General features: G+C 38.9%; 6 protein-coding genes across 8 annotated transcripts in view; 4 read left to right on the forward strand and 2 right to left on the reverse strand.

Moving 5' to 3' along the window:
• Positions 1-7,383, forward strand: part of LOC121951913 (potassium voltage-gated channel subfamily B member 2-like) — a 29,024-nt gene extending 21,641 nt beyond the window's left edge. Inside the window, exon 2 of the mRNA XM_042498406.1 lies at positions 5,362-7,383. Coding sequence (XP_042354340.1) covers positions 5,362-7,383 — 2,022 coding nt within the window. The remainder of the gene's footprint in view (positions 1-5,361) is intronic.
• A 15,812-nt stretch (positions 7,384-23,195) lies between these two features.
• LOC121951786 (E3 ubiquitin-protein ligase RNF31) lies at positions 23,196-61,324 on the forward strand. The gene is made up of 23 exons (XM_042498254.1): positions 23,196-23,393; positions 25,244-25,390; positions 26,791-26,946; positions 27,273-27,329; positions 28,872-29,070; positions 31,313-31,490; positions 36,290-36,423; positions 36,950-37,122; positions 38,894-39,127; positions 39,214-39,399; positions 39,930-40,097; positions 40,823-41,008; positions 42,069-42,275; positions 42,607-42,780; positions 44,266-44,364; positions 45,314-45,403; positions 48,088-48,202; positions 49,226-49,338; positions 49,928-50,038; positions 50,972-51,020; positions 56,897-56,993; positions 59,776-59,941; positions 61,166-61,324. Exons 1-23 carry the CDS (start codon positions 23,196-23,198, stop codon positions 61,214-61,216), a joined length of 3,288 nt encoding a protein of 1,095 aa, XP_042354188.1. The 3' UTR covers positions 61,217-61,324.
• An 8,219-nt stretch (positions 61,325-69,543) lies between these two features.
• xkr4 (XK related 4) lies at positions 69,544-91,873 on the forward strand. The gene is made up of 4 exons (XM_042498203.1): positions 69,544-70,238; positions 86,889-87,088; positions 88,812-89,166; positions 91,027-91,873. Exons 1-4 carry the CDS (start codon positions 69,544-69,546, stop codon positions 91,625-91,627), a joined length of 1,851 nt encoding a protein of 616 aa, XP_042354137.1. The 3' UTR covers positions 91,628-91,873.
• Positions 91,874-108,409: 16,536 nt separating this feature from the next.
• Positions 108,410-121,722, reverse strand: tmem68 (transmembrane protein 68). Of its 3 annotated transcripts, XM_042498550.1 has the most exons (9): positions 121,608-121,722; positions 120,246-120,391; positions 118,511-118,684; positions 117,112-117,211; positions 115,203-115,370; positions 113,266-113,459; positions 112,214-112,274; positions 111,867-112,006; positions 110,936-111,130 (listed from the first exon to the last, which is right to left on the reverse strand). In XM_042498550.1, exons 2-9 carry the CDS (start codon positions 120,303-120,305, stop codon positions 111,026-111,028), a joined length of 1,002 nt encoding a protein of 333 aa, XP_042354484.1. In that variant the 5' UTR covers positions 120,306-120,391; positions 121,608-121,722; the 3' UTR covers positions 110,936-111,025. The 3 variants fall into 3 exon arrangements, with proteins under 3 accessions (XP_042354485.1, XP_042354484.1, XP_042354486.1); XM_042498551.1 differs by lacking the exon at positions 111,867-112,006 and having other exon boundaries at positions 108,410-111,130; XM_042498552.1 differs by lacking the exon at positions 120,246-120,391.
• Positions 121,723-122,904: 1,182 nt separating this feature from the next.
• tgs1 (trimethylguanosine synthase 1) lies at positions 122,905-146,477 on the forward strand. The gene is made up of 15 exons (XM_042497883.1): positions 122,905-123,128; positions 123,278-123,345; positions 125,918-126,039; positions 126,142-126,226; positions 127,362-127,436; positions 128,167-128,700; positions 130,356-130,482; positions 131,913-131,999; positions 133,186-133,342; positions 134,410-134,773; positions 135,260-135,421; positions 137,512-137,658; positions 143,232-143,448; positions 144,705-144,783; positions 146,064-146,477. Exons 1-15 carry the CDS (start codon positions 123,016-123,018, stop codon positions 146,166-146,168), a joined length of 2,442 nt encoding a protein of 813 aa, XP_042353817.1. The 5' UTR covers positions 122,905-123,015; the 3' UTR covers positions 146,169-146,477.
• An 18,280-nt stretch (positions 146,478-164,757) lies between these two features.
• Positions 164,758-230,560, reverse strand: LOC121951857 (2-lysophosphatidate phosphatase PLPPR4-like). The gene is made up of 10 exons (XM_042498343.1): positions 230,116-230,560; positions 209,263-209,448; positions 200,377-200,506; positions 199,966-200,161; positions 198,934-198,997; positions 178,463-178,598; positions 177,812-178,040; positions 170,366-170,984; positions 169,643-169,799; positions 164,758-166,085 (listed from the first exon to the last, which is right to left on the reverse strand). Exons 1-10 carry the CDS (start codon positions 230,197-230,199, stop codon positions 165,127-165,129), a joined length of 2,760 nt encoding a protein of 919 aa, XP_042354277.1. The 5' UTR covers positions 230,200-230,560; the 3' UTR covers positions 164,758-165,126.
• Positions 230,561-236,156: the final 5,596 nt, after the last annotated feature.

Raw genomic sequence — 236,156 nt, forward strand, 5'->3', positions numbered from 1 at the left:
CTTTTGCAATGCAATGTCAGAAAAAAAACAATTCATGAAAGTTCTACTTCCTATACTATAACAGGTTTTCCTGTTATAGTATAGGAAGTAGAATTTTCATTGATTATTTTTAGCTTTTGCAATGCAATGTCAGAAAAAAAACAATTCATGAAAATTCTACTTCCTATACTATAACAGGTTTTCCTGTGAAATTACACTAAACTACTGGCAGCTGTAGTTGCCAGCATCCTGCTGTTATTTTACAGTGTTACCACTGTAAATCCCTTCAACACTATATAACTGTTAAATTTATTACAGTATTCTACAGTAGGATTTGAGGTTTAAAGTGTAATATTGACCCAAAAAAAGAATCAAGATTTCCGGTATTATACTGTATTTCGGGAAAACTGTGTAGAAATTGGCTGTATTTTTACAGCAATTGTCACTGTAACAAATTTTCCCATGAGATTACTGTAAACTACTGGAAGCTGTAGTTGTTTACTGTCATTTTACAGTGTTACTACTGTAAAGTACTTCAAATGTATATTGCCACAGAGGTTTAAAGTGTAATATTGGTTCTAGAAAGTATCAAGATTTACAGTGTTTTACTGTTTTTTACAGCATTATGTAATATTGTATTATTTTGTGAAAAACAGAGTACGCTTGTTTCCTCCGGTTCAGAATGTAAAACATCTGTAAGCACTCAGTGGGACAAGCTGACTAAATTTGCAAGTGTCTGTTGAAATTCCTGATACAATCACTCTCGGCTGTAATCAACCCACCGTGCAGGTTTTCATAATGACGTACCATCAGCAGAGATGTACCAGCCCAGAGCAGCCTCTCTTCATTAGAAACAGCATCCCTCTCTGCTTCCTGTCACTCATTATCAGTTTTTTTCACATTTACTTTTTTTCCCAACTTTTTTTTATTTCTTTTTTTTTATTTTGGTATTGAGCTTTTCTTTGGGGTGTCCCACTATTGCTTGATTCTTTCTATTGGGAGAGGAAAGAATGAGTAAACACTTCTAACCTCTCTCTATCCTTTCTATAGATAGCAACTCAATCCTATTACAATTATCTTGAAATGTCCTAGCAAGGGCTGCAGAGAGAAGACTCACAGTGCACATGCTCCAACTGCCTCACTCGACTATAGGACATCCAAGTTTTTTTGAAAAGAAGTATGATGGAGGGGGGTTGAATCACATTTCGAGGTGAGACATGCTGTGACAAGTCAGGCTACTGTAGCATTAAATCAGTCAGGAGCAGGACTGAGCAGAGACTGAGGGCGCAAACTGTCTCAAAGGCTCACAAATCACCCGTGAAGTTAAATGTATGTAGAGGCAAAAACTATAACTCACCATGTTCACATTTTACTCAGTGATTTGTAAAATATTCATGTTTGAATGTCTGCTGGCCCTGTTGACCAATTCCGCTAGTGCATTGTGGGGAAAAGGCTGTTTGAGTTGTTGTCACACAAAAAAGCAGGAGAAGGAAATACTGAAGCCTCATACAAAAGACCAACATTTGTAAATTGTATTTTAAAGACCTATTTCTTTCAAAAACATGGGGAAAGGCCAATAAGCAACTCAGTGAGAAATGTTCCACAAATTGCAATAAATTAATTGAGAAATCCTGAAAATTGTTTGTAAAAAAAAAAAAAAAAGCTAGTGGAAAATGTCTGAGGAAAAAAGAAAAAAGCTATGGAAAAACTATATTTGTAATTACCATAAATACATATTTAAAATAATGTCACAAAATAATTATATTTTTAATGCACTTTTACCAGGTCATATTTATTTATTATCTTTGTTTTGTTTTTCTTTTTTATTTACTTATTTTTTTTATCCCACAAATTTTCGGGTAAATTTCTTGTACTTTTTACTAATTTCTTTCTAAGTTTGGGGTCATTTCTTTCTTCGTTGCTCAAAAACTTCTTCCCATGTTTTTGAAAGAAACCCAAGCCAATTTATTCAGATTTCAAAGGGTTAATAATGCAACAGAGACCAAAAAACAAGATTTTTCAATTTAATTAAAAAAATACTGATTCCTATAAATCCTAAAATGCAGCTTTATATGATCTTTTATTATAACCACCTGGTAAATTCTCTCAGTCGTCAAACTCAACACCTCCAGTTTGTAACAGACTACATGTGTAGTCTCTGTACCCAAGGTGAAAAAACCCAGATGACATCACCACAATATCATCAGGGTCATTTTCTCAAACAGAGCTCCTCCACATACGCATTAAACATTACAAGACTCTTTTCTCAGACTGAGGAGTATGATAACAAAAAAACTAGGGCCATGAAACAGTTATTTTAGTTTTGTGTATTTCATTAGTTTTTTATTTCTTGATTTTCATTTTTACATTTAATTCAGCTTTTATTTTATTTTATTTGTATTTGTTTAAAAAAGTTAAGTCCTGGTTTAATTTCCATTAGTTTCAGTATTAGTTTTAGGTTTTTTTTATTTTTTATTATAATACAGGGAGTATTTGTCAGAGTCAAGATTTAACAAGTTCAAAATCGATATTGCAATACTAACAAAATACGTTCTGTAGGCAGTTGATGCCCAGTCATGTAGACATCCAAGTCTCTCTGTGCTCCAACGCCTCCTTATGTGTGTTAACAAATTTGACCAAATTGACAATGACTGAAACTAAAGACATTTCCTGCATCCTTTTTTTATTACTTAGTTTTTTTAAGTTTAAAAAAGTTGTTTTTTTCTAAAGTCTAATTTTTATTTCAGTTAACTAAAATGTTTTTGTCACCTAGTTTTAGTTTTTAATTTAGTTTTATTTAAAAATCTTGCATTATATTCAAGAAAATCTGATGTTATCACTAGGGTTTTTTTTTAATAATTTACATTTTTTAGTTTGATTAATTCTGTCAGAGGTGAGATTATTAGCACTGTTAACTCTATGTCCAAGTAACAGAGTGCAAACTGTTATCTCCTGTGTTTTTGGATTGATTCAGTTTGCTGGTAAAGCTGACTCAATCCTTGTCAAATTGTTGTTGTTTTTTTAACTGTAGGATTCCCCCGCACTGCCTCAGAATTAGGAGGCTTTGTGAATTACTCTTAGACCAAAAACTTTGGAGTGTTAAAGTTAGGAGAGTTTATTCAAACCTCCAGTTAAGAACTACTTTTAGCCTTAGGATGTTTTGTGAATATGCCCCCTGTTCTTCCAGCATTTATACATCCAGGTCCACTGGATATATAAGCATTTCGCATGAAACACTTAATCTTATGAACTGTCAGTGATAGAGCAAGTGCAGCTTTAGCAAATGAAAATAGTTTTTATGAAAAATCTGCCAGTGGGGTGTAAGGGTTGCAGCCAGCAGGCTCTTCATTAGACTCCATTTATTCTGTTTTGTAATCAGAGGTCACGAGGAGAAGATGGTTAGGGGGCGACTGTCACTACGCATAACGTGACACAGCTTTCACAGATAAATCTTCTTAAGAGCACCGGACAAAATGTGACCTTTGCTTACCTTTCCTCTAGTGCTCCCCTCTGGACAAACTTTGTTTCCACACTGTGAAGGCCCTTAGAAGAGTTAAATGGTCACTGTGTTTTTTTGATGGAGTCCAACATGTCTGTATAGCAGAGGGTAAAGATAACTGGAGCTATTCAGGGCTACTAGCAGGGATTTTGAGTTTCTGTCTAATTTTTGTTGTCAGTTTTAAAAAATGTCTTTAGCTAATTAATGTGTCATGGAAGCAGCCATGAAGGTTGCGTTGGGGAGGGCACCAATTATTCCAGGTCACAAGTCCCTGTCTGAATGATGCATATCATAGTCCCAGGAGACAATGCAACAGAATTAGCATCATACTGCAGCACCTCACCTGGCCTTGCAGGCCTGCAGGAAAACATGACAATAATTAACCCTGCCCATCACTCTGAGTGCTATTTTATTTAAAGTGTGTATGACTTATAATACATAAATCAAACAAGCACTTAGGCCCCCTGACAACTTGGACGAAAAGGTTATTAACTAAATTTTTGAAAATAAAATGTCTATAAAACAAATGCAGTTAAAAATCGAATAATTTCTTAGGTTTTTGTTATTGTGTTATAAAGTTACTGATAACACAAATATATAGTGTGTATTGCAATCTGATGGAGCTAATGTTTCACAAAAATTTTCAAAGGTCCCATTTTGTAAGAAGACAGATTTTCATGTCTTTTTTATTCTAAGGCAGGTGTATAGATGCTATATAAATACCATGAAAGTATGAAAATGCTTAATCCATAAATAAATCCAACACATATTTAGAGACTTTGCCAACAAACAAGCTATCTGAATGCCCATGAAGTTGTGATGTCACAGCTATACTATACAAAGGTAGAAACTGCTGCGCTGCCATTACAGCCATTTCCTGGCTGCAATTATGGTGCAGAGATGCCAGAAGTGCAGATGTTTAAGACCCAGAAACACTGAAAAACCAGAGACGACTGGGCTTTTAGGGTAGGGGAAGCTGAAAGAGACAGCTGCTAAAGCAGTGCATTTCAGACAGAGGTTGAATAAAGGTAAATTTAGGCAAACAGCATGAGAAAATGTTTTTTTATGACCATTAAAGCAAAACCACGTTCTTGCAGAATACCCAAATACAAGTATGAACCTAAAAATTACTAATATGGGACCTGTAAAGGCTACAGCTGAGCTAGCATTGTTGTTAGCAGTGTTGTTAGAGTAGGTGGTTTTACGTCAAAGTGTGGTACTTGGTGCAGACTATTTATATTGTAGAGACCACACATTTGGGTTTACTTTATGAAGATAAAAGAAAAGCACAGCGGCAAATTGGAGGACTTCATGGAAACAGGGTGTGTTTGAGGCTCTCACTGGGCTATTAAGTGTCACTCAAATCCAGCAACACTGATTGAAAGGCTGTAGTTCTTCTCAGCAGGTTTGGGCTTATTGTCATAACATAATTAATATGCTGATGTTTAGATGATAACTGTACACCTAGCATGTTAGCATGCTAATTGATACTCCAATTGTGGCACGAGATGAGAAGTTATGGGATCACCTTGACATTAGCTTTTATTTCACTCTTTGGGTCTTTGGTATGTTTCTACCAAATTTTATCTCAACCATTCAGTAATTGCCATGACATTTTACTTTAGACGAATACTGATGCAAAGTCATTGAGACTAATCCTCTGCAGAACATGATAAAGCATGTTAAGCAGCTGAATCTGAACCAAACTGGTGGACAGACCGGCCATCATTGCTGTCACTAGAGCTATGCAGCCAGGGTGGCTAAAACAATAACAGGACTAACTTGATTTTTTTCTAACCAAGGATGACAAGCTCTATATATGCATGAAACCAAAAATACCTTAAGCTAACACAGTAACCCACAATCTTGTCTTTGTCTTGCAGGTCCTGGCTATGATCTCCATCCTGTTCATTGTCATTTCCACCATCTCGTTGTCCCTAAACACCCTGCCAGAGCTCCAGGTGGTAGATGAATTTGGTCAGTTCAATGACAACCCCAGCCTAGCCCATGTGGAAGCTGTCTGCATCGCCTGGTTCACCATGGAGTACATACTGCGCCTGCTCTCAGCACCCAACAAGTGGAATTTCATCAAAGCCCCACTGAACATCATTGATCTGCTGGCTATCATGCCTTACTATGTGACACTCTGCCTAACTGAGTCAAACAAGAACGTGATGCAGTTCCAGAATGTGCGCCGTGTAGTCCAGATCTTCCGAATTATGAGGATCTTGAGGATCCTGAAGCTAGCAAGACACTCAACAGGACTCCAGTCTTTAGGCTTTACTTTGAGAAGGAGCTATAATGAATTGGGTCTACTGATCCTTTTCTTAGCCATGGGCATTATGATCTTTTCCAGCTTGGTGTTCTTTGCTGAGAAGGACGAGGATGCCACCAAATTCACCAGTATCCCTGCCTCCTTCTGGTGGGCTACCATTACCATGACCACTGTTGGTTACGGAGACATCTACCCACAAACCCTACTGGGCAAGATTGTAGGAGGGCTCTGCTGCATTGCAGGTGTGTTGGTCATTGCCCTTCCCATCCCAATCATTGTGAACAACTTCTCTGAGTTCTACAGAGAGCAGAAGAGGCAGGAGAAGGCCATCAAGAGGAGGGAAGCTCTTGAAAGAGCAAAGCGGAGTGGAAGCATTATTTCCATTAACGTAAAAGATGCTTTTGCACGCAGTATGGAGCTCACAGATGTGTTGGTGGAAAAGAGAGAGGACAGTAAGTGTCCTGTGGACAATCACATGTCCCCCAGCCGCTGGAGCTACCACAAACACTACTCCAATGCAGAGGTGGGTAGCCCAGGCAGATCCCAACATTCTCATTACCAGGAGCTGGCTCAGCTGGGCTCCCCTGACCGAGTCAAGCCTTTGTCTAACAAAACTACCCTTCAAAACCTCAATGCAAAGCGACTAGAAGACACCTACAGCAAGACTGCAACCATCCAGGGGCAGCAGGAAAAAATTCTAGAGGGGCAGATGGAGATGAAAGCACTGACATCAGCTCAAGCCCGACAAACCTCACCTGAAGTAAGCATGGCCAGAAGGTCCTCTAATGTAACCAGTGATTTTTCAGAGGAACGAGGAGAAAGAAGCTCTCTACTCCCCAATGCTGGAGGTATTCAAACTGGTGTCAGGCACCAGCGCATCCCCCCTCCCTTGGATCTAAGCCAGATCAGCACTATGGAGGTGAACAAGGGCCCTGACAGCATTCAGCCAATGGCCATCATTAAAGAGGGTTTGTATGAGTTTGTGTCCAGCCCCAGAGGGAGTGGGACTGGAGATAGGGGTTCGGGGCCACATAGTGTGGAAAGCTTTGGGGTGAAATATGACAGCATCTGCAGCTCCATGCAAGATTATGGTAGCCCTCATAAGAAAAGATCCCTCAAGGTTGACTTGATTGGAACCCAGGATGAGGTGCTTATGGCAGTGATGACACCTGTAGCAACCCCAGCCTCTGCTGGCTCAGCCAAGCTTGCCCAACTACTTTCTGACGACATTGTTTCCAGGTTTTCTCCCTCTACTGGCTCTATAAACCAGGAAGCTAAGTCTCCATTGGCATTGCTGTCTCCGTTGCTGGCCCAGCAATCTGTCAGTCCAAGCAACTCCCAGGGGGGAGGTGAGGGCTCAGCAGCCAGGAGCTTAGAAGGTGAAGGGCAGCTCACAGGCTTAAGCCACCAGGGGAGGAATCACATGGAAAGGTCTGCTGTCGGCTCAGGCAGCAATTCGAGCCCACTGTCGTCAAAAGCCAGCCCGCTCAACTGCACCCAGGAGCTAGTAACTATGGAAGGAGAGGAAGAAGGAGAGGGGAGGGAGGGAGCAGAACTGAGTGGCGAGAAACGAGAAAATCACATTGCTCTGGACAGAAGCGCGACACCTCCCTGTGAAACAAGCATGTGAGCCCACAAGTAGAGAAAAGTTCACAGAAAGGGATGGTTAAGGAAAAGGTCGATGGGATGGATGACGGCAACTTCAGTATTACTGTACCTGGTGTTGGCTGCGCACCTGTTGACAAGGACACAGTGGAAACACACCAGTGCTAACAAAACTATGATAACAGCTATTGCCGTTTTTCTGGAGCAGTAAACTTGTCATTGCCCATAAGACTTTGGGACCCTCTCTTGTTTTGGCTATTACTGCTGTCCAGAAACAGACATCTCAGCAGTGGTGTCACATGGATTTATCACCATGAAAAAGTCAAAAGCAGATGCCTGGAGTCTGAAAACTATCCGAAAGACACTGTCTCCTATTGGTGTCATTGACTCATTCTTTGTAGACCATACTGATAAGCTACAGAGCAAACCAATGACAACTGATGATTTTTTTAGGGCTCAAATATGAGCATAAATGAAGCCTTGTGTGAATGAGAATATTTATGACTATCCTGAGAGAATTTTTGTGTTCAGCTCCACAGGTATAACTGACAGTTTCCTATTGCTTGCTCTTTAGGCCTATTTCTTATAATGGACTTATAACACCAAGGAGAGACAGAAGGTGGAAGGAAGTAATATTTTTTTTACAATTGTCAAAATGTATCTTTTACAAGACTTGAAAGAACAATTATGAGTCTTTATTCTCTATTATGGGTCTTGCTCACTCATCATCTTCCCAGTGTAGGTATTTTGTTATGGTAATTGTATCCAAGATCAAACACAAGCGCATGACACAGGAGAAAAAGCCCCACTCTTATCACTTGATTGGACACAAATGGCTTTGTGCAGTCCAAGAGGACATATGCATCTGCTGTATTCTGATATGTATCCGAGTTTTATGTGTTTATTTTTTTGTTTTAAATTTTTTTCTCTCCTTTTTCTATAACACCTTAAACAGGTTCTTGATGGTGAAAAGGGAATAGAATAGGGATGCAAAGGCTATTGTACTCACTGCTAGACCATTGTTTGAACACACTCCTCAAATGAAAAAATCAAATAAAAAAGATTTTAGTAAACAGCACTATATACTCATAAGGAGACAGGTGAAATGAGCAGATGTATGAAGACAGAAAGGAAAGCGCACAATGACAGTGGGCAAGTTTACTGATCGCTCATGTGTGGGTCATTTCACATTGCCTGCGTCCCAGCTCAGGGGCTTCTCCTTCACTGCCATGCATTTCTATTGTGAATGTGTCATAACAGGACGATGTTGCCTGACCTATTCCAAAGAATTTTCAAATCACGGTGAGAAATGTGAACGTCTTTTCCCATCCTTCACTAAATCATTGACTGGCCACTTGTTTAACAGTATTTAGGCGGCCTTACTTAATTAAGGAACTTGATGAAGAGCACCCAGACCAGTCCAGTCATCAGAGGAAAAGTGTATGTTTCTGCTAACCACAAATACTTTACATTTGCACATTTCATACGTCAATTGGTCTCCTAGGTGTCACCTAGGTGAGACACCTAGGCTGCTGTTAGAGACTAACAAACACCTGTTGTGTTTTTGCAAGTGTTTGCTCTTTTTCTTCCTGCTATCTAAGCCCAGTATACACTGTGCATTTTGGGTTGTCCCAGACCAAAGATGACTATTGTGAAAGAAACATGATATCTTTGGTAGTGGCTCTGAAACCGAGGTCCTATGTCACGCAGTGAGAGAGGTTCAAGGATGGCCATTGTCACAGTCATGTGATCAAAGACAGAAATGTCAAAAATTTGGGACATCCATCGCACTGTGTTGAGACCTACGTCTACTAACCAACCATCAGAAATCCAACATGAAATGATGTAGCCTACTGAAAGGCACAAGACTGCTAATGAATGCTAAATGCTAATAGATACTAATACTTACTTTGAGCTCTTGTTGCAAAATCAGCATGCCATGTTGGCCTCTTTTCTGCAGCCATGACAACATCCACAGTCTCCTCCTCTTCTTTAGACTTTTCCTGATACACATTAATGCCTCTATAGCTAGGGCTCGATTCATGTTTGTTTACATTTTGCTCTTACCACTACAGTGTAGATGGATGATGCACGTAGACAATGATTTGTTCTTGCGTGCTGATGCCGATGAACGTAGGTCGTAGCTTGCGATTCAGTAGGAGATGTCATTGCATAGTCTGCATACATCAAACTTGATGTCGTACCCAAGCTTACTAAGATCCATGTTGCAGAGTGTAGCTGCCCCAAATTTAAAAGGTTGCAAAAATCTCACAGTCTGCTTTAGGCACCAAACATGAGTCTTTTGTAGTGAACTGTTACTGCTTTTCCAATGCAGATAGTGCCAGGTCAAGCATTTTTTTTTGTTTTTTTATTTAACCCAGACATTGCATTGTGCTCCATAACTGGGTATTTTATGTCAAAACATAATATTTTCCTACTCGAAGTGATTTTTGTGCCTAAACCTAACCACGTCAACCGCAGCATCATTGAAGTGTAAAGTTTCAGTGTATCTACTACATAATAATTTACAAATGTAAAATATTCATGGTTTGCAGAAACTTACAAGGACAGTTCTTCTGGCCATTGGGTTGCCCAAACACACTATCTGTTTTAGTCTCTGTGAGACTAGTGTCTTATTAAAGAATGATTCTGGTTTATTACATCTTAGGTTTTGCAGTTTTGACTTTCATTTCTATCACTTACAATAACATGATCAAGTTAACAGACGAGCTCTGGGAACAAGGTGACATCAGTGAAAAAAAGAGTAACAGGTTCGAGAAACATGACCAGTCAAACTTTCAGGCAGGTTGGAAACATACCAATATATTGGTTAAACTTATTTGGAAAAAAACAAAGACAGACTGTAAATATATTACACAAACATCCATCACAGTTTACAGACCCATCACTTTATGTGTTTGGTCCCTGACTATGCTTCAGAAGAGTCTGATTTGATTGAAGGTGCAGGCTGCATCTAACCATTTTGCTAACTTTTTCTAACTACAAACCCTGCATTCACTTCCTTCTCTCACATTTCTTATGAACATATGAGTGCAACACCATGAATGCTTTTGGGGCAAGGTTATTTGAAAGTGTCTTTATCACCATTTATACAATCAGAGGAGTTCTTTGAGAGAGATCAAGGAGGCAGGAAGTCTGTACCCCTGCCTTCCAGTGTGACTGTTCAGACTTTGTTATACAAAAAACTTTCTGACAAGCATACTGAACCCTTTAATGTTTCTGCATGCAGGTAGTTCTCCTGTTCAATAACATAATTTCAGGTGCGTTATGACTAGCTTAGATTATCTGCATGAACCACTGATTTGTTCCCATCTGAGCTTTTCTTGACTTGTTAGACATTGCTGTAGTGATGTCGCCATGCTCCCAGAGCTAAGCAATTAACTTAGTGTGTTATCATGAAGGAGGTGGCCCCTGAACTCAAGTGACGCCACACACAACTGGTACTGCTCTTCCCCGAGCATGTTCATATGCAAAGACTCGGGTAAGATATAACGGAGTGTGTCTGTGTGTCTTGTTTTGCATGGATGCTTATTGCACTGTAAAGGTAGTGTAAGTACGCCCTCTACAGGCATTCATAAGGTACTTGAATGACAGGATGTGATGCCTCTTTAACACTGTGTATATTCTTATTTAATGGATATATTGTATTAGATCAGCTGTGCATTCATTTGAAAGCATGCTGACATGTTCAAACGCACATTTTATTGTGTGCACAGTGAAATACTCTCACACAGTGCAGAGTGACTGTATAGTGATGGGACCAGTCACAATGTGAAACATGAATTCTAACTGTGTTCCCAAGGATACATACTCTTTCTAGATAAAGATGTCCTACTTTTGTTTGCAGTTAAACCTAACTCATTGCATTTTTATAAGAGGAACACAGAGCTGTGTGTTGTTGTTAACATCTCAGTATATTTAAAAAAAAAGTGGGTGCCTTTTCATAAATAGACTATTTATGAGAAGGTGAAAAAAACCTGTACAATATATGGCCAGATTTTTTTGTTTTTGTTTATATATATGTTCTTGTTATCTCTCATTTATCTGTTTAGTGGATATGTTGATATGCAAATCCTCAGGTTCTCATTACAGCTTTGTGTTCTCTAATCAACTCTAGTCAGTCGTCTAGTTTTCATGCAACATAGCTACAGTTTGAACCTCACTGTGCCACAATGTCATTTTTTTCAGGAAATGAACCTTTTTGTGGAAAGCAGTGGCTTCAGTTATGTTAAGTAGACCTCAGCTTGAATCAACTTGGTGCTGCAGAAATACTGCATAATGTATATTTCAACTGCGGCACTGTACTCAATGCACAGTGACATTTGACCACACCAAAGAGAGTTGGCACCCCAGCATGTGGGAAATGATCACAATAGGGACATGTGACAACCAGTCAACATCAGCTTCCATTTAGTAGCTTTAGAGATGCAGTGTGTAATGGACTCCTTTTTATAGATCTTGAAAGTGGAGTGTTGGGAGTAGGCTTGGGTGATATGTAATTTCCTACCTTCATATCTGTTTGAAATTTCACTGGGGTATACGATATAAGTGAGCGGTGCTAAAACCACCACAAAATATTTGGAAAGCTAATATTGTTACACTTATTTTCCTTATGAAAAAGAAATACAACTGTATGCCTTTTGAATTCAACCTATTCTGAATCACGGAAGACTGACTAGGCTTAATTGCCTCATAAAGTCATAATAAAACACACTTCATTCAAACCTGACAGAAATAAAATAAAACTTATCGAAACCGTCTCAGTAACTCTTGCTAGTAATCTAGTTATTAAGTCCACGGTTCCAAAAATGGCCAGCTCCGGTTTAGTCCAAATAAATCCTTAATTAACCAAGTTAGATGTAAAAAACATATCGTTATTCCTCACAGTCTCTCTCTGCCTGCTGGCCGCCGGTGGTTTGCAGTTCTGTTACTTCTCCCTCAACCACTAGGTGTCACTGTGTCTTTCAGCTCAGCTGCACGTTCCACCAGTAGAGGCCAGAGATAGAGTTCTGGCGGTGCGTGCTGTACACTACATGCAATGAGTTCAAAAGAAAGAGGAGCGGCTGTATTTCTGATGCTATTGAAAAAGATACCTTTGGGATTTTTAAATACCCTGGTATACTGTAATACCGCCCAAGCCTGCTGAGGAGCGCTTATTTTTAATTACATTCACACTGTTTCTGGAAGCCAATATACTAAGTCAGGGATGTTTATTAGACATGAATGCTTGTCACAGTGTGATCTCACTGAAAACCCCTTCTTATGATGACAGAATATCCTGACATTGTGAGGCACAGTGCAGCTACAATTGAGAAATGCTATACCATGCGGTCCCTTGTCCATTTATATAACCATAAGAAATAACCAGAAAATACGCTAACAGAATTATTCCACATGGCCATGAATTACTATATACTACAGCCAACGTCTGTATGCGAGGCCCATGTGGGTAGCAAATTGGCCTTAAAATGGGCCCTGTGTGGGATTTTCACTGGTCTGATAACGGCCCTATGCCAATTGCCCACATGGGTTTACCCAAGTGGGTAACCCCTGGTTACCTCTGTCCTTTTTGGAAAGAATGCTTTCTTCCAGAACACTACAGCTCTGCCTGTTTTGTGTTCTACAGATGTGGCTCTGTGGTATTACAAATGTAGTTTGTCACTGCTGCAGATCAGGGACCATATGAACACTACTTTGGCTCTCCTGTGCACAACCTCATCTCATCACGGTCATCTGAAAACTGTCACACAATCACCATTGTATTTGTAATTATTTGGGTTTTGTACAGTTAGATAAATGTACAATCATCCAAACCAGGCTGTGTTAACCTGCTTCTCAATCTCTCCTGCCTGCTCTCCTACTTTATTGTTTCTTTAATGTTCCACTCTTCCACCCTCATCTACTTTGTTGTTTAACTGTAGCCTGTGTGATGATTAGTCAGTTTCATTATTTGTAAGTCAACATAATGATAGTGAATGATAGGGACTTTGATTCAGTTACCAATATGCAAGACAAATAAATGTGTTCATGTGACCCACTCTTTTTTCTGTTTTGTGTAATGTGTGTGTGTGTGTGTGTGTGTGTGTGTGTGTGTAATTTTTCTGTAGCACTATATATATAAATGAGGAACTAAAAAAAATAGCTATAATAAAATTAAATTAAATTATAATATGTCTTTAATTTAAAGTAGGCCAGCAGTCATAACAGATGAAGATATCAGGCTGTGGCTAAGAGGTAGAGCGGGTCGTCCTCTAATCGGAAGGTCAGCAGTTCGATCAGCAGTATCTCTCAGTATCCTTAGGCAAGATACTGAACCGCAAATTGCTCCCGATGCTGCGTCATCGGAGTGTGAGTGTGTTTGAATGATTACTGAGTAGCAGGTGGCACCTTGTACGGTAGCCTCGGCCACCATTGTGTAAATGTGTGTGTGAATGAGTGAACATGTAGTGTTAAGCCCCCCCCACACACACAAATATAAACCAGAGCACTGATTGACATTCTTTAAAGGTCAAAAGAGGTCATAATAATAATAATAATAATAATAATAATAATAATAATAATAATAATGATAATATCAATGAAGTTGAAAAAATTGGACAAAGACAGAAACAAAAGCAAACAAACACAAAGAATTAATCTTCATATCACATCAAGGGGTTAAATAAATTGGAATAAAAAAAATGTTCTAAAAATCTGTTGCTTCTTTTGCTGTTTGTAAGAGCAAGAAAGGAAAGTGTTCAGTTAAAATCAGTCAAGAAAAGATGGAGAGAGGGTTGTTAACCTAAACATTTTTGTATCACTTGTATCATCATAATAACAGAATATATCTTAAAAGGTAAAATAAAGAGTGATATTGCAGATATTGAAAAGATGAGAACTTAAATTAGACTAAAATGCATTGTTATTTTACACTGAAAGAATAAATGGATTAAAATATCATCTGCAAAAATTTTCTGGATAGATTTTATGCAAAATTTTTGAAATGAACTTCTTTGACTATGTTAGGAATACAAAATTTGTGAGCCAAAATACATGTTTTTGCCGGTTAATCATCCAGATAAAATACATGTCATTTAAAAAACAAATATTTATATTTTTTTAAAAACATGACTGCCATAAAACGGACGTTCAGAATGGGTGACGTCAGCTACGCTGCGTCCATGTTTGGCTCGCGCTCGAGGGGAGAGCCCTATGTGTGTTCATGGGGATGACACACTGGACCGTATTCAGTACCGTTTTTTGGTCTCGTCCATCTTCACATCACCGGTACACATATACGTTACAGCTGTACCACTGACCACCTGACATTACCGTTACGTTACCCAGGAGAGCGTCTCGCGCCGCCGCTGCTCGGTGTGAATGAATCCGCGTGCTCACAGAGGACCGTGAAGAGCTGCACCGGGGTTTCACCGTTGTGTCCCTGCAGACCAGAGGTGAGCAACGACACCAGCATTAACCGACCACTGTCACACCGCAGATAGCACCGAAACACACAAACATGGCACCGAGCACAGCTGTGTCAGGTGTCTGTGGGTGTCGGTGTGACGGCTACATGTGGAGTTGTTTAGCTAGCTTACATGTTCACGTTGTTTCAGCAGCACTTTCATCACAGTTTCGACGTGTACCCGTTCACTGCAGTCACTTCTGTAACAAGCCACATCATCACAGAGTGGACTGAGGCAAAATTCATCTGAAATATCAAATAACAAAACTGCATATAAGAACAAAAATGTGCCTTTTCGTTTTAAAGGGGGCCTACACCCATTTTCAAAATGCATACGTTATTGTTATGGTCCAAGATAGTCCAAAAATAGAATTGAACATCTCTCTCAAATCCAAAAACAAGAGTGTTAAAACTTGTGATGTCGCAGGGTACAAGTGTGGAGCTGCTCCACAGACAATGAACTATAAAACATGTTCTAGATGACACTGAGATCAGCCAGGAATGTTCTGTGTATGGGGGAACATTTCTGTTTCAGCTCTGAGAAACACTGCTATAGACTAAAGCTCATCTGGGTATAAAAGAGACAACAAATATTCTGTGGGTCCACAAAATCAGGCTCCCAATCAGTTGGCAGGTTTCCATTAAACTTCAATTGTGCAAATTGAAATTGCGAATATAAAATTAATTAAATTAATTAATTAACGAACTTCATAACTAAATAATAAATAATTAACTAACTTCATGGCAACATAACAATTTTGGGAAAAAAAACCCAAACAATTCTTGCAAAAAAGTTTTCTATCACCGCCCAGAGATCCCTCATATGTGACCACTCCCATGTATAAAGGGGCTTGTCTTTCCATTATGGCTCCATAACACGTCTACGTGGCCTTGGATTGAAAATATTGACGGCTAGTGCGGTGGCTGCAATAGAAATAAAGCTGCTAATGTTTTGAACATCCATCACCATGTTCCTAGGAATGTTATCACCAGAGGAGAAGTGACATAACTCAGTTGGTAACGCGGTCATCTCGCAATTGTGTTTTATGGACATTTCTAAAATATCGCTGAAGATGTGTGCAAATTTCTAATGGAAACACCAGCAGATACAGGAAAGAATCGAGATTCTTACGTGAATCAATTTTTTTCCCCCAGCCCTAAAATTCAACTCTGCTACTGTCTTCTCTCATTGTACCATTGTACTTGGCATTTCAATGAGATGGTCTGCTATCACAAGTTCTCCTGATGTTTTATAAGCTTAATGGAGAGCTGTACTTTCTTGGTCCAGGTATTTGGCATAGAGGAGGGCAGTAGCCTTGTAGGACTGCTGTATGCTGCTTCTGAGGTACCCAGTAAGTGACATTTGTGCCACGGCAGACCCACGCACTGGTGCTGATGGTGTTTGCAAAAGAAGACGCCATCAGCCCAACCCTAGTCAAATTTTTTTATTTATTTTTTAACACTAACAGCAAACAGAAAACAGCAAACAAGACATAAAAACGATGACAAAACAAAGACAAAAACCATTTACATATACTATATATATATATATATATATATATATATATATATATATATATATATATATACTGTATGTATTAACATTTTATACAATGTCTATACATAAACATAAAGGAAACACAGGGAACCAAAAACAACACAGAAGTATCTAACTAAGAATCCATAAATCATACAAAAATTCTTAAGGCTTCACATATTTATAGTCCTTTAAGTACTTTTTGGTTCTTAAGTCCTGCCAATGTCCCAATGTAATGTTCGTTTTCCAGTTTGAATTGTTGAAACCATGTTTTTTTTTCAGTCCATCTGGATTTATGTATGTGGTACTTCCCAAGTAATATGAAGAGGTTAAACAAAAATGTCTCTTTGCATCCAACACTGTGGTCAACATACCAGACAATGTCCTTTATATTCAAGTCCCAGTCGATTTCTTACAAACCAAAAGTTTCGAGCTCAGATTTACAAAATACACACATTTCATCTGTATCTCTGAATCTGGAGAGTACTTTTTTGACTGGATAAATCAATTGTACAATTATAAAGGAAACTTCTCCTATCTTGTTGGTGATACAGTATTTTGTATTTATATTCCATACTAATTTCCAGTTGATACTTTGAACTTTTGCCTCCCAGAAAGCCTTAATAGAAGGAATTGATGTTTCCTGACACAGACTCCTGATATGACAGTAATTGCATTTCTTGTCTGTGAGGGTTAGACCTCCTAGCATTGGTTCAGATGTAAATTGAATGCCTTTATCTAAAGAGTTGCATCCCTCGACCAGTCTCAGGATGCCAGAAGGTATCTCATCAGAGACAACAGCATATTCCTTTGGAGTGACTGGAATTCCATACTTTTTTAAAAATTCTGTGTAATACAGTAAACATCCATCTTTGTCCAGCAATTGTGTCACCATCAAGATACCATACCTCACCCAGCCATCAAAGTATATGGATTTATTCTTGTTTTTGATGTATCTGTTATTCCAAATTAAACATTTGTGGGAAGAGAAGTTGTGTTTGAAAGCTGTCATCCCTGCTAAAAATACTTGTTTATGAATACTAGATAACTGGATGGGAATTTTGTTTATATCAAAATCACATTTCAACAAAAAATCAATACCACCAACACTTTTACAGATCAGAATTGGAATAATATACCATATTTTATTCTTACCTTAGCATATAATTTTTTAACCATTTAACCTTTAGGGTAGTGTTTGAGCTGTTAAAGTCAAATGCATTAAGACCACCATGAGAGTACGGCTTACATAGCACACCCTTTTTAAGGTAGTAAGGTTTGTTTCTCCTAATGAAATTAAGCATCTTAGAGTCAATTTGTTTAATTAAGGCTTGAGGAACATCCAACACCAGGGCTCCATATATGAGCCGTGATAAACCCTTACTTCTTGACAACAAAACTCGACCATTTAATGACAGATCTCTTGAAAGCCAACTATTGCATTTTTTACCCATCTTCTCGATTAGTGGAGCAAAATTTAAAGTGGCTCTCTTCTTGATTTTTGCAAATTTTAATGCCCAGGTATGATAACACATCTTTCACAGGGATCTCACATATCTCAGATGAATCCACGGGTTTGTCTTTTAAAGGGAAGAGGTCACATTTCTTGACATTAATTCTCAAACCTGCTACAGAGGAGAAGACATTAAGACATTCTAAGGCTTTTCTCACTTCACATTTATTCTGTAAAAAGATTTTGGTGTCATCTGCCAGTTGACAGGATTTTAACTCTGTTCCATCTAATTCAATACCTTTGAAATGATCTTTCTTAATATACAATGTCATTGTTTTCATAATTAACAAAAACAAGAAGGGAGCAATTGGATCTCCTTGTTTAATCCCTCTTTCAATGTTGAATGTGGGTGTGGCCCCATGTGGTAATTTAACTGAACTATTACAACCTTCATATAAAGTCTGAACAGCTCGAGTAAAGTAGCCACCAAATCCAGAGAAATCCAGCGTGTTGAACAGGAAGGTATGCTCAACCGTATCAAAGGCCATACAAAAGTCCACAAATAGAATGAAGCTATTATCAGAAATTAAGGCATTATCACCAATTAAGTCTACAATTAGGCAAATGTTATTAGATATATGCCTTCCTTTCATAAAACCTGATTGACAGTCATCAATAATTGTATCAAGGCATAGCTTCAACCTTTGAGTGAATATTAGAGCTAATAATTTAACACCATTATTTATGAAGGTTATTGGTCTTTTCCTGGCTTTGGTAGTAGGGAAATAAGACCATGAGACATGGTTGCAGGCATCCTTCCAAACTCGATTGCCTCCTTGAAGACACCTAAAAGAAATTCTGAGATGTCCTCCTGAAACGCTTTAAAGAATTCACTGGTTAAGCCATCATTACTTTGGGATTTGTTGTATTTTAATTTCGATATGCACAATTTAATTTCTTGTAGTGTTATATTTTGATCACACATCTTTTTGGATTCATCATGTCATTCGTCATATAGATTTTGAATTTTGCCTAATTAATAAGAAAAAGTCTATGTCATCATTGTCACTGTTTTTTTTTATACTGTCGCTCATAGAATTTTGTAACAAAATGCTTGATCTCATTGGGATCTTCTGTAATCTGGCCATTAATATTCAATCTGACCAAGGAGGACATTTCAGCATTTCTTTTTTCCAAATTAAAAAAGTATTTTGTGTCCCTCTTCTAACCATTTTCTCCTTGATCTAACAAAGGCACCTCTTGCCTTCTCTTCATAAATCAGGTCTAACTGTAGGTGCAGCATATTCAAATTATCCTTGTCCTGACTGCACTTATTTTCCTTTCCATATATCACAATAATTTCTGTAATAATATTGTCTTCTTTTATTCGTTTATTTTCTGCAATTTCTTTACCTCTCCGAATAGCCAATTTCCGTATACAATATTTCACTTAATAATTCCTATTGCCCACCATAGGAATTCAGACTTTTAGCTTTGTTCAACAGCCCTTAATAATCAGTCTGGCACTGTTCAGAAACTGTTCCTCTTTTAGGAGCATGTTGTTCAATATCCAGTGACAAAAACTGGGCTTTCTTCCTTGCACTGTATCACTTAAGTTTATTAATGTATAAATTAAATTGTGGTCTGTATGGACTGACGGTTCTATTTTAACATCCAGAACTTGGTTTTCTAGATCTCTAGATATTAGCCAGAAGTCAATCCGTGACTATTTGGACGTATCTTTATGCACCAAGTGAATTGCATTTTGTCTGGATTCCTATGTCTCCATATGTCAAAACAGTTCAGATTTAGGCATAGGTTGTCAAATTCAGCAGTACAATTGGCTCTTGTAGGTCTTGGTGGAATACAATCTAGTACAGGATCTTTTATGGAGTTCCAATCTCCTCCTAAAATTAGCTTTGCATTAGGAAATGTATTTATTAAACTGGATATCTCCTCTTCAAACTCCCGAAACAGTGCTCTATTCTGTGAACTGTTATTTGTAGCAAAAATGTTACCCATGATGAACACAATGTCCCTTTTTTCCAGCACTAAAATTAGCCATCTTCCATAGTCATGTGCTCTGCTTTTCAAAACATTACCACTAAACTGTCCTCTCAAAATTGCAACACCTGCGGATGCCTTGGTTCCGTATGACATCCATATCTTATTACCCCATTGACTCTTCCAGAAATTATAGTCAGATTTTAATGCATGTGTTTCTTGTATAAAGTAAAAATCAGCCTTAAGTCTCTTACAGATTAAAAAAAAAAAAAGATTTTCTTTTTTATATATCTCTGATACCCCGAACATTGATTGAGCACACTGATAAAGGTACTTTTCTTCAAATGAAGAATTAATTAACAAAAATTTTCCACCTTAAAACTAAGGAAAAACATGTACCACAAAGACATATACATGTGTAGGCCTACCTGTCCAAAACGCAACCAAAATACTGCTGTGCCATGCGCTGCCTTGCTTCAAAAGCTTAACTAAATTAACTGTCGGCATGACACCGACCTGCATACCTTCTATGCCCGCACTTCTCTCCTATCAATTAAGGCTTTGGCTCCGACAAAGAAAGCTTTCTTCCCTTTTTTGCGTGCTGCTTCGATCTGAGGCCACAATCTCGAGGCTCCTTGTCCTTAGTTGTCAAGTCTTCTCCAGACCCCAGCTTCCTGGATGCAAGGTCGCTTTTTACCACTTTATACTGCAGTTTAAAGTCTCTCTCTGTCACAGAGATGAGGAAATACAAAGATGTTTGTTTTACCTCAACTTTGTTGCTTCCCTTTCAAAACAAAAACCCTCTGACTGTGTCTCTGTGGACAGAATGCCATCAGTTGCTTATACAATGCATTTTATTTTGAAACATTTACAGGATGGGGTTGTCAGCTGTGCAGTAGCTTGTATAACTTCATAAATAAGTGGAATATGTGCTTATAAATATGAAAATACAGCACTTATATCAGCAGGCAGCGATATGCCTGAAGGCCCAGTTAAGGCTGGTCCATTTTGATGCAGAAAGAATGTACTGGTTATAATTATTTATGTTAGAGAAAAGTTATACTGTTATTCAAATTGCACTAATTTTACTGTAAGATGTTTTGTTGGGCTGCTAGATTTGAGGTTTGTTAATGTAATAAAGAGTAACTGTTTTGTTACTCCTCCTAAAAGTGACTTGAATTTTACATTGTTTTATTTATTTTGCTGTTGGATTGCTAAATGTAGATTGCACTACATTCCTTTTATTTGAGTGGAACAAGCTCTTGCATTAATTTTATTTTGGAGAGACTTCATATCAGACTGTAAAACACAGATTACCAGTTAAGACTGGGCTATTTTTGTTGGGGAATAATGCCCTGCAGTGTATGACAAGTTTAAAATGTTATTTTTGGTAAATTTGTTGTTATATTAATCAAGTAATAAAAAATAATAGTTAGATCAATTAAAAAAAAAATTGATCAATTGATCGATTAAAAAAAATAATGTTAGGTGCAGCTTTATTTATGACCAACTACCTGCAAAACTAAAGGACTATCCATGAGCATTATAGCTGTAACCATAACTATAATGACAACGATGTGTGGATCCACAATGATTAATGATAACGTTCGCAGAGCTCACGCTACGCACTCCACGAAAATGGTTGTGATGAGCTGCTGCTGCTGTACGCGGAGGAGACTGAGGAGAAACAAACAGAAAACAAGAAGGATATAAGTTCACAAAATTCTTAACAGACGACAGCAACAATCAAACACTTTATTACAAGAGCTGTCTGGCGATGGTGAAAGAGGACATCAGTGAAGACAAAACCAACTTCAGAGACCCCATCAGTGCCAGAGAGCATTTGGCTGCATCTCACAGGGAAAAATAATAGGGCATATAGCCGTTAACAGCCGTGATTGAGTGCTTCTACCATGTTAAGGGTTGCTCCTAAATCCTAAATGAAAGAATGAAGCTGCAGTAAAGAAGCTGACATTGTAAGCACTCCTGAAACTTTATTTTAGAAAGTAAAGAAAAATGTCCCTGAAATTGACATTTTAAATTCAGAGGATTTGGATCAGAATTCAAAAAAGTGTTGCCTATAAATCATCATATTAAGGTGATGTTTTTCAAACACTTTGGACTTTTTTTCTTTTTTTTTTTTCTACTTATTTCATCTTCTTCTCCTGATAGCAGTCAGCAGCTCCATCTACTGGTCACAGTCTGCTACAGTCAGGGAAACAAATTAATTATTGATGATTAAATTCACAGGAATAAAAACAGAAAGAAAAACAAACAGTAAAATAGTGCACAGTTTTATACATATTTTTCAACATAAAAACAGACGTTTTGTTGTGGTCCAAATTAGATTTTAGGATCTATGTTGGATGTGAGGTCTGTTAGTATTTCTATTGTTCATAAAATTGCTCCAAAATAGATTGTTTTTAACAAAATAAAGTTTTAGGAGTGCTTACAATATCAGCTTCTTAACTGCAGCTTTTTTCTTTAATTTCGGATTTAGGAACAACCTTTAACATGGTAGATTCACTCAATCACGGCTGTTAACAGCTATATGATCTATTATTGCGTTGCAGATGACACGAAAAAATCATTTTTCCCTGAGACATGCAGCCAAATGCTCTCTGGCACTGATGGGGTCTCTGAAGTTGGATTTGTCTTTACTGATGTCCTCTTTTACCATTGACACAATGCCAGCTAACTGATGCTGATTCAGACCAAAGAATCAATGAAACTTGTCTTCAGAAGATGACAGCTTTCGTAATAGAGTGTTTGATGTCAGTCCTGTCATCTTTGAAGAATTTGGTGAACTCATATCCTTCTAGTGTTTTGTTTGTTTCTCCTCAGTCTCCTCGCAGTGTGCAGCAGCAGCTCATCACAAATATTTTCATAGAGTGTGTAGTGCGAGCTCTGCGCCGCTGTTACAGAACATTACTGTTCATCAGTGTGGATGCTCACGTTGTTATCTCTATAGTTACGGTTAGAGCTAAGACCTACAGTTGTCCTTAGGTGTTGCGGTGTGTGGACACAATAAAGTGGGGGGTTCAGGATATTGGGCCTCATTTGATCTAAAGAGAAAATTTAATCTTTGAACCAACAGTTTGGTTTTATTTTAAGTTTTATTTGAATTTTATTTTCATTTTGTTTTTAGTTATACACAGTGTTCACCAAGATTATGACATTCATAAATGTTTTCTTAAGTGTTCTTAGGTGACGACAGACTATGCGCACTCAAGAGCACATTTATGCACATTTTGAAAATGTTTCTGTATGTATCTTACTGTACATTCATCTGCAAGTGCATGTGAATGCCAAAGACTGACTCTTTCTATGTGTGTGTGTGTGTGTGTGTGTGTGTGTGTGTGTGTGTGTGTGTGTAGAATGCCGTCTCTGTCAGAGCAGCTGCAGGAGGTGCGGAGTCGGGCTGAGGTGTGTCTGTACTCAGGTGGCAGGGTGGTGGAGGTGCGGGTTGGGGTGATGGCTATGGCTAATCTGCCCCTACCACCCTGCTCCAAATACTGCCACATCGCTGCAGAAACCATGGTCATAGAAAACAGCTTTGGCAGCAACAGGAAGGAGGTAAGAGAGAACAAGCGCACATAAAATGACATGTATGAATTATTTGTTTTACAGCCGTTTTGTAGCACCCTATGATTAACCCGTAGGGACTGTTTGGCACATTTCACGCACTTGTCATTCTTCATTTTTTGATAATTTTGGCTGTGTTTATGCATATGGCATATATTTTGACAAGATTGTGTATCTTTGTTTAACCTTGGAATTCCCAGCTTAGCTCTTACAATAAGTAGGAGCTGTGTACTGTGTGACTATTTTGTTTGCTGTGTAAACAAAATTTCTGTTAAGGTAAAAAAAAAAATGCTCCATTGAAACCCAATCAAACTGCAATTTTTGATCCCACAGCCATCACAGCATTAAAACATGCATTGTTTCATTCAGGGCTTTTGCTTTGGAATTTTTCATTTTTACAATTTTCCACCTGATGATGACATTTTTACCATATTTGGCATAGGGAGAAAATATATGTTATTTCCACTAGGTGCACTGTCACAATCAGTGTTGCTGCAAATCATTGACATATCCCAGACTGTCATGGTCATCCAAAAATAAATCTACTTTTCATGTAGTATATTGAAAAAAAAATCTATCTATCTATCTATCGATATATATATAATATATATATATATATATATATATATATATATATATATATATATATATATATATATATATGTATATATGTATATATAAATTCATCTAAAACACAGTGGTGTCATGACAAAAACCGGCATTTAATTCTGAAAAGTAACACATATTTGAAATTTAAGATTAGGGGTTAGGATATTTGTAAAAAAAAAAAAAACTTTAAATAAACTTTGTGTTCAGGCAGGAAAATCAGGCCCTTCTCTGAAGTGTCAGGAGTGTGATGAGGCCCTCTGCAGCATCACAAAGAGGAGCTGCTTTGCAGAATGGCACAGATAATGGGATACACAAACAACTGCAAAAAAAAAAAAAAAAACAGTTGAAAAGTGTGTCCATTTTTTGAACTATAATAATTACAATGTTTATTTTTTCACTCTCTGATTCCCAACACTTGGGAGAAAGGTTTTCTACAACAAAAAACCTTGAACATAATAAAACCTCCATAATTTCATACACACTTTGCTTTCATAACATAATATGCCACTGGCAAAACAGACCGGAGTAGATCCTGAAATTACACCTCCTATATTTTGAATGGGGAATTGATTCTGTATGGAATCGTGACCCCAAGAAGCGAAATTGAATCAAATCATGATATACTGAAAGATTCATACCCCTATTTAGTATATTGAAAATAATTAATTTTTGGTTGTTTTTCTTTAAAAACAAAGTGGCATCATGACAAAAACCTGGCATTTAAAGGGTTAAAATTCAGAAAATGAATGAATATTTGATATTTATGGTGAGGACTGATGTTGGTTAAAAAATGAACTCAGTGAAAGTAGAAAATAATAATATTTTATAATAGGCGTATTCTGTGTGCAGAGTGATAGGAGTGTGTGTAATATTAAAGCAGGCCCTAGAACCAACCTGAAGCGGCAGCATTTGGTGGACTGCAGGTTTTGGCACTTCTGCACTGGCTTTGTTTTTTGGCCTTGGAGGTTGGGGCTTGATTGTATGTTCCTATGCAGGGGCCCTTAAGTAAAAACTGAACTAGAGTCTGACAATATGATTATATCAAATTGGCAAATAAAATTACTTGTGTGTTTTTAATCTTCAACTGGTGAAACTTTGTGTGATCATCTGCTCATTGATAAGTTTGTTTTGACTGTTTTATGAAAAAATATTATATTATTATATTATATAAAAAACTGATGGATAAGGAAAAAAGCTTACAGCTCTACTAATGTTATGTGTTTCCTCCTCAGACCCTTGCATCTCTGCAGCGCTTGTCGACAGCACTGAACATCCTGGAAAAGTATGGCTGTAATCTGACAAATCCCAGCAGGCCAAAGTACTGGAGGACCGTGAAACACAACAACCCGGTGTTCCGAGCCACTGTCGATGCTATTCAGGTAATGCAGAAACATATTGTCAAGGAAAGTAGGGAATCACATGTGCTCTATGAACACATACCAAGAATAAAAGGAACTTTCAACCAAAGGAAGCAATACAAAGAGCTGATAACTGATTAAACTGTTACGCACAAGCCTTCGAAACATACTGATGGCATGTGTAGTCAGTCTACTTATAGCCTGTGTTCATAAGTCCAGAATACTGACTGACCAAAGTGAAAGTAGTTAGCAGAGATATGAGCATGTTCATTTTTCTCACTGACTCCTCCATTTGGCACGGAGCAGTCATTGTAGCCCTTAACATGTCATCTCGAATCTGAACCGGTCCTTCTGTGAACCTGCCTTGCATGTGTTCTGCTCATGTCCCAACCCTCCTTTAGATCTTCCCCAAAACTGTGCTGAAACCTGCTCCAGTCCCATCCTGAATCTTGGGGTGGGCGATGTATTGAATACACTTGAAGTATCATGGCTTGTTCCACGTGCGATATTCAAAATGACTATATGGCGAACATCCAGTATAAATTGTCATGCCGTTTTTATAAGCCACCAATATTTCTTTTCACTCGCTCTCTCCTGCAGCTCTCTTTTTTTGTGACCATGGAGCACTACTAGGATTTGCAAATACCATTACTATATGAACTTAAGAGCTGTGAGTTTGTTTCCAGCTTACAGAGAATAAGTCATCATGGTTAACGGCGCTGCCATAACAGTCTAACTTAATGAGTGGTACTGGCAGTGGTGTGAGCATCTGAGGTGTGTGTTTGTATTTGAGTTCCGATCGCATCTATTTAGTCAGATTTTGTGACCACGGAGCACAAGAGCGACTTGCAGATATGATTAATATCTGAGCTGCAGAGCTGTTAGTTTGTTGTCCGCTCACAGTGAATGAATCGTCACAGTTAAAGGTCCCACGGTATCTGTCTGCTAAAGCTAACATCCAACTGTTGACTGGAAGCTTCAATTCCACAACAAAAACATCAGCACTTCCTGCCTAAGACGAGCCAGGTCCTTCAAAATAAAAGCACCACAGATCCTGCTTTGATTTATCTAAGTAAAACAATACTTTTTGAAATTCCATTATATAATTACTTTATTTAACTTCCTTATAACCTTATTTAATAAATTGTTATTATAACAGTAGTGTATTCAACTGTATTATTTGACAGTTTTATCTGCTATTTATCTTTATTGTAACTGCAGTTGATTCAATGATTTTGTGTTTTTGTTGTTAACATTAGTTTAAAAAACATTTAAAAATATTGAGATATATACTGTGTACATATATATAGCCTTAAAATATCACAATATTATTTTAAAGTCATACTGCCCAACCCTACTTCACACTCAAAAAGTCTGCTGAAAAGCTGAGTTCATGTGCTGTTTGTTCTCTCCCCTCCCAGGGAGGACGCGCAGTGCTCTGTCTCTATGGTTACTCCAATCAGCAGCCAGACGGGCTCAGCTTCCCCGATGATGTCATGGATCCTGATGTGGGCCGAGTTGCAGCTGTAACACTGGAAGTGATGAGCCTGAGGATGGAGCTAGAAATGCTTATAAAGGTGTGTGTGTTGTCTATTTACTGCTTACATGTTATTGATTTTCTCAGGAAAAGTGTTTCTTCTGCATCCTCTGTTTGTAGCAATCGCATGAGAATTCTTAATAAGTTTCAGCTCAGTTAGTCAGTGTCCAGCTGTCTCTTGTATAATGAAGAAAGCATTAAAAACTTTATATTTTGCAGTCATTGTAAAGTTGTTTTAATATCTTTTATGGTGATTGTGTATGTGCTCTGGGTCAAGTATACATCGTTGTACGTGCAGTGTTTTGCACCTTTTGCTTGACTTGAGATAGAAAGCATTACTAAAAACTGTTTTTGGTTTGATTCCAGGAGGCTCATGCCCATCCAGAGTTCTATGAGAGAATCATCCCCACACTAAGACACAAGGTAGAGTTTATCATACCTCCATCATATCATGTTTAACCCCTTGAAACCTAGAGCAACATCATCTTTCTTGTGCTGCATTCAGACGCCTTTCCCAAATATTTAAACCTTTGAACCCTGAGAAGATTGGTTTGAATCGTTTTTAAAATTTGGAAAACATGCATTGAGAAACTTGGCAAAAAGTGTCCTTAAATTCGCAAGAAATTATTACATTTAGAGTTTTTTATTTAATTTTTTAAACGAAAAAGAGAACTTTATTTATATTTATCATGATTACATTAGGGAAGATAACAATTAATTAATGATCAATTAATTGGTCGTTAAGAATTCAATTGAACATGTGTAATTTAGTTATTAGGCTATGAAATGCTGTCAGAATATATATGCAATATGTTGCCGTGAGGTTTGACTGAGGATAAAACACATGTGGTATTGCTTGACATAAGCACAGCTTTTATGGTTTTTTCAAATACCATTACTCAATCTTTAATTTTTACCAATTAATCGATTAAGGAAAGTGATTAATTTGAAATTCAAAATGAGATATTTAAAATTACTTAACAGAATTATAATATTTCTTTAGGTAGACAGTTTCTTTAGGTTATTTCCTTTATGGAAATTACTTATTAATTTTAACTTTATGGAAAATTACTTATTAATCTTAATATTTTTTATTAATTTACTTTCCTGTTTTTTTGCTTTTTTGTTTGTTTGCTTTTTTATGTTTATTTTTGTGTTGATTTTTAAGAAAATTTTCTTTTACTTCTTATTAATGTCTTGCTAATTTTTGGGTCATTTCCTCTTATAAGTTATTAGTTATTAGTCATTATTTTTTACATTTAACCCTTAGGGCGCTTTTTAATGTTATACACACTTGTATTGCTTCACGCACAAAATGCACTTTTCAAAATCAGGCTATAAAAGATATACACCAATATTATTTTCTACTTTCATTAACTTTATTTTTTAACTGTCATCAGTCCCAAACAAAAATATAAAATAAACATTAATATTCAGAAATTAAGCCTTTTAAATGCCTTTGTTGTGATGCCATTATGTTTTTAGATGAAAAAAAAAAATAGAACAAAAAATGAATTATTGTCAATATACTACATGCATAGTATTTTTTTTTCTTTTGATGATCACAGCTTGGGTTATGTCAGTGATTAGCAGCAACATTGATTGTGACAGTGCACCGAGTGGATATAACATGTATTTTCTCCATATGTCAAATATGGTTAAAAAATAATGTAATCAGGTAGAAAATAGTAAAAATGACAAATTCCAAGGCAAAAGCCCATAATGACACACACAAATAATACAGTGCATGTGTTTATGCTTTGATGGTTGTGGGATCAAAAATGGCAGTTTGAATGGGTTTCAATGGTGCATTTTTTTTACCATAACAGTCTGAATGTAACAATATAGTTTTCAAAGTGTGTTTTTAGTCTAATTTTAGGAGCTGAGCTGGAAACTCCAAGATTAAACAAAAAGGGAACAAAAACCTCTTCAGCTGAGCTTTCACCCACTCTTCTCTCCTGTCAGGACGTGGGTCTCAACACTGATGCCGTGGTCTGCCACTTCTCCTCCTCCTCCAACCGTTCAGACGGTCAGACCAAGTCTCTAGCCTTTCCCCTCCACCATCACTCCTCCAGAGACAGCAGTCACAGCCTGTCCCTGTCCACAAATCACCAAATTCTCAGGTCCATTCAGGTCTTTTCCACCTCCTCAAACAAACACCCAGGTGAGAAACAACTGTGTTACTGCATTGACTATAGGGCGGGCTGTTGTCTAAAATAACTCCAATAACAGTTATAATAATGATAATAATACATTTTATTTATATAGCATTTTCTTAACAAAGTTACAAACTGCTTTTCAGAAAAACAACAGATAAAAACAAGGCAGCAAGATAAAATAAAATACAATGCAAACAAAATAGTGATCATATATTAATACTGGAGAATTTTTCAATCCTTCAGTGGCTGTGAAGGGATGATAAAATTTAGCAACAGCAACATATTAAATATTCATAAATGCTTTCCCATAAAAGAAAGTCTCAAGAAGGGATTTAAAAGATGCTAATGATGTAGTGAGTCTGATCTCAGTAGGCAAAGTGTCCCACAGTTTGGGGGCTCTGACAGTGAAGGTCTCCTTTCGCCGCAAGCCAAGAACGTGGAACAACGAGCAGAGCTGCATCCACTGATCTGAGGCAACGCCAGGTACATAGGGAGTCAATAAATCTGTAACGTAATTTGGTGAAAGGTCATGTAGGGCTTTAACAGTGAGCATTCAAATTTTAAAATCAATGTGGTAAGTAACAGGCAATCAGTGTAAATTTTGTTGCACAGGAGTAATGTGTTCAGAAGTTCCAATACCAGTACCCAAAATAATACCGCTACCAAACAAATACTTACCCATAATGTGAATGGAACTCCATCAAATACACTGTGCTTTACTTGACCACACAACACACTGTATAAGTTGTATCTGCTGGAGACATTTCGGAGAACCAGTAATGCTGCACACCCCACACAGTGACAGGACTAACTGTTAGCATCACACAGCCACTTTTACTAAAACGGATATTAATGGGTTTAACAGCAGAGCTGAGCTGTTCATTTCAGCGTCAGTTTTTTGGGACAATTAAATGGCTTGGTGTTGGATGTTAGCTGCAGCTATTGTGTTAGGTTGTGCTAACCAGGGAGACACTAAACTGATGCTTGCCGGGAGAAAAGCGGAACCGAAGAGAGCAGCAACAGAAAGTTTGCTAATCTTGCAGGGGGTCAGGACTGTCCAGGATCAGATCCCCAGTGCAAAAAACATTGACTGCAGGTATTTTGTGGGGATTTCTCTTTTTTTGATAGGACAAATTGTGTGAAAGGGGGCACCCGCTCTACCAGGTGAGCTGCAGGTATCATTTGACTAGAGATGTTTCAATACTATTTATTACTTTGTAACAATTCACCTTAAAAAAAACATGCAAGATAAAAAGGTATGTACGCTACTAAACACTTTCCAGGTGGATCTGTCTTGTGGTAATCAGTTGCTCCAAAAAAAATGTAATAATCAGCAGTATCAGGAAATCTAAACAGAAAATCTCACACTTTTCAACATCAAAATATGTCAGATTAACGAAAGAGAGTCAACTTGTTACTCAAATCATCTTACATTAAATGAATCAAATTAAATCAGGACTGCTGCCAGGCGGTGATAACAGGAAACCATAGCGGAGGTGAGTAAAAATAAATAAACAGACAAAATATAAAAATACTAAACAAACAAAAACAATATGAAGTCCCTGTCCAGCCATGCCCTAATAAATATGATAAACTGAAGAAACTCATAAGTTCAGCATTCATGCCAGTGAATAAAACTTCTCTATCACAGACTGCCTTCGTCTTTAGGCAGACCCAGGCGACCTATACAACTAAGTTATTTTGGTCAATACCTTTAAGGTAGGAAGTACTGATACCCAGACCTAATTCACTACCAGTTTCTCTGTGCAAGACCATTGCACAATACTGTGTCCTGATGAGTCAAGGTGCTGTATATAATTCCCCAGTGGACCAAAAAAAAAAAAAAATTATAATACACATTGGTGTTTTATTACCAATGTGCTGTTCAGCTACTCACCATCCAGCAACACAAAATATATCAGCATCTTACATCCTAATATCAGCATCTTACATCCTGATTGCATGTTTAACAGTGTCTTTTTAATCAGCTTTTTCCACTCATGGAGTTAATAGGATTATAGTTTCTCAAACAAATTGTCTTCAGTAAATGACCTTTTTAAGATGATGATACACGTGGACATTCTGTAGACACTCTGACTTTGTTTATTGTATTTGCACGCTGTATGCTATAATTTCTTCAGTGTGCTAGTATAGTTTTTGATTTTGTGATTATCTAATCTGTGATTTGGTACATATTATAGTGGAAAATCAGTGTGACAGTACAGTAACTTGTTATCTGGGTTTCAGAGAACTGCACTATCTGTGGAATCTTCCGGATCTCTGCCCACTGCCTCACCTGCCTCCAGGGGCTCTGCTCAGAATGTGACAGACTATACCACTCCTACCCAGAGAGGGCCAACCACCGACGGACCGCTGTATCATCATCATCCTTGTCATCATCTTCCCAAAACAGGAGCAGTCACAGGTCAGGCTCCCTGTCACTCACACCGCCTGTCTTTATAAGTCCACGGCCTTTCCTCTGTCCTGTACACGTCCATTAACGTCACAGTTGCTGATTGGCTGGAGTAGTGTTGTGTGACTTGGTTTAAGCCACTTCCCTTGTTTCTTAGAGTCAGGGCTGTGTATGAACACCAGATTTTTTTGCAGCTCATGCACAAAACAGACAGCAGCTGCAAGTACATGCAATCTTTTTCTCAATCTGATTGAAATCAATGTAACTCAAGATTTCGGGTTAGCTGTTTACATGGGATGTCCTCTAATACGATCTGGTGTTTACATGTGCTGACATATGTAAACGGAACAGCTGTGTGACAAGCACAAAAATGAATAAAGTAACTTGACAGGGCTCACAGTGGCCATGAGACACACACCACGACCATAGACTGTATATAAAGATAGACAACACGCCCCCACCTACCCCCACTATGCTGAAGTGAGGTTAAAATATCCCAGATATGAGCGTTGCGATCTTGCGAGGGTGATGCCACTGAGAGCCGGAGTCTGCGCAGTAGCGATATCCGCGGTGGGGGAGTTACCGCCAAAACACCCGTCCGACCTATCATGAGCAGCTCCCTTTAATGCGAGTGCATGGGTTGGCTGTCATGGCTGTTAATCATGGTGGAAAAGCCCCCTTTTGTACAAACCCCAATTCCAAGTTGGAAAATTGTGCAAAACTTAAATAAAAACAGAATGCAATGATTTGCGCACCCTTTTCAACCTATATTCAGTTAAATAAACTACAAAGACAAGATATTTAATGTTCAAATTGATAAACGTTATTGTTTTTTTGCAAATATTCACTCATTTTGAATTTGATGCCTGCAACACATTCCAAAAAAAGCTGGGATAGGGGTAACAAAAGATTGGGAAAGTTGAGGAATGCTCCAAATACACCTGTTTGGAACATTCCACAGGTGACCAGGTTAATTGAAAACAGGTGAGTGTCATGATTGGGTATAAAAGGAGCATCCCCGAAAAGCTCAGTTGTTCACAAGCAAGGATGGGGTGAGGTTCACCGCTTTGTGAACAACTGTGTGAGCAAATTTTCCAACAGTATAAGAACAATGTTTCTCAATTCACAATTGCAAGGAATTTAGGGATTTCATTGTCTACAGTCCACAATATCATTAAAATGCCGCCGGCTTCTCTGGGCCTGAGCTCATCTGAAATGGACTGACGTAAAGTGGAAAAGTGTGCTGTGGTCTGACCAGCCCACATTTCATATTGTCTTTGGAAATCATGGATATCGTGTCCTCTGGGCCAAAGAGGAAAAGGACCATCCAGACTGTTATCAGCGCATATCAAGCTCAAAAACCAGCATCTGTGATGGTATGGGGTTGTGTTGGTGCCCATGGCATGGGTAACTTGCACATCTGTGAAGGCACCATTAATGCTGAAAGGTACATACAGGGTTTAGAAAAACATATGCTGCCATCCAAGCAATGTCTTTTTTGGGGATGTCACTGTTTATTTCAGCAAGACAATGTCAAACCACATTCTGCACGTGTTACAACAGGGCTTCGTAGTAAAAGAGTGTAGGTACTAGACTGGCCTGCCTGCAGTCCAGACCTGTCTCACATTGAAAATGTGTGGCGCATTATGAAGCGCAAAATATGACAACGGAGACCCCGGACTATTGAGCAACTGAAGTCGTACATCAAGCAAGAATGGGAAAGAATTCCACCTACAAAGCTTCAACACTTAGTGTCCTCAGTTCCCAAATGCTTTGCAAAAAAACAATAACGTTTATCAGTTTGAACATTAAGTATCTTGTCTTTATAGTGTATTCAGTTGAATATAGGTTGAAAAGGATTTGCAAATCATTGTATTTTCCTTTTATTTCCGTTTTACACAACGTCCCAACTTCATCGGAATTGGGGTTTGTATAACTGAATAAATCATTTAACCAAACATAAAAACAAACACGTGAACAATCATCAGAGTGATGAGAACTACCTTCAGTGACAGAAGCCATCTTTGGGAAAAATGTATTTGGCGTGTACTTTGAGTTTTTAGTTCAGCCTATGTCCATTCACTAACATGGAGCGGTGGGCTATACTACAGTCAGACACCAGGGGGCGATCCAGATTGAGTAACCTCACTTTGGGGGAGCTGTCATGTTGTCCATCTTTATGTACAGTAGGGCTGGGGCGACGCAGCGACGTAATTGATAACATGAATACGTGGATTCACAAAACGTGTTGAAGCGTCGCACCGTTTTACACAGCGTGCCTAGTGCACTAGAATAAGCAGAGTAATGACAACGGAGGTTCAAAATGCTCAGGCGTCACGTGACTCATGGAAGTTTCGAATGGTTACCGCAAGTGTCTGGCAGGCCATTAGAATACATTATACAGAGAGACAAAACTCAGATTTTCACTAAATAGCAGTCAGTGACCGCATTGATTTACAATATACACAGAGCGCATTGTCTTTAGTTCCATTATTATATTGTTTTTTAAAGTAAAACGTGCTTATATTTGAAGACTAATGTTAACAGCTAGGGTTAGAAGAGACTGATTAATCTCACACTCAGGAGATTCACACATTTCAGCAGCTCAAGAGTCAGAGGCAATAGAAAAAAAGCAACTAAGGGCCAAATAAGGGTTAAATATGATTAAAATTAAAACAATTATTTTGTAAAACATAAAAGATATGAAATATATCCAAAAATATACATAATATATTTATATATATATCTATATATATACATACATATGTCGTACTTTTATGTATAAAAATGTATAATAACATAGTATAAATATGAGTATGGTTATGGTGACATATTTTAGACTTGCCATAGTAAAGGAGTAGGTTGCTGTTTATTGCATCTATCTATCTATCTATCTATCTATCTATATATATATACATATATATTCATTCATTTTCTGAAACCGGCTTGTCCTTGTAAGGGTCGCAGGGGGGCTGGAGCCAATCCCAGCTGTCATCGGGCGGAAGGCGGGGTACACCCTGCACAGGTCGCCAGACTATCGCAGGGCCTACACATATAGACAGACAACCTTTCACACTCACAGTTACACCTAAGGGCAATTTAGAGTCAGATGCCACCGTGCCGCCCCCATATATAAATCAGATAGTCTCCAACATGCTTTGCTGTGCTGCACGGGGACGATCCAGGCATGTAGAGAAAGGCACGCTCACACGCATGAATAAAATGTTATTAAGTAATGCCAGCAGAAGTAGTCTTACACTCACCACAGATTACAACTACAAAGAATATGTTAGGTTATCATTTTCAAAAACTGCATTAAAACATTTTACCCAAACAAGCACACCATTGAGAGGCCTTGTACATGGTTTAATAAAAATAAGAAACAGAAGACAAGGAGCTGGTTTTCAGGATGAGGGTGCTGTCTTAGTGCAGGGAGTCTCCAGGCTCCATTGAATCCTGTTTAGCTCTTTTGCTGAAAGAGGGAGGGAGAAAAGCACAGGAGAGAGGGTCAGACATACCTTTATAGGCCTGGGTGGGAAACCACTTTGGGAGATGAGGCGTGTTTGTTCTCCAACTTCAGTTATGAAACTTTGTTAGTTGTGTTATCATAGTTAATAGCTCACTTGGAAATTAGCTTTCTAAGTTCTAACTTAAGCATTTGTCTATAGTGTTTCATATGATAGGCCTACAAATATTGATCCTTTTTTAATCATTTATCTGACTTTGATCCTTTGTCAGCTTGCCCGTCCCTGTGTCCAAGCTTTTTCCTTTGTTTAAAAAGGTCTAGGCTACTTCATTGTTCTATACAATCACACTACTGTTAATATAAAAGAATGATTTTAATACAAAGTGTAAACCACTGCCTGTGAATGCATGAATTAGTCAGATATGCGCTCCAGAGGAGAGCCTTCATTAGGCTGTGTAATATTGCCTTCTGCTGGATTTATATGTTAATGAACTACATTAAACTAAAGCCTTCTGCATTTTTATATTTATATTTTTTTGTGCCACTTCGAAATAGTTCTTCTAGCACCCAGCGCTCCTATTGTAAGTTACCAATATACAATAACAAGATCACATATATAACAACATAATAAAAAAATATAATACAGTAGTGTAACAGTAGTAATTAAAATAATTCCCCCATTAAGCCTAGTGTGTTTTTTTTTGTCACTTTTTAAATGACTTACCCTGTGATCTCATTCAGGTCTTTCAGCTTCCCTCTACCATCAATGGAAAATTAGCTGAGCTGAAACATAATAAAGATAAATGGAGTCAACAGAATCACAAAGCTAAAAACACTCACCCTTCAATTACATTTCTGTTTACAGTAATGTTTTTTGCATTGTTTATTTGTCTCAAATATGCAATCAATATCAATACTTATGTACCATAAAATAGCCCTCTGCTATCAAGCACCATGTTTTCTTTAAAATGTGAATTACTTTGGGCCAATTTAATCAGATTGAGGGGTTTATATGGATCATGTTTAATCTGTTTTGGCTTTTAAACCCTTTCCAATCAGAATAGTAGGTTTCATGTAAAGGTGCCTGGTAAACACAGAGATATTCACCGAACTTGACAAAAAGTGTGTTTGATCAGATTCCTGACTGCACCTTAACTGAAACATCTCAGCAGGTGAGGCTCAGAGGCTAAATCGTCTTCAGTTCAAAAGCCGATGTGTTCTGAGTCTGCAGCTAAGAGTTAGGAATGAGTGCTAGTATGACTTTTACAAGTGTGTGAACAAAATCACTGTGTAAGGATGTTTATTCATTGATAGCAATATATCAGCCCCTCTCTTCCTGTTTCAGTTCTTCCACCTGGTCTTGCCTCCACTGCACCAAAGTCAACTCAGTCCACAATGTGCTGTGTGAGGAGTGTGAGCGCCCTCGTTTGGAACTGATTGGTTCGAAAGCTGATGACTCTCAGCCAGCCACCATCACCGGTCTGTGTTCTCTCCTGGTGCATCCCACAACTGTAGTGTCCAGTCACTTCTCTTTATTCTACTCCTGTCTAGTTTCCTCAGTGATATAGAAACTACATCATCCCTTCACTTACTACTCCTGCTGCTGTCACACTGGAAAAACTTGTAAGACGTGTTGTATTAAATTAATTCATTATATACTGATTGAAGTATGCACTGTGTTCAGTATATCAGGATGGTTTCAACACTGTTTGTCATTTAAATTGTGAATTTAATGCATGATTTAAATATTTAATGTGTTTTGTTACTGCTTTTATTTTAGGCCCAACTATCAGTATGTGTGTGTATAAGTGGGCTCTTTGGGCCCCTGTTGGGTGTAGGCTCTCGGGTCTTTTCCCGTCACTCTCATGAGTAGAGCTTTTACTGTGAAATATTTATTTTTAGGAAAGGTGAAAATGGCCACCACAGCCATGCTGCTTTAAGATATATAAAAAATGATGTCAATAGAATTTACGGACTGTTGTGTGTGTTCATGTGTTCCTGTCAGAGTGGCAGTGTAAGAGCTGTACCATGGTGAATGCAGCCAGCAGTATTCTGTGTGAAGTGTGTGAAAGACCTCGCTTGGCCACACGACCTCCAGTGACCCCGTCCCACCCACCGATCACCCCGCCCAGGCCACCAGCACCAGTGCTGGGCATGCCTGGTGACCCTGACAGCCAGGTCTGTTAACACGCCAGTCCAATACTGCAGTTTAGTTAAAAAAAAAAAAAGGATCTTAAAACCTAAAAACAGCGGTGCAATAGATCCAGGTTCAGACACTGATTGTTTGAAAAGCATCAAAGGCCTTTATTTTATAGGGCTAGAAACATTAAAAAAAATGCACCTATGTGTATCAGCTTGTGCCTTCTTCAGGGTGCAGTGACACACTGAGACAGAGAGAGCGATTATATTTGTGGTCACCACAGGTGTACACAGGTGAAAGCACACAACATCTATGTCTGGCCTGTAGGGGCATAACACAGAAAACACAACAGTTGCAAAACATAAAAGACAAAAAACAGGCCCTCTCATAGACTGTCAGTCCTTACTCAGACACAGATTTTAAAATGTTGCATTCCCTTCATCCAGAGATTAAAAAGTGAAACTAAAGTGTTCATTCTGCTGGGCCGAAAACTTTACTTTCACTTAAAAACATCTGCAGACAGCTTCTCTCATCCATTGATGTGATCAGATCAGCTGTGAACCAATCAACAGATCCAGTTATCCAAACAGCGAGTGACATTCAGCTGCAGATGAGAAAAAGAACTTGTGGAAAGCTCTGCATGTGTGCTGCATTCGCCAGCCCGCAAAAAAAACGTTAGAGTGAGGACATAGACATGCCTGTGTGTCCATTTTGATCATTTTATCTTGCACCCATGTTTTTACTTCTGTGGATATTCTATAGCATAGCAACCAGACACAATCAAAGCACTTCAGGGCTTCCAACTTGGCATTTTCAGAAGAATATCTGGGATTTTCAGCTGGAAAAAAATGCTTTTGTTGACAAATGGCCCTACGAAAGTAACCCCACAGCCTGTCCAACTAACCAATCGACCAACCAACCAGAGGGTGTCAAATCACTAGTTTCATCACAATGCGATATCACATCGATTCTTTGGACAACAATATGATATTTGTGGATATCACAAAGTTTGCCACAATACTATTTCAATTTGATTCGAGGCCAGCGACTGATATGAGCCAATATTATCTGTTCATTTAACACAGTTACAGAGGAAGCTGCCACCCCTGTCTTAACTTTTGGCCAAAAAATATAAACAACTTGTAAATAAATGGAAATAATGTAAACTGGTCATTCTGTCGAAAAAATCTTTTCATTTTAACTTATACCAGGATTAATTAAGCACTTAACATGTTTTATTTATGCTCTCTCTGACTCACTGCTGGTTTAAGTCACTGCATCTCCTGACAGAACAGTACAGATGATTTTCAGTTTGCATGCATGTCTTTTCAGCCAAATTTTGCTTAGCTAATGTTTCTGTTAGAAGTTGGCAAAATGAGAATCCACAGCAGGGACATGATGTTTCCTGAATATGGCTGTTGTTTACATATGACATGTGCTCTGTCTGTTGACCTGCAGTTTCTCAGAAAACAAAATATTTCCGCACTGATTTCCGAGTTAATAATGTCCTCATCGTCTTTCTTTTGGCTGTTTGCCATCATCTGCCTGACACTGTGTGACGGAAACGCATATTTTCAAATAAAGGTGCACCCGGAAGAGGAAAATAGGGATAGATGTTTTTAACTTTGCATCTATGATACATGATCCTTGCTCATCAAATCGATATATCGATCCAGATCAATGGATCACAACAACCCTACACACACCACAAAAAACATGATCCCCTCCAGGTGTAGATGATTTTGTTTTGACTTTTTTGTACTGAGTAGTTCTCTCCCTCTCTGTGTCTGTCTGTGTCTGTCTCCCCAGTGGGTGTGTCAGTTCTGCACCTATCTGAACTACTCTCCAGCTACAGTGTGTGAGATGTGTGACCTCGCCCGTCCAGAACCTGCACCTCTGCCTGTGAAGCTCCGCCCTCCCTCTCCTGTCAGACGGGTCCCCGCCCTGCCAATCAAACCCAAAGAGCCCGCCCCTGAGGACCTGGACTCCTGGAGGCAGAGGCTGATGAAGGAGGAGGGCCTGAAGCTGATTCAGCTGATCAGAGCAAGTCATCACCTGTCACTGACCTTTGAACAAGACTGCACTCTGTGTTTGTGTTCTAGCATCTCTGTCCTCTCTGTCTGTGTCAGGATGGGGAGAAAAAAGGAGTGAGTCCAGAGGAGGTGTACACGAGCATGAGGGTAGCAGGGGACAGCAGCATCCTGCCGTGCAAGTGGTTGAAGACGGAGCTTCCTCTGCTGTTAGACCAGATCAGGATGCTGGTGGCAACATCTTCCCTTAAGTCTGTCTCTGACAGCACCACAACGCAGCGCATAGTCAGTATGCTTCTCTCAGTACAATGTCTGCTAAATCCCGACAATTGCACCTTTGTGTCTCTCTGACTGTCACTAGGCAGGTTTCCATTAAACCTTAAATTGTGCCAATTGAAATTGTGAATACTAAATATGCCTAATGGAAACATGTCAATTTCATAAAAAAAACTCCTGTTTGTCACAAAAAAGTTTTTACGTTCGCATGTGGTAGTATTTCAAAAGATTTTTCAAAGTCACATGACATTCTGAAAAACATGACTCGATATGTGTGGACGGAAGAAGAGACCGAGGTCTTCTTTACTCTCATACAAGACAAAGAAATGACGGCAATATTAGATTGGCTTTAATAAGTGGCTGCAATAGAAATAAATCTATCAATGTTTTGGAAATCCATTGCCATGCTTCTTGGAATATTATTGCGAAAGGAAAGTCGTGTAACATCGTGAGAGAAGTCGCATAATATCACTCAGTGGAAATGCAGTCATCTCCCAGTTGTGTTTTCTGTTCATTAAAAGGTAATTCTTCTGACACAGAGCAGGTCATGTGGAGGTCCTGCAGAGGATGCTGGGAAAGAGATGGACCCAGCAGAAAGTGAAAGCGTGGTCCAGTTGTCCAGAGCAGAGGCCAAGCAGGCCTGGCTAACAGCAGGGGGCGACACTGAGAGAGCTGCCAGACAAGCTCTGAGGGACAGACTCGCCAAGGTGACAAATACTACCATCCATCCAACAATTCGACTCAAACCATTAAAAAGACAAGGCTTCCCTGGTTACCATGGAGAAGGGTGAAACCTTTTGACAAAGCATAAATTTAAAAAAAAAGGGAACACTGTCTAAGAAGACCACAACTATAACCATTTATGATGGGACATAGATTATTGTGAATGCATGAAAATGATTACACTTGACTGAACACCAACAATGAAACATTATGACAAGGCATACGTTATTATAAATGTATCAATATGTACCTCACTTTACTAAACACATACATTCATAACCTATTATTCTGCATGGACTGTTAATTGTTAATTGTTGATGTGTGTGTAGATGAGTACAGTCATATATAATGCATTATAAGCCCCATCAGTCAACCTCTAGTTTATAACTTGTCAGGAGCATCCACAAGACACTTGACACTTATAATTCATTTTACGTCAAATCTATAATGTTTTATGTCTGTTAATATAGTGTGTCAGTGAGCATTATGTTTGTTTATGAGTGCTGTCATAAAGCATTATGAATGCATTATAATTAGCTGTGAATGCCCTCATGATGCATTATAGATGTGTTCTTCATGGAAAGTGTTACCAAAAAAACTTTGTCTGACTGTTTTAGTCCAGCCACAGTCTTCAAAAGTGTCGAGCACCGACCACAGATCAGCCTTCGGAGTGTACAGATGGTGTTCTTTCTTCCCTCCACCCTCCTAGGTGAAGGAGCTGAGTGCACTGGGATTCAGTGAGGAGGCTCTCTGTCATGATGTTCTGAGGCAGAGTGGCGGGGAGGTGAGAGGGGCCCTAGCCCTGCTGCAGCGACCCCTGCTGGAGCCTTTTCACAAGCGCATTTGGAGTGACAAGCCTGAGCCTCCAGTAGACATCCATCACCCTGACAAACAGGTGAGAGCACGCAGACACTCCAGCCACCGGGTCCGCTCACAGCTCACGGGCCTCAGACATCTGTGTCCTGTTATCAGTCTGCTGTTTGTGAAAGTCGTGAACTCTCTTAAGTTGCTTGTCTTGCCAGTTCATGTTACGGTAATGAAAACAATTTCTCCACGTTAATCCTCTGACAGCAGGATTGACGTCACTTTTTTTGCATTCAGATGCCTTTCACAAGTATAAAACCTTTGAAACCTGAGCAAGTGGTTTGAGTTCTTTTGAAAACATGGGGGGATTGAACAACTTGACAAGAATTTTTTTTTAAATTGCGAGAAATTTGTGGAAATTGTTTTTAGGAAGCCAGAGGAAATTTCCAGAAAACTAATTACAATTACCATAATTACATATTTAATTTATCTTACAGAATTACTGTACTTTTTAAACACTTGAGTTAATTAAAATCAACAGCTACTATGAAAATTCCATCGTGTTGCTCGGGCATGTTGCTGCTGATCATTTAATTCCTGCAGTGCATTTTTTGAATTTACATTAGAGTCTTGTGTCCTTTTGGCTCCCAACAAGGTCCGTCTATCCAGTGCAACAGCTTGATCCAGGATGTTAGGGGTTAACAATGACTCTGCTAAGATGTGCACAGAACAGTCTCTGATTTCCCGTTGCTGAGTGAGCCTCAATCACATCTCATCCACTTTATACTCCTGTGACCAGACATTAGCCAGAAGGAGAGAAACAGCTCTCGGTCTGAAAGAAAGTTAGCTCTGTTGTATGATGCAACGTTTTCAGCAAATGCAACATCAGCTCATCCATGCTTCTGTGTGATGATTGAGTCATCAGCCTAAACATTAATATTGCTCTGCATTTGTTGCATCGGTAAAACTGTTTTTTAACACCTTCACCACAACAACTTTATCATATTTCTTTCAGTGTTTGATGTTCTGTTGCCCTTATAAGATAAATGAATGCAGCTCTAAAGAGTACACTTGCAGGGCAAAACAATAGCCTAGGATTGCTGGTAGGACTTTGTTGTATTCTTCTACATAATTCCTTCTTTCTCTTTCAGCGCATATGTCGGAGGTTACTGGCGGTGTACAATCTTCCCAGCTGGGGTCGCTGTGAGCTGGCACTGTCACTGCTTCTGGAGCACAGCGCCCCTTACTCACTGGAGGACGTAGTGCAGGCTGTTCGAGAGTCCCACGACAGGGAGTTCATCAAGAGAGTGCTGGCTAAAGAGTGCCCCATCTGCCTCTCTGTCTTCCCCCACAGCAAGGTACTGAGACTGCAGCCGCTGCTGTATCCACCTGGTTTTATGCACATTTTCAATTTGTGCATTAAAAAATCTGAGTTGCAAAGCTGAAAATGTGAAAACAATTGGAAATATTTTTAAGTGTCTTTGCTTGGAGGAGGTGAAAAAGTTGATGTATCCATAAAAGATAAATGCAAGTACAATAGAATATCACATTTTCTTTTATTGATTTTTCTGAAAATTTAGTTTGAAAGTGCACGAAATTTAGGTAGAAACGTGACTAGTGAGTGTTCCTAAGAGCTTTGCAGAGCTGAAGCATATCTTAATTCTGCTTTCCCCCTCTCTCCTCTCTCAGATGCAGTCTCTGACATCCTGTCAGTGCTCTGTGTGCTGTGGCTGTTTCCAGCAGCATTTCACCATCGCTGTAAGGGACAAACACATCAGAGACATGGTGTGTCCCGTCTGCTGGGAGCCAGACATCAACGACCCCGAACACCTCAACAGCTACTTCTCCACCCTGGACATCCAGGTAACAAATAAAAGAGAGGAGCAGAGGGAGAAATGATGGAGAACATGAAGACTGCTGCTGCCTGCTCACATCATTATTCAATATGTTCCTGTAACATATGTGATGCCTTAAGTTTCTTAACATAGTGACTACTTCAGGGTTCCTACACATTTTCTTGGATAAAATTTCAAAACTTTTCCATGACTTTTAAAGGACCCATAATAACATTTCAGACACCATTCCCAGTCATATAAGAACAGAGCTGCACAGTATACTCCAAATGTTAGTTATTGTATGTAAAGTAATTGTCTTAATTTAATCTAATCTTATCTAATCTAATCTAATGCTTCTAACTGTATTAGAACTGAGTGTAAACAGGCACAGTCAAACAAGAATTTAGATTATACTAGTTTGGCACTGACTCCAAGCATGAGGTAAATTATTACACAATAAGTGTATTCCTAATGCATATGATTAGAAACTCATTCCAGGATGTAAGTCTGAAAAACAATGCTGCAACATAAGAATGCAGGAATATGCTTTTTAAGCCTTGGAGTGGGACGTGTAAAGTTATTTGCAAAAGATTACTGTGACAAAGTTCATAACTTTTCCAGGCCTGGAAAATTAGATTGAGAAAATTGTGAAGATAACAGCAGCTAGTGATCTATAATCAAACGGTGCTGAGCAAACTCCACCTTCATTGGTTCGTTTTTAGCCCCCAAATATATTTTCAGTGCTTTATGTTGCTGTAAGACAGCACTTACTGATGGGGATTTGAAGCTGGTATTTCAAAAACAGCAGACTGCACTGAGAAAAACATTTATTTAATTCACTGAACAGCGGAGCTGCTGCTCTACAACTGCCTCCATCAGCTGCTGTGGAAGCTAAGGAGGAGACAAGATTCAAATATAGTCAGCACTTAAACTGATATTGATTTTCTTAGGTGGCTAAAATATGTTTTGCTGCAGCCCTTTCCACAGCAGGACATCACTTAGCTTCTGTGCTGGTGTTGTGGGACTGTACTTTATTTATTCAAAGAGGGGATGGCTGGGGTGTGACTTTTTTTTTGAAGATAAATATAAAATACTACCTTTTATGGTTTTATGTCCCTCACCCAAGCCAAAATTAAAAAGTCTCTTCTCAGTGCTTAATTTGTTTTATGCCGGACCCTTTTTCCTATCCCTTCCCCCCTCATAAATAACCAACAGTCCCTATCCGTAAAAATCAAGGGAAGCCAACGCAGCAACTAGGTGCACGCACAGAGTCCAATTAAAGTTTGACTGAGGTGTTTACGACGGAATAACTCTACTTCCAACACATTATCTGAGCGTGTTAGTCTGATATCAAGAAATTCACCTTAGTCTGATTTCAGTTGCACTAACAGGTTTACATGTGTTTTAAAAGCCAAGTTTTAGTTGCACTAACGCAATTAATTGACTTTTTCTAACATCATGTGAAAGTAAAAAGTGATTTCTCTTGTATTTATTATTGAATGATGTTCTTTAGCTGCGAGAGTGTCTGGAGCCAGAAGTCTATGAGCTGTTCCATAAGAAGCTGACAGAGCAGGCTCTCATCAAGGACCCCAAGTTCCTCTGGTGCTGTCATGTGAGTACAACATAAATCACTCCCGAACCCTCAACAAAAAGAAAACGTTTTTTAAGCCACAGCTTAAGAGTGTTTTTTTTCTTGTCAACACAACAACAGCATAAGCAGTGTTCAAACAGTGTGGTTTTTTCTAAGTATTACACTTTTTCAATGTGACATTGTTAAAACAATAGATCTGTTTGCATTGGGGTCAAAGGTAGTGATTAACCCTTGAAGACCGCTTGGCACTTTTTACGTGCTTTCCATTCTTAATTTTTTGGCTGTGTTCATGCATATAGCAGAAATTTTGTTTATTGTGTATTTTTGTTTAATCTGTGAATTTTCAGCCCAGCTCCTACAATAACTCTAAAATACACTGTGGAAACTAGCCTGTTACGTTCAGACTTTTAAGTGCAAGAAAAAAAAAATCACCATTGAAACCTATTCAAACTGACATTTTTGATCCCACAACCATCAATGCATAAAAACATGCATTGTATTATTTCTGGGTGTCATTCTGGGCTTTGGCCTTGGAATTTGGCATTTTTACAATTTTCTACCTGATGATGTAATTTTTACAATATTTGGCATATGGAGAAAATACACGCTATTTCCACTTGGTGCACTCTCACAATCAATGTTGCTGCTAATCACTGACATATTCCAGACTGTCATTATCAAAAAGCAATCTACTTTGAATGAAGTACATTAAAAATAATTCCTTGTGTGTGTGTGTTTAATCTAAAATTACAGTGACAAAATGAGAGTGTTGAAGTAACGTGGTGACAGCACTGCAGATACACTTGGAACTTTTATCATCCCATCTGCGTCTGCTTTCCCCCTTGTCGGTGGATTTTAAAACAGAATCCTCTCTTCTCTTCTCTTCTCTTCTCTTCTCTTCTCTTCTCTTCTCTTCTCTTCTCTTCTCTCCTCTCCTCTCCTCTCCTCTCCTCTCCTCTCCTCTCTGCAGTGTTCATATGGGTTTATCTACGATGGCGATCAGCTTAAAGTCACCTGTTTCCAGTGTCGCAACAGTTTCTGTGCTCAGTGTAAAAGGCCTGTAAGTATTTGTTTCCCTCTTTCTCTCTGTGTTGTGTTAATCTCTCTCTCTTTTTTATTTCGTACTCGCTGTATTTGATTTTTCACAAAACATTGTTTTAGCCCTTTTTATCATCTTTCCTTCCCCTTCAAGTCAATAAAAAATGACCATTTATATATCAGTTCTTCGTTCCGTGTTTCACTGAATTCTCAAAGAAAACTTCTCACCTCTCACATGCCTCTGGAGAAAAGAATCCAAAAATGACCCTTCAGACATGGATATGAGGCATGAGTTCAGCCTTTTGACCACAAATGCGCCACATAATGTGTCTGATCACTGGCTCATCTTTCACCATCACGTTGATGTCTTTATATATGTGACACAGGAGTCTACAGACTTGGACTCGTGTTGTGAAATAGGGACTGTCACCTCCACTTTTACTCCTCTGCTGTGAGACTCGTATCTTTAAGCCAAAAAGCTGAAGCTTGACTTCATTCCCATAAATATTGAAAAATGTGCTGTGTGAAATTTGACCTTTTGGAGCTCAAACTGTCCTGAATAATGAAAAACATACCTAGGGTGTGTGCAACACCTTCAGCTGCAGCTGCTGGCAACACAATAAAAGGAATTTTTACCTTACAGTTAATTAGTCTGTACACATACAAAAGTAGTTAATTTGTTTTGCCTCCTCTCTGATGCACCAGTCATTTATGAATGTGCTTATTCCTGTGTTTCGTTATTTAAAGACATCTTCTTGGTTTTTGTTAAATATTTACGATTTTATCTATATATTTTTCTTTGTCAGTTGTGCTGATTTTTAGAAATAAGCTAGTTTTTCTGCTACCTTTCCTGTTTTAAACAAGACTGTAGAGGGCAGCTGCCTGTTCCATTAGGAATTTGAGATAAAAATATCTAATCCTGTGTTTTTATGTGAATGTTCCAACAGCTCAATGAAAAATTATCTCAAGTGCAAAAAAACTCATTTGCTTTCAGGGTTTTGGATTTAGTTTTTCTTTCCATTGGGCCTGACAAATGTCTGTGTTCCTGCTGATCTGAACTCATCTTTGCACCATTACTAACAGATTATCACCATCAGAGTCTGTTGTTACTTGTCATTCCTCTGTACATTTGTATCCTTTTATTAACCACTTAAAACCTGTATTGACATTACTTTTTGTGCTGCATTCAGACATATTTCACAGGTATGTAAAACAACAAGGCACAAAAACCAATGAACAACTTGGCAAGAAATATTCTTTAGCAGTTGATTGCAGTAGTAGTTGCTAATATGATGGATGGACAGCAGCACACATTATTACTGCACCCCCAGGAAAGCTGCTCAATCATGCAGCAAACTTGTCCGAGTGGAAAAATCCGCTGTGGTCCAAAAAGCATTTTTCCCCAACAGGCCCAAGACACATCCATAAAACTGCTGAAAGGACACCTTGAACTGCAAACAAGATTAATTATAATCCTTTGTATTCTGAATTTTTGATGCATGGTAGTTTTGTATTTGTTAAACTTACCTGGAGCTGAGAAAAATGATTTAAAAATCTGTGATGTCATCACAATGTAAAGTCTATGAGCCAAGTAGGAACTAGGGAACTTGGTGGGGCCAACAAGAGAAACACTCCTGTGGGCCGCATACTGCCAAAGAAAACCAGGAGTCTAAAAACTGTTGTGGCGTAATCACCAGGTGAGCAGCTCCACTGGAATGAATAGGCTCCATCTTGGCAACTAGTATCTAGTTATTTTGTATAAATTTATGATTATTACGCTAAAAAAAAGTTGTTTCATCATAAAAATATGACTGAGCAAAATGTTTAGTTAACTGAATAAGAGGTGAGGTGAGGTTAGTATAGTTCTACAATTCTACACTTTCATTTAGCAGACGCTTTTATCCAAAGCGACGTACAACACAAGCAAGAATTTAGACTTAAGGAAAAAACCCTTAGTAAGTGCAAAAAGTGCTTCAGGTGTGATTGGGCACAGGTATTCCCGCCTAGTGGCAGAGAAAGTGCCCCACACCCCCCCCCCCCTTTTTTTTTTTTTTTTTTAAACCAAAGTAATAACCAGTAGCGATCTCAGCATCTGAGATTCAACAATCTCAGTATCACTACTTACGATGACAGTCAACATACAACATCACACAACTTTGTCAGTGCTAGATAATCATTAGGTGCTGGGTTTTGGCCCTTCTGACTTAATCTACCCCAAAGGGCAAAGCGGAGAAGAGTCAGGTTAAGTGCCTAGGTGTTCTCGGAACAATTGAGTTTTCAATTGTCTCTTAAAAGTAGAAAGGGACTCAGAACGCACAGAGTTTGGAAGTTTGTTCCACCATTTGGGAACAACAGAAGAGAAGAGTCTGGCTAGAGATTTAGAGCCGTGCTGGGCTGGAAGCACCAGGCGTCTTTCGCATGGAGAGCGTAGTGGGCGAGAAGGAGAGTAGACCTGCATCAGGGATTCCAGGTAGGCTGGAGCAGTTCTTGTGATTGTTTTGTAAGCCAAGAGAAGTGCTTTGAATTTGATTCTGGCTGCCACTGGAAGCCAGTGAAGAGAAATTAGCAGCGGGGTGACATGTGCTCTTTTGGGCTGGTTGAAGACCAGACGTGCTGCTGTATTCTGGATCATCTGAATCAGTTATAATAGATATAGTTGAAAATGATTTCCCTTGTTAGTGGGTGTGTTGTGTGTTGTGTGTGCAGTGGGAGTCTCAGCATGCAGGCCTGTCCTGTGAACAGTACCAGTCATGGAAGAGAGAGAATGATCCCGAGTATCAGAGACAGGGCCTGGCTGGGTACCTCCGAGACAATGGCATCAGTAAGCGCGCGTGCACACACACGCATGCACGCACGCACGCACGCACGCACGCACACACACACACACACACACACACATTTTTACAGTATTATTTTCTAGCTGCAATTGAAGGTAGTATGTTCCACTTTATCTCAATATTAATCTGGGTTAAATGAAGACAGCTCTGCTGAATGAGATTCAGTCTCTGTGGACAATGATAATTTGTATATTTTCATATTTTAGGTTTATGTGCAAAAAATCTTTGTTTGTAAAGTGGTTATCTAATAATAGTAGTGGAGTAAAAAGTGAAATGTTTCCCTCTGAGGTGTAGTGGAGTAGATGTAGAAAGTGGTGTGAGATTAAAATACTCAAGTAAAAAAAAAGTGACCATAAAATGTACTTTAGTTCAGTACTTAAGTAAATGTACTTAGCTACATTCCAGTTCTGGACAGCAGAGGGATGGACAGTAACTAAAATTACAGTAACTTGGAACAATGCACCAAGTAAAGAAGTTTTTATTTTGCCCTGAAATTACATAACCAAGTCATAAGAATTCCTCTGAAACATTATCTAAATTTGATTAAATTATATCTGTGCATTTTTTAAAAGTTCATTAAATGTAAAACTTATTTTCCTTGTGTTGGTCAACAATTTGTGGCCTTTGAAAGTGACGTTTTTTTCTTTTCTTAGTAGTGCTTTTTGAAGTTTTCTTTCGCAAAACCTCGCTAGCCCTAGCAAAATAAAAACAAAACCAGGATCGAATAAAAGTAGGAGAAAATATGTACATACATACATTGTCTCTTACATAAGGCCCATTCTTTGTCGTGAGGCAGTTTGCCTTTAATTTGACCTTCCAACAGTCACAGGTGTGAAACACATCAATTCAGTGAATAAATCATTTATGCACACTGTCTGCTTGATTTGTACACTGCTGAAAGATTTAAAAATGTTACTTAATATACTGACACAGCCTCTGTCCTCTGTGTTTTTTCCTCTTCCTCTTTCTCACCATCACATCCTGCCTGTCCTCCTGTCCTCCTGCAGCCTGTCCCAACTGTCGCTTTCAGTATGCGCTGTCTAAAGGAGGCTGCATGCACTTCTGCTGCTCGCAGTGTCGCTACCAGTTCTGCAGTGGCTGTAACAACCCCTTTCACACTGTAAGTCTGACACACACTGTGAGGCGGGGGAAATTTTTACAATCAGTCATTTAGCCCGTACATTAGTAGAAACATATTTCTCATTTTCACAAGTTTTATTTCTGGCAAAGGACAGAATGAAAGATCACGTGGTACATATGTTTAAAAATAAAATACAACTATTCTGAGTTGCATAATTATGATGAATGACTGATGATTGTGTCGTACTCGTTTTAAAAATAACTTAGAATAAATCAAGTCACACAGTGCAAAAATACATGAAGCCCCTAAAGGACTCATTGGAAAGTCATAAAGTGCAAACTAGTACAAATGACTAGATTTAGATTGTTTTTCTTTTTTGTTTAAATTATCTAAGTTCACTTTAAACATTCCTTAACAAAAAAAATCAAATCCTTACCTTGTACCTCCTGGAATGACTGCGGGACCTGACCTACTTAAAGGATTGAATTTCTCACAGTTGGAATGAAAAGTTTTAAACACATGTGGTGTGAACATACCTTAAGGTAACCATGGAGGCTATTAACATTTGTAATACCTGACAGAGTGACAGATGTCTCCTCTTCTCCTGTCCTGTCTGTCCTCCTGTCAGACCTGTGCAGTGGACGAGTGCAGCGTGTCTGGATTACATGCCCATCACCCCAGAGACTGCCTCTTCTATCTGAGAGACTGGGAACCTTCCAGGCTGCAGGGTTTACTGCAGGTACATACACACACACACACACACACACACACACACACACAGATGATTCTTCTGTATGAAAAATACATGCACTGGGAATTCTGCATCCAGGGATTGCAATTTAGTTTTTGATGCTCAGAAAATTCAAGAACACTTGAATGTCTACATAGGGTCCTTGGCCGTATCATTTGCAAACCTTCCTGTAAATTTTGACAGAAAATGTTGAACACTGTTCATATACATTACCTTGTTAAGATACATTTTGCAATGTAGCACATTTGAGCTATTTTGGATTGGGAAATAATAAATACAATATAATGAATGTCCAGTGGGAAAATTATGGCAGCCTTGAGATGCAAAATACAACTCGAAACAAAAAAAACCAAACAAAAGCAAAACAAAACACAGGTAAGAGTGCCAATGAACAGTTTAAAAGACACCAAAACAGATGACACAGCATTTTACAAAATACAACAAACATTTCATGAAACATAAAACACAACAAAAAAGCATGCAAAAATAGAAAATGCAACATTTTAGAAAATACAATATTAAAAACAAAACATTTCACAAAGCACAACAATAAATAAAAACACATTTAACACAACGCAATATAAAATATTAAAAACACATATATATATATATAAATATATATTTCACAAAACACAACAAAACAGTAATTTTAGAAAACACAACATTAAAAAAAGATATTATCAAAGCAGACAACATATTTCTTAAATTTTGGTGTTTCCTGCTCTGTTATAGTTCTATCTGGATCGCTCCTTTTTATGTTTTGTTGAGGTTTTTGGTTTTGTTGTTGTGTTTTTAGCAGTGTTGCTTTCTATGTTGTTTTTTGTCCTATGTTGTTGTGTTTTGCATCTCGGGACCGCCATGAAAAGTGTGTCAAACAGACCAGTGTGAGTTACCAGTGTTGTCCTTTTCTTTGCCTCACAGAATAATGGAGTGGCCTTCAACACTGAGCCTCCTCCTGGGACACAGACAGGTAGGCCAGAGGGCTGTTTTGCAAACCTAGATGTGTGTGTTTGTGAGGTAGACAGAGTTTTTAATGTCGCAGAGGTGGCTTTCTTTAATTCTGACAAGATGACACTTACAACTAACCTGGTCAGTTCAGAGTTTTGGATTGAAATCAGCTTATGGAAATAGTGTCACTGTAACCTTAATCCTTACAAAATCCATTGAACTGATTATGCCAGAACTGTAAGAGTCTCTCTTTGGAGGGAGGTGTTCAGAGACCAAATAGGTTCATTCATTCTTTTTTGATAATATTCTCCCTTAGCCTTAACATCCTCAGCTGAGGTAATAGTCTATACATGCAAACTTGATGAGTAACGCTGCAGTAGTCATGGCACTGAGCAAAGTGGTGCGATTTCAGTTGCACAAACTGTATACATTGTGTCTTGTTTTTGCCTGGAAATGTGCACGCTTTTTGTTGATGATGCAGCAAATCTGAGCAAGAACTGTTTCATTGAGCCTTTGTGACGAAGACAGTCGTGCCTGAAGCCAGCATGTTTTCGAGTTGTCCGTCTGTCCCTTTCTTGTAAATATACCTCAAGAAAGCCCAAAGAGAATTTTTTCAAGTTAGTAACAAAGATCCGCTTGCACTTAACGATGACCTTATTAGAATTTGGTGATCAAAGGTCAAGGTAAGTGTGACCTTTTTATAGTCTCAATTTTGTGAACGCAATATCTCAAGAACCTCTGGAGGGAATTTTTATAAATTTGGCACAAACGTCCACTGAGACTCAACAATGACTGACAAGAACTCGGTGGTCAAAGGTCAAGGTAACTGTGACCTTGTGTTTTTCTCATTCTTGTTAATGTGATATCTCAAGAAGGCCACATAGACTCCAGAATGAAATACGTAATTGGTTGACTCTATAGCAGTTATCAAAACCAACAGTACAAAGTGCTTTACACGTAAAATCACAATAAAACACACTCACAGGAAAAATGTCAAAATACAATACAAAATAAATATATAAAAAAACAACTTGAGTGCAAAGTCAGGGGTAAGGCACAGTATAAAATAATAATCATTCACAGAGACATTGCAGGAATGCCTTTTAATAAGAATAGGTCTTCAAAGGTGATTTAAAAGAAGGTAGTGATGTAGCCAGCTGGAGTTCCTCACGCAGATCATTCCACAAACTCTGACTACCAAATAAAATATACAAAAAATAAATATGAATAAACTTGAACAGACATTCATTTATTGACAAATGTGGAAGATTTAAAATCCCTAAATAAAGAAATGAAATGCAATACATGTTAAGATAACTATTACCTTTTGTGTTTATAGGTTTTGTTTTTGATAAAAAAAACATGTTAATAGACCAATTATTTCACTTTTTGTCTTTAGTATTTCATGATGTAATTTTTCTGTGCCATGACAAAATCAAATCACAACAGAGAAAACAAAGCCAAGTATTGCATGGACCAGTAGAGAGCAGCATAGAACTGCCAATGCTGGACACAGCACCCTGTCATTAGCTTCTGTAAGGAACTGCGTGCCAAAATGAAAAACAAGCAACTGACAGCAATCACAGATTTGGGGCAGAACTATGAGCAGTGCTAATGTGATGACATGAGCTGACGGCAGACATGACAGCTGATATTTTCATATCAGGTGCAGCTTGTATGTATGTTCGTGTTCCAAGGAAATCATAGGCATCCAGTAGCTTATACGCCACTACAAAACACCAGAAAACACAGGGATAAAGAACATGGAAAACATAGAAACACAGGAATAAAACACACACAGTAGTGAAGCGACCCCTAGCACTACCACAGAGAGCTCTCACTGTATTAGATGTGCTACTGGTGGCAGTGGAAATGTTAGGTGGTTAACAGTGCAGGTACTGCATTGATGAAAAATGTAAACAAATACAAATGCAGATTGTGTGTAAGGTTAATATAACCATTGTTTTAGATCCTCAGGTGGGGTCCTTCTGGCCGTTCCAAAGTCGAGGTTTGAAACTAAAGGTGACCGTGTTTTTGCCATCAGGGCCCCTTGGCTTATTTTACCATTTTAATTTATGTTTTATTTATTTTATTTCCTTTTATTTGTGGTTTTATTGCTTCTGTTGTTGGTTTTGGTCTATCTATTTGTATTATTTTATATTGACATTTTACTTCTTGCATCTTGTACTATTTGTCCTCTGCAAGCCTGAACGATGGCCTAAAAAATTTCATCTTGTGGCTCATTTAGACTTTTCAAATGTTTTCAAACTGGATGGCTTAAATCTAGATAGTGAAATGAGTCGTTTCACAGGGATTTTGACGCTAACAAAAAATTATGCACTGATGTACAGACATCTCTCATCAATGAAAAAGTCTTTCTGGGCCCATTGGAATCATGTGATGGACCTTGACAGTGTAATTCCACTTCTGGCCACTATGTAAAATTTGCTTCAGAGCCTAGTGCCCTTCCTGGGTGCTTGACATGAACCCTTTAATGGAGATAATGTTGCAGATGGGGCCTAGTCCTCTCAAAGTCCACATTCATCTCTTTGGTCTTGGAGGTTCTCCAACAGGCCTCTGCACTTGCCCCCCCTGTCCAGATTTGGCATTACCATGCATTTTGGCATCTGCATCTGCGATCTGCGATCTGCAAGTGGTCGGCTGAGAGACATTGCCACTCATAGTTGTGCCTATCATGCATCTCCAGCAGAGTACTTGTGTTCAGATTTTGTTACAGTTCCAGGTACATTTATTGCATCTACACTTCTGCGAGCTGCTCTGTAGCATGTTTGCGACTCATGTTAGTGTTTGTGTGGGTACAGCTGGAGATATCGCTGTCAGCAGTATTCAATAAGTCTCCATCCACTGGGCAAAACAAGGGATGCTCATGCAACACTTAACCTTAACCTAACCAGTTAACCTTTTTAGGTTAAGTTCCATAGCATTAGTGCGCTGTCACCAAAATAACCACCACGTCCTGCATGGATTATGTTGTCGGTTTTTGGAGCGTTTTTTGCATTTATACTACAAAACACATGCGGTCAAATGAAAAAGATTCCATCACATGCGTCTTGGTGGCTGTTTCTACATGTATTCAGTGCTCTCCAGATCTGATCTGATCACCAGAGATGCATATTGATGCAAGGACCAGAGCCATTTAGGAGAGAGTCGTGTCATCTCCGTTCGCTCCATTGACCGTTTTTTTCACAGCAATGATGGAACGTTTCAGAACACATTTTAAAATGGCCATTATTTAAAATATTAAGACCCAAACACATTTTCCTAATATAGAGATATTTCTCCAGACATAATACGAATGCGCATCGGACCCGCGGGACACCACCGCACGCACATGTAACTCTTGGAGTCACTGACACAACACAGGCTTTGTGCCAGCCGTAGTAATGGATATTTTTGAATCATAATTAATAATTTTTACCATTTTACAACGCATCCATAAGCTGTGGACTGTAAAACCTGTAAAGGACGTCTTCTCGTGTCTGCATCATAGACTGTATACACAGTCTATGGTCTGTATTCAAAGAACTGGTTATCAGTGAGCAGCCTGGAGCACTAGTGGCAGTTATTAAACAGTATTGCACGTAGTATTTACTTAAAGTTTAGCTGTGTAATAATACACGGGGCAATGTTATGGGCACCACCTTTTTTTTATATTTTTGTGGGCACAGCACTTTTTGATTCTGTTGTAGAGTAGCAGCTGTTGCTAATAAGCTTAGCTACTATGAGAGGAATGCTCGTGAGCGAGCGCTGTTCACTTCAAGCACTGGGGTCATTTGTGTGAGTGAGCCAGTGAGTCGGAGTCAGTGCTCGGGTACACTCGGCCGCGTTCGGCTGTCATTAATTACTACTACGCATGCTCTATGGGCCAGTAGATCCGGGTATTTTACACTTCTTTAAACCCAGAAAAAGAGTTTTCTCTGCTTCATGCGGAAGCCTCCATGAGTCACGTGACGCCCAAGCATTTTGAACATCCGTTGTCATTACTCTGTTTATTTTAGTGCACTAGCCAGGACTAAACAGGGTGACAGCATCAGACAGCCTCTGCATGTGGCATGACTCAAAGTTGAACTTGCAGCACAGTCCCCTGCAGTGTACCAGTGCTTCTGACCACAGTTTCAGAAGAGTGGTCTCTCAGCCTGACACACTGTGGTCTTTGTGTGAGGTAGTCTGGGAGTCAGGTGAGCAGGTTGGAGTCCACCATCCTAACTGCCAGCTTGTGTCTCAGCATGAGAGACTGGATGGTGTTAAAGGTGCTGGAAATTTAAAAAAAAAAAACGTGATCCTAACAGCACCGTTCCCCTTGTTGGGTGAGGATAAGCACTGTGTAACAGGCAGAGGGCGGCACCTTCCACAGCCACTTCCTCCTGCAGACAGCAGCAGGTGGAGCACACGGTGGACCTGGGGCATGGATCTATTATAAATCTGGATACAGCCGTGGGGGTGGGGCCTCGTTCATTCCTGAGAGCTGCTCAGTGGTGCATGAAGCAGGACCCCAGGAAGTGCGCCACCCTCTGAAGCAAAATTTACATAGTGGCCGTAAGTGGAACTACAGCGTCACGTGATGCACACTGGCCCAGAAAGACTTTTCCCCGTTTGGGAAAGAGACCTCCTTAAATCACTGGATAATTTTTTTTGAGTCATGTTGACTTTTCAGAACACATTTTTTTATAGCCATTATTAAAAACATTAAGTCCTAAAGACGTAAAATATGCTATTTTTCAAAGAAAGATTTGGAATTCGGTATTTCTCCTGAGATAAAATGAACACACATAGGACCCACAGGACTCTTTTGGATTCTGTACATTTAATTTCTCCCAGATAATTTGTATGTATATTTGTGTGTGTGTGTGTAGAGAGAGATAAATATACCATTATCTGATTATCACATAAATATTAAAACCAACAGCGCTGTTATTATACCACCGATTAACTGCTGATGCTAATAAGCTAAGCTACTACGAGAGGAATGCTCGTGAACGAGCGCTGTTCGCTTCAAGCACTCGACTCGGGTAACTTGTGTGAGCGAGCCAGTGAGTCGGAGTCAATGCTCGGGTACACTCGGCCGCGTCGACTGTCGTTAATCACTTCTACGCATGCTCTATGGGCCAGTAGATCCGGGTATTTTACACTGAGCAGCTCTCATAGGAATGAATGAGGCCCTGCCCTCACGACTATATACAGATTTATAATAGATCAATGGCATGAAGCAGAGAAAACTCAATTTTCGGGTTTAGAATAGTGTAAAATACCTGGATCTACTGGCCTATAGAGCATGCAAAGTAGTGATTAACGACAGCCAAACACGGCCGAGTGCAGCCGAGTGTACCCGAGCTCCCTATCTCAAACACACACATATTCAGCAATTCACTTGACCAGCGCATCACTACAGGTAACTTTAAGTAAAAAAAAAATCCAGGAAATACACTGTGTTTGTCTTCTGTCAAGACAAAAGTAACATGTGCATTTCATTGCACCATTTAATTTGAAAAAATAATTATATACAATTCTAATTATCGCCAAAAGATATGGAAACAGTCCCAAAACTGGTAGGTAACATGGCTGTAGACCTGGTCTATCTGAGCTTTTGTTAAACGTTAAGCCTGAACCTTCTACTGGTTTTAATTTTTAACCCTGAAAACAACTCTTAACTACCATTCCCATTGTTCTTCATTCTTATTGAAGTCTAATCAATTAATTGATCTTATCTTGGGACAGAAATCCTAACAGGAAAAACTGTTTCTTGTAAAAATAATTCGTGACATAATGTGCTTTCCAGGGCTTTTGATATTTTTATAAGAGTCTTATACTTTTCTTTTGCTGCAATTCTTCTTTCTCCCTCTGCTTTTTGTCCCTCTTTTGTTACCATCTTGTTCTCAGGTCTGTGTGGGGTGATAGAGCAGAAGGATGAGGGAGGGCAGCAACCAGATTCAGCTTGTGGAGCTCAGACCCAACCTGGACATGCTGGACTCTGCGAGTATGATGGTTTTGTTCAATATTTGCTCTTACAGTCAACCACAGACTGTAAATAAAGATGGATGACATGACAGCCCTCAGAGAGAGGCTATTCAATCTGGATCGCCCCCTGGTGTCTGACTGTAGTGTCCTAAAGCCCGCCCCTCCATTTTAGTGAATGGACATAAGCCAAACTAAACACTCCAACTACAAGCCAAATAAATGTTTCATAAAACAGTTGTCACTGAAGGAAGTTCTCATCACCCTAATTTTTTTTCAAGTGTTTTTATGATAAGTTCAGTATTAATGAGTTATTAAATTATACAAAAGGGGGCTTTTCTGCCATGATTGACAGCTGTGACAGCCAATCCGTGCACTCGCATTCAACTGAGTTGCTCACCATTGGTCATATGGGAGTTTTGGCTGGAACTCCCTCACCGTGGATAGTGCTACTGTGCAGACGCGGGTTCTCAATGACATCACCCTCACATGATGGCAACACCAGTATCCTGGATATTTTAAGCTCACGTCAGCATAGCGGGGGTAAGTGGAGGCGTGTCGTCCATCTTTATATACAGTCTGTGTAGTCAGCCCTCTGTTCATGTAGTGTAACATTAGCTAACTAGCTAACATTGATGTCCAGATATTGTTGTCATAGAAACAAAATGCACTTGAGTGGTTTTTGATGAAGTGCCCTGCCACTGCTTTCCTGCCAAAGGCAAACACCATGTGCACACACACCCTCAGACATTCCTTCTGTTCTGAAGTTAAATTGGTGCAACTGAATAAAGTCAATCACTAGTTTGATGTGAGTCACTTGTGGATGGACTTTAGCTCGAATATAGATACTGATTCACTACTAACAAACTGAGATGAGGCTGGATGTCTTCCTGCATCATGTTCTAAACCAACACAATTCAAAGTAACAGGAGTTTTGTAAAAAAAGAAAAAAGCGACTTCTATCCCATGGTCAGGCAGCAGTTGAGAGACATCTCTGTGAGATTTGGAAACTTGCAACATGCAAGAAGCCACACTGGTCACCCAGCAACTGATCTGTGACTATGTCACAATCTGAGGAGGGGTACATAAGATCCTCATCAGGAGGGAGCTGCAGTCCTTTGTTTCATAAGCTACTGTATGATCTGGTACAGGATGTACCAAGATGAGGAGAAGCAGAAGAAGGTGACTAAAATCTTAACTCAAATCTATAGGGCAGCTGCATCGAGGAGCTTAACAAGAAAAGAATCTCTGTGTGAGGTTTCAAACAGGATGATCCTGATCAGCTCGCCACACAAGCGCAGGATCAGACTGGCACCCTGGAGCAGGTGGAGGCAGAACTGACAAAAGCAAGATCCATACCATAGCTGTGAAAAGAGAAATCAAGTTGAATGGCAAAGGATACAAGTTTAGTGCGAGCATGTCCTATGATGTGTTGCTTCACTAAAAGACAAAAACTTGAGAACATGAACATGAGAATCTACTGGGGATTATAGTTCTTAGCATATTGTTTCTTAATACTGATAAATGGTTAATTTTGTTACACATTTACCACGTCCATGCAAATGAGCAAGCTTTTTTTTAAATAAATACCTTAATGAAAACTTAATAAGCTTCATGCTTCATGTCTTTTCCGCTCCAGAAAGTGTTAAATGTGAAACATTTGAAGTAAATCATCTGCTAAACTTTTTCACTGGAGCAAAAAAGTCATGTTTTATGTTAAAATGAACATTTCGATAAAATTGTCCCTAACCTTTAGTAATTGATGTTGGTTTATGTTGTTTTGTTTTGCTTTGACTTAGCTTATTTTGTAGTGGGTATAAAGTTTTATTCCAAGTGGAACTTAAAAGGTCTTTAAAAGTCTTTCATGTAACTGTAGAAACCTTGCAGGGAGCAACCTTGATCCTAAATGTAGGTGTAAGAATTGTTTTTTATTTTTATTCCGTCCAATCGTCTAGGGGTACGGTCGAGGTAGGAGGGGTTTTTGGGAGTTCAGTTGTAGTGAGTTTCTGTGGTTAAGGCAAAGCTTTCAGATTGGAAGCGCGAGAAAGTGTTGCACTGTAGAATATGCACAATAGCCCTCTTTTTATTGAAATGTTTTGTTGTTGATTCAGTTTAATGTAATGCTTCCATTAATGCATGATGACGTCATCACAAAGCAAACCTGGGTATGACTACATCTTGCAAATTATTGTGACTTATAGAGCTATTGCTAGCAACTTTCATTGGAAAGGAGCAACTTTCACCGGAAAAGAGTTGGCAACACATAAAGACGACTTGGACTTTGTGTCAAAAAAAGTAAAATGTTGTATTTGAATTTAGTTTGCACTGACATCTTGATTTAAACAGGGAGTTATCCATTTTAAGTATGTTTTTTATTTTTAAAAGTATAATTTTATGAAGTTAGCTGACATGTTTGAAAATTTTATAATTTTGAGCTGTTTATTGATGAATTAACACATTTGCTATATTCTCTATTTAGCATTTTCTTAAATATTAGTAACTTTTAGAATTTCATTTGAATTATTAGAGACTTAATAATAATTTGGAGTGTGGCTCAGTTCCTGATGGAACTTTGACAGAATCAAACCTTAAAGCAAGCAATACTGCAGAGCCCGGGAGTGGCCATAAAGAGAAAAGATAATACTATGAAGCCACATTTTACCAATTTGTGCACCAAATTTTAAGCCCTCTTCTTTCACATCACAAAATCTCACTCTGGCTTTTCATCTGTTGCGCCATCAGTTCAGAGCTGTTTCATCCTCTGCTGCGTCATCATGCTCACTTGTTGCTGTCTTGGTATCCAGGAAGCATTACCGGGAGTACCTGGTCAGCCTGATAAACAGCCACTCCATCGACCCCGCCCCCCTCTACAGCTCCAATGAGCTGCTGTTGGCCTGCAGGAGGTATAAGGTGGACGACACCCGCAGGGACGGAGAGGACGGCTTCACCTACTACAGCAAACTTCTCGAGGTTTGTGTGCAAACACACTGATAAATGTGACTTCAGTTAAGTTTTTTAGCCATGCTAGCATCATTGCTAAAGTGCATTTTGTGCACAGAGCGATAGGAGTGTGTGTAATATTAAAGTGGGCCCTAAGCGATATAATGGCTGCACATGGGGCGGCTGTAGAGCAGGTCATCCTCTCATCAGAAGGTCAGTGGTTCGATCCCTGGGCCCTCTGGGCAACATGTCGAAGTATCTTTGAGCAAGATACTGAACTCCAAATTGCTCTACTACTACTGAATTGATCGGTTACTCAGTAGTTACTGAGTAGCAGGTGGCACCTTGTAAGGTGGTGTGTGAATGGGTGAATGTGACATACAGTGTCAAAGTGCTTTGAGTGGTCAAAAAGACTAGAAAAGTACCATACAAGTGCAGTCCATTGACCATTTGCCTCCAATGTCTACAGCGCCACCTCTATTGAAAGTTATGATTTTACAACCTCCTCCACCGTCGCCTGGTTTGTTGCTGTGTGAAACTTAAATCATAAAGGACACATGGAAACATGAAGACAGTGACTTTCATAATGTTTGATATAGATATATTTTCATATATAAAGGGCGTATAAATTAGTCTTAAACCTAATCACATGTTAACCACAGAGTCGTTGAAATTTTAAGTTTCAACGTTGCTGCTACAACATACAAATGTGATATATATGTGGTTTGCAGAAACAAACAATGCCAACATTTTTTGTCCGGTGACTGGATTGTGTCAATAGCTCGTTTTTTGTTCCTACATGGTATTATGTTATTCAGACCAGATGAAACAATACCCTGTTTGTTGCCTAATATCAGACAGAATTATCAACCCATCTCACTCTGTTGCTATCTTCAGTCTGATGCTGCATCGACTCAAAGTGATTCCTGAGGAGGAGGAGGATTTGATTTTGCCTAATCAATAACTTAAGATCAGCATGCACACTGGAACAGGTTTGCATCTCTAGTGCGCAAGCGTACTAATGGGGTGCACCAAGTAGGCAGAGTCTGCACATTTGACAGATGCACTGGATCCTTCACTAAATTTCAGCACTGAGAGCGGCATAAGCGTCACCACGACCGCATGGAATCTTTGCATATATTTTGATATGCTGTGTATCACTGTTTAAATTAATGTGTTCTATACACTTGATTCGATATATACTATATGTCATTTTGGTGCAGTGACACTAACATCCTTTTGTGCTCTCCGCAGAAACTGATGGAAGAAGTACCCCTTGGTGACAAGGTGCCACGCAAGAAATAATCAATCATTGCCTGTTTCCTGCACTGATCATCATATCAACTCAAAACTCAGCTTCAAGAGACCAATTAGCAACAATTTCCTTTAAGTTTTACGTCTGTAGATGTTTACTCGGGCCACTGATGGTGTAAATACACCTCAGAGTCATCGTTGAAGCTCTGCCTGAGTGCTTTTAATGAGTTTCATCTCATCAGTGAGATATTTCATAAAGATAGAGTATCTGTTGTGAATGAGATCTCTGCTGACTATAACAGGTGACAGCAGCTCTGACAAAATATTTAATGGCATAAAAGTTAAACTGATAAAGGAATATGCATTTATTATGTATTTCAGACTTTGCTACTATCTCTCTTCTTAAATGAAGAGACTTTATTTTGAAATGTAATTCCTAAATATGGGTTTGCTGATGGAACAAGGCTGGTCTGTAGATGTCCTCTACTAGGCTTGGGCCGTATATAGTATTTCATATAGTTCTTAACCCTTTGAAACCTGGAGCAAAATTGCTTTTCTTGTGTTGCCTTTAGACCTCTTTCACAAGTATTTAAACCCTGTAGCCATAAGCAAATTGGTGCAATGAAATGTGAGGAAAAAAGGCAATGAGAAACTTGATAAGATATGTTCTGCAAATTGCAAGAATTGAGTAGAATTTGAAAATTATTTTTAAAAAGCTAGGTAAAAATATTGAGGAAAAAAAGCTTGGGAAAAACTTGATATGTTACAGGATTATTATTCATTCTTTAAGCAATTTTTCCAGGTCATTTCCTTGTTTTTGTTTTTTAACTATTTTTTCTTTCTTTCTTTCTTTCTTTTTTCTCTTTTCTTAACTAATTTTCTTTTAATTTTCAGATAATGTTCGTGTGTTTTTTACAAAGTTCTAGCTAATTTGGTGGTCATTTCTTCTTTCGTTGCTCATTGCTCTCTTCCCATGTTTTTGAAAGAAATTAAGCCAACTGGCTCAGGTTTCAAAAGGTTACATTTCACTAGGGTATACAGGATATGGCAGACAGGATATGACAGTATATGTAGGCGAGTTCACTACTTTCTTTACTTACCAAAGCTTTTCAGAATAATAAAAACACAATAGAAACCCACAAAATGTTAACAGAAGGAATATTCTTACAGCTATTTTCCTAGTTTAACAGAGAAATACAACTGTACACTTGAATTTCTTTTGGTCATGGACAACTGAGGCTTAATTGCCTCGTTAAACTCTTCATAAAACCGCTTCATTCAAACTTTACAGAAAAAAAATAAAACTCACCCAAACCATCTCGGTTACTTTTGTTAGTAATCTAGTTAGTAAGTCCACTGTTCCAACAATTACCAGCTACAGTTTGGTCCAAATAAATCCTTAATTCACCAAGTAAGATGTAAAAAAAAAAAAAACATGCTGTTATTTCCCACAGTCTCTCTCTGCCTGCTGGCTGTCGGCTGTTTACAGTCCTGTAACTTCTTCCTCCACCACTAGATGTCACTGTGTCACTGTGCTCAGCTGCCTGTTCCACCAGTAGAGACTGCAGACTGAGGTGTGGTGGTGCATGCTGTGCTCTAGATACATGAGTTTCACAGAAAGAGAACCTGTCTTTATGACAGTTTTGAAAAACACACCTTTGGGGTTTTTAAATACCCTTGTATTACATAATACTCTGATACCGTCCAAGCCTACCCTCTACAGGAGGTTTTCAATCTCAATCTCTCAATTAAAGTTTCATTAAATTGAACAGTAAATCAGACACAAAGTTAAAGTAACAACAGTCATGTCTATTGAACAGAGTCTTCGTGTGCCATTTTCTAGATGCTGGGAGTATAGTTTCATCCACATTAAAACAAGAGAAATCATAGAAACACTACTCAAACCATCTTTGGCAGTCTGGCTGTCATCACGGAGTCTAAAATCAGTGATCCTGATAACTGGGAGTGTATCATGTAGCAGATTAACAACTGGCTCAGTTCACTCTATTTTACTGATTTAGTCTTGAGCACGTTAGCATGAATTAGGCAGAATCCTTAATTACGAGCAACAATCACATGCAGCATCAACAGAAAACAGCAGAGAATTTGATATGAGAAAAATAAGACCCCAGGAATTACACAGCTTCAGGTAAAACACTGACAGAATAATCACACAACTCAGATAAATTAAGGAGCAGTAGTGTATCTGTAATCCAGATATTAGGGCTAAAATTTATTTTGTGTATGTTTTTATGCCCTTATGCTGGCAATAACCATGGCTCGAGGTGTTGTGTTTTTTGGTTGTCCATCCATCTGTCTCATTCTCGTGAACACAGTGTCTCAAGAACATCCTGAGGGAGTTTCTTCAGATTTGGACTCTAGGGTGAACTGATAAGATTTTGGGGGTCAGAGTTTCAGGTCAACAAGACCTTTCAGCCATCTCATTCTCATGAAAGCAATGTCCCAAGAATGCCTTGAGAGAATTTCCTCCAATTTGGTGCAAAAGTTCACGTGAACTCAGCAATGCATTGAATACATTTTGGTGGTCATAGGGCAAGGTCACTGTGAACTGGTCTTTCTCAATCATGAGAACGTGATTTCTCAAGAGCACCTTATACACCGTTATACGTGGCTGCATCCATGTATAAGGGGTTTCTGAGAGGTGATAGTCGACGATTTCACAGAGGAATTGTGGATTAAAAACTTCCGGATGATCCACTCAACTTTTGAAGAGTTATGTGATGCAATAACAGCTCTTGTAGCTCCTGCTACATCATGCCTGAAGGAGCCAGTTCCTACTGACAAGCACATAGCCATAGCATCATGTGACCTAGAAAAGCCAAAAAAAGTTTTTCATTGCAGTTTTGCCAAATACATTTTTGTTTTCTGAATCGCCTGAAATTCCACCTCATGCAAGTGTAGAAACATACTCTCAAACATACTCTCTCAACACATACAACACTCTAACAAGTAATGGAAGCCCATCCTCTGATATCATCATCATGAGAAAAAAAAGTGATCGTACATCTGATCATCTGAAAGGAATCCAGTCATGCAGCATAGGTTACCATAGTGATTTTCCCTAGTTACATAGCTTTGTGATACCAGAAAACCTGCGTTAAGCCCAAAGATAGCTGACTAAGCCACTGATCTCCCTCCATGATATGGGCCCCAGGTCACACCATCAAATTTTGTTTTTACTGCGCATTTGTTATTGCTGTGTTATCATTTATTGTGTGTCAACTGAAATACTATGATTGTGCATGTTTAAACTTGACATGTATTGTAATCTGTTTATAGATATTAACAGTATTATCAGATGATTTGTCTTGCATTAATTGTTGCTGACGGGGCGTTGCAGATGAAGTCCTGCCTTGCAAGGAAGAGTTGCTAAATTTGATTAGGTGCCGTGAATGTGATTAATATGCAGCAGTATGCCCGACTTTGTGAATGTGAACTCTTGTTGAGCAGGTTTATAACTTTCTGGTTTTGTAAAAACCATTGCTTTTATTACCTAAATAGCTGTGTGGTAGAACTGACAGATATGCCAGTGTAAAGTGTAAATCCCAGCTGGAGTGCATGTTGTTGTCTGTATTTATTAACAATAAATGGTTACAATAGAGAGGTGACACTTTTTTGACTGTCATGCATGTTTGACTTGAGTCTAGCATCATTTTTGAGGTCATGATTTGTGGTAGTGTGCTGTATGACTGAGGCCACGTTAAGAAGAGAAAGGTCCTACAAAAAACAGAAAAGTCTCTCCTTTGCGTTTGAAAAAAAATGTGTTCATATGATAACATTGTGAAAACAATCCTTGTGTACACGGATATGTAAAAACAACCAAAAATGCTGTAGTATGCATGCCAGGCCAGTAGTTGATGGTGTAACTTTGCAATGACACCATAGAAGAACACCATGCATATGTGCACTTGTTGTCACAGGATCCGTGTATTGCCAGTTTACACAGGGACGGAAGAGGTGGTATTTTCAGAAGATTACTCTCTGGAACCCGACATCAAAAGTTTGCATTTTCAAACCCCCAAAACGCCTACGTCATGTGAACAAAAGGTCAAACAAAAGTTTAACGTTTCATGCAGGAACTGTTGCCATGTAAACGTCACCTAAATGTTTAATAAAAAAGTCATACCTGTCATCTTCTATCCACCAAAAACTTTGAGTATTGTACCTTTACAAACAAACATAATCCTGACAAATATGTGCTTTGACCTGTGATCTGTGTAGTGTTTCCACCGCACAGTCCTCTTACATGTGGTCGGGGTTGTTGGCACTCACTGCCCTACCTAACTTTCCCAGTATTTCCTCTTCACTGATGAAACAGAGGAATGTCTGCACCTTGTTTATCGTCCATATAAGGTGCTGAAGACTGACATTCTAAGAACAAAAAAGAGCAGGCTGGAGTGTGAGTCTCTTGATGGGTTGTTTAAAATAGCAGGTTTATGGATTGAGTCCTTGTCAGGCAACAGCAAAGGTGTAACGCTGCCGGGGTGCACAGGAATGACACTCCACCACATTTATTTCTCCAAGTAAGGAAATGGAATATGTGCCATATACATATCATCACTAAAGCGTCATTCAAATGAGACAATAAAAACAGATGAACAGAGTAGTGAAAGCAGTCATATTGAAATCGAAGGTGTGTTGATGGATTCATGCCATTAACTCATACATTCAGTAACATTACAAGTATAGAATTGTCCTTAAAAGCTGCTACCAGTTGGCCCAGTCAATTAAATGATTTTTTTTTTCAGTCTATGGAGATTCCCAGGAATCCTAAAACCTGGAAATCAGTTAGCATTTCTGGTTTCCTTGTCTGGGAGTCAGTGGGTTTCTTGAATGTGTTTTTGGTTAGAAGCTTGGTTGACACAAGTTGAATAGACTTTCATGTTTTGTTCTACAGCTTAAAATACGTTATTAAATGCCCCACTGTGAACTTCTTAGCTTTTGTGTCTTTAAAAAGACGGTTGCTAACAAGTTGCCAAATGAAACCACAGAATGTCATCACACCACACACTTCTTTACAACCTCACGGTGGTGGCAATGCAACCGTAGTGTAGTTCGTTTATAGCCTAACATTAGCTTTTTACTTCTGGAGATTACATAGAGGTGTCAGAAATCCTGAAACAGGTGATCATATGTGAAGATTACCTGGATTACCTTTCAAAATAAGACTATGCATGTACATGTACTAAAAATGGAACAAACACAGCTTTCAGTTTACTTTGGATTTGCATTTTAGGTGAAGTTAGGTGATTTTTAACCAGATGCTTAAAGAATACAACCAATGCTTTGTAATGTCGGAGATGGCAGAGGTATGATGACTGTCTGAGGTGGAGTGTTTCATGTTTTATTTTACAAAGAGGAATAGCTTATCATTAGTTAACTGTTAGTACTGCAAAAGGCAAATTCTGGTTCAGTACAGTAAGTGGAGGCCATAATTGGGTATGGTAAGGTTCCATGTAGGAATAAGGTAGGCAGGAAGTGCTATTGACAGTTTTGGGACTTGACTCCAACATCAAGTGGGTCACAGCTGGTATGTCTTTCTTTTTAGTTTATTTCCCACATTGCTGCTGGTGGCACTGTGGTACAAAGGTTGGGACGTCCATCTGGCATATGCCAGAACCGCCTGATGGCTCGTCCAAACCTGGTGTCTGATTTAATGCAGTGGGCTTTGATTTGAGAAGTGATGCTCTCCCTGTGTGTGTGTGTGAGTGGAGTACAGTGCGTAGCTACAGCAACAGTAAAGTGCATGCTGTTAAGGCTGGCGAAGTTAACCCTTTGAAACCTGGAGCGATATTACTTTTCTTATGCTGCTGCTGCTGCTGTGTGTGTGTGTGTGTGTGTGTGTGTGTTGATTTATTTTTCTATTTTACTGATTTTCAAGTAATTTTCTTTAAATGTTAACTAATTTCTTGCTAATTTTTGGGTCATTCTTTTGTTGCTTATTGCTGTGTTGAAACTATGTTGTTTTCCTCCCTGCCTCCCTCTCTATCTCTCTCTTATTTGAAGGACTGTTTAAATGATTTAGATATAAATATCAGGTATTAAGTTGCTTCAAGTATTTCTTTATGTCTTTATTAAGTTATTTATTAAGCTTTATATAAGGTTATTTATTAAGTTTATTAAGAAAATTTGTGGCAGTAAATTATGTGTTACCTTGGTTACTTGCAGCTGTTCCAGCTTCAAAATCATTTGTTAATGTGAAACTATATGATACTAAACATGGACAGCTGTTGTCATTAGGCCATTTCTATCAGTGCAGCCCTGTATTACTGCCAATTCAACACCATGTCCCTTATTGAACTTATATTTTTTTAATAAATAGAGATTTTGCGTGGAAGTCATAAATCCCACCTATGCTGCAGATTCTGCTTCAGTCTGCACGACGAACAATCCATCAGGCATAAATGTCTCATACTGCCATCATTCAATCCATGTTTCTACTTCTGTTAATTAATATGGGAGGTCGTTCATGTGTACATACGCATCCTGATGATTGAGACAGAGACTGACGACATCGATAAGCTGCGATTACATTTCCTCATGCACAAAGCACAGCTGTGAGAAGTGACAGAGAGCTCAGGGCAGCATTGCATCATTCTCTCTGCTGTGAAGCATTCCCTGGTGATAGCTAATCTCATGTCATACAATAAGATTAGTACAGGGGGATAGTAGTTTAATTCCTAAATTATTTGTATTTTTTTTTTAAATCCCATAAAAATATCAAAGATAAAAAAGATTGTGTTAAATGATTTAAAATCAAGTTTAAAAATAAATTTTCAGTCATCACTTGGTGGAGTAGACAGTGTAAAATAGGAATATTTTTAGCTTTGACTTTACTCTTTGAAACCTACAAAAAAATTACTTGAAAATAAGCAACAACAAAAGAAAAAAAGATGTAAAACAAAACAAAGAGAAAAGAAAACTGTCCTTGAAAAGGTGTTATTTTTCTTCTTCTGCAACATAATTTTAAATGTACTATTATAAGAATGATAAATACAGTTTTCTTGAAATTTCCTCTAAAGGGTTAAAAAGTGGTCAGAGCCAGAGTTTGTCATATATATAATGTTTTGTTTTTTTGTTTTTCACTTATTTCCAGGTAATTTTTATTTTTACAACATTTTTACAATTTTTTAATAGAATTTGGGCCATGTCTTGCGAAGTAGCTTGTTGTCTTCCCCCTATGTTCCTGATAGAATTCGAAACAGTTTGCTTAGGTTTCAAAGGGTTAAAATGAGAAGCTGAACGACCTGTTCATTTTTACATGCTACAAGCTTTGGGTCTGGAGTTTTTTTGTAGATTGCGTATGTCCTGGATAGGCTCTCCTTCCCAAAACATTTTTTTTTGTTTTACCTGAGTGCACTGCATACAGGGTGCTATTTTAGACAACAGTATTCATCAAACTCTATGGCAACAGTTTGGGGGAAGGTTTCGAATGTGAGGTGGTCTGTTGTGCTGCACAGTATCACATGATTTCTGTGAATGTCTGATACAAACTGTGCGAGTGTGAAGTTCAAGATCGTGCAGCTGCAGAGAAACAGGAGCTGTCCATGGTTCTGAAACAGGCTGCACTCTGAAGGACTGACGCTGCTTCAGAGCAGGTTTCTGTTTATCCTGCTTCACATGACAGGCTGAATGCTGACAGCTGCACCGACAGGCACATGTGTTTGTCCACCTCAATGGGAGATTTTGACGAGAGCAGTCTTTACTTTGTGCTGTAACATAGCTCAAACGGTGAGCAAACAGCCGAGAGACAGAGACAGTCAGAGAGGGACAGTGTGTGTGTGTGTGTGTGTGTGTGTGTGAGAGAGAGAGAGAGAGAGAGAGAGAGAGAGAGAGAGAGAGAGAGAGAGAGAGAGAGAGAGAGAGGATGATGTCATAGTTTTTAGTCTGTGCCACAGAAGAGGCAGATGGATGCAGGCTTCCTCCTTTTCTTTGGCTACTGTCTCCATCTCGATCTCATCCCCAACATCAGCCTCAGCATCAGGACTCCTCGAGGACAAAGACAGAGAAACCGCACAAGCACAAACCGTGAAGTGTCTGCAGGTGGAGGAAACAAAGCAGAGCGGATGGATGTGAGCGCATCATCAAACCGAGTCCGATAAAGACGTGATATGGACCCAAAGATCGGAATAAGCACCGGCTCACTCCTCTTTTCCGCCTTTATTGTGTATTATGAGCAGGCGGCAGTGTAGGGGAGCTAGTCCTGCCCAGAGAGGAGGAGGAGGAGGAGGAGGAGGAGTAGGAGAGGAGGAGGAGAGACACACAGAAGGGTGTCGACGGAGAGAGGCAGGGGCAGAGGAGAAGAGGAGGGGAGGAAGGGAGTAAAAATAATAGAGTAATATTACAAGCTTCCAATAATGGCGGCTAAATCGGACGGGGTCCTGAAGATGAAGAAGAGCGACGTGGCCTTCACCCCCCTGCAGAACTCGGAGCACTCCGGCTCGGTGCAGGGGCTCCACCCGGGCGCCCAGCCCGACTCTGCGGGCACCGGGGACGGGGACTTCGTCAACGGGGAGTCGCGTTGCTGCGGCGGCGGAGGCTCCAACTCGACGTGCCTTCGGCTGGGCAGGGAGCAGCAGAGGTACACGGTGTGGGACTGCCTGTGGATCGTGGCCGCGGTGGCCGTGTATCTGGCCGATGTGGGCACCGACGTGTGGCTGTCGGTTGACTACTACCTCCGCCGCGACTACTGGTGGTTCGGCCTGACGCTCTTCTTCGTGGTGCTGGGATCCTTCTCCGTGCAGCTCTTCAGCTTCAGATGGTTCGTGCACGACTTCAGCACCGAGGACGGAGCGGAATCCGCCGCCGATTGCTCCCACATGGACGGGAACAAGCTGCTGAGCGGCTCGGCCTCGCACGGAGACGTTACCGCTCAGCACCACCCGGCCACGCCGCAGAGACAGGCGTCGACCGCCAGCAAGAACACCACCACCAACAGCACGGCGAGCACTGCGGTGGGCAGCAGGAGCAGGAAGCGCTCGGCCTACTACTCCTTCTGCGTGTGGTTCGGCCAGTCCCTCATCCACATCCTGCAGCTGGGCCAGATCTGGAGGTAGGACGGAGGCCTTGCTAACAGTGATGGTGTGTGTGTGTGTGTGTGTAAGTGTGTGTGTTTGTTTATATGTGTGGAATAGATGAATGAATGAGAGCTGCTCTGACAGGAGTTGGCACCATGGTGGTCTCTGAGTGCTGCCAGCTCTTACAGTGAGGCTACCAGCTGCCATCTTTAGCATGCTCCTCTCTGCAGGGCCAACACACGATACTGTGCGAGGCTCAGTGCCATGGAAGATGCACAAGCTAAATAGGATGCTTCTTTCCATCTTTGATCAGAAAGGCAGGGAGTTGGCCCTGCTGTCACTCACACCTGCTGGTGTCAGGCAGAGACTCTGCTGATGCTGGAGATTCTTTCTCTTTAGGTACAATGGCAGAGAAGTTCCTGAATAGCTTCTGGGTGGAGTCCTGAATTTGAATGACCCTAAACTGAGGATACACATGGTGACCACAGTGAGCCCTCAGTCTTTTACTATAGCTATGCAGAAACCAAATGTCATGCAGCAGGCAGTTTGGGAAGAATCAAAATTGATGCCTGCATGCAAACTACCATTGATATTGGCCGCACATGCTGCACAGCAGTGGTACTCATCTTACAGCCAAATGTGGCCCAAGACAGGGTCCCGGGTGCCCCCCCCCCCAATTGTTTTCTAATTCAAAACAAAAAAAATAAGTGATTTACATTGGGAATCATCTTTGTACTCTTAGTAAATTCTCAATATATAGTGCCAGTAAAGGATCTCCCACATTACCCAACAGAGGTCTTAGCTAATCCCTTAGTGTCCTAAAACCCTTGAAATGTCCTAAAACAGTCAAAATGTCCTGAAATCCTAGAAACATTCTAAAATCCTTGAGATGTCCTAAAATCTGAGAAACATGCTAAAGTGCTAGAAATGTATATAGTGATGTAAAACAAATACAAAACAAATAACAAACAAACAAAAACAAATGGTAGACTATTTATTAGCAAAGTGTAGCAAAGAAAAATTACTTATTAAGAAACGGTTCCCTGAATTTATAAGATATTGGATTGGATCTTAATTTGTAAGTAGAATCTAACGCCCTAGCTGGTTGAGATGGCGATAATTTCATATATACACATATACATTCATCTGCATTTGTCTCTGAATTAAAAATTACTGTCTGAATTACTTCACAGTGGAAGTTGAACTACAGTGAAGCTACTCTTGTGATGACTCTTGCTTGATTAACTAAAGCCACTTCTGAAAAGTAGCTCAGTCTACTTTGTAAAAAATGCTACATGCCAACAAAAATGCCACACAACTGAGATCAATGCAGAAAGTGTCCACTTACATAATACACCTAATACACCTACATAAATTAAAAAACAACAACAAAATCAAATACCCCACTATCCATGTGAAAGTGCAGGATGGTCAGCTTTTTGGTAATGTCCATCAGTCAGACACCTGCTCTTAGAAACTTGGAGTCATTGGTGGAGTTATTGCACCAAGCACGATTCCTCAGCTAGCTAACGTGCAACAGCTCCTCTGAACATTTCTTAAAAAATGGCAATTATCAATAAACCTCACTATTGTAGTCAAAGGAGGCTCAATCACAGTCAAGACACAATGGTAAAAAAAGACGTACAAAATCATTTTTTTCCTTTTATAGCCCACATCGCTTGTAGTCTCAGTATTAACTAGACAATATATACATATATATATATATATATATATATATATATATATATATATATATATATATATATATATATATATATATATATATATATATATAATAAAGACATTTAACTACTGAAATCACTGTGCAGACATACTAATTTAATTATGTGTTGTTCAGAACTCCTGAGGGTAAAAAAGGGCTGCAACTAACAGATATTAAAATCTTAACTCTACAGATTATTTTCTCATCTTTAACATAAATATAAGAAAATGTCCATGAGGATAAAAGGAATGCTTTACTCCATGCCACACCAGTTTAATCAACTTTTTCATTTATTTATATTAAAAACCATCAGCATCTAAATTATTTAATATAACAAAAATGAATTTTGATATTAAATAACTCTAGATATAATGGTTTTTTTTTTTTATCAAGTGAGAAATGTTTGATGTTTTGTGCTATGACCTTGATATCACAGATTTTCTCTCCCTGTGTAGTTTTTCTGTGTATTTTCTAAGTAATTTTTTTTAAATCGTTGATTGTGAATCGTTTTAAAAAAAAACCCCCCTGAGTGGTTCAGATGGATAACCACACCTGCCACCGCAGAGCTTGTCAGCCTGTTGGTGATCCCAGCAGGATTTAAATGTCTTAAATAAACTTCCTTGGCATGGGGTAAGTGTGCAGGCGTCACCTTTTTCCTCATGTCAGCTGTTTTTTGATAGCCTTGCACCTACGTGATGTGTGTAAAACTACCCTCTGTCAACTCAAAAAATGTCCATCACACAAAATAATCTCACAATCCTGAGTCTAAGCCGTTATATTAAAATGTTTTTTTTTTCCAAAACCAAAAGAGGTGTAATTTACAATCAAAGATGACAAAGGACAGCAGCATATTCTGAGATTGTTGCCAGAAGCCCTCAGGTGACTTTTTATCAACATATTGATAACATATTGACTTCTAATATGTCTACATTTCTTGCTTTTAATATAAAATATTCCAAGTAACACACAGCAGTGGATTGCCAAAACCTCCATATCCCCCAAAATCAGATAACATGAGCTCAGTTGTAGCCCCCTGATACAACCAAAGTGTTACTGTGTGCTGGACCTGTTCCAGGCTGTACACTTACAGTATAGTGGGTCTTGTGGCATGTTCAGTACAGTGTGTACTACTGTGTATAGTTCCTGAAGTGTTGTCTGTTCTTTTTTTGGACTAATTCATGCTGGGGTTAGACTGTAGCAGCAGTGGCGCGTCCAGACTTTTTTTTTTTTTTTCGCAGAGGTGGCCCGCTGCTGCAGACACACGTGTTAGCAGTTTACCCATTTTGTCTCCAATACTCACACCTACTTTAATTAGTAACATTGCAGTGTCTTACATTCCTGTTTGTAGTTTTGTTTAAAAGATAAAGAGACCGAACAATCACAACACAACAGTGACAGCACAGAAATGGAAAATAAAGCTTCCACACTTCAGCAAAGAAATGTCTTCTCCAAAAGTAAACAGCATACATTTAAGTTCCAAAACATTAATATAAATGAGCCTGTCTGAGTGAATTTTTAACAGTTTTATCAGTTTAATTGTAAAAGTAGTAGTAGACTTGACTTTGGCACATTACTGCATCTCAGGATGGAATTCAGTTTACTGGTCAAACAGTTCAGACTGGCTGGGCAGATAGCCAATCATAATAGGGTGGCACCTAGGGTGCCCAATCAGATTTCAGGGTGGCCTGTGCCACCCCAGGCCACTCCCTAGACATGCCCCTGTGCAGCAGCGCTGTGACCAGGAACCGGGATTAACAGATTCAGATTCTGCTTTTTGCCTTCTCAGTGTCTGTGATCCTGCTCAGGTCAGTTTATTACAGAACGTTTCTTTTATTTGTTTGTTTGTTTGTTTGTTGATTAGTTTAAAGCTGTGTTGTCCATCAGTGGTGATTTTTGTGAAAGAAATCTTCAAACAGAGACAGAAATGTGAGATTGTGACACACAGTGAATTTGAGGCTCAAGATTTGTTTACCTTTAACTTTTCAAGACGGTTTGAGCAATAATGTTTGTGATATTTTGTATACGTTAGACGCTCAGTTAGAGTTTGCTACTAACCTAAATTAGTAACCTACGTTACTGTTATCAGAGACATAACAAACAGCTGGCCAGTGTACAGACTGAATAGTGCTGCTGAATCAATCCGTCAGTCAGCTGGCAGGAAATTATTTCCAATGATTAATCATTTAAACTGGTCGTATGCCTCCTTTGCTGCTTTTTTATCACTGTTATTTTATCACTGTTCACTAAATATTTTGTTGGTCAGACAAGAAACAAACTTTGAAGAGGTTTAAATTAAAATAAAATAAAATTATCTGAAAAAAAACAGACAAAAAAATGAATAATAATGTAAAAAACAAACATAAAAACAAAAACAACAATATCAAAAAGGAAAGGACCTGGAAAGGGTGCTCACAAAGTAAGATCAATCTTTAACACTATAGTTTTTCCCTAGCTTTTTTTCTTTTTCCCTAAACATTTCCCCCTATCTTTTCAATAATAATTTTCTAAATCTGCTCATTTTTTGACATTTGTGAAACATTTCTGGCCAAGTTGCTCATTGCCTTTTCCCCCCATGTTTTTTTTAAAGAAATTGCCCCCAATTTGTTCAGGGTTCACAGGTTTAAGTACAAATTCCAGTTCCAATGAAGTTGGGATGTTGTGTAAAATGTAAATAAAAACAGAATACAATGATATGCGAATCCTTTTCAACCTATATTCTATTGAATACACCTCAAAGACAAGATATTTAATGCTCAAACTGATAAACTTTATTGTTTTTTGCAAATATTCACTCATTTTAAATTTGATGCCTGTAACACATTATAAAAAAGCTGGGACAGGGGGCATGTTTACCACTGTGTTACATCACCTTTCCTTTTAACAACACTCAATAAGCGTTTAGGAACTGAGGACACTAAGTGTTGAAGCTTTGTAGGTGGAATTCTTTCCTATTCTTGCTTGATGTACGACTTCAGTTGCTCAACAGTCCGGGGTCTCCGTTGTTGTATTTTGCGTTTCATAATGCGACAGGTCTGGACGGCAGGCAGACCAGTCTAGTACCCGCACTCTTTCACAACAGTAGCACCTGTTGATCCAGGTCTCAAAGGGTTAATGTAGCAGCAAACCACTAGCTGCTGTGTAAAGACTTGGTGGAGTCACAGTGTCCTGTGCAGAGAGTGATGTCACACTGCCTTTGTGTTGTAATCTGAGCTTCTCCGTGGGTTGCCGTGGTAGCCGTGCTATGCTGCATGTCAGTGAAGTGAAATCAGGTTAAGTCTCTTTTATCAAGACACATAGTTTGTGTAGTTAGTTATTATTATTACCATTATAAATATTTTTTTCTTTCTTAATTTATTTATTCTATCTTTATCTTATATTTTATTTATTTATCTATTTCTTTTTTTATTTTAACATTTGATTTTTGGGAGCATTTAATGTAATTGATCCCTTGAGTCATATGGTAGAAGGCTGACCCTTCTTAGTTTATGGGTGGGTTGTTTTTTTTTTTGTGGGTTTTTTTTGTGGTTTTTTGGTTGCTGTATGTACTACAATGTATTCTGAAAACCATAGTATATTTGTTTAATTTGAATATGAGAAAATAAAAATTGCTCGTCATAAGAAAAAGGCTATGCAGCACTTATTGAAATGACTGCACGCAGCACACTGTATCATCTTTAGTATGTATTTCCTAAATAGTGTTTGTGGTCGAGGCAAAGCTGTCGCTACTTCATAGACTGCGAGGGTGGAGTAACAAAAAGAAGAATTGGATTTGTTTTATGTCCATAAAGACAAGTTTAGTGACACATAAAATCATTAAATCATCATCAAATTAATTGATGATTTCAGTGTATTTTAGACTTTAATTAAGAGGCGAGCTGCTTCAGCGAGAATAATCCCAAAATGTAAAGATAGCAGAGCAAAGACTGAGATACCACAGAGCCAAACAAGACACAGCCACATCCAATGGACACACATAGGTTAAATTGACGCTTTGCTTTGTCCCACCCCTGCAACTCAGATTGGCCAATCATAGCATATATAAATTTTCAGCCAGCTCTGTGTCTGTGTGCAGATGAATCGCTCAGTCAGTGGAGTGCCGTTTATGTGCACACACTGCTAGGACACATGCTGCCTTTACGTGCTTTATGGTAATTAGTATATGGGGGGGTTGTTTTTTTTTTTGTGGGTTTTTTTTGTGGTTTTTTGGATGCTGTATGTACTACAATGTATTCTGAAAACCATAGTATATTTGTTTAATTTGAATATGAGAAAATAAAAATTGCTCGTCATAAGAAAAAGGCTATGCAGCACTTATTGAAATGACTGCACGCAGCACACTGTATCATCTTTAGTATGTATTTCCTAAATAGTGTTTGTGGTCGAGGCAAAGCTGTCGCTACTTCATAGACTGCGAGGGTGGAGTAACAAAAAGAAGAATTGGATTTGTTTTATGTCCATAAAGACAAGTTTAGTGACACATAAAATCATTAAATCATCATCAAATTAATTGATGATTTCAGTGTATTTTAGACTTTAATTAAGAGGCGAGCTGCTTCAGCGAGAATAATCCCAAAATGTAAAGATAGCAGAGCAAAGACTGAGATACCACAGAGCCAAACAAGACACAGCCACATCCAATGGACACACATAGGTTAAATTGACGCTTTGCTTTGTCCCACCCCTGCAACTCAGATTGGCCAATCATAGCATATATAAATTTTCAGCCAGCTCTGTGTCTGTGTGCAGATGAATCGCTCAGTCAGTGGAGTGCCGTTTATGTGCACACACTGCTAGGACACATGCTGCCTTCACATGCTCCCTGGAAAAATCAAATTTACCGTATACGAGGTACAAGTGCAATAACGGCCCTCCAAAGTCCAAATTACAAGTGGAATATTGGGAAATTTCGATGATACCTGAGTTGCCGAGTTGTGACATTTGCGTGGAAGCCTAAAAAATATTTTTTCACTTGTTCCTAGTAGCTATCATTTACTTTTAGTAGTTGCATCTATTACCTGTAGCAGGCAAGCAAACTATAATCTGTAAAGCATGCCAGGTGAATATACTAACACTGATAACAACATTATTTTATAACACGAGCCGCTGACTTGACGGCATAAATGCATAAACATGGCGACAATAGTCAATGGCTGGTCAATGATAAGAAACTCTTATTATTATTAACTTATTAAATATCAGTTTTTGATCACATGTAAATTGTAATATGGTATTAATGTCAATTGCTTTCCATGTAGTTTGACTATATTATAGATGAAAATATAATATAATAAAATATAATATATATAAAAAAAACAAAATAAAATATAAAAATATAAATAAAGTGGAAACTATTAGCTAATAGCCTCTTGTTTAAATGTTCTTGGCATCAAATACAGCTCATCTTCTTTGTAACCTCCATGTTATTCCCACTTCATGACCTCAAAGCACATGAACACAGCGAAGTCGGAAGAATAACTTCCTAGCTTGGAAACTACAACCTTCCAACTGCACATGAATGCAACATTAGAGCTGGTTGATAATCATAGGATAATTGTTACAGGCTTTAGTTTCTATCTTCATCTTCTATCTTCATCTTTTCAGCATGTTTTCATTGCTGAGTGAATTTTTCATCACAATTTATCCTCTAAACAGTGAGGAGCTGACTGTGTCTTATTTGTTTACTCAGTTCTGCAGCTCACTTTTATTATCATTATCAAGTAATGTGTGGTTAGCCTGGGAACCAGACGAATCTGCAAGCTCATGTTTTAATTCATATTTGTCAATTGGTCTAGCGATGCCAGGCTATGTATGAGCATGCAGAATGTCAGAAATAACAGAAGCTTCTTATCAGCAGGCCCCAGAGCCACTGTCATGGTTTCACAGTTATTATTCAGTCTGAACAACAACTGTACAGCCGAAAACAACAAAACAAACATCAAACTGACAAAGTCATCAGATATGCAAGATGGTAAAATGATTTTTGTTGGAATAATGCTTACTTAATAAATTTGACATAATAAGGCAAAAGTTTTAGATTTTAATTGCAATAAGACATTATTGTTCTGATGAAACCCCGATGACTGACATTTTGATTAAACAAAACACCTTTGAAATATTGCCTAAGTTTTGCACAAACCTGTAATGGAAACCTGCCTGCTGTTAGGCGCATGCCCTGTGTAAGTGAACGGTCATGTTATATGTGTTTTCAGGCATGTTAGTATAGACGGAGTTAGCCCTGAAACAGTGATTGTGTGTGTGGAGATTTTGATTTTGTAGGGTTTTTGTTTTGAAATGCCATTTTAAAATGAAGATGAACTGTGTGGATCTGGCCTCAGTCATAGATCTTTGTGCTTCATATTTGCGCACCTGTTTTTCAGCTTGTCCATGACATTGAATGCGACACATAAAAAGAACCCCCACACATAAAAAGGCATACTTGTCTGTTGCAGAGCCCCACACACATCTCTGCTCTACTGGCAATGAGAAAGCAGTTTATAGCCCATTTTTGGCAGGTTAACATTAAATTTTGTTAACCTCAGCATTAGACATCCCTATGTCTTTGGACCCTCACAGTGGATATGGAAAAACTCTAAAAACCCTTAAAATGGTAGAAACCTCAAGAATAGCAACTGATGAGGGATCCCTCTTCCAGGGCAGATAGATATGCAACAGATGACCTGTGTACAGAACAAATCAACACATAATAAAATTACAGCAATCAATACGTCAAAATGATAATATGAAGATAAACAGTAGTGGACTGTTGCACAGTCTCGCCACATAATAAAACAATGTGCCAATCAATACATTCCAACCATTATATTGAACGTGCTCATCATCCTTTTCATTAGTTGACATGCAGCATCGTAATGAGCTTTTAATGGACCTGCAGCGCTTCAGTCTGGATCCAGTCAGTCCCTGATGGATTCTCCTCACAGAGATGTCAGAGTGGAGCAGTAATCAGCCTCATTCTGCCTGCTCTATGCAGACTCTACTCTGACTCTATAATCACAAATTAAAGACACTATTAATTGTTGTACAGTGACTCTTGCAACTGATGGTAATGAATGAATAAATCCTTCTTTTCTGTTTGGTATTTTGCGAACGTACAAACCACTAGATTTAGTGACTGTCCTCTGCTTATGTTAATAAGCTTGTTCGGTCTCACTTGTTTTATTTGATAAAACAAACAAAGTCAGTTCAAACAGATCTACAGCCATGCATATCACACAATGTAGATGCAATGAAACAAGGTAGCAGCGTTAATTAATACTATTTTTTCTGTTTGGGCAACAGTATGCAGATACAGCAGTTCCTCATTTCAACTAATACCCCTTTTCCGCCAAAATTAGCGACTGTATGCAGGATTTTTAAAGACAGAATAACCAGCTAAAAATAGGCGATTATTACTTCCTATTGCCAGTAGAGCAGAGCTGCGTACATGGCTCTGCAGCAGACATGTATGGCCTTCTGTTATTTTTGCTGTTGTGTCAAGTTTGACATCACTGACATGCCAGAAAACAGGTTTGTAAACAGAGAAAAGCAGCATGGAGGCCTGTGAAAATGTTACACTGGTTACTTGCTTTATATATATCTTACATATTCAGTCTCTCTTTCAAATTCTGTGCATACTTAATTTGATCAATGTTTTACACTGATGACAGATGGTATTTTGTGGAATGCACATCATTGCATTTTTCCGGCAAAGGTGTTAAAATTAGTGTTGCATTTCCATTGAAGCCGATTGGACCCACAAGTGAATGGCGATTGTAACCTTTCCCATTAACCCAATTTGAAACCTGAAGCAATATCACTTTTCTTGTGCTCCTTTCAGATGCTTCTTTATTATTTATTTTTTTTTAGTATGCAAACTCCTGAACTCTGAACTAATTGGTGCAATTTCTTTCAAAAACATGGGAAAAGGCCAACAAGCAACTTGGTTGGAAATGTTCTATAAATTGCAAGACATTAGTAGATTTGGAAAAATGATTTTAATAAAATCTAGTGGAAAATGTCTTGGGGAAAAATATATTTATAATTATCATTATTCCCTATTTAAAATTATGTCTCAATTCATTGGCATTTTTAAGCTCTTTAATATTATTATGTTTATATCATATATATTATATATATTTATTTTTTATTATTTTTATTATTATTTTTTCACTAATTTTCCAGTAAATTTCTAGTACTTCTTAATAAATTCTTTTAAATTTTTGGGTCATTTCTTTTTTTGTTGCTCATAACCTTCCTCCCATGTTTTTGAAGAAGTCAGGCCAATTTATTCAGGTTTCAAAGGGTTAAGTACAAAAGCCAGATGTCCGCGGGGTTTTTTTTGTGCAGCTGGAAAGGGGCTTCAGATGACTGAAAGTGTTTGAGTCAAGTGACTGGGTGCTATGCGAAAAGTTACTTGTACTTATAATATCAGATTTTCCAGCAAACTCTGCAGCTGCACAGAACTGTTGAGCCTCTTTCAGATCATTGTTTGGTTTTCCAGCTTCAATATTTTGTTATGTCTCAGTGCTCTTATCAACCCCCAGTAGGCAGCCATTTTTAGTAAAAAAAAATCTAGACCAGTCACTGGAACTGTGCACTACCTGCTCAGCAACCAGCAGACAGACACAGTTGAAGACTCGCTGGTAAACAGAGTGGAGCATTTAGCTGCTATTTTCTCTTATTTACACAGCTGTTCTTGACCTACTTTCAACATTTCAATGTGTCCACAAAAAGCAAAAAAATGAATATTGCTATGCTCTCTGTTCATGCTTGTTTCTAATGTCTATACCTAGGGTTTGCACAGAGTTTGGTAAAAGTCTTTGTGTATGTAGCTCCATATACTATATGTGGACTCTTCTGCCGAAAGGGTTTCAGAGCTCTGCTGCAGGACTTTTGTATGTCATCTTCTACATGCTGATGTCAGGGTGTTTTCTTAGCTCAACTGTCTTGTTGTTATGGTTTACTTATAGCGTATATTAACATACTTGTTACTCTTCCTTGTGGTAACTTTATTTTGTGTTTTATTTTGTTGTTTTGGAGTGGCATATATTGATTTTGTATTTTTTTTTGTGTTGTCCATCTGTAACTTTTGTTGCTGCCTATCTTGGCCAGGACACTCTTGAAAAAGCTTAAACAAAGGTTAAACAAAATTAATAAAATAAAAAAAGTAAAGTGACATAATTGTCTCAGTACTTGGTTCAGGCCAAACAAAAGCTGAAGGGGCAGAGAATACTGGACTGCAGATTAATGATAATGTTGCTCTGGATGCTGGACGCATCTGTTTGCTTGTTGTCATGAATGTTGAAATTAGCTATAGAGACCAGAACTGTTTTTGTATCAGGCTGTAAACATCTATAAACAAAGTTTATTTATGCTGTAAAGTTTGGCATTAACATGGGGGTTTATGAGGATTGACTCTGCTTTGGAGTCAGCCTCAAGTGGACATTAGAGGAACTGCAGTCTTTGGCACCTGTGCATTGGCTTCATTTCTCAGCCTTGCTGCTTGTTTGTAGTCAGTCTGGCTGCTTGTGACACTAGCAGGATGTTGTAAGAGTCTCACTGGGATACTCCTGCTGGTCCCTGTTGATTCATTTAGAGGTGTTCTCCTGTTCTTAGGCCGAGTCAAAGGTTTCTTGCAGATAAAGTTCTGCTTTACTGCTTTACTTTCAGTATTTAGATGTTGCCAACAAGTTCTCATCCCAACTCGTCACATGGTGCCGCTCTGTCAGTGACCTTCTGCGTCTACTTATGATGTTTTAGGTGTCATTTTGCATCAGCTGTTTTTACACTCCAGAATGCTGTAACTGTGATGTCAACAAAATGCACATAGTGCGATGATGCAGCACCGTCCTGATGTATGCTGAAAGCATTGACAGAGCAGACATATTTGACAATTTCGGAGTGAGAATGGGCTGATATTGCTGTCAGACATTGCTTCTTTTTTTATACACATCATACTAGAGAGTAGGGGTCGACAAATATTGTTTTTTCAGGACTGATACCAATACTGATTGCTAGTACTTAATCAGACCAATAAAAGATATTTGCAACCGATATGCATTGACAATAAAAATTAACATTTCTGTCAATATTTAGAGTTTGGAATAAAACAAACTCCAACACAAAATGTTGTTTAAATGCCTTTAGCAAATGAAATGTCCAATATCATATACAGCAAGTTACCTGCAACTTTTATTATAAAGTCATATGAAAATTTAAATAAAAAATGAATAATTCAAAATAGCTCCCTGAGGTTTTATAAAGTAAAAGTTCCTCCCATGCTGGCACTTCCTTTGGACTTTCTAATTAATTAATTTCATTGGTGATCATTAAAATAAAATGTCAATACAGATAATTGGCAAGATGCCAAATATCAGCCCCGATAATCAGTCAGGCCGATAATCTATCGATCCCCTACTAGAAAGTACCAAAGTAAGACGTTTTCAGATCCTGCACATATGAGCGCTCATTTCAGTAAAATAAAAAAATAGCAATCACTGTCTCTGCTATGGTTCTAATAAGGAAAAAATATATTTTTCACAGTCTGGTATCAGAATTAATGCATGCACATTCTTGTTTTTATATCATTACAGGACACTCTGCTCCTCCTCCTTCCTCTTCTCGCTCTTCTCTCCTTCTTCTTCTCTTCCTCTCCGGTTGTTTTTTAGAAAGCTTTCCCATGAATCTCTGCTGTTACACAACAGGCCAACTTCCAGTGCTGCAGCCTTTACAGCCGCAGTCTGCACACGTTTGACCGGCACACTGCTGGATTTCACTTCCTGTTTGCAGACACACACTCTCACACACACACACACACACGCGCATACACACACACATAACACACACTGAAACACAAATGCACATTCAAAGGCAAGCAGATGCACACTGATGCACACCTACCTCATTGTGTGTCAACCATGCATGCTAAGATGTAAACACATGTACCCACACACTGACTGCACACATGGCTGTAAAGAGTTTTCCTGCTGCTGTGTTGCTGTTATTCAGAGTGCTGCACACTGAGTGCTGCACACAGTAACCACAGGTAGAGTGTGTTTGTTAAATGAGGCAGACATTTCCACTTTTCATGTGAAACTGAACACACCAACATTGCTGCTGGGTTTAAGCACTGTGTAAGTGTGCTTGTGTGTGTTTGCACCATGTATTTGGGAGTGTGTCCAGTTTTTTGATGTCCATGGCTATTTATATCCTGTGTATATATACCTATAATGCACTATAGGAGTTCCTTTTAACCTTGAAACCATAGCTTTATGACTAGGAAAGAAAGAAATTATATCATCGAAAATTTAAGTGTGCTTTACATGAAATAAAAGAGCAAAACTGTGCAAATCTATACATACACATACATAGATGCACACATAAAACACACACACACACACACACACACACACACACACACATAATATATATATATATATACACACATATACATATACATATCATATATATATATATATATATATATAACCTGCATGGAGCTCATCCAGCCGGTTATTCATATTTTAAACCCATTTAATGGGTCACTTTATCAGTCTGTGGAATGGTGCTCTAAACTCTGAATGCATTTTCAATTTCTGTAGGTATTTAAGTACAGCGTGACTGGGATGTGAAGGATTATTATTTTCCACTAAATGATAGCGTGGTCCACACAGGGCTGAGTATGCTTTAAAACGTTTTGATTAATTCAGCACTGATGTGGTTAATAGCAGATGAGAGTAAATCTCAGAATCATGTTACACTGAGTCCTAAAAGTTAGGACAAAGAAACACTCCTGAGGCTGGTTGACTTTACTGTCAGTAACAGTTCCACCTTATCGTCAGTACAAGCAAAGAAATCTCTGGTCTTACTTTTCACCATCTCTGTAGTCGCATCCAACCACAAAGAAGATCTACTCCCTGTTTACACTGTTATTTCCTGTGGTCAGGATGGTCATATTATATGTGTTTTCAGGCGTGTTAATATAGACAGAGTTAATTCTGAAACAGTGATAAAAATGCTTGTGAGTATGATGGTGTGGATCTGGCCTCAGCTGTAGTAATTTTAGACCTTAGTGCTCCATGATTGCTCACCTATTTTCCAGCTTGTCCATGACATTGAATGTGACACACCAAATAAAATCCCCACACACATAAAAGGCATAATCGTCTGCTGCATAGCCATGTACACAGCTCTGCTCTACTGGCAATTGACTAAATGACTTTGTGTATACTCGCTCAGTAAGTTCTATCAGATCCTGTAGATTATCCTCTGTATGGGACTTTAACATACCATTTCATTGCACTGGTTTTTGGCAATCTGCTTTTTCTGTAAAAGCTATAAATCATGTACTATCATGTCATTGTGCTGTGTACTTGTTCTGACCTGCCAAGGCACTACAGATGTGAATTAGCTCTAAAATGTAATCTGGTATGGTGCATCAAATGCTAACATTTATGTTTTTATTTATGTTACGTTTCGTAGTGGACTTCTAGCTCTAAATATTACACTTTGCGTCTGCTGTTGACGTTCAAGGATGCCACTAATGTGATTTCAACAAATGTTAGTATCAGCAACACAAGTACCTGGTGGGATTACGTTGCATGTGGTTATATTTAGGTAACAAAAGCACATTGCAACAAACACTGCAACATTAACTAACATACATGCGGGCACTGATGGTAAGGATTAGGGGAAGGGGGCACATGGTAAGGTGCAGAAAAAACCCATCACATTCAGATGTGAAGTGAATACCGGACTCCTGCATGAAAGTCCGGTGTTTGTTGGACCAATCCTCTGCCTCTTCCACCCGCCCCATAGGTGTCCTTGTGCTCCTTTTACGTAATTACCAGCAGCATTTCAATCTAGCAAGCGGCATATCATGTGCACATGAGGTTGCATCTGGCAGTGTTCTCAACCGACATTAGCAGGCTATCATACAGCCACAAAAAAGTGACTTTTGGCATTGGGATCTTACGCCAAAATCACTGCAATAGCGGCGATATTTGATGACTTCGGAAGGAGAACGGGCTGGATGTGCATTGAACTCTTCTGTGTCATCTTCTGCCATGATCTTGAACTGTAGTCTGTCGAAGGGGACTACAGTTCAACTACAGCTACATATAAAATTATTTTTGGCTATGTATGCGAGAAATGTGTTACTCAATGTAACAGAGTAGAAGTGCATATACAGCAAATGTACTTATGTAAGAGTAAAAAGCATTCTGCAAAACAATTATACTTAAAACATTTGCTTAAAAATGTACTCGAGTGCATGTAACAGAGTACATATAACGAATCACTATGGACCACTGGATAATGATCTGAACAGCCAGATTTACTAACTCAAACACTAGTTTTGGCAGGAATATGTGCAGTACATGAAAAGTAGCATTGCACTGGTAATACTGGCAGTGATGCTGTTGGCGGTGGCCTTGCTGGGAGGCTGAAGGACTGAAGGACCCGACTTTTCTTTTCAGTCGATGTGAGTGAGGCTGTCAGAACTGGGACACCTTCAGTTATACAGTGTGAATCTATTGTGAGCGGCAGGTTAACAAGTCTGATCTGTATCTGTAGACTTAATACGAAGACCAGCACTAAACATACACACACACACATGCACACATGCGCACATACACACACAGTGAGAAATGTGTCCATCTGTCCATGTGGACACTGCAGCTTTAATGCCCTCAGCCCAGATTTAATTTTCAAATTCTTTATTGATAATGGAACTTCATTTCACGGCCTATTAGCCTGCTGCTAAATGACTGCCATGTGTTGGTGATATTTCACAGATAGTGGCAGAGAGAGAATGGAAATGAATGACAGAGAGAGTAACAGAAAAATGTAGGCCACAGACAGACTGAAAAGTAATAATGAATTCACTTCATTAAACGAGCTCTTGCCTGAGGTCTGGAGACATACACTTGGAGTTGGTTTGCCGGGAGCTGCAGTATGTGTGCTGCTCAGGCAGAGTCCATGTTGCAATCCAGCTGTCTTTAATGAAACTGCGCGGGGAAATATTGTTTTGACAAAAAAAAAAGTCTTTGTGTCCCTGCAAAGAAAAATGATTTTTTTGTCTTCACTCTAAATTTACTTTTACCACTTTTAAATATGTTCTAGACAAAAAGCTAAACTAAAGTTGAGTTCCAGCTGCAAATCAGAATTTAAGAGATATGAGCATGAAGGAAGTTTTTTTTTTTTCGTGCAATGGTTTGGCATTTGCTCTCACTGTTTCCCCCAGCTGTTAACTAAAAATAAGTAAAAGGTTATGTTAAATAAGGTTGAGTTGAGATGAACTAAAGAGCAACTTAGCAGCAGCTGGTATTTTCTATTTTTTTAAATACATTTATTTATTTTGCTGCTCTCCTGTGATTTAACTTCTTATCTTGCTGCAAGATTTTTGAGTGATTACAGGTGCAACTGAGCACACTTTAACAAACAAAACAACAGAAAATGTACCTGAAAAATAATGAAAAAAAAAGATTTTAAAAATGGCCTGGTAAGTGTACAATAAATACATATTTTTCTATAACCTAATTTTAAAAATGTAATTATAATAATTGTGAATATAGTTTTTTCTTTTTCCCTAGATATTTTTCCCTAGCTTTTAAAAAAAATAATTTTCTAAATCCTCTTTATTTATGAAACATTTCCTTGCAAGTTGCTTGTTGGCTTTTTCTCATGTTTTTTAGAAAGAGGAGAAATTGCACAAATTTGTTCAGAGTTGAAGGTTTAAATATTAAGAAATAAAAGGAAAGTGTCTGAAAGCAGCACAAGAAAAGTGATGTTGTTCACGGTTTCAAAGGGTGAAGACTTAGAGACATTTGGTTAACTTTTTGATTATTCTCACTGGGGTATTCCAAGAAGAAAAGAAGGTGAGATTAGAAGTGAGTTGAGCCTGTCTTCCCTCTTGATGTTCATGTTTTGTTATGTGTTGTTGATATTTTCCCTCCATTTTCTCCAGGTATTTTCATACCATCTACCTTGGCGTTCGAAGTCGTCAGAGTGCGGAGACAGAGCGCTGGCGGTACTACTGGAGGATGGTCTATGAGTTTGCAGACGTGAGCATGCTGCATCTACTAGCCACCTTCCTGGAGAGCGCTCCACAACTAGTGCTGCAGCTGTGCATCATCATACAGACACACAAGCTCCAGGCTGTGCAAGGTAACACACACACACACACACATACACAAACACATACATACACGTCTATGACCTGGTGAGGACAGTCACTGATGTAATGCACTCGCTAACATCTCACTGTCATCCTTAACCATCACAAGTCAGGGCCTCACCCCCAGCCCTCACCCTGAAGCCTCTCCAGTGTAGTTTTCATATCTCTTATTCAGATTTGTGATTTTATGTGGTTTTCTGTTTTTGTGTTTTTTTGACATACTATGTAAATATATATATATGTATACACACACTAAACACACTACTGTTTTTATCTGTTTTTGAAAGGCAAACTATACTATGACAGTTACATCCATTTTTGGACGATTTACTATACTATGAAATTTTCATCAATTTTTGAATGACATACAATATTATGACATTTTTATCAAATTTTGGACAACATACTTTACTATGACATTTTTATCAGTTTTTGAACCACATACTATACTATGATGTTTTTATTGATTTTTTAACAACATTCTATACTATGATGTTTTTATTCATTTTTAGACGACATACTTTACTATGACATTTTTATCAGTTTTTGAACCACATACCATATTGACGTTTACAACGATTTTTGAAAGACATACTACACTATGGAGTTTTTATCATTTTTGAACGACATACTATACTATGACATTTTTATCAGTTTTTGGACAACAGACTAGACTATGACGTTTTTATTAATTTTTGGAGGAAATTCTAAAACAGGACGCTTTATCATTTTTTGAAAGAAATACTATACAATGATGTTTTAATGATTTTTTTGAACGACATACAATACTATCACTCTAAAAAAAATATTTAATGACAAACTATACTTTAACGTTTTTATGATTTTCTGAACGGCATACTCAACCATGACATTAATATTATTTTTTGAATAACATACTGTACTATAACTTTTTATCAGTTTTTAATGGCAATACTGTACTTTGACGTTTTTATGTTTTTTTGAATGACACACTGTACTGTCCCATGTTTCAGATTTTTACTATGACATTCTTATCATTTTTTTAATGACATACGACACTGAGACACTTGATTGATGTTTTTTTTAGATGGGATGAGATGGTAAAAGAGTCATGCCCAAAGTCTGGCCCAGGGGGCCATAAATAACCTTGTTCCAAATGGCCCTGGGCTCCTCTTTCAAAATATACCATATAATTAACACAATATTAGTTAATCAAGCAAGCTCACTTTTCATTTATTTTTATCCAATACAATCATACAGTTTGTAGACATGCACCAGATTGGAACTACGCAGGCAAAACTAATGTGTTTTCAGAAACAGAAGCACAATAGACATTCGTTGAATACTGCATGAACATCTAACATGACTTCTCTGAGATATCAGTGTCCTCTTTTCATGCAGCAGCATTATTGTTTTGATTTTTATAAGATGGTTAGAAAATTAATGTGGAGAAGTTGTGAGCCACGGGAAATGTAATCTTGCAACACCATATTTTCTGTAATTTTACGTGCACTACCATACATATGCACTCTGTTATTTGAGCCCTACAATCTAAGTAAAGAAAATGATGTAGTCTGTGTAATAGACGCCAAGATGAAACCTGTATTCATCATCTCATCTGCCTTTGTTTCTGATGGCAAGTATATTTGCCAAAATATATGTGTTTCTTTACTGTCTCCATGATGTAGCATTCAAATTAAACCCACTGGGTCCCTGTGTCTCTGTCTGTTGCAGGTATGACAGCAGCAGCCTCCCTCGTCTCTCTGGCCTGGGCCCTGGCCTCCTACCAGAAGGCCCTGCGAGAGTCTCGCGATGACAAAAAGCCCATCAGCTACCTGGCTGTCATCATCCAGTTCTGCTGGCACTTCTTCACCATCGCAGCGAGGGTCATCACCTTCGCCCTGTTCGCCTCTGTGTTCCAACTCTACTTTGGCATCTTCATTGTCCTGCACTGGTGCATCATGACCTTCTGGATTGTCCACTGTGAGACAGACTTCTGCATCAGCAAGTGGGAGGAGATTGTCTTTGACATGGTGGTAGGCATCATCTACATCTTCTCCTGGTTCAACGTCAAGGAGGGACGGACAAGGTGAGGACGCTCAACTCCAATCAGTGTGATGTAGACCTGAAGAAAAATGGATAAATCTTTAAATCAGTTGAAGGACTTTATTATTCTGTTATTGCTTCATTTTGAAGATTAGTCACATGATGTTCTATCAGCTGCATGGTTCTTTCTAATCTTCTGTGTGTCCCTTTAATAATTAATTCATCATTTTATAATTTTTTTTTTTTTACCTCTCTAAATTTTTTTTTTCGTTTTTTCGGGTCCATGAACACAAGATCAGGTGGAACTTCATGAGTTCTTTTTTTTCCCTCAACAGCTGTTTGAGATGAGTTTAAGAGTTTAAGACCACATTTAGACCAGAACAGCCCTACAAAAAAATGCATTCATGTGATGACATTATGAAAATGATCTTTGTGTAACTGAAAAAGAACATGAAGTGCATGCATGAAACGAGGCCATAACGTTACCGTTCTCACAGGATCCATGCATTGCCAGTTTTCAGGGCGATAGAAGGGGGTGCATTTTCAAAAGATTACACTCTGAAACCTGGTTGCAAAAGTTTGCATTTTCGGGCTCCCATAACGCTGTTGTCATGCGAAAGAAAGGCCAAACTGCAACAAATTTTTAATGTTTCATGCAAGAACTGTTGCCATGTAAATGGCCCCTAAGATGCGATGAGTTTAAGATGCTGGGTGGATAATTGATCTGTCAATCTGATCAGAGCTGATCAGATTGATGGACGAGAGGAGCAGTTGCTGTAGACTTTTATACCCAGTGCAATGAATACTTTCACTGTGTCTGGGGTTTTGCTGCTCCAAGAGTGTGTAGCAATCAATAATCAAACAGTATATAAATATGTATTTCAGTAGAATGGTATTTAATGAACGGTCCAGCTCCAACAACATAAAATACACGGCGGCAGACATTTTAGTCAATTAATTGTGTGATAGACCTACCTAGGAACTGGATTGTAAACTGTAGTCACTCCCACTTTAAATGGGAGAAGAGATGTGCGGTCATTCTGAAGCTTTAACATTTGAACTTTTTGAATGAACAACATGAGATGGTTATTTCTTTTTCACTGTAAAGACATCCACCCAACTGTGTGATACAGAGAACAATGGTGAGTATGAAATTTGCTGTTTGTGACAAAGCATAAAGCACTGATGCACTGGGTTTAACCACTGAAGTGGAGGCATGGAGATACAGAGTATTCAGTTGTTCTCATTCTTAAGATTGAGACGCCAAAAGTCACCTTTTGCATATGTATGAAATGCCACTAGAGGTGTCAGGAGAAAACACAGCCAGACAGAACCCTTTCTGGTGTTCACCTGCTGTTTCTATATAATACACTGCAGGATAGCGTCAGGTTGAAACGAATCCAGTAACAACCTAATGTAAGGAGAGTGAGGGTGCCTATTGGATGGGTGGGTCCAACAACCCTAGACTTCATGCGAACATGTAATCATGCATGGCCTTGCCTAATCCTAACAATCTGTGGCAGCATGTGCGTTTGTTGACGTCATGCCATTGGTTGCCATGTTGTTGTCTTAATATAACCACGTGCATTTGTTATCACAGTAGCGCCATACCGGTACGAAAACAGCAGACCCAGGAGGATACGTAAAACGTAATTTGTAGACACGGAATTCCACTGCAAAGTGGAAATGTGACAAACTGCAAAGCAGCAACACGTAAAGACTTGGGAAAAGAACGTATTGGTGTTACCATCCTCACAGCTCACTGTCAAAATACAAAAGAAGCACTTGCAACCACATGTTTACCCATCCTGCTAATCCTGTTGACATGCTTCATGATTTACTACTTTGCTCACTGACATAGTGTCATTCTATCTGATTTCTTTTGTTTCATGTCTTTGTGCAGGTGTCGACTTTTCATCTATTACCTGGTGATTTTGGTGGAGAACGCTGCTCTCAGTGCACTGTGGTACCTCTACCGGTCTCCTCACACCACTGACGCCTTTGCAGTGCCAGCACTCTGTGTCATCTTTAGCAGTTTCCTCACCGGTGTGGTTTTCATGCTTATGTACTATGCCTTTTTCCATCCCAATGGGCCACGCTTCGGGCGCTCGCCAAGTGGCCAGGGTCTCGACCTGGATGCCACTGCTCAGTTCTCCACACTACCATCTGAAGGTGCCACCAACTCGTTACGTTCCAACCGCGGTGCCACCACAACCCTGGAGCGTGACATGGGAAAGTATTCTGAGCGGGATGGCTGCATGCCAGTTTTTCAGGTCCGACCCACAGTGCCATCCACACCATCGTCTCGTGCTCCGCGCCTCGAGGAGACTGTCATCAAGATCGACCTTTGTAGGAACCGCTACCCAGCCTGGGAGCGCCATGTCCTCGACCGCAGTATACGCAAGGCAATCCTGGCCATAGACTGCTCGCTGACTCCCCCACGGCTGCAGTACAAAGATGATGCTCTGGTGCAAGAGAGGTTGGAATATGAGACCACGTTATAGTTCCACCCTCAGAACCTGTAGAGGGGAGCAGCCATCAGAGGATTATCCTGCTATCACATAAACACTAACAGGGACTGTGGCAATAAGAATTTGTTTCTACCAACATTTTCCATCTGTTGTTTCCCTTGTTCTTTTCCTGTCCCTCAAGCATCAGCATCCACCCAGCAGCGTTCAGCCCTGTTGGTAGTGATTGAAGGAGCAATTTGGCACAAGTGATGTCACCGGATGTGTTTGGGTTCTTGTTTGGATTGTTGCTGTTAGTTTTACTTCTCATCAGGGAAATCCCATCTGGTACAAACTCAATGCAAATCAGCAGAGTGCTTTGATACTCTGCTTAGACCGTACTAATGCACAGTTTGGGTAAGGTTGGAGAACTGAAGGATAAAAGAAGCATATGTCCATGTCCATTCAGACAAGTTTTAAGTCATCAGATATTCCACTTTAGCCTAAATGACACCTGAGTTGCACAGACTCCTTCCTCCAATGTGATAAGGAAAGGGAAGAATCCCTTATTCACCATCAATAGAAACTGTCATATCTGTCTTAATGTGTTGGTGACCCACTGTTTAAAAGTTCTGACGAATAGACCCCATATCAGCCACCACCACTACTTTCACCAACATCCACATGATACCACTCATTGCTCCTGTTCTCTTAGTGCCAAAAAGCTTCCTTGGAAATATCCTCTGGATTCTGAGGAGTTGGAACACCTTAGAGATGGCTGGGAAGTCCAAAAAGTTCTTCTCTGGCCTAGACAATTCCTCTCGGATTATCACGGTCTGCAGTGGAGGAAGGTCAGACAGAAAGTGAACTACATGAAGACAGTGGTCAAAGTAGCATCTATACTCAGTCATTGTGTTTAGTTTGGATAAAGTCAACCAAACCTGGCAGGAAGGAAGGTTTAGCGAGCGAGAAGGAAGGGGTGAAAGCTGGACAGACACAAGCTCACCATCTTTCTCCCATGCGGATAAGTCAAACTCCCACGATGCCAAGAAAAATCTTCCTGGCAGCTCAACTCAACTATTTGCAGTCCAGCCACATCAACCTGGCTGTGCAGTGATACAGATCTTTGCTTGTCTGTGAAGGTGAACATGGAGAAGAAATGCTCCTGACAGCAATGAAAAGGAGACCACGGGAGAGGATGATGCAGGAAACGGAAATGAATCGACGATGGAGAAGAAAGCAGACAAGCAGCCATCTCAGCCAAACTAAACCAACCACCAGGATGTACAGTACTCTGATACAACATGCAGCATTTTTTTACTTTAGAGATGATGTAGAGGGTACTGAAGTCATTGTGAGTCTGTGTTTTTAGTGCTGAGTGTGTATGTGTAGGCAATAGGCGATGTGTGTGTGTGTGTGTCTGTGTGTGTGAGTGTGTGCGTGTTGTTTAAACAAGAGAAGCAGCTCAGGAGGACATGTGCTTGATGCCTGAATCGGCTCTGCGCTATCATCCATCAGTGAAGGCACACCACCACATTTTGACTTGTAAGTCTGCTCTTTCTTTGATAAACACACTTATGAAGAAATTGTTCACTTGTTTCCCAGCAGCTTGTAATGTTGTTAAAACGAGCCACACGACATACGTTAGCATGGTGCTGGTAGCGTCCACTGGCTTTAATGGGAAGAGCTAACAAAGAGATTTTTGGTTATCTGAAGTGCCACTACAAAAGCTTGATATAAAACCACCGTTATACCACATATCATGGTCTGGGAGATCCAGATAATTTCCTTGAGTGACCTCTAATGCAGTACAAAGAGAGATCAAAACACTACAATTACAGGTAGGTTCAAGAAACAAAAATAACATCATTTATTCTAACAGGAATAGTCATTAAAGTTAACATAAGCCGTGCAGACTCAAAGATAGCATAATAGTTCAACCTTGCTAATGGAATGGGGATGGCAGCGTAAATGACATGACACACCTGCCTTTGTCATGTTCATTTTTTTTGCCACTTTGGATTCCTTGGGCCTAATTACACCTGGTATTGACATGTATTTCGGTAATTGCAATTGAAGTGGACAGCCGAGACACATCTCAGTTCATATGTCAAACATGTGTCCCCAGCTGAACATGTGTCCAGATTTATTACTACCTACATCAGTTACGCTATCAGGTCAAAAGGCCTCGCACACCGTTATCATATCCACACTCTCGCTAGCTGCTCTGTAGCATGCTTGCTAGTCACATTAGCGATTATGTCCGTTCAGCTGGAGATATCACTGTCAGCAGAATTCAGCATGTATTCTTCTATGTGGCAAAATGAAGAATGATCACACACTTTGTCCAACTCCACATAAAATGTATAAATTATAGAGCAAACGCAAGGTGTCGTCAAAACAACCACAATGCCCTACTCTGAGGACACAATCCTTATTGGAGATGCAGATTTCCAGTGGAGCCGTTAAATCAACTGCAAATTTCATAATATTTGTTTTCAAGATAGCTTGTGATGGTCAAATTACATATGAGTAGTGGCATTAAAGCAAGGGTCAGGGGGTCGCCAAAGTCGAAGACCCATCCACACCAGGAGTGTTGGACAGATAGAACAGAATAGACTGTCCATCTCAGGCACAACTAACACCAGAGTTAGTACTAGTCACATTATCACACTGTTCCTTAACATTCTGTGTATTTATGAAAACCAAACATGTTCATTGATCTGAATCAGAGAGCAAATAGACAAAATTGAGAGCTGTACCATTTACACTACACTCCCAACCCAAACAGCTTGACTTCAGGGAATGCTGGGAAGTTAGAGGCAATGACATCATCCCATTCTGTAGATTAGCTGTCAAATTGTGTTCAGGAATTTTAGCTCTCTCACTTTGACTATAGAGTCAAGGCAATGATTTTTCAATGGTAACAGTGTGTCTTTTAAAATGGAAATTGTCTGCGCAAAGAAAGTTCCAGGTTGTTTTTGTTTTTATTTCACAAGTGCAATGTCTTTTTTTTTTTTCGAAGGATGACAAGAGGAGAGAAAAGCACAAAATGAGACAATGGGATAATCATGGCATGAGACTGTAAACATTTTCATCTGTAACCAAACCAACCACAGGTGTACTGAGCTGTTCTGACCTCTTATCATTCTGTGTATGAAGTCTGAATTCTGTTGCAGGTCATTACAGATAATGTCCAGAATCTAAGTAAGTTTATCATCTTATTCCTCTGGTTACATATATATATAGCACAAATTAGCATTCATGTGTAGCCCAATATTTACAGACCACAGAGAGAACCAGCTAGATGTTTCCATGACACACTTTTCTGGCAAATATTGGCATATTACAGCTATTATTTGTGGTTTTGTCATTAGATTTCAGTGTAAATGGCTTATGTTTTTATGATGGTTGTGTTACGTTGGTGGTGGCAAATCCAACATGGAATACCTTGTAGAATCTTATATCTTATATTTTTATAAACAGATGCAGTGTGTTGACAGAGATACACTTTAAAGGACCATACCAGCAGGTTTGCATGTTTTAGCCCTGTTACAGTAACTTTGGCCAACATTTTGCAAAGCATGCTGCTTTGTTTTGGTAAATTGAATGTATGTTTTATAGTGTTCCAAGAGGCCATTGTTTTCCTGCATATGCAATAGTATATATCTTCATTAGGGTTAGGGTTAGGGGTTAAGGAGCATGAATATCATCTATACAGGGTTACCACAGAAATTCATGGAAAAGTTATGAAATGAGAAAAACTGTTTTCTAGGCCTGGAAGTGGTTTTCAGTTAACAGAATATTTTGGAAAATTTTGGAATACATATTGTTTCGGCAATGTTTAAAATATGTTCATAAGAATCCCAAAGCCTCAAACCTACGCAAAATCAGTTCCTTGCATTTCTAATTTAAAATCTAGTGCTGAACTGTGTGGTTATTGAAACATCACTATTATCACGCGATACACATAGATCAGTCTGGCATGGCAACATCGTCATCCCTTTTTAGGCAAGAACGGCCTAACTGAAAAAAGAAATGTCTTTCCTGTGTATTTTTTGAATTTTTTTGAATTTTAAAAATAATCCTCATGTACATGGATCCACAAAAACAACCAAAAACACAGTAGTATGCATGCAAGGCCAGTAGTTGGTGGTTTAACTTTATAGTGACACACCATAGAAGAACACCACGAACCTGCGCAAAAAGACATTTTTTTACAGAGTAGTGAGAATAAACAAACAAGAAGACGATGGCGAACGCACGCACGAGAACCGACAGTGTTAATAACCTCAGTAGAGTCAGCAGCACAAACACAGTTCAGTAGTCCGCCATTGTTGTTCCTGTTGTCCTACTCGCACATGGCTATTTGTCTGAAACGTGATGGTCATGCGCAAAGTGCGGCTGTGATGTCACTGTTCTCACAGGATTTGCGCATTTTGCGCCAGTTTACATAGTGCCAAAGGAGTGCCGTTTTCAAAAAAATTACACTTTGGAGCCCGGTTTCAAGTTTGCATTTTCAGGTCCTTAAAACGCGGTTGTCATGTGAAAGAAAGGCCAATCTGCAACCAAAGTTTAGCATTTCATTCAAGAACAGTTGTAAATGACCCCTTTCGGGAAAGAAAGCTTTCACAGGACAGAAACCAGAAAATGTAGAAAAGCTGTCATGTAGCAGGTTAATAAAGGCTTTGACAGTCATATTTAAGGCGCATAAAGTGAATATTCACTGTCAGTGGGGTAATTAAAAATATTATCCAACCAGTATGCTGGGTCATTGATGCACTTGTATGGGGGAAGCTTGAGGCTTTAATTAAGGTATGCTCAGCTTCAGGCAATATTTTAAAATGAATATTAGACATCTATAAAACATTTTACAAAGAAAGAAAATCCTACAAGCTTGTCAAAATTCTAATTAAATTTCAAGTCTTCAAGTCTTTATATTCTATCTAATCTGCAAATGCCTGTAAACATGCATGTAAACTGTGTTACTTCATGTTTCAGACTAATTGGAAACCACTTGAGGCCTGGAACTGTAGCCAAAATACATGAAGAAAAATCTAAAAACGAATAGCCTACATCTGAAAATGGAAATAAAGTATGTATACTGTGAGCTCAAATTTGGAAAACATGGTGGTATGGTTCTTTAAGTTTGTTCAAGTTGTCAGCAGTTTAAAGTTGCCTGTTGTTGTTTTTTTATTATCATGTTTTTAAGTGTCTTACTCTTTTAATTTACAATGTGGCTCATGAATCAGTTTGTATATTGGAGCATGAGTCACAGCTTAAATACAAACTGTTAAGTCTTATTGGTTTGCCTTGTTGCCACCTCACTCTGTGTGTGTGTGTGTGTGTGTGTTCTCATCAGTGTGTATGGTGTTTTGCTGCATTGAGCAGTTTAGAGAGAATATTTCCAGTTTTTTTGACCACAAGTCTTTATACTTTTCTTTTTGTCTTTTACTTCATGTAAATGTTTCTTTACAAGTTTTACAAGTCAAAGTGTGTTCACAGGATTTGGGTAGTACTAGTGAATATGAGTTGTACAAGATGTAGAACGCCTTTCAAAAAAAAAAAGGTACCACAAAAAAAAAAGTTAGGGTTATTTTGTATAGATTCAACTCCTTTCTCGCAAATTCTTTCAACTAAAAAAATTAGGGCAGCCTAGATACTAACTTAACTAAGTTAAAACAAATCCTTTATTTTTACAGTGCTTGACAGAGGTATTTTGACAGGCTAAATGGTCAGCCAATGGCAGGCTTCTATCTACATCCTGAGAGTCAGACAGTCAGGTATATATGAGTTAGTTAATTAGTTGTTTAATTGCCCTTTGAAACCTGGTTTGGTATCAGTTTTATTGTGCTGCATTCAGACACCTTTCACAAGATTAAATCTTTTAATTTAAATTGGTAAGTAAATTGTTTGATTTCTTTTAAAAATGTGAAAAAAAAGGCATGGGCTACTTGGCAAATCAATATATCTGCAAACTGCCAGAAATTATCAAAAGTTAAAAAGACAATGATCTGAAAATGTGCTTTTTAAAAAAAGAGACATGTCCCAAAAACTATATTTCTAATAATTAAAAAATTATATTTCAAAACATGTTTAGATTTTTTTTGCATCTTTAATGTTTATTTGCTCTTCTTTTTTTGGCTTTTTCAGTTAATTTTCCTGTAGGTTTTTTGCTTTTTTGGGGGGGTCATTTCTTGTCTTCAAATTGCACATTGTCTTCTTTTTATGATTTGAAAGAAATCCAATGAATTTGCTCAGGGTTCAAAGGGTTAATTTAGGTGTGATATATGTGCTGCAGATTAAACAGAGCGATTATGAACAGCTCCAGTTCAACACACCGCAGATCTTTCTTTTCTGTTATTGGCCATTTCACCAGCAGAGCTCCGGTTTATCTGCCAACACTGGGTTTGTGATGAATATTTTCAAAGTTAATGCAATAATGTACACTCATTGAACAAAGCATTGTAATAATTCTATCAAACCAGGCAAGATTTCACTCGATCTGTTTGCCAGACAGCTGCTAAAATAATACAAGAATCATCTTGGCCTGTGAGGAAGTCTGACTGAAAGTTTAAAGTAAATTTCTTTTCCTCTCTGTAGCTCACTGTGTGTAGATGCAGCCTTGTGTTACCTGTGAGGGATGCCAGAGCGTTTTATATAAGCTTATTTGCAGTGTTCCCCAAATCCAGTGTAGCCTTTGTTTACTGTTTGTTTAGTTATCACCATCAATCAACTAACACAGATATTCTGATGAACAGTATATGGTGTGTTTCTGATATACGCTGAATATAAAGCTACCTCAGTTTGTTACATGGACAGAATATAATATCCTCCACATTCATTGACAGTACATGTTCTCACTCACACTCAGCTTCTGTCTTTGTGAGGAACTCACACAGAGAAACCAGTTTCCCAAAATGAAACGGAAAATTCCATTAACCCTTTGAAACCTGGATGGACATCAGATTTCTTGTGCTTCTTTCAGATGCCATTAACAACAATTAACCTTTTTTTAAAAATGGGAACAAATTAGTTTGATGTCTTTCAAAAAAAGAAAATGGTGGAAAAAGAAAATCAGCAACTTGAAATCAAATGTGTCGCAGATTCCCAAAATATAGTAAAAAGTGGCCTGGAAATATTATCAAATAACAAGGGAAAATAATTTTATAAACTACATTAATAATTATAATATATATAATATATTATATATAATTTAAAATATGGTTACAAAAAAAAATCTATAATTTATTTATATCAATTATTTTATTTTATTTTATTATTATCATTTAATTGTATCACTTTTTTTAGGCCATTACGTTTTTCTCTTACCTTTTTTGGTTACATGAATTTCATTCATTTTCTTTCTTTCTTTCATTCATAGTCATTTTCTTGTTACATTTTAGTAATTTCTTGCTAATTTTTGGGTCATTTCTTTGTTCAGTTGCAATTTGAAATCAACTTGCTCAGGTTTCAAAGGGTTAACAAATCATATTCAATGCACTCCAAAGCATAACGCTGACACAATGATATTGGAATTGGATGTGAAATGGACTGTTTATTTTCATATTTGCAGACAACGTGCCAAACTGAAATGGCAAACAGTTTTTTGTTTGTTTGTTTTTTACTTGAATTTAAATTAATGTGCTGCTTTTCCAGATGACCATAAAAAGGTCATTTCCATCTTGTGAAATTATCTTAAATAATTCATTCAGTTTTGTTTTGAGAATAACTCTTAAACCTGTGTTTTAATCTGTCATACATCATGCATCTGGCTCTTGGATTCAATGTTTTGTCAGTAAAGGAAAGTGTACAGAAAATGAGGAATTTGCTCTAACTGGAGAATTGTTCAAACAAAAAATGAGGTGCTGTCATAAACAGGGTTAATTATTCTCCATTAATTTTCCACAGGTGCTCAAGTTGTCTTGCATCGAACTGGTGTATCATGAATAGGACGTGACAGACTCCCTCCTTCCCTCTGCTCATAACTCTTAAACGCTGCTTTTTATGTTTTGTTTGCCTTAAGAAATATATATTTCTATATCTGTCTTTTTTCCATCACCTAGGACATTGTTTGAGGCTGTTCTGAAAGCACACTTTGGTTTTCTGGTTAGCCCTTGCTGTGTGTGTGTGTGTGTGTGTGTGTGTGTGTGTGTGTGTGTGTGTGTGTATGTGTGGGGGTCTGAATTTGTGTTCTTTTTACACTATTGAAGAATAACGTGTCAACAGCAGTTACTGTGCTTATACTAGGACTGAGACATTGTCCAACAGAGAGGCTGCACACGCTGAACATGTGTCAGATGGAAAGCTTTGTGTCCAGCTGGAGGAAACATGGCCGACTGCTGATTGGCTTTGGTTGTAAATCAAGGCAGCAGTTGTCATGGCGCTGTAGCTGTCAAGGAGTAAATAGGCAGTGAGGGGAATAACAACACAAAAAAACTTCTTACTGCAGTCCCTTTGTTTCTCAGTCACTGTCAGGGAAACTTTTCAGTCCTCCCTCTCTGCCTCCATTTGTTTCTGTTGTACTTTGTTATCCTGCATTGGTATAAAAAAGCTGTCCGTCAATAAGACCGTCACAGTCATGGTTATTCACAAATTCCTCAACATCTCAATTCATTGTCTTTGGTACTGAAATTCAGATATTATCTGGAGTAACATTAGCAAAATGACAAACACCAGGGACATGATGCAAACATCAGGGATATAATAGTATATAACAGTTACACATAGATCCATATCCAACCAATAATTATCATAATATGTCCTAACTTGTGCCGGGATTCATTTTTTCAATGGCTACTGATGTAAAAGAAAGGAGAGAATTTATTTAAAAAAAAAAAAAAAAAAACACTTCTAGATTTTTCTCATATGTGCAGGGCAGATGTTACATCCAATGCGACTGGATGTGGTTTAGCGGTGGGAAGCAGGTGAGGGATCATGTCTTAATTGCGGCATCTCTACTCATCATTTGGATTGCCCGCACTAAAGAGGTTGAGATCCAGGTTCATGAACAACCCAACAGCCCAAGAAAATGTTAGCATTATATGTTTCTGCAAACTATGGGTACATTTTTATGTTATTATGTAGCAGATCCATTGAAAGTTTACATAAAGGTCATGAACATCTGGTTCTGGGGAGCATGATCCCCACTGGAAATGCAATTATGTCTCACTTGGGGGAAAAAAGAGTTTTTGTGGCACTATGCCTGTTAGAAAAACACTAAGAAACACCCATGTTTGGTCCCTAAAAAGCTGCTGGAAAAACATCAGTGACTCATTGTGGTTGTTGATCTGCAGTGTCTGCAGCTTGGTAACATGCCAGCCACCATCCCCTCCCCCTCTTGATGGCAAATTCAAAGTCAGCTAATACACTATGTCACTTTAGAATGATTTGGTACATGCGATAAGTCTGGAAGTTAGTGAGAGCATCCTGATGACGTGAGCTCAACATTATGATTCTCTCTCTGTATCAGTCTGGACTCTGCCACCCCAAACACTTTCTGTTTGTATGTGACGTGTACCTCATCGACAACAATCCCAATAAGGTCTGCGATACACTGGAGTTGCCAGTATAATGTTGTCATGATTTCTCATTCTGGACGGCTGAACACCAGCTGGCAGCATCCTTGTCGTCTGTCTAAAGCCCTGTGATCTATATGGCTGTGATCCCCAGCTTTTGCAGCCTCTCTTATCTGCTCCATTAGCCAATCAGAGGCCAGACAACAATGAACATTGGATTTGTACTGGGGAACATGCAGTGCATCCTCTTGTTCTTGTTTAATTGTTGTCATTGACTCTGTTACTGAGGTAACCCTTTGAAATTGGCTTGATTTCTCACAAAAAAAAAAACCCCGCTAAAAACAGACAATGAGTAACCTAACGAGAAATTACCTAAAATGTGTAAAAAAAAAAAAAAAAAAGTGTGAAAAAAAATTACAAGTAAAATTAAATTAGAATTTAATTAAAATTAGAAACAAAGACAGAAAAGAACAAGAACAGGAAATGACCAAAAAATGTGATTAAAAAAACAACAACATTTAAATAATAATAAAAAATCTTATTAAAAATAATAAAAGATTTTATTTTCTTAGATTTTCCCCTATTTATTTAATGATTTTCTAATGATTTTCTGTCTCTCTTTTAAAGCAGAGTTTCAGCAAATGGATTTGTTTACATTAAAAAAAAACTTTTGTGAAAAAGTGATCTGCAGTTTGGCATGCAATGTCACACAAATTGCAGATCACTTTTTCACAAAAGTTTTTTTTTAAAGAAAACAAATCCATTTGCTTGCATTTCAAGGCGGGCGGCAGCAGGTCCAGAACATGGCTGTATTAATAGTCTGGATACAGCCATTGAGGCAGGGCCCTGTTCAGCATGAGCTACTCGTTGGTGCATGATGCAAAAAAAGCTCTTTTTGCAGGTATAGAATACCCAGATCTACCGGCCCATGAGGCTTGTGCACTAAAGACTTTCGTCAGCCGAGTATGCCTGAGCAGGTAACTTCTGCTGGTGGAGCAACCGACCTCCACTTAAAAGCTTCACTAGCTTGAATGGTGGTCTAAAAATGTTATCTTGCAACTCGTTTAGACTTTTCAAATGTTATCGAACTGGATGGCTTAAATCTAAATGCGCTCACAAAAAGTTATTTACTGATTTACAAACGTCTCTTTCCCAATGTAAGTCAATGGGAAAAAGCCTTTCTGGGCCTGTGGGCATCATATGACCGAACCCTGTAATTCCACTTTGGGCCACTATGTAAAATTTGCATCAGAGCCTGGCTCACTTCATGAGGACTTGGTCCAAACTGATACAGAGAGCAAAAGATAAAGTTAAGCTTACATCATCTAGGTCACCTGGTCTTCCAGGCTAAATGAAAGTTGTAAATATAACATAGGCTATTAGTGGTTTGCAGAAACCTAACATGCCAACATTTTCTTGTGGTGACTGGGCCGAATGTGAACCAAGACCAGACCAAGACCACCAGAAAGCAATATGGGCTAGCATCCCATCTCCAGCCAACAGTCAATATCAGTTTATTGACCACAATCTTTTCCCTAACCATAGCTAAATAGTTTGAGTTGCCTAAACTTAACCAAAGATTCGGCAGATCAGAAAACCAGCATATCAATAATTTTGTGTCATTCTGAAAGGCTTCGAACCACACCTAGACATTTAGACATTTAGGTATGAGGAATAGTTATCAGGGGGCAGGTTTCCATTAACCCTCAAATTACACAAATTGAAATTGCAAATATAAAATACACCTAATGGCACCATGTCAATAAAAAAATTGAAAAAAAACCCTCAAATTTATTGTAAAAAGGTTTTTACACTCAAGTGAGGTGGTATTCAAAATAGCCATATTTCTCAAAACTGCAATGGAAACACTTTTTTGTCTTTCCTAGGTCACATGATGCTATGGCTATGTGCTTGTCAGTAGGAACTGGCTACCTGGCCTTAGATTGGAAATAATGATGGCTAGTGTGGTGGCTTCAATAGAAATATAGCTGCTAATATTTTGACCATGCTTGTTGAAGGGTTATCACCAGAGAAGTCACACAACATCACTCAGTGGAAATGCAGTCATCTCACATTTTGTTTTATCGACATTTTGAAAATATCGCCTAAGTTTTGCAAAAATCTGAAATGGAAACCCGCCCATAGACGTGCACATTAATAGTTAGCAACGAGCACTCTTCTAACAGCAGTAAAATCTTGCGTTTCTCTGCCCTGTAGCTCTCTTAGACATTAACAGTGAACTGCGTTACTTGTGAGCGTCTCTGTTCACCAGCTATACTGGATCAGAGCTCTGCTGTGTGGAATTAGCAGCCAAATACAACAGAGAGGCTGACTTTTTAACTCTCAGCTCACAGCTGTGTAACCAGAGAAAGTGACAGTCGTGGAGCAGCAACAGCTCCAGTTGAGATAATCCAGCTTTAGTACAAGCACAGGAACCAGCAGGTGAATAATGATAGGATCCAGTCACACTTGTATAATCATTCTGTACAGATGTCTGTTTAGAGAGATGGTTGAAAATGGAGTACCACAGATAGTGAAGCGATCAACTTAAAAGCTTATCTGTAAATAAATGTATGCAAAGTGTACATGTTAAAAAAAGAACATTCCTCTCTTTTTGAGTTCTGACTGTGAAGGGTGTCTTTAGAGGTTTGATGCCACCATGATGGCTATAACTATGACGATATACTACTGAGAAAAAAAAACGCTAAATGTGGTGTATGTGGTGTATTTAAAAAAAAAACAGATACAAATGTTTAAGACAAAAAAAAATTGGTCTTTTCAGTAAGTTGCATTGTGTGATGAAAGTCTGAAGTGCTAAAAATCCTTTCAATAGGGAAAAAGTTACATTTTATTGTAAAAAAAAATAAATCAAGAGTGATAAACATGATCAGAATTACATTTTTGTATATATGGGATTTTTGTAAATTTTTATTTGAATCTAATGCAACACAAACTACCAAAATTCATTTAATAAAGTACACTGTGGTAATTTTTCTTGCCTTGAGTTTCTTCATTTGTTCTTGCATTTACACTATCACTAAAGCAAGAGTATTCTGTCATTATTATTATTATTATTATATTTTATTTCATTTATTGTAATCTGGGTGGTTTAGAACAATGGCACAGCAGATCAGTATTAGAGTTAAATTTGCATTCAGATGCTAGAAATGATTTTGTTCTTTTCGAATTGACAATAATAGTGCCATAGAGACACCTCCAGTGAACATGGGACCAAATATTTGCAAATTTAGTAAATCTGTTTAAATTTAGAAATGAGTAAAGTACAAAAAAGACAACACTTGAACATTGCTTAACAAAGGAAAAAAAATCTTTAAAAAACAAAAAAATATTTTAAAATAAAATAAATACAACAATTATTTGGTAAAATAGCTGTAAATATGTTATTATGATCATTATAAACATACCTTTATATAACTTACCTAGCCCTTTTTCTGTTTTTCCTACATTTTCTCCTAGCGTTTAAAAACCTATTTTCTAAATTTGCTAATTCCCTTCAATTTGTTGAATATCTTTTGCCAATTGCTCATTTTTGAGTCTAAAGGTTTAAACTCTTGTGACAGGCATCTGAATCCAGAACAAGAAAAGTGATGTTACTTCAGGTTTTAAAGGGTTAAAGACCAGAGGAACATCACCTTTCTTAAGATATGGAATTGTGATAATTATTAATATAGTTGTCTAAACATCTTTCCCCTTCTTTCAAAAAGTCAAAATCTCCCTAATCTCACAATTTGTGGGAAATTTCCTGTTGCCTTTTTGCCATGTTTTTTAAAGAAATCAAACAGATGTGTTTGGTGTTCAAAGGTTTACAAATATGAGAAAGGCATCTGAATGCAGCACAAAAACTTGATGTTAATCCAGGTTTTAGGTTAATAAAGATTATAAAAAGAAAGCTGTCATTTTGGAATAACCTGCAAAGGGCTACATCACATATGCAAAGAAAAAATGATCTAGAACACAAAAAAATTATTTAGAAAAATCTGATCATAGTGATCAAAAATAAGATACTGATTAAAAGACACAAGCTCTATCACATTTCAACAGATATAAATAGTGCGCCAATATTTGTATATGCTTTGAAAAACACGATTTGTGATGATGGCTGGTGAGATGGTGGCGGTGGATGTATGATGTGGATGAGAAAACTTTGAATTTAAGGACCATATGTTAGCAGAAGTGTTCTCCTGCAGGTCACCTCACAACTCCCCTTCAGCTCGCCTGACATGAGTGAGAGATGCAAAGCAACAACAATGACAATTAAAGCTGCAAGCAGCGATGAAAGGGCCCTCACACCCCTACGTATGCTGGGGTACTGGTGAACTCCAGCTAAAGCCGTCATTTATTTCTGGGAAAGTCGGATAATGCATGCAGAGAGTTTGGACCCCGGAGTGAGATATTTCACGATGTAGTACTTCCAGTACCTCCAGTGCCCACTAGATGGCATTGGAGAGCACATAAATCCCACGTCATCTTGGTGTACATCATTTGTAAACCAAACCATGAAAATTTCATGTAAATTAATTAATTAAATAATATTAAAGCAAAAACTTATTTGGAATGTTGAGTTCTGACCTTATCCAGGGCAGGTAGGTTTTACAGGATGCTTCCCAGAGAAGAGTCTGAAGTGTAACTTAAAACACAGCTGAAATGTCTGAAAGTTTAGCTTAGTTGGTTAGAGGGCTTGTCTGCAGACTATGAAATCATTAGTTCAAACCTCACTCAGGACAGGTGAATTTTACAAGCAGCTGTCCAAACCACAGAGTGTCAGTTGGATTAGCTCTAAGAGTATTTTGGGTTGTGAGATTGAACTTTATCCAGGACAGGCAAATTTCAAAGACTGCTGTCCAAATGAAATTGTTGTCCAAATGTGAAAGGTAAAAGGAACGTCCAAAATGATATAAATAACTGAGGGGAGAAGATGGCCAGTTGGAGTCTCCTAGGTTGGCAGTTTGAGCCTCACAAGCGAATTGGTTGTGCAACAGTACAAAATCCACGGCTGAAATTTAGCAGATAATGCCAGAATTGGCAAAAACTATACATATACAAGACAAGAACACAAGGAGACATTTGTGTCACAAACAAACAAAATACCATACACTTGAATATTAAAACATGTCAGTACTCTTTAATGGACAAAGTATGTTATTACATCATCTATGTATCTAATCCATGTGTCTAAATTACCTCAGATTTTACTTTGACATTTCTTTACTGATATTTCAACATTCAGTTGAATTTGAACTTCTACCTGCAGTCTCATGCTTTATGAGTAGGTGTTTTAACAGACCGAGCCAATGCGTCTGACACTTCACTTGTGTTTTAGAACATTTCTAGGATTTCATGACATTTCTGGGATTTTAGGATGTTTCTAGGATTTCAGAACATTTCTCTGATTTTAGGATGTTTCTAGGATTTCAGGACACTCTTAGAATTGTAGGACATTTGGACCTCTTTCAGGTAGTCTGGGGAATCCTCCACTGACACTTTTTTTTTTTGATAAACAAGCTCTATTTTGATGTTTTTTATGTACTCTGGCACCTTATGTAGGTGAATTATTTCACATGTAGATCTTGTACATCATGCTGACATTAATATTAACTAATCAAACAAAGAAAAGATATTAAAATATCAAAATTAATAAATAATAGAAAATTATCAAGGGTCTCTTGGTTAAGGTAGTAGCCTTACTCTGTCAAAAAAAGTTTTATAATGCTTTCAATGATTTCTTTTAAACTTATATATACAAGCATAAACTATAATCCAACACATGGATATTCATGAACCCTTTGCGTCAACACATCTGTTATCTCCAGTGTGGCATACTAGTTGGCATGTGCATTCAGAAACCACCCTTCTATAGCTCCTTTAACAACGTGATCAGAAGAAGCACCAGCACAAACAATATAACTGACACAAAAAACAACAGTGGATAATTAGCATAAAACATCTTAATAAAATAGATTTATTAACAGGTTGAGGAAGATCTTCATATTTAAAAGTGCAACATTTTTATATAGACATAATTTAAAAATACAAGTTAGATCATCTTTAAAAACCACAACATAAATATGGAAACAGGCAACCAGTGGACAGAAGGAAAGCATCCAGTTAGACATCACTCCAAAACACACACTTGGTCTCACAAAGGCGTCTTTAAAACGAAGAGATCTGAGTTGGCAGTGATACTTTGACGACTACATGTGCAAAATCATCTGCTGGTTCAGAACACTTAAATACTCAGACATGCATGCAAAAAGTGATAGATCAGTATCAGAGTACAGATATGAAATATTACAATGAGGAGATACTTTTAGTGAGCTGACACTGTCGGTTAGTTAAGCAGTTATGAAAGGCTCAGTTTCAGTCCGTTCCCTGGCTGTTAAGGAACACACACAACACACACAAATAAGCCCACAAACACAGAAATCAGACTTAAATGCACTACTAATTTTTCTACAGTGATTATTTAGTTTAATCTCAAGCCATTTCTGCAAAGGGGTTTCCATGCTGTGTAGCAACATGAGCCTCCTGTACCCAAAATACTCTTTCATTTTTATTTCCCAAAGCAACCTCTTTCATTCTGTAAGGGGAAAGAGACAGAAAAGGGGTGCAGAGAAAACAACAAGCCTAAATAACATCCAAAATCACCAAGATGCCGATTGGCACAAGACTTAGAAATATGGTGGGTAATCTGAGATGGAATTTTTACTTTACTAATTAAGAGATGGCAGATTTGCTTGCTCAGCTATCTCCATGTTGATAACCACATCCAGACAACTCATATGCTCTAAATTTCACATTGAGCCCCTTTAAGTGAGGTCATCTTTTGACGTGTTGCCTTTTTTGTATTAATTTCATATTTCTTGCCCTGCTTTATACCTATCTACTTGTAAGGCTTTTAGTGCATGTACCTTAGAGTTGTTCCAAAGTGAAACTCTTTGATAGGACAGCTGTTAGCGCTCATCTGAGCTGGTGGGACAGCTCAACAGGGAATTTGAGGGGAGCTGAATGTGCAGATATCTTCAAACATAAGTGTCAAAACCTGACTTTACTGCCCAGTGTCTGCTTAAGCCTTTGACATCTCAGCAAATTGGCTTAATTTATTTAAAAAACATGGGAGGAAAGCAAAGAGCAACTTAACAAACAATGATCCCAAAATCAACAAGAAATTTGTTAAAAAATAAAAAAGAAAAAAAGAAAAAAAGAAAATTACCTAAAAATTAGCACAAAAAAAATTCTGAAATAATTTTCTGTAATATTTTTTAAAATGTTAAATATAGTTATTGTTAAAATAAATTTCCCTGATGTTTTGTCCTAGATATTTCTTTACTTTCTAAAAATATATTTTATTTTTCTAAATCTATTAATAACTTGCAATTTGTGAACCATTTCGATCAAAGTTTCATTTTTTTCATGTTTTGAAAGTAAACAAACCAATTTCTTCATTGTTCAAAGGATTAAATACTTTGAAAAGGCGTCAAAAAGCAGCATGAGGGAAATGATGTCGCTCCAGGTTTCAGATGGTTAAAGGCTAAAATGAATGTCTTTCCCTTGTTTTGTAGTTTAAAATTGTTTTTATTTTATTCTGAATAGATTTTGCACTTACATATCTAGATGTTTTTTTTCTGAGTGTGTTTACTAAATATAGTTTTACTAGTCTTATTCTAGCATGAGTTTGTTCGTTACCTTCAGCTCAAACAAATGACTTCCTATCACATCTCTTTGGCATTTTCAGGTATGGCACAACAAAGTCTACTGCTCTTTGTAGGGCTGAGCCTAATGTTTAAGGTTCCTGCTGATTAATCTATATTTCTTCTTTCAATTTCAGTAATATGAATTCAATTCTTTCATGGTTTAATCTGTCAAATGTCAAAATGCGAATCAGAAGTTCCTGGAGCACAAGGTAATGTCTTCAAAAGCCTTGTTTTGCCTGACCAACAGCACAGTCCATAGTAACAGCATCGTGGCTTCATTTTAAGTCAATAGTTTCAGAACAAGATGGTTGCTGTTACTTCTCAGCCGATGGAAGGTGTTACAACAAAATTTAAAATATCTAAAGTATTTCAATCAATGTGACACTTGTGTGAAAGTGACAACCCCAAGGGAGCTCAGAGTCCTTACTAAATATAGAGTCTGGTCTTACACCTGGACCTTTCAGAAATCATCCTTCCCTTAACAGTGGACGGTTCACTGACAATTAAAGTAAGCATCGACTGCTAGCTCACCCAGCAGCACTGAGCTTTCCAACATCACATCTTAGCCGAGGAAGACACTTTTAATCTGTACATCTCCCACTGACGTGCAAGCCTCGCATCCATGAGTAGATGCACTCTTCCTTCTGCCCAGTGAGAAGTTTATCGAGTGTAGTTCAGCATAAAGAAAACAGTTTCTATATGAAACAAGAAGACCAGACTGTACTCAGGAATGTCTTACTGTGACATGAGAATCCTAAAAGAGGGAGTGAAGGAATTTTACACCATTCCCAATGTTTTCATCCCTTTCTGGCAAAGATTTGACAAATGCTGACATAAATAAGGATCAGGCAGAGTCCCATAAAGCTATTAAAGCGGCAGTACTAACCAAATACAATGTCTCAAAAGAAATTTATCGGCAGAGGTTCTGCAGCACCATTATTCCAGCAGTAAAGACAGTCCAAGAGCATTTCAACCGGAGGAGACAGCCATACCAAGGACCCACCTGAGAGATCGTCATTCTTAAGTAATAACTGTAAGTATTTCAGCCAGATGTTTGCAACTGGTATAAGCCCAAAGACTGGAGAAGAAGCAGCTGGACTGGATAAGCAGAACATGGCAGAACACTGGGACCCTATCAAGAAAAGGGTGTCTACTATCAAACCTAAGTATAATTTTCAGCATTTGGTTGTACTAAAAGACTCTCTAAGGAGTTGGGTATTTAGTTTTTTTTTGGTAACATTTTGTATTCATGTTTTTTTAGGCCTCTTTTTTGTTGCTAGCAAAAATTAGCATTAGCATTATCACAGTTCACCATACCTGTAAATCCATCATGCTAACTAAGCTAGCAGCTTGCATTAGAGTTATCTACACCATCTCATCCAAATATGGTCACTTCTGGCTTCAAAAATCCAAGAAGGCAACAGCAAAATGCCAAACTCAAGACTTCAAGGCTTCAAAACACGAGTCCACAAACGTCGTGCGTAGCGTCACAGTAACTACGTCCAACATTAATCACCAGGTTGAGCTCTGTCTGCTCTGTCTGTTAGGTGATACCCTGCAGCCTGATACCAGGTAATAGTGCATGAAGATGTACAAACTCAAAATAATTTAAAGTATATCAAAACAAGCAATTGTCTGCATAGTCACTGCAATTGACAGGCATGGATAGTAAACTAAATATATTAGTTAACCAACATTAGGAATCTCTTACTGACACAAATGTTCTTTTTTTAGCTATTTTCAATAAAGACATTGTGTGAATCCCATTTATTTAAACTACAGACATCTACAACAACCAATTACATCTGACTATTGATTCAACCAACCAGTCGGGCCACAGATCAGTCCTGAGCACAATCTTTAACTGCCCGTACTTCTTTAATAAAGGCAGATATCAGAACACAAGAAATTCGAATGTGTGCAGGTCTGTATTGAAAAAATAATTATCATTTCATTGACCATTTTTGAGGTATGATTATTATCAAGTCCAAACACCACTGCGGGAAGTCTAACTTTGAATGCACGCATCAGATGAAACAGAAGTCACTGTACCCAGGGAGACATATCTTAAAGTAATCTTAGTAGCTGCAGTCAGAGGTGTTTGGAAGCAGTGAGGAAGCTGTGCAAATATTCCAACATATTAGGCCACCAAACCTGTGCACCCTGCAGCCATCTGAGCCGATGTGACATGTCGTTTTGGTCAAGCACTACACAGTCTGCTGATGTTAGTGGTCTTTCCGTTTGGTGTGAAATCTCTCCAACAAGGCTCTCAGGATGTTCCCGGGGATCTGCTGGTGCTGGTCGATCAGAGACTGGACCGCCTGCTGCACCTGCACACAAACACCACAAGAATGACATCGCTCTCATTCAGTCAGTCAAAAATACAGCAGGAAGAGGTGAGAGCTTCAAATGTACAAATACCCCATATCCTCCACGACACCTGTCACACTCTGCTCACACAGAGGGAGGAAAGGAGGGAAGGAAGGAATGATGGAGGGACAGAGGGAAGGAAGAAAAGAAAAAGGAATAATGGGAAGGAAAGAAGGAAGGTAGACATTAGGGAAGGAAGACAAGAAGAAAGGCAGGATAGAAGGAAGGAAGATAGAAAAATTGAATGGGATGAATAGAAGTTAAGAAAGAAAAAAGAAGGGAAGAGGGAAGGACAAAAGGCAGAAAAGAAGGATGGAAAGAGAGAAGGAAAAAAGAACAAAACAAAGAAAGGAGAGAAGGAAGATAGGCTGGAAGGAAGGAAATATGAAAGAAGAGAAGGAATAACAGATGGAAGAAATGAAAAGAGAAAGAAAAGGGGAAAAAAATAGGGAAAAAAAAGACTAGAAGGAAGGAAGGATGGAATGAAGACAAGAAGAAAGGCAGGAATAATACACAGAAGGAAGGACCAAAGAAAAAAGAACAGAAGGAAAGAAAGAAGAACAGAAGGAAGGAAGGAAGGAAAGAGACGGAAGGATTGGAAAAAGTAAATACAGAAGGAAGGACAGACAGAAGGATGGGAGGAAGAAAAGAAGAAAGGAAGGATAACAGATATAATAGCAGTTGTAGCTCACTGACTTTGTCTGCGAGCTCTGCAGCGCTGATGTTAGGGTCATACGGGATTGGATCACCAAGGAAGGTCCGAAACTTGACAGGAAATCCACCATAAACAGGAGCTATAGGGAGACGAAACCTTTCATACACCCAGCGGAAAAACCCTAAACGAAAAGAGACAGACAGAGAGAGCAACGTGTAGAGAGAAGATTCAGTTCAGACTGTAGTCAGTGACAACAGACTGGTTACCATCAGTCAGGTCAGCACTCCCTCCTTGTGACCGCACTGTCTTGAGGAGAAGTTTGATAATACTCTATAGTTACCAACAGCTTGGTACGGTCTTGGTGATTTGAACTTTGTTCTCCACTTACTAAGTGTTCCCAGAGATCTGAAGCCTTCCCGCACATTCTGAGTAAACATTGGAATTACTGGCTGGAAGACAGAGAGAGAGCAAGAGAAAGGTACGTTAGTCATTTGTGCTGGTCTGCTGGCATTTACATGTACGCAACTGAAACATGCCGCACTTGTTTCTATTAACAGTGGGTAATATAGTGATCAGTTATGTCAGGATACACCAATCTGACCAAAGACAATCCAGGCAGAGTCCAAACAATTCATACAAACTGAAGAATATTATTCCATGCTGGCAATTATCACAGTACATGAACGAATAAAACAGATGTGTGTCGAGTTAATGTGTGAATATCACAAAGACGACATGAAGAATGTTGCATGTGTGGAGCACGCCCTGCACTATGACAAAGTATACAAACAAATGACAGGAATTCCACATCCAATAATTTAAAGTTTAGTAAAGACACACAGAAGAAGATGGACTGCCTGTGCATTCAAAAACACTTAAAACATGTAAAAACTGAAAATGTGCCATATCTGCAATTGCACTGGGAAACACTGGAATGTAGCATTAACCCTTTGAAACCTTGATCGACTCTTTTCTTGCTCAGCATTCAGACACCTTTCACGGGTATTAAAACGAAACAAAAGAATAAAGAAAAAGGCAACGACCAATTTGTCAAGAAATATCTCACAAATTGGAAGAATTTATTAGAAAATTATTTTTAAAAATATTTCTAATAAAAAGGATTATGTATTTAAATTATTTGTAGTCATTATTATTGATATTATTAATGTAGTTTCATGTCCTTTTTAAACTTCCTTTTTTTACTCATTTTTAAGTAATTGTCTTTTTTCTTTTTCTTTTTTTACTAATTTCTCACTTATCTCGTCCTTATTTTATTTTCATTGCCTTCATCCCATGTTTTTGAAATAAATCAAGCCAGTTTGCTCAGGTTTTAAAGAGTTAAGTGAAATGTACAATGTAATCTAATCAGCATGCACTCCAGGCCCAAACTTAAACAAAAGCACAGGCAGGCACCAACAGTAGATTTCAGGAACAACGCACCACTTGCGAGTCGATGGCGACCTGGGCAAAGCCTTTGCGTTTTCCCCAGAGCAGAGGGTACGTCTCATCGCTGAACAAAGCCTCCCGCACTCCTCCTGGAGAAATCCCCAGCAGGTGACCGTTCCTCAGAGCCCGCACACACTCCTCCTGAGGGCCGTGGATCACACTGAACACCTCCAACAGTAACTTGAAACCTGAAAGAGGATACAGGGTACAGCAGAATAAAGCCCTATTCCCACAGGACTAGTATTACGTAGGGACCTCCAGTAGAATTTGTAATAATTACGGAGGAAGTCTGTGATTTTAATCTTGTTTGAATCAGTCACGTCCATAATTTGTAAAGGAAAAGAGCAAATGATTTATTATATTTCAGCAAACACAGAGGTCATGGGATAGTATTAGTTCAGTGTGAATTAGCATCTTTATGTTTTGCTGGTGATTTGAGGTTATTGTTTTTTTGTCTTTTTTTCTCCGTCATGTGCAAAAACATTAAACACTGAGGACAGGGGGCAGCCTCTGGCTCACCTACTAGAGTGTGGCCCTTTGCTGTGTGTCATTCCCCCTCTCTCTTCCAAATTTCCTAACAGTCTACAGCTGTCCTATCAATAAAGGGAGAAATCCTCAAAAAAAATCTTAAAAAAAAAAAAACACTGAGGAGGGACTTGCATTTTTAATTTTGGCTCATATGAGGGACATACAACTTGAAAAGGACATATTTTATATTTATTCTAAATAAAAAAGTCAGACCCCAGCCATCCTCCCCCCTCCTCTGATAAATAAACGCTGCTGCACGTGTACTAACGGGTAACTGAGAAAAGGGATCATATTTCTCCTATTTTAGCTTCTTTGCACTGGCTCCCTGTAAAATCCAGGATTGAATTTAAAATCCTCCTTACTTACAAAGCTCTGAATGGTCAGGCTCCATCCTATCTGTCAAAGCTCATAGTTCCCTACCAACCCTCAAGATCACTGCACTCTAAAAACGCAGGGTTACTTGTGGTTCCCAAAGTCTCCAAAAGTAGGATAGGAGCCAGAGCCTTCAGTTACCATACTCCTCTCCTATGGAACCAGGTTCAGTCAGGGAGGCAGACACTGTCTACATTTTTAAGGGTAGACTTAAGACCTTCCTCTTTAACTTATAATTAGGGCTGGCTCAGGTTGCCTGGACCAGCCCCTAGTTAGACTGACATAGGTTTAATCTGCCGGGGGACTTTCTGAGCTCCTTTTTCCTTCTCTTGCTCCCTCCATCTGCAAACGCTTATGTCTGCTTACTGCATTACGCTAACACCTCTCTGGAGCATTCCTGCTCCCTTATTTCCTAGTTTTCCTGGATTCTGGCTGCAATCCTGGCTGTGCCTGATCATTGTGATATCTGTGCTGATGCTGTGATCCTGCCTTTGGTTGTGCTCATGCTGTGGCTGCACTGATACTGTACCTCCGGCTCGCCCTGATCCTGCTGCTTTTCCTGAGGTTTCTTCCATTTTTTCCCCTGTTTCAGGGGTTCTTTTTGAGTTTTTCCTTAAACGATGTGAGGGTCTAAGGGCAGAGGGATGTCATACACTGTAAAGCCCTCTGAGGCAAACCATGTTTTGTGATAATGGGCTTTATAAATAAAATTGACTTGACTTGACTTTAGGTAGCTTAAAGCTAATCAGTGAAGACAGAGTTTGATTATATCTTTTTCTACCCCAAAGTTATTGTAAATAAATAGTTATAATTGTGATTTGTGACTGTATAAATAATTTAGGTTTATAGCAGCTAGCTGACAGGGGGCATATCTCCACCTATCATGGCGTGGTGGACATACTTTCATTAATAAATGGATTCTCTCCCGGTGCTTTTATACTGGGACAAAGACAGCAGTCCAATTAAATGGCCTAATTGAGCTATGACTGTAGCTCCATTAAACTGGATGTAAACGTACTGGGTGTGAGTACCTGGTATCTTGAAGAGGAAGTGGTCAGCTACAGAGTGGCAGGGCCGTCCCTTCTGGATAATTACATTGGCCAGGAAGTAATAGTAGTCGATAGGAATGGCTCCGTGATAGTACACTATCAGTGCTGGTCCTTTGTCCGGGATCTTCTCCATCCCGTATATCTCATAGCCTGGTACACAGACCACAGTACAGGAGGAATATTTGTTATTACATTTGGAGTGGAGAAGTGCTGTAGTACATGCAAACAGACGAAACACAAGCTAATGAGGAAAACATATCCACCAATCTGACAGGCCACGACAGTTTGACAGAGAGGCAGAATGAACAATACCAGGGCCCTCAAACTGAAGCACCTAAATGGAATTTGAATTGTTTAATTCTAACAATATTTTATTTAACTTTATTGCAACAGTACTTTAACTTTGGTAAGTTTATGCAGCTAACCAATTTTATGGCAGCAGCTACTTAATTTGTAACTGTAGTTCATTTAATAAGTTTGTATTTTAGTAGTTTACAGTAGTTTGGAGGAGATTTCAAAATATTGATATATATATCACGTATCACGATATAGCCTAAAAATAATGTGATATTATTTTAAAGTCATATCACCCAGCCCTAGCTATACATGATATTTATGTTGAACGTGCCTTGACAAAGTGATTGAAATAAAACCATCAATTGCTGCCATGACCAGCACCTAATTCACCAAAACACTGATGTGGTGAAGCCTGAAGTTCAATTTTAGTCTGATATGACCAGAGTACCTTCCTCCATACGTTTGGGAAGTCACACATATGCCTTGTGGTGAACTCTAAACATGTTCTTATTGCTGTCTTGAAGCACTGGATTTTTTTAGGGCCTCTCCTCTATAAAGCTCACCTCATAGAGTAAAAGAAGTGGTCCTATTGACAGAGAGCCGAGTCTCTGCTGTGGAGCTCTCCATCTCCTTCAGGGTTTTCTTTGCTCTCTCTGTTCCCTCTCTGAGTAATGCCCCTCTTCCCTGGTCTGTGACTTTTGGTGGGCAGCCCTCTCTTGGCAGATTGCTTATGGTGCAATATTTTTTACATTTTGTAATGCTGGATTTAATGGTGCTAAAGGGAGGGTTTAAAGTTTCAGATCTTTTTTTAGAACCCAAACCTGATCTGTACCTCTCTAGAACTTTGTCCCTGGCGTGTTTGGAGCGCTCCTTGGTCGTCATGGTGCCTCTGGCTTGATCTTAAGCCTTTCTTTGTGGTGCTGCAGAATCTGGGGCCTTTCAGAACGCATGTATATATGCTGAGATCATGTGACACTTAGTGGACTTCATTTAACTCATTTTGTGACTTGTGAAAGTAATTGACAGCACCAGGTAAAAAAATTCTGATAACAACATAGTATTGGTCAATTTTATATAAATATGCAATATTCCTCAGATATGGTTGTCAAATACTTGTAACAAAGGTATGGAATGGAGGCAGGATATTTTCAAGTTTAACAACAAACTTTTTCTTACTTGACATCATTGGCCTGAAAAAGTGATTTATATTGGGAATTTGATTATTCTAAATTACTTTAAGCATCTTTTTTACATTATGTTCTGTTAAAAATAAACCTTATGTTGTGCATATATAAGCCAAAACTGGTATATCTGTGATGGGCTAATATCAGCTGATAAAATTGGCTGACCGATGTATCGGTTTTTGAATTTTTGAAAGCAAGTTTCTTTTTTAACATCACTTTACCAATTGTGACTATTTTCTTTGTGTCCATAAAAAATCCTATAAAAATCCATGTGAATTACAGGTTTTAACAGAACAAAAAAGGAAAAAGGCCAAGGGGGTGAATACCTATGTGAGGCACTGTGAATGCTTTTTGAAGGGACAGAATTTTACGGATGCCACAGATCTTAAAAATGAAGTCTGTTGTCTCACCATGCCATATGGCTCCATGTCCGTCCCACAGAGTAGCCAGGGTCTTCCTGGCTCCGTCCCACAGGTTGTTACAGTAAGCTTCCCTCAGCTGATTCTTCCTCTGTTAGAAAAAATCATCAGAAAAGATTTGGTTTGGAGTGACTCAATGACTGCACAGGACAACAGCAACAGATTTTAAACAACATGGATCTTATTTCCATAGTTTCCTCACTGAGGCTTATTCCTGATATTCAACTCCTTCTAAATCTGTGATGATATAAATGCTGATTACAACATGAGTTTCACAGTATAGCACCAGCAAATATTATCTGTACCTATGACCTGTTATTTACTGTTGACACTAGGGCTGGGCATTATAAAGATATTATATTGTATCGAGATGTGAAAATATGGTCAATGGACTACGTCTCACACTGAGGGAACAGTCGGCCCCATCAGCAGACTCCACTGAAACTTTAAAGAGCCTCCTTAAAACTTACTGTTATAAAAAAGCCTTCTCTTAAAATTAGTTTGATGGTTTTACATTTTAAAAGTTATTATCGTTGCATTTTATAGTGGTACTGTTTTAGTTTTGTCATGTGAGTATTTAAGCACTTCATATACTTTGCACTTTTACCTGTTTTAAATACAAAAGTTTGTTCTTTTATTTGTTCTTATATTTCAACCAGTTTTATATGACATTATTTCTTTTATAAGTGTCTTATCTGCCAATTTTGTACACATTGCTATTTTATTATTTGTGTCTTAATGTTCTTAGTTTTGGTTATGACATTAGGGGGCAGGGGAGGGGCTGCATGAGTGTCTGACATTTATTTGATTCTGTAAACCTTTTTGTTTGGGAAGCATTTTGTGCTTAAGCATAAAAGGTGCTATATGAATAAAAGCTATTATTATTATTAATATAATAATAATTATTATTATTATTACTATCATTATTATGATTACTACGTATCATCTTAGATATTGGATATTGTTATATAGTGATATGGAATATCACCATGTTTTTTCCTTATTTTAAAGATTGCATTACAGTAAAGTGATGTACTTTTCTCAACTTATCAGATGTATCTTGTTTTCATACTTGCCTTTATCCACTTAGTCATTATATCTACATTAGTAATGATTATTGGTCAAAAATGGAATTTTGTTAATATTTTTTCAACGTACCAATACCCATTCCTATAATACTGTCACATCAAAGAGAAAATTTGTTTAAAAAAAAAAAAAAGCTGTATCTCCCAGTTCTAGCAATAATTAGGTGCTTTTGAAGAGATTTAAAAATATCGAGATACATATCGTGTATCGAGATGTAGCTTAAAAATATCACAATATAATTTTCAGCCCATATGGCCCAGCTGTAGCTGACACAGTGCCTTTGGTGGACTGAGCGTGTGCATACCTTGTAGACATGAAGGAAGAGTATAGAGAGGTAAAGGAGAATGACGATGAGGAAGGGCAGGATGAAGACGATGGCCAGAGGGGTGAAGACCCACAGCAGGTAATCCAACACACTCAGATAGTCCTCCAACTGACCGAGGCCCGCCCAGTCCTCCCACGCATGGAACACACACACCTGTGGACCAAGACACACAATTCAATCCTTCACTCTAACTTTGTACATGTCCACCACACAGAACGACCCCTGAAGACGTCAGCTAAATCTTCAGGTGTCAGAGCTGTGAAGGTGGCTGTAGGAATTACTTTGGTTCACATCAGTTTTTTCATTATTTGAGCAGCACAAACTAATTTAATATTTCTGTCCACCCCAGTTGTCGTGGATTGGCAGGAAAAGCTCCAGAGAGGATAACTAAAAAAAACTTCAGCACAAAAAATGTTGACGCATTGCTCACAGTAACATTAGTGTGGTGACATTTTTATTTGGGATTTGAGTGAACTGACCCTTTAAGCACATACATTAAACCTAACCAAGTTAGTCGCGCTCAACCTGATCATGACAAAGAGGATTTAGCCAATGATGAAGTTAGTAGATCTGCCAGTTCTGTTTCTTAATAAGAAAATACAAATATGACTGACTAGTTGGCAATCAGCATAATACAGATATTTAGCACAGTAAAATTGGTTTACTGAAGTTGCTTAAACTTAGACCTCTCACCCCGGACACAGACTTTTTGAGACCCTCCCCTCTGGCAAGAGGCTGCGGCCCATCAGACCAAAATGCCTCAAGAACAGTTTCTTCCCCTCTGCAGTCACCATCATGAACAATACTCCAGCCCTCCCCGCACTGCCCATATGATACAGGCTCTAATCCAGCCCCAGAGTCTGAAAACATTACATTAATGTTGTGCTAAATCAGTTTTTATGTGTTACATTAACTCACACTGGGCTGGATTTCTTTACATGCACACTGTAGGTTAATTAATTTATTTAGACTGTAGATATTGGCACTGTAACTCAACTTCTGCACAACTATACTATTCCTCCACTGCACCTTTTGTACATACTTTTTGTGTTCTTTATGTTCTAGTTTTTCATTTTATATTTTTAAATTGCTTCCATATTTTTATCTTATGTCTTATACTATTTAAATTCACTATTTGTATTCTTCATTTATGTTAATTGTTTTGCACCAAAACACCAAGTCAGATTCCTTGTATATGTAAATGTACTTGACAATAAAACCAGATTCTGATTCTGATTCATAAAAAAAAAAAAACATGAATTAAGACTAAGAGTTATACTTGTTTACATTTTTCAAGACAATTGGTTTCCTAGATTTTTTTAAAAGTAAAATCAACTTGCTAGATTTTACAGTGTGACAATAAAAAGCCCCATGGTGACCTCCAGCTCATTCAGAGCTGTTAAACGTGTGTCCCGAACAGGCTGAGGCCTCTGCAGCGGCCCAGATTCAATACCAACCTGTAGCCCTTTCCTGTCTCACTTATCAGTCCTTTCAATAAAGGCAAATGTGCCCTATATATATACAAATATATACAAATATATATATATGTATATATACATATTTGTATATATTTGTATATATATAGGGAGAGAGAGAGAGAGAGAGGGAGCAACAAGCAACCTTTCAGTTGATTTCTTCTTTCATTTGTCATTGCCTTCATCCAGAGAGGATGTACAACAACCATTTTGCAATTGTCAGAAGTAAATGGACATACCAGGAAGGAGACAGTGTCCTCTGCTCCCATCAGACAGGACTGGTTCCCAGAGTCTGACATGCTGCTCTGCTGTCAAACAGCTGATGACAGCCTCAGGGGGAAGGAGCACACTGCATGGAGAGCATCTACTGCTGCACACAGGTGAGCTGCAGGAGGGGAGTGGAAAACACCAAAACACCACTCAGTTAGCTCAGCAGCTCGATCATTGCATGGCCATTTTTATCCTGTTATGATGCACATCATTCAGGCAAAGGTCAGCTGTCTATCAGTAGAATACCATTACAGTTTGAGGGGTTTTGACTGGTTTGGTAACAACAACATGCCTTTCCTATTAGGTTAGCAGTGATTAACCCTTTGATTCCTGGATTGTCATCACTTTTTTTGTGATGCAATCAGATGCCTTTTAAAGTATTGAAACCTCTGAAGACTGAGCAAATTGATTTGATATCTTTCAAAAACAGAGGGAAGAAGGCAATGAGCAATAAATGAGAGAAAGGACTGAAAATGGGCAATAAAGTCATGAAAACACACGGTAGATTTATTAGTCACTTTTTAAAACATAGTTTTAAAAATGAATTAAGATTTGTCCTTGATCCTGCTTCATCTTTTGGAGTTTAAATTAAAATTAAGATTTTTAAAAAACTAACTAACTAAGAAAATACAAGGAAAATACTTTTTTAACATTTTTTTTTTTTTTTTTTTTGCTAAACTTAGCAAGAAACTTTCTGATAAAATGATTTGAATTTTTTAAAGGGCTAGGGGAAAATGTCCATAATGGTACAATCATCATAATTCCATATTTTACATTTAGTAACAGAATTATAATTTTTTAAGCACTCTTTGTAATTGGTAATTTTTGTGTTTTATATCTCTTTCTTTCTTTCTTTGCTGAGCTAAATTTCTCGTAACTTTCTGCTAATTTCTTGCTATTATTTGGGTTATTTATTGTCACTTTGCTCATCGTCTTCTTCCCGTGTTTTAGAGAGAAATCAAGCCGATTTGCTCTGGTTTTAAAGGTTTAAGTTTTAGATAAAAAATCTCGGTATGTGAGAGGCACTATACCGTGCCTGACGACACCCAGCCCGAACTGCAGCACTGAATCAGATGACAAGCTAGCTGTGCTGGAATGGTTTCATGTTAGCTAGCTTTAGTGTTCGGCTTAACGTTGCAGCCGAGCTATACTGAACAGAGGCGTGAAGAAACTAAACAATAATGTGACAATAATAACAGAACAGGAGAGCAGTGAGCTAACCAACGAAGCGGCGCAGAGCAGAGGTGGAAAATCTGATTTGACAGCTACAGTGAGAACGTCAACAGCTAACGTCACCTCCACTACACACAGAACAAACACACAAACGTTACCTGTGACCGTTCCTCTGTTCGCACAGCCATTAAAAACATGTCTATTTATGTAATACTAGCAAGACATAGTCTGATCAGCCAACAGCCACATACAAGCTAACTACTGTCCTCTTAACCCCGGAACTCTTTCAGTGTGACACAACAAGGTCTCCTGTCCCTACAAAACACCGAATCAATAGAAAGAGTTCCACTTGCGTTATTTCCTTTCCCATGAGAGTTCCGCTTGCTCCCACCCTACTGTGCTGTGATTCGCTATTGAAAGCGCTTGCGCTGCCGCTTTGTCCAATCACTACCCGCAATTGACCTTGACGCGTCAACATGTAAAGCACAAACCAATCACAGCCAGTAGACATAACCAATTATAGCATAGTAGGGCGGGACTACGCGAAACTCTCTTGGGACAAAAAATGCAACTAAACATTGATGGTGACTTCCTTTTTGACTTTTAGCCTTCAAAATAAAAGCGCAAAAAAATCACAAAGTGCTACCTACCCCCTCCAAAGAAAAGGATGGAGGTGGATTCTGTAGCAATTTATTTATTCATTTATTTAATTATTTTATTCTTGCCAGTGGCATGTTATCTGTTAACATGTCATGTACCAAGACATTCAAAATCAGCAACATTTTGAATTGTATATAGGCCTATATATTCAACACAATTAAAGTAGTAAAAACAATTCAATTAAATTCAAACAACTTTATTAATCCCACTAGGGGCAATTAGTTTAGAGCCATGATGCTCTAGATGTCAACAAACTACATAACAAACACACACAAGAAACACACATAGCACCTTTTACATTTCAAGAGTCTAATTCAAAAGTCTAAGGAAAATATTGTCGACTAAAATTAGCTACATTTAATTGGTCAAATGAACACTTGCTAGTAATTCCAATAACCTAACTACAACACAAGTTCTCAGTCTATAAGCGTGATAATGTAGCCTTTTAAAGTTATTTCAAGGACCATATTACAATTGCAGTATTTGTGGAACATCAATGTTTAAAAAAAACAAACAAACAAACAAACAGTACAGCTGGATTTGAGAGAATCCATGGAAGACATTGTGCAGTGTGTTTAAATGCATTTTGCATGTTCATTTGTTGTTGTTTTTTATTATTTATTTTTCCTATATTTTATTTTTATTTATTTTTCTTTTATTACAAATAGTTTTGAATCCTGTATATTTGTAAACTGCACTATTACACTTTTATTGTGAAAAGACCTGACCGGCAGTGTCATGTTGACCCTGCCCGCGGAACAATCAGGAGTTACGCTGCTTGTTTCCTGAACGTGATAGTTGTAGTGAACCCATGCTGGCGGCGCAGAGAGGTGAACAGCCAGCGGTCAGTGTGTGAACGGCTGCGCGCGTGCTGCTGTATGCTGCAGAATCAGCTGACTGAGCGTCATGATGCTGGACAGGAGCAGGGTGACTGTGGTGGCCGAGATCCTCTTCAGCAGGAGACTCTCATCTGAGGAGGAGGAGAGAGTTCACTGTCGCTGCTCCAGAGCCTTCGTACAGTAAGTCTCTCACATCTGATGATGGCCTCCAGCAGTTATTGACACGTTCCATTAAAAGTAGGACAGCAGTCATCCTGTTGCAGACAGACGTGTGGACAGATGAAGCTGTGGGGGTCTTAGTCTGATGGTCTGTGTCTGTGTGTGTCCAGGGATCGGGAGCTGTATCGGTCCGATAACAGATTGTTCTCATTTGACCCTGCAGACTGTGCAGTCCGAGGTATGTATCTCTTGTTGAACAGGACATATTTCAGAATACACTGCGCCTTTAGTTCAGTTCTTAAAAATATGTGTATGAATATTAGTGGTACATGATACTTTGTTTTATATGTATATATTAATATTAGGTCTGTCAAATGATGTATTTTTAAATTGCAGTCAATCTCAGAACTTCAAGTTAATCAGGAGTAATTGAAATGTTTTGATCGCATGTTTTTTAGTTTCAGTTTCAACAATTTTTTTTTGTTAAAGATTATTTTTTTGGGCTTTTATTGCCTTTAATTGATAGGACAGTGTGAGCGTGTAAGGGGTAGAGAGAGGGGGGAGGACATGCAGCAAGGGGCCGAGGCCAGACTTGAACCCGCGGCCCCTGTGGCGAGGACACAGCCTCTGCACATGGGGCACTGCTCTATCTACTGAGCCACCAGGTGCCCCAGTTTCAACAATTTTAAGTCCATGTTGACAAGGAGAAGCAATTCTTACCAGATTGTCTTGAATCAAATGACAGTAAAAAACTGCATGGGACTAGCATAAAGTGGACATGTCTGTAATGGGTACCAACAGAGCCCATTTTTATTCAAATATCTGGATGTCAGAGGTCAAGGGACTGCTTTCTCTTAAAGACAGAAATGGTGGCTAGCGATTAATGTGATTAAACAAAAATACCCTGGGTATTTACAGACCTTAATCGTAATTTACACTTTAACGCTGACAGCCCTGCTTAATACATTATAGTATATGTATGTGACAACAATAACGGTATGTGTACGATAAAGGAAGAAGTATGACTAGTAATAGTAGCAGTACTAGAAGGCATCAGGACCATGGTGTCTCAGTGCAACTACGACCCATTATCCACGTGCAGCCGCAAGTGAGGAAACCTGCGAGACAAACTATCGAAAAGGTTCTGGAGAAGAAGCGGAGTTAGTGTTACGCAGTAACAGGACATGAATGTTTGAAAATGAAGAGAGGAAGAGAAAGACAGAGGAGCTCAGTGTATTATAGGAAGTCCCCTGGCAGACTTGGCCTGTTTTAAAATTAGCCACCAAGAGGCTTGCAGGACGTGCTGGCTGTCACTGAATGAGGGAGACGACTCCAATGACTGCGTTTCGTTGGATTTATTGTAGAAAACAGCTGCATCAAACAATCCAGAGCAAGTTCCATGGCTGTACACAGGTGTCCAACAACGCAGCAAACCGCAGTCAAAATGGTGACAAAATGTATCAAGCGAAATGCGGTCAGCAAAAATGTATGGCTCCCCCCCGTCATCCCCTCTCCTCCATACATTCACAAAAACTGACTGACTGACAACTGTGATATCCATGGTCCTGCACCACGTGACCCAATCACCTGACATGACAACATAAGATGAATAATAATAATAAAAATTAATAATCTGGCACCTACATTTCTGCTCCTAATTATTATAGTTATGATAATAATTAATAAGTAATCATTTCAAATACACTACACATGTAGGTGAAAGCATAACAAAGGTAAGTATAGTCCATGTACAGTTCATGATGATATCTTCTTTCTTCTGGAGGTCAGAGGTTACTAGCACATGACCTATGGTGGAGAGTGATCTTTACCACCACACTAAAGCAAAGTCAGTACAAAAAAACATCCAAACAATCACGATCCAAACAGCAGTCAGGATTCTGGCGACTCTTGCAGGAGGAAAGTCTTGGTTACAGGCCTGTAGAGACTTGCTTGTTTGAGTCTTAATCCAAAATCGTCGTACTAATCCCCTTCTGTCTGGAACCGCTTCAGTGATTTCTGCCACCATGGCCTACCTCTCGATGAATCTGTTATAGGATGAGGTCAGAGAGGTGAAGATGGCTAGTATGGTTGGATGCTTCGACTCTTCAGGCATGGCAGCCTTACTAAGTTGCCCTCCGACTCTCAACACACTATCTTCCAGTTTCAGATTGAGTCTGTAGATGTGGCTGTTTAGTTTCACACATTCTGCCCTTTGGAGAGAGGACAACTCCTCTGCAAATCTTCTCCTCTGACAGAATCTTATTATCTCCACTTCAGCGTCCTTTATCTCTCCCAGTGAGAGATAACCACCACACAACTCATTATTGGGAGTATGCATCTCCTTTTTTCTCCTGAGATTTGAAAGCAAACTCTTGAGTCTCAGGATCCAGGCCATCATTTTGTCTGCCTCCTGGACTGACACTGGAAAATATTTCCAAAGAAGAGGAGTCTGATAACTGAAGGCTCTGACTCCCATCCTACTTTTGGAGACTTTAGGAACCACAAGTAACCCTGCATTTTCAGAACAGAGTGTTCTCGTAGGATAACAGGGAACTATGAGCTCCATCAGGTATGACGAAGCCTGACCATTCAGAGCTTTGTGAGAGAGGAGAGTGATTTTAAATTCAATTCTGGATTTTTACAGGGAGCCAGTGCAGAAAAGCTAAAACTGATTGAAGGCCACTATGACATCGCACACACACACACACACACACACACACACACACACACACACACATAGTCTAACACTGTGAAATCAAAAGATGTGAAAGCATGAATCCATTTAAAACAAATTTCCCCTCAACTCACAGACTCGGATGATGAAGAGGAGGATGCTGATGTGGAGGAGGAGGTGTTGGATGAAGAGGCTCAGCTGATGGCCAGCATGGGTCTGCCTTTGGCTTTTGTCAGCTCCTCTCAGCAGAGGAGAGCAGTAAGTCCAAACCTGATGTGGGATGTTAACCTCAGCACAGTGTGTGTGGGTGCGTGTGTGCGTGGAAATGTCTGACAGAGCCTGTCTTTGGTCATGTGACAGGGGAAAAGGTCTCACAGGAGGCCTGCCACATACTGGGCAGAATCAGCCGAGGAGGAGGAAGATGATGCACGGGTTGACAACAAAGGTAGGCAGTGTACCAAAACCCGTCCGTCACAGCTGCTCCCCTCCTGGGCTGCAGGTAGAGGGCTTTTGCATCAGGTGGAATGTATGATGATGCCCGTCAGACGGGATTTTCTGGCCCTTCAAACATTGATACAATTTACGGTAGTGTTAGATAACCTATCGTTAATGTATGATTGATTAATGGTTTATAACAACTCTAAATCAGATAAATACATGCATAGTCAAAAGTCCCAGTGCTGTTGTACTGTTTATCAGCACTCATGGAATGCCTCTCGACCAATCAAATTGCTTGGTCAGAACCAAGTGATGTGTAATTATGATTGCAAGCATCAATAATGAAACAAGTTAGGATCAACAGCAGTGTGGTCCTTCCATGCTGGAGTGTCTCAGGGACAACAAATCATTAGCTTCTAATGTCATTTGAGATGTCATTTTTCCATTTTCTATTGTTTTCATTTACAATTTTTATTATAGTGCTATAAGTATATAGCACTATAATAAAAATTGCTGTAGTAACAGCCTGACCAATATGGGATTTTTGAGACCGATACCCATTTTATAGTGGAAAAATTCACAGATTACTGATATGGCGAGAGATACAGTGAATTTTTGAGCTGGAAAGAAAATAGATCTTTTCTATGTGGACTGTGTACTGATTTTGCATGACTATGCAAAAGCACTTAGAAGGCTGCTTTCTTAAACAAATAACTTTTATTTCACAATTTACTTATTTAAGATTACACCCAAACAAAAGTAAAGAATAAATAAAAATGAGATAAACGTCAGTACTGTGCGTGTTCAACATCAGTCTTTGCTGACCATTTAAATAAAGAATACATACAATAAATCAAATAGCTAAATAAACAGCAGTACTGTTCAGTATCAGTCAATTGCTGACCATTTCTAAACCATCCAAGCATCATTTTCTGCAATATATGGTCTGTAAAAAAAGTTTTCTTATGCGCGCATATCGGTAAAAATAAACACTGATATGCTCCGATATGTCAGTGAAAGGCTCATATCGGATGATAATATCGGTAAACTGATAAATCGGTTGGGCCTTAGTGTATACTATTGTTATTATATGCTCAGTGTTGTGATGGTATTTGACACTGCCTTGTGATTTGTTTACCTAGTTGAAAAGAAAGTGTGCCAGTCACCAAAGGATGGAACAGGAGAGACGCAAGCTGCCGGCTGGGAGAGCTACTGGGGTAAAGAGGAGGACATGAACATTATAATGACGCACACATGTACACTGGTACCATAAGACCCAGTTACAGACAATGTTTGCCCTCGCTGTACTGTATTAAATATTGTAACTGTGTTACAGATATTGAATGTAGATGTAACAATTAGGGGTCGACCATTGTTGGTTTTTCAAGACTGATACCAATACTGATTATTAGTACTTCATAAGGATGATAATTGGAACCGATATGCATCTACAATAACAATTAAAATATTTATTTCAAACTTTAGAGTTTGAAATATGACAAACTCTCACACAAAACTATTTCAGTGCCTTTGGCAAATGTTTAATCAAAATGGAAACTTTCAACATCAACTACGGCAAGTTACCAGTAACTTTTTTTTTTTATAAATTCATTGAAATTTTAAGTAAAAAATGAATAAGTAAAAACTGCTTGCTGAGGTGTCACAAAGTTAAAGTTCCTTCCATGCTGACACTATTCATTATTTGGGTTAAGTGTACAGTATATCAGTTCTTCTGTTGTGTTATTGTTGTGCATTGCATGTAATATGAAATATCCATAAAATATGGCATCTAGTCAGTGCTTATCAGTTCGCTCAGTGATAGAAAAGGAGTCCCTTCACGAGAAAGTTAAGGAATCACGGGGAAGAGTCAGGACAAACCATTTGATACCTCAGATTTTAAATATTGCTTCTGGGTTTTTCTCTGTTTCTTGTGTGTGTCTGGTAAAGCTCAGCAGGGTGAAGTTCTGCTGTGGAGCAGCTGGATGGAGAAACATCCAGAAACTGATCCAGGAGCAGCGACTGCTCCTTGGGATGACCCACAGACAAAAGCTGAGTGGGATACACATGCTGCAGAGACCTACTACTGCTACTGGGAGCAGTACTCATACTGGTCAGCACAGGGCTGGACCACTGAGCAGTCCACCTGTGTTGGGGACAGTGGTGGAGAAGCAGAGGGACACACACAGACACAGCCAGGGGAGTGGACTGATGGACAGACTGAAGACCTGAGGGCTGAGATCCAGCAGAGAGGAGAAGAAGAAGTGAAGGCTCCTCATGAAGACGCTGAGGCTCTGACTGATGTGTTTGGACAGCAGTGCACGTTAGAGGAGGGAGGGAGGTGTGTGACTGATGCACACACACACACACAGCATGTCAGAGAGCAGACAGAGACACAACTCTGTGGATCTGATCAGCCGTCTGATGGTGGGGACGATCAGAAGAGACCTGCAGCCTCACAGCACAACACAGCTCAACAAACAGGTAATCACTCAACCTCAATGTGTGCACAGTGCAGAGAAACACTCAGTGATTTGATGGATTTCACTGCATTTTTGCATAATTTAGTCCTAACGTGCTCTGATATTCTCTGGAATTACAGCATATGTACATGGATAAGCTGCCTGAAATGGAAAAAAAAGTCTAAACCAACACCAATTCTAAGTAGTTAATGAGGCCGATAACCTATGTTTACATATACATTCACAATTAAAAACAAAAATTTAAAATTTGGAATATAACAATCACCAACACACAGCTTTTTTAAAATGCCATTAGCAAATGCTTAATCAAAACTGAAAATTTCAACATCGTATACAGCAAAATGTGTATGTAAAATATCTCCCTGAGGTTTTACAAAGTAAGTTTCTCCCATGCTGACACTTTCTTTGCATGTAGTGCTGTCCCTGCTGCTGGCTGGGTGTAATCCTCTCTTACTGCCCTTTTGGATCTTTTCTTCAGTGCAGGGAGAGATGTTGACATTAGGTGAGACAGAGTGGTGAGTGTAAACAGACCAGAGGGAGAGACACAGCTGCAGCCCAGCCTAAGTAGTTCACATTTTAATTAGTCCATTTTATCATTGATCATTGAAATAAAACCAACACAGATAATTGGCAAAATGACAAATATTGGACCCACTAGGCTGATAATCTGTCGACCTGTATAGTCGGTTTCTGTTTACTCACTTGACAATGAGGTGACAGTAACAGCCAACCTCAGATTCCCTCTCTTTTGGACCTTCATCACGCTATATTTGCATTTTTTCGGCACTGTGTCTCTTTGATGCTGCTTACAGTCTGACACCTCAACCCATACCTGTTTTTAAAGCCCCGATCTCACCTGTGCACTGGGGGGATACACGCCCAACCTGGACTGACATCAGTTTTCTTGTGCTACACTCAGACACCTTTTATAAGGTGTAACCCTTTTAACCCTAAGCACATTAGTTTGATTTCTTTCAAAAACATGCAGGCACAGAGAGTGAGCAGCTTGGCACAGAATGTCCCACAAATTGCAAGAATTAAGTAAAAGGTGATAAGAAAAAGACCTGAAATTTAGCAAAAAATAAAAAACACAAGGAAAATGTCCAGAAAACTATATTCATAATTGTTATAATAGTATTATTTCTTATTTCTTATTTCTTCTATTTTTTTATTTCTTGATTTATTTTTTGTTGTTGCTTATTTTCAGGTACTTTTCATGCAATGTTTTTTTAAATTTAATTAGTTTTTTGCTCATTTTTGGGCCATGGCCTCTAAAGTTTCCTTATTTTCATGTTTTTTGGAGGAAATCAATCAAGGTTTCTTTGGTTTCAAAGGGTTGGTGTCTTGAGGGGGAAAAATCAGTAAATCTAGGCAGGTAAATAAACTGCCACATTTCTACTGGGTTCTAAGTGATGACTCAGAGGGATTGCCTATGTATGAGTCATACTTTCTATAAGTCGTATTTTTTAGGAAAATCTGAGTTTATCTTAAAACATTCAAACTCTGGTTGGAAAAAGAAAGTTAGCTTTAGTCAGCCTGGTTTCAGTACATGTTTCATCATTTAGTCTGTGTATTTCAGAGTTAGTATCACAGACAGTGTTGGGGTTGTAATGAGGGTTTTGGAAAAATACTAAGTGTTTATGTGCTGTAACACAGATTCCCAGCAGGCTGCTGGCAGCCCTGACAGACAGGATGGCTTGAGGAAGAGGATGTCAGATAGAGAAGATGATGATGATGATGATGACAAACCTCCAGGAGGAGGACCAGCTAAAGTTAAACGCGGGTGAGTTTGTGTTCTTTGTGTATTTAATGTTAAAATATTCAGAGCTACCTTGAATGAGGAACATGCTTTGTGTGTGTCCTGTTACGTCAGAACTGAAAATGGGATGTTTGGATCTGTTTGGATGTTTCTTTCAGTAACAGTTTCTGGAGTCTCATCAGAATCTGCTGCTCTTCTTTATGTGCTTACTGCAGAGAATCCACACCAAAAATAAAAATGAGTTGCAACAGGTTAAAAAAAAGTTACATGGCCATGTGCAATGAACAATATTAACTCTGATTTACCATACAATGTTCTGTTGTTTCCTCACACAGTCAAGCCTTCAGCTGGTCCTTATTTTATATGTTACACTTTTATTTGGGGCTTTTATTTGTTTTTCCTTTTCTGCAGGATTCCCGTGGATCCCGAAAAAGTCTTAAAAGGCACTGAATTCATTAATGTAATAATAAGGCTTTAATTAGTATTAAAATGACTTAAATTAATCTTTCAAAAGTCTTAAGAATAATGATAACTTATTTTATTTTTAATGCAATTTACATTTGAAACAAATCTCAAAGTGCTACCAGATAAAAGCATTAGAACAAAAACAGATAAAAACAACCAAAATAAAAGCATATTTAAAAGTCTTTTTTTTTAAAAAAAAAAAAGCCATAAACAAGTCACAGTGAATGTAGAATTCTTGATTAACCCTTAGAAACCTGAGCAAAGTGAATTGATCTCTTGCAGCAAAAGAAGAAAGAAAAGTAACAGAAAAAACAGGAAATTACCTGAAAAAGTGTTAAAATAAAATCAATGAAAAAAGCAAAGATGTCTTTCAGTAACCTAGCCTTTCTGATTTTAAATATATAACTCATATAAAATATATAATTATCAAATTATAAATAGTTGTCTTGATATTTTATTTAGTTAATAATTCTCTCTCCTTTATTTATTTATTTTAGCTCATTTTTTGCAAATTGCAGGACATTTCATGCCAAGTCCAAAGCAATCAGACCAATTTACTTATGTTTTAAAGGTTTAAATGTTTGTTAAAAGTGCTCTGAACGCTGTATAAGAAAAGTGATGTGGCTCCAGGTTTCAGAGGATTAGTTGAAGTTGTAGGGCTTCATGTTTAAAAACAGCAAAACTGTATCGAAACATCAGATTACAAACTCTGGCGCAACTTGTGCAGAATAATCCAAATCACCTCTCTGCAGCGGTATGCTCAGGTCCAAACACACAGGCCTCTCTGGCTGAGCCGACAGTGAAACTTCCCTCTGCTTTGTTCAACCACTTGGGTCTACCACTGCTTCAGTCACTGTGTGTGTGTGTGTGTGTGTGTGTGTGTGTGTGTGTGTGTGTGTGTCATTGTGTGACTTTGGCGAATCCAAAAACACCAAAGTCACTCAATAATCCTGCTTAAATGTTGAAACAGTATTTGTTTGTGTTTGCAGTCATGAGCTGGATGTGGAGGAGAGTCCTCAGCTGACGGCGGAGGAAGCCTGGACTAAACTGGGACTCAAACACAACCCAGACCCTCTGTGAGTGAGTCTGCATGTTTTACTGACTCTTTTTCATGTTTACATCATGTTGAGAACTCGACTCGTCCTCACTTGGTATGATAACAGATGCTTTGTGGCTGCACTTGACTCAGTGTATTTACTGCACTGCTGCATGCTGTTTTGTATCCTTCCTAAATGGTAGCAGGAACTTCATATTTCTCATTTGTCCCTGTCTGTCTTCCTCTCACTCTGTCTCTCTCCCAAAGTTGTGAGAAAAGGTACAGAAAAAATAAAACTAGTTCATCTGTGTATATATATTTTTAGTGATCAAATTTTTATTTAGTTTTGTACAGGGTACACTAACAATAACAACTAGTACTCTCATCCATATGTGCCCCCTCCCAACCCTGGCTGGTTTAGAATATCCTTGATGTCAAATAATGTTAAATCAATTAATTTCTTAATAAAAAAAAGAAAGAAAGAAGAAGAAGAAAAAAACCTCACACATTCCATTCATAAATAAATAGTAGTAATAATAATAATAATAATATTTTTTTAAAAAGGTTCCCCTGTTTATGTTAAAAGAAAGTCAATTCTACTCAGCTGGAGCGGTTGCAGTGTGCAAGTCATGATGCTATCAGCTGCACCATCCCATCTTTCATGAGTTTGCCTCTGAGTGTGTGCTATATTTAGGTCATTATTTAAATAAGAATCATTTTAAAAACTCTCAAAATGTTGGTTTTTGTTCAAAAAGCATTAAGGGTGTTATTTCATCTGAACCTGTCTAACACAGGGTCTCGTACAGTGATACTCAACTTGCAGCCCATGGGCCAAATCTTGCCTTGGATAGGGTGCTGGATGTTCTGACAACCATTTTCTAATTCACAATGAAAATGAATTAATTTGCAGTATTTTTTAAGGGTTTTTTTGTACTTTTTATATAAATTAAGTGTCAGAGTGCAATAAAAAGCATCACAGTAGAGCTTGTTCAGAGCAAAAAAATGCCCTGGGTGGGTGCCCTAGACCCCCATCGCAGGTCAAAGCTAATTATTGATGTATATATTATAAATGTTATCTATTAAGTGGCCTCTGGACTTTCAAAAGTGATCCATGGGCAAAGTGTGTTGAGTATTCCTGGTCTTGCACATATAGTGTCATGGTGTGTACACATATTGCAGCAGTTGTTCCACAGTAGTGAGGCTGTGTTTCTGTGTGTATTTTGCAGCTTCCACAGTGTGTTCAGCTTTAAAGGTGGTGCTGCTCAGAAGCAGGGGAGGCACAGGTGGGCTAAGAGAGCGGTCGGCAGCGTCAGCAAACACATCAGGTTCTCAGAGACGTGTGGAGACGACACACAGCCACAGACCAGCAGCACCCTCTGCAAGGTACCGCCTGCACCCCGCTGACGGGTTCACACTTTCTGAGCTCTCATTACAACGCATGAAGAGGACTCACGCTCAATTAAGTTACCTGTGCTGACTCATCTGAGCTGCCATGTGGGATATTTCCATCCAGACAGCTGCAGAGTCCTGAACATCCAGCTACACCAGCTGAACCCAGATCAGCTGGCAGATCCAGTGCAGATCAGATAGTTTTCAATGAAAACCTCCTGACCGTCTCTCATGACTTTGAACCTACAGCTCTAAAAAATAATTTCCAAGCTGACAGCACACCACTGTGTGGAGATTTAACCCCTTGAAATCTGAGCAAATTGGCCTCCATCCTTTGAAAAACATAAGAAGGCAATGACTAACTTGACAAGAAATGATCCAAAATAATGGCGAGAAACTAGTTAAAATGACAAGAAAATCTGTGAAAAAGAAAAGTAAAAAAACACACAACAAATAACTTGAAACTTGAAACTTGAAAAAAAGATTTTTTTTTATTATAACATAATTTGAAATATATAATAATAAAAACCCTTAACTGGATTTTTTCCCCCTAGTTTTTGTTAATTTTCCAATAATATTGTCTCTCTTTTCTTTTTTAAGTCATTTTTCTTTCTTTTATTTAGAAATAAAAATGTAGACAAATAGATGTGTACTGAGAGATGCAGATTCCACTCAAGAAGACTAGAAAAGTGCTGTACAAGTACAGTCCATTCACGATTTACTACACAATCGACTGTTTAATGAATTAATTGAATTAATTTCAGTTACTGGAGACGATCTAATCAGCTCTGTGACAAAACAGTCATTTTCTTAACAGCCACAACTCTGAGACATGCAGCTCTGACATCCAGTGATGGACTGTAACAACTGAACACAGTACATTTATTCAAGTGCAGTACTTTAGTATAATTTTGAGGTACTGGCATTTTTCTTGAGTATTTTTTTCTAGTATTTTAAAGTTCATTCTTCTTCATTTAATTCAACCTCCTTCTTCCACTACATTTCAGAAACATTCATGAAGTTACACTGAGGACTTGTTACATAAAGACTTTGTTTTACAGGTCAAAAACTTCCTTGCAACGACCCAGAGAGAGACCCAAATGACTGAGTGTGAGCGGGGAGGGATGGGAGGAGGAAGCTCACAGGAGCCTGAGGACAAGCCTCCATCTCTGGGAGAAGAGGAGGAGAGGAGGAGGAGGAGGAAGAGGATGAAAAGTGATGAGGGAGGACATGAAGAGGCTGTGGAGAAAGATGGTTCTCATACGTCCAGTTTAGACACAGAAAGAACTCTACCCTCAACAACTGGGACTGTGGACAGTGATGAGGAGGAGGAGCAGGAGGAGGAGGAGGAGCAGCTCGGCAGACAGTTACCTTGTCTAGAAATTCCCGACTTCCTTCTGCCTGATGCTCCTGCAGGCAGCAGCGGTGAGCAAAACATCTGTCAAATGATTCTAATGGCTTACTTTTTTTTGTTTGTTAAAAGAAAAGAATTTTGGTGAAACTTCCCAGCTAGTAGGGAATGTTCCCACTTGTAATAATGTTTTGAAGAAAACATTTTGTCTAAAGTTCAAAGAACCTTCAAATAATGTTTCTGTGAGGTTAAATGCTGACCAAGATGTAATGTTCTAACTGCAACAATTTGAGGATGTTTTGGGGATGTTGCGAGGAGACAGATCATAGAATATTTTTTTTTTATAAAGCATTCCCACAGTGTTTCATGAGAACATAGAAAGAACAATTTTCAAAGGAACATTCAGAAATTGTTTTCAGGTTGTTATTGACAGAACATTTCTTATGGAACATTCCTGTAATGTGATATGTTAACAAAAATAATGGAGCTGTGTAATAATCCTGTGTGTGTGTGTGTGTGTGTGTGTGTGTGTGTGTGTGTGTGCGCGCGCGTGCATGCAGAGTTAAGTGCAAAAAAGGAAAAGAAGCCAAAGAATAAGAAGAGGAGGAAGAGGAGGCAGCAGGTCCCAGCAGAGATGGCAGCTGAGCCCGAGCTGGCTAAATACTGGGCTCAGCGCTACAGACTCTTCTCTCGCTTCGATGAAGGCATCAGGCTGGACCGAGGTCAGTCTGCTCTGAAACTATAATTCATATTTCAAAAAAAGAAAAAAAAAACAGTAGCAAATAATACTGAAGTTATTCTTGTCCTGTCTTTATTGTTTTGCACTTGTATTTTGGATTATTTTTGAAGACCAGTATTTTTTATTGAATGTCCTCTCTGAAGTTGCATCAGTTGTAGAATGACATGAAAAATCAGAAGAAAGTGCACAACAGAGTGGAGCTGTAAACAAAATCAGCAACTGAAGCAGAGAAGCTTAAATGTTGGGTTTACATGGTTTCTGTTTGATATAAACACAGGACTCATATATACACTGAATGGATTATTGGTCTATATATTTGTATAATTTTATCCATACAGGCTGCAACAAGATGTGGTGTAGTTTTTTAAAAACCAAATTCCCTCTTGGTGTGCCGCCTCTCTGCTGTGGCTCAGCCGCAGGGAATTTTAATACCGCAATAACTGTAACTTCAACAGACTGATCGCTGACGTGTTTAACTCAGAGTGCAGGAGCCTTACAGTATTAGCTTCAGTTGAAGGAGACACTTTTGAGCAAACCAAAGGAAGCATCACATGGAAACAGAGGAAGCTGCTTTCAGCTGAACCTCCCAAACCTGCAGTGTCTTTAACCAGCAGCAGATGTTGCTGCTACGTCTCCTAAAGTTTCCACTAAAATCGCTGATTTCACTCTCTGACAGATCACTAGATACAAACATGTCGGTGTGTTAGATTTAGGGAGAGTTAATGGCATCTAGTGGTGAGGATTGAAGATTGCAGCTGTGTAAAATATCTCCTGGTTAAACTTACTTTAGTTTTTATTTTTGCGGAGCTGACTTATCTGCAGAGGTCCTTCCTCTCTAAAAAAAAAACAGAGCAGTTTGTTTGAAAAGGTAACAAATACCCAGAATAAAGTAGTTTGATGTTTTTCTGGCGCTGCTTGTTGTGTTGGGGCTGCTAACTACAAAGACATGAATGTCCTTCTCTGTCACCAGTGTCTGGCTTGTCTGTTCAGGGCTACTGTAGAAACATGGTGGTGCACCGTAGATGAGGACCTGTAGATATAAACAGCACATTCTAAGGTAACGGAAACACAAAGATCCTTATTTTCAGGTGGTTATACACTAAAGAAAATATACTTATTATATTATACTCAGTTTTTCCCAATACATGCCCTCAAATCCTACAGAATTGAGCTTTAAGAAAAAAGACGTAACATTTATTTTATTGCCATTTTGGTTCTGTCTGTGGTCACAGTGCATTTTGGCAGACAAAACGTTCATTAACTGATCCACTGCTTCAGTCTAACAAAAATATATGCTGTGATTATCTTAAAGGTCCAGTGTTGGATTTAGAGGGAAATATTGGAAGAAATGGAATATAATATCCATAACTACGTTTTAATTTGTGTATAATCACTTGAAACGAATAATTTGTAGGCAGGTTTCCATTACCGATTTGCGCAAAACATAAGCAGTATTTTCAAAATGTGGATAAAACACAATAATGAGATGACTGTGTTTCCACTGAGTGATGTCACTCCTCTGGTGATAACAATCTAAGAAGTATGGTGATGTTCAAAACATTAGCAGCTTTATTTCTATTGCAGCCACCACACTAGCCGTCATTATTTACAATCCAGGGCCACATAGGCTATTATGGAGCCATAATGAAAAGGCGAGCCCCTTATACTTGGGAGCGTCCATGTATGAGGGATTTCTGGGAGGTGATAGTCCACGATTTCACAGAGGAATTGTGGATTCAAAACTTCCAGATGATGCAATAACAGCTCTTGTAGCTCCTGCTGCATCATGAGGGAGACAGTTCCTACTGACGAGCACATAACCATAACATCATGTGACCTAGAAAAGATTAAAAAGGGTTTCTATTGCAGCTTTGCCAAATATGACTTTTTCGAATCATCAGATACACCACCTCATGTGACTGTAAAAACTTTTTTGCGTTAGGGAGTTTTCATGGGTTGTTTTTTTTTTATTTGCAATTTCAATTTGCACAGTTTGGGGGTAAATGGAAAGCCGCCTACAGAGACTTTCCTGGATTTTGTCTGACACACATCAGTAACGTTATTGTGTTCCAGAGGGCTGGTTCTCTGTGACGCCGGAGAGAATCGCTGAGCACATCGCGCTCAAGGTGGAGCACAGCTTCCCCGACTCTCAGCTCGTCATAGACGCCTTCTGCGGTGTGGGAGGAAACGCCATCCAGTTTGCCCTCACTGGAAAGAGAGGTGAGCTTAATGTCTGCGAGTGTGTGCGTGTGCTCGCACCTCAATTTATCTTTAATAGAACATTTTGAAACCTGAGCAAATTGGTTTGATTTCTTTCTAAAACATAGATAGATATTTAGTTAGATAGATATTTATTTAGAACATGTCAAACAAACAAACAAAAAAAAACAGGAAAAGATAAAAAATTAAACAAAATGGCAATAAAAAATTCAATGGATAGATCCAAATAATAATAATAATTGCATCTTACATGTTTGAAAGGAGGAAGTATAAACTTATTATTTCCTACCCCTTCTCAGTTAATCGGCTAATTAATTTGTAAACTTCAATTCTAACATGTATACATACACTTGCATATTACATGGAAAAAGGCAATGAGCAACGAAACAACATATTGCCCAAAAAATAGCAAGAAATTATTAGGAAGTTGCAAGAAAATAACCTGAAAAATAAGCCCCAAAAAAAGTGAAAAACGAAAACAAACAATAAAATTACTATTATATGAATAAGTTATAATGATTAGAAATGATGAATATTTCTATTTTTCTGTAGTTTTTTATATTTTTTAAAATAATTGTCACCCCTTTTTAAAACTAACTTTCAGTTAATTTTCAGGTCATTTTCCTTATCACCTTTGACTAATTTCTTGCAATCTGTAGAACATTTCTTGCCAAAGTCACCTTTGCATTTTCCCACATTTGGTGAGAGTCATCTGAAGGCAGCACAAGAAAACTGATGTCCAAACAGGTTTCAAAGGGTTTATCAGTGTTGTCACCTTTGTCATTAGTGTCATTTTGTCAAGAACTGGGCTTCAGTTGGATTTCATGATTGAAGTATTGACATGTAAATCAGTCGTATTTTAGCTGTCCATATGTTTTGTACTCTGTTTCAATATGACATCATCACTGGCTGTGGTTGAAAACAGACACCCGAGCACATCACATGTATTATCAGCTGATTTCATTTTATCACAGATATTTATTGATTTGATTTTTTTTAGTTATTGGTAGCAGTATTTTTTATTACATTTTAATACATTACATATTATTATATTTTAACAGGCTAACTAGTTATCTGTAACCTATTACATTCAAAAGTACGTTCAAAAATAACCTTCTCAACACTGAAAAACACCAAAGTAGTAGTACTAGTAGTTGAACTAATATGTCCCCAAAAATATAGGTCATGGGACATCCAATTTTTTCAAGTAACATGAAAGTACACACCTGTGAATAAGCACTTCAATAGGAAGTGAGAGAAAGAACTGCATGTCATCTGGCTCCAACAGAACACTGCCCTTTCCTCTTCAGCTTTAGCTGCGTACCCCCGGCTTATACGGTGGTCTGCCTATAACTCTGACCTTAAGCGGTGCAAAAGGTGACAGGCCCCTCTTTCCTCTGGACTTACGGTCACAACAGATGGTGTTAAAAGTAAATATATTACTTGACTAAGGTAGCAGCTGTCAGGGTTGTCAATCAAAGGTCCACTCACGGCTGCATGTACACAGTTGTGGACTTCACGCTGTGATGTGCAGAACAACAGTGACATTAATAAACTGAAAAAGGCAATGATTATCTTAGAATGACAATACCATAAAACATGAAGCACATAGTTGCTTCTTTATTTCAGACAGCAGTCTGTCTGCCCATGTGTCCAACACACTGGTTTAGAGGTAGATAGTTTAAAGAAGTAATTTACTGCTGGACAGATGGGCTTTTAATAAAACTATGTCTCTGCAGTAGAAAGATGAAATACCTTTGAAAAAGGTGCTACATGACCAGAAAAAATAGAGAAAAAGGAAACTTGCTAAAGAGGTAGAAAACCCACAAGTACCAGAATGCACTGCACCACACCAGACCAGTAAAAGCTTCTGCTGGTGGGTGACATTATGAAAACATGTATGTGTGAAACAATGGCAGCCGGCCGGTAAGAAAGGATTAAACAGTAAGCTAAAACTTTTGTCTGAAATCATTTTAGGAAGCCGTGTACCATCCACTTCCTGTTTACAAACTCTTGCTCTTACAGCTAAACAGGGTCAAGTCAGATCAAGTCAACTTTATTTATATACCACGTTTAAAACAACAAGGTTGACTATAGTGCTATACAGGGTAAAAAGGCAAATAGAATACATCACACAACCAAAAATATCAAAATTATCGGCAATATGTGTTTTTATCCCAACAGTCAAATCTGTTGGGATAAAAACATTTTCATCTTAAACGAAGGCCAGGGAGAACAGATGTGTCTTCAACAAAGATTTAAAATGCTTTAGCGTTGGGGCAGATCTGATCTGAAGTGGTAAGCTGTTCCACAGGTTTGGTGGTTTTAAGCCTTGTTTTAGGCACATCCAGGAGCAGCTGGTTAGCAGACCTCAGTGCTCTGGCTGGAACATGAACATGAAGCAGTTCAATTAAATACGGTGGCTTTAAAAGTTAACAACAAGATCTTAAAATCAATTCTGTAGTGAACAGGGAGCCGGTGCAGTGACAGCACAGGGGTAATGTGGTCCTTCATTTTAGAGCCTGTTAGGAGGCGAGCAGCCGCATTTTGGACCAGCTGCAGACGCTGGATGGACGACTGGTCCAAACCTACATATAGGGACATACAGTGGTCCAGACGAACTGTTATGATCAACCTCTCTAAAACGTTAAGAGGGAGATAGGCTTTCAGTTTGGCTACCAGCCTCAGCTGATAGAAACTAGACTTTACTATTTAAGAGATCTGCTTGTCAAATTTTAAAGCATTATCAAAGAATACACCAAGACTCTTCACAGAAGAATGCAAACTAGAGGCAAAAGGGCCAAGAGAGCCCACATCAAGCAGCCCAGGGTGTCCAAATACAATGACCTCTGTCTTGTTTTCATTTAGATTAAGAAGTTTAAGCTCATAGGCTCTTAGACAATCAAGTAAACGCTGCAGTGAACCCTTATTTTTTATTTTCAACAGCAATTTGTACATCATCAGCAAAACAATGAAATGAGTCATTATGTTTTTCAAAAATAGAACCTAGAGGCAGCATGTACTATGAAAAAAGACTTGGTCCCAAAACAGAGCCTAGTGGGACACCACAGGTGAGTGCAGCAGCCCCAGAGGAATAATCCCCCAGGTGAATTTAGAAGCTCCTGTCTTTTAAGTAGGACTCTAAGCACGGGAGTGCAGCATCTGTAATCCCCACACAATTTTTTTAAGCGGGACAGGAGTATTCTGTGATCAACGGTATCAAATGCAGCTGATAACTAACAGAACCAAAAAAGTGGATTTAAATACAGTGGCAATCCCTCTACCTTTGCCGGTGGTCCGGGGAGAGTGGAAAGATGTACTTGTTAGGAGGCAGAAGCTCCGAAAAGGATGTGGACTCACCAACACGAAGCCAGGTCTCCATCAGGAGCATAAAATCCAATTCACAGGATGTGAAGAAGTCATTCAGCACAAAGCTCCATACAAAGATTTATATCCAGGCTGTCCAGGTTGGTGGCACAGCGAGGTCAAAGATTAGTGAGATTCGCACTCCGCCGGCGGTGCGGCAGGATCTCCTTCGTGTGGGCCTGGGTCAGGGCCCGTCTGCGACGCGGGATAGGAATCATCAACAGAAATCGGACCAGAGAAGACCGCCTCACTTGGGCCATGCACCACAGCAGTAAGTCCGGGAAAGACTGGTCGGATTTATCGCGATTGTAGGACATCCAGGGATCGGCAGCCACAGACAGCTGGTAAACAACAGCCTATGTCGTCGAGGAGGAGCCACACCTGTGGTTTTCAGGAAAGCCTTACAGTGAACCAGCAGACCGGCGCACTTTCCCCGTCTCCTATGGCTCTTTTTCCGGGGAAGGATGCACGATAGCTGACGCAGGTACGCCGGGATGTTTGACAGCAGAGGTGGAAGGCTCCGAGTTTCTTCCCCCAAGGAGTCTCTAGACAAGCTCAATAACTCCCAAGAGGCTTGGATATTAAGCAGAGCTTAGCGATCGTAAACAAGAAGAAGAGATGCATTCCGACAACAGAAACATCAGCAGAAACAGCAGAGTAGCAAACAAAACGCAGAGGCAGCGAGGCACTGACAGACAGCTGGCCGATTACACTGGTGCCATCTTCAACATGGGTGATAAATTTTTGTTTCTGAAAACATTTGAGGTCAGAAATAGGCAGTGCAGTTCCAGAATCTCGATTTATATTCAATCAACACTGCCTAGTTTTACCGTTTGGTAGGATTATGGTCTGAGGTTGAGAGAGACAGAGAGGGTCTGTCTCTTGATCTGCTTCTTTACTCTTTGTGTCCACGTTGGTGGTGGCAGGGGTGGCATTACAAAAATGTGGAAGCTCAGCCTGTAGCTGGAGCAACAGTCCAGAGAGCCAGCAAAAATCTTCCGAATGGCATGCAATTCAGGTCATCCAGCAGAGTTTCACTGTGGGAGGAGGAGAGATATCTGAGCACTGGTTAAAAGGAGGAAAGTTTTCCAAAGTTCGTCTACACATACTACCCACATTGTTTGGATACAAAGCTGGTTAAAAGTCAGCAAGATATTTAAATCTGACAGGTTGCAATATGCAGCTTCACCACTAGATGCCACTAAATCCTACACAGTCAAGCTTTAAGTGGTGCAAATCAAGGAAGAAATGATGGAAGGCGGTCACTGATGTAGGAAGGTGCAGAGTGATGCATGGCTTCAGATCTGGAAGATACAGGTGGTCAGTGCAGAGTCACAATTACTGGGCTGCTCTCTCTGTGTTTGTGTTAGGTTAAAGACTTTTCCTCAGCATTCTGAATGCACATTAATTCTACTATAGATTTATCAAGTAAAAAAAGATCATTCTGATAATCTGAGTGACTTTTAATAAATAATGTATCAGTATTTAAGCATTACTGTGAAATAGAAATGGTCCAACTTTAGTAATGTGTCTAAAACTTGGGATACACTACACAACTTTAGACAGGATTCACAATCATGCCTCTCTCCTAGTCCACAGCAGTCAGCATGAGTTGGTGTGGCAAGTTGACATAAAAATTAGAAATCTGTAAGTGTATGAGGGGTACAGACTTGAGCCGGCGAGTATATGAGGAGGGCAGACTCCTCCAGACATGAGTCAGAACTAAAATGACTGTATTTCAACTTTGGATTGAGGCTAATGTCTGATAATTTTTGATGCTCGTTATAATGCATGTAAGACCCAAATTACATATTAAGAAAGTTTTTGGTGATTTGGGTCCACAGGGGCTTTAAAAATGGCACTAAAAATCAAAAAGGTTGCAGAACCCTGTTTTAAAATAGCTGTTGTGTATCATCTGCATAACAGTGTCACTGTATGTGACATTGAGATGAGTAATAGTGGTTCCCAAAGACAATATGTCTAAAGAAAATAAAACAGGACCCAGTATATTTCCCTGAGGAACCTCATCATTAACATCAAGCGTGATACAAAAAGCCTTATATTTTATCCTCTGAAGTGGCCCCAGCTTTGAATTTTAGAGTATTAACCCTTTGATTGACTGTCCAGTGAGTCCTCATGCAAAACGGAGTGCTCACTGTCTCTGTCTCTGTCTCCTGCTGTGTCCTTCATCTGTTTCATCCTCTCAGTCCTGGCCATTGATATCGACCCGGTGCGGCTGGACTTGGCGCGGCACAATGCTGAGGTTTACAGTGTGGCCGACCGAATTGACTTTCTGCAAGGGGACTTCCTTCAGCTGGCACCCCGTCTCCGTGGTGATGTGGTCTTCCTGTCACCACCATGGGGAGGGCCCGACTATGTGACTGCTGAGGTGTTCGACATCAAGACCATGATGCAGCCTGATGGATATCCTTTGATATATATTAAGTGTCTTAAAACCAGTGAACTACCTGAGTAGATACAGTATCTGCAGGGTTTTAAATAATGCAGTCAGTATTTTCTGACCATCAATTACAGCCTCCACATATTTCAAACTGCTGACAGGTTCTACAGGGGATAATACAGTACTGTCAAACAGAGCAGTTTATAGAGTCTTGTGTGTTGTTGGATAAATAAACTCTTTGGTGTTATTTCAGGCCAACTTGCTTCACACTGAAGAGAAATTAGATGATTAGTATGCATAGTCTATTAATGTGTCCCAAACTTTCTCTGTATATGAACAGATAGGGAAAACATCAAATTAACATATTAACCCTATGAAGATTCCATCTCGTTGCTAGGCGATGTTGCTGCTGATGGCACTGTTCAATTCCTGCAGTGCATTTTTTTGAACAGCTTGATCCGAGATGTCAGGTGTCAGGTGTTCATGCCTATGGCATACATTTTGGCAAGATTGTGCATTTTTGTTTAATGTTGGAATTTCCAACTCAGCTTCCACAATAAGTCTGAAATACACTGTGTAAACAAAATTGTTACATTCAGATTCTTAAGGGCAAATGCTCCATTGAAACTGCAACTTTTGATTCCCCAGCCATTAAACATAAAAACACAACTTGATTTTTAAAAGCGCATTTTGTGCACAGAGCGATACAAGTGTGTATAATATTAAAGCGGGCCCTAAGGGTTAATGTAATGAATTTTACATCACTTGTAATGCAATCCAGACAAAACAAATTATAGCTTCTGAAGTGACCAGACCATGGGATATAATACAAGAGAATAAGAGACTCACAGAGAAATAGGACTTGTTGCAGAGCTGCTAGAGTCAAAGTGTCCACCCTCCTCTCTAATAGAAAAACTCACAAGCTACAAGGCCTGCAGATCATTAGTGTCCCCACCAGACTGGACATGATATCTGCTGTGGACATTCTTAGAGGATGACCCCCTGACCTTTCCTCTAGCTACATCAACTGGTCCAAATTCCCACTTATATTCATGAAATCTCAAAATCTATTGGGTAGATTATCACCACATTTACTGTGGCTGAACCCTTTGATTTTGGATAGCTCTCCTGTAGCTCTACCCTCAAGACTACATGCCAGCTCAAGAATACAAGAAACAAAATACGTATCTACTCCCAAAATGCAGTACAAGGTAGCACTGTTTTGAAGTGTGTGATTGTGGTTGTGTGAGATCTTGGTTTCATCCTTAACAGTGGACACATTTGAGATTTTCCGCCTCACCAAACTGATATCAGACAACATTGTGTACTTCCTGCCTCGCAATGCCGACATGGATCAGGTCTGTATGATCAGTCTTTATTTGGATATTTATTTGGATGGATGCAGAAGTGGTGAACAGGCCATCACTTACTGATATATTCTGTAATATATGCCTGCTCTCTGAGGAAGGTGGGACATTTATAATGTCAGTGGACTTGTGTATCAAATTTGCTGACATTTATTGAATTTATTGATGAGCTGATGGAAAAATAAGATGTTTTTTTTTTTTGATCAGATTTAGTATGGATAATCTGAAGCACATACTGAATTGCTTTTTTCTGTCTTTCTTTGAAATTTAGTTATTTTTTAACCAATTGAAACCTGGATTGACAACAGTTTTCTTGTGTTGTGTTAAGATGCATTTCACAAGCAATTTGGCACTTTGATACTAAACAGTTGATTTGATTTCCTTCGATAACATGTGGGAAAAATGCAGTTACCAACTTGGAAAGAAATGCCCCACAAATTGTAAGAAATTAATAAAATGTGATAAAAAAAAAATTACTTAAAAAATAGATTTCTGAAAAAAGGGAGGATTGTTAGAGAGTTATCAAAAAAGGGAAAAAATGTCCTGATTATATGGCTACAAACTATATTTGTAATTTTAAGAATTTTATATTTAAAATCATGTTACAGGAAAAAAAGTATATATTTACATATATATATATACACATATATAATTATTTTTTCCAGCACATTTTGGGTTTTTTTTTGTTAACTTTTGGGGGTTGGGGATTACTTTTTTTTTTTTTTTTGCTAAATTTGGGGCTGTCTTGTTAAGTGGCTTGTTGCCTCCTACCCATGTTTTAAAAGAAATTGGTTTTCTTTTTTCAGGTTTCAAAGGGTCAATTTGTTTTTAAATTGTAGAATGTGTTGGCAAACACATTGTACTGGTAATGTATTGGATATAATAGAGGGGCAAATTCAGTAACTACAGACAAGAGCTGGTTAAGCAGCACTTACTGACAGATTTTCACCAAGTCTGGGATGATGCATCTGGAGCAGGTGGATGTGCCAAATGCGGAGGGGGGTCTATTAGGTTCCAAAATTCTAAATGTAATGGTTAGAAAAAGATGTGGTTTACCAAAAAGCATTGTTCAAAAGCATTTTGGTTTTTAAAGAATTGTTTCTCCCTTTGCTAATTTTACAGTTTGAGATCGTATTTGGAGAAAATAATGATCCGATATATATATCAGATTATTACACTTAAGTCAGAATGAAGTTGAAGCTGAATTGAACGGATCTGCAACAACATCAGGGGCAGCAGCTGTGTGGTGATGTGTGACCATGTGTTCACAGGTCGCCTCTCTGGCCGGTCCAGGAGGGAGGGTGGAGGTGGAGCAGAACTTCCTCAACAACAAGCTGAAGACGGTGACTGCTTACTTTGGCGGCCTGATAAAGTGACTCTGGCAGATGCACGGACCAATGAGGACTTCCTCCTCTACGAAAGGAGAATAGAATAAAAATGTATTTGTTACTCTGCACTAAAAAGTACAACAATCTGACTTACTTTTTTATACTTTTATCATGTTCAAGTTTAAAATTTCAGACTGAATCTGGTGATCAGATGAGACATGTTCTGCATGTTTGAGTTAATGTGTTTTCAATTTTTATGAATCTCTCTTTATGATTAATGTGTGATAAAGACTGTAATTATGAGAGTTTTATAAAAAATGATTTAAAGATATCCTTTTTTACTGTGCATTAGACCTAATAAATTTTTTCTCTTTTTTTAAGAATCTTTCATTGCTAATTGCTGCCTTCAGACATGTTTCAGAAGTATTGAACTTTGAACCCTGATCTAAAACACAGGTAACAAGTCAGTAAGCAACTTGGTAACACATCAGAATCGGAATCTGGTTTTATTGTCAAGTACATTTACATATACAAGGAATCTGACTTGGTGTTTTGGTGCAAAACAATTAACATAAATGAAGAATAAAAATATTGAATTAAAATACTATAAGACATGAGATAAAAATATAGAAGCAATTTAAAAATATAAAATGAAAAAATAGAATATAAATAACACAAAAAGTATGTACAAAAGGTGCAGTGGAGGAATAGTACAGTTGTGCAGAAGTTGAGTTACAGTGTCAATATCTACAGTCTAAATAAATAAATTAACCTACAGTGTGCATGTAAAGAAATCCAGCCCAGTGTGAGTTAATGTAACACATAAAAACTGATTTAGCACAACATTAATGTAATGTTTTCAGACTTATGTTCCAATGATCAAATGTTCCACAAACTGCTAAAAAATGGTAAATTAAGAAAATATTTTTTTTAAACGCTAGGGGAAAATGTCAAAGGAAAAAAAAAGACAGGGAAAAACAATATAATAATCATAATTGCATATTTAAAATTACATAATTATCATTTTTGAGCACTTTTTATCTCATTGCCCTGTTTTATTGTTTGTTTGTTGTTTTTTGTTTTAACTTTTTTCGTGATTTTTAAAACTAATTTTCAGGTAATTTTCTTGTACTGTTTACTAATTTCTTGATATATTTGCCATCATTTCTTCTTTTGTTGCTCATTGCCTTCTTTCTGTTTTTTCAAAAGAAATCAAGCCTGTTTGCTCAGGTTTCAAAGGGCTAAATTACAGAATGAGGTTAACACTAAAACACAAGATGAGAAGCCAAGAAGTGCTTTATGACTTCACAGTGCAGTCATACAGAATTTGTATTGCATTAAAACAAACTGAACACATCAACAGAGAAACTCTTAGTAAATATAAAAGCCAGTGCTTGAATTAATTCTTAATTTATTTATTTAAGTCTTAAACCTTATCTCAGGTAGACTTAATTGTTTTGTAGCAAAATTTGAAAAATCCTGGTTGTACAAAGTTTTTATACAACGTTTTAGATTTTGAAATTCTTCAAAGACGTGAGGTATTGAATCAAATGCTCTATTCTAAGTTCATTCTTTGGTCTGAATCAGCATCAGTTAGCTGGCATTGTGTTGATGGTAAAAGAGGACATCAGTAAAGACAAATCCAACTTCAGAGACCCCATCAGTGCCAGAGAGCATTTGGTTGCATGTGATGACTTTTTCGTGTCATCTGCAGCCCAATAATAGATCATATAGCCGTTAACAGCCGTGATTGAGTGAATCTACCATGTTAAAGGTTGTTCCTAAATCCTAAATGAAAGAAAGAAGCTGCAGTTAAGAAGCTGATATTGTAAGCACTCCTTAAACTTTATTTTGTTAAAAAAATGTCCCTGAAATGTCCTGAAGACACTCAAACTGAACACTTGAAATTCAGTTGAATTGGACTAAAACTCAAAATGTGTTATTTTGCATATAAATCATCATATTAAGGTGATGTTTTTGAATCAACATGAAGGACTTTTTTCTTCTATTTTCATCTCCTGATAGCAGTCAGCAGCTCCATCTACTGGCCACAATCTGCTACAGTCAGGGAGACAAATTAATACATCACACATATTTTTCAACATAAAAACAGACATTTTGTGGTCCAAGTTAGATGTTAGGATCTATGTTGGATATGACGTCTAAATAAGACAGATCCTGATTGGCTGTTCGTAGTTGTTCATGAAATGGCTTAAGGAGTGATCCAAACGATACTATCGCCACTTTCATTGTGGTTACAGTTGTAGCGTGGACTCTGCCATCCACTTGAGTTTGAACAATTTTTAAAATAATCTTTATATAGTTACAGTTATGGCTCTTGGTTGGACAGCCATTTATAGTGCATGGGGAACAGTCTTTTGGACCAGAGGGCATCACATGACAGATTTCACTGTTTGCAAACGTCCACCATTTTTACATCTCCATGTGACATGGGTCAAAATATGTCAATACAGCTTGTTACACTGCTACCAAGTGGCCAAAAATGTATCAATGAACCTTGAAGGTAAACAAGCAGTAGTTAGTGAAATGGTGGCCCTTTGTCATGTTTTCCTCTGTGCACGCCGCTGTGCTGTGACACCACACATCTGCTGTCAGGACGCAACTCTGATTGACTGCCTCACTGTCCTGAATCCTGACTGGATCATACTTCCATTTTGTGTATGTGTGCGTGTGTGTGTTCCAGTGTGCTGAACTCACACTGAGCTCTCTGGCATAGTTGCCATGGTGAATTTCTGACCAGCCAATCAAAGCTTTGTCTGTAGTGTGTGTGTGTGTGTGCGTGTGTGTGTGTGCAAACACATACACAGATACACACAATATCTAAAGACACACAGTACATAAACACACAGATATTACATTTCTGCTCAGATATGTGTAATAAAGCACGTCTCTGTCTCCCTCCCTCCCCTCCGTCTCCCACCCACCCCCGGTCTGTTTAGTCTCCAGGCTCTCCTTCGTGTTATTGCCATGGAAACTCAGCTGAGATTGCAGGGCTGCAGCAGCAGTGAGGGGAGTAGGGGTGAGCTCAAGATTGAGGGAGAAATGCAGACAAGGTAAATTTAGGTAAAAATGCAAAGAAAGAATGTCATAAAGCTGACATAACATCTTTTATTTTAAATCAACAAACCAGTAAATGTCCAAGTCATCATCAGCACATCCTCACACTCTCTCCCTCTTCCTCTGTGTCTCTTCTTGAGTCTCTGTATTCAGGTCAGCAGATAGTATCTGCCTTTCTCTCTGAAGCCTGTCCCTTCCTGTCTGTTGTCTTTTGTCCCTATATGCTTGTCTTTCTCTTACTAAAGACCCCAATGGTGTCGCTCAGCTTCCCTCCACAGTGAGTCTTCATATATGTTCAGCCTCAGTAAACATCCCTCTCATGATCAAGAGTGATCCAGATTTAAATGACCTTAGAATATTAGAACTAGGTCTTATCACCATCACTCAGTATGCTATTAATAGTCTCAATTTGTCTTGTTCCCCCTCCTCCTCTATGGGAGTCTTTCTGGTGATGATTGTCTGACTTGGCAACTTTAAAGAGACTTTAAAGAAGCTCTACATCGAGAAGAACCAGCAACAGAAAGAAACTATTTAGCGGCTTTCATTACCCTTTTATTCCCATCATTACACTGTGTGATGAAGCACATTCAGAGTATTCTCACTGTGTGATTAGGTGGAAAGTTACTTTTTAATGTGTGATTTATTCTGATGAGTGTTAACTTGCTATACACACCTATAAATCACTGTCTCTCATTAACTCAGCAGTTTGAATAGGTGTTGTGCTCACTGATGAAGCATGACTAAGAATGGAGACACTGTTCTCCTGTATAACTGCACAGTTAGCAATTTTAGCTTCAAAAAATGTTCTAAGAATGGTACAGAGCAGTATCGTTTTCTGGGGCAAGTTTCCTTTAGTTCCCAGAGTGCTCTTTTTAAAGTCTGGGTAACATTCTCTATATACATCTAATATTTCATAAAAAATGCTTTAAAAATGTTCTTTCTTTGTTCTTATGTAACATTGTGGGGATGTTTTATAAAAAGAACATTCTATGATCTGTCTTCTCTAAACATCACCGAAACATCTTCAGAATGTTGCAGTAATAACTTTACATCTTAGTCAGCATTTAACCTTACAGGGACATTATCTGAAGTGATACACATCCTTAAATATTCTTTGAACATTAGATTAAAATGTTTTCTTTAAAACATTATTACAACTTGCAGGTAATGTTAGCCGGTGTTGTGGAAATGCTTCCTGCTAGCTGGGTAGGGCCTTGGCTTTTACCATTGAGTCAACTGTCCTCTGTAAAGGAGGACCGAAGAAATGAATCCTGAAACCTGGAAAGAAGTCAACATTTCAGCACCTCCACCTCCCTCGTCTCAAATTCTGTGGTTTGTTGAATGTTTTTTGTTAGATCCTTAAAAAAGGTCTGCAGCTAACACAAGCTGATAAGACTTTTGTTATATGGCATAAAATACATCAGTAAGTACCCCACTGTGAACCTTGAAGCTTTTATGAGTCTTTAAAAAGGTGGTTGCTAACAACTGGCTAAATGGGACTACAGAATGAAGCCGAACACAGCCTTAGAGCCTCGCTGTGGTGGTGACATTAAGTTGTGCGACTGTGGTGTGGTTTGTTTACAGGCTCACATTATGTCACATACAGTATGAGTTCAGATGAGGAACCAAATGCAGAACAAAAAGGGCAGTAACATGTGCAAACAAATAGCGAGCTTTATTGGCAATGAATATGTCCAAAAAACAAGGAGGGATACAAAACCCAAAGTATAAATGAAACATGAATCAAAACCTAAATTGAAAGCAACCAGGATCACAAGGAAGAACTCAGAGGTGAAGACAGCAGCAACATGGCGGAAACAACAGGGACAATCACAGACCAAGTGACCAAGAACAAAGACAGACACACAGGTATATACACAAAGAGGGCCAATCAGGAGAACGGGGGAGCTGGACACAGGGAAAAGGAAGGAAACACAGGGACTTTTCACATTAAAGTGTATGAATAATGTATGAGAACAGGTGTTGACAGGTGTTTTAGTTTGACAGCAACAATAGGATTGACTCAGGGAGATTGTGGCAAAATCTTATTAGTAAACCTGAAAGAGTGAACGCCCGTAGTCAGCTGAATGAGTAGAAGCGAGAGACAGAGGGCGGGTTAACCCTCAAATTTCACAAATTGAAATTGCAAATAGAAAATGTGGCTGATGGAATCACGTCAATTAAAAAAACACTCCAATTCATCACAGAAAAGTTTTTACACTTGCATGAGGTGGTATTTCATGTGATTTGAAGAAGCCATATTTGGCAAAACTGCAATTGAAACACTTTTTTGGCTTTTCTAGGTCACATGATGCTATGGCTATGCCTATACCTACAAGAGGTGTTATTGCATCAAAGAACTCTTTAAAAATGTAAGCAGATCATCTGGAAATCCCTCATACATGACCGCTCCCACCCACTCCACCTTGGATTGGAAATAACGACGGCTGGTGTGGTGGCTGCAATAGAAATCAGCCTTCTTCTTGCTTGCACGTTATTACAACAGGAGAAGTCGTATAGCATTGCTCAGTGGAGGCAGTCATTTCCCAATTGTGTTTTATCAACATTTCGAAAATATCGCTCAAGTTTTGCACACATTCGTAATAGAAACCCGCCTAGAGAGAGACAGAGAAAATACAAATACAAACTGAGACAGGCAGATTTGATATCAAACTTTTATTTTGTTACAGAGACACCACTAGAAAACAGAAACTTAAGGATGTCTGTCATTATCAGTACACTGTCACTGTTGTACATGTTCACAGAGTCATTTCAAATGTAACAGTTCAGTCGTCCACGCTGCAGTTAGCCCTCGACATCGTCCTGCAAGCACAGATATAGTGGCACACTAACACAATCCTGGACCCAACACTGGGCCAGACTTCAGAGTGTTTTTGAAAGCATGCCTGAATCCAGCAGTCCTAATGTCCACACAGCTGTCCGTCTGTGGAGTTGGACTGTGAGTTCATATGAAGTGTAGAGGGTATACAGTCACAAAGTGTATGAGACCACCTCATGTCAGTAGCAATCTTTACATGTACACATTGTTTGGATACAGACTTCTGTCCCTGGTCAGGTCTGGACTTGGTGTCCTGATAAAGTGTCCTGTTGATAGTGACTTATGGTAATTAGAATTAGCTAGCAAATATGCAACAACTCAGGAGATACTATGAATTAAAAAAAAAAAAAACACTAAAATTAAAAAAGACTAATAGTTATTTTTCTGCTGGCTAGTTCATGCACATAATTTTGTCAGTAAAATTTGCCCCAAATTAGAAAGTATTTGAGACATGGTGCCACCTTGAAAGCTTCTCCAGTAGAATATGGTGTATATATAAGACAGCCAGCAATGCAATATATGTACTGTACAACGCAATAAAATATACAAAATAGTGTACACGTAAACATAGCCACTGAGAGTGACCACAGATAGTGAATTTTATTAAAGGGAAAGTTCAACCCAAAATCAAAACTACACATTTGTCCTCTTACCTGCCGTGCTATTTATCAGTGTGGATAGTTTTTGGTGTGAGTTGCAGAGTGCTGGAGATATCAGCTGTAGAGAAGTTTGCCTTCTCTCCAATAATAATAAAAATAATAAAGCCGGATAGCACTCAGCTTGTGGTGCTCCTAGCTCCAATAAAATACATTTGAAAAACTCAACAGCAATGTCTCTTTCTAGAACTGACGAAAGAAAGTGTGCGTCCGTCATGTGAAAGGTTCGCGCTCGGGACAGCTTAAGATGTACATATTAATGGCGTCCTCCTCACCTGAGCTGTAATAGTCCATTCTCATTCTGAACTCATGAAATAATGCCACTTTGACAGGGCTTTTGGCGCAAAATCGACGCCAAGAGCAACCTTTCACATGTGCATGAAACATTAGTGGACAGCATCTGTTGCATCTGAATAAAGCGCAGCAGGACGGCTTCAGGTTAAAATGCTGCTGATAACGACATAAAATAAGAAAGGCAAGGGTACCTTTAGGGTGGGAGGGAGGGGCTGTGAGCATATCCAACAAACCCTTTCAAAGACTTTAATGCAGGAGTTTGGGGTTCTCCCACAGTCTGAATGTTTTTTTAAATACACCTTACCATGAGCCTCCTTCCCCTAATCCTAACATCCGTGCAAGCATGTGCGTTTGCTGACATCCCAGCATCAGGTGCCATGTGCAGAGTAATCCCACCATGTGCTTGTGTTGACATCATGGTAGCTGAATTCCGGGAACATAAACAGCAGACAAAGAAGAATACCTAAAATGTCGATACGGAAGTCCACTGCAAAGCAACAACATGATGAGTTGGGATGACAACATGTTGGTAAATCAGTGGATACATTTTTTGGGCTTGTCACAGCCCTCACAAAATGACTCGTTTTGCAATGGGGATTTAATCTATTTGGTCTATTAACATTCAAAAAGTCTAGAAGAGCCGCACGATTAAATCCTTTTATCCACATCAAAATAGTGGAGCACTAAACCGAAAAGTAGCTGTTCGACTCGCAGGAGTTAGCTACTCAACAACAGCTCTAACATGCTCTATGGGCCACATGATGCGGACAAACCTGATAATTTCAAACAAGCGAGGAAATAGTGCTTTTTTAGCTTCAAGCAACACTGAGCAACTTTCATAGGAATGAACGTGAAACACACAACAACGAGCTCTGTGGATTATCTTGAGTAAGCAGGTCTTGATTACTGAAAAAAGACATTGCTGTTAAATTTTTTATTTTGGCGCTATGAGTACCACAAGTCGAGTGCCATCTGGGTCCATATTGCAGGAGAGAAGGTAGACATTTCTACGGCTGATATCTGCAACACTTTGCAACTCACACTAACACTATCCACACTGATAAACAGCACTACAGGTAAAGGGAAATGTGTAGTTTTGATTTTGGGGGTGAACTGTCCCTTTAATACTCGCTGAATCATCATCTTTGTGTCCATCAAATGTCTCCATCTGTTTTTTTATGTTAATGTTTCCAACAGCTAACAGCAGAATGTGTGTGTGGAAAATTACATCTTAACTGGAGTTCCGATAGCAGCATTTTTTTTATAACCACTTCCTATCAACATGTCAGAAGTCTTGAAGTGTACCAAGCTGACATGAGGCCTGGGTTCAACCCACTCAAAGCTAGACATTGAGTTTAAAATGTAATTACACTAAGATTTCAGACTTTTAACCAACATAATATTATGTAAAAATCAGTGAGTGAACTCTGGAGGTGGATTGTCTCCAGGCCTGGCTGAAATGTCTATGCTAAACGTTAGCATTTTCTACCATCAGGCTGGGGTCACTCACAGGATATATACTGATGAGTATAAAGATACAAATGTCTATGTACAGAAATAGAAACAGCAAACTGTTACAGTGGTTGATCATTATAAACAGCTAGTAGCTCATGTCAAGTGATTATAAATCTGATAGAAAAAAAACAACAACAAACCTAAACTTACACCAAGAATCCAGTAAGTTTTACAGAGTCAGTTCTGGATAATATTTCGTAACCTCTCATTTTGGATCATATTGGATTCACATGATAAGATATATAATAGCACTGTCTTACATTCCAGTAACATGTTTACAGTCCAACTAGACAGTTTTCTAGGACCGTCCACTGTCTTTATCATATTAAAGAAATAGTGCAACACTGTGGGAAATACACTCATCTGCTTACTTTCAAAGATAAACCCTCAAGTGTCATTCTCGTGAAAACAATAAATTGTGGCAAGTTGATCTTACTAAAAATAATCTCGGAAACCTTTACCTTGACTATTAATCCTCATTTATGTTTAAGTTATATCTAATTGTTAAGTTTACTTGAAATTCAGTGACATTTACTTAATTTTTTGATGCTGTTGCAACTTAAAAATGACAAGTGTAATTACCTTTTTCTCTCTAGGTGTTAGCATCTTCAGGAAACCAAGTTAGTCTGACTGAAAGTGATCACCACAAAGAGGATTTTAATAATGATGACGAAAATACAAATATAGTTGACTAGTTTACAACCAGCAGAATACAGGTAAATTCCAGTAGCAATTTTTGGTTTTCTTTTAGTTCCTAGAACATTCTTCCTAATGTTAGGGTAACATTCTTTTTTTTCTTTCTTTTCTTTGTTGTTTTTGTTAACATATCACATTACTTTACATTTTCATAAAAAGAAGGTCTGTAATCTCAGTCCTCAATAACAAGTTCTGAATATTGGTTTGAAAATGTTCTTCCTTTGTTCTCAAGTAACATTGTGGGAATGTCTTATAAAAGAACGTTCTGTCACCTCTCAGCATCACCAAAACATCCTTCAAATGTTTCCTCTTAGTCAGCATTTAACCCTATAGGAACATTATTTGAAATGATAAACATCCTTAAAACATTATTTGAACTCTAGATTCAAATATTTTCTTTAAATCATCATTGTAATTTGTAGGTAATGTTAGCTAATGTTGTGGGAATGTTCCCTGCTAGCTGAAATTGCTAAAATGTAGAAAGTTTGATTTAATAAAACTTGTCAACTTTAAGTTGCACAACTTTACAATATTAAGTAAATATAACAATATTTTAATTAAACTTAACAATTACATATAAAGTAAAGATAAATCTAGATGAATAGTCATAGTTACGTACATTTTTTGAGGTTTCCTAGGTTTTTTAAAGCAAAATTAACTTTTTACAGTGTAACCACAATCTGACCCCAGGTTTGTGTTTAACATACAGAATTGAGATTGATATCAATCTGCTTAGTTTGTGACAGAAAGAAAATGAGTGTATTTCCCATTCTTTAAAACTTTTTTCCACATTTATTATCAACTACCAACATCGAGCAAGCAATCAGTCTGCTGACAACCACTCAGTCATGCCAGAGTCCTTTGTCTGATGAGAGCAAGCAGAGTGCTTTCTGTTGTATCAGTGGGTTGTGAGAGCATGTTGATCTGACCTGTCTGCTGTGAGGCAACAGCGGTGAGTCACAGAAAGTCATAGAAAATGAACTGAATTCCAGCAGCTGGTTTACTGACTGACCTGCAGTAGAAATGCAAAGTGTCAATGATATTTTACTGCTCTCAGGATCCTCCAGCAACACATTCACAACATCAGTGTTGCTCCTCGGCTGACTATAGGACTAACTGTAAGGTACAGCATACACACCATGCACTCCTCTGAGTGCAGATGGTTGCCATGGCAATTAGCAACAAATTTGACGAGCAGATATTTTAAAAAAAAATCTCTTTCACATACACTAATCAAAAATATCTATATCTATCTATATATATATATCATACCAATAGATTCAATGAAAGAAAAAGACAAAAATAACTGATTATTATAAATATGACATAATTATTATCATTCACATTCAGTCTATGATTCATGTTTTATATCAAACTTTCATCGGCTGGTTAAATCTATAAACATAGTCTATGGGTTAGAACCAGGCAGCCATTCACTGTGTAACAATAGGTAGTATGAAGGCTAGCTAGCTGCTAGCATAGCAACAACCCCAACCCAGCTACCCCCTGTATGTAAACGCTAATAAACTGCTACTCACATTTTAACTAGTTTATCACCAGTACCATTCCAAAACTAAAGATTTACTTCAAAATGAACTACTTCATCATATGATCATTTCATATAGGTGCTAGTGTCAGGGGATACTCTGAAATTTGATTGTAAAGGCTGCAAACAAGTTTAGTTCATCTTACAGGGTTTAAAATGAAGTTAACAATACAACTATGTGAGCACATTGTTAAACGGGCGTCACAGATGTTTAAATATGATCTGAATTTCTTACAATATTTACTTCTGTAAAAGCAAATCATACACGACAACTAGGATTACTAGCAAATTACAACATCTCATTGCAACACAGTCAAAAGCCAAAGAAGTGGGACAGCGTGCAGAGAGTGGTTTCCTGTGGTTAAATCACGTGTGGCAGTAATGATCAGATGCAGTGACACTCTTCCCTAATTCTTGGGTTCACCATGACAGTGTAATCACTGTTGGCCTACTTGAAACATGGCACAGCTCCATTTTGGTGTCCACAAATTGCTTGGACAATGAGATTACACTGTGCCTCCTCCTACACTAACCGTACATTCTGAGCTTTAGTTTGGTCCTCACAGGGCTCTCAAATTTAACGCAATCCTCTTTTATGTGACTTTTACTTCATGTTTCCTTCATTCAAAACACATCTGCTATAAAAGCCATGTTTTTAAATTGGGAGTGTAAATTTGCACCCTGGGAAGAAAAGTCACACTAGCTTTTCGACAAACTGCACCCATCCTTATAACATCTTATCATGGATCTTCCATCATGCGCTTTAATTGGCTAGTACTATATACTGTGATTGGTATTCTATGAGATTAAAATAATTAATGTGCAAAAAGGAAATCACAAATGCCAGAATGTCAAGTCATGAGTAAGATGTGGTGGGTAAATAAGTTAAGTGCAGTCCTTTCACACAGGAGACTAGTTTGAGTCACTCAAACAAACAAACAAACATGTCATTAAAAAAAAAAAAACTCTAATTAACTGCTAGAAAGTTTTTATGCTCACATGAGGTGGTATTTCAGGTGATTCGAAAAAGCCATGTTTAGCAAAACTGCAATGGAAACACTTTTTCGTCTTTTCTAGGTCACATGATGCTATGACTATGTGCTGTTCAGTAGGAACTGGCTCCCTCATGATGCAACAGGAGCTGCAAGAGCTGTTATTGCATCACATAACTCTTCTAAAGGTTTGAATCCACAATTCCTACGTGGCCTTGGATTGGAAATAATGACACTAGTGTGGTGGCTGCAATAGAAATAAAGCTGCTAATGTTTTGAACATCCATTGCCATGCTTCTTGGAGGAGAGGAAAAGTTGAAGAATTCGCAATTCGTGTTTTATCGACATTTTGAAAATTTCGCTTAAATTTTGCTCAAATCTGTGATGGAAACTCGCCTTATGTTGGTTTATTATTTTTAGACTGAGTTGACTTATGATTTTCAGTATTTAGGATGTATAAAGCTGCTGAATGCACACTGTGTACATAAACATTAGCAGAACAGCTGAATAGATTCATACGTAACGTCAACATTGCGTGATGCCAAGAAATATGTACACCCAAAGGAAAATAGCAGTGTTGACTATGGACACATGGATGCTTGCCTCTGCCATTTATACATGTGGTGTAAACAGCCACATTGACCATTCCATCCAGGGTGCAAATAGCGTTGCTGGCCACAGACACTTTACAACAATGCCACCTCTTTATTGGAAACATTCTACACCAGAATACTAAAAATTGAAATTCACATGATAACTTTATGTTTAAAGATGCCATAACATGAATAACACGTGAGTAACTTACTGTGAGGTTAGCATGTTTGCTTTTTTCCCCCCTAACATGGCGAAGGCATGACCCACCCTACTTGGTCCTACCCTTCTCTGATTGGCTTACCCTGATATTCTTACCCTAACCAGTTGCAGTTGTCTTGCCTAAACAGAACCTATCCTAACAACAAAGGTAAATGATACCAGCCAATCAGAGCGAGCGTGGGGTGTGCCATGACTCTTAGGAAAAATAATTGGCATGAGGATTGTCCTCTGATAGTTTGACCACTGATTGTACGCCTTGCTTAAAAAGCTATAATTCAAACCTTGCAAACACACTTTCTCATCTCCCCTCCACCATGTCTTCCAAAGCTCAGCAAAAGTCTCTTCTCCATCCATACAAATTTGTGTTGCTTTTGCTAAAATTACATAAAACTATACTCAAATGTACGATCTTAAAACAAAGATAATTTGAAATATTGGTACTGAGTACAGCCAGCACACCTCACTGAACTCATAATCCACTGACATGCCTTTACATCAAATTAAATAACATTTCTGGATTACAAATCACATTCCACAACATCTACCATATCAAAATATACTTCTCTGTCGCCATCATTCAAAGGGTTAACACATTTATGCACTTGGTTATTTCTTTTTACAGGGACTGTTTTCCTTTATCACAGTTTTCATGTTCAACACAGTCTCGATGACATTCATGAACTGGCCATACTGGAACCAAATGTACCGTATATCTACACAGATTTGTTCGCAAAAATAACAAACCTCTGAGAATTCAATTCAATTCAATTTGATTCGATTCAATTCAATTCAATTCAATTCAATTCAATTCAAACAACTTGAATTGAATTCTCCCAAGTTTGCATTCAAATTCTCTTCATTACATTCCTGTGGATAGTGTTACATTAATAACACAACTGCATCCTGCCACATTCTTCATATTTGCTGAGGGTTGGGGCAGGCAGAGCAGCTTTGGTTAAGGGGTGGGTTATGTGTTAAGACAATAAATCTGTTAAGGAAAAACTTGCTAAACTATACTAAAAGAGTCTTAGCAAGGAAAGCCAATGCCATACAAATACATCACACACCTGTCCAGAGCAGTTTAATACATGTGGTAAACCTTTTGTGCTTCCTGCAGTTAGGGCTAAAATATCTAATTGTAATTGTGATGTAAATTCTAGACATAATCATGAATTTGTTTACACATGAACATTACCAGATCATAGGCTGCGGGCATGTGTGGAAGCGCTCCCAGGGTACTTAAAGTAAACACCTCACAGCATGTATTTAGACATTGTTAAGAGTTTTCTTTGGACTGAGTCGTCATTCAGCTCTGACTGCCGTCTTGGTGAACATTCCTGAACACTTCTGTCTGCCTGGTCCTTAGAATAAAATGTTGGCATTGTATGTTTCTGCAAACCACAACGTATTCTCATAAAATGGTTTAAATGAAATCCTATCAAAATGCACACACTTCATATAATATTCAACAAAATAGCGGCCCACGAACAATGTTAAAAATGCCCTATGCTATGTAATTATATGATGTAACTTGCAGATGTAACTGATGGAGGTTAGGTGTAGGCAATAAGAGTTACTGTGGTTAGTTTTAGGAAAAGAAACATGGCAAGGATGCATCCTAAAATGACTAAAAGTTTACTCATTTACAAACACATGTCCCCGGAGACATCCCCTTCAGGGATCCATATTTACTCCTTATCCTAATCTACAAAGCTATACAGATTTGATAGATTCCTTGGTTTACTCCCATCAGTGGTCATGTGATCTCAGCCTTTCAAAAATGGTGGAATGTGTAGGAATTAAACATGCATTTTCATTGGAAAACTTCATTGCTTATAAATATGAAAATACAGCACTCATATCAGCAGGCAGCGGTATACCTTAAGGCCCAGTTATGGCTGGACCATTTTGATGCAGAAATAATGTACTGGTTGTAATTTTTCCATTAAAGAAAGTTATAGTGTTTTTCAAATTGCTCTAATTTTACTGTAAGATGTTTTGTTGGACTGTTAGATTTGAAGTTTGTTACTGTAACAAAGAGTAACTGTTTTGTTAAGTGACTTGAATTTTACATTATTTATCTATTTTGCTGTTGGATTGTTAAATGTAGATTGCACTACATTCCTTTTACTTGAGTGGAACAAGCTCTTGCATTAATTTTATTTTGGAGAGACTTTATATCAGGCTGTAAAACACAGATCACCAGTTAAGACTGGGCTATTTTCTGTTGGGAAATAATGCCCTGCAGCGTTTTAAAAAGTTATTTTCTGTAAATTTGTTTGTTATATTAACAGATTAATAAAAAAATAATAGTTAGATCAATTAAAAAAATAATTGATAGAATAATTGATTAATCGAAAAAATAATCGATAAAAGAATAGTCGTTAGGTGCAGCCCTAATTTCAGCCCATTTGCTACAAAATAATATACAAATATAATGTATCCATGGTTTGCAGAAATGTATAATGCAAACATTTTTTCTTACAATTGAGCTGTCTTAGTCCACTTTATTTGGCATTTGGCCAAAGTATTAGTCTGAACCAGTACTATAAGATTGCCCCTATCCACACATAAACACATTCATACATAAACTCTGCATAAAAAACAAAACTTGTGATCCTTGAATAAGAGACCATGCTGCTCCATAGTGGCACAATTATTACAATTTTGGCAAATCTATTACTATGATGGCCAACAACTTTTAATTACTTAAAACATATTCATTTCCATCTCTATCAAAATATTGTCACCAATATTCCATACAGAGCTGTTAACAGTGTTGACTGTCAGGTCCAGATCCACTCAAGACTGTGAAAAGGCTGTTTCCACATGACTTTGCGTGTGGACAAAGTCATGGACAGAAGGACCGAAGCCAATGTTAAACTACTTTAAGATTTCTTGAAATCCCTATGCTGCTTTGTGAAATCAGCAAATACACTATTCGTTAACGTGGTTTCAGGTAATATGCCGATGTGGCTATTGTACGGTCTGTTTTATCCAAAGAACGTATTGAGCTAGATCACTGAGTACCACTAGAATTGATACATCCTTCAGCCCTCTTGAATCCTTTTTATCGAACATAGTCAGTGTTTCTTTTTGATCAATCAGGAACTTTCTTGCAAAATCTACATCTTATTTTAACTGTGTCCATCCTTTACAGTTGATGAAAAAAAGAAAATTTGACACACGTTAAGGAGCTGAGTAGCAACTTTCATTTCTAACCATATAAATTTGATATATCAGCCTCATTAACTAAATGCTCCTTATAATAAATGTTAAAATATTAGAATAAAACTCCTCTCCACGCATCTATTGTGCATTCCATTAAAGACATATTAATAATGCTTCACAATGCCATTAGCAATAACATCTTCACCTACATTTTCACCATGGCCCTGAATCTACAGATGCAATCATCAAAAAGACATCTGATTAGAAGTGGGAGCGTACAGAAATATATGAATATGTGCACGGCTATAAATATCCATTGTGTTCTGTTATCTGTTGACATTAAAACGCAGTGATTGTGCTTTCTTAAACTCTACAAACTTGAAGATCTTTGTGTTGTCAGGCAGATTTTCATTCAAACACTGACGGCTGAGAGTTCCTCCAGTCCTGCACTCGTACAGCATATCTACAGCATGTGACTAGCCCACAGCCACATGACTTGTTCTTTTGATGGCACTTGGGCACTAAGTTAAACAAAGAATGTAAACACCGGAGTAAGAAAAATAATAAGTAACGTATGCTGTGTCGTCTAAATGGTTTGTTTCTGGTAATCAGTAAACAATATTATTTGTTCTCTATCATTCACGAGTAGAAATGTCAGAATATTTTTACTTTATGAATTCACGCACAAAATACCAAAGCAAAGTGTGGAATACAACACTATGACTGAGATATAGGGCCACTATTAAGAGGGGGAAACTGATTTAAAAAAAAAAAGTCAGAAAAGAGTCAGAGTTACAAAAACAAGTTGTTAGCTTGCAAGAAAAAAAATCATAATAGTATGAGATTTAAGTCATTATTTCATGAAATATTGTAATTTCAGAGAATTTTTTTTTCAGAATAAAACTGTAAAATTCTTGAAGTATTTTTATCCTACCATCGTCTACTGCCTGTCAGCCTATGTGTCAAACTGAGAGGTGTTGAGAATTTAGAGGTATAACTGGGGCTGTCAAACAATTAAATAGTTAATTATGACTAGTCACAATTTTTTTAAATTACATGTTTACAGTTCCATTATTTTGCATTTTACAGTGAAGTCCATATTGACAAAATGAAGAAATTCTTATCAGATTGTCTTAATTGAGAATCAAATGACAACATTTGCACTTTTCAGGGGTTCTAGTTCAGTTGCTTTCTTTGCTTCATTCAGCTCCTGTATGCGTGAAACTATTGTTCTCTGCATGCAAAAAGCTGCATGTGTTTTACTCCAAACACCTGCATGGGATTAGCAGGAAGTAGACATGTCTGTAAAGGGGAGACTCATAGTAACTACAGAACCCATTTTTTGAGAGGTCAAGGGACCCTTTGAAACTGCTGTGCCAATTTTTGCCAAAATTGAGCCTGGAGCGTTATTTAGCCCCCTTTCTGAGAAGCTAACACCGCCGGTCATGATCGCCCGCGATAACTACAATTTTAAAAGATGCTTTATGTATTGATCTTAACTGCATTGTGATTGATGCGCTAACATTGACAGCCCTGGTTATATCTTTCAAAATCTGCATCATAGATCTTAGGACAGGCACATCAAGCCATCTCTTAGGACACATAGAAACAACACAGGCAGCTGGGTAATGATAAAACAAGCAAACATAAATACTTACTACTCCTAATAATATAACTTTTTATTGTTAAATTATATTTTATAACTTTGTATTTCTTTTTTTTAAAGGTATATTTTATTCTATTAAACTGGTATTTTCTTTTCATAAAATTACTTTTTTGTAGAATTGCAAATTCATAAGGAATTACACTTAATTGATGTAGCATTACAACTTTTCCTCAAAATTAAAGCTTTTTTTTAAACCGTAATGCCTATTTTACAATTCTGAAATTAATTCTGATAATAAAATACTTTCTAATAAATTGTACTTTATTTTAATATGCCTGTTTTCTTAAAATAACATTCTGTATATTTTTTTAATTGTTGTAAAATTACAACTGTATTTATACAATACTGTACTGTCTTGTTAAATTACATTTTATCATAGATGTTTGGCCAGCTTATTTTGTAAAATCACGACTTTTCTCGTGAGATAATATGACATTTTCCCACATAAGATCTTCAACTTTATCTCATGACACTGCAAACTCTTCCTCAAAATGTCACCACTTTATGCTGGAAATATCAGAATTGTTTTTTTTTTATAAAGACTTGCCCTTAAACTTAACAATTTACCACTGTCAAACTGGGAGTCATGAGAAACCGAACCAAACAAAGAAAACAAAATTCTTAACTTTCCTCAGCATTTGGACTTGTGTATGATCCAAGTATGTTCAGATGACCCACATGCTGAATGTGCCCTTGTACATTACAGCTACTACACAGTCAGGATAATTCATATACTGCACATCATTAAAACACTGCATGTAAAAAATTGATTAACTATATTTAAACACAAGGTATGTCCCATGATATTGTTCTCATCAAACACAAACACAATACCACCATGAACTAAGAGATACTGTTATTGCCCAAAAGGGACTCCTTGTAGCCCAGACACAATTAAGACTGTGGGTTTAATTTCCACTGTGGCCACCCACTTTCATATGTACAAGCACAGCACAGTTATGGGCTCTGAATGCAAATTTCCATCTAATGGCATGTGGTTACACTGAAAAGTTTATATATCAATGTTGTTAGCTGTGTTTGAGAAAAGAATGAAAGCTGAGAATACACTGTATGTAAAAATGTTTTGATAAGAATGTTATCCCACTGACAGCTGACCCGTGCCAGAGTCATTAGGCTGAGTCCTTCCTCGCTGGCAGGGAGCTATGGGACAGAGCGAAGAGGCTGGATTCTCTTCCTCTGAGCGAGTGAAAGGGTCAGCAGTTTATTTAGCCCATTACTCTTGTGCCTATGAAGCAAATGCACTCCATTTATTAAATTTACAAAAAACTGGTGTATCCAGATAAAAAAAAAGGCAAGAACGATATTCAGGAATCCCCCCCCCCCCCCCCCCCCTCCCTTGGGTCCTGACTGTAGTCCTTTCTTATTGGCCAGTTGGAGATTGTGGGCAGGGCTAATTATGTTGGTATTTTCTATGGCTTTTGACCCGAAGAGGACTGTGACCCTCTTGCTAATAGGTTTTAATGAGCCTGTATAGTCTCATAGTAAGACATAACATTTATGTGTGTGGGTACTAAACTGGATGAGATGCTGCCAGACACAATTGGCCACATATTGAGCCTAAATGGCCAGATGGGATGTGGGTGGGACTAATTTTTTTTTAATTCTGTATTGGCTGACCCCAGGAGGTGGACAGATTTACCCAAATTTCCCATATTTGCAGCATCTGCGTTGAAAATGTGTACTGGTCAAGTGGTTTAATCACAGGTAAAGATGGATGTGTCACTCCTTATAGGCCAACCCCATAGTGGGAGGCGGAGTGTGAGTCAGGACAGGGCGGGGTAAAGTAGGGGGAGGGGTTGGGCTGGGACGGCCAAACACACCCTGCATCTGCCTGTTGGGGTGGTTTGGATGGAGGGGGTGGATGGGATTTTCTTGAAAACTTCGAAGGTTTTCATGGAAACGGTTGCTGCTTTCGTTATCGAGGCGGTTACTGTCGTCACAGAGGCGGTGATTATTCTGGAGGTCGGGGGTGGGCCCTCGTTCAGGGACCTGGGCGATGTGGGAGCCACTCTTCCTCCTCAGAGTGGACTCTCGGCTGGATGAGGCAGCCGACTGGCTGTCTGAGCCACCATCGCTACTTGCAGCTGTCCCCTCCACTGGGGTGACCCTGATGGTGGTGATGGCCTGAGGGTGGGGGTGGAATGGAGGGGCAAAGGTGGCAGTGGGGGTGAATGGCATGTTGGAGTTGGTACAGTTGGGATTGAAGTTAACAGAGTTGGGGTTGAAGTTGGCAGAGTTGGGATTGAAGTGGGCATTATTAAAGTTGGGGTTGTTGGGGTTGAAATTGAGGTGCTGGAAGTTGTTAGGGTTATTGGGATGTAAGGGATGTAAAGGGTGTACAACATGTGGATGGTTTGTGTATATGCCTCCTCCGCCACCTCCTCCCATTCCTCCTCCTCCTCCATCTCCTCCACTTTCACTCTCCGTTTCGGTTCCTGTCACGCTCCTCCGCCCATCCACGGACCCTCCATCCCTCAGCGAATCACAGCTGTCTGTGTGTCTGTTCAGGTCATTGAGGGCGAAAGCTGACTGTCGGAGTGAAGCTCGTTGTTCTGGCGGTTTCCATCGCCAGGAGCCACTTCCATCGGTGCTTGGAGGTTTCACTATAGGTTTGTTTGATCTGGACTCTGGGTGGGCTTCAACACGAACTATACTGCCACTTCTTTCCAAACCTCCTCCTAACAGAACAAGAGTAACAAGAATAAGTATAATCAATAACAGAACAGGCAAATATTCAGTAATTCAATAACATTAATAATCATAAAGGATGCACAGATTTATCGGGCAAACGGTAATGGCCGATATTTGCCTTATTGATTATTATTGGCCTATCCACAATTAAGAAGGCATTTACTGAAGGCAGTGGCCCATGTATTTCTTGTCTAGGTTCCGACCTTTGAATCTACCAAATCCACATAATATGAGTGTACTGATTCCCGAGGATTGAAAGCGTAACAAGTTGACAACTCTGTCTGATATCAGGCAAATGTTTTTTTGTTGTAGTGTTTTTTTAGACATTGGCATTGGCCCAGAATACCAGTCAGACAACTCCTAATAATCATCATCTTGAATGTTTTAAATAAATAAACCAAAGGCACAGTGCTTGTACTTCTGTGACTTCCACTGATAGATTATTATATATTCCAGACCTGAATCTGTCTTATGCTGTATAGAACTAAGGTAGCTCCTTGCTCAACAAGCATAAGAATATACTTATATATGCATAACAATGCTGGAGACACAGAGTTGAAATTGATATTCAACTGTTGGACTCTGGAAAAACATGGTGGTCACATGGTAAGTGTATGGACTTCGATGACTGCGCTCTGAAAATGCAGGGTTACTTGTGGATAGGAACCAGAGCCTTCAGCTACCACGCTCCTCTCTTATGGAACCATCTTCCAGTTTCGGTTAGGGAGGCAGACACCGTTTCCACTTTTAAGGGTAGACTTAAGACCTTCCTCTTTGATAAAACTTATATTTAGGGCTGGCTCAGGTTGCCTGGACCAGCCCATACTTAGGCTGACATTGGTTTAATCTGCCGGGGGACTTCCTATGATACCCTGAGCTCCTTTTCCTTCTCTTAATGCTGCCATCGGAAAACCATGCGTGTCTGGTTACTGTATTACCCTTACTGCTAAGCTCAGCCTTATATCTGTGACAGCCGTTTGAAAGCTTAGCTTAGCCTCAGTAGTTTAGCTTAGCCTTACATCTGTGACAGCCATGTGGTACTGTCACTACCTGGGGCTTGCGATTACGGAGCCTGGGTCTGTTGAACTGCACTATGCTAATCCCGTTGCCTCTCCGGAGAATTCTTGCTCCCTTGTTTCCTAGTTTTCCTGGATCCTGGCCGTAACCTTGGCTGTGCCTGATTGTGGTGATAGCTGTGCTGGCACTGTGACCCTGCCTTTGGTTATACTCGTGCTGTGGCTGTACTGATACTGTGCCCCCCACTCGCCCTGATTGTGGTCTGGTCCTGGTTGTGCCGATGCTGTGATCATGCCTTTGGACATTTCCCTATCAACATATGCATGAGACTCTTATCATTACCCTCAACATCATCATAGAGTGCAATTAATAATTTCACCCCTATCGTTATTGTAATATGACATGCATCTGTTTCTATTATTGCTGTGCCTCTCTCTTCCTCTCTCCCCCTCTCTCTTTCTGTTTCCTGTTGCCATGATTGTATTTCATTTGTTATTTGCGACATCTATTGCAAGTCTGTCCGTCCTGGAAGAGGGATCCCTCATCATCCTCTACCGCTCTTCTTGACCCCCCCCCCGTTACAGAGGTTCTCAGGAGTTTTTCCTTGCGTGATGTGAGGGTCTAAGGGCAGAGGGATGTCATACACTGTAAAGCCCTCTGAGGCAAACCATGTGTTGTGATAATGGTCTCTATAAATCTCCCTTCTAGTTTCCCAACTTTACTTGTTTATACACTAATGACAGAGGCTGCCATGCAAGGTGCCAATCTGTTCATTAGATTCTAATCTAATCTAATCATCCTGTTTGGTCTTGAGGTAACAATGCTGTTTTTTGGGTTATCAAGTTGGTGTTCTCTTTCCTCTGTATTTCACTGATAGGCTCACTCCCTAGATGCTGTCTGTTTACTTGGGGGTGGAGTCCTTTCTCTTCATCCAGAGCCACTGACTGCCCTTAACAGTACCTCTGGAGAGGTCTTTTACTGCTCACCGTTGGGCCATGACTCTAACTGCAACTTCTGGTAGTAGTCTTGATGTTGATGTGGCTATGAACCCTCTGCAGCCTACCTCAACTGGACGGACTTTTACTTTCCAGCCATGCTGTTGAGCGTTGGCTGCAAGCTCATCGTACCATAATTTATTGCGCTCGTAGTCCTATTCCACTGTATCCTCCCAGGGCATTGTAAATTTGATGATGTAAACAAGATGGCGTGAAGCCGACCATAACACAAAATCTGGTCTGAGGTTAGGGGTTACGAACCCAGCTGGAAAGGAGAGCATCTGACCTAATTCTGTGGCCATATTCCAGTTGCATGGCCCACCTGCTGCTCAGAATCTGGCCTTGATCTGACAAGCCTCCCTTGACCCTCCCTTTCCCAGACAAAGGCATTGGAAATGGCTGGTGTGTGAGTAGAATGGGGAGGTCTAGGACTCCTTTGCTGAAGAGCCTCATGCTGCTGAGGCACCTGGGAAGACAAAGGCACTTTTTTGGATATAAGATTATCTTCCTATCCTGCTTGTCTACCGTAGACATATGAGTTTTTTAGGGTTAGTGGCCTGAGCTACATGTACTAGAGCTTCAACTTGCCAGGAAGCATTGCCCTATTGATGCTCTAAGAGTCTCTCACAGCATTCTTCCTAAGCAGGTTTTTTGACTCTATGTCCTTGAGGGATATGTTGTACCATCGTACTAGGCACTATACAGGCTTCTCTTCTTCTCTGTAGAGATGTTGATCTAAAAACTTCCCATTGATAATGGAGATGCTTCTAGATTTGCTTTACTAAATCTTTGTATAAGCGTCGAGTGGTTGATGTTTTCTTAAAACTTTATTAACAGACCAACATTACAAGCCTTGGTCATGGTGTGTGTTTTGAAGTCATCCAGTATGATCTGACATGTGGTAGTCTCAGGCCAGGCCTTATCCACTGTCCTCCAACCTGTGGAGATGCCCTATAGTGGCTATTCAGTCTTCCAATCACTAAAAGCTTTTTTTTATATTACTTGCCACATTCACCCACAGTGGCTGCCATGCAAGGTGCCAAACTGCTCATCAGGATCTAATTTAATCTTTACGGTCACACTGATGGCACAACCTTCAGGAGCAATTTGGGGTTCTGTCTCTTGTCCAAGGACAAGCTGCAATTATTAGTAGCCCCTATCTTAGACCAATTATGTCAATACTAAGACAATCCTCCTACCTGTAAATACTGATCATTCCTAATGAGAGCAGAAATAATTGGAAACCCTTTTTCCTGTTCTTTTCATTCTTTTCACTATATATAATGCCATAAAATTATACGTCCATATCACTGACAGAGCAGCGCCCTCCTCCGTGTTGTGTCATAAAAACGATCCACTATATATCAAAAAGACAATGTAAAAAGTAGGGCAGAGTTCACTTTAGGCTGCTTGTTTTCTCTGTGGTTGGCTCATTTGTTAATGATAATTATACCACTTAATAATGTCTTAATGATTCTCATGCACTACCACATGCCAGCTTTAGCACATTTTTCTCAATTAGCAGTACAGACCTCCTCCACCCACTGCTCCGGTAGTGGAGGCTGGTGGTGATGGGTCCTGGTCTGTCAAGGCTCGGTACCGAATGGATCCGGTACAGCTGACAGTGCTGCCACCATCCTCCGACCGAGGGGAGTGAAGCAGACCCTGCTGTTTGGATAAGGCTATCACCTGGAATAGAAGGATGACAGTGAAATGTGAACTATTCAACGGTTTGCTGCTGGGATGTGTGCTCATTACCGATTAATCTGCTGTTCCTGTAGGTGGAGTCCTAAAGCTACTACTAGGAACCTATTAACAAAAAGGCTTCATGTAGCTGTCCACAAACGACACAGCCTGCATTGAAATTACACTACAATCAATTAATTGTATAGTGACAAGAGTAAATTTTTGATTTTATTGCATAACAAATAGGGGAATTAGTTTTTCAAATACACTGACTCTGTGAGGTCAAAGATATAGGTGATTTCATACTAACGCTCAATCCCAATACAGCCCTTGCCTTTACCACTTTGCCCTTACCCCTCTGTTCTCAGTGTTCATGTCTAGGGGTACGGTGTCCCATTCTGTGGACAATTAACGGGGTGCAGGCTTCACTTTGTATCATTAGTGAACAAAGTACTGTCTGCGGTGGAAATGCTAAACAGATCTAGGGTTGAGGTACATGTTTTTAGATTTGCATTTTAAATGCAGCTATGGATGGATGGATTTTAAAAAAGTGTTGAAGAAAAATTAACCTGCATAAGACGAGGCTGTCCTCCAGCACTGAGTGGTCTGCAGGGGATGGTGGTCTTTTCAGCCACTCTCAGCCACTTTTCCCTCACAGACCCACCCCCATCCATAATGCTGTCCTCTGATTCACTCTCCTGATCCTTGCTGGTGAGGTTTTCCTCCTCAGGAATGTGAACCAGCTGGGAAGATCCAGGCCGGGACTGGATAGACACTCTGGCCCCACCAGACAATCCGGTGCTGCCATTATGGCTCAAGTGATTATGATTGGTCATAGGAACAGAGCTCGCTGCCAGTTTCATGTACTGAGCCGGGATGTGGGCCCCTGCACGCAACTCTGTTTCCTGACATGAGATAAGTTGAGGCAGGTGTGGCCCACCACGCAGCTCTGCCTCCAGGCCCATAGCAGAAGGTTCAGAGGAGCAGCGTAGTTCCATGTTCCTCTGAGGAGATGAGGATGATGCTGGTCGTATTCCATCCATCACCTGCAGGGATAGCTTCCTGTTGTCGTTTTTATTCTTCCATTGGCTGAGCAGCTGTTTGGACCGGGTTGAGTCCATTGATGCATGAATGGAGGCGTGACGGCGGGGTATGCGACCCTCCTCCAATGAGGAGCCTCCATGGGACCTAGAGGGAGGGGCAAAGAAAACTTAATAAAGACCAGATAGAAGAAGACTGCTGCAAGAGTGCATTACCATTTTACGGACATGATCATATTTACAATTGCACACTGCTGACCAGTGAGGCAAGTTACCAATATGATAATCACAACAGTATGATTAGTTAAAATAAACATTACATACATCTGTAAGATACATTCAAAACTGCTGGATATTAGTTTTTACGTATAGAGGGGAACTATGTTAAAGAGGAAGAGCCAATCAGAACCAAAAGGACAGTTTTTCTGCATAAGGCTTGGGTCTACCTGTCAATCATACCTCACAACTGGCGGATTTTCATTACAGATTTGCACAAAACTTAGGCAATATTTTCAAAATGTTGATTAAACACAATTTCGAAATGACTTCATTTTCACTGAGTGATGTTCTGCAACTTTTCCTCTGGCGATAACATTCCAAGAAGCATGGAGCTGGATGTTCAAAACATTGGCAGCTTTATTTCTATTGCAGCCACCGCACTAGCCGTCATTATTTCCAATCCAAGGCCATGTAGGCGTGTTATACAAGGTACGAGGTAGATTTAAACCTGGTTTCAGAAGAAATTAAATTAAACTTGATCTAAATCCTGCTACATCTTTTGGTGTAAAAGGAGCTGAAGGGGAAAAAAGCTGCTCTGTAGTCTGGTAGTTCTGCAGCAGAAACTTCTGTATCTTTTTCCAGATGGCAGCAGGGTGAACAGACTGTGGCTGGGGTGGCTGCTGTCCTTCAGTATCCTTTGGCCTCTCTGCAGACACCTCTATTCACCGAGGTCACTGATGCTCTGTAGATGGGAACCAGTGATGTTCTGGGCAGTTTTAATCACTGCTGTAGAGCCTTCTTGTCCTGGGCTGTACACTAACCATGCCAGTTCATGATGTTTCCCGTCAGTATGCTTTCTATTGCTCCTCTGTAGAAGTTAACCAGGATCTTGCTCTGGAATTTAGCCTTCCTAAGTTTCCGTAGGTTGGTTTTACTGACGTTGAGCAGTAGGTTGTTCTCTGTGCACCACTCTGCAAGATTGCTGATTTCCTCCTGGTATTAACTCTCATCATTGTATGCGATATGGCCGATGATGGTGGTGTCGTCCGCATACTTCACGATAGAGTTCTCCTGATGTCTGGGAGTGCAGTCATGGGTCTACAGTGTGAAAAGAAGGGGGCTGAGTACACAGCCCTGGGGGGCTCCAGTGTTGAGCACTAATGTAAAAGAGGTGTGACTGCCAATCCTAACTCTCTGGGGTCTGCATGTGAGGAAGTCCAGTTGCAGAGTGTTGCACTGAAGCTCAGAGTGTTAAGTTTTCCAATCATCTTCATGGGAGAGATTGTGTTGAATGCTGAGCTGAAATCAACAAACAGCATCCTGATGTAGCTGTTCTGTTCTCCTGGTGAGTGAAGACTGAGTGAAGAGCAGTAGATATGTCATCCTCTATAAGTCTGTTGGTCCTGAAAGCATACTGGTGAGGGTCCAGGCTGGCAGGGATGTTGTCTTTGATGTGCTGGAGAACCAGTTTCTCGAAGCACTTCATGGAACGACAGTGGAAAGGCAAGCCCCTTATACATGGGAGGGGCCACATAATGAAGGATTTCTGGGTGATAGTCCACAATTTTACTGAGGAATTATAGATTCAAAATTTCAGGATGATCTGCTCAGCTTTTGAAGAGTTATGTGATACAAAAACACCTCCTGTAGCGCCTGCTGCATCATGCCTGAGGGAGCCAGTTACTACCAACAAGCACATAACCATGGCATCATGTGACCTAGAAAAGCCAAAAAAGTGTTTCCATTGCAGTTCCAAATTTTGCTGTTTCATATCAACTGAAATACCACCTCATTTGAGCATAAAATTTTTTTTGCGATAAAATGGGAGTTTTTCCAAAACGGACACTTTTACATCAGGCGTTTTTTTTTTCTTTATTGCAATATCAGATTGCGCAGTTTGAGGGTTAATGGAAACCCGCCTAATGTCTGGCAGGAGGTGTCGATAAGCCACCTCAACAGCTCCCATTTTGTGTGCTACAATGCATACAATCACTGACACCCTGCCTTATCCCTCTCTTTTTAAAGTTGGTGCAGTCAGCTCTGTGGTGAGTTCCTCAAACAGCTGTGTGAGCTCAAACAGTACGCCAGAAACCAAGCTCCACAGAGCCAAAGCCCTGTGTGTCTCTATCCGTGCTGCTTTAGTGTGGTGCTTTTGCAAGTATTTCATTTCTTGTCAGTGATGCCCACACAGACCTTTGTGCTTCTTTCTCAGATGAACAGTCAGTTTTAACACATCTCAAAACACTTTTCCTGTTCCCTCAGTGTTTCTGCCACAGACAAAGAGGACGGGGCAACAGACAGATTGCTCATGGTAATAAAAGAGTAAAAAAAAAGCTCCTTTGACAATTTCTTTTATATTCTAATAAAAATGAGTTTCCACATGCTCAGACTGAGTCCGTTGTGTTCAATAAAAAATGATTAATATGAAGATTTACACCATATGTAGACCTGATTATTATGTAAACAGTGAAAAAGCTGCTTAGTTCAATAGTCCAGTTGTGTGGATCAGTTAAGATTTTTGCCTAATTATTGTTTCATTTATGACAATGTTCTTATTAAATGATTACTGAGACCTGAGAGTACTTAATTTCATTCTCATGTATTACATGACTGGAATGACAACAACAAATCATTGATCCTTGAGATCATTGTAGTGATATTTGCTCCAGGCTGCTCAGTCACAGTTTGTAGCGATGCTGTAGCCAGTATAGGTTAACTAAGTCACTGTGTGGGATATTGCTGCTGAATGAAGAGGATGGCTGAAAGGACTCGTCATCATCAGTTAGCATTTCACAAAAAGGTTTGTTCTTCTATTCTGACAGTCAGAGCCTCCAAATGTAGTTACTGCATCATCCCACTAAACATTCACAAAACACAAACATATTTTATGGTGATGGTTTATCGCAAAAAGAATGAACAGAACAAATTACTCTCAGGTAAGGTGGGGCAATATGGCTTTAAAATATTATCACAATATTTTCAGGCTATATCACAATATATATCTTGATTTTTTTAATGTCCTTTCAACTAATGTTAACTACTTAAACACAAACTTATTGAATGAACTGCAGTCAGAGTAAAGTTAAATAAAGTAGCTAGTTATATAATATAGTTGTATATACTACTGTTAAAGTAACATTTAATCTAAAACAGGAAGCTAAATAAAGTGCTTTCATATCAAATCATCAAATTTTAAAAAGTATTGCTATAATTAAGTCATTGAAAGCCAACGCTTGAGTGCCATTGACGTATATATACGTCAAAGTGTGTTTTCGGCGGCTGGCACAAGGGGGTGCTCTCACGCTCCCTGTGTGTAATTTTGGGGCTGCTGGGATTCGTAGTTGTAGTACAAAAGATGGTAGCTAAGAGCAGAGCAATGTGTACGGAGGTGATTCGGAACTACAGCAACAAAGCTACATCAATTCAATATTGGCATAAAATGCCCCCCAAAAAACGGAGAGGGTCAAGTGGCCAGTGACGCCAGCGGACGCTGGTAGAAACTCTTGCGGATCTCGCCCCCCTGATCAAAATGGATATCCTCCCTCAACTCCTGTATCCCTTGCAGATGTTGCCCCTTTGGTTATCTAAGAAAGTGGCATCAGACATTGAAAGGATGTTTACTAAATATATCTGGAATGGGAAAAAGCCCAAGGAGAGACTCAAGATTATGCAAATATCAACCAAAGCAGGCAGCCTCGGCCTACCCGACCTATTGTTCTATAACTGGGTTTGCCAAGCCTGTCTGATTTGGGGCTGGCTTCATTCATATTTAGATTCAGTTTTTTGTATGGACTCTTGGGCTGTATCACCTCTCTCGCTGTGGGGGTTACTAACCTGAAAAAGCTGTAATATCACCAAAGATATTAAAGTTAACCCGCTGCTGTATAACACTGTTAAGGTGTGGAGGTGTGTTATACAGCTTTCTGGAAGAAAAGGTTCAATCTCTATGTTAGCACCCATTTGTGGGAATGGTGATTTTACCCCAGGTAGTGTTGACACCTCAATTTTTGGTGCGTGCAAAACCAAGGGCATTAAGATCATTGGTGATCTGTTTAAGAAGGGTACCCTCTTGTCGTTCTCACAACTTCAAGAACAGTTTAGTCTACCTAAAGAGCACTTTTTGGGTACCTGCAAATTCGACATTTCATTAATGCACACACTCACTCTCCATCTGATTGCGAACTTACTGCCCTAGAATCTTATCTTTTGAACCGGCAAAACCGTGCTCATTTTATTTCTTGCTTCTACTCTTTTCTGACTTCTATCTGTCCAACTAGCTTGCATGACATCCAACGTAAATGGGATAGGGATCTCAACAACATGTACATCGAGGATGATTGGTCTACTCAGTCTTTTCCTTCTTCAGACTAAGGGAAACTCAATATAAAATCCTTCATAGATTAAATATATTACGCCCTCTATTCTGAACAAAATGGATTGTAATTTTTCATCCCTTTGTTCAAAATGTCAGAGAGAAAAGGGACGTATATACATCTCTTCTGGCAATGTAAATGCATTTCTCATTTTTGGAATTAAATTGCGAAGGAACTTAGTTACATCTTCAAGATCAGGATTAAAAGAGATGCTGGGCTTTTTCTGTTAAGTCTACCCTCTAAAGATCTGTCCCCTCTCTCTCTTAAATTTAGACTATTGGATAAATTATTGCTTCTGGCAAGAAAGTGCATCCTGCTCAAATGGACCAAAGATACCCCACCCACTGTTACTCTATGGTACAAAAGTATTTTTATGTGCTACCACATGAGAGGATTGGCTCAGTGTTTAAAGGTAACGATCAATTGTTTGTAAAGATGCCTGAGATGACCTGACGACCTCTTAGCTGGAAATAAACTAAGTTCAGGTATGAGTAGTATTTGCAAATCACAGTAGAGCAACATGGTCACAAAATATGACTAAATAATAATGGGCTGTATCTCTGCAAGAACCCTGCTTAGTATGTGTCTGTGAGAGGCAGAGAGTCGTAGGAGAGAGTAAAGTAAAACCCAAACATGGGTGGCTTATGACAACAACGTGACAATTTATACTCGAAGTTCGCGATATAATCATTTTACATATCACATGTGGAACTTGCCACAGTACATAGAGTATATTCAATATATCGCCCACCCCCAGTCTCAGCTATCTATTCATATGCTCAGTACATCCCAAATACATACTTAAACTAATATTTGTAGACTGACTACTTTTGCAAAATCCTCCTACTTCCCCAAGTCTTTCACTGTCCAAAAGTCGAGCTGAGGTGTAGCTCACATTGGCTAATCTTATGCTTTGCAGCTGTAGCCAAACTTACATTCAGTGAATGTGAAATGAATGTGCCTCCCATGATCCACAAGAGGTTTACCAAAATTTAAATAGCCCAGAGTGGCTTCAGTGTGCAGTGGAGTTGTCACAATCTCAGAATTTTAAACGTCAACACTAAAGTGAAATAACGATTATCAGACCTCTTTCTATACCACAGCAAAAAGAGAAACGCTGTGGCATATAATCACTTTTTTATTTAACAATTACTATACAGCGCTGGCTGGTACAGAAAAGTCACACAACACAAGCCTCCAGCACGGCTTGACATTTATCTTTTTCAGCCACAGATGTTTCTCTTGTCAAACAGCCAAACCTACTTGTCCAGAATAGAAGATGAGGGGCTGCTAAAAATAAAAATACATAAATAAGGATATGGATTTTTTTTTGTTATTTATTAACATACAAAATATACATTTGACTGGTAGCAATTACATGGGTGGACCAAATCTAACTTACACATCGCCCCTAGCAAGCAAACCAGGTAAACCATCTTCTAATACACATACATCCGGGCCTCTAAGCCTCTGATTGGTCGACAAGTCAAGAACACAGCCTCCGACAGACTTGGTCAGAGGAATTGTGGACTGCAAGTGGATGGCTAACAACAACAACAACAGCTATTTTTAACATGTAAAAGATGACAATCAGAGGCCATTTAGTGTCAGATACTATTTTGGATTTATTTTGCAAAGTCTCCAAAAAGTCACTGCGGGATTCCATTTCTGAAAGAGATTCGAACACACCAGAGCCCTCGTTGGAATGGCATGACAGTTAGCCTCTAGTCAAGCATGGAGCGTTGTAGAGATATTTAACATTGGTAACGTTATGTCATATACGCTCCCGTAAATCCCAGAGTGACTTGCTATAGCGTCCAATTATTCCGAATTTTTCTCATCAGCACCTGTTGTCATGATGTTGTCATCCACCCATGTCTGCAAGGATCCATGCGGACATTTATCTGTGCAGCCCAAAATCTGTGACTGCGCAGACTGAATGTATATAACAATCGCTCTGACTGCACATGCTCCAGTTAGAAAATCTAATGTCTTGTTGCACACTGCATTCCTGTTGATGCTGTTTGCACCTCTAGCTGGTTAGTCAAGATGAAGAAAAATGTTGGATGCTTGTTTTGCAGAGAAGTTTTGCGAGGAGATCCGCTGTTAGCCACATTTCTAGAATTCTTCTTTAAAGGAATAAAACCAGATGGGCTAATTTGAATGGAGTGCAGATCAGAAAATGTGCTGCATGGAATGCCAGACCGATGAGGATCCTTGATTTTAGTACTAATTTATGCGACCAGTACAAGTCGGCAGCTGTCTTTGGATGTTTAACTCTGGAAGTATGTCCATGGCTTTAAACATCACATTTATTTTTCACTTGCCTCATAGAACACATGCATGAAGACGAACACAGAGTTTACACTCTAGAAATCTTTACCTTGGCAGTGTGCTGCTGCTGAAGGTCATCATGTTTTCGTGGTTTCCCAGGGGACTGGATGGAGTTATCACCTCCACCTCAGCGCTGGCTCTCTTCAGATTGGATAGAGATGGCTCTCGGTAGGAGGCACTTCGCGTCAAGATGGGCTCTGGTTGGTTGGGGGACAGGGTGTGGGAGGAGGTCCGTGTGATGATGGGCTCTGGTTGGCTGGGAGCCAGAGTGTGGTGACCTGTATATGGACAACAGGGAGAGGTCAACTGCTAAAGTCAAGGGGATGATTTTAGGTAAGTGTACTCATTGTATAAAGTAGATTGAAATCACCTGAGAGATGAATGTGTCTCTATCTATATATTGCTTTTTCTGCTTTGTGATGATGATTTGACAATGCCTGTAGAAGATCTCTGTTAGATCGAAACGTTGCACACATCAAGTTAATGGGGGCCTTTACAGTGTGCAAATCTCCTGTCTGACTTGGAAACAGTGTATTAGAGTGCCCAAAGTCGAACAAAGCTGAACCACAGTAACCTCTGTTCACAACACAGTAAGGCTCATGCGCAGCATCAGTTTCTTTTTGTAAAAGTATTCCATACCATAACTGTCAGAGTGAAGTCATTTATGACTGTGAGAGATAGCTGATAGACATGCTTTTACCTTGGTGACTGTTGCTAAGCGCTGATTGGCTAACATTGGGCAGGGAGGTGAGGGGGGGCTCTCTCAGGATCGGGGTAGGTGCTCGACTTCTGGACCGATCCTCACTGGGCTGGAAATTCCCCACTGCATACACACCCTGCACAAAGACACACACACACACACACACACACACACACATACAGTGAGACACAGAGGAGCATGCAGTGAGGACATGAGCATAAAAATGAGTTCATCTGGAGCAAATCCAGATTGAGCTCTCAGCCATGTCAGCTCCTCCATCCTACACCAAAGCTTAAATTACAATATCTTTGTCTTCTGTGATGTGATGTATTTCTACCTGTCACAGAGTGGCTGATCACACCACTTAGATTTTTGGATCATTCCAAAGTGATGGCTTAGCAAATGTGATATTCAACAGGTTTCCATTAAAAGATCTGAGCACAACTTAAGTGATATTTTCGAAATGTAGATAAAACACAATTGACTGTGTTACCATTGAGTGATCTTCTGTGACTTCTCCTCTAACAATAAAATTCCAAGAAGCATTTATTTATCACAAAAAATATACACCACCATGAGGTGGTATTTCAGGCAATTAAAAAAAGAAATTGCAAAACTGCAGTGGAAACCATTTTTTGTCTTTTCTATGTTATGGCTATGGCTATGTGCTTGTCAGTAGGAACTGGCTCCTTCATGATGCAGAAGGAGCTACAACAGCTGTTATTGCATCACATAACTCTTCAAAAGTTGAGTGGAAAGACAGTCATCTCGCAACTGTGTTTTATCGACACACTAAAATATTCCTTGAATTTTGCGCAAATCAGTAATTGAAACCCACCTTCTGTTTTTTAATATAGCCTTTCCTCTTTGGCACTAGATACCAAACTAATCCTTTGACATGTTGAAAACTTGTTTTTGTTGTTTTGTTAGTGCTTCAGCTGAACCCCCAGGAACAGCACTGAATTTTGAAGCCAGTTTTACAAAGCGACCAGAGGTGAAATTATATTAACTTTAACTATTGTGAAAAATAAATCTGTAAATCAGTGAATACATTTTCTGAGCATGACAACCTCTGTGAAATGACTCTTTGTACAAACAGAATTTAATGCATACAGTCTGATAACATTTTGGAAGCCTAGAAGAGCGCCACCTTTTTTTCATCCCAATTCAAGTAAGCAGAGCGCTAAAACAGGAGTTAGCTGTTTGGCTTAAATGCTTGTATCAAATGTAGATGTAGTTAAAACATGCTGTTAGAACAGTGTAACAGGAATAACATCATGTGTACTGGAAAAGGCATCTTTTTGTTGTGTGCTTTGCAGAAATCAGTAGCCTTCCTGCCAAACCTGACCCAGAGCAGAACTGATGCACTGCAGCACAGAAACAAGTGGAGGCTGCCAATCAGACACATTTTATCTTCATTTTTTTCATTCCTACTTTGATGATAGATGATACAATACCAATCAAAGGACCCTAAAATAGCCCAGTGAAGCCTGCAGTGTGCACAGTGATTGCCTGGAGAACAAATGTGAGTTATCATCACATCTAGGGAGGACAACAATCCTGCAACATAGTTCATCACAAAGATCCCTTTCCCCAGCTCAATAATTCTCCATCTGCATCCAAACAAGACCCTTCATTGGTTAAATGTATTATTTAAATGTGTGTTAAGTGACTGGTGATTCAGCATCATCTGACAAGGAGAGCTGATGTTTCAGAGCAAAACCTCACATATCTGTAGCCAACGTCTCTTCCTGCAGGAGAGGGCAAAACAACAAAGGTGTAGGCAGCTGAGCGCTGTGTGTGTGTGTGTGTGTGTGTGTGTGTGTGTGTGTGTGTGTGTGTGTGTGTGCGCGCGCGTGCGTGTGTGTGCGTGTGCGTGTGTGTCTGCTCACAAATGTAACTGCTTCAGCTCTGCTCATATCTGATTGAGTGTATGCTGGACATGTTTATCAGAGTTTGTGTGGGCTAGAGGGTGATGATGTGTGGGAGGTATCAAATATACTGTGTGAAAACCCACCAGTTTCTATACAAGAGTTTGAACATCCATGTCTACTGTCAGCACTGAATAATACACAGAACGACGTGTACTTCAACACCAGGACACCTGCAACATTTGTCCTTAAGGTACTTGTTATCCAAGACAAACTAGCACAAAATGAGCAGAAAATATATCCATCCATAATACCTGACTGATGGGTGTCGTTTAAATTTACATAATTTTATACCTCAAGCATATTCCCAGTTAAACAACCTATACATGCTAAAAGAGTTGGTTTGATTTCTGGTTTTGCCAGTCTGGTCCGGTTTATGAGACATATGAACCTTTAAGGACCCTCAGAACATCTACTGGCCGGCCTACTGACCATCCCAAGAGTCAGAACTAAACATGCTCAAGCAGCGTTTCGTTATTATGCAGCACAAACCTGGAATAACCTCCCAGATAATGTCAGACCAGCCCCAACTCTGAACACTTTTAAGACAAAGATAAAAAGCTTCCCTTTTTTACAGGGGCAGCTGTGGCTCAGAGGTAAAACGGGTCTTCCTCTAATTGGAAGGTCAGCGGTTTGATCCCTCAGGGTAAGATGTCGGTAGGGTGGGCAAGATACTGAACCCGAAAGTGCTCCTGATGCTGCGTCATCGTTGTATGAGTTCGTGTGAATGATTACCGAGTAGCAGGTATGTGGCGCCTTGTAGGGTAGCCTCAGCCACCAGTGTGTGAATGTGTGTGTGAATGGGTGAATGTGATAATGTAGCGTGAAAGTGCTTTGGAGGTCAATAAGACTAGAAAATCGTTATACAAGTACAGTCCATTTAAAATCCATTTACCACTTTACCACTAATGACTACAAACTGCTTTTAAATCATTTTAAATGATCTTTTTTATCTTTGCACCTCTTTCTATTTTTAAGTGATTTTTTTAAAAATCATTTAGTAATTAATTTTATCTTCACCATGTTTTTATTGCTCTGTAAAGCATTTTGAATTGCACCTGTTGTATGAAATGTGCTATACATATAAAGCTGCTTTGCCTTGCCTATGAGGTTAAACCGGTTTGATTTATGCAAACCAGCTGAACCTTTGTCATAACATTTGTCACATTCTGGCAATTTTAAAAGTAGCCTAGGCTACGACAGCGCTAAATCCAGGTCAAATTGCATTAGTTATAAGCAATATGACTGTGTGATTAATGTAATATCTTAATTGAGCAACTAATGTCCAACAGGTTATGTGTGATTTACTGCCCAGGCGAGGCGGCTGCCATCGGCAACATGACAGAGATCAAATTTTAGCAGACAGGGAAGGGAGGAGAGCGACTCACGCTGGTTATTTTTGGGCTGATGATAGACAGAGTTAATAGTTAATGTAATAAAATGACAAAAACTGCACAAATATGGCCAAATTTTGGATTTTGAAGCCGACAAAAGAGCTGTCCTCACTGGCTGCAAGTTTGTGAGCTGAGCTTTCATAGAATTATGTGTTTGTATTTATTACTGTTTCTTGCTTTGAAAGCGCCGCAGTTGAAGAAGAACAGCAGAAAGATTAAGTTGAAATGAGGAATTATTTAAATGAAACCTCCTTATTTCACTGCAAAAATCTAAACACAGTGTTAGCTGGCTGGAGGGAGATCACCAGAAGGCTGAAAGTTTCTGCTATGGTAAATGACCATTGTGAAAAACAAGCTAGGCTAATGTTACTTGTTGTCGGCTATACTGAATGTCATTTCCAGTAAATATCACAATATGAAAAGTGTCTTTTCTGATACAAAAAGTAATGTTATAAACCTAGGAAGATAGCAAGTAGCCTACTTCACATATTTTAAGTGCTTATGTCTCCAGTCTGATTTCTACTGCACAGCTGATAGCTATGTGGTTAGTTTACGTGAAGTAATAGAAGTGCATATTTATGTATTCAGTGTGGACATAGAGCTCCTGTGTTATAAGACTCTATGTGATAGTTGAACACCCGCTTTCTTTTGGGACGCACTGTCATTATGTTCCACTTAGGATTGACTGCTGAATCATGTGGAACACCTGCTACAATTCAGTAAAACGGTACAGTGTTTGTCTAAATGTCAGTAAGGTTTGAATATTGAACATGTTGAATATATGAACATGCAAGGTAACTTTACCACCATAGCAATTGTACCACATGGTATCAGTAGTGAGATCATGACACCGTTGCCTTTCTTTTGTCTACTGGTAATTAGAGTTAAAGGAGGAGGTATGAGTGAGCCAAAATCGAAGACTAGAAATATCACTTTGCAGCTTTATGCCTCCGTGCACCAGTCAAGAGTTAATATCTTGCAGTTAATATCGATGTCTATGGTGTCACCAATTCAGTATCTGAACAATGTTTCCCCTTCTGCTTCTGAGATATGCTGAGTAATGTGTTTTTGCAGGAGGATTATGATGTGAAAGTGAAGTTGACCTTTGATCTTTTGGAAATCGAATATCATTACTTCGTCATTTTATGCTATTAGACATTTTTTAATGAAATTTTGTCATAATCAGTGTATGAAATGCTGGATTTATAGCCAAAACCATGTTTTGTAAAGTGAACTTGACCTTTGGTCTATGGCCACCAAAATCTAATCAGTTCATTACTGAGTCCAAGTATGTGTTTGTGCGAATGTTTGTGCCAATTTGAAGAAATTCCTACAAAGTGGTCTTGAGATACTGTGTTCTCCAGAATTGAATGGATGCAAGGTCACTGACATTGACCTTGACCTTTGACCACTGAAATCAAATCATCATTGAGTCCAAGTCAATGTTTTTCAGGTTATAGTGAGCTTTCTTGACCTTTGGCCTGTAACCATCACATGTAATCAGTTCATCTTTGAGTCCAAGTTGACCAATGACATTTCTGAATTTCAAATCAGACACTATTGTTTTGGAACAAAGAATCACAACCAACTGGGTTTCAAACTACAGCTCGCATGGGCTTCAGTGATCTTGGTCAACTTTTCTTGAGAACTAGGCTAAATACCACCACAGATTACCACCATAGATTCATGGATATTTCTGTGACATTTGCTGCAACATGCCTCAGTATTACAAAGCTAAGATTGTTTCAAATGCTTCCCTTTGATATTCCTCAATAAACAGACTTGGAAAGAAACAGACAGGTTGTTGGCAGAAAAATATTAGCTAGTGATGAACATAAGATGTTATTTTGTTTAATGTTCTCTCAGTTTACCCAACAGGCTCTTCCTGAGCTGTAACAGAAACAGATATTATCTGAAGATTGGCATGTTCATGTCTGATTGCGTGACTAAAACTTAACGTCTTCACAAAGGCGAGATGCAGTCCCTCTAGGATTTTGCTTTTTTTGTGATTGTTACTATCTGAAATGCCTCATTTCATGGCAGCTTTGCTGAAAAATGTAATGAAAGTTGCAGTTTATTTAGGCTTTTTTTCTGTCATGTATAGAATTTAAAAAATAAAATGTTTTTATTTCTTAAAGAAAAATTACAATCACATACAATGCACATCATGATTTCAGAGTCAATATTGGAGTGATTAAAACAAATATTTAAAAAAATCTTTGCTGGTCCAAAGTTTTGTTATATATGTCAGCCACTCAGGAAGATTTAGAAGGCAACAGTGAGGCAGACGAGGATGAAACACGCCCACCTCACTGTAAAGTCAGTCATCAACAGTAAGAATACAAAACATCATAGATGTTTTAGCATCAGATGAGATAAAGACCATCATGTGCCTCGCAGCCTCACCATCAGGATCATTACCCAGCAGTCCCCTGATAAACTAAGAGAGGGAAGAGGAAATTAGATTTGACCTGTTTTAAATAGTCAAAGTTGTGGTGATTGGACAAACCTTAAAGGTTGTGCAAAAGTAGAATTAGCTGAAAATGGGAAAACTAGCAAACCTAGCCCAACTGACTAGTGGTGTTATTTGTTATTTAATAATTCTATTTAAAGTTTTCTCCTTTTTTAATTATTTATTAATAATATTTATATTATATATATACTATATATATTATATCTATATATATATATATATACATACATACACACATATACATATATTCATATACATTATATCTATATATTAATATATATATATTCTCTATTGTATTATTGTCTGCTCAGTGCACTTCTACTCCTCTTTTGTCTCTGGTGCAGAACGCCCATGACACCCTAAAAACACAACCATGAGTGACCTCCCATTAAACCATCCACAGCAGAGGGCTCTTAAAATCAAATCTGGTTTGCTATCGACATACAATAATGAATAACATCATGCCTGATAATTTTTCGTATGTTTGCTAGTGGCTTTTTTTTTTTTTTCTTTTTCAACTTTGTGTTCCATCCTTGTCCCGGTTATTTGTTCTAATCTCTTTTTCTCCATCTACCCAGGTATGGGGTATTGCTCTTATATGGTCATCAATTTGCACATCGCAATATCCTGGCGGGACTGAAATGGGACATTAATGTGGCATTTAATTGTTAGTGATCTGTCTTTTCATCATGACACCACATCTTCCTTTTTGTTTTTGCTGTATTTTGGGATGTCATTCTTTGTGAGAGCTGAAGTTATACAAGAAACTTTCAGAAAATGACAACTGTGTTACCAGATAGACGTCGATGGCAGCTCCCAGTAACATACACAGTAGACCATGTCAGGATGGTTTCTGAACTGGAGATCCTGGTGAGCCGGCCGGATGGGCCGCATGACAAAAGCGAAGACCAGGAGAGGCTTATCAAGCTTGGCGAGTCGTCAGAACTGTGTTGAAGGTCATCTGAAACACACAGATTTCATATTCAGACATCACTTCTTTGGATGCTGATATTAAAACAAGATGATGCACACCTGTGTTAGTGTTACCGAATTGAATTCACGTGTGATTAATTCTTGTTTATTTGGAAATGTAAACACAAACACTGCTACAAACATTTTCGTTTTCTGTTTCGTAGCAAGATTTTAGATGCATCACCTGCTAAAGGTTACATAAGAAGGGGTATATTAACACTCTACTGAGATGTAGACAGCGCAAAGGGCAGCCAGAGTTGCATGCTGGGAGGGAAAGGACTTCTGTAAAGAATCAAAAGAAAGACAGAGTGTGCTTTCCTAACAATTACCATGATCAGACAGCATAGGACAATGCTGATATTCATCTGCAACTGGGAAGTCACTTTCAAAAGAAACTTGATCTGTGTGTGAGTGTGTGTGTGTGTGTTTGTGGGTGTGTGTGGGGTGTGTGTGTGTGTGTGCGTGTGCTTGTGTGTGTGTGTGTGAGTGTGTGTGCATGCTGGTTGTGTGGTCACCCTTGCACGAGCAGGTGTTTAATAAAAACGTGACATTAAGGAATCAGGGAGGCTCAACTCTCGACTCTGATGCGTGTTTTTGCTCTTTGCAGCAAAGTACATTATCTGGTAATAAGTTGGCGTTTATACATCATGTTGGTTACTAGGTATTGAACTCTCTCTAATAATTCTTTTAATTGAAGCTTGAGAATTATATGCTTTTGCATTGATATTATTGGCAGTCTTAAATGTTTATTTCAATATGAGAAAGTTTTCAGAGAAAGGTATTGTGGTTTCAGAATCCAGGACACTCTTCAACATTTGGAGAAACTGTTTTCCAGGTGATGCAGTGTCAAAAACAAAAAACACAGCTCCCAAATATTTCTTACCAAATACATTCAATCAAGCGTGGAAGATATGTATAATTTAGGCTGCATGTCTTGGATCCAAAATGTTTTAAATGTTCTTTGAGACCAGCCTGCCATAGTTTTGTTAAGTAACCCTTTGAAAACCTGAGCATATTGGCTTGTAGCAAAAAAATTGTAAAAGAACAAGAAAATCCTGATCAATTACCCCCCACCCCCCACCCCCACCGAAAAAAAGGAAGATAAAATAATGACTGCTAAGTTTTTTTCTTTTTCTTGACATTTTAGTCTAGTTTTAAAAAATATGTAAAAGACCAAGACACTCACCTGACAATTACCCCCTGCAATTTTTTACCGAGTTGCTTGTTGCCTTTTCCCCCCACATTTTTGAAAGTGTTCGGGCCAATTCAGAAGCTTCAGGCTCAGAAGCAGAATAAGAAAACTGATTTTGATTTAGGCTTCAAAGGATGAAATACTTGTGAAAGGCGAAAGAAAAGTGATTAAAATAATTAAACAAATTGCATTCAGTGAGTCATATATACAATACTGTCACAACTGCAAACTGCAAATATTGACAGAAGAGCCACAGTCTTACACATTTGCATGAGGACATTTTCGCTGGAAATATAGTTCAAATGACAGAAAAAAAATCATATTTTAATCATGTAAAAGGAGATTTTTCCTGAGATTTTGAAGGAGCTCAGGGTTCATCCTGAGAATGCCTGCTACACTCCAGATAATTTCACTGTGCAAACCAGGATTCTGTGTGGAACATCTCAGCAGTCTGGTGTGCAGAGAAGCACAGAACATTCTGTATCATTTTAGCTAAAGCCTGCTGCTGTGTCAGGAGGCTTGGGCTGAGCGCAACCATTGTGCAGTATTTCGGTAAAGCATTTATGTGATTTTGGGGTCTGTTTTGTGTCTGTGTGCTTGTGCCATCTAATGCAATAAAAAGTGCTCTGTGTACTTCACAACAAGAGATTATTTGTCAGGTATTAACACAAGCAACAGTGGATGACAAAACTGCACGGTGCTACTTGATCCTGTGCTACTCTATCCACAAAGTCTCAACTGAAGCACTCCACTGTATTTCAAGTAGTTCAGAGGACTCAAAATCACCAACACACAAAAGTGCAAATTAATAAATAAACAAATAAAATAAAAATTCAAGTTGCAAGCAGTGTTGTCCTTGCAACTTCCATAGCGTCAGACGTACCAGCAGCATGGACATGGCAATTGGCATTGCCAAGCGTTTTTTGCATCTGTCAGACACTGCATGCATGACTAGGATGTCACATCCTGCATGGAGTGCATGGTGTGTACCACATCCTGAGTCCACTATGTAGCACTAGAGAATGTGCTCAACATGCATCCTGTTACTGCATGTCATAAATTCATATAAGTCGTATGATCTTTCAGTTCAATTCATTTTAATTTTATTTGTTCCAGAGGGAAATTTGTGCATCAGCAAGTGTAAATACATAATAAAAACTCACAAAGCACAAACTATATGACACAAAAACATACAACAGTCCACCATAACTCCATTGGGTCTACAATAATTCAGTAAATGTTAAAGAAGACAACATCTCCTAATAACATAAAACATTTCCAGTGTGGTTTATATCACCATCAACAGGTTATGACAGTCACAATAATGCAGCACCGGAACCAGCATCATGAAGGCGGATGCTGCAATATAGCTCAAAAGTTCAAAATGTACTGTTACTGTCACTCTCACATCAACACAAAAGGCCTATTTCCTGTTGCCAGTATGGGGCGAAAGAACTGTAACTCAGTTTTGGTATGAATATGTCTTCAGTCTTCTTGGCAGCACACTCTTAACAAGCATTAGAAATCTGGAGTAAATCGGAGAATGGGCACTCAAGTTACAATAATGTCCTCTTTAATGGCAAAACGCACCAAATGACCACCATGCCATGGCATGGTTGATCCACGAAACCTCAAAAATTGAATCTTCACGGGGGTTATAACTCCTTTGAAGAAGAGGTGTGGTGCTTGACCATCAAAGCAGGAAAAATACACTCCTCCATTCTATCACTTCAACTGTTTTATTTTTTTACTAAAGTGTTGATAAAATTCACTACAGGCCTTCAAATCCTCAATATTTGAAACTATGACACTCTCCTCTGCTGATTAATACCACTTATGAGAAAAACAAATAATTATTTGGCAGATCATTAACTAAGTAAAACAGTATTAACCACATTTTTACAAACATAATGAATATGTGTGAAAATAAGTAAGTGTAATACCACGGTGTCAAAACACTCTGATACAATTAAGGGTTGTTAAAGATCATATTTGAGTAGAGGTATACAAGTACTAGCATCAAAATATAACAAAGTATGAAAGTACTTAATATGACCAAAGGTCTATCAACAAAATCTATAATTAGAAAATCACAAATTGCATGATTACAAACAATACAGCATACAGGGTAAATGAAGGATAATTAAGATACAGATAGAGGAGATGCATATCAAAATGCAAGTCTGTCCATTCAGTGTGTAGCACGCTGCTGGCAGGGGGTTACGAAAGGTCACATCCCTCCACACACACGCACGCACGCACGCACGCACGCACACACACACAGGCACAGCTTGTGTTTGTGAGTTTGGCCTCAAAATCAGCTTGTAAGCAAATTTCCAGTTCTGCAGGTATGAGACCTCCACACAACATTTCAAAGTACGTTTTACTTTGAATACAAAAATCAGTTAGTGGTCCTCTCTTACAGTCTGGAGATGTGCGGGTATGTCACATGTTGCTTGTGTAACAAAGACATAAATTGTCGGTTTCTATGATGTAGAGATCTTCTGATGTCTCCTTGAGTCTTTGCAGGAGCTCAGTTGACAGCTCCTTGCCCCAAATGAGTCGTAAGTTAACTCAAACTGTCGGTCGGGCAATAAAATCTGTCGTAATTTAGTTCTGCTTATAAGAGTCGTTTCAGTTTTGGGTAGGCATTTGAATATCTTCTTATCAAGAGTTGTCCTCATCATTTAACTCCAGCAAGGCTATTGCACTGCCAAAATGTCCTACTAACAATGGCGCAGGTCATTTTAAAACGTTGTACTGTCCTTAACCCTTCAACTTTGCTTCCTACAGTTGAAGGTGGTGAACCACATTCATGTCTGGAGGTGGTTGACACTGTGTCAAAACCATGTGATGCACTGTTTGGCACACCCATTCTTAATTCTGATTGCGTTGTCTTTGTTGATGGGGTAGCTATGAGAAATCCATCCAGTGATTGCCCTTGTGTGTCCTATGCTGTATGTACTGAACAGGGTGTAGTTGAAAGTGCTTAACTGCCTAACAACGTGTCTGCTCAAGCAGCTGAATTATTAACATTAACACGTGCTTTCATTCTAGTCTACACTGACTCTCAATATGTATTTAATGTGTGTCATAACTTTCATGCTTTGTGGAAAAATCATGGTTTTCTAACTTCTACAGGTAAACCAATTGCCCATAGAACCTTCATCATATATGCATGAGACTCTTATCAATATCACCATAGACCCACAATGACCCACAATATCATCATAGAGTTCATCTGATAATTTCACACCTATTGTTATTGTATTATGACATGCGTCTGTTTCCACTATTGCTGTGCCTCTCTCCCCCTCTCTCTTTCTCTTTCCTTTTTGCCATGATTGTATTTCATTTGTTATTTCCGACATCTATTGCACGTCTGTCCGTGCTGGAAGAGGGATCCCTCATCATCCTCTGCCGCTCTTCCTGAGGTTTCTTCCTTTTTTTCCCCCCGTTACAGGGGTTCTTTTTCAGGAGTTTTTCCTTGGGTGATGTGAGGGTCTAAGGGCAGAGGGATGTCTTACACTGTAAAGCCCTCTGAGGCAAACCATGTTTTGTGATAATGGGCTCTACAAATAAAACTGACTTGACTTGACTTTTGTCTGCATTACTGCTTCCAGCATCCGTGGCAGTATACAAATGTAAGGCTCATACAGGATCCAAGGATCCAGCGTCACATGGAAATGCAACTGCTGATGCTGCTCCAAAAGCAGCTGCTCTGTCCCCTGCCTCCCCAGTTTTGCAGATGCCCTTGTCTGCCCAAAATAATATTATTTCCATTAATGATGTCTCTTTGCTTCAAACAGGAGCTGATGAAAGGGAAAAACCATTGTGGCGGAAAAAAGGGTGCAGAAAACTCTCATCTGGGGTCTAGGTAAATGTAAATGATTTTCCAATACTCCCATAATCCATATGGGATAATAGGTGTGACTGTGAGCGTGTAAGGTTGTCTGTCTATATGTGTCGGCCCTGCGATAGTCTGGCGACCTGTCCAGGGTGTACCCCGCCTTCCGCCCGATGACAGCTGGGATATAGGCTCCAGGATAGTCTCCCTGGAGACTGGGTGGTGGTGAAGGACCACCGAAGGAAGCACTGGCATCAGCCCCGGTGGGTGGGACCATACCAGGTGTTGCTGACAACTCCAACTGCAGTCCTGGTAGCTGAGAGGGAGACGTGGATTCATGCATCCCAGTGCAAACCTTTTCCAAGCGATACTTCTTCAACCAGACAGGCGCCGACTTAACCAATGGGGACTTAAGGAAGATTTTGGCTACAAAATCATGACTACGTTTCTCATCATTGTGTTGGTCACCACAGTAGTTATGGCCCAATCCTGGCCATTGGTTCATCCAAGGTCATCAGGTGAAAACCTGGTATCATCGAGGGCGCAAGGAGATACAGAGTACACTAGAATTTCACACCCTATCTGTCTGTGTTCAAATGGTACAGGTCAATTTATGGGAGTTTCACAGTGTTAAAACCCTGTTGCAAGTCTAACCCCTCATCAATCTAAATCTGGTCCCACTGATAATATCTTTAAAAATGGAGAAACTGTTCAAGTAAATGCAGTTCTAAACATACCGCCAATCAGTAATTTCTACTGGCTTTGTGGAAAGGAGGCATTTTTGTTTTTACCTCCTGCATGGTCAGGTAGTTGTTATTTTTTAAATCTTACCATAACTAACTTAGCAGTAATTCCTATAAATCTAGAACAACACTCGAAGCACGTTTTGAGTCATAGTCATAAACGGGAATTAGCACAATTTTCTAACCTGGAATCATATCATTGGTGAATTTCATTAGGTGAAAAATGGGTTATTGGGATATTCCCATGGTATGGTGTCACATTTTTGGCTGATCATGTTGATAGCATTACCTATTCCATTTATGCTTTTGCAAATTAAACTATAAAAGGTTTCCAGTATTTTGTGGCAAATGACAAATCCCATAGGTTAACTTTGTTAAAACATGAGATGGCCCTTGATTATATCTTGGCGAAAACGGGAGGGTAATGTATGACTTTAAATTTAACAAGCGAAACATGTGTCACCCTCATCCTGGACAATTCTGATAACATCACAAATGTAATTGCAGCACTTGAGAAACTCCGTGATGCGTTTGGGTCTTCGGATTCAGCAGGTTTCAGTTTTAACAAATGGTAAACTGATCATTTTGGTCCATGGGGTGTTGTGGCCATTAACATATTCATTCCTTTCTTGATTGTTTTTGGTATTCTTTTATGTTTTTGCACCTGTGCGCTTACTTGCATGCAAGCTCTGTTATATACATTGATAAATGGAGTGATTGGAGGAGACCAGGTGCCATTATATGTGAAAATACCAACTGAATTAAAGAGTGAACCTATTATCTACCACATGTCAGAATGGGCTCCAGGAAATCCATACAATGAAAGTGAATTAGATGAAGAAAGTGTATAATGATGTTTTATTTTCTATTTATCTCTTGTTCGTCCATATTTTGAATAATTTAATGTTTATTTGAATGCAAGATTTGGCTGCATGCTGTTTTTTAATGTTTTTGTCTTGTACAGTCTGTGGTGAATTATTTTGTTTTCATTTTTCATTTTAATCAGTAAATCATCTGTTTGTAAGTCGTTCTGAAATACTGTGTCGACACTTTGTGTCAAAAGGGAGGAATGTGAGAGATTTTTAGGCAAGTTTGATCTCTGTGATAGGAGCAGCTATACATACTGTCTATAAGATTTTATGGTGTGGTGATTATCCTTTTAAAATATTCCCACCTGATGGTGTTTATGTCTTTTGGTTATCTGTTTGCCATGCAATAGGGGTCGCAACATGAGCTTGCACATACCGATGTATACTCTTACAGTGTTTACAGGTCTTCACAAGTTTTTCAAGTATACCTAATGGCCCCAAAAATGCGTTCACAGAATAAAAGTACATCAAATCAAAATAATTCCTAGTTTGAACATGAGTGCAACGTTTCATGAGTTTTTCTGCATTCTAAAATCACAAACATGTTTGTAAAATAAAAAAATAATGCAGAAATAATGCAAAATCAAATTTTCATGTGGTCTTAAAGATGAGAGCATTGATCTAACCAAATTTCATAGCCCTCAAATCTGCTTCGTCCCAGCTCTGGAGTTTGTTTGTGTGTTTTTACCTGCTCTGACATGTGTGCTAATATTCTTGAGTGTTTGCGCATTCCAAGCCTCTAAGAATGCATTTGCACGGCAGAAAAAGTGATATCTACAAAAACAATGGCTTCCTTGCACTTTCCACACTGAAGACTGAGTGACCCCTGGCACTTTGGTGCAAAGGCCCTAAAAACCAAGCAGAGTCTATTTTGTCCTGTCTTGCCAGCTTGTTGTCTGTTTTAAGCTTATGAATTTTGTAATGTGAAGCTTATTTTACAACACATTCTAATTCCCAACTAATCAAATACCAGAACTGAGAGGGTATTCCATCAAAGTGGATGAAGGAAAAGCCTATCTTATTTTGATAAGTCTCACGTCTCAGTCTCAAGTGAGAGATCTGTTCCATGAATGAGAGGGAGAGCACACGTTACGTCTGTTTAAAAACATTACACTGGCTGCCTGTTAGTTTTCACACTGACTTAAATTCATTCTTTAGTCTATATGGCACTGCATGTCCTTGCACCAGACTACATTTCAGATGCTTTTAGTTTATGAATCAGGAAAGCCCCTCAGATCCTCCGACTTCTTTTAGCTGTTCCACAGAGTAAAACTAAAATATTTGGTGATTCCAAAATGCTGTTACAGCCTGCCGGAGAAGAGCTGCAAATATTTGTACTTTTAAATGTAAACTAAAAGCCGATCTTTTTAGTTTGGCTTTTATGTCGGGTCTCATAAAGATGAATTTTTAAGATCATGTTTTGCTTCTTCCCTATGTTGTCTTGTTTTTGTCTCTTCAATCAGACTTAAAAGCACTTTGAATTGCATTCGACTGGTTTGAAAGGTGCTATATAAATCTGATTGATTGCTTGATGAACCTGGCTTATGTGTCCCAGCTCAGTAACCATGGTAACTCATCCTGCTGAACCAACCTGTTCTGCTGCAGGATAACTGTCAAGCCTAGTTTAGCTGCATGTCAAAGAATCCCAAAAGACAGTTCTGTATACCAGCGGCCCTTTTTTTTGCAGGGATCGCTTTTGTGGTATTATTAAAGTTAATGCTTTTGTCATGTTTCAGATGTTTTTCTCACAATGTGACCGAGCATGAATGTACCTGTTTGATTTAGTTCCAAAGAACGTAATACATCGTTTTTTAAAAAAATCATGTGTCAACATTTTTACTGTTTTAAAAAGCCAATCGATTTTTGTATAGACCAATCTTTTTCCCATCACGCATAGTGATGGACTGAGTAGACCTTGGTTTGCAGTTAAGTTTACTATTTCATGTTCCAAAATGCAAACATCACTATTCAATAGTGTTCATAATGTGTCTGTTCAGAACATTGCAGTTTGTAGTGGTTATTGTCATCTTTGTATTAGTTTGTCTACTTTACACCATTAGTGAGTTGGCTGTTAAGGCTCATCATAATATTAACTGGGCGGCCTCAGCTAACATCTGTTATTAGCTACTAAATCTGCACAAGGTTATAGTGACAACCTCACACCATTGATGAGTTATGCTTTTATTTTAAATGGCCAAAATGGTATATTTACAGCTCAGTTACAATTTTAAGATGTACATTTCACATTTAATATTAGGCTACTACCACCCTGGAAAATGTTTTCGCATTTCATTTTCACTTGTAGCTATGTTCTTCTTTGGTTCTATATTTTGGGTTCCTGTTGAGATGTAACAGCATAATAAAGACTGGCCATGGGTTAAATCAGACAGGCTTCACAGACCTCATTAAGCTAATTACAGCAAATGCAGTGTGTGTATGTCTGTTCTCCTGAGGAAGCCCACACAGTCATTTTAAACACATCTGATATGATCTAGCCTACTGATAATACAGCCACAGTCTGACTGTAGCCTCTCTGACTGTTCATTTATCATCACACACAAAAAGAAGTAGTCTTGTTTAACTTGTGCATTTAGTCTGTCAGCATTTTTCTCAAGCTGTCCCACACAACCTGTTGATTCTATACCGCTTATATTCTTCGTAGAGCTCCATCAGCAGGTTTCTTCTGCCACTGAGAAGAACATGGCTCTTGTTTTACCGTCCTTTTGCATCATTATATCTTCTTTTCAACTATCCACTGTTTGGGGCTGCTTCTGTACTCCATGTGGGCACTGAGTTGAAGCTCATTCCAGCCTGGCTAGAGTTAACGCCGATGAGACAAGGCTGAACTGTGTTAGTGGAAGGGTATGATCCTTAAGTAGAGGTTGATGTTAGGTCAAATGAAGCTTTTGCAGTTAAGCACAGATTTCTTTAGTGGTGTTGATGGAATACCCCCCTGACCAGTGTCCCTACACAACAAAATATGATGAGCCAGGTACCCTTCTGCGTCACACATGGGCATTCAGAGACAGTGTGTCAATTAATGCTTGTTACATGCATTGTCTCTTTTAAAAAAAAAAACCTCCTGTTTGCAAAAGACATGGATACTTTCTGCTTGTCAAAAGCTTTGTCTTTTTCAGGATGAACCTGGGTAAAAAACTTCGGATGAAGGTTCACCTCTGCAGGGCCTGTGTCCACCTCCGGCCAGCGTCTTTTTTGTTCCCCATTCAGAGCCGGTGTCTGCTGCTGCATTTTATTTTTATTTCGTCTTTATTTTTATTTAACCTTTATTTAACCAGGAAGAGTCCCCCGGCTGATAAAAGAGTCCAGGTTCGAGTGACACTAAGATGACATGGAAAAACACGAGATCTTTTACCAAACACAGTACAAGCTCAGTACATATGCACAGACGGATACTGGATGGGTTTTTTACAAGTGAGACCCGGCAGCCACTTACTCCATCTGAGCTCTTAAAAAAGATGGTATGGTAGCATGAATCTGATCCATTATCGATAAGTGGATGTGTGTGTGGGGGGAGGCACAGTGGTGCAATGGTTAGCACCGCTGTTAGAAATTCTAAGAGGGGAAAGTAGGTTTAGATAATGATTGGAGGATCTGAGGAACAAAAACTCTCTCTTCTCTTTTCAATAACCTGCATTAATTAACATTAAACACATTCCACATACTTGAGGTACCAAGCTGCAATCAGCTGAGAGGTGAAAATGATGCTCAATGAATGACAGGGATGCAGGCTGCATACAGAAGCTTCATCTTTCCTGCAGTGTTATGTTGATATAGTTTGCCATATTAAACAAGCAAGTCTGTGCTGAGTGATCAGTAAGGTTTGTTAAGCATAGAGGACAAGCTCCCAGCATTCTTAGTCCATGCATGTGGGGGGACAGGATTAAAAGCATGGGTGCATAAGCTGCCACTGCATCTGACAATGGAGTGGGCAGGAAAACTGTGGTCTCCACAGCTGAAGTGGCATTTACAGAACAGTGAGAGCAGCATAATGACAGCAGCCTTCAGCTCCAGCTGCAAGTAAGTAGGCCTGGACAGTATCACGATATTACCAGGATACATCAGAGTATTTAGAAATATGATACAATGTCAAAAGAGATTTTCAGAAGAGGAGTGTCCTGCAGATACTGTAAACTTGCTGAGATTGTGCTTATTTTGTCATTTTCCCTTGATTTTGTGGTCATTGTTCCTTGATTTTTGTGATTCTGTCATGGCTGAGTAGGCTACAAATATAAATACTTACCTTCTCTGCCTGTTTAAATTCTGTTTATTGATGTTTTTACCCACTTTGTTGCAGCCTACAACATAGGTTGTAGGTTTTACAGATTACATTACAGATCAGCATCACAATCCAGTTAAACATAAAACAGAATGAAGATTTGTGGCTGTTTTGTCAAAAACATTATTCATCTTAATAATTATACAGATAACTAATTAATAATTCAATAAAATAGATATGTAGGAGATTTTAACAGTTTTATTTTGAAAACTGACCGCATTCCTGCCTGGTACAATCTGATCTGCGTGGCTTGATGTGGCTGCTGTCCGCCTCTGGCAGGAATAGACTTTGTTTGTATTTTCCTTGGAGCACAGCAGGGACCCGCATTTGGGAAGCTGCTGAGGCCATGGATCTATTATAGATCTGGATACAGCCATGGGGGCGGGGCCTTATTCATTTCTATGAGAGCTGCTCAGTGGTACATGAAGCAGAGAAAACTGAAAACTTTCCGGGTTTAGAAAAGTGTAAAATACTCAGATCTACTGGCCCATAGAGCATAAGTAGTAGTGATTAACGACAGCCAAACACGGCCAAGTGTACCCAAGCACTGACTCCGACTCACTGGCTCGCTCACACAAATTACCCGAGTGCTCGAAGCGAACAGCGCTCATTTACGGGCATTCCGTCTCGTAGTATCTTAGCTTATTAGCAATAGCAGCTAATCGGCAGTTAGCGACAGTGGTGCTGTCAGTTTTGATTCGGAAAATGGCACATTTTTCGTCTTTAGGACTTAATGCTTTTATTAATGGCTATTAAGAAATGCATTCTGGAAAGTGATTTAAGGAGGTCTCTTTCCCAATGTTAAGCAAATGGGGAAAAGTCTTTCTGTGCCAGTGTGCATCATGTTACGCTGTAGTTCCACTTTCGGCCACATCAGAGCGTGGTGCACTTCCTAGGGGCTTGGCTTAGATGCTCCAAGGTGCGACTGCTCTCAAGCATCGTTTAGAACATCTGTGATTGGCTCCAGAGGCAGTGCCGTGCAATAGCCTTAACTCGGCATTGATGGACATAGTGGAATTTAGCTGTAAGACTCTGAAGGTTAAGAGTTTATTTTGAACACAGCAGAGTTGGTGATAGTTGGAACAGTGGACTTATTAACCAGCTGACTCACAATTCTACATAGTTTATTTTTGGTATGTTTTATTTTTTTCTGTTGAGTTTAAATAAAGTGTGTTTTATGATTCTGTAACAAGGCACTTAAGCCAGTACAACGAAAGAGAGAAACTTGAAGTCTGAGGGAATATGTTTGTATTTCTCTGTTACATAAAGGAAACAGGCATAATGCTGTGTTCATTTTCAATGTAAGCAGGTGAGACGAAACTACAAACTGACAGCCAGCACTTGTCACTGCTGACTGCTGAATGTTGAGCCACAAACAAAAGTTGAGTTGACCTTAATTTTTTTCAGCATTTCAGTGAAGCTGTGAGGCGCCAACTTATAGTTTGTTTTTTGTTTCCAGCAGTGTGATGTGTTTTTTGGCTTAGTAAACAGATGCACAAGCTTCATGTAATTTATGGTGCACACAGGGATGCATTGTGGTGGTGAAATGTGATGTTAAAATGGGTCTCTAACACTGATCACATGCCTAAATATTTTTAGGACAAATTCATGTTCATGTTCAGTCAAGGTGCTTGTGGCAAGCAGCAGACACACACAAACCCTGTGACAATGTAACTGCATTACCGAGCACCTGAGTGACACTTCAACAGCGACTCTTTGATAATGTGTACACTGCTGCTGTGTTGCTTGTAGGGTTTGACACAGCCTAAGTATATTAGCTTTCTTGAAATTTTTGTGAGTTTATATTGTTTGACTGAATGGAATGGAGCAAACGCACTCATCTACTGAGGAAGAGGGGGCTAAAATTACAGCTAAAATATTTGGATTTCTTAAAAATCTGGCTATAGTACATCATAGTACATCAGTTAAGCATTTGACAAAGTGATGCACATTTTTTGTTTAGATACACACTCATTAGCAGCTATTTTGGGTTTAGTGTCTTCCTCAAGCACACTTAAAATGTGGTTGGGAGGAGCCAAGGACTGAACCAACTGCCTTACATTAATGGACAACCTGCTATCATTGCCAGCTTGTGTGCACTACAAACACACACACACACACACACACACACACACTACAAACAACAATGCAACAGCGTGACCAGCAAAATTATTGCCGACTCACAGTTCGTGTTGTTCAAGTGCATGTTAATGTTGTTAAACGATACGTTGTCATCGGCTTGTGTGTGTCTACTACTTGCCACGACTGAGCATCATCTAAAGTTTGTATTTGGTCATTAAAATATTTGTGCCTATTATCAGCATCAATTGTGTCTCTGTGCGCACATAACTAGCACAGCGTCAGCGAATCAAGCTAAAAAACACAGTGCCACAAATATGATGCATTGCATATGTATTATTGGAGCCCCATAGCTCCAACCTCTCATCCAAATATGGTCACTTCTGGCTCCAAAAAACCCAAACAGTGTTGCCAACTTGGCGACTTTGTCGCTATATCTAGCGACTTTTCAGACCCCGTCTGCAACTTAATTAGTCAAAAGTGACCGGCAACAAATCTAGTGACTTTTTCTGGTCATTTGGGGAATGACTGTGTCGACAAAGGTCTGCAAAAAGCATCTAACATGTACTGTACTGCAGTTCACGTTACAACTGCGCTCACGAGAGCCGAGTACAGAGAGGGCGGCTGCCGTCTCCTCCTCACCACTCACACAGCACTCATGCAGCCAGTCTGACCAGCAGCCCCGCAGTCCCAACCTGCAGCGCACTCTGTGACCACTCTGAGCAACAGCTGCCTGCCCTGCAAATGAATCAGCGTGTGCAGTTTACGACGAATGACAGACGATGATTTTGTACAGTTACAGCAGAGACATTACATATTTGTTTAAATATTCACTCTTTTTTAGTTTCACACCCCAAAATCCCTCACACAGTTCTCTCTGTCTCAGTCAGTCTCACTCACACACTCAGTTTCTTGTCCCTCTCCTCCTCTATCCAAACATAAGCTACAAGACCACGTTTTTATTTTGCTCTGCATTCATTAGGTCACAATAAAAAGCTGCAAAAAGGGAAAAAAAAGCTAACTTTATAGTTATATGGCAACAAAAACAACTTTGTAAATACATAAATAGTTAGTTTGTAGACTACCTGGTCAGCCTTTTCTATTAGTTTTGCCTCTCTTAGAATTTAATCTTATGCAAATTAGTTGATTACATCATCTAGCTACTTCTGCTTTTGGGAGAGCCGATAGCTAATTTCTTACAGAGGAGTTGGCAACACTAAACCCAAAATGAAAATAGCCGAAATGCCATACTCAAAATGGCAGGCAGCAAACCAGAGTTTTAAATGAGCTGTAACACAAGTCATTAATGTCATCTTAATATACTTTGTTTGCAATCTGGTCATGGTAGAGCAGTCCATGTTGCAGCACATGACCTTGGTTGTGATGATGCTACTATTCAGCTCCTATTTTCTACATTCCAGTACATGTCCCAAGAGAAGACTTGTAACCATAACAACAGAGGAAAGTAGTCTAGGGCTGCAAGCTACAACACAAACCCTGTGTGTGAGTGTGTGTGTGTGTGTGTGTGTGTGTGTGTGTGTGTGTGTGTGAGCGCGCGCGTGTACACGTGTTCGTGTGTGTGTTTCACATTAAAAATGACTCCATAAATGCACACTGGAAAAACACCCACATACATGCTCTGACACACCCTCCAGTTCACTCATGCACTCTCCCACACTCCCTGGCTGTGTAAAACTCAGCCTTACCTCCCAGCATTGATGAGCCCGCTGTCCTGTCCAGAGCAGATATCCTCCAGAATAAAAGCTTCATCACAGGTGGACATGTTGATGTGGGTCAAGTTGGGTTTGCACACATCCAACCAGTAGGGGGTGTGCTGACCAGTGGACAGCTGGAGGATATCCGTTATCAGTGCTGTTACACAAAGGCCAAAGATATGGACTCCTGTAAAAAAACAATACATTTGTCATAGTAAACAGTGGGTTAGTGGAGCATGTTACCTCGTGTCGCTCTGAATTTTAAGTGTTTTTCTTTTGTGTCCACTCACATTATGACAGTAAAATTATGTTAGTGCTATAGCCGCTGACTGTTGTCATTTGTGTCACTTTCTGAAAAGATGCATATAATCAGCTGTGTGTCTAATGCATGTGTCCTCCCACCTATGAAGCGTACAGCCCTGCGGATGTAGGAGTTGAAATTACAGCCTGCAGCGTTGATGTTGGCCTCAGTCTGTGTGGCTGATGACCTCCTGGAGAGATAGCAGTACAGAATGGCCTCTCCTATAAGAATCTATACACACACAAAGAGAGAGAAGCAGATTTTACATCAGCAGATCTGTCTCACAGATCTGGATACATTAACTAGACTTTTTATTGATGCTAACATCCCTCAGCCATGGACAGACAGCTGATGGTTTTTTTTCTTTTATATAAGGTAAGAATCAGACAAGAGATCTGCACACTGTATTAAAAGCTCCCAGCTATTTTAATTATATAATGTTTTGATCTACCAGAGATCCTCCTCAGACACTGTCAGATCCGTTTGTTTATTTACACAATAAATAAAAAATAGAAAAGGAAACAATGCAAAATGAGAAATGCATATCAGATTTATTTTTCAATAATCCTAGCTCAAAAATGAACTTTTTTCGATCTCAAGCAAACCACTGAATAAGGCTGATAAGTTAATTAGCGAGGTGGGGGACTCAAGTTTTTATTGAAGTTTTCTCGGGCATGGTACAGGACACACACTGTTTCAGTATAGAGAAATATAAAACAAAAATACATCATAGAGGCAGACTCCACATCGCAAGTCCAGTGAACATAAACAGATGAGGCAGTAAAGGCTGAGTCAGTGATACAGAAAATCATAATAAAATGTTACAGAAATGTTCTGCCATTACAGAAACCCATTCAGATAGCAACTAATATTTTAGTTAGGATTATTTCCCAGATTTAGGTGTGCCCAAAACCTGTCCCAGGGGGTCTCCCCACTCCCCTCATTGCCATTTAATCTGCTAAATTTACATTAATGAGACACAGTTTGAATCATAACATTGACCGATTCTTTCACCTGCGGAGCCTGTGGTGTTTTCCAGTGTCTCAGAATAATTCGACAGGCTGTTAGGTATTTGAGATTTGTCTCCCAACACACAGAGCTCTGGGCTCGAAGGGATTTCTGAAACAAACCAGTTGCTTAAAATATTTATAATCTGAGTCCAGAGGGGTGTGACCAAAACACATTCCCAAATACAGTGAAGAAAAGTTCCTGTTGCAGTTTTACCTTTCCAACACAGATTATCATTCAACAATTACATTCTATAAAGTTTAGAGGGTGTATAGTAATATCTATGAAATATCTTGTATTGAATACGTTTCTCTCTTGCCTCTCACATAATTCCCACAATCAGCCACAGTTTTTTTCCACTTATCATATTCAATCTCAATGCCAAGGTTCACCTGCCAAAATATTTTAATATGATCAGAGTCATGACAAGTAGAGGAGATGGCAATCTTATAAAATTGGGAGGCTTTGTGTTTTTCTAGTTGTAGTTTCATAAGGCTTATAACATTACTGTCAGCAACACTGTATGGCTTAGATGCAATGCAACTCCTCATTTAAGATTTCCAGAAATGATCCTTTCCCACCAGTTTGAATCTGTCCTCAAGGTTATCATAAGATAAAAACATGTCATTTTCAAATAAATCACCTATACACTTAAACTTCTGGAATGCCACTGTTTGAGTACACAGATTTTTTCACAGATACATACCTCAGGGTTGTGCCACAGTGAAGATTATCTTTTTAAACTATGTCTAAGTCTGAACATTTTAGGCACTTTGATCCAGACGTCCCCTGGGTATAACAGTACTGGATAGAAAAATTCTATGGGGTTGAAAGGTGAGCGTATCTCATTTTCAATATCCATCCAGGCTGAATTCTCCCCTGTAACATTCCAGTACCTTACAATTTTAGCTGTTTTCAAAGACAGGTGGTACAATCTAAGATCTGGAAGTCCTAAGCCACCATTCTCTTTGCAGTAAATTACACACATAACTTTCTCAGATTATTCTTGCTTCTTTCCCATTCCACAGGTTAAAAAAAGCAAGAATTAAAACAACAAAAGTTACGTGCGTAATTTACTTCACTTATGTGGATATTATTTTATCATTTTATTTATTATTTATGTAACAACAACAACAATAATAGTAAAGGCCAGGTTACCCTTACATACTCATTAATACAGTGAATCTGTCCTGCTTTCTTAAAAACATTAATAATCATTCATTTTCAAAATATGTTGCTTACAAATATGCTGTCAAATAAAAATTCAATAAAAACTAATAAACAAACGAACAAACATAAAAAAAACACAAGCAAAGACAGGAGGCTGAGCCTAATGCGCTTGCTCTCTGATATAAATAGTCTATAGATGAAAGATTAAAGTTCCAATGTGTGGGATTTGGGGGTAACTATTTGCAGAAATGGTGTATAATATTCATAACCATGGTTTCATTAGTGTTTAATCACCCGAAACTAAGAAGCACTGTGTTTTGCGTTAACGTAGAAAAGGGTTGCCCAAACGGTTTTGATCTGGGCCATATAAGATCACATGAAAATACCTAGAGGTCGGCTGCTTCTCACATCCTTTGGGTTAATAAAAAGAAAATTACATACAAATGACATGCAGGCAACTGTTTTATCTTTGCTAAAGTATTCAACTTTCCAACGTTCCTGAAAGAGCCAGCCCTCGCTGTCGACTTTAGCTTCTTTGCTGTGGCCATGTCTGCTCTTGCAGGAAATATCTGCTGTTAGATAAATGCTATTTTGCTTATTAGTTAGTTTGATTATTTACCATCTGTTTATGAAAACATTAGTTGCGCCTGCAGTTCCCGTGTGGTGTATGTCTTCAAACCGTATGATTGTCCTGCCATCATGAGGTGAACAAGTATAAATGCAAAGTGATCTCTCGATAACCCAATATTGTGTTACTCATATAAAATATTTTGAAAGACAAGCTGAGGGCTTTTTAAAGTCAGTGTGAGGGCTACAATTGGCCCCCAGGCCAGACTTTGGACATAACTGTAAGTGTTTAGTAATCACTTTCACTAAACAGCCAGTGGCAAGGTTTCCCACAAATTCTTTTATTTGTGTTGGGCTGCTTCGGTGAACACATCCCCATTTGGTAGTACTACTGAAATAGCGCCACCAAATACTACTTCTCCTCTCAGCCATCGATCTGATCAGCTTTGACCACATTAACTGATCAATTATCCACGCTGCGACTCAAACTGCTACTTAGAGATAAAAGTAAGTCACGATGAGTTTCGCCTGCGTTGCATTCCCATATCTGCAAATTGTCTGAATTTAGAGAGGGGGCACAGAATGATAAGAATGCTTGCTGCAAACTGGTGGAGATTATCAATGTCCCCAATTTTAGTTAATTGCTGAAGTAACAAACACTATTTGCTGTTGCTAGATTACAAATAAGCATAATTTAAGTAATAAAATCATCATAGAAAACATGCCATTACAAACCCACACCATTTAGAGCAAAGACCAAACATGAAATTCATAAATAAACTGTGAAATAAAGCCCATATTTGCTACCAATGTTTTACCACCCCAAATACAGCCACAATAATTTTAAAGTAGGACATAGGAGCATTATAGAAAGGGGATACATTTCAGTGTTTCCCATAAACAAGACTAAAACACACAACAAGCTGTCTTTTTTTTTCTTTAAATGCATTTGTGGCCATTTGTATCATTCTGTGTCCCCTCTCTAAATCTGAAGGTTTTGTTGATCTGTGAATGAAGTGCAAGCGTAACTCCACATGTTTGTTTTTCTCAGCAGCAGTTTATGATTTATACGGTCAAATCTGAAATATTGTCATTTTAGTTTTTTCACAGTTTTCTGAAGCTGGGTTGATTTGGCCGTTGTTATCCCTGATCCATATCATGGAATATAAAGCCAATCAAAAATTCAAAGTCAGGTGTCAGTTGATACTAATTAAACATTACAAACTGAAATCCCTCAACGCTCCTTTTAATAGTTCAGAAACACACACTCTGAGTGCCGCAGCGAGATCTGGCAAAAACTGGACTGTTGGTAAATTCGGAGACGGAGCAGCAAAGCGTTGAACAGAGTGAATGTGTTATGAACTTGACTGTTAGTTAATTCATGGAGAAATGGAACGCTCCGTGGCTTCCAACAACAGCTCTCTCATTTCAGTGCAGAGTGTCACACTGGATTTAGGAACACAGCTGGAGTCAGAGACAAAGGTGGGATCCAAGGAGGTGTCAATAAAAATGGGATCTGCCACGCCCACACAGTCTGGAGAAATGCTGTTATCCTTAAAATGATGATTTTTGTAGATACTTAATGAGACACTCAACTTTGATATAATATGTGTATTCTTACCATTTCAAATCATGTTTCGGACATTGGCAAGATGGCAATGTCTGTTGTGTTAGAACTGTGGCCTTACACAGTCTGGTACTGTGGTGATATAGTTCATATTTTTTATGAGCCCTGAAGGAAAGGTTAACAAAATTAGAAGTAATTGTATACTAAATTCTGTGACCTTTGTGAAGACATTTTTACCTGTGAATTTGTGTTTTCACAGTTGTTTTACTCTTGTATAGAACAACAGCACCTTCAGAGAGAACTGAAAATAGAAAGAAAGTAATTACTGAGAGCTGCACGAGGCAATTTCACTCCACAAATGGCAGTTGGTTTAACAGAATTCTGCTCAGCATGGTTGAAATGGCTGGCTTATTCCCATCAAATGGTACTGTTGCATGGAAACAGCTTAGTGCTTTCACGTGTACTTGTCTCAGTGTGGTCAGACTCCCACAGCATTAAGGGCACATTTTTAAAACTGCAACATGTAGGAGACCACTACAGGCTGTGGGAAGATGGTTCTTCCATCTACTACATGAATTTGTCTGCATTTGAATGTAATGAATTAGTCAGTCAGACCTGGTTTACTCATGGTAACAGATTCACACTTGTTCACAGAAACAGCTTTAACATGACCTTTGCCTCCCTGTACACACTGACGGGGTGCCTCCCTACAAGTGTCAATTTTGGCAGCTATTTTAGTCATAGTCTTAGTCTTGAGGCGAAAATGCTTATTAGTTTAATTCACGTTTTCCTTCATAGTTTTAGTCTAGTTTTAATCGATGAAAACTCATAATGTCTTAGTCAATGAAAATGTATGACATTTTAGTAAACTTTTAGTCAAGGTGGGGTTTTTTTCTATATAAACGAATCCAGCCAGGCCAACATCGGTCCCAGATATTATAACCAGGTGACAGGTTATATAAAAATGTCATTTAAATGTTGTCTTTAAAAAAATACAACTGCATATTATTTCTACACATTCAGAAACCTGCATTTCTCTAGCAGAGTTTTTCACAGGTTTAAAAGTTAATTTACAGACACCACTTTGTGATCTTTATTTATGGCCTCAAACACTTTGACAACACTAATAAACTTATTGATGTCACTGTTGAGAAGCAGAAAAGTAACTTTGTTTCAGTCAGGATTTTTTCTAAATCTGCAACATGTTAGTCTCATGTCCTCTCACAGGGTCGCTATTTAAAATTTAAGTTGTAGCTGTCAGAGAAACTGGCTGCTTATTTGCTGCTAAACTACATCACAACACACAAACACCTGAAACTGCTCCAGTGTGAGTGTTTGCAGGCTAGCCAAACATCCTGGTGCTGACTTTTTACTGGTGTCAGGCCAGTCACCCAGCACTCTGATGTCATACTGTTGTATGAGATTGCAGGGACGGCTGTTGTTGGCCGCTCTGTCCTGCTCTCCTCTCATTTTGAATGTCCATTAGTCCACTTACATATTCATCTTGTCTCATTTCATAAAGGAAAATGAAACTTAGATTTCTTAATAGTTTCTATTATTTAGATCTACTTTTAACTTGTCATCGTCTTATTTTTGTCATTGAAAAAAGGTTGTTGACGAATAACTTTCGTCATAGTTTTGGTTGACAAAACGAATACTGCCCCCTACATGTATACTCACAGTCCCTGGAAGCATTTGATGAGTTAGCCACATGTAGATAATCAGGGTTCCTGCAGCTTGAGGAAAGTTAGACTTTTTAGGACTTTTTTTTAATGTCACCTGGAATTAAGTGTAAGACCATTTTTCTATTAACCAAAACTTAGGAGGGCCAAATACCCATATGTTTATGTAACATAACGATGAAATTTTAAATGTATTTTTTGTCCAGTGAAAAAGTTTCATTATGTATGTCAAATGTTGAACAGCCCTTTTTTTAGTTTGGAACACATGGAAGACAATGAACAAATATCATCATAAAAGTATGTAGTTGGTTTACCAACAGAATGCAAAAGCATTCACAACCTATGTTCTTCTACTGCAAAATTCTTTATTATTGTTTTTTGTCTTATTCTTCCGCCCACTTTTTTCGGCACTTCATAACTTCAAACTCACTGCACTTCAAACTCCATTCAAACTTCAAAATAGCATCTTCAAAACGCTTCTCCTTCTTTATACTTTCATGTAAAAATGTCATTCCACATTTAAAATATTCCACATCATGTCAATATTCAAATTTGTATTCAGATTTCAAATATCTTTCATAGTTTTTGAAATATTCAAACTTGTTTGAAACTTTGTCAAAGTGCCAAAATCATGATTTAACACTGACCCTTCTGGCAGAGAATGCTCACAGCTAGAGTGAGGGACACCTGGCAGAGTGCAGACAGCCTCCCAAATATTTCTATTTAGCTTGCCATGGCGTCTACAGCTGTTGCTAGTCACACACCATCTTTGGTAAAGATATCATAAAAATTGCGATCTTTCTAAAAATGTGACTTTGGAACCAATCGGATTTACACAGCTCCTGCTGTTGGCCAGAAAGGAAAAAGAAATCCACCAACCTCCCCATATAACTCAATGTAAAAACGATTCAAGAAATCTCTGCAGAGCAGCAGTTCATGCCTCTCTTTAACCGCTGCTCAGTCTCACATGTTACACTTGTAAGACGCAAAATTTAGACAGTTATGTTCCTCTGGCTGTTTTCTCTATAACAGTATTTGTCTGAAGTGTCCTGGAGGACTGGGGGCCACTTGTTTGAGAGTGGATGTTCAAATCTCTGACATGAACAGGCAGATCCAGCACCTCACCCAGCATTGACTGTTACCACTGTAACCTGTGGGGCCTGCCAGAGTCCTTTAAGATAAGAGTTGCATAATCTCCGTTCGCTCCTATGGACCGTTTTTTCACAGCAATGGCACAACGTGGACCATCTCAATAGTTCCAAGAAGTAGCATAAATTGCTAGCGGCGCGATGGAGTTGCAGCAGAGAAGACCATTTGTGATGGGCTTTAACAGGGTAAGACGTCTAAAGATATTTTTTGATTTTGATATTATCAGCATATCTTAGCTAAATTAACATGTGCATTAAAGCATGACATTGGATTATATGATGCTAAATTAGTAGATTTATGAAGCAATAACAGATATGCTAACAGAGTAAGCTAACGTTAGTACACTGTACTGTATATCCTGAAAACATTTCGTTAGCCGCTAACAGCCTGTTAATTTAAAATGTCCTGCTATGTCATCTAACATTAAGGAGTTCAAGGGAAGAAAAGGCTTGTGTGATTTATTTTACAGCTCAGTGTGAGGTACATGTCATCTTTGTTAAAGATAATATGGTGCTTGATAGTAGAGTACTATTTTGTGATACGTAAGTATTGATATGGATTAAGAGTGCACATTTGAGACTAATAATCAATGTAAAAACATTACTGTAAACAGAAATGTAATTCAAGGGTGAATGTTAGCTTTGTGATTCTGTTGACTCCATTTGTCTATACTGTTACAGCTCAGCTGATTTTCTATTGATGGCAAAGGGAGGGAAGCTGAAAGACCTGAATGAGATCTGAAAGACCTAGACGGGGATTCAATGGAGCCTGGAGACTTCCTACACTAAGACAGCACCCTCATCCTGAGTGTCCGCTCCCTGTCCTCTGCAAGCCTTTCCCTGTTTCTTATTTTTATTAATAGCGAAAATCAGAGTTTTGCCTCTCTGTATCATGTATTCAAACGGCCCGCCAGACACTTCCCGAGCATTGTGAACTTCCGTTGTCATTACTCTATTTATTGTAGTGCACTTGGGTCTGCTAGACACACCAGCATTCTAACACAGAAACAGACACACACACACACACACACACAGGATTCAGCACATTCTACACACAAAATCAAACAACCTGCTGCTCTGCAAACAGTTTTGATCCTAAACCAACACATTTAAGACACTGTTCTGTGTATTTTCTGGATATTATTCAATATTTCAACCACATTCAAACTAATTAGACTCCTTTACACACTTCAACTCCTATTTCTTTACCATCTTCTAACAAATGTCAACTTTTTTTCAGATGTTCCACATGATGAGTCGTATTAAACATTTTAATGACATTCATGCTAATTAAACTCCTTCATACTTTTTTCAGGTATTGACACTATTTCACCATCTTCTAACAAATTCAAGCAAGCATTGCAGTGTAGTGTCAGCTGTTCAGCAAGCTTAAACATATTCAACATAATTAGTATCATTTAAGATTTTAAAGACATTCATCTGAATTCAACCTGTTCAACTTTTTTTTAGGTATTCATACTACTTCACACTCAAGTCATTCAATCAAGCATTTCAGCGTAGCGTAAGCTATTCAGCATGAGCACTGCAGCGTAGCGTAAGCTGAGCATTCACACCTGTAATTTCATCAGAAATTGCATTTTCCAGTTTATTAAATTATTCGACAAAAAAGTAGATGTTACCAATTATTTTTGAGATTTTAACATGTAATGTCAGAAATAAAAACACGTCTGAGAATTTTTTAGACTTTTGAAAGATTGATTAAGGTCAATTTAATGCCAGTTAAGGCTTCTTTTTACATTATTGAATTCAAGGCCTTTTAAAGAATTTTTAAGGATCCGCAGGAACTCTGATAACACTGTGAGGTCAGTGTGGAGGTTTACTCACAGTGGCGGTGGGAGCGGCGAAGGCCAAGCTGAAGAGCAGAGGCAGTGGGCAGACTTCCTGTCGGGGCAGGATGTAGGGCAGAGACAGACTGCGGTCACTACAACTGTATCCAGAATGCACCGGCTGGAAAATATCTGTCAGCTCCAGGAAATAAAGACTGACAACAGAGGAGGCCAGGATAGGAAGCTGCAGGAAATAAACAACAATACAAGAGAATTTTTTAAAATGGATGAAAAAATCTTATGATGGTCAAAAAGAAATTAGAATGAATGCATTTGCACTATGCTTTTCTCTTCTTTTGACCACTCAAAGTGTTTTCACAGTAATTGTCTCTATCACCCATTCAGAGCCTGGCGGCTGAGGCTGCTGGACAAAGTGCTACCTGCTTCTTTTAAACATTCATACACATTCACACAAATGGAACAGCCATTTGAGGTTCAGTATCTTGCCCAGGGATACTCTGACATGAGGAATGGAGGAATTAGGGATCCAACCACCAACCTTCAGAGTAGAGGACTTGGTGACTTATTCTAATTCTGCTGTTAAACAGAAGGGAAATGGAGGGTGAGTGCAATGCTTTCACAGCAACGCTGTCCCAATATAAGCTGTAACTTCTGTGTGAGCGCCGTGTGAGCACAGTGTAGAGTGGTGACGATGAGCTGCCTGTGGGATACACACATGCTCTGACATGCATGTGCAGCCGGACTGCAGTTTAGACTACACACAAAGAGAAGTTTAGATTTCACACACAGAGGCAGCATGACTTTATACCCTGCTGAGGTACACAGTAAGTAAGCGAGAAAGTTAATTCATTAATCAATGTTGCATACAGAACATTTAAGTGCTTATTAAATCACCACTATCACGCCAAATTCAATCAAAATATCTAAATTAGAGCAGCTTAAAGACTTCCCATACAGCAGCTGATCCTGTCAGAGGCTCGACAACAGTGACTACATGATGCCTGCTTTCTTCAATGACGGAAAAATATTGACACACAGACATGCAGTAATGTGTTGCTGTGGTGCTCACTCCATGATATAACACACTCAGTGGGCCCTTTTAAATGACTGCAGGGTCCAAAAACTTTTTTTTTCAGCAACTCAAAATAAAAGAAGTATTTTTCCTCAAAATTTAGTGGGATAGTATTTATAAGGGTTGCAGGTAATGTGATACAATCTCTCTCCATATAAAAGACTGCAGACATGCGAGTCATCAGTCACATCTTTGTAGTCCAAGTCCCAGTGCTGTTGAAACACCAACACAGAGAGTTTTTAATTAAAACTATAAACCTATGATTTTTATAAATTAAAACTATAAACCTATGATTTTTATTCATTAAAACTATAAACCTATGATTTTTATTCATTAAAACTATAAACCTATGATTTTTATAAATCACATCCAAATTTTGGCAAATTACATGATTCTATTTTTATTATCAAATTCCAGTGATTCCGTCCATGGCTTCCAAATTGTGGAAATCTTAGGACCCTAAGTATCTTGCCCTTGAAGCCTGGCTTTGAACCTCCAATCTTCCAATTAGTTGACAACCTGTTCTATCTCCTGTGCCACAGCCAACCAAAGATTTTCTTTAGCTGACTACACAGAGCTGCAGTGCAGATAGAGAAAAAAAAACTCTCACACAAGGCCAAATATTCATAGTGCAAATATTCACACTGCAAACCACCATGAGCAGAAATAATTTTACTCACTGCACTTTAATCAGTGTTACGGTACATATCCAGTAATGCCAAGCATGAGCATCAAATAAATGTGGGCCACTGCTAGCATAAAGAGACTGTTCCCTATCACTTCAAAGACATCTTGATCAAGGGATGTAATTTGCAGTTTAAAATATATCTGAAAACTAGGCTCCAAGAAAAGGTGATTTTGTAACACTTTCTATGAAATCCACATCCATAATGCATTATGAACAAACATCCCAGTGGCTAACTTTTCTTGAAAATAACCTGTTTGGGTTAGCTACCTGGCTAGCTACAGCATATACCATACTAACTGTGAATTTCAAGGGCTGCAACAGTTTGTTTCCACTTTTTTCCCCTTTTTTCCATTTTGAAGCTAATAATCTTTTAAATGACACTGCAAGTTCCCAGTCTTTGCAAAATCTGATTCTGTGTTTAAAAACTCTCTGACTGCTGACTTGTCCTTAGATGTCAGAGAGTATCACACTTTAGTCTTTTAAATGTATTTTCAAAGTAATTGAGTGCATGGTAGGTATTAATCACTTATGATGCTGCATAGATTCTTATAAATGCATGAAAATGATTTCACCAACAATGAAACATAATGATGACGCATGCATGATTATAAATGCATCAATATATACCTCACTTTACTTAAAACGTACAATGATAACGTATGATACCACATGCACTGTTACAGCACACTATGAGTCCTTACAACACTTGACTGTTGAATGTCTGACTGTCTTGAATGTGTGTATAGATAAGTATAGGTATTTATAATGCATCGTAAGCCTCATCAGTCAACATGACTGACACTTATAAATCCTTCTAAGTCACATCTGCAATGTTTTATGACTGTTGCTATAGTGCATCAGTAAGCATTGTGTGTTTATGAGTGTAGTCATAAAGCATTATGAATGCATTGTAATTCACTATGAATGCCTTCATAATGCATTACAGATGTGGTCTTCATACAAATTGGTAACAGTATTTATAATGAATAGTAGTGGTAAACAAGGATCCAGCTGTCCTACACACTCTGTTTGCTTTGTTGGAGTTGAAGGACAAACACAAGCATACGTACTAGATGTGTACACACAAGCCAACAGCAACCAGAAGTCTTAACATTAAAAATATCTCATAGGGATATTGATCTTTCACTTAAGTTCCACAGTAATAAAGCTGTCTTATTGATTGTTTGGAATAATTATATCCAGGTAGCAGTAGCTCAGGCCACTTGGGAACTGGATGGCCAATTCAAGTCTAAATCGCTGTTGAGCTGCCCTTGAGCAAGGCACCATACTCCAAACTGCTTGGTCCCTGTGCTATTTGACTGCCTCGCTCTGACCCCCACTTCATCGTCTCATTCAGATGTTTGCATCAGCACCACCTCACTCAGAGCAAGTCGGGTGACATAGTCTACAGAGCGTCCAAGCCTGCATAGGGAGAAGGTGCTCAGACAAATGCAGGACTTTTAAAGTCACTGCTCAATGCATGTCTGCTGCTTCGGGTGGTCAAAAGATGTGTCATTTCGAACGACACTCTGGGACCTGTAGTGGTACCAAGTACTTGCTGTTACCTCCAGTAACCACAGTTTTGGGGCGATATATTGAGTAAACTCGAAGCATTGAAATTGTATCACCACGATCATGGACTATCACCTCCCAGAAATCCCTCATTTGTGGCCGTTCCCATGTTTAAAGAGCTTGCCTTTACATTATCGCTTGCATATCCCACCTGTATCGCCTTCTATTGGAAATAATGATGGCTAGTGCGGTGGCTGCAATCAGGGCTTGACATTAACTTTTTTCTTCATTTTTCCAAAATCTTTCCAGCATTTTCACTAGCCACATTTTTTTTGTTGGGAAATTACATTTTATATAAATAAAGTTGACTATGGCGCGCTAAAATTAACTTAAACTAGATTTACAACATCTTTAAATATAAAGTACAGTACTTAAGTATAAAGTGACCAGATTTCGGAAATGAGAACCGGGCAAATTTCCAGTCCTGTGGTCATTATAGTGAGAGTGCCTCTGTCTCGCCACTGGTGAAATCTGCCCGCGTTTGGCAGATCGGCGGGTGTTAATGTCAGGCCTTGGCTGCAATAGAAATAAACCTGTCAATGTTTTGAACATCCATCACCATGCCTCTTGGAATGTTATCGCGAGAGGAGCCATTGCTCAATGGAAACGCAGTCATCTCACAATAGTGTTTCATCGACATTTCATACTTTTGCTTAAGTTTTGTGCAAATCTGTAATGGAAACCCACCTATTGAAATAACATTTGTCCTCAGCAAACAAAACTAAACAAATAAACAAAAAACGATCCCTAAACTTAAAAACTAGTATTGACCCAACTAACGAATATTCAAATAGCCGAACATTTGGGTCCAATCCTAATATTTACATCTCTCTGTCTCATAATGTTAGCCTAGTATTTATGCATAAACCTTGTTACATTTTTCTTTACCACTTGTGAGAAATTACCCACAAGGCCCAAGGAGGAAGAAAGTATTTGCTGTTATAGCAGGTATGGTCAACTAGCTAGCACCTGGGAGGTGGTTCTGTGACGCAGCAACCTCATAGGATGTCGAACAGAGCTTACAGTCTGACTAGCTGCTGGTTGAACACATTTCTTGATACATGGAGTGGGAGAAAAAGAGAGGATGGTCTTTTTCTTATACTTTGGGGGCTCTAGACACACCAGGGACTGATATTAATGTTGAAAGTCCATTACAAAAATGCATCTTGCATATGTCAAGTAAAGTAATGTAAGTGTTGTCACATCCACCCTTGAAAAGTATGTTATCTTTCATGCAACTGCAAGGCTGAAAATTCAATTAATAGATGATAAACAGAATTAATTAGCAACAATTCTAATGAAAGTTTTGAGTTTTTGTTAAGTAGAATGCCTTTCTTTGTTTTATATGACTGTAAATTGAATATTTTTGGACTATGGACTGCTGGTTAAACAAACACACACTAACAATGTTTTCCTCAGGGTTTTACTCTTTCTGACATTTTATAAGACATGGTTGCAGCTCAGAAAGAAGTGCAGGGCGTTCAGTCCTCGGCTCTGCCAGTAATCATGTAGAAGAATCTATGAGCAAGATACTGAACACAACATTGCTCGTGTAAATGTTTAGCAGGTGGAACCTTGCAGCCTCACCCACCGGTTTATGAATGTGTGTGTAAGTGTGTGTGTGTGAATGGGTGAATTTGACACGCAGTGTAGATTAGAAAGGTGGTATACAAGTGCAAGACTTTTTACCATATAATGCTTGATTATCACCAAACTCTGTGCTAGACTCCTGCATAGATGCGTGATTACAATTGCTCTTACAAGCAAGATCACAAATTGCACCATGATGGATATTGCCTTAACATGAGTTTGAGGCTGCATCGTGACTTGCTTCCCTGCTGTTAAAATCATCAACTACATGATCTGCCCTTTTGCCTGAGGCGTGCATATTTCTGACTGCAACAGTTATGTTAAATCTTATCATTGACTGTAAAATGCTCTCTTTCTCCACAGCATGAAAGCCAGGATTACCCACCAAGGCTGCTAGAAGTTTCTTGTGATCCTTAGAATTACACATTTACTAATTATTTCCTTCTGCAGCATGACAGCAGCAAGTATTTAAAAGACAGTGTGCATAAGATTCTTACAGCATCACAAAATAAAGATGTACTGTAAGTATGGTTCTGGCAATATCTGGTCATAAATCAAAGTATTGGACACATTAAACTGATGATGACATGGGGGTTTTCACAAGTGATTCTGTGGGAAATATGCATTTCTGTACTGAATGTTATGTGAATTTATCCAATAGATGCCAAACATTTCACTTCTAACTAGACGTACAGTAAACTCAGGATCACCAAAGTCGTTCTGATTTATCCTCTGGAGACCCCGACTGTCCTTACAAAATTTCATGGCAACCCATTCAACAGTGAAGATATTTCACTCTGGACTGGTATCATTTCTAATATGGTAAGAAAACTTCATGTTGTGATAATTACAATATACCAACTTGCTGACATAATGTTGTCAAACCATTACGCACTACTACTGTTGTTGTTTTTTACAAATTAAAGTAATGAAAGGTAATTTTTGTTAAGTTTCTACTGAATATTTGAAGGCAAACTGTAACATTTATGCTGACATCTAAAAATATACATATACTTATTTTGTTGCAAGTGTATGTTCTTGAAATAATATTTGTCATTGTTTTGTGATATCATCAAGAATATCCTTAATGCAAAAATACCCCAAAATATAACAATATTATTTTAGGGCCCTATCGCCTAACCCTACTCCTTGTATGTCTACAATCACTTTTAACCCATCAAGGGCTGCCAATGTTTAAAAAATACATTCTTCAGATTTTACCAGGTCATAGTCAGGGTCATCCTGAACAGAATTTCATTTAAAGTTTCATCAAATTCTAAAGGAAGTAGAGTTTAAACATGAGGACATTTTCAATGTGTTATACTATGAACTTAGCTGATTTTGCCTAGAATTATCAAAACAAAAAAAGCACCTCTGTACAGTAAAATGCCTTCAAATTTTACATGGTCACAGTCAGGGTCATTTATTATTTCTGGAAAATATGTCTGATCCACCCAACTTGAACCACTTTGGGCCAATGAGAACCACATCACTTCAACACACTCAAAGAAGGTCTTTTGCAGAGCTCCAGACTGTGACTATTTACTCACATTTTGCAATCATGGAGCACTACTGTTAAAAAAATCTATTAATACATGACAAAAAATCTATTAATATCTGAGCTGCAGAGCTGTTAGTTTGCTGCCGCTCACAGTGAATGAATCCTAACAGTTAATGGTGCTGCGGTATGACAACATTTTTTATTACATGTTATCATAACAGTGGTGAATTTAACTTTATTATATGACAGCAGCTACTTTATTTACCTTTAATGTGACTGCAGTTCAGTAATCTTGTATCTCAGAAGTTAACATTAGTTTAAAGAACATATAAAAACATTGTTTATCGTGGTAGCCTTAAAATATTGTTTTAAAGCCATATTGCCCAGCCCTACAGAGAGCATACACCTAGCTGAGTAAAGAGGAGAGCCATAACCAAGATTGCTGCAGCTGATGTGGAACTGACTGTTAAAGGGATATTTTCAAATTCTGATGGCAAAAGTGGTGCTTCACCGCCACAGCTCATCTCTTCCTGCTGCAGTTTGTTTACTTTTGTCACTTGGTGCTATGTGAGGTTTTGTTGCTCTGATTAGCTGTACGTGTATTTCATCCAGAGGTGCAAACGTGAAAGTACCATAACCAACACAGAGGAATAGATACACATCATAATCCAAACGAGGGCTCAGTGAAACGTAGTGTTTTACTAGGCTCTGTTGTCTTGTCTGTCCATTTCCTGTCTGTGTCCTATTTGTCACACCATAACATGTCAGTTATACCTTTACTTTTAAGTGTGCATAAAAATTGTTGTGCGGTCTCACGGTCGTTGTGAGTGAGTTGGAAGCCCTGAACCCATCACATGTATGACATCACGACATCCATTGTGATGGTAAGGTAGTGCATACAACTTATGCATACTTTTCACTTTATACTGCTAATAATTTTAATAAATCGTAATAATATTATTAAACTGAAACTCCACTCTACTTCCATGCATGCTGCAGTAATTTCTGTATTTATTCAAGGTGAGGAATAAAACAAATAATTTGAGTGTAGGAGGCTTTACAAAATAGTTTCATGGGTGTCAGTCAATAGTACATGCAGTAAAGGCTGCTTCCTGCCCCGAGGAGCTGCTCAGCCACCTACGAGATTTTCAATACTCTGCCTGCTCAAAGTCTGGGGGAGCACATCAGACATTCATTTCTTCACAGAAATAGGACATTTACAAAATCTGTAGCATATCACATTATTAGCATGTAAAACTAACTTATCAGGAAGAGAAGGAAAAAAGACCAAAACTGCTGTCTGAGGAGATACACTACGCTCCCCTGGAATTGGGACAGCACATTTGTGCACCAACAAGCCAACAAAAGAGCATTCATTAACCCTGTACAACCTGGGCAAATTAGCTTGATTTACTCAAAAAAATGGGAAGAAGACAATGAGAAACTCAAGTAGAAATAACCCAGATATTAGCAAGAAATTAGTAAAAAGTGCAAAAGGATTTACTGAAAAGTAGCAAAAAAATAAAAAAAGAACTAACTAACTAAGTAACTGGGAAAATTATTTTTTTTCTAAAACGTAGGAAGAAGGCAATGAGTAACTTAAGTAGAAATGATCTAGATATTAGCAGGAAATTACTAAAAGGTACAAAGAATGAACTGGGAACACCAGCAAAAACACACAAAAAATACAACAAACAACAACAAAAATGGGAAAGTAAAGAAAGAAACAAACAAACAAAAAGTAAATGACCTGAAAAGCCCTCTTAAAAATTATCATAATTCTGCAACAATAATTTTCAATATTTCGATAATTATCTATATAATTCTCTGCATTTTTCCCCTAACTTTTTAAGTAAATATTTTTCTGAATCTACTTATTTCTTACAATTTGCAGGACATTTCTTTCAACACTGCTTACTGCCTTTCCCCCAATGTCTTTGAAAGAAAGAAATCGCAGCAATTCGCTCAGGGTTCAAAGGTTTAAATACGTGGAAAAAAAGTGATGTGCATCCGGGTTTCATGGGGTTAGTATGCACATTTAATATGTTTTGATCGAAAAAATGGAAACAATTCGAAAAAAAACTGCTTAAAAATCAAAATAAATGTATAAATGATTAGAACTGGAAATAATAAATAGATAATTATGAAAATTAGAAACTTAGTTCTGTGAACATTTTTTCCCTAGCTTTTTTAAAAAGTTATCTCCTTCGTCTAATCATTTTTTGCAATCTGCAGGACATCTCTTGCCAAGTTGCTCATGCCTTTTGCCCAATGCTTTTGAAAAAAATAAATAATTCGACCAAGTGATGTCGATCCAGGTTTCAGCGTGTTAATACAGCAGACTTCCCTGCTGTTATAGGGCTCACCAATGTATTGATTTTTGTATTGGATTTTTTTGTCGGCTAAAAAGAGCAGTATAGGTCTTTATGTAATATCAGAATATGAAGGTACTGAAAAACAAATATTGGTCCAAAGGGTTAGATCATTTTATATTTTTTCAAAAATAGTTAAAAGCTCCATAAGAGACTTCAATATACATCGAAACAGTCCTGACAGATGGATGTTTGTCGAGCTGTTAATCTTACTGACAGTGGCTTATATAAAAGTGTGATCCTGTAACAGACTGAACTAACCTGACGCTGCACAACGCTTCAAATCTATGTCTAATATGTCTATGTTTTAAATGGCTGAAAGAAAGTTCTGTCTTTTATCGGAAAGTTGCTAAACTTGTCGGACACAGGTGCACTGACTGCGCTACTCGGAAAGGCGGTCAAGACAATGATGGGACTACGTTTGACACTTACTGTGATTTGCTTTTTAAAAACAATCAAAAGGAAATAAAAAAGACCTCTATTACTTCGCTTACTTAGCTACTCAGCTCTAGCACTTAGCTTGCATCCAATCAAAGACTGAACTGAAGACCCACAAGAACGAGGCGATAATTTCAGAGCGTTAAAGGTGCCCCAAGCGAAATTCAGAGTATATGAGTCGTCAACACACAGATTCCAAGATGGGGGTGGCTGAGCCGGTGGCTAGCAGCTAACAGTGCTGACACAGCTAACGGTGCGGTGGTAGGGCGGTACCAGAATATGGTTGCTGCGCTTCAGCAATGCCGTTATTCTGATATTAGCAGTAACCACCATATGAGTGCTGTGCAAAGCAGCAGCAATGAGCTAACCAGCTGGATACACACATTCAATTTTACTCTTTGTCCCAGAGAGCAATCTGTGCTGCACCTAGAGTAAAGACATAGTAAAAACACATAAAGCACATACAGTATGACACAGAAACATAAAACAGTTGACATTAATCTATACAAAAAAATGGTTGTGATGCTGCTGCTTCTCTGTTTGCAGTCACCACTCTATAGTAGTGGTAGCCGATTAAAGTCATTTTGAGATTGCTGACACTGGCCAATTGCTGCACTTGCAAGAATCTTGAACGAAAAAGTCAGGTAGCATTTGCAAGTAGCCTGGACAATGTGGCTGCTGTGGAGAGAAGGGTTTCCATTACAGTTGTGCACAATACTTAAACTATCTTTTCAAAATGTTGATAAAACACAATAATGAGATGACTACGTTGAGTAATGTTCTGCGACTTCTCCTCTGGTAATAACATTCCAGTAACCATGGCGATGGATGTTCAAAACATTAGCAGCTTTATTTCTATTGCAGCCACCACACCAGAGTCATTAGCTGTGTCCCAATTCAGGGTCTGCATCCTTCGGAGGCTGCATTCGAAGGCCAATTACGTCACAGCGCTGCGCAAAGGCTGTCCCATTTGGTCACAATTCGAAGGCTCCTCCTTTCGCAGCCCACAAATGCAGCCTTCTTTTCCCTCTGTTTGGAGGACACATCGCTACTATCCTTCGCGGCCTTCCATTTCCCAAGATTCCTTGCGCGCCTGCGATCTTCAAAAATAATGGTGGCACAGAGCGGAGATCGGAGCGTTGATTTAACTTAATGTGGGTTTTTACTCATTTGAAAATCAAACGCCAGATATGTTAAACTTAGAGGGACATTAAAATCTCATAATTTCATTCATAATACGTGACGTAAGTAATGCTAACACGTAGCCACCTAGCAGCCCCGCTGTGCTGCCCGCAGCAGCGGAGTGCTCCGCCCGCTGACGGAGGCTCTACTGCACGAAAAATCAGCTTCCGACGCGGACAGAGGCACTTGTCCTCCTTCTCCAGCAAAATTTAAATAAAAAGTAAATTTTAAAAATAAAATAATTTCTTTGCTTTAGTGTTCTCTCTCTCTCTCTCTCTCTCTCTCTCTCTCGCTCTCTTCCTCCCTCTCCCCCTCTCCCGGCCTCTCTCTCTTTTTCTCTCCCTCTCCCTCTCTGCCTCCGAACGAGTCGCCTCCGAAGGCCGCGTAGGCTGCGTTCTCCGAAGGATGCAGACCCTGAATTGGGACACAGCTACTATTTCCAATCCAAGGCCAGATAGGCGTGTTATGGAGCCATAATGGAAAGGTGATCCCCTTATACATGGGAGTGGCCACATATGAGGGATTTCTGGGAGCTGGTAGTCCACGATTTCACAGAGGAATTATGAATTCCTTTTCAGAAGTGGATGATCCACTTCTGAAGAGTTATGTGATGCAATAACAGCTCTTGTAGCTCCTGCTGCATCATGAGGGAGCCAGTTCTTACTGACAAGTTCATAGCCATAGCATCATGTGACCTAGACAAGACAAAAAGTGTTTTTTGAATTTTTGTGAACTGACGTGTTTCCATTTGGTGTATATTATACTCCCAGTTTCAATTTGTGCAATATAAGGATTAATGGAGACCAGCCTAGTGTTCTAAACCTTGGATAAGGTCTTTGCCAGCCAAAGTGTCCTGGTTTCCGTAGAGTACTGCATTTTATTAACTCTGCATGTACTTTCTCAAAAGAATGTGCAAACACCAGACCTGGATACTTCAAAAATCTGAACCTGGAAAATGATCTAATAATTATCTGATGATGAGTGAGATCACAGACTGTATATAAAGATGGACGACGCCTCTCCAGTGGTGATGTTATTTGGAGCCGAGTCTGCGCAGTAACAGCCTCCGTGGTATCAAGTTCCCGCCCATACACCTGTTTGACCACTCACCATTGCTATTTATCAACGGGTTACCTGTGCAAAGTGACTCCTTGTTGTACACAGGGCTGGGCTATATGGCTTAAAAATAAAATCCCAGATTTTTTCACACCAAACCAGATTTACGATTTTAATAGATTTTTTTTCCTTTTCTGAAACAAACTACAGATCACAAAGAGGTTATTCAAAACAAGTTTTGCTTTTATTTTAGCAATAAAAATAGGCAAAAGGCAAACTGAATTTTCCTTCTGTTAATATAGTAAACTGGATTTCCCTTTTGAAGTTTACATTGCACTGAAGGCTGCAGTAATTTCACAAAACATATTTACATATTTAATTCATTTATATCATATCTTTTAAGAAGATGAAGAAGAGTTCTTTATTGTCACATGTTTATTGTACAGAGAAGCAGTGAGCAGCTGCGTGCAGCACTCATCAGAGTATCTTCTGCCGGCGCCTCGGTTGGGAGCGCCCACAGGTGGATTAACCTAACGTACGTGTTGTTGATGGTGGTGGGGGAAACCAGGGCACTGGCAGGAAATGAATAAATAGAAATAAAAAAGAAATAAAAATGGTTTGATATAAACAAGCTGTCGCTAAACTTGATATTTGGAAAATATAAATATGATAAGTCACGACCAGGTACAAATAGAGGGTGTGGACATAGAGAGAGAACATGAAAATAATTTCTTGGGGGTCATCATAGATGACGAGATTTGCTGGACGCCTCAAATGAAGCATATCCAGAGTAAACTGTCAAGAAGCATTTCTGTTTTGGAAATGCATACAAAAGTTCACTACAACAGATATGTGAACTTCAAAAAAGAGCCATGAGGATTATCCACAACGTCAAATATCAGGACCATCCTAACCAATTATTCTTACAGTCACAAGCTTTAAAATTCCTTGATTTGGTGGAGTTCAAAACAGCACAAATAATGTTTAAAGTAAGGAATAACTTGCTACCTGAAAATATACAGGAAATGTTTTTTAAAGAGGGGGGGCTATAATTTACGGGGACCATTAAACCTAAAGACTTAGCATACACACAACAATGAGGAGCCTCTGTATTTCTGTTTATGGTGTGAAATTATGCAATGGACTGGCCGATGACCTAAAACTGAGCCAAAACGTATGACAATTTCAACTGAAATATAAAGAGGCTATCTTCGAGAGGTACATGGAGGAGGAGCCACTGCTAACTTCTGTATGATAACAGACTGCTCCTACACATATGTGTTATTGTGTGTGTTGCATGTGTATAGACATGCGTATGTGTATGTATGTATATGTAGGTATGTATATATGTATGTGTATATATATATATTATATATATATATATATATATATATATATGTGTGTGTGTGTGTGTGTGTGTGTGTATCAGTATATATGTACATGGATGTGTGTAAATGTATATATATATATATAATTACTAAGAGTAATAATATAATAATAATAGTTATATAGAGGATATTATATCCGAGATACTTATTAGGTCATGAAATAATACATCTTATGATTATCAGTGGTAGCAGTAGTAGTTGTATCATTGCTGTTGCTGTTGTTGTTATGGTTTGTTATCGCCAGTTTTCATTTATGATGATGATAATGAAGATTATTATTATTATTTTATCATAATGATGATATTATTATCATTGTTATTGCTGTTGTAATTTTAAAATTATTATTGTGATTGAATAATATTTCTGTGGGATAGAAGGAAAAGGGCTGAGACATTATAAGTCTCGACTTCTTCCCACTCCGGTTGGGCATGGACTGTTTTCGTTGGGCTTTTCGCTCCCTTTGTTGCTGTTTGTTGTTTTTTGTTTGCTTGATTGATGCTCAATGTTCAAATAAATTTCAAACCAAACCAAACCAAACCTTTAAATGAACTTTGCAGCGGACTGAGGTTTGTTTTAGATCTGACGCCATAAAACCAAAACTGTTCCAAATAACAGACAAGACTTTTGGTTACATACTCTTCACTGCCGTTCACGCTTGCAGTCATGTTGTCATGTGTGTTTATCTCAGGGAAGGGAGTGCAGGGTAGGTCACAGTCCATTGTGATTATGGAGGGTCAAAGGAAGCGGTGGAGGAGAAAATCAAGATTTGCATTTTAAGAAATCGTCCAGAACGACAAATTTGAATTAATCACTAAAATCGATTTATCGCCCAGGGCCTAGTTGTACAGCCTTTTTTCATTAGTCAGAGTAGTTACTGAGCGTAACTTCAGTTGTAAAAGTGCAAGGAGAGGAGGAGGACATTAGATTGCGCCCTTGCGCAGCAAGAGTTGTGAACAGCTTTTCATAATTAATAAAAATGCAGCGCAGTAACCATAGACATTTCATACACAGGATATATGTAATATAGACCTGCTCTTGTGCATTTAACCATCAAACTACAGGGTTATTTTCCTTTTTCACTGTAGAAAGAAAAAAACACGTTCTCTTTCCACCTCATCACATGTTGCCACTCTGTCAGTGACCTTGTGCAACAGCTTATGATGTTTTAGGTATCCTTGTGCGTCAGCTGTTTACGCATCAGGATGCAGTTACCGTCATGTCAACAAATGCACATGGTGGGATGATGCAGCACGGTCCTTATGTTTACACAACAGCACATGGCAACCAGTGTGGACTGTCATGATAGTTAAAATTAGGTAACAAAGTCAAAACACATCCAAACAGGAAGTAAGTTGTTTGTAGGACTCATCCTCCTCAATATAAGCGTGCTCGTGGTCCTTGTATTACATGGTGGGCAGCGTTATAGCCTGAAACTGTCCTCCAGCATTTCATGTGCACATTACTGGTTTCCTCCCGCTACTTTCTCGACGCACCCGGTGCCATCTGGCCATCCGCCAGCATTCGATAACACCACCGGTTCTGTCCAGTCACATTTTCATCTGACGCCATCCAGCCACGTTCCATCTGGACATGGAAGGTGGCTTTTGGCATCACGCTTGTACACCAAAAGCACTGACAGAGTGGACGTATACGACAAGATCAGAGTGAGAATGGGCTGGAAAAACTACACCTACCAAGATGCTGCAATGCTTACATTAAGAAAAAACTAGTATAAAGTATAATCTTTGGGGGTGCAAATCCTGTGGGGTGAACTATTTATCATGCATGTCTGGTGCAGTCACTCGATTATGATGATCATTTTAAAGAGTAGGCAGAGATTTGGGGTCGGGAGGGGGGGCACAGGGAATACATCCCCCTCAGTATTTAGAACATGTGCATTTGTCGCCAATAAAAACATTAAAGTAGCAGAGGAGGTTTACTTGACATAATTAAAGATGTTTGCAACTAAATTGATGCAGAAAAGGCACAAATTGATGCATTGAAAATCACCAAAATGGAGTGTTTGCTCAAAATTTTCTGGCAGAGGACCCCCAAGCCCCTTATTTCATATGTGCCCCCCCGCGACACTGACACAAAACCTATGCCCTTGTTTTAAAAACACATGGACCAAAGCCTCAGTGGCCGCTGTGCACACAGAGGAAAGCAGGCTGCAGCAGGGATGTTTTCCTCCTCAGAACGTCTCTAGCCCTGAACACACAGATGTAAAAATACACCCCATTCAGAGGGCCATGTTGCCTAGCAGCCAGTTGGTGGGTAGGATGGTGTGACAGTGTGTGAGAGAGAAAATGTAGGAGACACAGAGCAGCTCTGTCAGGGAGAGAAGGGAGAATCACGCAATAATTATGATCCAGTCTGAATGCTTTTCAACTCAAAGCAAAGACAATTCAACACTAATAAATAATGATGCGCAACTCTGAGTTCTCGCCAGATTTCACTATACTGTTGAATCTGGAGAAAGAGGCTAAGCTGGAGGTATCCTTCATCATGCGCTCTGTTTACTGTGAACACGGCAAAATCTAAGAAAAAGCATCAAATCAGCAAAAACTATGTGCCAACAGGCTTTTTCTCATTAGTCATTCATCCATTATTCAGTATGCCGAACACATAATATACAGCTCTGCCTATAGCTCAGTGGGATCATGGATGGATCCCATTTGAAGACTGGTTTGAAAACTTGCATGCATTGGACAGGAGGCAGGGAAATGCTCCATCACCAACTAACACATCAGTCAAGCAGCTGAAAGGTATCTACTGGTTTGCACAAGTGGTGTGGAGAGGGAGCACTGTGGAACAGAGAAGGCTGGGGTGATATCTATTTTTTCAGATCTTTATACCTCCTAGGGGTGGGCGATATATTGAATATACTCGAGGTATCGTAGCTTGTTCAAAGTGCGATATATATATATATATTGACTTTATCGGGAACACTGAGTATAAATTGTCACTTTGTTTATATAAGCCATCAGCATTGGGGTTTCCTCGCTCTCTCCTATGGCTCTCTTGCCTCTCACAGACAAACACACAGCAGGGCTTTTGCAGAGCTCCAGACTGTGACTATTTAGTCACATTTTGCAACCATGGAGCACTACTGTGATTTGCAAATCCTATTAATATCTGAACTTGAGAGCTGTTAGTTTGTTTCCAGCTTATACAGACTAAATCTACAGGTTCAACGGCGCTGCGGCAATAGTCTTACTTAATGAGTGGCAGTGGTGGTAGTGTGAACAGGTGAGGCGTGTTTATATCTGCAGAGCTCTGATCCCGACTGTTCAGTTAAATAGTTCATTCAGTTCACTCAATATTTTTTTAAGTAGTTAACATTAGTTTAAAGGGCATTTAAAAATACTGAGCTATAATAATAATAATAATAACAGATTTTATTTATAGTGCACTTCACATTTGATACAAATCCAAATGTGCTACAAGATAATAGCATCAGCATAAAAAAACAGATAAAAAACAGATAAAAAACAACCTAATACCTAAAAATACCTAATACCTCCCTGGCATTTTACTGGGGTATACGGTATACGATGGTAGACTATTTTTTGTTAAAAAACAAAACAAAACCATATAAACAGAGCTGCTAGGGATGATAAAAGTTATTGTAGCATGTATGACATATTCCAAGCCAATATGATTGGGCAGGTGTGTGTGCAGGAATGTGTTTGAGCAGCAGGTTTGCGACATTCCACAAGCTCTCATAGCTCTTTTAGTCTCATAAATAAAGCAAACTCACAAAAATGCCAAAAAAGGTAAAACTCTACACCAATTTTCCCTGTTAAACAGAAAAACAACCATACTCCCTCTGAATTCAAGCCTCTTTCTTTTACTAAACTTAAAGTAGTTTCATTGCTGTGTTAAGTCCACACATTTCACACAGGAAAAATTTAAAACTCACAAAAACCATCTTGGCTAGTCTTTTCACTGCAACAACAACCATTAACTTTAGTTTTGTTGGACAAAAAAACTTAACATACTGAGTTAGTTGTGAAAATATGCTGTTCTTCCCTGCAGTCTCTCTCTGCCATCGCTGATCGGCTTTTAGCTAATCCTGTAATGTTTTCCTATAAAGTTAACTGTAAAATTCAGAGTTTACCACACATTCATTTATTTGTGGCAGCTTGCCACGATTAGAACATCAGCAGCCACGTATTGATTTTGTATTTTTGGAGCTAGACCATTCATTAGGAGTGCTGGTGTAATGTAAATACCATTCATTTATTTGTTGCTTCACACTCTTTAAGCGCAGAGTGTGCTCTGGGCACAGACTGAGCATTAGAACAAGAGGTGGAGAGAAAGTGAAACGTTATTCTTACAGTGGGTGTTAAAGTTTGCTTTGACCTGCTGATTATACTGAAAAAAATCAATTTTGGGCTTTTATAGTGGTGGCAAATTAAAGAAAGGCGAACCAAGATCAAACTCAGTCAGCAGCAGGCATGCACGTACTTTGGAGCAGCAGCCTTCTCTTTTCTTCACACCACCTCTGTGGAGAGGCTGCCATCATATTTACATTGGAAACAAGGAGGCAGCGGGGGCGACTGCTTGCTTAACAGCAGCTTAGCAGTACAGTATGGTACAGCTATGACATTAAGTAATACAGTTTGTGTTTCATCTAGAGGAATCTTAACACATAACTACATTTCCATCACCAATTTAACAGAAGTAGCTGCCTTTGTTTTGTCTTCTGTGGCTTTGGAGCAGCTTTTTTTTCTAGTAGGAAAAAGAACCGTGATAACGTCATTAAGGTTACTGAGGCCTGGAGACAAATTTATAGAAAGTCTGTATGCAAACGGAGGATGTGGATTATGAAAGGTAAATGTTTGTCAACAGCATTAAGACAGAGTTGGATGATGGATGACATGATATAAATTTGAAATGTTACGGATTTTTCCATGCTATTTACACCTAAAAAGCTTTCCTTTTGATATCTCTGGTTGGGTTATTTTGGGCAATGTTTAAAATCAATAAGAAGAATTGTTTTATGGCAATATTCAATATACTTGATTGTTGTACCTCTGTTTGTATTTACTTCATTGAATCTGGTTATTTCAAAGCGACTATAATATCCAAACTATTTAGTATATATAGATATCATGATATAAAGTTACACAGACCAGAAAATGCTCTATATATGGAATGTCCAATCCCTATCTGGAGTGTCTAATAAAGGGTGCTATTGAGTCACATTATGGGAAGTTAGGGATCAGTGGTTGGAGCTTGACCTACATTAAGGACAAAGGGATATCTCAGCTTCTGCTGCTTCACGTTTACACACAAGTTATCAGAAAAAATATGGTCACTGTTAATCATCTCTATGCCTTCATTAAAACATTTTACATATATCTAGGTTGCTTTTTAATTCAGTTCTTTGTAAGCATGTAAAGCTGCTGTCTTTATATGTTACAGTATGACCTGCCAGGACATTTTGCAGTACCTCTGTTGGTCAAAGCGAGACTCTATTAAACCACTTCAACCCCAAATTCCAACACCTGATGATGCAAGCAGTAGCTGAGCAGCAGCAAGCAAGACTCAATACAGGCCCAAGACCTTTGATCATTCAAACCATTTAAGTCTTGAAAACTGGAATACGGGTGTCAGACTCCAGCAAAACATTGCTATTGCTTAGCCCATGGTAGTGAGCATCATGAGGTGGAGAATTCCCAGAGCATGGCTGCCACTCAACACTGTGTAACCATTCAGTCCACATGCACCTCACTCCCCAGCAACTCAAATTCAGCCAGCGTAAACCACAGTACCTGGAAGGTCTCACGCAAATCCGCTGAACTCCACCACTGAGCAAGCCTTCTAATGTCGCTGTTGCAAAGGTTAGACAAAGTGCTGCCACTTGCCAACACCCAGTACGCTTACATGATGTTAAAAAAAAGTCAAATTATTGTGCTAGTCCGACTAAAACTGGACTTTTAAAATACATGTAAACATGTCAGTCTGACTGAAATCGTTCTAAGCTGGCCTAGGCATTCTACACATCTTCAATAGTCTCCGTGCCAGGTTTTGACCTGGAAGTCGTACAGCATAAATTCGTAGGAAAAAGCCAGGGAAAACAAAGAAAGAAGAAGAAAGGAAGAAAACAAGATGAAGGTATCAACAAAAAGTAGTAGAGAATGAACGAAATGTTCACTGCTTAAAAGCTATCCATGTTTTTGCCCTTAGACGTGCAACCCGCAGCTTGGTAACTTGTTTGATGTGACAAAATAGATCAAATGGAAGAAGGTCCAGTAGCTGAAAGGGGACATATCACCACCTGCTGCGGTGGATTCTGACATACTTGGATTCTTACCCCAATGCTTGTATACTGGGATAAGAACAGTAATCACACTAGCTTACTGTACGCATAAGATTAACCAACATGTGAGCTTACCGTACACACTAACATACTGTATGCATTAGCTTTTTATTATATTATATGTATTAGCTTAGTCATAGTACCACACTGTAGTAAGCTGGATTGATATAGAAATATAATAACTAATATGATAATGAATTATACAAACATCATATCAAGGAATTAGGTTTCCACTGTATTATTGCAAGATGGCATGCATTAATAAAAATAAGGCTATGCTGTTAGGTAGAAAAAAATGCTGCATAAGGCTGGGCGACGTCTGCTGAACTGCCATATGACAAAGTCCACAGTAATGCAAAAATTTGGTAAATCAATAATGGCATCATCCATCGGCCCAACACTAATACTGTACTATTGTTACAGGGTAAAACTCTATGACAATGTATGATTTACACTGTATCATCTGGTGTTTCACGTGTTTCCCCTAAAGTTAGAGCAACTCCAGGGGCTAAAGCAGGACACCATGGACAGGTGACCAAATGAAACGCACCTTGAATAAAATCAACTAAATCAATAACATTGGTGTAGTCAGTTTAGCCATTTAGACACGAATATTTCACGTTTTATATATTCAAGTAACAATAGCACTAGTGATACATCTTTGATTTCTTTGACAGGAAATGCTAAATAACAGAGAGTATCTGGACTGGGGCCTCAGACAGCGGCACAGCCTGAGAGATGCAGCCACACACAATCTTCTATTGTGTTCATATTTCAATATGATACTATCATAGTACTGGAAAAGTAGGTTGCGTCCAAACAATAGTGATCCTTATAGCCACTACTACTGCTGAAAGTAATAATGCTAATACTAATTGAAAATGCTGAGAGAAGTGCACATTGTGGAGCCTACAGGAAGGCTGTTCATAGTCTGGGGGCTTATAAACTAAATGCAGCATCACTGAAGTCTTTAGTCCTGAGGCGAGGAACAATTACTGTTAGAGAGTCGGTGGAACCCAGTGAGCTGACGGGAACAGGATAAACTGTGGCCAATCATTTCTTCATACAGATGATTACACAGAAACTGTGTCTAAATAGCATTAGTGTGGCATGAAATTGAAGCCCATATTTGGACTGTTGTTGCTGTCTGCTCTTCACTCTTTTCCTATGTACTGTACGTATGTGTTTGGACTGATGACACACGATTAATGAGGCACTATAAGACAAGCTGCATAAATCTCTGCATCCTGCCCCACAACATGATGTGTTTGTACACTGGGAATCATAACATGGTGTGGAGACTGCAGTGTCACTGGCTGCTAAAAGAACAGAGTAAACAGGGATGAGGTGAATACAGATTCTCAGCATCTCTGCTCTCAAACTGCATGAGTTTCACACTGGGATTACAGCCTGTCTCACTCATTGTTATGGTACATCTCTACAGCACATGGTATCTTCTGGATGTAAAGCATCCAGAAAGATAACTTCATATTGATTTGCATCATTAGTTGAACCTGATTGTGGTGTTCTGTGTGATTGGACCAGCTGACAAGTAAACCCAGAGCATATAAAACAGACAGCAGCCTGACAACCACTTACTGCCATCTGCACCTTTGCAAAATTATGAGATAGACAGATAGATAGATAAATAGATAGATAGATAGATAGATAGATAGATAGATAGATAAAAAGACATATTTCACCTCTACAAAATAAAAGCACGGCAGCAGAGTGACGCTGTCCTTGGTCTCATTCCCGCCTTTCAGCCGCTCCTTGGCACGAGACATCACGAGCGGCCGGTGGTCTCTCCCGTTGCCGGGAGACAGGGAGCTATACTTGATTCCCGTCGTAATTTTGGCGAAATTCCGACAAAGTCCGGTCCAGCACCGACCCTTTAACGGCGGACGTCCATCGCCCGGCGAGTTGAGCTGGAGGTGTTGACGCCTGTTAACGGGATTTGTCCGCGGTCACCCCGAAAATGCGGTTTTTGGGCTTCACATATGTGTGTCAGCGCTGGACCGGCACCGTATCCCCCCGAACTGTCCTCTCTCTGTGGTTACATTAGCATTCATCCTGACTACAGAGACGATGCTCAGAGGACAGGGTTCCTCTGGTCACCCCGGGTACCTCAGTGATGTGACGCTGCTCCGCTCACTCTCCCCCGCCGCTGCTCTGCTGCAGCAGGTGACCGCCATCAAGCTACACACAGGAACAATCACGCTTCCTCTCTCAATTTTCAAAATAAAACCATTTGACGACTTCCCGGCATTGTTTTCGTTTGGATCAATAATTCCACTGCGCTTTTTTACGCTTTGAAACTTAGCAGATTAGCTTGTTTTTTTTAAAATAATATATATATATATATATGGGACGAAAGCAATGAGCAACTTAAGAGATATAAATATGTCAAAATATATAAATAGGCCTATAGTTTTCTGGACATTTCTCCCAAGCTTTTTAAAAAAATAAATTTCTGCATTTCTGTGAATTTGTGGGACATTTCTTGGCAAGTTGCTCTTTGCCTTTTATCCTCCATGTTTTCAAAATAATCCAAACCAATTTTGCTCAGGGTTCAAAGGTTTAAATTTTTGTGAGAGGCATGTAAACGCAGTACAAGAACAGTGATGCCAAACCAGTTTTCAAAGGGTTAAACATTGTTTGTGCAAATCCTTAGTGTTGTTTGAACTGTTTCCAGAGGAGTTTTGATTTTGTAATAAAGGTTAAACTAAAGGTTAGACTACTGTATAAATATTAAGCATATCTGGGCTATTGAGTCTAATTTCTGCTAACTTGACAGAACCAGCAGGTGCCAAGCACAAGAGTAATCATCCCTGACATCCATTCCCCCGGCACCACAGCGACTGATATACATTATCAATTAGCCTGTAGTGTTTTAAAGAACCCAAAATTCTGCATATCTAAATATCACCAGCACGCCAATATTTTTTATTTGCATTTGGGTGAAATGTTCCGCGAACACCCACCATTCAACCCAGAATTTAGTGCCTGAATTTCTCCTACAGAGTGATCCATCTTATTGATATACAATCTTTGGAGGAAAACCAAAGGCGAATGATGGGCGTGACGTCACAAGTGTGCTAAAAACCTATTTTCCGCACGGGTAGCGCGCATGAGTGTGTGTGTGTGTGTGTGTGTGTGTGTGTGTGTGTGTGTGTGTGGGAGAGAGAGAGGGAGAGAGAGAGAGAGAGAGAGAGAGAGAGAGAGAGAGAACGCCCCCCTGTAGCAAAATAGAGCCCTGCTCAGATAATATGTGGGGCACACAGCCTCCAGGACACACTGCCATCAAACACTGAGCCATGATGTGGCCTCAGGACTATGCCTACAATCTGCTGTCAGTGTGCTGATGCACCCCGTGATCAGGCCTGTCACTCAGCCTCATGTACTGTCATGGAGACAGAACGATGGAAAGATAGACAATAAGTTTGATTAGGGAATACGGTGATTGTAGCTATGGTGAAGTGACTATTTCAGGTACTTTATGCCTGAACAACTTGGCTTGATTTCTTTGACAGAAAAGGCATAAAGCAACTTAGAATAAAATGTTCCATAACCTGCAAGAAATACTGTAAGTACACTTAAAAAACAAACAAACAAACACAAATTTAAGTACTGGTGGATGCATGATGCAAATTTACCATTTTTTTCGCATCCATAGCATCGCATCTAACATGTCCATTGTCAACTTGAGTCTTTCTGTGTCTTTGCATTGACATAATATGTTGACTTGATCTGTGAAATGCTCACATCAGGTTGGCTGTGAACACACCATTAGGGCTGTGTTCATAGCTTGTTTCTGCTGCCCCCAAGTGGCCAAAAAAATCTGTTATTGCAAGTTTAAACTGTGAACTCAGCACATTCCAACCCCAAGCGTTCAAATGTTGCCACTTTGCAGTGAACTTCCACATCTACACTTAATATATCCTTCTGCCTTTTCTATTTATATTTCAGGAAGCCACCTCTGTGATGTCAACACAAGCACATGATGGGATGGCGCTGCACATGGTTATGTTTAGACAACAACAGCACATGGCAACCAATGGCAGGATTTCAACAAATGCACATGCTGGCACGGATGGTTAGGATTAGGCAACAAAATCCCACACGATTAGGATGAGGGAGAAGAGGCACATGGTAATGTGTAGAAAAAAATACTTCAAAGTCAGACAGAAGCAAATACCAGACTCCTACATGAAAGTCCAGTGTTTGTTGGCTCCATCATGAAGCTGCACTTAATGGTACGTTAACATAATTGTAATTGTTGTAATTTTTGTGTGTATATGTGTGTGTGTGATGAGTGTGTGATGACTGCTTTGTGTGACTGCATTGTCATGTTGTATATGTAATGTGTTTTCAAATAGAAGCATAAAAAGCTAGTGGCCTATACTATTGAGCATATTACTTCTGTACTATACTACTATACAACTAGCATAGAAGTAATACTGCACTAGTAACAGCAGCATGTTATAGCAATTGTATGTGATAGAATTGTAAGTGCTTTGTTGGCACAAAATTATACAGAATGTAATATAACTGCCTGGCTAATTGTTGACAAATGTCAGTGTGTGTGCAGGGAAGTGGGAGGAACACTCTCTAATTCTGTTTAATTATTCATCAAATATGAATAAATTCCTTCTGGCAACAAAGTGACAGGCTTTACACCAGCTGGGAGAAACAAACCAGTTTCCTTGCAAAAAGATACAACTAGATTCAGCGCCCCCTAACCCTTCACTTTGTTGTTTCAGATACAGAGATTCAGGGTTTGTGTTGAGACACCAATGGTGCTGATCTTTACTATAGCTGCACATGCTTTACATGAAGCTCTCTACTCATACATACATGACAATACAATAATCATTACAGTTTGCTGTCAGATTTCATTGTTAGAGTACACCTTTATTTTAGGTCAGACAATTTGAATAAAGTATGAATCCGATTGATTGCCTGATAGATCTTCTTCTACTGTGCCATAAAGTTCCATGGCAATGGGTGACATGACTTTCATTAGGATAAACACAAACATGGTTTACTTTATCCCAAATAAACCATCCTGCTGCCCCAAATATTCATTAGGGCACAAAATGTGGTTTAATCTGCCACTAAAAATAGTCCCCAAAAAATGCTTTTGAGTAGCATTTGCTCACAAACTACAGTGGCCAGCTGGTTTAGATTTTTTAAATAAATTAACTAAAATTACTGCCTCACAGTTCTATGCTTCCCTGTTCCAAGTTTACATCCATGTCTGTAAAAACATGGATGCTTCACACACATCTTCCCCTAAAACAGCACAGAAGATCTCTACAATAAGCACAGTTTACAGATTAATGTCACCAGTTTAGTATCTGACCAAATGTCTCCCCCTCTGTTCCTGAGTTATGATGTTGAGTACTGTTTTGTGTTTTTGCAGAACATTATGATGTCACAGTTGACCTCTGACCTCTGAATTTCAACCACTAAATGCAGTTCAACATAGAGTCAAAGTAAATGTTTGTGCCAAATTTGAGGAAACTACCTCAACGCCTTCTTAAGATACTGCGTTCAAAAGAATGAATATATATACAGTAAACTGTGAGTTGTTTTTAAATATTTATGTCTTCAGGTGGGAAAAAAATGGGCGTAATGCTGAGAAACAGAGACAAAGTAAAGAAACAAGAAAATACTGAGAGATAAATGTATACTTTGTTAATGTTAATCTTTTCATGGGATCTGTTCATAATAAGAAAATTAAAGATTAATGCCAGTCTTCACTTCCAACTTAATGCAAGGTTTTTATAGTTACCTAAAACTAAAGTAAAAACAAAGTGTGAAAAAAACCTTTTAGTAATTAAAAATAAAAAACTAGACTTTATAAGTTTTAGTCTATGTCATTTTGGTCAAATATATCAGCAAGATAAGCATGAGAAGGGACTGACACACATACAGACAACACAACATTTGGTAATATCTATGATGATAATAATTGTAATGTATAATACCTAAAATAAAATAAATACAGTAACTCTGATGTAACTCTAAAGAAAGACACTGAGCAGATTAGAATGATGAATGAGGTTTCAGAATCTGTTACACACTGACGAGAATTTAAGATTAAAAAAAGAGATATCTCACAATGTCTATTGACAGCACGAAAGTAAAGCCTCAATGCTACACCTCCACTGTTGAACTGATGTTTGACACTTTGAATCCGGAGAGCAAATTGGATTGATTTCTTTCAAAAACATAAGAAGAAACGAGCAAGGAAAGAAGCAACCTAAAAATCAGCAAAAGAAATAGCAAAAAGTACAAGAAAATTACCTGGAATTTAAAACGACAGTTAAAAAAAAAAAAAGAAAATGGACTGTTAAAAGTGCTTGAATATTATAATAATTTTATACTTCCCCCCCCCCTAGCTTTTAAAAAAATAATTTTCTAAATCTAATTTCTTGCAATTTGTGGTAGATTTCTTCTAGTTGCTCATGGCCTTTATTTTCGAATGTTTTTGAAAGAAATTGCACAACTATGCTCAAAACTCAAAGGTTTCAATACTTGTAAAAGACATCAAGAAACGTGATGTCAGTCCAGGTTTCAGAACACTGTTAGCAGGACTGCTAACACTCAGCTGTATTTACAGTGCTGGGGTTAAGTTGTTAAATTCATCCAGTGTGGCTGGCCATGGTCAATATCATTGCAATTATCTCCCACAGTAGCTGAGACAGCACGATAAGACAAACTCTGTCCACTAGTCTTGATTGTCCTGCTGTAATTCGCTCTCCAACACTGGACTCTAATGTGACTCCCTGACTTGTCGTTCCTTTACTGCCAGCTACTCACTCACCTGTGATCAGGGAACTGAAGTTTACACTGCTGCTGCACACATTAAAGGTCACTACAACATGTCAACAGCATAAGAGAAGAAGAGTAAACTGACCTGTGGTCTGATCCTCATAATGTCTTCATGGCAGGTTTCCTGTGCTTAGACTGTGTCTCTGTAATCTGATCTGTTAGAGCTGTTTTCTACACTACTGTTCTCTGCTCTGTCACTTATAGATTCTGGGCCAGCATAACCATGCCAGTCCTACAGGGGATAATGCCCCCCCCCCCTTTCTCTCTGTATTTTGATGGCTGTGCTGTGGTTTTGTGAGTGCCTGTGAATGTTTAAGCTGAGCATCAGGTGGCACCTTGTATGGTAACCAATAATTGTGTGTGAATTGGTGAATATGACAGAGAAAAAAAAATAGAGCCACAGCTGACTGGAAGATGCAGACTGTCTGATCGGTCTGTTCTGCTGTTTTAACCATAATGTGTAAAATACAACTCCAATAATACTTCGAACTGCTAAAACTGCAAAACAAAATCTGAATATGCCAAAAATTCCAATGAATCAGGTTTTCTTATCAGATGTTGTGACCCTCTCCCTCTTGCACGCCCCATCAGTCTGAACAATAAAAGCAAAAAGCCCATAATTTTTTTTAATTTATTTTTTTTAAAGGAACTGGGGAGCTCTCAGTGTCCAGGAACCCATCCCAGAGAGCAGGTTTAACAAACTCTGAGTGCAACACTAAACTCTGATCCCAGGGGGAAGTTACTGAGAGTTTACATTCAACCTGCTCTCTGGAATACACCCCACATTATTAGAAATTAGTAAATTCAGAATTTTTGTTTCTAAAGCTAGGGGAATATGCCCATAGAACTATATTTAGAATTATCAAAGTGAAATATTTAAATTAAATTACGATAACTCTAAATA

The sequence above is a fragment of the Plectropomus leopardus genome, chromosome 12, assembly GCF_008729295.1.
Source record: "Plectropomus leopardus isolate mb chromosome 12, YSFRI_Pleo_2.0, whole genome shotgun sequence".
NCBI lineage: Eukaryota > Metazoa > Chordata > Actinopteri > Perciformes > Serranidae > Plectropomus > Plectropomus leopardus.

Coding starts and splice junctions, on each gene's coding strand:
- LOC121951857 (XM_042498343.1), bottom strand. CDS start 230,199: ATGTCTCGTGCCAAGGAGCGGCTGAAAGGCGGGAATGAGACCAAGGAC. Junction 178,041..178,462: donor GCTTAGCAACAGTCACCAAG/GTAAAAGCATGT, acceptor GTCCATATACAG/GTCACCACACTCTGGCTCCC. Junction 170,985..177,811: donor AGCAGCAGCACACTGCCAAG/GTAAAGATTTCT, acceptor CCCTCCCTCTAG/GTCCCATGGAGGCTCCTCAT.
- tgs1 (XM_042497883.1), top strand. CDS start 123,016: ATGATGCTGGACAGGAGCAGGGTGACTGTGGTGGCCGAGATCCTCTTC. Junction 126,227..127,361: donor TGCACGGGTTGACAACAAAG/GTAGGCAGTGTA, acceptor TTGTTTACCTAG/TTGAAAAGAAAGTGTGCCAG. Junction 127,437..128,166: donor CGGCTGGGAGAGCTACTGGG/GTAAAGAGGAGG, acceptor TGTCTGGTAAAG/CTCAGCAGGGTGAAGTTCTG.
- tmem68 (XM_042498550.1), bottom strand. CDS start 120,305: ATGTCAGACTCTGGGAACCAGTCCTGTCTGATGGGAGCAGAGGACACT. Junction 117,212..118,510: donor TCTTCCTTCATGTCTACAAG/GTATGCACACGC, acceptor TTTTTCTAACAG/AGGAAGAATCAGCTGAGGGA. Junction 115,371..117,111: donor ACATGGAGCCATATGGCATG/GTGAGACAACAG, acceptor TCTGTGTACCAG/GCTATGAGATATACGGGATG.
- xkr4 (XM_042498203.1), top strand. CDS start 69,544: ATGGCGGCTAAATCGGACGGGGTCCTGAAGATGAAGAAGAGCGACGTG. Junction 70,239..86,888: donor CAGCTGGGCCAGATCTGGAG/GTAGGACGGAGG, acceptor CATTTTCTCCAG/GTATTTTCATACCATCTACC. Junction 87,089..88,811: donor CAAGCTCCAGGCTGTGCAAG/GTAACACACACA, acceptor TGTCTGTTGCAG/GTATGACAGCAGCAGCCTCC.
- LOC121951786 (XM_042498254.1), top strand. CDS start 23,196: ATGCCGTCTCTGTCAGAGCAGCTGCAGGAGGTGCGGAGTCGGGCTGAG. Junction 40,098..40,822: donor TGAGGGACAGACTCGCCAAG/GTGACAAATACT, acceptor CCACCCTCCTAG/GTGAAGGAGCTGAGTGCACT. Junction 48,203..49,225: donor CCTCCGAGACAATGGCATCA/GTAAGCGCGCGT, acceptor GTCCTCCTGCAG/CCTGTCCCAACTGTCGCTTT.